At 41.0% G+C, this 288,358-nt stretch overlaps 3 protein-coding genes across 10 annotated transcripts; 1 reads left to right on the plus strand and 2 right to left on the minus strand.

Moving 5' to 3' along the window:
* Positions 1-758: 758 nt before the first annotated feature.
* On the minus strand, positions 759-24,765 carry LAMP3 (lysosomal associated membrane protein 3). Its single transcript, XM_068545426.1, has 6 exons — positions 24,717-24,765; positions 17,274-18,004; positions 16,265-16,393; positions 6,538-6,595; positions 3,286-3,456; positions 759-898 (listed from the first exon to the last, which is right to left on the minus strand). The coding sequence occupies exons 1-6, from the start codon at positions 24,763-24,765 to the stop codon at positions 759-761; spliced, it is 1,278 nt and encodes a 425-aa protein (XP_068401527.1).
* Positions 24,766-45,507: 20,742 nt separating this feature from the next.
* MCF2L2 (MCF.2 cell line derived transforming sequence-like 2) lies at positions 45,508-238,909 on the minus strand. Its single transcript, XM_068546304.1, has 28 exons — positions 238,851-238,909; positions 212,431-212,521; positions 209,314-209,433; positions 199,216-199,332; positions 196,742-196,891; positions 179,259-179,383; positions 178,547-178,661; positions 177,991-178,110; positions 169,923-170,114; positions 167,368-167,559; positions 151,120-151,297; positions 146,375-146,484; positions 132,782-132,867; positions 92,119-92,185; positions 90,965-91,080; positions 89,732-89,801; positions 83,698-83,790; positions 82,938-83,030; positions 80,594-80,665; positions 78,322-78,447; positions 70,910-71,125; positions 69,958-70,050; positions 69,707-69,785; positions 59,672-59,705; positions 58,220-58,317; positions 46,286-46,374; positions 45,804-45,910; positions 45,508-45,728 (listed from the first exon to the last, which is right to left on the minus strand). Exons 1-28 carry the CDS (start codon positions 238,874-238,876, stop codon positions 45,596-45,598), a joined length of 3,108 nt encoding a protein of 1,035 aa, XP_068402405.1. The 5' UTR covers positions 238,877-238,909; the 3' UTR covers positions 45,508-45,595.
* On the plus strand, positions 112,085-129,948 carry B3GNT5 (UDP-GlcNAc:betaGal beta-1,3-N-acetylglucosaminyltransferase 5). 8 transcript variants are annotated; one of them, XM_068546307.1, is made up of 4 exons: positions 112,085-112,151; positions 112,439-112,657; positions 116,067-116,172; positions 126,173-129,948. In XM_068546307.1, exon 4 carries the CDS (start codon positions 126,469-126,471, stop codon positions 127,612-127,614), a length of 1,146 nt encoding a protein of 381 aa, XP_068402408.1. In that variant the 5' UTR covers positions 112,085-112,151; positions 112,439-112,657; positions 116,067-116,172; positions 126,173-126,468; the 3' UTR covers positions 127,615-129,948. The 8 variants fall into 8 exon arrangements, with proteins under 8 accessions (XP_068402408.1, XP_068402410.1, XP_068402412.1 ...); XM_068546309.1 differs by lacking the exon at positions 112,439-112,657; XM_068546311.1 differs by lacking the exon at positions 112,085-112,151 and having other exon boundaries at positions 112,351-112,657.
* Positions 238,910-288,358: the final 49,449 nt, after the last annotated feature.

A 288,358-nucleotide genomic window follows, 5' to 3' on the forward strand; every position in this document is an offset into this window, starting at 1 on the left:
GCCTGCGCTCTAGAGCCCGCGTGCCACAACTACTGAAGCCCACGCACCTAGAGCCCGTGCTCCACAACAAGAGAAGCCACCGCAATGAGAAGCCTGTGCACCGCAAGGAAGAGTATAGCCCCTGCTCGCCGCAACTAGAGAACGCCCACATGCAGCAACAGATCCAATGCAGCCAAAAATAAATAAATAAAATAAATAAATTTATAAAACAAAATAAAAAGACCTTCAGTCAATCTAAAAAAAAAAAAAAAAGATAGTCTATCAAGACTATCATTTAAGTAAATCAGGAGTTGGGCAAAATCCAGGAGTTTAAAATCACTTCAGAATTTATTTTGAAGTGGATAGGTTTTTTCAAAGTAAAAAAGTTTTTAAGAAAAACTAGATATTGAGACTCTTAAAAATGTATACGAAAAAGCAGTGCAGTCTGAAAATGTCTTTCACACAATCTTCCCTTTGGGTGTTTGTTTTCTCCTTCTCACAGGACCCTGCTCACATCCCTGCCTCTTGTCCCTAATTCTCACAGCCAGGCCTGTATTCTCAGGTGTGGATGGTGGAACTCAAGCCCATATGACCCAGGAAGAAGTGGGGTGGGAGCTGTCTTGTTGCTAGCCTGATGGCCTCTGGTGGAATGCTAATTTCCTAATCGGATTTGGAGGGTGGGGTTGGCAACTAGAAAAGTTGATCCCTTCACTTCAGGCTAAATATGCAGCCAGCATTCCCAAGGCCTTAACCTTGCACATTTTGAGGAAGGTGGGGCTTTACATGCGTTCATATCCTCTCCTGGGCCTCTTTCTGGTCACCAGGCATGCTGTTAGCAAAACGCCAAGCAATCCTGCGATACTCAGGCCCACGGCCACAGGGATTTCTCTCCTGTTTCTGTCACTGAAGCATTCGTCCGCTGTAATTGAAGTCAGAGTAACAGGTGTTACAGGCTGGCCACAGTGCCGGGAAGTGATACTGCCCCTGCCCGCCTCAGCTTCACAGAGAAGGAAACTGAGCGAGAGATGGAGCTGCGGGGCCTGTCCCTGCTGCCTCAGACATATGGACAGGTGAAGATGAGAAGGGAAGGGGTCACTGCAGTGGGCTGAAACTTGTAGCGCCTGTGATCACTTAAGGAGTGTCTTAAACTGCAGATTCCCCAGGCCCCGCACCCAAGCGGTTTCGACTCAGCGGGTCGGAGGTGGGACCCAGGTGACTGTGGTACAGCTGGGAGGCAGATCCAACTTTGAAGAACACTGATTAGGTCCAGAGGGTCAGGATCAGAATTGTGTCTTGACTCTCAAGCCAGGGTAAGCATGGGAGCCTTGTTTCCCAACATTGGAAACACAGACCTGGACCATATCACCTGGCCAAAGTTTTCTATTTAAACTCTGTGCTTCTTGAAGGGACTGCTGGACACCCCGGGCTCCTGGGACCTGAGAGAGCTTTTGCAGGCTCTGAGATTTTAGAGAGAAGGGGTTGAGAAAGGGGGTCAGGGGCCTACTGTTTCGGATGACCGTTCTCTTTGACAAGGCTGAGCGATCCACTTGCTGGATTCCTCTGCAGTTCTCCGAGCCCCTGTTGAAGGGTCACCCATCTGTCAGGACGTCTCTGACCCCCTTCCTGCAATGCTGTGTTCCTCATGCCTTCCTCTGCGCTCCCACGGCCTTTTGTACTTGTGCCTTTTATAATGCCATATTGTATGGTAACTTCTATTTTTTAACTTGCTCCTTTTTCTCTCTTCTCTTACTCTCTGGTAGAAAATATTATTTACAGGATGACATACAACTTCACATTTGAGCACCTTTAGTGAAATTTGAGGTGCAAAGACTGGGAATAAGGAGCTGAGCTGAAGCGGGGACAGTGGAATGAACCTGAGAAATATTTTGGAGATAGAATTGATAGGGTTTTGTGACTATTTATGTGAGAGGGTGAAGGAGGGAGAGGAAAAAATGAAAAGATAGCTTTCTACATCTCCTCGTGAGCACTGCTTAATAGCAGGCCAGGTGTGCTGCTAAAAGGTTTTTATTTCTCATCTCTGCCACCAAGAGGTTTCCCAGACCTGCTTACTTCCTTCTATACACAGGTTCTGAGGGTGAGGAAGAGCAAGTGTGTGTCTTATTTTTAAGACCACATGGTTAAATACAGAGGTTTTTCAAGTCTTCATAATAAATTTTTAAAAGAGTTTCCCAAATTGGATATTTTGAGACAAGATGACAGAGTGGGGGAAATACCTCCTAGCAAATTTTAATATTTAATCTTAGGACCCTGGTAAAGGTCCAAAATTAAGATACAGATTGTAGGACTCAGACCAAATCTACAGATATCAGGGGATCCAAGGCAAGAGACACTTTAATACTGCCTTTGCTGAATGCTTTCCACCAGGTATATCAGAAGTTTTCTGCCAGACACATTTTCAGCTTTACAGTGGAATTCAAGTAGAAATCAGACTCCTGTTATAGAAATTTAACTTACAGCTGCACCTCTAGCTAAATCTATTTTTGATAGCTGAGAAGTACTCATAATGTCATTGACTTATTATGAGAGAGGTGTTTTAGAAACTGAAGTTCAATTCTTGCCCATATGTAGAAACCCTTGTAATACTGTTTTCCTGGTGGGGAGAAAAGGGCTTTTTTGGAAAGTCACCCTGGGCTGCCCCTGGCCTTCTTGCTAGAACCTGCTTCCCTCTGTGGTGGTAAAAACCCAAAGTAGAAGTTGCATGGAAACTAAGCCTAATTATGAGGAAGCACTAGTCGGGTGGAACAGCTTGGATTTGAGAAGAGGGGATCCAACAGAGTGTATTTCTGTCTAGAATGATCACAACTTTCTCTTTTCCCTCCGTAAGTGGGAAAGAATCTATTCTGAAATCTTGAATTTTAGACATCACTAATACTCAGGATTTTTAAGGTGCTCTCCAAAGACACCTGGGTTTACCAGTATTCAACAGCTTGTTCAGGGGAGGTTACTGATGGCGTTTTCTGACTCTTTGATTGATTGACTGTGTGTGTGTGTGTTTAAATGAGTCAGAATGTGTATTTTGGTCAGACAAGAAGAATGTACTCTGCTGTGGGAGGGCAGTGGACACGAGTGGGTTTAAGTGTCTGATTTTGAGGCTGGTATTGACTCATACAATGGTGGGGGGGAGGGTTGGCCAGAGAAACTTGACCGTGAGGGCTTAGTGGAATCATACTCTTCTGGGAAGTTCATGTGATTCTTGTCCCTTTGAAAGCTTCAAACAAAAACAACTTGAAACTACTCCTGGGTCTCAGAAGTTTATGTTTGTGACATGATGATCCCTTAACTTACCATTTCCAAAGTCGTTGCCTTCAAAATCAAAGGCTTGCAGTTGGATATTCATTGTTTTCAGCTGAAGGTGGGTTGAGAGCTGGATGCTCTGTTCGCTCACACACTTGAAGGAATGCCCGGCCACAGTCTCAAACATCACCATTGCACTTTTCATTCCTTGGTAAACTTTCTCTGAAAACACAGAGGTGAAATATCAACATGTAAGAATCCTGGCAAATATCCATTGAGCCCCAGCTGTTGCTGGGTGGCCCATGTGCAGTTAAATGGCCTTCCTTAGATGTGGCTCTCCGGAGTTCTGACACCTTCGCCTCATGAAACATCACCCTGGTGCTGTCTGGGGACTTTTTCCTGACGCTCTGTTTGCCATCTACGGGGGCAATCTCACATAAATTAGAATATGATAACTTTGAAATAAAAACTCTTTGGAATCTTTTCTTCAGTTATTTTAAGTCATTGGGGGCAGAGTCAATGGGGACTATTGTCAGTGCTTGAGCACAAAAAAGTGCCCACAGAAACTTCAGAAATAAAAGAAGTAAGATTGTTCTGAGACAAAAATCACATGAACTCGTAATGAATCAGAGTAGAGACATGCAAAGTTACCAAGCAGAGTATTTGCATGTCACCACACTGAATGCATTAATATAGCAAAAGGAAGGACTAAGCCCATCATTGGGAGGGGTTGTTGCATCATTCATGGAAGCATAGAGAAGGGAGAGGCCCATCTCCATCCACCTGAGTGCCGCTGGGAGAGAAGGACCTGCTCAAGGACTGGCCCTGTCTCATGAGAGGCACACCCGTTTCAAGGAGGTGAGTGCTTCAAGGCCCATGGGGTTAAACATTTAAAATATTTACACCATTGTAAAGCAATTATACTCCAATAAAGATGTTAAAAAAAATTTAATAACTCCATTTGCTCTAATTCCACCTCCACCAGGCACCCTTCTGAATATAGTTTGGTTTCCCGAATGGGAGAAAGTTCATTGGCAGAGTACCCAACTGTCTTGGTCCCCTTGCAGTTACAATAAGAAACAGTAGCATGATGAATGAACAAACTGGCATTCTGATTTTATACATCAGTTTTATGACCTTGGTTTAACATCAGGTTCCTTGAAGAAACAGCCGCTGATGGCTTCCTGGGCTGAGGACCAGACTATGGACCTCAGTGAATTCACCCATGGGCTGTTAGTGAGGGAGTCCGGAAGTTCCCTCCTCTCCTTGCTGCTGCGGGTGTGTTCACTTGCATCTGAGATAACATCTCACATGGAGGGTCGGCTCACTGTGTTTCAGGTGCTGTGCAAGTACTTGACGTGCATTTTCCTGTTTAATTCCCACAAAAATTTTTTGAGATAGGTAATACTGTCACCATTTTACAGATGAGAAGACGGAGTTGAAAACATTCGTCTAAGAACATACAGCTAGTAAGTGATATTTGGACTCAAACCGTCTGATTCTAGAGCTTGTTATCTTAACTACTGTGCTGTTGTGTCTCCTGCCCATTACTGTCGTATTTACCGCAGACTCCTGCATTTATACATGCAAACGTCCTACAATGATGTACTGAATTATCCATGTACACTACTGTATCTTGTGTTATATCCTGGGGTAGTCTACTACCACTGCTCGTACTAACGTCACCACGGTCACTACCCCTGTAACTACAACTAACTACTGTACTCACACCACCACCACTGCCACCATTGACATGAAAATCATCATTACTATGAGTATGACAGTTCCTGCTGTCACTGCTGAGCCTTGAGCATGGGGACCTAGAGTTGATTTTTCCCCTCCCTCAGCCTCTCAATTAGTTTCTGGTCTGACTTTCCCTTCTCCTGCCCCTTGAGACATTACTACCCTATTAGCAGCTAAAATTTGGTCCTTATCCAGTGATAACATTAGCTGCTTTATGTTAGCATGCACAATATTTATTTCCCAGTCGATATGAGGAGACTTGTTTGAGATAATGCGTATGAAAAGGTCAACTGTGACACCTGACTTACATTTAACCGATAATCATTGACAACAACTTTTTGAGCAATACCAATGTAATATTGCTAATATTTAAAATAGATATATCTTCACATTTTCATTTCTCGGCAAGTTTCTTTAGTACAAGTTCCTTAATTAATAAAAGAATAAGTTTAAGCCAGTCAAAAGAATTTTGAAGAGGAGAAAAGAGACATGAAAACTCTTAGTACACGAACTGGCACGGAGGAAGTGCTCACTAACAGTGTGTTATCTAAGTCTAGGTTTTCTGGAGAAACATCTGAGGCCACTGAGAAACTCCCTCAACTTGACTGGGAGCATTACTTTCCTAGAAGTGAACATTGTAGGAGTTCTTTCAACTTGCTCTACTTTGGGTAATTTTTCATATAGCAACCAAAGTGAACCTTTATAAATATAAATCTGATATATCATTTCCCTACGCCAAGCCCTCCAATGGCATCTTTTCACACTTTAGAATAAAATCCAAAGTCCTCACCCTGTCTTACCCACAGGCTCTCTGTGCTCTGGCCCTCAGACCTCATTGGCTGCTTTGCTTGCTCTCTTGGACACACTGGTTCCTGCTGGTCCTTGAGTGCGCCAGCAAGCTCACTCCTTAGAGCCTGGGCACCTGTAGTTCCTGCCGCCTGGAAAGAGCTTCCCCTGACCCAGATGTCCCCAAATGGGGATAGCTCTCTGCTCAAACCTCCCCTCTTCAGAGAGGGCTTTCTCCTCAGAGGGCTTCCCTACTACCCCTCCCAGTCCTCTCCATCCTCATCCTGCTTTTTTTGCTCATAGAATCTAGCACTATTTAACTGTATATAGTAATTTAATGCATCTGTTTACGGCCCTCTCCCCACTTCTATAATGTAAGCTCCATGAGGGCAGGGACTATATGCTTAGATAATTAGGGATACCCAGTACATACTATAGGGCTTGGAACCTAGCAGGCACTAGGTACACTTTCGTAGAATGAATGCATGATTCCGAGAGTGTAAAATAAACCTCACCATTAACAGCAAATCTGTCCAAAAGTCACTCAACTCTATTGTTGCTGATTTGACACAATGTAGCCAACTTGCTTCATGAGCAGACAAGCAGACTGAAGCACACAGAGATGTATCAATAATAAGTCCCCCCAAAGTTACAATGCTGGCTGCTCTCTCAGTCTGTTTCTCAAAGGCAGCGTCACGTATTAGCGAGATGAAAACTGAGCTAACCAGAAACATAGCATCATCGCTGGTGGAACAGGCTTCTCCAACTACTTACCTGGATTTGAGATGGTCAAATAGGCTTCCACCTCACTGATATAATACGAGTTTTCATCCTGTAAAACAGCAGTGTGTCAACTTTTGGGTAATCTCTGTTTTTATGTTTATGATCCTAGTTTACAGACTGTTTAGGCAGGATTCCAGCTATTACATCATTGATATGGGGGCTTGGGGTATGTTGGTATGGAGCCACAACTGTGTTTGAAATTTTCCAAAGAAGTAAGTACATCATACAATAAACAGATAATAACTAATGGCTTGCCCCTGGCTGAAAATTTCTCTATTGCATACTTGTTGCTAGAGCCTGAAATTCAAATTCCACTGGTACAATTTGAGTCCCTTCAGCTGGGCCAAGTTTCCCCCTGTTATAATGCAAATACATCTGGAAGGTGGATGGGTTGGGGGGGGGGGCATACATTAAGCCCTTATTAGTAATTAATATCTTAGGGTAGGGATTCAAGCTGAGACCACTCATCCTTAAGGCTACCGTGGGTGGATTTGATGGGGTCCATAAACCCCCTGGGAAAAACAGTGTACGCAAAATTGTGTGTGGACTTTCCTGGATAGGGTATCAATTACTTTAAACAGATTAATGGGTTCATGTCTCCAAAATGGTTACATGGGGCCATGAAGGATTCTGGAAAGAAATGGTTAACCCTGAGATTACTGGCTGTTCTCTAGAAGAAGACCCCAGGTTGTTGTGTTCAGAATTATAAAGCAGTGCTCCACGTTTTATCCAGGGACTGTCCTTTTGGAAAAACGAAAAACAAACCAAAACACCCTACAAAACAGCCCTATAACTTCCTGAGAGACTCAGGGTATGGAACATTAAAAGGAATTGAATTGAGATATGAAAGGTAAGTTGGAAAAGGAGTTTTTATTTTTAAAGTAGGTGATTTACAGTGCTACTGCTTTTAAACATTCATTAGAAAACTATCTGCGAGTGAGTTGCCAAAAACGGTAGAGCAACCAAAATCAGAATCTGAAATTGAATTACTTTTAGTAGTCATTAAAGGAACTTAGCAATAATAATCTTGACCACATTCTAGTCCCTTTATATATTGTTTGTAGATGAAATGATGGTTGCTTACACAATAAGGGCTCCAGAAATACAAACTGTTCCAGTGAGGTGACTGCTATCGATGCACTGAACTCTAGATCCTACAGTTCATTGAAGCAGCTCCACACACTGGCTTCTTACCTCGTGCCAGGCACTTCTTACCTTGTGTGGCAGGCACCTCTGTGCCTCACCTTATTTAATCCCCACAACCACTAGGAGAAGAAATGGAGGCTCCGTGACTTGCCCAAGGTCACAGTCCTAATAGTTGGCAGGTGAAGATACGACCGCAAGCCACCTGGCTAGCCTTTAACTTCTCTTATATCCACTCCAGACCAGGCATTGCTCTAGGTCCTGGGGGAAGAATAAGACCCAGATGCCTCATTCAAGGTGCTCAGTCTTGGGTCTCAAAGGCAAGCTGGATGATGTGGATGATGTGCTTGGACCATCCATTTGTTTTAGAGAAAAACAACTGTGACCCAGGCCCTTGGGTTGCTTTTACATACAGTTTATTCAGGTTATTCTTTTTTTTTTTTTTTTGCCACGCCTTGCAGCTTGTGGGATCTTAGTTCCCCGACCAGTAACCCAGTAACCCAGGCCCTTGGCAGTGAAAGTGCAGAGTCCTAACCACTGGACCGCCAGGGAATTCCCAGGATATTCTTTACTTGGGATCCCTTTTAGCATAAGAGAGACCTGTATGTCAGGGCCCACAGTCACTGTTATAAAATCCCTGCCCCATCCTAAGGGCAGAGAGAATCCATTGAAGGGTTTTAAGCAGGGCAGTGATATGAGGGCTTTGTTTTTGGAAATGGCTTGGGCTGCAGCAAGAGACTGATTAAAGAGCAGCGGGAGAACAGCGCTGGGGCCAGCTCTGAGCTCCATGGGATACCGCCTGGAGTCTTCCCTCTCCTGGGCATCTCCTAGCGCTATCCTCACCGTAAGGAATGGGTGCTTTCTATTTCTTTAATCCTTTTACAGTTTACTAAGTGCATTTTCCTGCCTTCTTTGATCCTCACGACAACCCCCTTGAGGCAGAATACATGTTCTCAGCCCATTTTACAGCGGAGAACAAAGAGCTCAGAGGAGGGAGGCATGTACCTCTGATTCACATTGTCTGTAGGTGAGACAAAGCAAGATCTTGTCTATGGGATCTTGCTCTACACTTTCCTTCATGGGATATGCGGTTATAGAGAAAAAATTTGTGGTGCAAGGACTTTCTTTCACATTCCCTGGAATGTATTTGCCTATATATAATCATCTATAGGAAGCAAGACCAGCTATATAATTTGTGGACCTAGTTCAAAATAAAAACGCAAGATCAAAAATTATTAAGAGGGCTTCCCTGGTGGCGCAGTGGTTGAGAATCTGCCTGCCAATGCAGGGGACACGGGTTCGAGCCCTGGTCTGGGAAGATCCCACATGCTGCGGAGCAGCTAGGCCCGTGAGACACAACTACTGAGCCTGTGCGTCTGGAGCCTGTGCTCCGCAACAAGAGAGGCCGCGATAGTGAGAGGCCCGCGCACCGCAATGAAGAGTGGCCGCCACTTGCCGCAACTAGAGAAAGCCCTCGCACAGAAACGAAGACCCAACACAGCCAAAAATAAATAAATAAATAAATAAATAAATAAATAAATAAATAAATAAATAAATAAATAAATAAATAAAAAAGAATTCCAAGAGGAGAGGTAAAGCATTAAAGCAAGCATGGGCCCTCCCAGCTGCACGCCCTGACTGGAAGGGCTGCACCTGCTCCACCAGAACTGGCGCTTTATCGGGCTAATGCCCAAGGTGAGGTCTCCCAAGGCAGATGGCAGTGCTCATACTCCCTGCAAGTTTATCTCATAATGTAACAGGACTGAGTCCAGAGCCTGTATCCAGGTTTCCTTCTGTTTTGACTGAGTCAAAATCAGCCAGACGTTGACTGGGACTGAGCTGCTGTCTATCTTCATGGTGAAGGAAGAGCATTTGTCAGGTGAACTTTTGTAAACAAGAGGTCAGTGGAATGTTTAGTTTCCTTGAGATTCCAAGTTTTACATAATGTATGCTGCTGATATCAAATGAGTCTTATTTAGACCATGGTACCCACTTTTTCTGTGGAGTTGTGTTAAAGAAAATAAAGTTGTCTTTTATTTAAACTAGAGCAAAGCATTTTTTTTTAGACTCAGAAATTCAGAATTTGGCCCAATTTGAATGGTAACAGGGCTGAAGTTTATTCTGTAGGAGGGGTTGGCAAGTTTTTTGCTGTAAAGAGCCATATGGTAAATATTTTAGGCTTTGTGGATCTCTGTAGCAACCACTCAACTCCACCATTCTAGCACAAAAGCAGCCACAGATGACACATATGCAAATAAGTGTGACCATATTCCAAAAGAACTTCATTTATGGACACTGAAATTTGAATTTATATGATTTCCTGTTTCACAGAATATTCTTTTTTTTTCTCCAACCATTAAAAAATGTAAAAGCCATTCCTAGCTTATAGACTGTACATTTTTTTTGGTAGCGGGCTGGATTTGGTCGGGGGTCGGGGGGGCATAGCTTGTTGACTCCTGGGCTACACCATCGATAAAGAACAAAGTTGCTGAGCAAATCAGTTGGTTATGAAATGTCATAAAGAGAGTGGTTAACCTCCTATTTGGGAGAATAAAGTGTTGCTAAGAATTTTTAAACACTATTTTAAAAATATGTCTCTGTTCCCATGTAACCTAGGTTAAGTTGTTGAATCTTGGTGAACATTGCAAAAATTTAATTTTTTTTCTTATTCAGTAGCAGAATGGGGACAATAGTAACAGGACTTACCTCTTAGGTTGATGTGAGTATTAAATGAAGGAACCATGTAAAAAACTTATCACAAAGTCTTTGCTCAAATTTTAACTGGTGTTGTTAACAACAGTAATAAAAAGATTTCCCCTTCCCAGTAAACCTCTCTTATTGAGCTCAAATTATAATTTTTAATCTATCACCTAGAGCTCAGATCCACCACAAACAGAAAGAAAGAGAGAGCAAGCCAGTGAGCTAAGCTTAGCTAGCCCTATGGATTAAAGAACCAGGCTGAAACCTCAGCTCTCAGGGATGGGAATGGGGTGGATACAGAGGAAGGCAGTGGTGGGGAGGTTGAGAGCTTCAAGCAGGTGTCAGATTTAACCCAAAGCCCAAGGGAAATTACATGCCACACATTCTGCAATTTATAGTGCCTGCTTTCTCCTTTGACACCCACGGGGCTATTCTCTGCCAGATGTTTTTCTCATTTGGGGTTGAGGTTGGAGAGTGACAAAAGGGGGCCAAGGACTCCTAATAGCTGAATATGGTACTTTAGCACTTATAGCATGTCCATTTGAATGGACCATTTGCAGAAGTCCCATCTCACTACTCAACCAATGTCTGCTGACCACGTGGCTCCTCACTGCCAGTGTTTAAAGAGAACTCTGCAATATGTCATCCAAAGATCCTAATGCAAGGAACTTAAACACTCTCCTTAGCAAAGGACTGGGTCCAGAGCAAGCCAGCCAGTCAAGCCTGCCCAGGAATGCAGCTTGCCAATGACTGTGAGGCCCAGGGTCCTCTCCTCAACTTCTGCAAAATGTATCGTGGGAGTATCACAGTCACAGATGTTCAGGATGTGGACATCAATCAGGCCTTTTTTGTTCAATGTTGTCGACTTCATCAAGAAACCTCTGCTCTGGAAACAGACTCACAGACTTCGGGAATGAACCCTAAGTGTGTTCGGGGGTGGGGAAGGATAGTTAGGGAGTTTGGGATTGACATATACACACTACTATATTAAAAATGGATCACAAACAAGGACCTACTGTATAGCACAGGGAACTCTGCTCAGTGTTATGTAACAACCTAGATGGGAAAATAATTTGAAAAAGAATAGACACAGGTATATGTATAACTGAATCTCTTTGCTGTACACCTGAAACTAACATAACATTGTTAATCAACGATACTCCAATATAAAATAAAAAGTTAAAAAAGAAAGAAGGAAAGAAAGAAAGAAAGAAAGAAAGAAAGAAAGAAAGAAAGAAAGAAAGAAAGAAAAAGAAAGAAAGAAAAAGAAAGAAAGAAAGGAAGAAAGGAAGAAATAAAGAAAGAAATCTCAGCTCTGAATGTCACAAAAAGAGGCCAAGGAGGCTATTTCCTTAGAGCTGCTGATCTACTTTTTGGCAACTTGCCCCAGAGTTCTCTGTGAAATTTAGATTCACTCCTCTATGGATTCATTTGCTAAAGATATACTATGTATAAAGTCAGGGCTGGGCACTAGAGAGATGAATGTGAATAAGTCAAAGACTTGCCTTCAAGATGGCAAAATGTGTGGTAAGTGCATTTATGGAGGTCGGGGAATATATGGAGGGTCAGGAAACCAAGAGAAGAAAGTGTCCCAGTTTTACCTGGGATGGAGGTGGGGATTGGGGTGGGGAGACTTCACAGAGTGAAGATGAATTGATAATTCATCTCAAAGGATGAATGAGGGGTGGGAGGAGCATTCCAGGCAGAGGGAACCCCACAAGGGAAAACAGGGCAGGAAATGGTGCCGCACACTTGGGAAGTTCTAAACAGCGCACTCTGTGTGTGTTAGCATTTGAACACTGATAACAGTTCTCAGGAGTCTATAAGCTAAGAGGGCTCCGAATGCCCCTGAAAGGCTCTGGAGAAACACCACGTGGGTGGGCCTTATTCGACATCCAGACCTCGTTGTCTGGCCAACTCACTGCCTCGCCCTGGTGCTCCTCTCTCCTGGTGACTGATTTCTCCCAGGTCCCAGAGCCGGCGCTGGAGGCTTGCACTGTCCTTCCAACCAGGTGGATGAGAAAGGGATAGTGTTGAGAACAGAAACATAAACTCTACACAAAGTTACTGAAAGATGTTTTTAAAACAAACTATCCTTTAAAACAAGGAAGTTGTGGGGAGTAGGGGGAAAGGAGATATATTTATCTTGCAGCTGAAGGGTCTGAACAGCTTTCCGCCGTCACCTTAATCAAATGAGACATTCACATGGAAACGCTTTTGGTTCTTTAAAAAATGAAACTGAGAGAAACGAGACAGGAAACCCACCTCTCCAGACGCCGGGCTCAGCAGTTTCACATACGCCAGCCCAGTTCACCCTCACAGTGGCCCAACAAAATAGGTCCTGGTTGGTCCCATCTTATAGTGGAGGAAACTAAGGCTCAGAAAGAGAGCTAGTGACTTGTCCATGGTCACACAGTAATAATATGGATAAGTTAAGTCTTGACTGACAACAACGTCAAGTGAGGCAAGTTTAGGAGGCAAGTTTTTCTTTACGTTTCTGTCATTGGCAGTATTTCAATATTAAAAATGACAAATTATTGTATATGATTTGAATCCTAAAACTATAGCCTATATTTCTTTTATTTCTCCCATTATGTCTAGCTCAGTATTGGCGACAAAGTAGGTGCTCAGTAAATTCTTATTGGTAAATTGGCTGACAAATCAGTCTTGCTAATCAGCATCCATTTATCATTCTACAACTTGGTTCTCTTTATAACATCTATTATGTTACAACTAACATGTATTCCTATTTTCTAAGGCTCTCTTTTTTCTCTAGAGCACTGGTTCTCAACTGAGGGTGATTTTGCCCCTCAGGGGACATTTATCAATGTCTGGAGACATTTTGGGTTGTCACAGCTGAGGTTGGGTGTTGCTACTGGCATCTAGTAGGCAGCAGCCAGGGATGTTGCTCAACATCCCACAAGGCTCAGGACAGTCCCTGCTGCAAAGACTTATCTGTTTAAATCCAAGTGTTAATACTGTTGCTGTTGAGAAGCACTGGTGTAGAAGGTAGCAACATGTGAAAAGTGGTTGACTGAATTGTTGAGCCCACTTCTCTTGTGGAATAATCTAGACATCTTTCCTGCCTAAATGCATTTCACATAGTTCCCCTGTTAGGGCAGAAGGCACAGTGCCGGGATCCACAGGCCAAAGCGGGCCTACAGCTGTGTTTTGTTTTGTTTGACCAATGGAGTGTTCAAATGTCTAAAAAATGTGTTGCCAACACTAAAAAGTCATGTGCTTTCAGAAAAAGATTGGGATTTCTACCTTCTCTTGAACAATAAGGGTTGACAAACACTGGTCTCTTATTACCACCTGATAGAGGTGATGTGTAAATATTTAATGGGCACAGTAGGGCGGTGGCCATGCAGGAAACCCCACCGTCCAGAATGAACACCTACCATAAAGGACAGTGACAGTCCCCAGGGCTAGATGCCAGCCCCGCCACCAACCCCGCCAGCTGGAGCTGAGGAGCGGCTGGTGGGGAGGATGGGCACTCCCAACCCCTCCCTCTTGTCCCCTCACTACTGAGGCTGCCGCTTGTCATCTCACACTTACTCTAACATTTTTCTTATGCAGATTTAATGGGGAAATAAAGTCTTCCCCAAAGGTGTCAAAATAAAAAATAAGGGCTGCCCATTTCAAGGAAAAAGACACTTTTACTTTTTCACTACGTCACTCATTAAGTTCTATGCTTAGCCCCTGTAATCTTTGGATTTGTGGCCACCGCTCTGGCTTAAATAACTTCTCTTTTAAAATGCATAAATTCCCCAGAAGGGCTAAGGCTGGTGGGAACTTTTACTTTCTATGAGCCTTTTTGCTTTCTCTTGGGGCATAGCTAAGGTTGCCTGCTCCGGGTTTTGGTGCTGGCAGTGGAATGAATAAGGTGAGTTTGGCTGGTGAGACTCAGGCAAAGCAGCTGTGGCAACACCTGGGGCCGTGGACTGAGAGCGGCTCACCTTGCTCCTTCCCGAAGGTGTTGGGGGCAGGGAGCCCTGCTGGTCCTTCCAGCTCTACTGGACACTGATTTCCTGTCCACGCTCTGGAGGCACAGAGGATTTCCAGAACTGCTGGGATTCGGCACTTGGGTGGAGCTTGGTCAAATAGAGCCCAGCCTGAAGGCATCGTTCCCGGAGACAGAGGAAAGGAGCAAAGAAAGACATCGAAAGGTGCCAAGACACTCCTGCCTGCAGTTCTGCCTGCGGCCTGGCAGCAGTGGCCACTGTGTGCCCCACACAGACACTGGAGGTTCCTGACACCTTTCTGTAGGCAATTATTCACAGGGGCAGTGGGCTGGGTGGGATCAAGCCCTAAACGAAAGCATAAATGCTTATGCCTATCCTCTGCCATTTTGCCAAAGTGACTTTCAAAAAATCCCTGACACCTTTTAGGATTAACTTCAGTTGCGCAGGAATAGAGCATTTATTCTGCCCTGAATGTTCTTCTGGTGAAGGACTATGCTTGTTTCCATTTGGTACTGAAAGGAAACCACCAAATTCTCAGGGGCATCGCTACCTTAAGGAGAAAAGTATCATGAGGAGGATAAAGCCTACGAGACCAGGAAGCTCAGCTCAGTGTTCTGTGACGACCTAGATGGGATGGGATGGGGGTGGGAGGGAGGTCCAAGAGGGAGGGGATATAGGTATACATATAGCTGATTCACTTCACTGTACAGCAGAAACTAGCACAACATTGTAAAGCAATTATACTCCAGTTTAAAAAAAAAAAAAAAGCTTATGAGACCAAGTCAATAACATTAACAATAACAATAATAATAACTCCATGCAATAAAGACCATTGCATGTACCATGCACTGTGCTAGACGGTTTACGTATACCACTAAGTAGCTATAACTAGTTCCTTTTTGTAGATGAGGAAACATGCCCCAACTAGTCCAAGGTCATGCAGCTAGTAAGTATTATGGCTGGGAGTCAATCTTGATTTGTCTGATCCCAAAGTCTGTGTTCACTGCTCTCCAAGATCTGCTAACCAAGACCCTCTAACTTCAGGGGTCACGTTAGACAGCTAAGAAGGAGGCCCACACCAAGTCCCAGCTACAAGGGTCCTCTTGGCTTATTTGAAAGACACTTTGGGCCAAGCAGGGGCAAGTCTCTCCTTTGAGAGGAGGTTGACCATCACTGTGTTCCCAAGACATTTGTCCATTTCAGTCACTGTAATCACAGCTACTGGCTATTGAGCATCCACTTTCCATGTATTGAACAAAGCTCTTTACGGGAGTGATCTTTCATTCTTTTCCCCATTTTTAAAATGATAAACAAACAAATAAACAAACCTCAAACAGATTAAGTTGCCTGCCTGACGTCAAAAGGAGAACAAGTGACAGAGTCAAATTTGTAGCCAAGACTGATCTCACGACCATGCTTTTCCACTCTATTCAGTTGTCTACCCCCCTCCAGCATATGGCCTGGAAAACCCAGCCCCTGGTTTGTCCCTGAATTTTGCCTTCTGTGGTTGGAAAGAACCTATTGTGACATTTGACTTTGGTCTCAGAGTAATCCTGTTTCTTTTTGCCCACTGGGTATTTCTATGGGTCTGTTCATCCGTACAGCTTCCTCCTTGGGGTGGTTTGCAAATGGCACTTTGGCCAGGTTCCCCAAGGCCACATCTCTCCCAAGAGGCATCAAAGCCCTTCTTGGGCTGCACAGAGGAGGCTGAAGAGGGAAGAAAGCAAACAGAAGATGTCGACACTTGCCTCTCCATCTCCATGACCCTCATTCTTATCAGAGAATATCTCGAAAGGCTCTGATGTCTGTTTCCCCTGGAACTTAAAGTGTGGGATTGCACCACCGGGCCCCAGGGTGAGCGACAGGGAAAGCGATGCTAGAGCAGGTTAGTGTAAGGAGTTCAGCCTCACCTTGGTAAATGTCAGATTCACAAATCCGCCCTGGAAATTCAAGAGGAGGTTGGATTTTCGGAAGCCACAGTTCCCAGAGGATTGGGTTGCATTGGGGTCGATGTTGAAGTATTTCTGAGGTGAAAAAACCTAAACCAAATAAAATAGATTGGCTCAGTGGAATGTAGAAGAAAACTCTAGCCAGGAGACCAGAAGCACAGGCTGGTAATTGAGCCTGAAACTCCAGGCTAGTGGGCGCTCACTGGAGAATTTCAAAGTCCCTGGAAGACACCTCTCATTTCCAAACTGTTATGTTTAAAAGATTTTTTTAAAAGAAGGAGTGCTCTCACAGAGAGGAGTTCCTGGATAGATAATTCATGGCAGGTATATTCTTGAAAAACCATGTAGAATTTAATTTTTGCTCAAGCAAACATGTTGGGCGCTACAGGAAAGGTTTTGCTATCTAATGTACTTCTGTTTCAAATAAAAACCGAATGTGGAAATTTTACTTGAAATCATAAAAACTGTGCAAAAAAAGGAAGAATTTTTATAGTGATTCTTTCAGCAAATCAAATAATCTAAGCCCCACTCCCACCCTCTCCAATCTTCTCATTAACCTGGATTTTTCATATTAATGTCACAGCTGGCTGGAACCACGAAGACCGTCTAATGCAAACCTCTCATTTCCCAGGAAAGTTGCTGAGGCTTGGAAGTCATCCAGAGGAGCAGGGCCAGGCTGGGGTCAACGCTGGCCACACCCAACACTCTGCCCATGGTGGCTAAAAGTGGAGGGTGTGCATATTTAAAATTTTGGTGTGTGCCTTTCTTCATTCATACAGTTGCTATCAGTGTCTATTTCTGTATGTGTCCTAAAACAGATCCACCTCGTAACGGAGCACCTTGGAGAAAGAGGAGCCCGCAGATACCTACTTCATTCCAAGATACAGGATGCAGGGGAACGTTCATTTTCAGCAAGGCACTCCCCACTCAAACTTTTTGAAGCAGTGCTATAGTCCTGTGCCGGACTTACCGACTCCGTGTCTTGAACCGTCAGCTCTATCCCCATCTCTGCTTTGATACAGAGCTTGCTTCCATTCAGAACTTGATAAATTCCAGTCTTGGCTGACGATGGCTGGGGTGCGAGGGTGGGCCTGGGAGCTACGGTGGCAGGCGAGGCTGTTTGGGTTGTGTTGGTGGGCCCTGGGGTGTGGGGGGGTTGAGTAGGCTTCCGACTGGCTGTGCTATTGTGTGGTGAGGTGGACAAAGGTGCTGGCAGGGTGGTCTGGTTACGGAGTTGGGTGGTCTTCCCAGTTGTGTGGCCAACAGTCGACGGCCTGGCTCCAGTTCTGTGGGCTGGCGGGGTGACGGTGGGTGGTGGTGGGCTGGGACTGGTGCTGGGGCTGATTGTAGCGTCAGTGACTGGAGCAGCCGTGTGTGACTTGTTGGGTGTGGCCAGGGCTGTGACTAGGGTGTGGGCTGTCGGGCTGGTGGAGGGGGTGCTGTCTGTAGTTACCAGGGAAGCTGTCGCTAGAATCTTTATGGTTGTGTGTGTGGTTAGGGTCTCAGAGGTGGATGTTGTGACAGCTATCTGAGAGGTGACATGCCCATCTGTTGACCTTGCTGCTAAAGTTTTCTGAGGCACACGGTTCGTTGGCTGCAGGAGAGAAGGTTTGGCTGTGGCCTGTACTGTTTCAGGTGGAGAATAGCCTGTGATTTCTGGAAACGCTTTTGCTCTCATATGACTGCCATAATGCAAAATCACTGCAAATTAGGAAACAAAAATGTTAATACACCAACCAATGGCTCACATGAGTGAAGCCCTCCCCCACTCCCACTTTAAGGTTTCTTCATTAAAAATTAACATGTGTTTTTCAGATTTTGGGGAAATTTACAAGGAACTGACAGTGAAGTGAAGGTCACTCAAAATTCTACCACAAGGCCACAATTTTAACGTTTTGGTTGCACCCATGTTTTTACAGGGTTGTGAGCATACTGGAGATGTTCTTCCCCTTTCTCTGTGTGGGGTGTGGTACTATCACCCCAGCGAGCGTGCTCAGCTAGATATCTAAGTGCCAATGCCTCTTCATTTTCCATCTTCAAATGTGAATCCGGACAGTTCCTGGGTAGAGTGTGCTCCTGGGTAGGGTGCTGCTGTGATGACCTGACAGAGCTGGGGCAGCATGAATAACAGTAATAAAGATTTACACAGACTTGTATAGTTTTCAGAGAATCATATAATCCCAGGTTCGAAAGGGACCTTAAAGATTATCTAGTACAAACCCTAATCTGATGTATGAATTGTACTGTTGGATATTTGCCATGTGTTCCGCCAATCTATGCATAATTACCTCCAATGACAAGAGACTCAGTTCACTTCCATTTTTTATTTCACTATCAGTTTTATTTTTTTTTCTTTTAATAAATTTATTTATTTATGGCTGCGTTGGGTCTTCGTTGCTGCGCGCGGGCTTTCTCTAGTTGCGGCGAGCGGGGGCTACTCTTCCTTGCGGTGCGCGGGCTTCTCATTGCCGTGGCTTCTCTTGTTGTGGAGCACGGGCTCTAGGCGCTTGGGCTTCAGTAGTTGTGGTGTATGGGCTCAGTATTGTGGCTCACGGGCTCTAGAGCACAGGCTCAGTAGTTGTGGCTCGCGGGCTCTACAGCACAGGCTCAGTAGTTGTGGCACACGGGCTTAGTTGCTCCGTGGCACGTGGGATCTTCCTGGACCAGGGCTCGAACCCGTGTCCCCTGCATTGTTAGGCGGATTCTTAACCACTGAGCCACCAGGGAAGCCCGTCATCAGTTTTCAAAATGTAGCCCAGTTTCTGTCATTCCCTTACTTAACCTTTAGAGTGGCGCAGACTTTTCCAACTAAGAAATTAAATTAATCTATAAGTGCTCTGATATATCTGGTGTGCCATCCTTCATGGTTTGGCTTAAATGTCAGCTTCTCAAAGAGTCTTCCCCATCCTCCCCACATAAAACAGCTCCCCATCCTCACAATTCTCCATCACAGTATTATATTCATTGCCTTCACTGAACTAATCACAGCTTGTAATTATATAAGGGGATGGTATTCAAATATTTAACAATAAGCCTGTCCAGACAGTGTGTACCAGCAGAATATCAGCCCTGATTATATGTTTATTTATTAATTGTGCCTCTCTCCCACTAGATGAAAAGCAGCCTCAAGGTGGGAACTGTGGGTAATTTTTTTCACCACCAGTACGTGCACATAGACGGTTTTCAGTGGATACGGAATGAATGAATAAATAACTGAATGTGTACATGGTGGTTATAGCATTGTAGACCTCCTAGGATTATTAACAGGCTCAAACAAGGTGGTTTGAGTGAAAGCCTTCCTGGACTATTAAGCATACCTAGAGTGTGTATTATTGTCATATGTTCTCTCCTGGGCCATCCCTTCAGGGCCGAAGGCCTCTGAATCTTTTTCAACCAGAATAGTTCTATCCTTGTCTCCTTCCAAGCACAGAGCAAGCCAGAAAGTAGACAACTGCAGATGATGTCCCTTGGGAGCTTATGATGAGGTACACTGAGAGATGGCACTGTCTCTTCAATGCTATGGTTTCACTATGTTTACGCCTTGTATTTTCACTCATTGGAGCTGTTACTGCCCGGTGCTGGGCAGTGACTTGGAAAAACACAGGGAAAAGGGAAAGAAGATCACTCTATGCTGGTGTTTATAGAGTCCTGAATTTCATATCTAATTAAAGTCATCCGTAAACACCTTTACTATCTCTCCCTTTCATCCAATACATTTCTAGGTGGGTACTTTCCCCATAGCAACAAAAATTCCAAGTTACTGAACACTTACTACATGGCAGGCCTCAGGTCAAGGGTCTTCTTTCACCATCTCTTCTCAAAAACCCTCTGATGGGTACTAATCTTTATCTGTCTTTCAGATGAGGAAACTCAGGTTTAGAAAATTCTATTAACTTGACCATAATCACACAACTAGTAAATTTTGAAGCTGAAACTCAAGCCCCTGTCTGAACCAAAGCCTGCCCTTGGATCTGGGGATGGGTGGAGGTGGTGCATGTCACTGGGAAGAATGGTAAGAGAAGAGACAAAAGCAGAGGAGAGGAGAGTAGGGTGCCCCTCCAGTGACCCCAGTTCACTAAACCCTCATAATGGTGGTCCTCAGTGAGTCTTTCAAAGGTCCACATGCTAAAAGAGTGATTATTTTCCAGAAGAAAAGGCTAACTTTAAGCCCAGTAGTAACACTTATAAATTATTTCTGCACAGCTGGTTTGCAAAATGGGAAGGACAAAAGTATCAGTTCAAAATGCCTTTGATAACCTTTAAAGAAGACATTATTAATGACATTAAGTTACGTGAGGCTATTACTAAAGAGTCTTTTCTTGTATCTAAAATGTTTATTTGGACAATTGAAATGTATGATATTTGAGAGTTGCAGATTTTATGGGCTACAGATTTACTTTACAAATCTTTGTAAAATCATACGTGGAGTCTTCATGCCCATACTGTAGAGCTTGGAGCAAGCTTTTCCCTTTCAAGATTGTTATGAAGGTTGACAGTTGTTGAAGATTTACTTGCATAATTCATTTGGGCTGAACAGCAAGAACCCAACGGGAACCCAGTTAGGGTCATAGTATTACTATGAAGAAATAGAATTCACTCCCAGTTGTGGTATCTAGGAATATCTTGTAGTAAAAAGCAAAGATTGCTGCAGAGAACTCTGGGAGACTGGGAACCACCTGACTTTTGCTCTCCTGGAAGATTAGGTCCTTGATAAAATCCCACTGTGTACAGCTTATGCTTATGAACTAAAGCAAATCTTCTCAACCGAGTAGAATTTCCTCAACTGAGTAGCACACCCTTTCAAAGGGGGAGCCTTCCCCATAATGCAATTAGAACTCCTCTCTCAGCAGTGATGAATGAACTCAAGTAAGGGAAAAAAACACATTGGCCATTCATGAATGCACAGCACCCCAAACAGGACAAGAAGACTCATGGTACACTGTCAAGTGTGCTTGGTATATAGGAAGTCTTTGTGAGGTGCCTGGAGGTGATGGTGTCTCCATATGGTATGTGACCTTGTGGCGGACAGGAGCCTGGGCTGGTAGGTGGCAGGACCAAAAGTGACTGAAAGTAACAGAGTGTGTTACAATTAAACAAGTCTGGGAAATATTGTTCTAATATTCTTCTCCTTCTCCACTCTGGTCCCTCCCCTCCTCTCCTCATCTCCCTGTAGGAGTGTGGGGTATAAAAGATGGGCAGGCAATTAGATGGGAATTTGACAGAGGTAGCTATGCTGTGCATTGAAATACATCCCAGAAAGTTCATGTGTTTGTTAGGTACTCAATGGAAATAATACTCTGAAAAATACTCTGTTTTACAAAATCTATGTTTATGACCACACATATATGACCAATCTTGGTCAAAATTGGGTCATAGTTTTTAAATGGGATCTTTGGCCTAGAGGTTTAGTCAAGTTCACTGGTCTGTCTGAAACCCACAAAGAGGGCAGTGGGCAGAAGCAAGGGCAGGGCATAGCTCAGACTCTCTCAGTTCTCCTTCCACTCAAAAGAACACAGCCTGAAGTCCACACACTGATTTGCCAAGCTCCCACTCCAAGAGACTCAGCAAATGAGTACCCCAGAGCCTTAACCCCTTGTTTGTATTCCTCTAGATGGTGAACTGCAGGAAGGGGCGTGAGAAGGTTTTGGTTTCCCTACAACTTGCAGGAGGAGCTGAGAGATAACCCATCGGCCAGGCCCTGGGAAAGCCAGTGACCACACAAGGACTGCTTCTTTAGGTATTTCCCAGACAGTCGGGCCTTCCCAGAGAGCCTTAGTTTGGTTTCCCCACCACACCCAATTCAACAGATACAGAGGCGCCTCCTCTGAGCCAAGCTCCAGGCCAGGCACTGGGGGTAGGTCTTTGTTCTCAGGGGCGCAAAGCCTTGTGAGGCAGACACAGAAATGGACTACACTCCTCAGTGTGACAGGTGTTATTATTGAAGCAGGCCCCGAATGCTATGGGGTGGGGTGGGGAATCCATCACAAGGAGAAATTCTTCAGGCAGACAGGAAAGTAGATGGCATCCCACAGGCAGGAGAAAGAGTATGTGTAAAGGCCTGGGGCTTCAGAACCTGGCATGTCTCTTCAGAACAGCAAGGAGTCAGCATTATGGGAGCTTGGGAGGGTGTGAGGAGGGGTCGGGGGAGGGCCAGCAGGGAGCAGACCTGGCAGGTCTCAGAGGCTACCTTTTGCAGAGCTCTAAGGAGCACAGCTGAGGAGTAAATGGAGTGCTGTGGCCACGTCCAGGGGCAGGGAGTCGAGCTTAACTCCTGAGCACTTTCTCTGGCACCTCCCCGGGCAGCAGAGGTAGCCCTAGCTGGATGCGGCAGGAAGACGGTTTCTGGATGTGTGGGGCAGCAGGGGTGGGCCCTTGACAAGATTCTGCTCACAGTTTCACAGTTTAATCTTAGGCCTTTTAGCAGAGAGATGTAAATCCTGCCTCTGTCAGTTTTCTGTGGGACTTGAGGCTCAAAGAAAACCCTTGAGCAGAAGGGGCTCTAGCCCTGTGTCAGAGACTGCTGGCTGACTATGCCAAAATCCAGTCTCTCCTTTTTCCTTAGTAACCGAACCATGAGTTTAAGCTGAGCACTTGCTGCGTGGAATAAAGCCCCCCAACTCTAAGCCTCCTTTCCAGATGGGTAGGAATGTGTGACTGAGTTCAAGCCAAAGCAATAAAAGTGGTAGGGTATGTGGGCCTCTGGGAAGGCTGCTTGAAGGGAGCTCAGTCACCTAGGGGGCCTCTCTATTGCCTTCCTGTTTCCTCCTTTAATCAGCCTGCAATGTGTATGTGATGGCTGGAGCTCCAGCAGACATCTAGAACCATGAGGAGACCTTGCAGGTGGAAGTCACACATTGGATGGTGGGTCCACAAGAATGAGTCCTCACACAGACCTGGTCTGAATTCCTCTGGACTTGTTTTCACTTGAGAGAGAAACAAATACTTACCTTGTTTAATTCACTATTTGGCGCTTGTCTCTTATGTGCAGCTGAACCTAAACTTAACTGATACAAACTTAAATCTCATTTTATGGGGTTGGAATTTGAGATCAGGAAGCAAAGTGACTGGATAAAGATTACATAGTTAGCTTACCTAAAATCTATGTCTCTCCAAGCAGAATGTCGAATGGTTTTCGCTCACATGCAATTCAACAAGTATTTCTTGAACATACGCATGCAGAAGTGTAGTGCAGAAGTGCAGAGCATGGACCCTGAAGCTGAGCTTCCTGGGTGCAAATCTCAGGGCTGCCATTTGTTAGCTGAGCACCCATGTTCACCTCTAAGAATGTACAGCTCGGAGACGAAAGGGCAACGTGGGCATTTCCTTTCCACCTGCCTGTGCATTTATCACACGTTCATTGCCTTCCTGAATCCACCAGTCGTCTGCCAGCCATCGAATTGGTGCCCACAGACAGGTCACTGAGGGTTACTGCTACATTGAGATCTTCTTCTTTTTTATTGGCTTGCTCTGCTAAATATAATGATTACTTTTCATTTTGCCTCCAAAAGAATGTGAAACTCTAATTCTGAAAGTGTGGCACAAAGAAAAACAGCCTGGATTAGGGTAGCTGGCCTGAACTTTCACCCAACTTTCATGACAATTCATGTTACACTCAACTGCAGCTGTGTCTCCCATTTGAGCGTGTTAGTGAGGCCACGTGGACAGAGCTAGTTCCCTCACATGTTCAAGTCAGTGGTAGTAGAAGGAATTGTGAATCAACCAGCAAACTTGATAAAGCACATAAGAGGACTCAATGTCCTAGGGAGAAAATGTTCTTGGTGAAAGCAGGGGGCACAGACATAAAAGAATCATTAAAATCTCAGCTTCCCAGACAGTCTCTTTGATCTGACCTATACTGGTAATGAAACAAGAAATCTCTGATGCCCTGGCTTACATCTTTCTGAGATGGCACAGTTTGTCAGACCACATCTCGTTCATCTTCACAACTCACTGTTACATAATATACACATAGCGCTCCATTTAAGAAAAGCAGAAAAAGCAAGGCATGACATGATTTCCCCAGGCTCTTGGCAAGAGCCCCATTTCTAAGCCCTGGCTCAGTTCTCCATCTCTTAAATCGAAGAGATTTCTACAAGCTCTCCCTAATCAGGTGCCTAGAGACCATTTGGGAACCAGGGGCAGTGTCACTGTCTTCCAGGGTTGACACCTACTCTGCCTGACTCATGGAAAACAAGTCCAAACTGTGAAAGCCTCTGGAAAAAAAAATGAAGGTGTGCTCCACACGTAAGGTGATAAAGAGGCATTCCCAAGTCAAATACCCACAGTAGCTGAAGCCACTACAGCTATCTCCAGTCTGTCCTGTCCCACCTTGGTCACTGGCACTAGAATGCATTTACATTTAATAGGACTGGATGCAGCAGGGTCACCATGGAAAGCCATGTGTGTCACTCACCGGCCAGGGACACGAAGAGCACCACCACTGCAGAGAGCTGCCAGGACATGACTGGGGAGCCAGGGAGTACCACTGCCTCGCCAAGGGGCTGCTAGGCTCAGCGCTCAGCACGGCTGGGTCTTCCGAATGGTGCAAGGCTAATTCCAGGGCAGGCTCTGGCAACAAAGTAGACACCTCCTTCTGCCCCTTATTCACTGGTGGCAGAGAAAACAAAGTCACTTGCGTTATGAGAAGTAACTGAAAGGCCCTCCCAAGTGGTGCGCTGAGCGGGGAGGGAAACCATAAGTGGCCCTTGTGTGAAGGCAGGCACTTTCATTTCTGCCTTTAGTGTTTGTGAGTGACAGGATGGGGGATGGGGCGTGTCCCCCAGCCAAGGTGAAGGGCATCTGAGATCATTTTCCACAAGAGGTGGTGGATCTGTGGCAGTGCCTGCTTCCTTCTCTCATAAGTTGGGTCTCCATTTTTCTCTAAGACCTTGAGTACATTTCTGTAAACCCAGAGACCCTTCTCAGCCAGGAGAAAACCAGTCCCTCAGTCCTGAGGGTGAGCAGGAGTCAAAACTCCGTGGGTAGAGTGCTGTCTGTCTCTGTGTGTTTTCACAAGAAGTCTGAGGCAGCCCTGTTCTCTGCTCAAGGCAGCCTTACCTGGGAACCTCACATTGTGGGGAGGGGGGGGCGCATGTGAGCTTAGGAATCAGGGAGATCTGGGTTTGAATCTGGCCCTGCCAACTCACCGGCTGTATGACCTTGGGTAACCTCTCTGAGCCTCTGTTTCTTCTGTTGTATAACAGGGATAATAATGACTACTCCCAGATGGTTTTCCTGGAACACAAATAATATTGAATATCTTAAAAAGGTAACCTTTTCATGTCTTATCTCCTTCCTCTACTAATTAGACAAAACAATGGTGGTCTCTCTCCCAGAGCTGTGAGTCCCCATGAGGAACACACATATAGGCAGTTTATGAGGATACCCTCCTGATTACTAGGTTTAGGGCTTTCAGTTTAGTCTCAAACAATTTCCTGAAAAACAACTTTGGCAACTTTTTTATCTTACTATGTTGCTCTAATCAAGCAAATTTACCAAAGCAAGGGGTGTGTTTCCAAATTGAATTTTTATGGTGGAAGGTGAAGATCAATTTGTGTCAGTTGACCTAATTTCAGCTACTTGCTATATAGAATTCTGGACTTTGAGTCACTTTATTCAACAGACAATAATTAAGCAGATACTCTGTGCCAGACACTCTTCTTATTCCATCTAAGCCCCACAGCCACTCTATGTGGGCACTATAGTATTATTGTTGTCCCATTTCACAGATGGGGAAACTGAGCACAGAGAGGTCAAGTGACTTGCCCAGAATCACTTAGATAATAAATGAAGAAGCTGGGCTATGAATCCAGTCTGGCTTGAAAGTCTAGGATTTTAAGCACTATGCTGTACTACCGCTGAAGAGGTGCTCTGGACTAGAATATAATATATGCTTTCAAGTTGCTTACTGCATAGTTGAGAAACAACATTTATTGATATAAATAGCTAGAGAGTGACTGACCAATTGTTTGCTACTTAGAAACACACTAGATGAGGAAAGGAATAGTCAGAGATGACTTTATAGGGGTTGAACCTTGGAGAGACTGAAGGTCATAGAGGATCTGGGTACTTGGAGAATAGCAATAATAATAATAATAATAGCAGTAATAATGGTTTCCATATAAGGAATCCCTATTATGTGCCTGACACTGTGTAATGCATATGGCACCTCTACAGGGTAGATTTTTTAAATCCCCACTTTACTGATGTGGAAAATGAACCACCCAGCATCACATAACAGGCTAAAATTTGCATCATGGCTTGTCTGGCCCTGAAGCCTGTGCCCTTTCTGCTGGCCACAGGAGCAAAATCTCTTGAGTGGTGGGTGATAAGCCTGACTGGACGGGCCTGGGGAGTTATTTTCTTAGTGGTTGCCCTGAAGATTACTGTACATCTCAGCCTATAGCAATCTAGTTTGGATTAATACTATCTTAACTTCAATAGTATATAAAAACTTTGCTTCTATTTCCATTGTCTCCCCTTCCTTTTTGCTGTTATTGCCATATAAATTACATCTTTATTCATTGTATATCCACCATCATGGGTTTATAATGATTGCTTTATGAAGTTATCTTTTATATCAGATAAGAGAAAAAGGAGTTACAAACAATGCTATAGAGGAAATGTTTGTGTTCCCTCAAAATTCATATACAGAAGCTCTAATGTGGTGGTATTTGAAAGTGGAGACTTTGGGAGGTAATTAGATTATGAGGGTGGAGCCCTCATGATGGGATTAGTGTCCTTATAGGAAGGGGAAGAGAGCTAGTTCTCTCTCTGCTCTCCACCACATAAGGATATAGCAAGAAAGCAGCTGTCTACAAGCCAGGAGACTGGCCCTCACCAGAATGCCACCATGCTGGCACCCTGATCTCAGACTTCCCAGTCTCCAAACTTGTGAGAAATAAATCTGTTGTTTAAGTTATTCAGTCTATGGTAATTTGTTACAGTAGCCAGAGCTGACTATGACAAACAAAAAAAATATATTTATAATATCTGCTATATTTACCTATGTAGTTACATTTATTGGTGCTCTTTATTTCTTCATGTGGATTTGAGTTACTGTCTAGTAACCTTTCATTTCTGAAGGACTCCTTTTAGCATTTCTTGTAGGGAAAGTTTTTTAGTGACAAATTATCTCAGTTCTTGTTTATCTGGAATGTCTTAATTTCTCCTTCAGTTTTGAAGGACAGTTTTGTGGATATAGAATTCTTAATTGACAGTCTTTTTCCTTTCAGCACTTTAATATATCATCTCATTGCCTTCTGGCCTTGATGGTTTCTGATGAGAAATCTCTTATTGAGAATTCCATATGATTTGAGATGTGGATTAGCTCATTGCTGAGAAAATTATCCTTTCTTCACTCTGTTGCTTTTGTACCTTTGTTGAATATCAGTTGTCCACATGTATATGGGTCTATCCTGTTCCACTGATATAATTTTCTATCTTTATGTCAAGATCAAATTGCCTTGATTGCTGTAACTTTACAATAAACCTTGAAATCAGGTATTATTAGCCCTCCAACTTTGTTCTTCAACATTCTTTAGCTTCTCCCTTTCCATTCCCTAATTCCCTCTCTTATGCTTTAACTTAGCCAATAAAGAGTGAACCTGTGAAACCCTAAACACCCCACCCTTGGGCCCTAACAAAGGCAGAGCCCCAGGTTTGTGCTCTCTGTCTCTCTCAACCTGTGACCTTGCTTCATGACCCTTGAGTGTGCTGTGTACCCTCCAGGACCTATGAGTAGTAAATCTTGTTCCTCAAAGCTCCCTGATGGTTTCTGGCTGAAGTGTGTACTGCAACCATTATAAGAACCACACGGGCTAGTCCAGCCACAACACTGGCCCCACAAGCTTGGGTGAGTGCCTCAGGTGTTCCTAGTTCCTAGGCAAGAGCATCACCATCAACAGGATGGGACCAAACAGCAGGGGGGAACACAATTCAGCCCATAACAGTGGTCTGTCTTGTTAAATGTTCCATGTGAACTTCAGAAGAATGTGTGTATTCTCTTGTTGTTGGATTCAGTGTTCTATAAATGTTATTAGGTTAAATTGGTTGACAGTGTTGTTCAAGTATTCTATATTCTTACTGATTTTTTCTTTATTGTTTTATCAATTCTTACAAGAGAAGAGTTGAAATATCAGATTAAATTGTGGATTTGTTTATTTCTCTTTGCAGTTCTGTTTTTGCTTTGTGTATTCCAAAGCTCTGTTACTGATGTGTAAACATTTAGGATTGGTATGTCCTCTTGATGGATTAACCGCTTTATTATTTTTAATATACACTTTTTAAATATTTATTTATTTATTTATTTAATTTATGGCTGTGTTGGGTCTTCGTTTCTGTGCGAGCGCTTTCTCTAGTTGTGGCAAGCGGGGGCCACTCTTCATCGCGGTGCACGGGCCTCTCACTATCGCGGCCTCTCTTGTTGCGGAGCACAGGCTCCAGACGCGCAGGCTCAGTAGTTGTGGCTCACGGGCCCAGCTGCTCCGCGGCATGTGGGATCTTCCCAGACCAGGGCTCGAACCCATGTCCCCTGCATTGGCAGGCAGATTCTCAACCACTGTGCCACCAGGGAAGCCCCGCTTTATTATTTTTAAATGATCTTGATTTTTGGTCAGATTCTTTGTCCTGAGACCCACTTTGTTTTTATATTAACATTGTCATTCTGGCTTTCTTTTAATTAGTGTTATTAGTTTGGGATATCTTTTTCCATCCTTTTACTTTTAATCTATTTGTGTCTTTATACTGTCAGATAAAATGAGGCATATTAAAAACTTTTTAAGTTCATTTGAGCAAAACTCAATTCAGATCGGGCAGGGCCAAACCAGAAGTAGTTGGGAGAGCTCCGCTGACAAAAGCTAGGGGAAAGACTTTTCTAGAGAAGAGGCACAAGCAAAGCAAGGAAATTATTTGATTTGTTATAGCTTAAGTGCTTGCATTATTTGAGAGAGCCAAGCTGGCTGTTTGTGATTGGTTGTCCTTAGGTTTCAGTTTCTTAACCTTGAGGCATTTCCCATGTAGGTTTTGGTTTGCTTACATAGGCTACTAAGGCATTAAAGCCACCTCAGTCTAAAGGCCTCCTTGTTTAACAATATTTAAGGTGGGTTTCTTGTGGGTCACAAGGGCAGTCTTTTTTCTTCTTCTTTTATTTTTAAAATATCCAATTTGATAACAACCCCCTTTTAATAGGGGTGTTCAAATCATGATTATTGATATGGTTACATTTATATCTACCACCTTGGCAACTGTTTTCTATTTTTCCTACCTGTTCATGGTCTCATTTCTCCTCTTTCTCCACCCACTCTTGGATTAGCTGTTTTTTTAAATTCCATTTTATCTCATCTGTTGGCTTATTAGTTATAACTCTGTCATTTTATTTTAGGGTTTGCTTTAGAGTTTATGGTATATATCTTTACGGTATCACAGTGTACCTTCAGATGATCCTAATACCACTTCACATAGAAGAATCTTACTACAGTGTACTTGTTTTTTCCCTCTTGGCCTCTGTTCTCTTGTCATATGCTTTAATTCTGTATATGTTATAAACTCCACAACATATTCTTGTTCTTTTTTTATTTAAATAGTCAATTATCTTTTAAGGAGTCATAAATAATGAGGGGAAAAAGCTTCAATACTTTTAAGGAGTCATAAATAATGAGGGGAAAAAGCTTCAATACTTACTTATGTGATTACCATTTCCTGCAGTCTTCACTCTTTTGTGTAGATCCTTGAGTTTGTTGTTGCTACAGTTAGCCTAAGTACACCATGCACTTCAGATTCCTCAAGTGTTACCTGTGTTTAAGGTATGGCATTGTTTGACCAAATGTTTTTCTCAATGTGTGCTGCACCCTCAGCTTTAGGTCTTCCCTTGTATGTGTCAGAGTCTCTCCATGCCCTTGTAGCTCTCCCAGCAGACTCTACTGTTACTTGATAGTCAGTGCTTGTTAGCCTGGGGCTGGGGACTGAGCTGTGAGGTGCTCTGTTCTAAGTCTCAGGCAGGCAGGCACTCTGTCCCTGGGTGTTGAGGGGGTGTGACCTTCAAACTGTTTCTATCCCTCCCCCAGCAGTAGTTTTGGGCACAGCACATATTCCCACCTCTCTCCCAGGATCAGAGGTTTGGTTTTTATTCCATTATTTTTCCCCAGCTGCAGTTGGATTTACCAGCCCTGTAAGGGTGTGTTTATTGCCTGTTCTTGGGCAGCTGGTTCTACTTTTGTTCTGTCAGAAATATGGGGCAATAGGATCCAAGCCTTGTCTCATGTCTTTCCTGCAGCAACTGATATTCCCCTTCCCCAGGCTATGCCCTCAAGGATGCTTTCTCAGGACTTCTACTAATCTTTTTTGTGAGTGCCCAGTGAGACCACTGGAGGAGAAAAGTCTGCACGTGGATGCAAATATTCATTATGTCTGTGGTCCCTGGGTTTCTATTTTCTCTTGCAAGCCTACACTGGGCCACTAACAAATTTAGCAGAACTCTCTTTGCCAGCATATAGCAGTGCCTGCTCCAGGTAGGCAAGTGCTTGGAGTTCCATCTCTCTTTGTAGGTGCCTCTCTTTCCTTGGTCTTCAGGCTATATGGGTGCCAGGTGAACTCAGCTCTCTCATGGGTCCACAAAAAGTTGTGGATTTGCATATTTTCCAGATTATCTGATCTTGCAAGTGTGGGGATAGTGCTCTTTCTAGCTTTCTACATCTCAAGCAGAAGATTTTTAATAGCTGCATAGAGTTCCATTGTATGTCAGTACAATATTTTATCAATCAGCTTTTTATATTTAATATATTTGTTATCTGTTGTTAACAAAACTTAGGTGCTTAAAACAGCAAACATTTATTATCTCATGGCCCTCTGGTAGTAAATTCAAGAGTGGTTTCGCTGGGTTCTTCTCGCTCCAGGTCTCTCATGAAGTTTCAGCCAAGACATCAGCTGGAGCTGAAGCCATCTGAAGGCTTGACTAGGGCTGGAGAGTCTACCCCCCAGGGGCTCACACACATGGCTGTTGGCAGGAGGCTTCAGTTCCTGCCACGCAGGTCTCTCCTTTGGGCTGCTTCAGTGTCCTCTCAATATGGCAGCTGGCTTCTACAGTGAGTAACCCAAGAGGGAGAATGAGGAAAAAACTAAAATGCTTTTTATAACCTAGTCCTGAAAGTCAATGAGCATCATTTCCACCACATTCTATTTCCTGAGTCATTAGTACAGCCCACACTTAAAGAGAAGGTAATTTGACTCCACTCTTTGAAGGAAGGAGTCTCAATCTGGGGATACATTTTTACACAACCACAGACATTTAGGTTGTTTCCAATTTCTCACTACATGTTTTCCTGTTAAAAGTGATCCTAAAATGAACATCTGTACATATAATTCTTTGCTCATTTGTATGAGTTGATCATTAAAATAAATTCCTAGAAGTGGAACTGTTGGATCAAATCATATACTTATTTTAAATTTTTGAAAGCTGTTACAAATTCTCTTCTAAAATGATAGTACTAATTTACACTCTTACCAACAGTGTATGAGAGTGCTGGTTTTCCTATAGCTTCTCCAACACTGGGTATTATCAAAGTTTTAAATGTTGGACAGTCTGATAATGAAATATGATATATCATTGTTTGGCCTCTTTTCATATATTTACTGGATTTTGAATTTTTTCCCTATGTATTCATGTCCTTTGCCCATTTCTTTTTCCATTGTTATTGATTTGTAAACACTCTTTGTACACCAAGGAAATTAGTCTTGTGTCATATGTTTTGAAAATGTATTTACCTTTTGAGTTTTAATTTTTCCTATTTTCTACATATAAGTTTTTGCCTCTTACATAGCTTAATTTGTCAAGATTTTCCTTTGTAGCTTCTGGTTTTAGTTTTTGCCTGGAAAGACTTTATCCTATTCAAGATTCTTTTTAAAATGTTGTGACTTTCATGATTTCTTTTCTTTTCTTTTTTTTTTTTTTTTTTTTGGCTGTGTTGGGTCTTCGTTTCTGTGCGAGGGCTTTCTCTAGTTGTGGCAAGCGGGGGCCACTGTTCATCGCGGTGCGTGGGCCTCTCACTATCATGGCCTCTCTTGTTGTGCAGCACAGGCTCCAGACGCACAGGCTCAGTAGTTGTGGCTCACGGGCCTAGTTGCTCCGTGGCATGTGGGATCTTCCCAGACCAGGGCTCGAACTCGTGTCCCCTGCATTGGCAGGCAGATTCTCAACCACTGCGCCACCAGGGAAGCCCCCATGATTTCTTTAAGTCACACACTTGAACAATAGTGAAACAAAGCAGGACCCTGTGGGAAGGGAGCAATGCAGAGACAAAGGAGGAGCAGTCAAGAAACAATAGTGCAGCCCTGGGGCAGGTCCTGGTTCCACCTCAAGGGATACACATAACAATATCTTTGAGCTTTTTACAGAATTAAAACGCCCAACAAATGGAAGATGTTAGCATTCTTCATTCCAGATTAAAGGAACAACAGAAGCTCATCAGGAGACCACCCGAGGCCAGATTAAAGGAGTGCAGGCCCTGCACACACCCTAATCCTTATCAGCAACTCTGGCCTTGAACCATTGCTATAAAACTGCTCACCAAATCCCTCTGGGATGAGGACACACTGTTTTTGAGAGGCACAAGCCCACTGTGCCCCCTTTGCCTGGCAAAGCAATAAAGTTATTCTTTCTACTTCACCCAAAATTCTGTCTCTGAGATTCGATTTGGCACCAGTGCACAGAGGCCGAGGTTTTGGCATTGATATGAATGATTTTAAGGGCTGAGGTAAACTTACTATTATTTTTTCCATATTGCTATCCAGTGGTCCAAACACCACTTTTACAAAACATTTATCTTTTTGGTTCAGAACTAATTTGAAATGCCTTTTTTATAAATTCTGAGATGTATCTGGGTCCATTTCAAGATTCTCTACCCTGTTTTCCTTTTGTTAATTTCCATGGTATATGTTCCCTGGCAAATTAAAATATTATGGTATAAACCTACAATTCTTGCTACTTTTATAATAGCCATATTTGAAAAGCTTATCCATAAACAAAAACAGCTACCAGATTAAAGATGCAATTGACAAATATTTTGTAGAGGATTAGTGAAACTATATTTTAAAAAGCTTTCTATCCTCATCTGACAATAAACTTGGAACTCAAGAGACACTTGATACTTGTTGACTGATAAGCAAATGCTAGTGTGGTAACTTAGAATCTTGGCCTAGGAGTTGGAAAACATGGATTCTAGTTCCTCCTCTGCTGCAGGCTGGCTGGGTGACACTGACGCACAGTAATAAAGTTGTAGTTGGGCAATGGCCTCCTAGCTAGCTTCCCAATACTTCTTGCAGCTTGGTGTGGCCATGCAACAAAGCTTTCACTAAGGGAATATAAGAAAAGATTTTGCGTGCCACTTGCACACTGGGCCTTAAAATATTACGCATGCGTATCTTCCAAGTTCTTTCCCCTTCCTGCGATCTGGAAGCTGGACATTCCTGAGACCTGCTTTTGATGATGTAGGCAAAGACAATGCTCTAGCAGATGGCAGAAAAACCAGAAGGAAGGAACCTGGGCCACTAAATGACCGTGTGGAGCACAGCAGCCTGCAGGCCCAACCCAGGTGGTTTCACAAGACAGAAATATTCTTTAAGTCACTCTATTGTTGGATATCTTTGTTACAGCAGCTTACTCTTTCCCTTTACACATGGGATGTTATATTCCACTAAGAAAAGGGTTCTGTAGTCAAATAAGTTTGGGAAATCATGAGCTTAACAAAAGTATACAGACTTTCTTCCTGAAAGAGTTCTCAGCTCTTTTAATCTACTAATTGGGATCAACCAAGAGAGGAGTAGAACATGTAGTGTTTTTTTGTTTTCTTTTGGCCATGCCATGTGGCTTGCAGGATCTTAGTTCCCTGACCAGGGATCGAACCTGTGGCCCCTGTAGTGGAAGTGCAGAGTCCTAACCACTGGATGGCCAGGGAATTCCCCTGTGTAGTATTTCTTTTCTAACCTCTTTATTGGAGTATAATTGCTTTACAGTGTTTAGTTTCTGCTGTATAACAAACTGAATCAGCTATATGTATACAGATATCCCCATATCCTCTCCCTCTTGCATCTCCCTCCCACCCTCCCTATCCCACCCCTCTAGGTGGTCACAAAGCACTGAGCTGATCTCCCTGTGCTATGTAGCTGCTGCCCACTAGCTATCTATTTTACACTTGGTAGTGTATATATGTCAGTGCTACTCTCTCACTTTGTCCCAGCTTACCCTTCCCCCTCCCTGTGTCCTCAAGTCCATTCTCTACATCGGCATCTTTATTCCTGTCCTGCCCCTAGGTTCATCGAACCATTTTTTTTTTCAGATTCTCTATATATGTGTTACCATATGGTATTTGTTTTTCTTTCTGACTTTCTTCACTCTGTATGACAGACTCTAGGTCCATCCACATCACTACAAATAACTCAATTTCGTTTCTTTTTATGGCTGAGTAATATTGTGCCACATCTTCTTTATCCATTCATCTGTCGATGGATACTTAGGTTGATTCCATGTCCTGCCTACTGTATATAGAGCTGCAATGAACATTGCGGTACATGTCTCTTTTTGAATTATGGTTTTCTCAGGGTATATGCCTAGTAGTGGGATTGCTGGGTCATATGGTAGTTCTATTTTTAGTTTTTTAAGGAACCTCCATACTGTTCTCCATAGTGGCTGTATCAATTTACTTTCCCACCAACAGTGTAAGAGGGATCCCTTTTCTCCACACCCTCTCCAGCAATTATTGTTTGTAGATTTTTTTTTTTTTTTTTTTTAAACATCTTTATTGAAGTATAATTGCCTTACAATGGTGTGTTAGCTTCTGCTTTATAACAAAGTGAATCAGTTATACATATACAATATGTTCCCATTTCTCTTCCCTCTTGCATCTCCCTCCCTCCCACCCTCCCCATCCCACCCCTCTAGGTGGTCAAAAAGCACCGAGCTGATCTCCCTGTGCTATGCGGCTGCTTCCCACTAGCTATCTATTTTACATTTGGTAGTGTATATATGTCCATGACACTCTCTTACCCTGTCACATCTCACCCCACCCCCTCCCCATATCCTCAAGTCCATTCTCTAGTAGGTCTGTGTCTTTATTCCCGTCTTGCCACTAGGTTCTTCATGGCCTTTTTTTTTTTTTTTTTTTTCCTTAGATTCCGTATATATGTGTTAGCATACTGTATTTGTTTTTCTCTTTCTGACTTACTTCACTCTGTATGACAGACTCTAACTCCATCCACCTCATTACAAATACCTCCATTTCATTTCTTTTTATGGCTGAGTAATATTCCATTGTATATATGTGCCACATCTTCTTTATCCATTCATCTGTCGATGGACATTTAGGTTGCTTCCATGTCCTGGCTATTGTAAATAGAGCTGCAATGAACATTTTGGTACATGACTCTTTTTGACCTATGGTTTTCTCAGGGTATATGCCCAGTATTGGGATTGCTGGGTCGTATGGTAGTTCTATTTGTAGTTTTTTCAGGAACCTCCATACTGTTCTCCATAGTGGCTGTATCAATTTACATTCCCACCAACAGTGCAAGAGTGTTCCCTTTCCTCCACACCCTCTCCAGCATTTATTGTTTCTAGATTTTTTGATGGTGGCCATTCTGACCAGTGTGAGGTGATACCTCGTTGTAGTTTTGATTTGCATTTCTCTAATGATTAGTGATGTTGAGCATCTTTTCATGTGTTGTTGGCAATCTGTATATGTTCTTTCTTCTTTGGAGAAATGTCTATTTAGGTCTTCTGCCCATTTTTGGATTGGGTTATTTTTTTTTTTGGTATTGAGCTGCATGAGCTGCTTGTATACTTTGGAGATTAATCCTTTGTCAGTTGCTTCATTTGCAAATATTTTCTCCCATTCTGAGGGTTGTCTTTTTGTCTTGTTTACGGTTTCCTTTGCTGTGCAAAAGCTTTCACGTTTCATAGGTCCCATTTGTTTATTTTTGGTTTTATTTCCATTTCACTAGGAGGTGGGTTAAAAAGGATCTTGCTGTGATTTATGTCAAAGAGTGTTCTTCCTATGTTTTCCTCTAAGAGTTTTATAGTGTCTGGCCTTACATTTAGGTCTTTAATCCATTTTATTTTCATGTATGGTGCTAGGAAGTGTTCTAATTTCATTCCTTTACATGTAGCTGTCCAGTTTTCCCAGCACCACTTATTGAAGAGGCTGTCTTTTCTCCACTGTATATTCTTGCCTCCTTTATCAAAGATAAGGTGACCATAGGTGTGTGGGTTTATCTCTGGGCTTTCTATCCTGTTCCATTGATCTATATTTCTGTTTTTGTGCCAGTACCATACTGTCTTGATTACTGTAGCTTTGTAGTATAGTCTGAAGTCAGAGAGCCTGATTCCTCCAGCTCCGTTTTTCTTTCTCAAGATTGCTTTGGCTATTTTATGTTTCCATACAAATTGTGAGATTTTTTATTCTAGTTCTGTGAAAAATGCCAGTGGTAGTTTGATAGGGATTGCATTGAATCTGTAGATTGCTTTGGGTAGTAGAGTCATTTTCACAATGTTGATTCTTCCAATCCAAGAACATGGTATATCTCTCCATCTATTTGTATCATCTTTAATTTCTTTCATCAGTGTCTTATAATTTTCTGCATACAGGTCTTCTGTCTCCTTAGGTAGGTTTATTCCTAGATACTTTATTCTTTTTGTTGCAATGGTAAATGGGAGTCTTTTCTTAATTTCACTTTCAGATTTTTAATCATTAGTGTATAGGAATGCAAGAGATTTCTGTGCATTAATTTTGTATCCTGCAACTTTGCCAAATTCATTGATTAGTTCTAGTAGTTTTCCGGTAGCATCTTTCGGATTCTAGTCTATGTATAGTATCGTGTCATCTGCAAACAGTGACAGCTTTACTTCTTCTTTTCCGATTTGGATTCCTTTTATTTATTTTTCTTCTCTGATTGCTGCGGCTAAAACTTCCAAAACTATGTTGAATAATAGTGGTGAGAGTGGGCAACCTTGTCTTGTTCCTGATCGTAGTGGAAATGGTTTCATTTTTTTACCATTGAGGACAATGCTGGCTGTGGGTTTGTCATATATGGTCTTTATCATGTTGAGGTAAGTTCCCTCTATGCCTACTTTCTGGAGGGTTTTTATCATAAATGGGTGTTGAATTTTGTCAAAAGCTTTTTCTGCATCTATTATCATATGGTTTTTATCCTTCAGTTGTTAATATGGTGTATCACATTGATTTGCATATATTGAAGAATCCTTCCATTCCTGGGATAAACCCCACTTGATCATGGTGTATGATCCTTTTAATGTGCTGTTGGATTCTGTTTGCTAGTATTTTGTTGAGGATTTTTGCATCTATGTTCATCAGTGATATTGGCCTGTAGTTTTCTTTTTTTTGGTGACATCTTTGTCTGGTTTTGGTATCAGGGTGATGGTGGCCTCATAGAATGACTTTGGGAGTGTTCCTCCCTCTGCTATGTTTTGGAAGAGTTTGAGAAGGATAGGTGTTAGCTCTTCTCTAAATGTTTAAGAGAATTCACCTGTGAAGCCATCTGGTCCTGGGCTTTTGTTTGTTGGAAGATTTTTAATCAGAGTTTCAATTTCAGTGCTTGGGATTGGTCTGTTTATATTTTCTTTTTTGTCCTGGTTCAGTCTCAGAAGGCTGTGCTTTTCTAAGAATTTGTTCATTTCTTCCAGGTTGTCCATTTTCTTGGCATATAGTTGCTTGTAGTAATCTCTCATGATCTTTTGTATTTCTGCAGGGTCAGTTGTTACTGCTCCTTTTTTATTTCTAATTCTGTTGATTTGAGTTTTCTCCCTTTTTTTCTTGATGAGTCTGGCTAGGGGTTTATCAATATTGTTTATCTTCTCAAAGAACCAGCTTTTAGTTTTACTGATCTTTGCTATTGTTTCCTTCATTTCTTTATCATTTATTTCTGATCTGATCTTTATGATTTCCTTCTTTCTGCTAACTTTGGGTTTTTTTTTGTTCTTTCTTCTCTAATTGCTTTAGGTGTAAGGTTAGGTTGTTTACTTGAGATTTTTCTTGTTTGTTGAGGTAGGATTGTATTGCTTTAAACTTCCCTCTTAGAACTGCTTTTGCTGCATCCCATAGGTTTTAGGTCGTTGTGTTTTCATTGTCATTTGTTTCTAGGTATTTTTTGATTCCCTCTGATTTCTTCAGTGATCTCTTGGTTATTTAGTGGCATATTGTTTAGCCTCCATGTGTTTGTATTTTTTACAGTTTTTTCCCTGTAATTGATATCTAGTCTCATAGTGTTGTGGTTTGAAAAGATACTTGATACAATTTCAATTTTTAAAAATTTCCCAAGGCTTGATTTATGACCCAAGATATGATCTATCCTGGAGAATGTTCCATAAGCACTTGAGAAGAAAGTGTATTCTGTTGTTTTGGGATGGAATGTCCTATAAATATCAATTAAGTCCATCTTGTTTAATGTATCATTTAAAGCTTGTGTTTCCTTATTTATTTTCATTTTGGATAATCTGTCCATTGGTGAATGTGGGGTGTTAAAGTCCCCTACTATGGTTGTGTTACTGTCGATTTCCCCTTTTATGGCTGTTAGCGTTTGCCTTATGTACTGAAGTGCTCCTATGTTGGGTGCATAAATATTTACAATTGTTATATTTTCTTCTTGGATTGATCCCTTGATCATTATGTAGTGCCCTTCTTTGTCTCTCGAAAATAGTCTTTATTTTAAAGTCTGTTTTATCTGATACAAGAAATGCTACTCCAGCTTTCTTTTGATTTCCATTTGCATGGAATATCTTTTTCCATCCCCTCACTTTCAGTCTGTATGTGTCCCTAGGTCTGAAGTGGGTCTCTTGTAGACAGCATACATACAGGTCTTGTTTTTGTATCCATTCAGCCAGTCTGTGTCTTTTGGTGGGAGCATTTAAACCATTTACATTTAAGGTAATTATCGATATGTATGTTCCTATTACCATTTCTTAATTGTTTTGGGTTTGTTTTTGTAGGTCTTTTCCTTCTCTTGTGTTTCCTGCCTAGAGAAGTTCCTTTAGCATTTGTTGTAAAGCCGGTTTGATGGTGCTGAATTCTCCTAGCTTTTGCTTGTCTGTAAAGGTTTTAATTTCTCCATCAAATCTGAATGAGATTGTTGCTGGGTAGAATAATCTTGGTTTTAGGTTTTTTACCTTTCATCACTTTAAATATGTCCTGCCACTCCCTTCTGGCTTGCAGAGTTTTTGCTGAAAGATCAGCTGTTAACCTTATGGGGATTCCCTTGTATGTTATTTGTTGCTTTTCCTTTGTTGCTTTTAATATTTTTTCTTTGTATTTAATTTTTGATAGTTTGATTAATATGTGTCTTGGCATGTTTTTCCTTGGATTTATCCTGTATGGGACTCCCTGTGCTTCCTGGACTTGATTGACTATTTCTTTTCCCATGTTAGGGAAGTTTTCAACTATAATCTCTTCAAGTATTTTCTCAGACAGTTTCTTTTCCTCTTCTTCTGGGACCCCTATAATTTGAATGTTGGTGCATTTAATGTTGTCCCAGAGGTCTCTGAGACTGTCCTCAATTCTTTTCATTCTTTTTTCTTTACTCTGCTCTGTGGTAGTCATTTCCACTATTTTATCTTCCAGGTTACTTATCCATTCTTCTGCCTCACTTATTCTGCTATTGATTCCTTCTAGAGAATTTTTAATTTCACTTATTGTGTTGTTCATCATTGTTTGTTTTCTCTTTAGTTCTTCTAGGTCCTTATTGAACATTTCTTGTATTTTCTCCATTCTATTTCCAAGATTTTGGATCACCTTTACTATCATTACTCTGAATTCTTTTTCAGGTAGACTGCCTATGTCCTCTTCATTTGTTTGGTCTGGTGGGTTTTTACCTTGCTCCTTCATCTGCTGCATAGTTCTCTGTCTTCCCATTTTGCCTAACTTACTGTGTTTGTGGTCTCCTTTTCATAGGCTGCAGGTTCGTAGTTCCCGTTGTTTTTGGTATCTGTCCCCAGTGGGTAAGGTTGGTTCAGTGGCTTGTGTAGGCTTCCTGGTGGAGGGGACTGGTGTCTCTGTTCTGGTGGATTAGGCTGGATCTTGTCTTTCTGGTGGGTGGGGCTGTGTCTGGTTGTGTGTTTTGGGGTGTCTGTGAACTTAGTATGATTTCAGGCAGCCTCTCTGCTAATGGGTCGGGTTGTGTTCTTGTCTTGCTAGTTGTTTGGCATGGTGTGTCCAGCACTGTAGCTTGCTGGCCATTGGGTGGAGCTGGGTCTTAGCGTTGAGACAGAGATCTCTGGGAGAGCTCTCGCCAATTGACATTACTTGGAGCCAGGAAGTCTCTGGTGGTCCAATGTCATGAACTTGGCTCTCCCACCTCAGAGGCTCAGGCCTGACACCAGGCTGGAGCACCAAGACCCTGTCAGTCACTTGGCTTAGAAGGAAAGGGGAAAAAAAAGAAAGAAAAAAAAATTTTTTTTTAATTAAAAAATAATTAAAATTTAAGAAATAAAAAAGTAATAGAAAAAAAAGAGAGCAACTAAACCAACAAATAAATCCAGCAGTGATAACAAGCGTTAAAAACTATACTAAGGTAAACATAAAAATCAGAAACCAGTCATTCGCAGACAGCAAACCCCAAGTCTACAGTTGCTCCCAAAGTCCACCGCCTCAATTTTGGGATGATTCATTGTCTATTCAGGTATTCCACAGATGCAGGGTACCTCAAGTTGATTGTGGGGATTTAATCCACTGCTGCTGAGGCTGCTGGGAGAAATTTCCCTTTCTCTTCTTTTGTTCGCACAGTTCCTGGGGTTCAGCTTTGGATTTGGCCCTGCCTCTGCGTGTAGGTCACCCTCAGGTTTCTGTTCCCGCCCAGAGAGGATGGAGTTAAAGCAGTGGCTGATTAAGGGGCTCTGGCTCACTCAGGCCAGGGGGGAGGGAGGCGTATGGTAGTTATAGTTGGAATGCGGGGCGAGCCTGTGGCAGCAGAGGCCAATGTGATGTTGCACCAGCCTGAGGTGTGCCGTGTGTTCTCCCAGGGAAGTTGTCCCTGGATCATGAGACCCTGGCAGTGGCAGGCTGCACAGGCTCCCAGCAGGAGGCATGTGGATAGTGACCTGTGCTTGCACACAGGCTTCTTGGTGGCTGCAGCAGCAGTGTTAGCGTTTCATGCCCGGCTCTGATGTCCGCGCTGATAGCTGCGGCTTGCGCCCGTCTATGGAGCTCATTTAGGCAGTGCTCTGAATCCCCTCTCCTCGCGCACCCCGAAACAATGGTCTCTTGCCTCTTAGGCAGTTCCAGACTTTTTCCCGGACTCCCTCCTGGCTAGCTGTGGCACATTAGCCCCCTTCAGGCTGTGTTCACGTAGCCAACCCCAGTCCTCTCCCTGGGATCTGACCTCGGAAGCCCGAGCCTCAGCTTCCAGTGTCTCAGGCTGGTGAGTGCTGGTTGGCACTGATCCTCTGTGCAGAAATCTCTCCGCTTTGCCATCTGCACCCCTGTGGCTGCGCTCTTCTCCATGGCTCTGAAGCTTCCCCCGTGCCCACCCCCAGTCTCCGCCAGTGAAGGGGCTTCCTAGTGTGTGGAAACTTTTCCTCCTTCGCAGCTCCCGTCCCTATTCTTTTGTCTCTGTTTTTTCTTTTTTTCTTTTGCCCTACTCAGGTATGTGGGGACTTTCTTGCATTTGGGAAGTCTGAGGTCTTCTGCCAGCGTTCAGTAGGCATTCTGTAGGAGTTGTTCCACATGTAGATGTATTTTTGATGTATTTGTGGGGAGGAAGGTGATCTCCACATCTTACTCCTCTGCCATCTTGAAGGTCCCCCCCTCCCTGTGTAGTATTTTTAAAGTGTATTTATTTTTAGATAATTCTTTTTCATTGTGGGATTAACTCACTGAATTCTTACACTCTTCTGCCTATGCTGCAAAATGTACTCTGGGAAGTGCTCGTTTAGAGGACCTCTAACTTTTCTCATCATTTCATAGTGCATGGCTGGTGTTTAGTGTGGACTCAGATTCTGCCAGATTTTACAGATCCTGGGCCAGAGCACTTTCACCTGGGGCTACAGCAGTCCCACTCCTCAGCAACGTGTTGAAATGAGTCCCTCTAGTGGGCAACAGGTGACATGATGAATTGAACGACTAGTAAAAGAAGGCTGGGGGATTTATCTGATGGTTTTGGGTTCTTTTCCATTTACCCAAACAAAATGATGATACAAATTTCACTCATAGAAGAGCCACCCTCTGTTTTTTCTTTTTTTCCCTTGTTTTTAAGAAGTCTAAAAATTTCAAAACTGTATTTCAGTTCCAGGAGCTGCAGTTTACCATTTTCCCAACACTTCCATAACCAGCCTCATCACACAGCAGCAGGGTTGTGTGCTCCCACAGTATGTGTCACACCGTGTTGTGATGATCTGTTTCCACATCTGTCTCCCACAACTGGACTGAGGAACCTCTCACTCATCTTCATACCTCCTTGGTCTCTCCCGACGCTGGCACCTTCCTTAGGATGGATGTGCTCAGGAAATAGGTGTTGAATGAAAGGAGAGAATACATACATAAATAAATAAATATTCTTATGGTCAAAATGGAACAAGGTGGGTTGGAAAATAATGCAGGTAGAAGGAAGTAAGATTTCCTATAGATTTGGGAAGAACTTTATTTTTGTGTGCAAATAGTAAATATTGTATCCTACCAATCTGAAACACATTCTACCATAAGACAGATACTTTGTTGTTAGGAAAGGGGGCATGAGAGCAGGGACCCACCACATAGTTCAACTTTCTGAAAAATTTCAAACACTCTGCTAGATAATCGTGCCAAGGAGCCCCTCCCTGATGGTCTATTCCTCAGTCTCTGCCCTTTTTGGCCACCCAGTCAAAGGGCTTCTTTATGGACACACTATTTTGGTTTTCTTGAATTCTACAGTGATGTTCCCGAGTCTCATGGGAGACACTCCCCAGGTGCCTGCTGACCCACTCCATTCCAGGAACGAATCAGGGGACTGAAAACTCAGCCAGATCCCTCATCCAGTGAAAAGTTAAAATCAAAGCACCCTAACAATTCCAAAAGCAACTAAATCCAAAACTACCTCTAAAACTAAACAACTCCAGAGCTCAGGGTGCTGGTTATTAGCCATGATCGCTCAGCTCCCCGCCCACCCTCTGCTCTCTGCTTTGTGGTTGGGGCCATTCGCCTCCTTTGCCAGCTGCTCCCTGTCAGCCTGGGCCAATAGGGCAGAGGAGCAGAGACTGGTAGAGGGGAGAGGGCTTTGCTCCTCCCTGTGTGCCTGGGTTCCCTTCAGCATTGCCCTAGCAACTGGCCTTCACCCTGAGAGCCCCAGTCAGTTCCAGAAGCTGCAGCTTACCATTTTCCCAACACTTCCATAACCAGCTTCATCATGCCCCTTCCTCTAGCACCAGCTGGCAGCAGGGTTCTGCATCCAGTTCCCAGGCCCGCCTTCAAGTTCCTGGGGGCACCTGGGGAATGCCACCGCCCCCCCTCACCAGATGGCTACCCTCAGCCATGTGGGGCCCCCAACCTCTTCCCTTGTTCCCTCTGCCCTTGGGCTGGTAGCTGCTTCTTATAGTTAGAATCTTCATAATATATCATTATCATTATCTTGTTATCTCTTTTTCCCCATTAAAATCTCCAGTAGCTGGATAGCACTTCCTTATAGTAAATCCTTTCTGTTAAAATAACTAGTATAGTGTCTCTCTTGATTGGATCCTGACTGATGAACTAAATAATTGTAATACTAAATAATTCTGAAAATAAACCTGAAAATAAAATAACTAAAAATAGTGAATAGAAAAAAAATTGAATGACAAAGACAGAACTGAAAAGAAATAACTGAGAATAAGTAACTCTGAAAATAACTCAGAAACTAAATAGCTCAAAATTTCTAAAACTAAAAAACTCAAAATATAATGTTCAAAAATGCAACAACTGAAAATAAAATAATTTAAAACCAAATAACTAAAAAATAAAAAACCCAAATAACAAATGAATGTAAAAATAACACAGAATCTAAAATAAGTGAAAATAAATCACTGTGAATATAAGTAACTCTAAAACCAAATAACTAGGGGAAAAACCCCAAAATAATGACAGGTATTTTATCCTGAAAATAAAGTAATTCAAAAACTTCCAATGAGTTTTTACTATTCAAATAAGTAACTGTAAAAATAAATAATTCAAAAATGCCAATAACTAAAAATAGAATAACCATGAAAATAAATAACTCAGATATTAACAATTGTAAAGACAGATAATTAAAAATGAATAGTTCTAAAGCTAATTTGGAAATATATAACTATTAAAACAAAGTAACTATAAATAACTGAAAATAAATAACTCAAAAACTAAGTAACTTTAAAAACAAAATAATTATAAACAGGTAACTTTAAAGCTATAAGATTAAATAACTAGAAAACTAAAAACAAATGAAAATTAACTAATGAAACTAAAAATAAATAACCGAAGATAACTGAAACTAAAAACTAACGAGTCTGAACGTAAATATCTCAGAAGTTAACCTGTAACCAACCCTCGCTAAAAGGAAACAATCCTGGAACAAAGTAACACAAGTATCACATGAACATTCCTGTGGGGATTAAGGGAGGCGAACACAGGGCTGCCATGCGGAGTCTGAGCAGCTCTGATCAGAGGTTCTCAACCTAGCTCCCCACTCCCACCCCAGGAGAAATTTGGCAATGTCTGAAGGCATTTTTGATTGTCGTAATTTGGGTGAGTGGGGGGGGGGTTACAGGCATCTAGTGGGTAGAGGCCAGAGATGCTCCCAAACATCCTACAAGGCACAAGAAGTACCAACAAAGAAGTATCCAGCCCGCAAAGTCAAAAGTGCCAACATTGAGAAACCCTGCGCTCAGCTCTCCAACACTGGATTATGCTAACCTCCAAAAGGCACGTCTACCGAGCAGCTCGAGGTTCTCCGCGGGGTCCGCAACCAAGCCGGCTGCGCTCGTGCAGGCGCGCCTCTAACGGCGCAAGGTTCTCCACGGGCTCTGCGCCAAGTCCCTGCGCAGGAGTGCGTCAGCACCTGCAGGTTCTCCACGGGGTCTGCGCCGTGTCCCTGCGCGAGCGGGGCTGCACCGGGAGGGGTGGGCTCTGCGGGCGGACAGGGACCGCTCCTTAGGCTCCGGCAAGATGGTCCTGTTGCCCCCGGGCAGGGCAGCGGATCCCCAGGCTCCAGGGCCCCTTTGCTGCTTCTGCTTAAGGGCGGGCCGGCCTCCGCATCCACAGCAGTGGCTCCCGGGAATGCAGGCGGCCGGGGCGGCTGGGTTGTCTGGGACGAGTGTCAGTTCTCCGCGGAGGGCGGCCTCAGGCCCCCTTCCCGCGCCCGCACTGCCTCTGCTCGAAAACCGGTCGCCCCACTGGGGGCGAGCAAGCCAGCGGACATCCCAGGGCTCTCCTCAGTTTTGTTTGTGGCCCTGAAATTCCAAGAAGAAAGTCAGAGGAGCAATGGCTAACAAGTTCGCTTACTTTTCTTTCCGCTTCACACTCACGTGTCCTCCTCTTCGCCGCCCTCTTTCTCTCCCTGGATGCTTTCTTCCGTTTCCTGAACAGACTTGGAGGTTTCATAACTGTCGTCCAACTGGCAAAGCCCCGAGAGCTGGAAGGGAAGGGACAGGGGTGTAATGCTGCGGTTGGGTTGGGGGGCGGGTCCGGTCCACACGGCCATCCCCGCTGGCAGGGCGGGGCCACCCCAGCTTTCCTATGGGGTCACTCAGGTCCTCAGCAAGAGACCCTAATTTTGGCCAGAAACCAGGGGAACGCTAAGGAGCCGGGGATGCGGGGCCTGCTGGGCTGGGGGTCTGAGCCGCTTTGCAGATCCAGTGACCTCAGCTTCCCGGATTAGGCCGAGTCCTTAATGGGTGAGAATCATGTAAAGGAGGCAGAGGGAAGGAGGAGAGGAAGAGGGGGCAGGAGAAGCTGATGAACAGGAATGAGGGAAAATATGAAAGAGGTAAGAAGGAAAGAAATTTACACTCGGAGCACTGCTCTCCTTTTCCGTATCTTCTGGACCTTCACAATTGTCAAAGTTTTCCATGGAGATAAACTCCCTGCTGGAGCAACCTTGGGGAAAGAAAAGGAAGAATTTGGCCGGCCGTGGGGGAGAGGGCGTGGGAGGACAGGCCACGCAGCCTATGGCAGGACGGAATGGGCAGCACCGGTCTCCAGGAGCCCATTCTCGCCATCTCTCCCTCCTCTCCTGGGACTGCACTGCTTCACCTGGGCCGGGAGGAGGGGGCCTGTGATCTCCGGGTTCCCTTTTCCAGCTCAAAATTCTGTAACTGTGAGAAGACATGCCCACGTGGTGTTCACAGTCCTACCTCTTTGTCCTCCAAGAAAACGGTCATCGTCTTTTTGTGCTTGACGACCTTCCTGCCTTCCCTCCTTCCCGCCCTCCTTTCTTCCTTATGTCCTTCTCTCCCCTGATTACTGCCCATTTCCCATTTCCTTGGCAGCCTCTGCCAGAAGTCACTGCTCTCCCCGTGGGAAAATCAGAGGGACAGAAAGTACATCCTGCCTCTCTCGCCAATGAATGATTAACTTACCAATTAGCCACACCACTGTGCACCTGTTCTGTGCCAGGGCTGTTAAAGACACTGGGGAGGAACAGCAAATCCCACCAAATACTGAGCCTGCTGTATGTCTGCTGGGATGTCAGGCATTTGTCAAAAGTTAAGCCTCACACAACTGTAAGGACCTTAGTCCCAGTTTACAGACGAGAAACTGAACTGAGAGAAAAATCACCCGGCTAAGTTCCCTTCTCCTGTAAACACTGCAGTTGAAATCTACACATTTCTACTTTTTTTTTTTGTTTTGGTGCCATGCCAACAAGCTTGTGGGATCTTAGTTCCCCGACCAGAGATTGAACCCAGAGATTGAACCCAGGCCCTCGCAGTGAGAGCGCGGAGTCCTAACCACTGGACCGCCGGGGAATTCCCTACACATTCCTACTCTAAAGACAGGATCTCTGTCCCCACAATGCTCCCAAGTCAGCTTAGGGAGACGAGCATCTGCAGAAAGATCTTGATCTGAGGGAGCCCCAGGTTGAGCGTCAGCTGAATTCAATCCATCCCGCAGGAATCTGAGCGCAGGAGAGAGTTTCAGTTCCGGTGAGACTGCAGGGGGAGGGGCCTTGTGGGCAGAGGACGGGCGCAGGAGCGGAGCGGAGCGGAAGGAGCCTGCAGTTGCGGTGGGTGGGGCATAGTATCTCCGGGAGCAGGCCGCCCGCAAGAGGGAGCTCTCGACCTGCCGCCCAGAGGCTCCCGCCAAGCTGCGTTCGGGGCCCGGGGTCCTCCCCGGAGCAGGGCAGGGAGGGCTGTGCGAGCACGACGGGGAGCAGCCGGGCAGCCGCTTCCTGGAGGCCTCCAGAGACCCCGCCGGACGACGCAGGGGCAAAGCCTGGTTTAATTCCTGCTCCTGGGACGTGGTGGGGTGAGCGGAGGGAGCGTGGAGGAGAAAGTGGCTGTGGGAGGCGCCTCCCACCGCCCTCCTCCAGATGTGACTGCAGGGCATCCGCAGTAACCCCCAGAGACGCCTCTTTAAGGCGGTCATCCAGCGTGGGTCCCCTTAGACCAGGAGCAGACAGTAAGGACGGAGCGATGGCGGTCTTGCTGGAAGGCTCTTAGGGAGGAACCAGAGCAGGAGCAGTTGCGCCCTTGACCACCCCCTGCGTGAGTAGAAGAGCTGCGTCTCCAGGGGCCGTGGCCTCAGTGCCCCAGGCAATGCCGGGTGCCAGGGACCCCAGAGCTGCCCGCTGGGAGGAGCCCGGGGTGGTAGTGGGGCTGGGTGGCAACATGGGAACTGAAAGACGTGAGGACGAGTTCCAGCTATTCTTCCAGGTAAGTGAAATGATGACCTGGTGCCGGGGCTGCTTTCCCCTCTCTCCTGTGGACCCTGGAGTATGGGGAGGGTGAGGGGGCTTCAGCCAGGCACAGGGCTGGCACAGAGGAGCCCTCACACACTTGGCCACGCGTTGACTGCATTATTTCAGGGTCATCCAGGCCATCATCCCCTGCCTCCAGGTAAGGATCTGCCTGAGCTGGAAAGAGGACCAATCCTCTGAGCACAGTCAAGACCCAGATGCCACCTCCCTGCTGGGGACCGGCAGTGCACATGGGCTCCTCGGCTCCTGCTACCACAGGTGAGGGTGGGGGCCGCCTGGGGCCCCACAGGCCTCCAGTTTAGTCTAGGGCAGGGTTTTCCATACTCCTTAGAGTGTGACCCAGGGAGGGGCAAATTTTACATCCCAACGCAGTGTACACACAGAAATACATTCACAAAATTAAAACCAGGGTTTGTGGAACCATATTGCTCTTACAATGTGTGATGTCCTCATCTATTCTGTTCTGTCCTTTCTAGTCTATTCGTTTGTTCTGTTCTGTTCTTTTATTCTGTTCTATTCTATCCTGGAGACAGAGGAGAGGGGCTGTGGGAGGCGGTGGGGTCACCCACAGTCTCCTCACAGGACCCTTCGTGGGAGAGTTTCTTCCAAGGCAAACTGCATCTGCCCTGGGTGGGCCCTCATGTGTCTCCCCCATGGGCCCCGGGCTCTTGGCAGCAGAGACAACACCCTATTCACCCAGTATCCCTCATGGCTCCTGGAAGAAACCCAGACTTCTTAGAACCCTCAAGCCTTGGAGAACATCCCTCAGTCAAAGTGCCCCAGTTGTGCAGGGGAGGAAAGTGCAGCTTACGGCAGTCTTTTGCTGTATCTTTGTCATTTCCGTATTTAATCCCTGCCTCCTGGATTCACTGGCCATGGGCTCTGTGGTACTAAAAGTCTTAGGTACTAAGTCTTCGGTTTTATGGAGGTGGCAGCACTGAGGGGACCCCAGATTCAGGGTCTGGCAGGTCACAAGCACCTGAGTGAATGAATGAGAGGCCCATTGCCTGGGGTAGGAGCAGGGGCTTTGGAGTCAGTCAGACCTGAGTGCAGTTTTGACTTTGCCTCTCACTCACTGGCTGTGTGATCTTGGGTAAGCCACTTAACCTCTCTGAGCAACAGTTTCCTTGTTTCTAAAATGGGGATAATAATACCTATTTTGCAGTGTTGATGTAATGACTAGCAAAAATGCTTGTAAAGTAAAATGGAATTTAATAAATAACACTCATTATTATTATTGTTAATAGTAATTATGATAATACTAAAGAGAAGGTCTCAGAACTGCTCTGGGCACTCCAAGTGTGCTATTATTACTCACATTTTGGGGATATTTGTCTGCCATTTTCTTCATCCTTATAAACATCTGGGGGAGGAAACATTATAAAGTTAAAAAATGACTTTAACGGGAAGCAGAGTGCACACACGCACATGCACACACACACACACAGCAGAAAAGCCAAACTGTACAGACCCTTGACAAATAGTTAATTTGATTACAGCAAAATTTCAAGTTATAGTTGCATTCTTGGAAAATGAGCAGAATGACCCTGGTACCAGCCCAGGTCCAGCAGTGTGTTCGGAAGGTATACCCTGAGTCTCTGGGGCACTCCCAGTCCATGTAGAGAATAAGCGTAAAGAGTGTTGGTGGAGAAGGACAGGAAGAATAGGAAAGGTGGGCCATGAAAATTCATGCTGATAAGGACAGGGTGCATTCTCTTTTCCCTCAGTGGATGATCTTCATAGCACACACCACATAAATCCTAAAATATTTAGGGAATTTAGTTTTAGCACCTAGTGTTTAAAATCCTGATTTTTTTTGCTTAAAAAATTAAATTTAGGGGCTTCCCTGGTGGCGCAGTGGTTAAGAATCCGCCTGCCAATGCAGGGGACATGGGTTCTAGCCCTGGTCCGGGAAGATCCCACATGCCATGGAACAACTAAGCCTGTGCGCCACAACTATTGAGCCTGCGCTCTAGAGCCCACGAGCCACAACTACTGAAGCCCACGCACGTAGAGCCTATGCTCCGCAACAAGAGAAGCCTCCGCAACGAGAAGCCACCGCAACTAGAGAAAGCCTGCGTGCAGCAACGAAGACCCAATGCAGCCAAAAATTAATTAATTAATTAAAAAATGAAATTTATTAACAAGTGAGCCCATTAGCGAGTTTAAACTATCCTCTTCAGAATACATGTTTCTGGTAAACTATAGACTTTGAAGATAAAATTGTGGATTTTCCCTTGCTGTCCAATAGGTGGAACAAAGGGACAACTGTAGATCCTGCTAGTTCAGAGACAGCTCTTAGCCCATAGATTTCAAAGGGGCAAACTATTTCTATTTTCTTTCAAACTAGAGTTTCCTTTGTTCCTCTTTTCCTTTAAAAGAACTATCTCTATTATATGAACTAAAGTATCATTTTCACCTGGGGTTGGGGGAATGGAGAAGTAATGTGTTAAGCCCCTGGGGCTTTCCTTCCCTTCCCTGGAGGAACAGACATGGGTAACTAGTTGCTATTTAATATGCTAACAGCAATCTAGGCACCAGCCTAAGAACTTCATCGAATTCTCACAGCAAGACTATACAGTATTGCTTCCATTTTGTAAAATAATTGATGAAAAGAATTTAAGCACAAAGAAGTTAAGTAATTCATCCAGAGAGATGGAGCTGAAGTCTGTAAGCCCTCAGCGCTTGGGCCCTTAACTGTGTGCTATGCTGCTGAGCTCTTTCTCTGCCTTCTAGGAGTCAGCCGGTGGGCTCATGTTCTGCCTAATTCATCCCAGTAGCTCTCCAGAGCTCACAACAGGTGAGATCTCCAGGATGCTTCCACAGGTACTAGGCTGGATTAGGATCTTTTGCTTGGTGCCCCAGAGTGTAAACTTGGATGTCTAGGCTGGCCTATATTTGAAGTGTCCATTTCCTTTGCATACTTGTCTCTGGCCAAGAGGAAAGGAATCACTCCTAAACATTCAATTACTTGCTTTCAGATTCCACATATTCTCACACCACTTTTTTTTTAGTGAATTTTTTGTTGTCAAAGTCCCTGCCAGCTTCTAGAGCAGTCCGAGCTTGCCATCTTAGACTTTCAGGACTGCTAGGAGCTGGGGTCAAAGAAACTTCACAGTTGGGAAACTATCACCTAGCTCAGCAACCAATTGCCCTCTGATGTGTCTAGTTGGGTTTAGCCAAAGCCTTGCCCATTTCATCAGAGATTTAATGAGAATTTTTCCATAAGACTAAAATATAAAGCCCCCCAGGCAAAGGAAACAGTTGTCACGCTTGAGGAAGTCATTGATCCTGATCATCCTGAGGCGGTCAGGCTGCTACCTAATAGAGGCAGAGAAGAACGCATCTGGTGATCCACTGGGACATCTCCCAGTACTCCTCTGCCCCGCTGTAACTGTAAATGGGCAAGCAAAAGAACAATAGCTAGACAAGAGTCTGGGACACCCACTATGCATGCCACCAGCAGAAGTGCCAGATGAGGGGGAAGGGGATATAGAATGAGTGGGAGGGAGATGATGACTTAAAGGTACAACCTAAGTGCAACTGCAGCAGCAGGTGGCAGACATAGATTTAAGTTAAGTAGGACACTTACTATGTCCACTGGTGGAAATGTCCCCCTTGGGAACCAAGACCTCCAGACCCACTGAGGCTGAAGTTGCAGGAATGGGAGGACAGATTCCCCATGTGGGTCACTAGTAGTGTGATAATGAATAAGGTCACAACTCATTCAACCTTTTGGCTCCCAGATTCATATTTTCTGCTTACTGGGGTCCTGGTGCCATAAAGTGGCCATTGGTTTAAGGTATATACTGCATCCTAAGGTTAGCACCCCAACCCCTCAGTCTCAGGTCCAAACTGCTGCTCACCCTTGCCTTCAAGAGGCTATTCCATGGCTCTATCAGGTCGGCAGCTTCTGAATATGTGGTAGGACCAGTGGGTTGGTCCTGTAGTCACATGCCCATGGCTGTTCCTCTTTTGCCACAGAGTGAGTCCCCCAATCAAAACAATGTTCTATCCTTGGACAGTGTTGCAGACTGAGGCACTGAAGGCAGGAAAGGCCCATGTGTCAATCCCGTTCAGGGTGAATCACTGTACTTTCCAGCTTGGAGGATCTGATGAAATCAACTGTTCTCAAGGAACAGTATCCAGCTGAGGGCTCGGCATGGATCTCTGTGCTGGCAGGTTGGACAGTTAACAGTGGCAGTAGCTAGATTGGTCTTGACGACAGGGAGCCCATGCTGCTAGGCCCATGCACAGCCTCCCATTCTGCTGCCAAAGCTTCTCCATTTATGAGCCCATTGTGCACGTACTGGCTTGCCAAGGAAGAAGCTGGCTGACACCTCCTGGCCAAGTCATCTAGTCAGCTTGGTTCTTTGGTAACTTCTCTGCAATGGATGTTCTATGGGGGGGCATTACAGTGTGGCACAAAGATCCTTACATTTTGAGCTCATGTCCATAGGTCTATGTGCCTCTTCCCCAGTCAGATTATGTTGTAATTTGATGCTGGTTATTGTTCTAGAAGGGGATTGGGAAGGGGGTGGGGATGTATCCTGAGGAGGGCAAGCATTGTCTTGTACAGTAAGTCCCCTACATACGAACGAGTTTCGTTCTGAGAGTGTGTTCTTAAGTCCAATTTGTTCGTAAGTCCAACAAAGTTAGCCTAGGTACCCAACTAACACAATTGGCTATACAGTACTGTACTGTAATAGGTTTATAATACTTTTCACACAAATAATACATAAAAAACAAACACAAAAAATAAAGAAAACAATTTTAATCTTACAGTACAGTACCTTGAAAAGTACAGTAGTACAGTACCACAGCTGGCATACAGGGGCTGGCATCGAGTGAACAGGCAAGAAGAGTTACTGAGTGGAGCGGGGAGAGGAGGTGGGAGATGGTAGAGCTGAAGGATCATCAGCAATAGGAGACGGAGGGCAAGCTGCAATTTCACTCACGCCTGACGTTGATGGCACAGGTTCTGGTTCCTTGCTGGATTCAATTCCATCTACCCTCTTGAAAAAATGGTCCAGTGATATCTGGGTAGTAGCTCTTATTTTTCTCATCATAGGTGACACGGTAGCACTGGATTGCATTCTGAATGGCTGCTGCAACCTTTGTGTACCATTCTACATTCGGGCCCTGTGCCTCAAAAACTAACAGTGCCTCCTCAGACAAAGAAAATCTTGCCATTTCCTGCATCGTGAATCTCTTCGGTTCTTCGGTTACTTCTTCCTCTTGTCGCTCCACTCTCTCAATTATTTTCACTTTTGTTTCCATTGTTACCGCTTGGCACTTCTTAGCAGTACCAACTACATCACTGCTGCTTTTACACTTGCTTCCAGACATCCTGGGCTTGAAATAAAGATACTGTACTACTGTACTGTATACAGTACTGTACAGTAAAGTACACAAAAGCACAACCACTTGTAGAGGATGTACGCACGTGACAATGTACGCCAGACACATGAACTAACTTACGTGACTGGACACGCAAACGCACTTTCGCATCTTTGAAAGTTTGCAACTTGACTGTTCGTATGTAGGGGACTTACTGTATGTCTCATCTGAGACTTCTGCATAATCTTGCGGGGAGGAGAAGGGCCAATCTTTCAACAAGGGGGAGTGGGCCACTTCTGCCAGCCCAGGGGAACAAGGGCATGTACCCAGATATCCTCCCGTTTTAGGGTCCTATATCTTCCCTATCAGGGCCTGACTTGCCTGCTTCATCTATTGGCACTAGGGGCCCAAAATAATAAGGCAGCAGACTTGCCTAGGCTGAGAATTCATCCTTTTCTCAAGTACTGCCCTCTGCTGTAGGCGATGAGGGGCTGAACACTGGAAAGGAGGCCCTCTGATTCTCACACTGTGCTTTAAATTGGCGATTAATCTGAGGCTGTCACTTTCTTCACTCTCTTCAGTGCATCAGTGGTGCTTAGCAATAACCACCCAGTTCCATGTTCCTGATAGTTAATATTTTCCCTAAACCTCTCAAATGCTAGAGACATTGCACGAGCTGGTGCATCCCTGTCTGCCTGTATCTGATCCCAGGTCACCACCAGGGAAGGTCTTCGCAATTGAACTGCTACATAGACCAGGGACCAGCACTTCCAACATTCCACCTACCACTAGCAATGGGGTCCTCATTGCCATTTGGCCAGCAAGTGACCCAACACCAGAATCCCATCCTTTCTAGGACCTCTCCGGGTACTAACGGTCTTAGGTCAGGTTTCCCAGAAGCAGACTGTACAAGCGAGTTAAGGAGAAAGGGCTTTCAGCTGAAATGTGTAAGGCAATGAGGGCAGAAGACAGAGCAAGGAAGAAGCCAGATGCAGACGAGGGTTCAGCCAAGGTCCAGCATCTGCCTGATCCCCTGAGAAATGCTGGAATATGGATGGCACCACAAGTGTCCCATCTTGAGGCAGAAGGGCTGGCTTTTGTACCAGCCAGCCAAGCTGCCCTTGAGGGAGGCCATAAGCTCTTAGGCATTTCTTGGCTGGATGACTCTGGTCAGCTGAAGATCGAAACTGACTGATAAAAAGGATGTGGATGAGGTCTCAACAGCCTCTACTATACTACCATGTGTGGGGTTTTTATTTATTTATTTTATTTTTAAATTTAATTTTATTTTTTAAACATCTTTACTGGAGTATAATTGCTTTACAATGTTGTGTTAATTTCTGCTGTATAACAAAGTGAATCAGCTATACATATACATATATCCCCATACCCCCTCCCTCTTGCATCTCCCTCCCACCCTCCCTATCCCACCCCTCTAGGTGGTCACAAAGCACCGAGCTGATCTCCCTGTGCTGTGCAGCTGCTTCCCACTAGCTATCTATTCTACATTTGGTAGTGTATATATGTCCATGCCACTCTCTCACTTCATCCAGCTTCCCCTTCCCCCTCCCCGTGTCCTCAAGTCCATTCTCTATGTCTGTGTCTTTATTCCTGTCCTGCCCCTAGGTTCATCAGAACCATTTTTTTTTTTTTAGATTCCATATATATGTGTTAGCATACGGTATTTGTTTTTCTCTTTCTGACTTACTTCACTGTGTATGACAGACTCTAGGTCCAACCACCTCACTACAAATAACTCAATTTCGTTTCTTTTTATGGCTGAGTAATATTCCATTGTATATATGTGCCACATCTTCTTTATCCATTCATCTGTCGATGGACACTTAGGGTGCTTCCATGTCCTGGCTATTGTAAATAGTGCTGCAATGAACATTGTGGTACATGACTCTTTTTGAATTATGGTTTTCTCAGGGTATATGCCCAGTAGTGAGATTGCTGGGTCATATGGTAGTTCTATTTTTAGTTTTTTTTTTTTCTTTCTATTTTTAGTTTTTTAAGGGACCTCCATACTGTTCTCCACAGTGGCTGTATCAGTTTACATTCCCACCAACAGTGCAAGAGGGTTCCCTTTTCCCCACACCCTCTCCAGCATTTACTGTTTGTAGATTTTTTGACGATGTCCATTCTGACCGGTGTGAGGTGATACCTCACTGTAGTTTTGATTTGCATTTCTCTAATGATTAATGATATTGTACGGGTTTTGATAGATACATAATGTCATGCATCCACCATTATATCATACAGAATAGTTTCACTACCCTAAAAATCTCCTGTGCTCCACCTACTCATTTCCCATCCCCTACCCTTAACCCCTGATAACTACTGATCTTTTTATTATCTCTATAGTTTTCTCTTTTCCAGAATGTCATATTTGAAATCATACAGCATGTAACCTTTTCAGATTGGTTTATTTCATTTAGCAATATGCATTTAAGTTTCCTCCATGACTTTTTATGGCTTGATAGCTCATTTTCTTTTATTGCTGAATAATATCCCATTGTATGGATGTACTACAGTTTGCAAGTCATTTAGGTAAATACCAAGGAGTATGATCGCTGGACCATCTGGTAAGATTATCTTTAGCTTTGTGAGAATCTGCCAAACTGTCTGTACTATTTTGCATTCTTGTCAGCAGTGAGAGTTCCTGTTGCTCCATGTCCTCACCAGCATTTGGTATTTTCAGTGTCCTATACTACATTTACAATGTAACTCTCAGTTTTTTTGAGGTATCAGCCAATCTTTTGAAGAGCTGACTGTTTTTTGTGAACTTAACTAGTGAAAAAGTCACCAAAGCTCACATCGACCTAACAGTTACTCCCATGTTGTCTTTCTGTCCCCTGAAAGCCGCCTGCTTTCCTAGCATTGAAGGTGTGTGCATGCATGTGTGCACACGAACAGATACACACAGACACACATAAACATATATGGACACAGTCTACAACCAAGCCTAGACTAGGATACCCGTAACTAAATGTCAGCTATTCCTCTGTTCACCTCATGCCTTTGAGTCTGATGACCTTGAATTAGCTGGACAGAGATAGAAGGAAGAAAAGAAAGCACCTGGACAATCCACATCTTTATGTTTTGGGTAAAGGAGGAGTTATAACTTTATTAACTGGCTCATATCTGCAAATTTGTAGATTGTACCAATGTTGGCCCTTCTGTCCTCAAGCAAAGGGTCTTTTAAAGGTCTCTTCAAAGGATTCTTAGAACATGAAAAAGGAGTTAAACACCTCAAGAACAAAACATATTTTATGATACAAGGTGGATAAGCCCAATATTCTAATAGTCCTTGATAATCTGAAGAGTCACCATTGAGTGGGAAGCTAAGATATGACTTGATCAGCGACAGTATCGGGGGATAAAGCCAATTATTTAAGAGATGAAAATATTGTTTATCTTTTCTTAAAAGCATTTTTCACAAGCCAATTACGTCTCCATAGGAAAACAAAACAAATATTTCATATCTCACAGAGATTCTGCTACATAAAGGAACAGGTCTTATCATGTGAAGAAAATTTAGGGACTGTATTTCATGAACTCTCACCAGCCACAATTTTTCTCAAGCCTTACTTTTCCTAGTCTGTACTAAGAAGAAAATAGGTAATTTTTCATTTTTCAAATATACAATTTTATAACACACATACACACCCTAATTGAGAATAACAGCCTTATTAAATGGCATTGCCATTAGTATTTGTTAACCAGTACTGAAAATTCAATTTCTTAATTATGTGGTCGTCTTCCTGTTAATTTGCCATATCCTGCTCATTAGCATCCAAGGCTCTAGAAGTCTGAAGAGGAAACATACACTAGTTAGCCTTGTGCTGGAGTAGGGGGTGGTCTGTGTATGTTTCCTTAATGACAAGGAATTTGTAGTTTATAGGTGATCAATAAATGTATTTTGAACTAAAATTCCTTTCAGAGCCCTTTTCCAAATAAAGTGTATACCTGAAGACATACTACATGTCCCACCAAACTAATCACATGATAATCTAAAACCAAAGTCTCAAATACTAAATTCCCAATACTTTGATTATGGGCAGTGGTAAAAGCATAATCTTTTGGAAAAGATTATCTTTAACTAGTCAAGGAAAGAAAAGATGACAACCAAAACAGCACATTCAAGCCCCATAAACACATAATCTATTGTCATTAAAATACAAAATATAAAAATGCCTCCACATTTGTTTTTCTTTTTGATCCCATGCCCAATTCTGCCTACCAGAAAACTGACACACAAAGAAGTTAGAGCTGAAATCTTGTGAGGAAACCCCTGATCAAGTGCTCCTAACCTTTCCAAGGAAAGCTTTGGGAGGAGATGAAGTCCATAAACCCTGGATAGAGCAAGAAATACAGTGCCACCATCCAGTGTCTTCATTCCAAAGCAGGGACATTCTGGCAATGCTCTTAGCCTACAACCATTTCCTTAAGAGGACAGCTCTTCCAAAGAGGAAGTTACTTCTCAATGTGACACATTTGCCTTTCATTTTAATTCTGGCCTAACTGGATCTATGCAAATGAATAGCAGGAAGCTGATTTTATACCTTTCTTCTTACTCACATAATTAAGGAAGGGCTGAGAATCCAGCAATGTCTTCCTCAGCTTCTAAGCAGCTGGTATCACCCCATTGCTTTCATGCCCCACTCTCCCATCAGATCCTACCTTTAATCTGGCATGTGCTAGGGACTGAGACTTCCTTGCTACTGGTAGCTCTTTCCATATTTTCAATCCAGGGTGCAAATTCCACTTCATTGCCTTTGCTTTAGAGAAATATACATGACCTCACTACACTAGTTCTGTACTAGTTGAAGTGGTGCTGGCTCACACCAGATTATCCCCAGCTAAAGCCTTATGGACCTGCTTCCTCCTCCTCCTCTACCTGTGGTATAGAATTGCCCCAGCTCTCTGGTGACCTTCAGCAAAGGAATGTTCAAGGGATACCACCTGCTGGATTATATAGTTAACACCTAACTGGCTGCAAATCTGAAGTGAGGAGATGGAATCCCCTTTCATTGTCTCAAAAGCTGTTTCAAGTGCTCAACAAATAAGCACTTGCTAGGCACTGGAGGTCTGAGATGAATAAGATGTGCCCTGAGCTAACCCTCATCACCTCCTAGCTCTGCTTGCAGAGTGGTCTGCTAGCCTGATGTGATTATTCAACCAGTTTTTTAATTTGTTTATTCACTAAATATTTACTGAGCACTTACATGAGTGCCAGGCCCTTGTATAATATGAGGCCCATGGGAAGCTAAAACTAATAAGACAACCTCTATGCCCTAGAGGAAATTCATGGTCTAATGGGGAGGAAAACTTAAACACATCATAAAATTATAATACAGCACATTAAATGCTGTGATAGGGTACTCCTTAAGGGAGTGGGTACAGAGAGGAGGGAGACTCAGCTGTCCACCAGAGCCCTCACCCCTTGCCATCACTATCATCTCTTTGTTTTAGGGCCTGGGGTGCCTCTATTAGAAACAGGCCAAATGAGCCTAAAAAAATAAGCAGGCTGTACCTGAACTGGATCACAGGCTACAGGTTTCTTCAACAAGCATTTATGGGGTACATCCTGAGTGCCTTGGAGGGGGAGAGGAATCAGAGATGGAGAGTTTCTAAGGAATAGATGGGGTAAGGAGCACCAGTGAGAACTGAACCCTGAAAGAATACCCTGCGTGTATCTTCCTCCAGACAGGGAGGAATGAAGAGAGGAACAATGAGGGTCAGGAGAGTTCTGGGTGGAATGAGGGAAGCTGAACCAGTTAACATGCAAAGTGGGAGGCAGGGCAGTCAAGTGAAAATAGGAGTAGAGTTGGAGGTCCTCAGAGGAAAGTTCCAGAAAACAGCCAGAAGCAAAGGCATTTACGGGAGGTTTCAGAACGGCAGGTATGACTCAACTGCAACTCAGCAAGCAAGCATTAGGAAAGATACCCTAGGCTGGCAGTGGGGTCAGGGAGCTAATATACTTTAATTAGAAAAATTAAATTAAAATTTAATTGGAAATCCCTTGTAATAAGCTAAGTGTTGAAGAAAATCAATGAAAGCAATGATGTAGAATCAATAGGAACTATCTGCAACATTTAACACTTGTTTAAAAAAAAAAAAATCAGTACACACCTAGTGCTCGCTTCAAACTGTATATTCCCCCGGCCTGAAATGAAAAAAACAAAAAAACAAAAAAACGCAGCACTCTCAAATGTAAGCCAATTTGAATAGATTTTACATGTTGATTTTATACACATGTACACACAGAATACTATAAAAATTGATGAAAGTGTGTAGATCTTGGTCTTATTTTCTTAGTAATTTGGAAAACCTTTCTGCAGTCCTGGCTCGCTTGGCCTTGGCAACCCCTCCCACTTCTCTGCCCATCCTGCTGTGTCCCCTGTGTGCCTTGATTCTCAGTCCATCCACGTTTCCACAGTTAGCTCCATTAGCACTGAATTAAGAAATAAACAATGGGCCCATTAAGTGCTCACTTTTTCCACCCGAGCCCAAATTACATGGCTTGGTAAGGCAAACATCATGCGTTTCTGGGACAGGATGAGAATCACATTCTTTGTTCGGGTGTTGTCCCAGCTGTGAGAACAGCACCAGGTCTTAACCTCCAGTGTCCCTCACCGCCTGCACCTGCATTAAACCCAAACTGATACTCGAGGCTTACCTCCTTCTCTCTCAACCTCATTTCCTTCCACTCTATCCATGAACCTCTCAAGCCAGGCTCCAAGTCATCACTGAACATGCTCCCTTGACGGCAGCTCGGTGATTTCAAAGGTTCGTGGGTCCACCTTTATTACGCATGTGACGGCACGAGCTGCCCAGTTGCTAGGATGGGCCTGCGGCCTTGTACGATGCCTTGTGCCACAAAGGGGCTTTGCCTTGTACCACGCGCCGTGCTGCCCCTGTGAAGCCGCCTGCCGCCAGAGCCCCTGCTCGGTGAGCCTCATCTCCCAGTGTCCCTAGGCCTCCCTGTCACACGGGGTCAGGCCACACGGGAGGAGGCTGTCCCAAACCACAGGGCCTGCCGCCCTCCTTGACTGGCACCGCCATGTCCCACGCGTCGGGTTACGCTCTTCTCTTCCCAGCCCAGAGCCTCTCTGACTCTGTAACTGCCTCTGGGCACAGGCCCCTTCTGCCTGGCTGTCTCCAGAGGCCCTGTCTCCACACCCTCAGTGGCTCCCAGGGCCCGTCCTGTCGCCTTAGAGGCCCTCGTCGCTGGGGGCCCAGAGGCCTTGCCCAGAGGGCCCAGAGTTATCGTGCCCAGCAGTCCCGGTGGCTGAAGGTGGGGTCGGGCGGTGTAGGAATGAACTGGGGTGATAATGCGTGGGTGTCAGAGCCGTGTGAGTGCTGGGCAGGGGTGAGGTCCTGATGCTCCTGATCTGGCAACCCCTGAAGCCTCCCTCCCCTGTCGCCTGATGCCCCTGAGTCTGCGTTCTGCCCTGGAGTCTCATCTCTCGGGGACCAGCCCAAGGCCCCACTCCCGCTCACTCACCCACAGGGCGCGGAGGCCCCTCTGAATTCCTAGAGCCCTTGCTGTGGGCATCACTCGCAGTGACATTTCATTAGACCCTGCTTGGTGAGCCAGGCTCAGGAGACCTGGTTCTGCTGCAGGAAAGCTGTGTGAAATTGACCCTCAGTTTGCCTGCCTGTGAAAGGAAGGGGCTGGGACCACACCTCTGGGCCGATCTTACAGTTCAGTTTTTTTTTTTTAATCTAAATTACTTGCTAGCGTCTGGTTCTGCTTCTTATCTATATTTTACATTCCTGTCACAACCTAGAGCACACAGTGCTAGGACTTGAGGAAGACTTAAGAAATGTGTTTCTGAATTATTAACTGAATAAATGCCATGACCTTACAACAAACGTGTTTTTCTGTGGGGCAGGGAAGGGCAGGGTGATCTAGTTAAAAATCTAGATTGTAGATTAAGCTCAATATTGTTAAGATGTCACTTCACCAAATTGATCTATAGATTTTACACAATCCCAATCAAGATCCCAGCAAGCTTTCTTATAGAAATCAACAAGCTGATTCTAAACTACATACAGAAATGTAAAGGATATAGAATAGCCAAAACAACTTTAAAAAGGAAAAACAATGTCAAAGGACTCAAATGATCTGATTTTAAGACATTATAAAGCTACAGTAATCAAGATAGTAAGGTACTGATGTCAAGGCAGACAAATAGATCAATTAAACAGAATACAGCATCCAGCAAGAGATGCACTTATATAAAGAGTCAATTGGTGGAAGAAGAATCTTTTTAACAATGGTAGTAGAACAACAATTAATGTGCACAAAATTGAACTTTGATTGACACTTTATACCATACACCATAAAAACCCCTCAGAATAGATCAGAGACCTAAGTGTAAAACTTAAACTATAAACCATCCAGGAGAAAACATAGGAGAAAATCTTTGTGACCTTTAGACAAATATTTCTCAGGCACAACACCAACAGCACGATCCATAATTTTTTAAAAATTGTATTTCATAAAACTTAAAATCTTCTGCCCTTAAAAAGGTACTCTTAAGAGAATGAAAAGCTAAGCTACATACTGAAAGACAATATTTGCAAAGTATATATCCAATAAAGGACTTGTATTTAGAATATATTAAAAAAAACTCTCAAAACTAAATAATAAGAAAACAAGAAGATACATGTATGGTACGGAAGCACACAAAAAGACGCTCAACCATTAATCAAAGCAAATTAAAACCTCAGTAACATGCCACTACACACCTATTAGAAGGCTTAAAATTTTAAGAGACTGACAATACCAAGTGTTGGTGAGGATGTGGAGCAAATGGAACTTTCATACACTGCTGTGGGAGTATAAGATGGTATAACCACACTGGAAAATAGCTTAGCCATTTCTTAAAAAATTAAACATGCACCTGCCATCTGGCCTAACCATTACACTCTTAGGTATTTACCCAAGAGAAATGAAAACCTAAGTCCATGAGAAGATTTGTACTCAAATGTTCATAGCAGCATTATCCAGAATAGCCCCTCAGAAGTGGAAAGAAACCAAATGTTCATTAACAGGTAAATGGATACGTAAACTGGGGTATATCCAAACAATGGAATGCTACACAGCAATTAAAAGGAATGTACTATTGCTACACAAAGCAACATGAATGCATCTCAAAATAATTATGCTGTGACTTCCCTGGTGGCGCAGTGGTTAAGAATCCACCTGCCGATGCAGAGGGGACACGGGTTCGAGCCCTGGTCTGGGAATATTCCACATGCCGCGGAGCAACTAAGCCCATGTGCCACAACTACTGAGCCTGCGCTCTAGAGTCCGCGTGCCACAACTACTGAAGCCCGCACGCCTAGAACCCGTGCTCCGCAATAAGAGCAGCTACCGCAATGAGAAGGCCGCGCACCACAACGAAGGGTGTTCACCGCAACTAGAGAAAGCCTGCGTGCAGCAACAAAGACCCAACGCAGCCAAACATAAATTTAAAAAAAAAAAAAAAAGCTAGGCCAAAAAAAGTACATGCTATATATTTTCTTTATGGAATTTTAGAAAAATCAAAGTAATCTATAGCGATAGAAATGAGATCAGTGATCACCTGGAGAGCTGTGGCGGGGTAAGAGAGGGGCAAGAGAAAGGTAATAAAAAGAGACATGAGGAAAATTTTGGGGGTGAAAGAAGTGTTCATTATCTTGATTGTGTGATGCTTTCACAGGTATGTACATATGTCAAAATTTATCAAATTGTATACTTTAAATATGTGCAATTTATTATGTCAATTATACCTCAATAAAGCTGTATTTTTTTCAATAAAACTGTTTTAAAAATTGTAGTTTAAGGCCTCTGCTCAGAAACTTTAATAAGCTACAATGCATATTCCCAGGCATAAGCCCTAGCTATCCTAATTCTACAGTTCTAGGCTAGGACCCAGAATCTGAATTTGACCCAAGCTCTTCAAGTAATTCCAGTGCAGGCTGTCCCTAAACCACACTTTGTGAAACACTGGTCTAGGGAGTAAGGATTTCTAGAACAATATTGTTATTAGAATGTTTGTTTCTGGGGAAAATAAGTAACTTTTTCTACTAGGGTTGTTATATGTTTCTGTATTATGCCCCCAGAGCACACATATTCCATTACTGTAACAAATATTTAGCATACTATTAAAAGTTCAAAAGCAAAATTAAGTCATAGTTTTTTTCCAATCTTACCTTCATATAAATTAAAATTAACTACATGATCTTGTTACCATTTCCTGGCAGAGGCCTACAGAGCAAATCGAGAAATTAGGCCACTTGGTTGTAACTGAAAACCAATGTGGTGGTTTTTCCAATCACACTTCTTATCTTTTTCTTCATCTTACGACTCATACCCACCCTCACATCCTCCTGACTAGTTCATGATCAGAGAATACACAGAAAGAGCGTGAAATGGTTTCATTCCTGCTAAGTCTCTGAAGACAAACTTATCTTTTCACATTTACATAATTTTTCTTAGTAAACAACAAAAATCGTTGCCAGTATAACTGATAGGAGATAGGTTTTCCACATGAGACTAGCATCTCTTAACCCTAGCAACATTACCTGAAGGAAATATTAGAACTCAATTGATGAAGCTTGTTGTGGATTTTCCTATCTAATATCACTTGAGAAGACAAATGTGAAAGGGTAAAGCCTATGCAAAGATGATTTTTAATGATTAAAGGGAATACAGTGAGTGACATCTGTGAAAATGGTGCAGGGAAAAAAAAACCCTCCAAAAATTCTCTCCTCAATGAAAGCATGGAAAAAACTGACAAAAATAGTCAGACACAATATTTTCAGAATGCTGGAAATTAAACAAAGGCAATTAGGAGAGCATTAATTCAAGAAGAATGGATGAATCTCAGTATGACCAGTGAGCTCTGTGGTGTCTTAGTTGCCCTAGTCCCATCTCACCCCTTCTTCTTGGTGGTGGCCTTGGAAGCCAACAGCCTGCAATCATGGTGAAAATTAGCAAGCTAGCACCTGTAGGAAGGGACAGAACAGGGTTGGAGCTCCTTCAAAGTCTCATTCCCAGTAGATTGTCATTATTTTAGTTGTCTGGGGATTCCCTGGAATATCCTACTTGCAAGGCTGTCTTTATTAACCCAACTAAGAGCTTGCTCAGTGTGAAAAGCCTTTTCCCCAGGGGCATTTATAGAAAATGTCCAGGGTGATTGTTTAACTTCTTGGCTGCTTGAGGCACTGGATATCAGCTGGGGCAAAAATAGGCTAATCAATAAGTTTAAAAGGAAAAACTTAAGAATAAGACATCCATAGTGGTTTTGAAAACCTCCAAATATTCCTGAGAATCTAGAAGTCCATTGTGCACATGCCCAGGGTTGTGTGCATGCTCAGGAAAAATCTTAGCAGGGCTTATGCTCTCACCTTGGCTGATCTTGAGGCTCTGCACAAACAGGAAGTGAAGGCTAACGTGGAATTGTCACCTGTCTGGCTGAATATTGAAGGTGTGCTTCAAAATCCATGTAGAGGGACTTCCCTGGTGGCGCAGTGGTTAAGAATCCATCTGCCAATGCAGGGGACACGGGTTCGAGCCCTGGTCCGGGAAGGTCCCACATGCTGCAGAGCAACTAAGCCCGTGTGCCACAACTACTGAACCTGAGCTCTAGAGCCCACGAGCCACAACTACTGAGCCCATGTGCCATAACTACTGAAGCCCACACCCTGAGAGCCCATGCTCCACAACAAGAGAAGCCACCACAATGAGAAGCGTGCACACCGCAACGAAGAGTAGCCCCCGCTCGCCCCAACTAGAGAAAGCCTGTGTGCAACAATGGAGACCCAATGCAGCCAAAAAATAAAATATAAATAAATAAATAAATTTATTTTTAAAAAATCCACAGATCCCCTTGGCAAAGACTGGAATGCTTGTTGGTTTCAGGGGTTTAAGGAAATCTCTGCCCAGTCATGAACCAAGCAGAGAATTCAGTGGCCACACATGACAATGAATACAGATTTTATAGAATTGTTTCAGAAAAGTCAGTAAATAAACAAAAACAACAACAACAAATAGCAACAATAGCAAACACTGGAGATGGAGGAGAATCTGATTTCCAGAGTTGCCATATCATGTTATTTTAAATGTCCAGTTTTCAAGGAAAAATTATGACATGTGCAGAGAAACAAGAAAGTATAGCCCATACACAGAAAAAAAAGCAGTCAATAGAAACTGTCCCTGAGGAAGCCAAGATACTGCGCTTCACAGACCAAGGCTTTAAACCAGCTTTAAAAAAAATGTTTAGAATGAAAGGAAACCATACATAAAGAACTAAAGAAAAATATGAAAACAAAATCTCATCAAATAGAGAATATAAATGGAGAGAAATTATATTTAAAAAGGGCCAAATAGATGTTTTGGGTTGAAAAGTATAATAACTTAAATGAAAAATTCACTAGAGTGGCTCAATAGCAGATTTGAGCAGGCAGAAGAAAGAATCAGAGAACTTAGATATGGGTCAATTGAAACTATCCAATTTGAGGAAGAGAAAGAAAAAGAATGAAAAAAAAATGAACAGAGACTTAAAGACCTATAGGACACCAACAAGCATATCAACATACCAAGTATATCAAGCATAATGGAAATGCCAGAGGAGAGAAAAAAGGGACTGAAAGAATACTTAAAGAAATAATGGGCAAAGACTTCCAAACTTTGATGAAAAATGCTAATCTACATATCCAAGATGATCTACAAACTCCAAGAAATAAAAACTCAGAGACCCACACCTATACCTAACATAATCAAACTGTCAAAAGACAAAGAAAGGAGAGACAGCCCAGATGGCAGAGTAGGAAGACTGTGAGCTCACCTCCTTTCATGGCCACACCAAAATTAAAACTATTTACAGAGCAACTATTGATGAGAACCACCTGAAGATTAGCAGAAAAGATTTTCCACAACTAAAGATATAAAGAAGGAACCACAATGAGATGGGTAGGAGGGGCAGAGAAGCAGTATAGTCTAAAGCAGTATAGGCAACCCACAAACGGGAGTATAATCACAGTTGCAGAAGTTTTCCCTAAGGAGCAAGAGGTACAAGTCCCATGTTGAGCACCCCAGCTCAGTGGTCCTGCACCGGGAAGATGAGCCCCCAGAGTGTCTGGCTTTGAAGGCCAGTGGGGATTACTTTTGGGAGAGTTAGAGGGCTCTAGGAAATAGAGGCTCTACTTTTAAAGAGCATGCACAAAATCTCACATGCTCCAAGACCCAGGGCAGAAGAAATAGTTTGAAAGGAGCCTGGGTCAGACCCACTTGATAATCTTGGAGAGCTTCCCAGAGAGGCAGGAGGCAACTGGGACTCCCCCTGGGAATATAGATGCTGGCAGCAGCCATCTTTAGGAGCTCATTCTACCATGATGACACTGGTGCTGGCAAGTGCCACTTTGGAATCCTCCCTCTAGATGATTAGTTCTGGGGCACAGCCCCACCCAGCAGCAGGCCTGATGCCCTAGGACCCCATGAGCCTCCAGCCATTCAGAGATCTAGCCCCACCCACCAGAAGGCCCGGGACCCAGACCCACTCACCAGTGGGCCGGCACTAGTCCTGGGAACCCCTGAGCCGTGTAGCCAGTTGTGCCAGGACCTAGCACTGCTTACCAGCAGGTAGGCAGCCTCCTCCAAGAGGCAGAGCCTGGCAGCCAACTGGGATGGGGGCCAGCCCTGCTTACAAGTGTGCTTACAGTAGTCAGCCTCATCACAACAGAAGGGTCCACACAGCCCACATAGGAGGCAGCCCTAGAGCACATCACTCTGGTGACCAAAGAGAAGCGGGCTGTTGGGTCCCAAAGAGCATCTCCTACATAAGGCCACTTCTCTGACGTTGGGGAATGTAATTGACTTACCTAGAATATATAAAAATAAAAACAGAGAATTAGGCAAAATGAGGTGACAGAGGAATATGTTCCAAATGAAGGAACAAGATAAAACCCCAGAAGAAATATTAGGGAATACTTATTACTTATCTACCCAATAAAGAGCTCAAGGTAATGATCATAAAATGCTCAATGAGCCCAAAAGAAAAATAGATGAACACAGAGAGAAATTTTTAAAGAGTTAGAAAATATAAAGAACCAAGCAGAGCTGAAGAATACAATAATTAAAACAAAATATACACTAGAAGGAATCAACAGTAGATTAGATGATACAGAGGAGCGGATCAGCAAACTGGAAGACAGAATACTGGAAATCACCCAAGCTGACCAGAAAAAAGAAAAGGAATTATAAAAAATGAGGATACTTTAAGAGATCTCTGGGACAACATCAAGCATGTTAACATTTGCACTATAGGGGTTCCAGAAAGAGAAGAGAGAGAGAAAGGGGCAGATAACTTATTTGAAGATATAATAGCTGAAAACTTCCCTAGCCTGGGGAAGGAAACAGACATCCAGGTCCAGGAAGCACAGAGAGTCCCAAACAAGATAAACCCAAAGAGATCCACACTAAGACACGTTGTAATTAAATTGGTAAAAAATAACAATAAAGAGAGAATCTTAAAAGCAGCAAGGGAAAAGCAACTAGTTACATAAAGTTGCAGGATATGAAAGTAATATACACAAATTTGTTGCATTTCTGTACACTAACAATGACCTATCAGAAAGAGAAATCAAGAAAAAAATCTAATTTACAATTGCATCAAAAAGAATAAAATACCTAGGAATAAATCTAACCAAGGAGAGAAGACTATAAGACATTGATGAAAGAAACTGAGGACAACACAAACAAATGGAAAGTTATACCATGCTCATGGATTGGAAGAATCAATATTGTTAAAATGACCATGCTCCCCAAGACAATCTACAGATTCAATGCAATTCCTATCAAAATACCAATGGCATTTTTCACAGAAGTAGAAGAAATAATTCCAAATTTGTATGGAAACAAAATATCCTGAATAGCCAAAACAATCTTGAGAAAGAAGAACAAAGCTGGCAGTATCATGAGCCATGATTTCAAACTATACTACAAAGATACGGTAATCAAAACAATATAGTAGTGGCACAAAAACAGACACATAGATCAATGGAATAGAATAGAGAGCCCAGAAATAAACCCACACTTATGTGGGCAATTAATCTATGACAAAGGAGGCGAGAAAGAATATACAATGCGAAAAAGACAGTGTCTCCAATAAATGGTGTTAGGAAAACCGGACAGCTACATGTGAAGGAATCAAATTGGACTACTTTCTCATACCATATACAAAAATAAACTCAAAATGAATTAAAGACTTAAATGTAAGACCCGAAGCCATAAAACTCCTGAAAGAAAACATAGGCAGTATACTTTTTTTTTTCCCTGTGCCGTGTGGCATGTGGGATCTCAGTTTCCTGACCAGGGATTGAACCCGTGCCCCCTGCAGTGGAAATTCAGAGTCTTAACCACTGGACCACCAGGGAAGTCCCAGGCAGTATACTTTTTGACATAAATTATAGCAATACTTTGTGTATAGAAATACTGAACCACTGTGTTGTGCACCTGGAACAAACATAGTTTTGTAGGTCAATTACCCTTTAATTAAAAAAAAAAAAAAAAAAGACAGAGAATCTGGAAAGCAGCAAGAGAAAAGCAATTTGTCACATGCAAAGAATCTTTAATAAGATAAATAGCTTAATTCATATCATAAACTATGGAGGCCACAAAACAGTGGGATGACAAAAGTGCTTAAAGGAAAAGACTGTCAGCAGAGAATTCTATATCTATGGCTAACTGATTTTCATCAAGTGTGCTGTCTTGGTTCAGGCTGCTATAACAAAATACCATAGACTGGGTGGCTTATAAATGACTGAAGTTTATTTCTCACAGTCTGGAGGTTGGAAGTCTGAGATGAGGGTGCCAGCATGGTTGAGTTCTGGCGAAGACCCTCCTCTGGGCTGCAGATTGTTGACTTCTGATTGAGAAAATTGGATCTTGGCAATTGGGTATGTGGGAGTATGTGTGAAAGGGACATGCGCACAACCACAAAAACCCACACACAATCTAAAGCATCCACAGGTGCTTCCAGGTACTATGAAAATGTGCCCACAGTTATTTTCTAGGCAAAGCATTTTCTTTAACAATATCCCCAATCTCCATACCCACTACAAAGTTGGAATCAGTATAACTCTCCAGACTAAAGTCAGCAAGGGTAACCTTACCTTTCATATTGTTTTGTTGTTCCAGCAATAATTTACTTATTTCTGAAAACCAACAATCTCTGATTTCTTTTGAAGCTGCCTGCAATTACAAATAAGAAAATACTATGAGTATCAGATCACCTGGTGCATTAATTGGACAGGACTTTTATTCTCTGGGTGACCTTTAGAATGTGATAGAAAACACTGGTTGAGTCATGGGAACACGATAGGGAAAGGGAAAAGGACACCTATGGGGAAGGCATGAATTTTACCTGTAGGATGTATTTCTCAAGTCCATTTTGGTTGGCAATTTCAAACTTTCTGTTGCTCCCCCTTCCAAGCTGGCGAATTGAAAGTGTCATTAACTATTGTAAAGAAAGAAGAAAATTTTCTGTACCATCTTTTCTGATTAAAAAATTATCCTTGTCAGCCACTCTAATCTTTGCTACCCTTGATTACTCTCTTCTTCCATCTTCCTTCCAAGTGTTTTGCTGTCCTCTGTTAACAGCCCCAAGGAGCATAAAACATAACCTGGTACAGTGTCATTTGTCTTGTCTGTTTCAGAGGACAAGACAGACTATATGTTTCCATATGCAGAGCTGTAGCCTTCAACTTTAAGCAAAAAGATCATCTCTCCTTTAATACCTGAGTATTTCACAAATCTCTACATAGTAGTAACTGAATTAGCATCCATTAAGAAACAAAAATAACAAAAAGTACTATGAATAAACTACCAATTTTAATCACAAGAGCACGTGTGTGTGTGCGTGTGATCGCTAGCTATGAAATATTTCTTATATGAGTGAGAGGCAATGTTCAGTGTGGACATGGGTTCCTACACCCCCAGGGTCAGGATATTGCCTACACTTGCATGCAAAGATGCGTGGTTGAGAAGATGAAATCCAGCCCATGCTCTAATCTCCAAGGCATTCAGTCCTCTGCCTGGAGGAAAGAGGGTACTTTTTAATTAGTTTGTCCAGACAGGCTGCCATTGGGTTCCTTTTCTCCACCCAGCACAAAGGTACCTCTGTGCCAGCGCTGGCCCTATCTAGTGGCTGATTACAAGCTCTGACTCTGGAATCAGGCCTGTGTGTGGATTCTCGCTCTGTTGTGTGGCATTTGGTAAATTAACCTCACCTCAGTTTCCTTATCTGTAAAATACGGATAACAGCATTTCTCTCCATAGGGTTGTGCTAACTCCCAAGTGCAACAGGACCCCTTTACCTTCATAGACTTCTTAAAGCTGTAGTGAGGAGACAGGCCCTGGTCACTGGGCTCCATTCGTATCTTACAGAACACTATTCCCTGTTCGAATAGATAGATTTGCCTCTGGCTGGGCTTAAATCGAATTAAATCCTTCATCTTATAACGATCCTTGTGAACTGTCCAGACGTTGAAAGAGCCATGCATCAACAGCTTGCCCAGTTTTCTGATATCGTCCTTTGGGACACACAGACACACACAAAAAGAAGCTGTTAAATTACTTGACGGGAAAGAACTCTTAGGGGTCTGTTTTCAAATTACAGACCATGCTTATTTGAAGTTTACAATCTTATAAGAGCCAGTCAGGCTAATCTGTCACTAATCAAAGCTACAATTTTGTGAGCTTCACTGAGCATGGCATCATTCAGTTATATAAGGAAATAGTGCAGCTGTATAAGGTAATAAACATAAAGCATGTTAGCAATACTTTGAAGATTGGTACTCCCATGTTTTTGTCTTGCAATTAATTTTAGCTAGCAGAATTCCATTTCTTCTTCTTTGTTTTGTCTTTTTAAGGGCAAGAAATTAATATTTTAATTATGTTTGGGAGAGCCAGAATCTTTGCTGCATTATGGATCTTTGGTAATCCATGTATTCCATCTGTATCCTAACCTCTCCTTCAGGTATATGAGAACCTGAGAATATGAGATTTGTTCTGAAAGGAGAAAGCTTAGTATGACCTAATCTTCATAACACTGTAATGGAAATGGTAATTACATTCAACTCTGCATTTTTCAGAGTGAGTGAACAGTGCAAAGATAATTCCAAATGACAAATTTTTTATTTCATCTTTTTGGCTCTAAGGCACACACTATGTCTCCTTCCACCATCATATGTCTGGTTGAAAGTCCAAATGAAGTGACCTGGCCTTCTCTGAGCTCTCTCTAAAGGTAGTGGAGTGTGATGAACTAGAAATGTGGTATTTTGTCTGGTAGTTTTCAAAAATTATATCACTTAAAGTAGATAATCAAGAATTTATTTCCCTGAATCAAAACACCAAAAGGAAAAATTATTTGAACAGGACCAGGACAGAGACATTTTCCTGAGTTACATCTAGCTGAGATAAAGCCCTACAATTTCTGATAATTATTACTAGACATATGTGCATTTTATAACTTATTATTTATATTGAACAAACTGTGAATACCTTTAAAAAAATGAATGACTTTATATCTGAAAGTCTAAAAACAAAAACTTCAAGGGCAATAAACTCTAGTCATTTCTATGGCGCTTGTGTCATATTTTCAGTGATATTTTTCTCTTTTTGCTTTGTAAAATTTACACGTGTTAAATGTAGTGAATAAAATCCTCATTGAGGAATAAGAGCCCCAGTCACAAGGCCTTCTCTCCTAAAAGCACGATGCTTCTGTTGCAGGTTGCACAGGCTTAGCTTGACTGCACCCGCAGACAGATGGGCGATGGGTCCATGAGGACCAGTGAGGAGTTTTTCACTCTATCCACATCCTTCCTGCACCCACTCAAATGGAACCATCCCAGCCCTCAGTGATTGCTTTCTCCTTTACACACATTCAATTTGTACAGTTCAGACCTATAGAGTGCAGGAAATATGTTTAGTCAAGGCAGCTGGCAAAAGTAGATGTTTAACCTTTGCCACAGGAACGGCTGTAATCAGTAGTTTCTATTTTAAAATTTATTTATATTTCACCCCATTTCAAAAATTAGATACATCTTATAAAAACATATACATTATAGGCAGACAGAAACTAACCAAGGAAATTAGGCTGAAGAAAAAAAATAGAGATTAAGGCAGTTAAGATGAAGAGGATGTACATAAAACCCATACAATATAAAGCATGTAAACTTTTTGCAGACTGGACTCTGACCTTCTAGCAGGCAGTACAGAGGGAAATCTAGTGAGTTATATGATTCATTATGTACAAAGACATACCCAAACCAGTTGTTAAGGGAAAGCATGGCAATTTGTTAATAAGACGTGAGAGAAATTTCTCCCATGGGTCTTCATAAAGGGTCACTGAGTCAAATACTGAGCCCACCTTCAACTGCATCCCAGAATAGATAGATGAATGGATTTTAGGTAAAGCTGTTTCTAATAACACATCTGGGGAATGTGGAGGCATCGTTTCATAGTACAGCTTTTAAAAGCAATTCTGAAAGGGGCCAGAAGGTTGGGGGAGCGGGGGAACAAGCCCAGGGGTACACTCTGATGACCTGCAGAGGGCTGGGCGATGTGAGTTAAGGTGTCTGCCAAGGCCGTGGGCTGTAGAGGCGGAAGAGGCCACCCTAGGCAGCGACGTTTTTGTCCTTTACAGCCTCTGCACTTCTCATCCCTCCCACAGCCACAGCTGTTTGAACCTTAGTAAGCAATTGACCAAAGGATGTGAATCCAGCGACGGGCCAGCCCCTGACCACAGAGGCCCGGTGTAAAAAAGATGTGCCAGATGGCCAATCTGATCCCTGTCTGAACTGAGGAGAACTAAGGAGGAAGCAGTAAGCAGCAAGAGTTGTAGCTGTGAGATGCTTTATGAGAGGGCTGGAGGTGGACTAAATGATAAGGAAGCAGAGCAATGAAGAAGGTAAGTCATCAGAAACTATGAGGAAGAGGAAAAGACACCAATGGGGGGAAAGAACCAGTCAGTGGCCGGTGAGGGGAGAGGACATACCTGGCACGTATAGGCAGAGCACACAGGTGAGAACCCCAGCTCCCTCCCAGGCCAAAGCCCTAGAGTTGCTGTGGCCTGGAATTGTTTAGTTCTCACATCCATGAGCCCTGTCCTGTCATTGTTCTGACTCTTCCTGAGGCTATATGGTTGCCTTTTCCAGTAAGCCTGTCATCATTGGAGCTCACTAAAGGGAATTGCTGGGTCTTTTGAGATGAGTTGGAAGAGATGGGCTACATATCATTCAGGACATCTTGCATAAACTTTCTTAGGACCACGCTTGTGATGGGATCAGACATCTCAATGCTTGAGGCCCATCCTGTGGTGGCCGAGGGCACATGACCTGTATAGCAGTGATGAAGGACAGGTGTACATACGTTACCGTCATCCAGGACACATGCCTGTGTGGAGGCTACTCCGCCTCCAAAGGGAAGAGGGTAGGGGGATTGCTCTGAACAGGACCAAGGATGACCCTTGGCCATCTTTTCAACCATATGTATCCTTTCTTTCCAGTCAGACAGGAGTTGGTCCCAAGGCCAGAGACTACGTGTACAACCTCTTGCAGATACTTGTGCCCTAAAGTATGGAATCATTTATTGGCATTTAGTGAGTGCCTGAGGGGACATGAAGCTAAATGCTCAGCAATGTGAGGAAGCTAATTCAGTGATGACCTTGAACTGGCTTGAATAGTATTTCCCAAAAAACTCATGTCCACCCAGGATCTCAGAATGTGACCTTATTTGGAAATAGGCTCTTTGCAGATGTAATTAGTTAAAATGAGGTCATACTGGATAAGGGTGGGCCCTAATCCAATGACTGGTGTCCTTATAAGAAAACAAAGACACACACATAGAGAAGACAGTTAGGACGACAGGCAGAAATTGGAGTGATGCAGCTATAAGCCAAGGAAGCCAGGAGACAAGCAAGGAAGGATTCTTCCCTAGAGCCTTCAGAGGAATGGGCCTGCCGACAACCTTGATTTTGGACTTCTTGCCTCCAGAACCGTGAGAGAATACATTTTTGTGTGTTTTAGCCACCCAATTTGTGGTGCTTTGTTATCACAGCTCTAGGAAATGAATGTAGCCTCAACCAGTTTTTCCACTAGTGACGTAATAGTGTGGCCATCACTTTGGTGTGTTGATGAATCTGATGGGTGTGAGCTCAGAGATACAACATAGGGGCTGCCCCAAACAAATCAGCAAATGAAATGTCAGATGGTCTCCCTGATATGGGAAATGATGGCAAAATAATCTAGTAAATGCTGCCATTTTCATGTGTGGACATTTTGTAGGTAAGAGCTCTGAGGTAAGAATTTCAAATGTGACTACATTAACCAAATGAAGAATCTGACTGAGAGAGTGAACGTAGGAGAACTAGCCTCCAGAAGGAGACTTCTTTTGGGTGTCCAGGTTTTCACTCCTGGCAAAGACAGCTAAAGGGACAGAGCTATATACTTCTTGTACAAAGAGGCAGGAAACACCTGGATAAGTGAATTAGCACAAAGCCTGGTCCAGAAGTGAAAAGCAGAAGCTGTGGGACTGAGGGGCCTGTGATTACAACTGCCAGAAGCAAAGGGGTTCCTTCCTTTCCAGCCTAAGTACACAAATAAGTCAGCACTGGGGCCCTTTATTCAGCATCTACCAGGTGCCAGGTATAGTGCTAGGTGCCCTATGATTTAATCCTCATTTATGCCTCACAATCACCCTTTAACATAGGTGCTGTGAAGGTGGGATGATGTACAAGGCAATTCCACTGAGTCATCAAGATTATTTACTCAGCCTTATCTCTGCAGCCAACACTATGGTAAGGAAAGTGGGAACTAAAATAGAAAATAAAATACCTGGCCCTAGCCCACAATAAATTTGCAATAAAAATAATTCCTTTATCGAGTAACATAAATTTGTTTCAGAAAATAAAATATTTCATTCAACCTTTACTATTCAACCTTGGAACATGTTCCTGGCAAGCGAGGATTTAAAAGAACTCTAAATGCATCTATATTTTATGCACTGAATTGAATAGGGGGGGAACTTTTTTTTTTTAAAGAGAGGGAAATAAATTACATCTCAGTGTTCCACAAAACAAATTTTCTTAAAAAATTTTTTCTAGAGGGAAGAGATATGGCGACATATGTATATGTATAACTGATTCACTTTGTTATAAAGCAGAAACCAACATACCATTGTAACGCAATTATACTCCAATAAAAAAAATTTTTTTTCTTAAATCTTCTGTGATTAAATTAAACCAAGAACTAACTGAGTATACACAACAGGGAGAAAATGTAAATATCAGAAGGGCATTTTTTTCTAGTTGTTTTAATTATGAATTCATCCCACCAAGTTCAATTTCTTTTCTTCACAAAACCAGGTTAATACTGGATGTCAATAGAGAAACTAAGAAGTTAAGTTCTGGATTCATCTCTACCTACAGCATGTGATGGTAAAGACCTTGTGATAAAGTTCTACAAAGCTGATGCAAAGAATCTCAGAATCATTAGATCTGAGCTAACAGTAGTTGAGTTGTTAGTAAACTCTAAACAGAATCAGATGAAGAATGTGTTGAGAGGTTGGCACCCTGGATAGGGAGTGAAGAGATCCAAGAAGTAGTCCTGGCTGATGACCATGTGACTGTGGTGAGTCACCTCTTCTTTCCATGGACCTGTTTCTGAATCAGAAAGTTGAAAAGTCCAATGCCTGCTCTTCCATAATTCAGTAGGATTATACAAAACTGTCAGGATACATTACTTACTGTATTAGATGTAAAGCAAGTTAAAGTCTTAGTGAAAAAGAAACCACAGAGTGTATGTCAAAGGTGTAATTCTCAGGACACATGGGGGAGAAAAGTTCTTTGCCTTGGTGTTAAAAAAATCTCTAAAATTCTATAAACTCATTCATCTTATTTGCATGCAAACCAGCTTGGAATGAAATCAGAGTAGATTGCTATTCACTCACATTTTAATCATTCTTTTCTCATAACTTCCTCTTCCTATGTTACTTACACTCAGAATAATAGCTGGGAGTTTCCTGCCCTGACTACAGGTTCCAGGACACTCTTTTGATTCAGGGAAAGGGACATCTGATAGGGGTAGCTGACATGTGTTCAAAGACGAAAAGAAGAACAGAAAGATGTTCCAAATGATTAAACAAATTGCTCTCTTGACTTTCCTTAAGCCAAAGAAGGAAACAGTTATCATCAAGAAAACAATCCCCTCTGCCACACACCCCATGGTTCATGAATACCCTCTTGAATCTTGCATCAGTAGTAAGCAGAGAGCATTCTGGAGTCCCAGGGGACAGTAATAGCATCGCTGCCCAGATCTCAGCAAACCCAGCGGGGCTGTTTCTGAGATGCTGGCCAGAGGAAAACCAGGAGGGAGGGAAATCAAAAATCACAGGGTTTTTTGCCCCTAATTAATTTGCGTGGTTTGATTTCTGACAAGGAAAGAAAAGAAAGGTCATTTCATCTACCCAGACCTCAATAAACAGTATGTTAGATCCAGGTAAAAATGAAAAGGTAAAAAAGAGAAGGAAATTATCTGTGTGACATGTATCAACAATTCTCTGAATGCTTGATCCCTGTGTGGGAGGCAGAAGAATGGCCTCCCAAAGATGTCCATGTCCTAATCCCTGGAGCCTGAGACTAGGTCAGGTTACGTGACAAATGAATTAAGGTTGTTCACCAGCTGACTTTGAGATGGGGAGATTATCCTTGATTAACTGGTTGGGCCCAATATAATCACAAGAGTCCTTAAAGGTGGAAGAGAAAGAAGGGAAGGTCTGAGTGATATGATGTGAGAAGAACTCAACCCCCTGTTGCTGGCATTGAAGAGGGAGGAAGATGCCATGAGTGGAGGAAGTGAGTGGGTGGCCTTTGTAAACTGGAGAAGGCAGTGAAAGAGATTTTCTCCTAAAGCCTCCAGAACGGAAGGCAGACACCTTGATTTTAGCCCAGTGAGACTATGTTGTACTCCTGATCCGTGGAACTGTAAGACAATAAATTTGCACTATTTGAAGGCACCAAGTTTGGGGTAATTTGTTATGACAATGACAGAAAACACCCCTGGGTCAAAATCTAGAGTAGCTCACAGTGAAAACCAGCTAAATATTAATTATGTCCCAGTCCCAGGGCAATGATACAGTTATAGAGGATAGTTTGCCTGGAATGCCTGGGTCTGGCCTGCTTGGGATTAACTCTAACGCCAGAGTTGAGATGGCTCAACCCCCAAGCACTCTCTCTTTTGGTATTTTTCTTTAAGCACTTGGATTAAGGGATGTACAATATATGCTTATGGGGCCTCTTCTGGGATCTGTGTTGTAAAATGGGGTTAGATGTTCACTTAGGACCCATTTTCAAAGTAATTTTCACAGAGAAAATATAACTCAAGAGGCAAAATCTTTTAATATTTTAATGGTGCCACGAGTGAGAAAATAAATTACTCCCTCAGCACCTTCCCCCGCCCAATATGTTCTGGTCCCTGAGTTCTTGCTTTTTCCAGAGTATGGGTCAGTTTCAACATTCAGGATCCCAAGGGCCACAACCCAAGATTCCTAAAAATGCTGAGGCGCTGCTTGGAATCTCGTAGCACAGGTTTACTGACCAATTTAGGTAACTTTCCTCCAGAGTCAAATTCCTTTCCCACAGATCAGTACTCTAACTTTGCCACAGTATCTGCTACCTTTGTAATACTGTGCCTGCCTTTTGAAATGTCCCAGCACTTGCTATGGAACATACCGGACATCCAGTGACTGCTGCCAGGTCCACAGCCAACTCACAGGACTTGATCAAATCCTCCATCATGGCCAAAGCTTGTTGTAGGTCGTCTGAGAAGGCTGAATCCTTGGTCCTCTCTGGCCCATTCTGTGGAAAGCAAATGCCTTGCTGGAAATCAAAAGGTAAACCATCTACCAAGGGAAGAAGGGAAACAGGACAGAGATAAGGAGCCACGGATCCAGCCAGCATGAAGTAACTGAGAAGGTAGGTACATCAACCTGTTTCCCTGCTCCCAAAGAATGGTAGCTAAGGATATTTGCTGGTTTAAGTACAATATATGATACACACACACACACGCAAAATAATTACACTTTCTGCACATTGTACTAATGAAGAATGAAGTTCATAAAATCATGGACATTATATTCTGCCTATATAAGAAACATCCTGAGCTTTTGTAAAGCATGAAAACCCCAGCCCTTTTAAATAGGGTGCTCTCCCTTTTACTCCCCTACCCCCAGGGCCTATTGAAAAGTACAATCTGAGTATCATATTCCTGTATTTAATGTGACAGTCTTATTCCTATGGGTAAAATTATACTTAAAACCAGTCCAGAGGAGGATATTTGTAAACTTTAGAGGCAAAGAATGGGCTGCTGTGCAGAGGTTTACTAATGATTTATGTGTAAACACCATAACGGTGGCATTTGCCACACTGAATTTCCCGGAGCTCTGCCCTTTCTCTCTCCTCTCCTCCCCCTGCCCTTCCCATATTCTATCACCATTAAAGATGCCAAAGAGGTAAGCCAACGTGATCTGCACCTCCCAAACAGCATAAAGACCCAGCTTTAAGGGCAAACCTAATTTAACAGACCAACGTTCCAATTATTACTATTGTGACACTTAGGACGTGATAGGGATGGTTGTTTCAGCTTGAAAGTCTTTTGCTTAGGGTTTCCGTATTTTATTCCCCTGCTACCTACATAGCACATCTATCTGTTATCTGGTAAATACAAACAAAAAGATTTTGGCTTCGTCCATTTTTTTTTTTTTTTTTAACACATCAACTTCTACAACAAAGAACAGAGAGCTCTTTGCTGCTCCGCATATAGCCCCACCTCTTCTTATCCTCTACTGCATGATGTAAGCAAAGCGTTGTGCATTTTCTTAATCTCTACTTAAACTGAAGATTAGCATCTTTGGATAAGAGATACGCGTGACAAGGCTGATGAATGGAGCAGAGCCTGCTGCCTCCACTGAACGATTTCCCATGGATTCTTACCTTCTTACTCGGGGTAAATGTGTTCCAGGTCCTGGTGGAAGACAACACACTCTCACCTGAGTTTATTGTAACGTCATTAACAAAGGATTAAAAGTTCTTACACCAGGCATCTTCCTCTTTCCGAAATACTTGAAACTCAATGTGCTTTTAGAGACTCAACGGCTACCTATTCCCTCTCCTTCCCACTAACACTCCTCCCACAAACACCGCAGGTGGCTAGCTTTACAGTGTGTGATATAGGACTCGTACAAACATTACTAAACCTCTCTAACTCAGGGTAAATTCTTACAAACATTATTAAACTCCTCTAAACCAGGCTACCTGCATTTGCTCTAGGCTATAAAATTACTACCTGTGCCTTGAGCTTCCTTTAATCTTAAGGCATCCCCACAGCACCATCTGAGCAGAGAGGACATGCAAATGACTGCCCCTTGAGACACATGCCTCATATTATTCTTGTTAAAACCAGAATTTTATAATAGAAAAATTGAAAAAACCCACTTCCAAGCCACAAATTTCTTCCCAGTCTGGTGTGGCCATCACTTCTTCCAAGTTTCTTCTTGGTTGTCTTAGAATTCACACACATATACACACACGTTTGGAAGGGAACAGGGCATAATGTATATAGATTTACTAAGGCGTACAAAGAAGTAAATATAAATCATTCATAATCCTACCATGCAGGAAAACCACCGAAGGGATTTTATTATATTTACTTCCAGTCTTTTATGTATGCATTTTACACCTTCGCTTACTTTTGTATTCCAGTAAAACATTTTTATGTGGAAGGAAGAAGATATATTACCACTTAATCCTATTACAAATCCCCACTTCGAAATTGTCTTTATTTTTTTGTTTTTTCCTGACTATGAATTATAGGATGCATATTATTTTAGAAAATTTACACAATAAAGATCATAAACAAAGAAAACAAAATCGCTCTTAAGTCCTTCCATGTATAGGCAAACACCATTAGCAGTTAGTACATAGAATGATATTTAATATCCAGTACCTTAGCCGAACCTCCTTCTAGATCACCTGGGTCCATCTCCAAATCCTCAGGTGACTCAAAATCCAGCAGACCCTGCATTAACCCAAAAGCTTTATTGAAAATCAAAAAGTAGAAGGCCAACTTAATCTGTTGTGCAAACAATCTCCAGCCAATGCTAAACTGAGGATGTATATAAATATTTCTGTTTGTCACAAGTAAGAGGGAAAGAGTAAATGGTACATTCAGCACAGAGTTCTTTCCACAAACATAGAATCACATTGGACATGCTATTTTGTAGCCTGCTTTTTCTCAACAACGTATCATGAACATTTTCCCATGACATTATATTTTTTTTAAAACATGGTTTTTAATTGTGGCAGAGTATTGCATCCTATAACTAAATCATAATTGATTAATCCCCCCTACTGTTAAACATTTAGGTTCAATAATTTTTTACTATAATAATAATAATCTTTATACACTTTTCTTAAGGATAAATTCCTAGAAGTAGAATTGTTAATGTTAAGAGTTGTGATGCATGTTTCCAAGTTCTTTAGAGAAGTACTATGTTCCCACCAGCCATAAATGAAAGCTTTTTTCACCAGCCCCTAGCCTACGTGGAGTATTACCATTTAACGCTGTACCAAAACACGCTCACAGATGCCACTTTTGGAGGGAAGCAGAGCGTCATCGTCCTCATTCCCAGGCTGGTGTGACGGCTCCATGTGTAAAACAACAGCTACACGTTATGTTACGGAAGCTTCCTGGGGGTCAGCCCTGAGTGAGCTCTCTACTGCGTCACTCACAGCAACCTGTGCAGGAGGTTCTAGTGTCCTCACTTTACAGGCGAGAAAACCAAGGCCTGAGAGGTCCAGGCATGCCACACTGGCAGCGGCAGAGCCGGTGCAGCCAAGGCTGGGCCTGCTGATGCAAAGCTGAGAGGGTAACTCGTTCTGAGGGCAAAACGTTGGCAATAAGCTTAACTGCCCTGAGCCTCAGTTTCTTCACACTTCAGAGCCTTTTGGCACATCTGATGGTGGGGATTAAATAAGAAATACAGGTGGGTGTGAATTTTGTTTTGTATAAAACGAAATGACTTTCTCTTGGCCTCTGATGATGGGTTTAAAATTAAAGGAGCATCTAGTTTTGGTGTGGGGATGATCCAGGATTATGTTGTGACTGATGCATATTAGTTACTTGTACATTTTTTTTGGATCTTTGCAAGGGGAAAACTACAAGTAACGAGTTTTATATAATTAATTTAAATTTGTTACAGGTTTTCATGTTCAGGATAAACAATTTTTCAACCTTGGGCGAAAATACCTGCAACAGTTTAAGGTGACTGTGTTTTACCTTAGGGTAACTGTTGCATGCCAATTTGTGTGTGTGTGAAAACACTTCAAAATTGAGTTAAAAGATGTAAATTTAAAATTGGTTGTGTATCTAATCTGCCCCAGGTTCAGTAAATAAACAATTCTTTTTAAAAACAAAAACAAAAACAAACAAACAAAAAGAAATACCTGTGGGAAGATACCCAGTAAACAGCAGGGGCTTGTTTTTCAATTAAGTGAGAGTAGCCACTGGGCAAGAGCTGCTTATAAAGGTTAATTCAAAACAGACCTTGGAGGAGTGACCCGAACCTTTCCCTGAGCTCACACCTGGGGAAGCAGCTTTGACAGAGCCCCTGTCCTGTGTGTGCGGGGGCGGGGGGTGGGGTGGTGGCGGGGTCTGGGAGTGCTCTCCTGCAGGTGTGCTGGTGTCAGAGCAAAGAAAGAACCACCTAGGGATTCAGCAGAACAGAATTCATTCTGTTATGTTGTTCTTGAGAAAAATCCTCAGTCTAAGGGGAGAGGTAGATGTCGCAAAAGGAGAGAAGAATCCAGTTTTGCCTTCTCCCCTCCATTGTTTAAATGCACGTAAAATAGTAGCTTTAGGGAAAATCACACCTCTTTCCTGAAGCTCCTTGCTCCAGCTGTAAAATGGAGCAGATGATATCTTACCTGTAGATATCTTACCGAGAATAGAGGTCTGGCTGCCTCCCCACCCTCTCAGCTGTCAGCAGTGTGCTGGCCTCCCTCTTCCCCACTTTCCTCCCAAGGACCTCTGCTCCCCTAAACTGGGCTCTCCTTAGAGATCCATGTCCTGGCTGCATGATGGACTAGCCAGGCTCCCGGGACCCTACGATTCTTTGGTCTTATTCCTCATTGAGGAGGCTGATTTAGACCTGGGGACAGAAAAAGCCTGAAATCTAGACATAGTTTCACCTTCGGAAGTCGAAGTCACAATTCTACGTGTCTAAGGAAAAGAGCACCATAGCGCCCACATCTGTTCTCCCAGCACAGGAAGCACTGTCTCATCGATTTACCTTCAACAACATCTGGTACTTTACAAGTCTCTGGCTTGGTCCTCTCAGATACTTAAAAAGAGGGAGACTGTGACCCAGTTGACGCTGGCATACCTTGAAAAGCCAAACAGAAACAACATAAAACAAAACAACACACACACTCAGAACAGAAGCGGCAGCATTTAAATACAAGAAGTGAAACGAGCTCTTCATGGAGAGGAGGGGCAGCTGTGTCGACCAGTTTCATAATGTTATTGGTTGTTCAGTCTGTCAGGAACATTGTGTAAAATGAGAGTAATGGGAAAGGGGATGGGCTTGGCTAGTATTTTTATAGTCAAGTAGGGATGCCGGAACATTTATTTCTTTTAGAAAGTAAGTCCATTACGAGGGAGACAATGGGGCAGCCTTCTGAAAAGGCTGTCTTAGAATTGGGGTTTGGGGGTGGTGGAGTTTAGTCAAGGGTACATGATGGGCTTATTGATATCATTCCAGGGAACCCCAAAGTGTGATTTAATTCCACTTTTAAAACCCATCCTAGAAGAGGACCCTGGTTTTCTCACCAGGCTACAACTGCTCCTTACAGGGCTGTCCCATGGAGACTCAGGGCAGCATTGAAACTTCCAGTGTATAATTTCGAAAAAGGAGAGACTTTTAATAAACATAAATTCCAATGCCAAACTCCTCTTCCTAGTTCATACTTTCAATTTCTTTACAAATTGGATGTACATAAACAGTGTCCAGGGAAAACAGTTTGTGGGAGACCTTAGAAACGCAATGTTACCCCAAAGTAGGTGCAGTCTTGACATTCTTGCCAGATTGCCCTGGCTCGGGGCAGATTCTTATGATATTTAAAATATATTTGAAGATCTTCTTTCTGGGTGAGAAAAAGTTAGAACAAATTAACCAGGTAGCATTTTTCAGTAAGAGGACAGAATAATACAGTTTATTCATTCATTCAACAGGCCTGAGTATTTTCAATGTGTAAGGAACTGGGGATGCACAATAAATAACCTTCTGTTGGGGTGAGTGTGTGATGGGGAGATAAACACAGGGTTATAAACAACGCAGATGTGAATGGAGTGCTGTGAGAGCAGCTACAGGACTCTGGTAAATAAATAAGTAAATTCATGAACAGGAGTCGAGTTTTAACTTTATCCTTTCTCCTCTGCTCTTTATCTGGGACACCAATATCTCCCCCAGATAGTTCTGCACTGAGTAGTAAAAAGGACAAAAAAGTGCTCGTAGCCGATGGCCTCTCCTTTCTCTCTCCCCACTCACTCCTTATTACAGTCATCATGATGCCAACCCTACAAATAAACCTAAGAAGCAACCAAAGGATAGAAACATCCCAGAAGGAAAATGTGACAGTTTGGACACAAACCTAAGTGGTCTGGGCAACCCCTGCCTCAGACATCACCTTCAACCTGCAGCACAAGACTCCGAGACTGGAAAAGCTACACGACTATCTCAGTGCTAGAGATCAAGAGGGATTCCAAGTGCTGTGTGACCTATATTCTCATTGCATCAAAGACTGTGAGAGGTGGGAACACATCTGCCAATATCCCAGATAGAAAAGATACCCCCAGCCTGTGGAGTCAGATTGCCAGCTTCGTCCATTCCATCAGGAGAACCTGGTCCGTCCGCTCAGCTGTGCTTGCCACAGAGCCCGGGCTGCTCTGGCAGAGATGACCACATGGCCACTTCCTTGTGGATTTCTGTGTCCCTGTCCTCTTGCTGAGGCCACTCTTGATGTCTTTCACCTGGACATGGGTTATTTTTCCCCTTACAGCTTTCACTATGTCTATTCTACTTCTAAACACCCTGCTGTAGTGAATGATTTCCATTTCTGTAGCTCTTCCTCTCTCCTGATGGATTGTAAGTGGTCATTTCACTTCACTACAAGGACTACAGCAACTCTGTCCTTTGCTATTCTCTCCAAGAAAAATTACACACACACACACACACACACACACACGTTTAAGAAGGCAGACAGCCCTTGAGAAATGTTGTTCAGACTGGTTAAGAAACTAGAATAATAATTCAGAACTTAACAATAATAACTTCCTTATTCATTCACTCCAGAACTATCTGTTGAGTGCCTTTGATGTGCCAGGCACTGTGCTAAGTACATTTGTTAAACTCAATGGCTCCCAGAGTGTAGTAGCCTAGACTTGGGGAATACTCCTGCTACACTGAAGGCCAGGCTTATAAAACACTACAAATTGATTAAGGCATTTCACCCACATTTGGTTTGTCGGAGCACAAAGACATTGGCCTTTTGCTCCTAAAAGGATTCAAGGTTTCATTGCTTTCAACACTCAACACCAGAAGATTCTCAGAAGCTGGAGGAGACTGGAGATCCAGACTTCCACCCAGGAAAACATAGCCAACAGTGAGCCACCTTTCCCTAAACCCTCCCAGTAACAGAGAGGGACCTGGTTCTCTTGGTGGATGCTGAGCTAATAGCTGTGTTCCTGAAACCTTCACCCATTGGTCCTGTGTCTGCACTCTGAGCATCACAGAACATTATACGCCTTCCAGCACTGAAACACAACTACTGACCTAAATTTGCTCTTCAGTCCAAAATTCCTTGGAGAAAGCATGCACACTAACCAGCAGCATATGAAAGTACCTGATTCTCCTTACCTCCCTATAGAATAAATCAGGAGGCCAGAAGAATTGCTACCCCCAAACTCATATTCACACAGGAAGACATGATTTCTTATGGATTAAGAAGACTGTGGCTCAGGTTCAGTTCTTGGCTTTCTTACTTACAAACTATTTGGTCCGAGGTCAGTTACTTAACCTTCCTTCGCTTCAGTTTCTCATCTGTTAAGTGGGCTCACAGCAGCAGTCAACTCCTATGATTGTTGTGCGATTAAATGAGAAGATGTATAGAAACCTCTCAACAAATGCCCAATACATGCAGAGTACCCAACAAATGGTAGCTATTGTCAAAGCATTTTTTACTGTTGTAGAGTCCTTCTGTGCGCATTATTTTATTTGATTTCCACAACTTTACATATTGGTATTACAAACTTGTTGTATAGAGGAGAAAAGTGAAACTCCCAGGGTTTAAGTGACACACTTGAGGTCATGCTGATAGCAAGTGGCTCAACTTAGATTAGAAGTTAAGTTTTCTGAGTCCCACCCCAGTGTTTTTTTCTATTGTACCATGTGAGATCTCAGAGCAAATGGGACTCAAAGTAAACTATTGACAAATGCTATTCTACATGGAGGTTGGTCTCTGGGGCAGAATCTTCCTGGATACTACAAGCTATCGAATCTGATTGAAACACTTGGCTGGAGCAATATTTCAAAATTCTTGTTCATGATTAGTGGAAGTCTGCAAGTATTACTGAGAAGAGGTAAACTGCTGTAGTAAATAGTGGGTGATGGGCCTGCCTTATTGGCTAACCAATACAGGTCTTTGCACAGCTGTGACAATTCCCTCAGGGATTCTCAAAGGTTAAGTGATTGTGGTTTTTAATTACTTCATTTGTCCCAGAGTAATACTTTGTGCTTGGTAAGAATTTATTACCTGTATTTTGTCCCCAACATCATAAATCATATAGGATTATATGCAGGTTTGTGGTCTGGATTAATGATTTCTAAGGTTCCTCCCAACATGGAGGACTATAAAAAGCTTTGTAAAACTTTAGGAGAGGAATTTTTCTAAGAAAAGATGTTTAGTTAGCAATTGCCCGACCATTTCCTCAAACTTGGCAATTTTAACTTGATAATATCCATTTTTTTTCCCCACAGGAATTTGGTCTTTTTCTCATTCAACAATTTCAATAAGTCTTTGCAATAATGATATAGTCAGTTATGAAATATTACTAAACTCTGCAACTAGATTTCACATTGGTGGTTTGATGAGCACAAAATTGCCAAATAGTATAAAACACGAATAATGCTATCAAAGTAAGTCAAAATGGAAATTAATCAGATTGAATACAAAATGGTTTTTAATGTATCTTGAATTCTGTCCCTGGATGAAAAACCTATGACAAGGCTGTGACGGAAAGCCCAGACAGGGCTATGGAAGGGGTCTTCTAAGTGGGTCAGAGCTCTGAGGGTTGAAGACTCTGTTTCTCCATTACATCTAATACCTTGAAACCTGGGGATTTTTGTTTGCTTGCTTTCAGTTTATCACAGGTACAGTAAGTCCCCTACATGTTCTGAAAGTGTGTTCGTAAGTACAATTTGTTCGTTAAGTCCAACAAAGTTAGTTTAGGTACCCAAATAACACAATCAGCTATATAGTACTGTACTGTAATAGGTTTGTAATACTTTTCACACAAATAATACATAAAAAAATTCACAAAAAGTAAAGAAAAACACTTTTAATCTTACAGTACAGTACCTTGAAAAGTACCGTAGTACAGTACAACAGCTGGCATACAGGGGCTGGCATCGAGTGAACAGGAAGGAAGAGTTACTGACTGGAGGGGGGAGAGGAGGTGGGAGATGGTAGAGCTGAAGGATCATCAGCAATAGGAGAAGGAGGGCAAGCTGCAATTTCACTCACGCCTGACATTATTGGCACGGGTTCTGGTTCCTTGCTGGATTCAGTTCCATCTACCCTCTTAAAACAACAGGTCCAGTGATATCTGGGTAGTGGCTCTTTTTTTCTCATCATAGATGACACAGTAGCACTGGATTGCATTCTGAAAGGCTGCTGCAACCTTCGTGTACCATTCTACATTCGGGCCTTGTGCCTCAAAAATTAACAGATAAAGAAAATCCCCTTGCCATTTCCTGCGTCGTGAATCTCTTCAGTTCTTCAGTTACTTCTTCTTCCTCTTGTCGCTCCACTCTCTCAATTATTTTCACTTTTGTTTCCATCGTTATTGCTCAGCACATCTTTTTTCTTTTTTTTTTTTAACATCTTTATTGGAGTATAATTGCTTTAAAATTGTGTGTTAGTTTCTGCTTTGTAACAAAGTGAATCAGCTATACATATACATATATCCCCATATCTTTCCCCTTTTGCATCTCCCTCCCACCCTCCCTATCCCACCCCTCTAGGTGGTCACAAAGCACGGAGCTGATCTCCCTGTGCTATGCTGCTGCTTCCCACTAGCTATCTATTTTACGTTTGGTAGTGTATTTATGTCCATGCCACTCTCTCACATCGTCCCAGCCTACTCTACCCCCTCCCCATGTCCTCAAGTCCATTCTCTAGTAGGTCTGAGTCTTTATTCCCATCCTGCCCCTAGGTTCTTCATGACCATTTTTTTTTTTTTTTTTTTAGATTCCATATATATGTGTTAGCATACGGTATTTGTTTTTCTCTTTCTGACTTACTTCACTCTGTATGACAGACTCTAGGTCCATCCACCTCACTAAAAATAACTCAACTTCGTTTCTTTTTATGGCTGAGTAATATTCCATTGTATATATGTGCCACATCTTCTTTATCCATTCATCTGTCGATGGACACTTAGGGTGCATCTATGTCCTGGCTATTGTAAATAGAGCTGCAATGAACATTGTGGTACATGACTCTTTTTGAATTATGGTTTTCTCAGGGTATATGCCCAGTAGTGGGATGGCTGGGTGGTATGGTAGTTCTATTTTTAGTTTTTTAAGGAACCTCCATACTGTTCTCCATAGTGGCTATATCAATTTACATTCCCGCCAACAGTGCAAGAGGGTTCCCTTTTCTCCACACCCTCTCCATCGGCGCGTCTTAGTACCAACTACATCACTGCTGCTTTTACGCTTGCTTCCAGACATCCTGGGCTTGAAATAAAAATACTGTACTACTGTACTCTATACAGTACTGTACAGTAAAGTACACAAAAGCACAACCACTTGCAGAGGATGCACACACGTGACAATGTACACCAGACACGTGAACTAACTTACGTTATCGGACATGTGAACGCACGTTCGCATCTTTTAAAGTTCGCAACTTGAAGGTTCGTAGGTAGGGGACTTACTGTACTGCTCTTAGACTTATCAGTCATCATTTGAGCTGTTTAAAAATGCTTAAGTTGTTTGATCTATTGTCTCAGGCTCACAAAAAGAAAACAAGCAAGAGAATGAAAGGAAGGGCCGGTTGGGAGAGAGAGAAGAAATGGGAAAAGTTTAGAAAGCAAAGGGCACCGGGCTCATCTCCAAAGGAGGAGGAAGGAGGCACTTGGTGGGGAATGATGCTGGCTAAGGCATTTCTCTGAGCCAGCTCCCAGGGAGCACAACTGGCCCAAACAGCCAGCCTATTTATTGCCCAAAGCCAGGTGGAGGACTGGCAAGAGGGGAGAGGTCTGTGTGGTGGGAAGGGAAGCAGACAGAAATACGATGTTGTAGGACAGGAAGTTCACAAATGGGGTGCTAAGTGGAAGACAGGCTGTAGACCTAAAATTTTCTAACTTTCCTTGATGCCGTAGAAAATAAAATGGAAGAAAATATATTTTCTATAGTTTCAGTTTAGTATTTCTTTTGAGAGTGTTACTACAACTTTAGTGAAGAATTTAAGCCTGCTGTGTGATTCTTGTCCTAAAACAGTTAGCTTAGTCATTCAGAGGAGAATCATCTGCCTCAGGGGTCTGGGGGGCCAGTCTTCCATTTCAGGGGGCTTGGCAGGAAGCCAGGCTTGCAGTCGTTCCCACCTAGCAGGGTAAGCTCAGTCAGGCTGGACTCAGCTCACACAGGCTGAAGTACTGCAAAAGACTCCCGCTTTGCATTCAAAAGGCAGATATAAGTTTTTAGACCACTTGTGTTTCCATTTGCTCTTGCCACTTACACAGAAAATTAAGGGCTGACTTTAATCACATGGTTATTTTGAGTTATTGGGAGCACAGACTTACTCTCTTGAGAAAGCAATGTGCCAGAAGTTCAGGGTTTTCAGTGCATTTTTCCAATTCTTTTAGAAAAGTCCTAGGGAAAGAAAACGATAATAATGCTTTGATTTTTACATGTATGGGGTTAACAAAATGTTTTGAAGTAAAATCACATAAGGTTTTAAGAGGTGCTTAGAAAAATGCTGTTTTCCAGGCTTTACTGCTTTTGACTCATCTTCAACATGCTGATTTGGAAGAAAAAAATGTATTCTGTGACATTACTAGGATTCCCTGAAACCACTCATACCAGTTCTGGTAATTCTAAGCACCAGCCACAGACAGACTGGATACACTGATGATCCCTGCTACATGATAGTAATGTTAACAAGAACTGCTGTTGCTGCTGCTACTACAACTATCATGGAGAGCTGACTATAAATCAGGCATAAGCTAAGTGCTTTGCAAACAATATCTCATTTAATCCTCCACCAAACCTTGTAAGACAGGGTTTCATAAGTGTGAAACCTGAGGTTCAAAGAGGCTGCATAACTTCTCCAGAGAAAGCAGAAGTGGGATTTCCATTTCAGCCTTGTGTCTGACCAATGGACAACAGATGTGGCTAAGAAACAACTGTAGTACAATTCACCAAGCAGTCTCTTCCCTCCTATCAATTAGATGTGTGATCCTGGGGCCATTAGAGTGAGTAAAGTTAGTAAACAACTTGTGGTTTTGTCATCTGTAAAATGAAAGGGTTGGAACATGATTTCCAAAGTCCCTTCCTTCTCTCATTCTCTAGAACCCAACACCCAAGCAGCCCTGGGCTGAAAGGACAATTGCCTGACCAGTTAGCATTTTCTAACACTCTGGTTCCCAGCACTCCGCTACGATAATAGGTATGTGGACTTGTGTCTTGGTCAACTTTGTATTCCCAATGCTGAACACAGTGCCTGACACCGAACAGGTGCTCAGTAAATGCTGATGCGTGAGTAGATAAATAAGGAAAGGAACCCACAAATGAATACAACATCGATGCCTGACACCAGTACATGCTCCATTAATGTCTTTTCCCTTCTTCCTCGGGGACCTTGTGACACTTCTCGCCTCCTTCTTATCCCATCCTACCCCAATCCAATCCACTGACTCTGGACTACTTGATTAAGCCTAAAAATGTCTAAGCACTTTCATCTCCAAATTCCATCAGTCTGATTTCCATCCTTCTCTTATTTTCCATTTTCCCTGATAATTTGAATGAATATATACCTGTTGTGAAATTCATAAAGTTCTCTAATATTCCCAAAGAGAAATTCCTTGTTATTCCGAAGAACATCTGGAATTAGATGCTTCAGCCAAATAAAATCCATTGGAATGATATATCCCTGCAGAGGTGGAAACAGGGTAGGTTTTACAAACAGGAACATATAAGAGATGATCTGACTTAGCCACTCCAGGGACCAAAACTTTAATAATTGGGGAGTAAGGCACACATGTCCTGAAAGCCATTCCGTCAAATACATTCTTTTGATATTATTTTCCTCATGTGTCTATCTTCAGAAGAAGAAGATGGCTTAATGGTAATGATAATAAGATGGCATTTTTATAGGAAGAACAAATCTATTTTTTAAATTCGTCACATAAGTCAAATGTGAAAGGAAAAAACTTACCCATTATTTTATGACCTGATGCAATTACTATTGTCTTATTATATTTCCTTCATGACTTTTTTTAAAAAGCTGTTTTATATGGTTATAATCACAGTACATATATAATTTGTAGTCTGTTTTTCCTTATGCATTTTAGACTCATAAATTTCTACATATATTGTTTTAAATTTAATCTTACAAGCATTCATTTCAATGTTGCTGTATATTATTAAAAATAATTATTTTGTAACAGTTGAATAATACATCATTTAGCATGTATATAAGACTTTATCAACCATTCCCTTTTTACTGGACATTTGGTTTTCTTCTGATGTTTTATCGTAAAAAATTTCTATTAAAACTTTGTACATATAGTTTATTTCTCAAGATTATTACCTTAGGAAAATAGAAGAAGTATAAATTTTCACTCAAGCAAAAAATGCTACTTAAAACAATATGAAACAATTCTCTCATTTATTTATCAAAAAGGTTTAAATTATCATACCCATTGTTGGCAAGCATATGGTGAACCTAGGTGGGCATTGCTAGAATCATGTGAATTGGTACAATCCGTTGAAAGTTATTTTGTTACATGAATCAATAGTCATAAGAACGTTCTTATTCATACTGAAAAAAACACTTGTGATATTACAAGACCTGAAACTTTGGTGGGGATTCTAGAGACATATGGCAACTATTCTGAGTTTCTTTCTGCAGAAAAACTTTTCCAGCTTGCATACATGCTTAACTTCCCCCCGCCCCAAATCTACTTACGTCAATTATGTTCTTAATCTCTTTTATATAAGTCTCTTCCGTCTCAAGCAAGTCACGTATAATGCGCCTGAATCAGCAGCAGGTGGGAAGATGAAAGAAAGAGAGAGACAGAGTGGGGGTGGGGGTGGGAAGCAGTGTTTTAGAATTCTTTTAGAATAATGGTCATCAATACAGTTCCCCTTAGTGGCTCATCTACTTAGGTTGTGGTCAGTTCATTCTGTTCTGTTGAACACCCAAGGCCAACATCTCACAAAAGCACACTCTGATCACACTGGCATGAGAAGAAATGGCAAAGTTAAAGGACTCAAAATCCATTTATGCAGCCAGAGAATGACCTGTTTGTGAGCCATAGCATGGGGGTCAAGCGGGCAGACATTGGAGTCAGAAATACCAGGTTGGGATCCTTGGTCAGGAAGGTCTGCCTGATCCCTACATTGCACATGTGGTTTCCTAGATGTTCTCTCCAGCTTTCTGCTGTTTCATTGCTCACATCAAGATCTTGGACCTACAAGGATGCATTTTGTTGTGCATGGGGTTAGATGGATGGCTGTCCTGCCCCCTTCCTCTGGCATTCCATGTTTCCGTGTGATTGAGTTCCTTAGCCAGAAGACAGGAGCTCTGTCTGCTTCCCCTGAGAAAGGCAGCTGGGAGGTGTGGTATGCAGAATTCTAACATGGCCCCCAAGATTTCTGGCCCCTGGTACACACACACACATCCTCCCAGTTAGTCAATCAAACACTAACTTAAGTGCTGCTGGGAAGGTATTTTGTCATTCGGTTTTGTTCCAAATCAGTTGACCTTAAGATAGGTAGATTACCAGGTTGGGCACATTCTAATCTCATGGACTCTTTAGGTCTGGGTCTAAAAGTCAGAGAGATTGGAAGCATGCGAAGGCTTTAGCACAAGGGAGATTCTCCTTTGCTGGGTTTGGAGATGGGGGGAGGGCATGTGGCAAGGAAGGCAGGCAGCCTCTAGGGGCCAACTGGCCCCCAGAAGACAGACAGCAAGGAAACAGGAACACTAGTTCTGCGGTTGCAAGGTACTGAATTCAGCCACAACCATACGAACTTCGAAGAGGATACCTTCTAAGAAGCGCAACTGGCGAACACCTTGATTTTATCAGTGGGACTTGAGCAAAAAGCCAGTCTTGCCATGCCCGGACTCCTGTCCCAGGGCAATTGTGGGCTGAGCTGCTGAGTTTGCGGTCATTTTTTAATGCAGCAATAGAAAACTAATAGAAAGAATGAGGCCAGTCCCCACATTTATCTCCAGACAGACTGCTTTCTTTCTCTCCTCAGGCTGTGTGGCCATACTTTTTTTAGGGCTTTCTTTCAGGCCTCCAAGTGAATCAGTGTTTGTACAAGTGTTCACATGTAGAATATATACATTTATGGTTTCCTGTGAGCTGTTGGTGGATTATCTATTAAACAGTAGCCTACCCTAGAAAAGAGTTTCTTTTCCTCTCATAAAAATGGGTATGACAAGGGACAAATAAAGGACACAATGTAGGAAATTCACACAAATACATAAATGGCTATTAGTCTTATGAAAAAATGCTCAATATATACGAATCCAACAAAAACATATTAAAAAGAAGTACAATTTTCAACTTCTATAATATGGCAGACATTGCAAACCTCAAAGGAAGACCGGCAGATGAAGATATGGAAACACACTCAGATAATATTGGTGAAAGTACAGATTTGTGCAAGATAACTTGGAAATATCTCATCAAAATTTAAAACACATGCTTCTTGACTCAGTAATTTCACTTCTAAGTACGTTCATTGTTTGTAATTAGAACAATAGAACGACAACACCAGATATAAACTGGAAATTACTTAAATTATGGTACATACATAAAATGAAATGCTACGCAGTTTTTAAAAAGAATGAAGCTGACTGAATCATGCTGATATGACACAGTCCAAGTATTTTAAGTGAATTTTAAAAACAACCAAGATGTACAATTGTTTGCAGAGTATGACTATTTGTGTAAAATTTATACTATGTGTAAAATGAGTGTATATGCATAAATATATGTACAATTGTATATGCTTAGAAAATTCATGCAAAGAAACTTAGAACATTGTTAACAAGGCGGGTGGGAGAGGGTAGGGGTGGGAGTTTGGCATTAGCAGATGCAAACCGGTATATGTAGAATGGATAAATAGCAAGGTTCTACTGTATAGCACTAGGACCTTGGGGAAATATACTCAATATCCTGTGATAAACCATGAAGGAAGAGACTATGAAAAAGAATGTATATATATGTATAACTGAGTCACTTTGCTGTACAGCAGTAATTAACACAACATTGTAATTCAACTATACTTCAATAAAAAATAAATTAAAAAAAAACATTGTTAACAGTGATTGCTTTTGGAAAGTGATACTGAAGACTAGAAATAGAGGAGAATTTTTACATTTTATTCTTCACCCTTCTTCAATCTTGGATTTAAACAAAAACTTTAAACATCTACTGCTTTTCTAATTAAAAAAATATAGTTTACATGACGTTTTAAAATGAATGTTACTGGAGGTAATGACATATAAACCCCATTTGAGAGATATAAATAAATCCTACAATCTACCTATTTTATAGCTCAACAATTATCCTTTCTTAAAAATGACAATTTCCATATCTATTTATAAAAGCTTGTTATAAGGCAAGACTGATAAAGGATAGCCATTGACCAAGGATACAACTGCAAGAAGTATAATTCTACCAAAAAAGTTATTCTAAGAGCATATTTAGCTAACGGTGTCTCTGAGTAAGAGGTTCCTTTGCTTTTTGTAAATCATCCTGAAATGATGATAGTTACTATGTCAGAAGGAAATATAGACCTCAATACCAGTCTGTTTCTATGAGCCATGACATAAAGTAGGACCACAGCAACAGTTAAGCATTCATAGAAAACCAGAGTACAGCCAGCCTCTTATGCCTCCGTGAAGCACTGGGCTTAAGCAACTTGGCAAGGCTGTTTAAGAATGTGTTGACGATTAAATGAAGTCACAAGGCAGAAATAACTAGGTGGTGGGCAGAAATCAATCTTATCATCCAACAGTTATATAAGAACTTAGAGACCCCTAGGAGTCTTTACGAATCTGACACAAGAAAAAATCCACAACTCAGAAGAAAAAAAGTCCCTTGTCAGGTCATATCCCAGTTCCAACTGCTTCATTTTACTTATTCGAGTGCAATGGATAAAACTCCAACAATAGAAAGTCTCCTGAACACTGGTAGCCTTCATTTCTGTTCAGATTTTTTTTAAAAAGTTCTCATACCACTGTTAACCATTCTTTTTTCTTTCTTCTCCTTTGTTTTCCTTTCAAATAACTTTATAAAATGGGAGAAAATCGATGATTCTAGCTGACGATTGCCTGCTTCATTATCCCAAAGCACATAACTTTGTTCACAGAAAAAAATCAAGGATTTAATATCTAAAGTCATCAAGTATATATAATGTAGATGAAAAACAGAAAACATTGGGAGTACTCAAGTAATTTTAAAAACTTTAACACCTAGAGCAATTTATGCCCTGGTGGATATCTACCCAGAGGTAGAACACTGTAATTAGTATGGGGTTCACAACGCCAGAGCAGCCCGCATGAATGTAGTCTACACTAAATGTATGCTCTGGCTTTGTTTTACATGTAAAAGTGGTTCTCCCCTCACCCACACCCCCAGGTTATTAAGGAGGAAATGGAGGCATAATGTGTTTTAAGGGACTGTTTCTTCTCTGAAGCCATATTTCAAGGTAGCATAAAAAAAGAGCTTTGGAGATCTGGTTCCATCCTATATGACATCTCATGTTTGTTTAAGATGATACCGTAAGCAAGAGGCAAGAAAGGAAAGCCTTTGAAAAAAATGAATGCAGCCCTATTTGGTAAGCAAGATCATTAATGTAGTATGTACATGTTAGGATCTCCTGATAAGTTTCTTCTTTGCCCACGCACCTTAATCTGTTCCCCCTTTTAACCCTTGCCCCTCACCCCCTCCCCAATTTCCCAGCTCTCCAATAGAAGAGTATCCTTTTGGAAACCAGTCTGTTAGAAATATATTTTTGCTCATTACCTGTCAATGGAATTTGCCATCAAGAGATTTCATTTACTCCTCGTATTCTATCATATCACTCGCGTCAGAAAGTATTATAGATTTTCACTTTAAAAAATCTAGTTTTCATCTAATACCCTCTTTGCCAAATGGAAAGGTCTATTCTTATCCTTTTCAAACTCTAGAGCATCTGACGTAATGGATACTCATCTTCTTAAACCTTTCTCTTCCTTTGGTTTGTCTTTATTATTCAATCTTCATTCACCACCCACCTCTCTGTTTCTTCTCTATTCCTTCCTTGCTTCATCTTCCTCCTTGTGTCTAATGTTGTTGCTCCCCCAAGGTCTGAACTCAGGTTTCCAGACTTCCTTCCCTCCTCTTCCCTCATGCTGTTGACTCTCCCACATCATCATTTTCCTGCCAGACTTTTGGTCATGCTCAAGCCCATGTTGCCAATGGTCTACATACGTCTTCACCTGGATGCATCCCAGACACCTCAACACCTCAGGCTGAAATAGAACTCATCAGACAGAAATAGCATGCATATTGGTGGAAGGGTCATATTCTAGGGTCCCTAAAACACAGTTGTCATTGCAAACTCCTCCCTGCCATTATCGCTTACATTCAATCTGTCACCAAGCCTCATCTTTTCATCTCTGAACACACCTCTTGGAGTCACTGCTTATTCTCCATTGCCAACGCCACCAATACAGAGCAAACTCCTGAGCCTTCTCATCTTGAATACATCGGTGTGCTCCTAGCAGCTCACTCTTGCCTCTGAGATCTCACTCTCATCAATCTATTTTACAGAACTCCAGTCTATGCCCTTCCTAACGCTTCAAGTCCATTATGCCATCATTCTCCCTCTTCAAAAACTTAAAATAGCTTTCAATTGCCCACAACTGTCAATATTCCTCCCAGGATTTCAAGACTATCCATTCATGTGAAAAGAATCTTCCTAGGGGGCTTGCTCAAAAGGTAAGTACAGACCCACAGATTCAGAATGGGGAGCAATGAATGAAATACAGAGGTAGAATCTGTAATTTTCACAAGCACCCCACAGGATTCTAATGCGGATGTTCCCTTATTTGACTAAGTAACACTGAGCTGATCCACTACTTTAAGCCACCTACCCCCCTTTAGTTAGGCCAATGGTATCATTATTTTATACTTCTTTTCAAATTCTAATCATTCCTGAAAGTTCCATTTCTCCCTTTTCCATGAAAACTCTTTCCAACAGCTCCAGGTGAAATTAGTACCACAGTCTTATCCTTGCTTCCCAGACAAAAACCATTAGATCCATTTACCAAGCGTGTACTAGCTCCCTATTATGAGCCAGGCACCATGATAGGCACTTGGGATAGAGAAATGTACCAAAATGCCAGGCCTTAGGGAGTTCATAGTCTAATGGCAGAGACAAGAAAATCAGTGACTCCTGTGCAGAGTGATAGGTACCAGGTAGCCAGAGGAGTCAGGAGCACAGAAGGGAGGGGACATTGCCGATTTTGAGTTGAGTGAAGTTTAATCAGAGTTTTGAAAAAAGCAAGCAAGGGCACAAGGACAGGGAACTGTCCCAGGCCGAGGACGACAGCATGGAGGAGGGAGCAAAGGTGAGAGATGTGTACTCTCCCAGTACTTGTAAATTCTTTGGTGGAGCTGGGCCAACAGTCTAGTACGTTCATAAAATGCTAGAAGCAGATATAAACTTAAACACCATCAGTTAATCCTTATATTACAGATGGAAAAAGAGAGCCCCAGGGCCATGCACTGACTTGCCCAAGGTCTCTGGCTTTGGCAAAGTCAGTGTTCTTCCCACTGCATTATGTTGCTCCTCTTGGCCTATGTTTGGGGTGCATCTAAAGTCCTGTTTGCTGATTATGAAATAAAACACAAACTAAAATGAAACTAGCATGGTGATATAAAAATACTGGGTTTCACGAAAATAGGTTTCCAAGTCTATTTCTGCTTCTAATATGTAGGGTAACTTTGAGCAAGACATTTTCTTTCTCAGGGTCTCCATTTCTTCATGTGTCAAAAGGCTGAATTAGATCATCTTGAGCATCCCTACTGGCTCTCATAGGTCATTCTCTAAATACATCATTTTTAAAAAATTTATTTATTTTTAACATCTTTATTGGACTATAATTGCTTCACAATGGTGTGTTAGCCTCTGTTGTATGACAAAGCGAATCAGCTATACATATACACACATCCCCATATCCCCTCCCTCTTGTGTCTCCCTCCCACCCTCCCTATCCCACCCCTCTAGGTGGACACAGAGCACCGAGCTGATCTCGCTGTGCTATGCGGCTGCTTCCCACTAGCTATCTATTTTATATTTGGTAGTGTATATATGTCCATACCACTCTCTCACTTCGTCCCAGCTTACCCTTCCCCCTCCCTATGTCCTCAAGTCCATTCTCTACGTCTCCGTCTTTATTCCTGTGCTGACCCTAGGTTCTTCAGAACCCTTTTTTTTTTTTTTTAAGATTCCAGATATATGTGTTAGCATACGGTATTTGTTTTTCTCTTTCTTACTTCACTCTGTATGACAGTCTCTAGGTCCATCCACCTCACTACAAATAACTCAATTTCGTTTCTTTTTATGGCTAAGTAATATTCCGTTGTAAATACATCATTTTTAATAAAATGTATGATGTGGTCTTTGGTCTAATCACACCTTTCTTCTCATTTCTCATAAGAAAAGAAGCAAAGGTCATAAGATTTTCTGTCCATTTACAGCCTCAATTAACTAAACAGTTAATGTGTGACTGCATGTACAATAGGACGGCAAGGAGAAGGAATCAGCGTGGGCTGGAGAGGTCTTGGAGGAGGTGAGATCTGGACTGTCCTGTGTAAGAGGTGACGACTTGCAGCAAGACAGGAGGGTGTTCCAGGAGGGAGGAAACAGGAGCAGGGGCTAGGAGTTGTGGCTACACCCAGGGCCTTGTGGGAACCAGGTGCTGGGGCAGGGTCTGGGTGGGAAGCATGGCAGGCAGGCGGAGCCGGATGGAGGAGACGGTTGTCATGCCAGGCTACAGTGAGACTCCATGCAGGAGCCGAGGGGAAGGTTCAGGAGACCGAATTGGCCAACAGGGAAGAGAACTGTCCAGGAGCCCATTTCATTCAGCACTGAATAGGTCCTGAGGGTTCAGACTTAGGAAAACATGTTCTTAGTTTCACATCCTTCTTATGTTTTGGTTAGGTGTTCCATAATTGCTTAATAAATTCCCAGAACTATAAATGGTAACAATATGAAACACTATGGACCCATACAATGACCTTGTTGAAATCAGTGATATTTTAAGCATTAATAAAAGGTCTAATGAATATAAAGAGTTCTCTGTCTCCTGGAAGGCTAACAGTTGAAAGTTTTGCTTAGTTGCTGATAAGCCATCTGTTCTGTCTTCTCCTCTTTTATATCTTAGTTTCTATATTTTGTCTGATGTTAATTGGATTTGATCTCATTACTCTGATGTGTTTAGGGTAAACTACCTTAAATTCTTTTTAGAGAAGGATGGGGCATAAATAATCATTAAAGTTTATCTGGATGGATGCTCACTCTTCAATATCACATAATAAATAATGACAAAGTAATTTCACACATACTGCGCTTTTTCAAAGAGGGATTGATTATAAACACAATCCCATTAATCCTAATTCAAGTTAACAATCCTGCATTTGTGTAGCATTTTAGGGATTATAATTTTTTTTTTTTTTTGGCCGTGCCACGTGGCTTGTGGGATCTTAGTTCCCCAACCAGGGATTGAACCTGGCTGGGCCCTGGGCAGTGAAAGTGTGGAGTCCTTACCACTGGACTGCCAGGGAATTCCCCCAATTTAAAAAAAATTGTGGTAAAATATACATAACATAAAATTTACCATTTAAACAATTTTTAAGTGGCATTAAAATACATTCACAATGTTGTGCAACCATCACCAGAACTTTTCCGTCAATCCAAACTGAAACTCTGTACCCATTAAACACTAACTCCGCATTCCTTCCTCCCGCCAGGCCCTGGTAACTTCCACTCCACCTTCTGTCTCTACGATTTTGCCTAGGTACCTCGTATAAGTGGAATCATACAAAATTTGTCCTTTTGCGTCTGGCTTACTTCACTTAACATAATGTATTCAAAGTTCATCCATGACATGGCATGTGTCAGATTTCATTCCTGTTTAAGGTTAAATATCTTCCATTGTTTGTATAGACCATATTTCATTTACCCATTCAGTTGTTGATGGCCATTTGTGTTGTTTCCACCTTTTGGCTATTGTGAACATTGGTTTGCAAATCTTTGTTGAGTCATTGCTTTTACTTCCTTTGGGTATACATGCAGAAGGAGAATTGCTAAATTATAAGGTAATTCTATTTTTAACTTTTTGAGGAACCACGATATTGTGTACCATTTTACATTCCCACCAGCAAGGCACCAGGGTTCCAGTTTCTCCACATCCTCATCAACACGTATTAGTTTCCATTTTTAAAATAATAGCTAACCTCATGATGTGAAATAAAGTTATTTTTTTAAATGTGCATATCATCTTCCTTGATCCATTCAACACGTGACAAAGAGCTCCTCCAGGGCAGATGTCCTATCATCCATCCCTTGTCCCCATGTCTTACAAGTAGGAAATTCTCAATAAATGTTTATGGAATGGATGAATGGTAGATTTAAGGAACAGACACCAATTCTGTAAGCAGGAGCAGTCACTAATTGTTATTCTCATTTCACAGAAGAGGAAATTGGGACTCAGAGCATTGAATGACTTGATTGAGGTCAAACTGCTGACTTGGTGCTGCCAGAAAGAGGTCAGGTCCAGGTCTTCGAGATCTAAAACTAGAGACAGGGGAACTGATGTGCCAAGGGTGAATGTCAGTCCACTGAAACAGTACCAATATTCTGACTCTGCAGCATGGCTCTGTAAGGGACAGGGCCTGCACAGTCAGGACACAGGGAAGCAGGTTGGAGAAAAAGGGGTGGCTCAGGCCATCATCCATTTATGCCTAGGATTCAAGGAACCTGGCTCAAACCTCAGAGCCACGGTGTATCCGCACATGTACAATCCAAACATAACAAAACTTCATGGGAGAGATTTCTGGTACCAAGTAGACTCCTGGAATACTGCTGATAGGAAAACCATTACTACCTCAATTCATGGGAAAGGGTAGTACTGGTACTAACTCCAACAGGAGTATCCAGTAACCTGATAATCCTCCCGTAAGGAAAAGAAATTGTGAAAGAGTTAATAAGCTTCTGCCTCATGCAAAGGGAAATCTATTGCAAAAAGGAAATTCCCAAAGATTAAAAAAAAAAGTGTATAAAATAGTCAAAGATCAAAAATTGCTGAAAAGACACACTGCTTTCTCTACCCTGTGTACCTTTTTGCAGACCTATTTGTATCTAGATCTACCAGCAGATATCCTATTATTCTATTAATTCCTTTCCTCCCAAGAGGGTTTGTTTGTTTGTTTATTATGCTAGAAACATATTTCTCAGAGATATTGCTCTTTCTAGGATTCCTTAGCCCTATATCTGCAGGATCAAATAGGTATTAATTAATATTGGGCTTTATGTCCTTAGACCATTAGACCAATCAAGACTGATTCATGAAATGTATATTTTTTCAGAGCACATGATTTATTAAGAACTTTAGAATTGGCTTTTGAAAAGTGCTGTTATAAGAAAAATCTCACTGTAGCTATTTTTAATTCCTAACTAATGGTCCATATTTTAAATAATACTCAATATAGATCTCAGGCAGGACTATAACTGCCTTTTAGAATTAATTTGAGTAGGATTTGAAGCATGTATGCTCCATAAAGCAGGCAATGAGCGCTTAGTAATTATTAACTATTAAGAAAAGGGTAATAGAGAATTAGATTTTAGTTGTCCCTTAAATATTAGCACAACCAAACTTAAGTGCAAAATTTCTAACTCAAATGATTGTATCTGGGCCAGGCACGTAGCCCCCATGTCATAGTCAACAACTGTTTTCTGAACATCTCCATGTGCTGTAATTTTCTTTTTTTCCTCTGTACCACCCCTCACAGGATCCAAATAGTTTTTCTCAGTTTAGATAACTGTGGGCAGGCTGGTGCCAATTGTCTTTTAAAAGTTAAGTGTTAATCAGGTAGAATTCAAGATTGTCCCTACACAAGTATCACTCATTCACTCAATTTGGATATATGCTCCTAGCTTGGGGAGAAAAAGGTAGACTTAGAGGCAGCCCCTTGGAACCTGCACAGAATGTTGTATGGCCCTGGGAGTGTGAAAGTGGATATATGATCTGCAGGTGGAGAGGGGAGAAGAAATGCTGAGGGATCTAATGGCAGGGAGTTGGTACCAGGTCACTGTCACAGGGGCTGTTTGAGCATTTGCAGCATGGAAAGGAAACCTGTGCCAGCCTCACTCCCACCCGCCAATCTTCTTCCCCCACTCCCTCCCCCGAGTGAGGCCCACTCAATCCACAGTACAGCTCTACTGCACCAAGGAAGGTCCCAGCAAGCAGGGCCTGTCCCAGCAAGACTGTCCCTGTGGGACCCCTACTGAGGATTATAGGGGCACATGAGAGATGCCCTTATGTATTGATGTGGAAGGAGATGATGAGTTGAGGAGGTACCTCCCCAATGCAGAAGTGAAGAGAAAGGAACAAAATGGGTTCTTAGAATGGCCTGTGGGTGAGTGCCTCTTTGTGCTGTCAGTTCCCTTCATCTTCCAGCTCTGGGTATACCTAGTATGGTTTCATCCAACTGCCAAGATCCTGGAATTGAGGGAGGCTGGTGAATGGTGCCAAACCACAGGAGCAGAAGCAAGAGCTGTAGGAAAGGGGCTAGTGTGCCTCCAATGTCAGCATTTGGGCCTTGTTGGCATCGAGGGAGAAGTACACTGGGGCCATTGTACTGTAGATGCGGCTTCTTGGACCGAAAGTTTGAACTTTTGATGAATGTGGGAAGCGTTCAGCAAAAATTCAATTCAACCAGCCATTAATACATATTCACTCCGTGCAAGGCATTGTGGGAGGTTTCTTCAAGGGAACTGGAGATGAGCAGGATATGATCTCCATCCTCAAGAGGTCTGAGGACTCTCAAAAGAGTAGGGAAAACAGATCCATAGATATTTATACAGAGACAAAATGCCACTGACTGTTATAGACATGTAACAAACAGCCTGGGCTGGGTCCTCTGGCGAGAAGAAGGAGGATTCTGGCCCTTGGGGGTCATCCAACACCCATCCATTCACCATTTCACAAAAATGTATTTGAATATTCTATTTTAGACCTGCTAAGCTTAAGACTGATGTGACACTTAAGTGAAGACACTCAAGTTTGGAGCTCAGAATCTAGACTAGATATATAAATCATGGATTAAAGGCAATGGATGAGATCACCAAGCAGCAAGTGTGGTGAGAAAAGAATACCCAGGAGGATATGTGTGGGGGTAGGAGGGGCTGGTGGGCAGTAAAGGAGGAGGAGGAGACAGCGAAGGAGTTGTTGCATTGTTTTAACTGCTGATGCTGTATTAACAGAAAATGTATCTCTAAAGATGTGAAACACAGCAGGTCCTTTTATAGCAATGATGATGATGGGATATAGCATGAAGACCAGCTCGCCAAGCGAGAGGAGCTTTCTGGTAGCCCACAGTGGGCATGAGGATGACAGCTGTCCACCCAGTCTGTGAGGCGCCATGCTCAGCACTTCACACATGTTACTGCTCTGTAGTCAGCCCTCACTGCACCCTTCCAGTCAGGAATTACCATGGGGCACAGAGAAGTTGGGTCGCTTGCCCAGATCTTGTGGCCAGCAGGAACTAAGTCAGGATTCCACCCCACCTCTCTAGCAGCCCAGGCCTTGCATAGACGCTCACTGGTTTCAGAACACACAGCCTATGGTGTGTCTGAATTCATGGGACAGGGCCTATACAGGGTCTGTGAGGAAACCTCCTACCTTCTACAGAAAGCACAACGTAAGCTAACAAGTCAAGCATGGCACTATGTTGATATGCTTCCACTGTGTTAGGTATTAAGCAGCAGTTATCAAACCTGTTTCTCCTTTCATGACTTCACTAACACTTCTCTCTTTGGGTCTCTTTTGCTCCCACCATCTCCCAGGTTCTCTTGTACTCGTTTCAGTCTTCTTTTCCCCAAAACTAATAATACATGCTCTACTCTCTGGTCCTCTCTCCTATATCTGCTTCTCCCTCTGCTCTTTCTCTGCCTTATCTTCTCCCTTCTAAATCTAACATGCAAATTGCAATTCCTCTCATTTTTCAAGTTTACCATCTTGATGCTACAGGTTTCTTTTTCCACCACTTTCCTAAATTCTCTAGTGCTCTGTGAAGCAAAGTCCTGATGGTGAGATTGAAAGTCGTTTATAAATTTTGTAGTGGTCTCTGTTCACAAGCAGCTACTGTGGACACTGAGGGCAAGGCGACACTGTCTTCCTTCTTTGATGGTCAGATCAGCTTCACTACTATCAGTTAATTTGATCTCCAGCTAATTTCAAGCACTCCCTCCCAACAAAACAAACTGAGTACTTTGTTATATACTATCAAATCTATCATCCTCTTCCTCTCCTTCTGGGGTGGGATGGGAAGCCAGCCTGCTGTAGGAAATCATCCTCCCACATGGGCAAAGAGGCCGTCCCTGTGCATGTATGTTCATGTGTGGGCACCTGGGCAGGCATTCTGGACCACCCCCATCTCTCATCCACATCCTCTCCCCTCCTCCCACCAAAAGCCCCACATCCTCTCACCAATCTCCTGCTTACTTTCGAAGCATTTCTCTGTCTGCGTTGTCTATCTCCATACAGCCTGATGTGAATATGTGATTTTTATATGTATTTATCAATGTTTGGTTCAGTTTGTATTTTTTGTGGGTACAGTCCTATGTGTTCGAGCATGCGAAATACACACCTGCTGACACCTGCACCCATGTGGGCTTAGTTCCAGATGACCCGACAGGAATATAATGGCAATTGAACATTTGTACATAAATACAACATACACATATGATACCTGGGTGGGGGAGGGAATGTCTGTGGGTTTACTTACCATCAGGGTTTTATTTTGCATAGGTAAAGGGAGGTGATTTGCACTGCACTAACAATAAATTAGCTTATTTATGGGTCACTGTCAGTGATTCCCTTACAAATTATATTACCTAAATATTTCTATCTGTGGTCTGACATGCCACGTGGTCTGAGTTGATAATAGCAGTACCGAGCCATGCTCTCTACAGGTAATATATGAAAGAAAATAACTGCATGGTTGAAAATATGCTAAGGAGCTTAAAGAAAGCAATTACAAAACCTCTTAAAAATCTAGTTAGAAATAACATGTACAATGTTGTATTTACAGTTTCAAACTGATTCAGTAATCTACTTTTAAGTCATTACCTGTCATTCCTTTTACAATAACAAATCCAAAGCTTTTATTTTACTGAAGTAATGGGTTAATTTTTTGCTTTCTGTCATGTTCTCAAATATATACAATTACAAAGTCGTTCAAAATATCACCTCTGGGTCACGGCATTCTTCATCAAGATACAGTAGACATACGTCTACACGTGGAACTGCTCCCACAGAACACCCACGGAACGCTGGCAGAAAACGTCAGACCTCCCAAAAGCCGTGTGGATGAAAGGCTCTTGGTGCTCCAGCCAGGCATCAGGGCCGTGCCTCTGAGGTGGGAGAGCCAACTTCAGGACACTGGTCCACAAGAGACCTCCCAGCTCCATGTAATACCAAACGGCAAAAATCTCTCAGAGATCTCCATCTCAACATCAAGACCCAGCTTCACTCAACGACCAGCAAGCTACAGTGCTGGACACCCTATGCCAAACAACTAGCAAGACAGGAACACAGCCCCATCCATTAGCAGAGAGGCTGCCTAAAATCATAATAAGGCCACAGACACCCCAAAATACACCACCAGACGTGGACGTGCCCACCAGAAAGACAAGATCCAGCCTCATCCACCAGAACTCAGGCACTAGTTCCCTCCACCAGGAAGCCTACACAACCCACTGAACCAACCTTAGCCACTGGGGACAGATACCAAAAACAACGGGAACTACGAACCTGCAGCCTGTGAAAAGGAGACCCCAAACACAGTAAGATAAGCAAAATGAGACGACAGAAAAACACACAGCAGATGAAGTAGCAGGGTCAAAACACACCAGACCTAACAAATGAAGAGGAAATAGGTAGTCTACCTGAAAAAGAATTCAGAATAATGATAGTAAGGATGATCCAAAATCTTGGAAATAGAATAGACAAAATGCAAGAAACATTTAACAAGGACGTAGAAGAACTAAAGAGGAACCAAGCAACGATGAAAAACACAATAAATGAAATTAAAAATACTCTAGATGGGATCAATAGCAGAATAACTGAGGCAGAAGAACGGATAAGTGACCTGGAAGATAAAATGGTGGAAATAACTACTGCAGAGCAGGATAAAGAAAAAAGAATGAAAAGAACTGAGGACAGTCTCAGAGACCTCTGGGACAACATTAAACGCACCAACATTCGAATTATAGGGGTCCCAGAAGAAGAAGAGAAAAAGAAAGGGACTGAGAAAATATTTGAAGAGATTATAGTTGAAAACTTCCCTAATATGGGAAAGGAAATAGTTAATCAAGTCCTGGAAGCACAGAGAGTCCCATACAGGATAAATCCAAGGAGAAACACGCCAAGACACATATTAATCAAACTATCAAAAATTAAATATAAAGAAAACATGTTAAAAGCAGCAAGGGAAAAACAACAAATAACACACAAGGGAATCCCCATAAGGTTAACATCTGATCTTTCAGCAGAAACTCTGCAAGCCAGAAGGGAGTGGCAGGATATACTTAAAGTGATGAAGGAGAAAAACCTACAACCAAGATTACTCTACCCAGCAAGGATCTCATTCAGATTTGATGGAGAAATTAAAACCTTTACAGACAAGCAAAAGCTGAGAGAGTTCAGCACCACCAAACCAGCTTTACAACAAATGCTAAAGGAACTTCTCTAGGCAAGAAGCACAAGAGAAGGAAAACACCTACAATAACAAACCCAAAACATTTAAGAAAATAGGAATAGGAACATACATATCGATAATTACCTTGAATGTAAATGGATTAAATGCTCCCACCAAAAGACACAGGCTGGCTGAATGGATACAAAAACAAGACCCATATATATGCTGTCTACAAGAGACCCACTTCAGACCTAGAGACACATACAGAGTGAAAGTGAGGGGATGGAAAAAGATATTCCATGCAAATGGAAATCAAAAGAAAGCTGGAGTAGCAATTCTCATATCAGACAAAATAGACTTTAAAATAAAGACTATTACAAGAGACAAAGAAGGACACTATATAATGATCAAGGGATCAATCCAAGAGGAAGGTATAACAATTGTAAATATTTATGCACCCAACACAGGAGCACCTCAATACATAAGGCAAATACTAACAGCCATAAAAGGGGAAATCAACAGCAACACAATCATAGTAGGGGACTTTAACACCCCACTTTCACCAATGGACAGATCATCCAAAATGAAAATAAATAAGGAAACACAAGCTTTAGATGATACATTAAACAAGATGGACTTAATTGATATCTATAGGACATTCCACCCCAAAACAACAGAATACACATTTTTTTCAAGTGCTCATGGAACATTCTCCAGGATAGATCATATCTTGGGTCACAAATCAAGCCTTGGTAAATTTAAGAAAATTGAAATCGTATCAAGTATCTTTTCCGACCACAACGCTATGAGACTAGATATCAATTACAGGAAAAGATCTGTAAAAAATACAAACACATGGAGGCTACACAATACACTACTTAATAACGAAGTGATCACTGAAGAAATCAAAGGGGAAATCAAAAAATACCTAGAAACAAATGACAATGGAGACACAACGACCCAAAACCTGTGGGACGCAGCAAAAGCAGTGCTAAGAGGGAAGTTTATAGCAATACAAGCCTACCTCAAGAAACAGGAAACATCTCGAATAAACAACCTAACCTTGCACCTGAAGCAATTAGAGAAAGAAGAACAAAAAAACCCCAAAGCCAGCAGAAGGAAAGAAATCATAAAGATCAGGTCAGAAATAAATGAAAAAGAAATGAAGGAAACAATAGCAAAAATCAATGAAACTAAAAGCTGGTTCTTTGAGAAGATAAACAAAATTGATAAACCATTAGCCAGACTCATCAAGAGAAAAAGGGAGAAGACTCAAATCAATAGAATTAGAAATGAAAAAGGAGGAGTAACCACTGACACTGCAGAAATACAAAAGATCATGAGAGATTACTACAAGCAACTCTATGCCAATAAAATGGACAACCTGGAAGAAATGGACAGATTCTTAGAAATGCACAACCTGCCGAGACTGAACCAGGAAGAAATAGAAAATAGGAACAGACCAATCACAAGCACTGAAATTGAAACTGTGATTTAAAACCTTCCAACAAACAAAAGCCCAGGACCAGATGGCTTCACAGGTGAATTCTATCAAACATTTAGAGAAGAGCTAACACCTATCCTTCTCAAACTCTTCCAAAATATTGCAGAGGGAGGAACACTCCCAAATTCATTCTACGAGGCCACCATCACCCTGATACCAAAACCAGACAAAGATGTCACAAAGAAAGAAAACTACAGGCCAATATCACTGATGAACATAGATGCAAAAATCCTCAACAAAATACTAGCAAACAGAATCCAACAGCACATGAAAAGGATCATACACCATGATCATGTGGGGTTTATCCCAGGAATGCAAGGATTCTTCAATATACGCAAATCAATCAACTTGATACACCATATTAACAAATTGAAGGAGAAAAACCATATGATCATCTCAATAGATGCAGAGAAAGCTTTCGACAAAATTCAACACCCATTTATGATAAAAGCCCTGCAGAAAGTAGGCATAGAGGGAACTTTCCTCAACATAATAAAGGCCATATATGACAAACCCACAGCCAACATTGTCCTCAATGGTGAAAAACTGAAACCATTTCCACTAAGATCAGGAACAAGACAAGGTTGCCCACTCTCACCACTGTTATTCAACATAGTTTTGGAAGTGTTAGCCACAGCAATCAGAGAAGAAAAAGAAATAAAAGGAATCCAAATCGGAAAAGAAGAAGTAAAGCTGTCACTCTTTGCAGATGACATGATACTATACATAGAGAATCCTAAAGATGCTACCAGAAAACTGCTAGAGCTAATCAATGAATTTGGTAAAGTAGCAGGATACAAAATTAATGCACAGAAATCTCTTGCATTTCTATACACTAATGACGAAAAATCTGAAAGTGAAATTAAGAAAACACTCCCGTTTACCACTGCAACAAAAAGAATAAAATATCTAGGAATAAACTTACCTAAGGAGACAAAAGACCTGTATGCAGAAAATTATGACACTGATGAAAGAAATTAAAGATGATACAAATAGATGGAGAGATATACCATGTTCTTGGATTGGAAGAATCAACATTGTGAAAATGACTATACTACCCAAAGCAATCTACAGATTCAATGCAATCCCTATCAAACTACCACTGGCATTTTTCACAGAACTAGAACAAAAAATTTCACAATTTGTATGGAAACACAAAAGACCCCGAATAGCCAAAGCAATCTTGAGAACGAAAAATGGAGCTGGGGGAATCAGGCTCCCTGACTTCAGACTATATTACAAAGCTACAGTAATCAAGACAGTTTGGTACTGGCACAAAAACAGAAATATAGATCAATGGAACAGGATAGAAAGCCCAGAGATAAACCCATGCACATATGGTCACCTTATCTTTGATAAAGGAGGCAAGCATATACAGTGGAGAAAAGACAGCCTCTTCAATAAGTGGTGCTGGGAAAATTGGACAGATACATGTTAAAGTATGAAATTAGAACACTCCCTGACACCATGCACAAAAATAAACTCAAAATGGATTAAAGACCTAAGTGTAAGGCCAGACACTATCAAACTCTTAGAGGAAAACATAGGCAGAACACTCTATGACATACATCACAGCAAGATTCTTTTTGACCCAGCTCCTAGAGAAATGGAAATAAGAACACAAATAAACAAATGGGACCTAATGAAACTTAAAAGCTTTTGCACAGCAAAGGAAACCATAAACAAGACCAAAAGACAACCCTCAGAATGGGAGAAAATATTTGCAAATGAAGCAACTGACAAAGGATTTATCTCCAAGATTTACAAGCAGCTCATGCAGCTCAATAACAAAAAAACAAACAACCCAATCCAAAAATGGGCAGAAGACCTAAATAGACATTTCTCCAAAGAAGATATACAGATTGCCAACAGACACCTCAAAGAATGCTCAACATCATAAATCATTAGAGAAATGCAAATCAAAACTACAATAAGATATCATCTCACACCAGTCAGAATGGCCATCATCAAAAAATCTAGAAACAATAAATGCTGGAGAGGTTGTGGAGGAAAGGGAACACTCTTGCACTGTTGGTGGGAATGTAAATTGATACAGCCACTATGGAGAACAGTATGGAGGTTCCTTAAAAAACTACAAATAGAACTACCATACGACCCAGCAATCCCACTACTGGGCATATACCCTGAGAAAACCATAGTTCAAAAAGAATCATGTACCAAAATGTTCATTGCAGCTCTATTTACAATAGCCAGGACATGGAAGCAACCTAAGTGTCCATCATCGGATGAATGGATAAAGAAGATGTGGCACATATATACAATGGAATATTACTCAGCCATAAAAAGAAATGAAATGGAGGTATTTGTAATGAGGTGGATGGAGTTAGAGTCTGTCATACAGAGTGAAGTAAGTCAGAAAGAGAAAAACAAATACAGTATGCTAACACATATATATGGAATCTAAGGAAAAAAAAAAAAAAAAAAGGCCATGAAGAACCTAGTGGCAAGACGGGAATAAAGACACAGACCTACTAGAGAATGGACTTGAGGATATGGGGAGGGGGAGGGGTGAGATGTGACAGGGTGAGAGAGTGTCATGGACATAAATACACTACCAAATGTAAAATAGATAGCTAGTGGGAAGCAGCCGCATAGCACAGGGAGATCAGCTCGGTGCTTTGTGACCACTTAGAGGGGTGGGATGGGGAGGGTGGGAGGGAGGGAGATGCAAGAGGGAAGAGATATGGGAACATATGTATATGTATAACTGATTCACTTTGTTATAAAGCAGAAACTAACACACCATTGTAAAGCAATTATACTTCAATAAAGATGTTTAAAAAAAAAAAAGACGGATAAAGCCAGTAAAGAGAATTTACATGAAAAAAAAATATCACCTCTGTTAAATGATAATATTTGTTCTATGAGGATGCTAGAACAATATTTGGAGAACAAAAAACCAAACCCATGAAGGATTCATATCATATCATATCATCTCTTCCATTCAGTGGAAATTTATGTTCTCCTGATTTTGTCTATTACATGTATAAAGTATTTTGAATGGGAGAAACACCTCAAAGAGGACATTCATGCGGATCCTGGCTCACAGTTGATGATCTGACTAAATGATCTCAATTAACTAAAGAGGTGTGGAGAAGCACTTCCTGGAGTTGCCATGCACCGACAGGAATAGACTCAGGCGGGACCCATCACCTTCCCCAACACGCAGGGGTGGCGTCGAAAGGTCAGGCCAGACTGGGCTTCGTCAGTGACGCCAAGAGGGGCAGGAAACGCGGCACGCTGGCCGCGCCCCCACCCTTCGCTGGGAGCCCCTGATTGGGTCCCCCGCAATCTGCCCTCTGCAGCCCGCTCCCCTCCGGGGAAGCGAGCCCAGCCGAGAGCCGGCTGCCCAGCCCCTGAACAAGATTTAAAACGGGCAAGTTTTGTTCCGGAGGACCCCCCCCCCGCCCCCCATGACTTTAGCTTCGCTGCCGGGAGGAGAGCCGGCCTGCGATTTGGGACTTTGAGGAGCTGGTCTTGAACTTGGTGAGTTTTGCTTTAAGCTCTCTTTGAAATTAAGCTGGGCTTGAAAGTGGGGCGGGGTGAGTCTCTCCCCACCGTCCCACTGCATTCTTAAAACGAACCGCTGTCGCGAAGCTGTATGTTGCCGATTAGAGTTTCCTTCTTTTGTCACTGAGGCCCCCAGAAGCTCGAGGCGTAAGTGGTGTGACAAGAGATCTTTTAAAGTCTAGACTGCCCTTAGACCTCTTGCTCTGAAAAGGAAAATAAGGTGCTCAGAGAACTGCAACTCAGTGAAAACTTATCTCCCGCAGATGAGTAAACCTTTGCATGTTCTGAACGAATGGATCGCCTGTCTAACAAATTCTACTTCCTAATGCAAACTGTACGGAGACCAGTTGTTTCATATGGAATTAATATATGTGATCAATCGTACCATTTTAAAAAATGTTCTGCATCCCACCGCATCCTAGCAGGGGCCCAGGCCCCTGGTGGGTGGAAATGTAGTCTTCTCTTCCGGATCACTAAATGTGGTAAGTTCTAGCCCGCTCGGCGGGGTTAAATCTCAACCCCCCGCCTGGTTTGTTCTTTGTGAGGGGAGACTGACTCCCTCGGTCCGCAGCGGAGGGCTCCGGACCGCCCGGCCTCCGCCCCGCCCCTGCCCGGCCTGGCCGCCTCGCCGCGCCGCGCCGCGCCGCGCCTCTCCGCAGGAGCAATTCCCGGGCTGCAGGAGCGGAGACTCGGAGTCTGTTCCGCCTCCTCGGCGAGGTCTCCAGGGCCGAGAGGGGAAGAGTCGCGAGGAGGTGAAGGCACGCGCGTTCGCACGGTGGCTCAGGTTGGAATGCGCGCTGGGGCCGGGGAGGCACGGCTGGAGCAGACACTGGTCCGGAGCGCGCCCGGCCCGGCGTCGGGAAGCTGGGACCGCCCTACCCGCCGCGGGTCAGGGCTGCCCGCCGCCCGAGAGCGCGGTGGGGAAGGAGGCGCGTTCCCTCTCCGGAGTGCCTTTGTTTGCTCGGGCCTGCGGGCGGGCGTTTGGCGACCGTGACCCCGGGCCGAGCCTCCGCCCAGGTGCAGCAGGTAAGCTGGGGGGCCCGGAGCTCCGGCGGGGTGAAGTGTCCCGGGGCCGGGCGGGCCCCCTTTCCTCGGAGCTCCCGCGAGGCGGCCGCCGCGCCGCGATGCCGAAACCGGCAGGAGCCGGGAGGAGAACAGCGAGCCCTGCGGGCCTCCGTTTCCGGCTGGTAGCCCCCAACCTTGTAGCCACACCTAGGCTGCAGCGGTGAATTCGGGTAGAAATGCTGTGTCGTGTTGGGAGTTGGGAAACCGCCAGACTAGGGAAGCTTTCGGTGAGTTACTGGCTGGGGAAATGGAGACAAGGAAGTAGGCAGGCGGGGAAACTGGAAAAAGAGATCTCTTTCTAAGTGGGGAGGTCTTTGCCACGCTTTCCTTTGACTCTGCTGAATTTTATTTTGCATCCTGAAGTGACAGAGTCAGTTGCTTACTCAGATACCACTTACGTAGGTCCAGAGTAGGAACTTTTCATCCGACTCTGACTACACACCTTATATTTTTCTTTCCCAGTGTTGGTTTTCATAGGTTATGGGTCATGTTAAAGGGACACCAAAGCTGTAATCGCTCCGTGGCTGGTGGTGGCTTGGAGCTAACATTTAGGGTAATTTTCTGATGCAAGTACATCCATTTGAACTGGATTTGTTCCTCTGTGCCTTTATTTTGGGAAACTTTGCCTGGTCCCTATGGGGGAAGGGAGAAGGGTGTGAGAAGCTGAAACTGACCCAGAAAAGGATGATTGAAGGTAGTTGTATTCAGTGGTGGCGCTGAAAAGATCCCATCCTGAACTTTCTGAAAGGGGGATTGGTGATTAGCACCTGAGGTTTTAACTTTCTCAAAAGAAACTTAAGGTAGATTTTATATCCTGTGACAGGGTGGGGGAGAGGGGGGAGCTGCTTTTTGGAGTCAACTCTTTTTTTTTTAAGGAAGATAAATTCAATACCTGAAATGTTTCCATTAAATACTTTAAATGATTCTCCCCTTTCCCTCTCCTTCTCTCTCTCCCATCCCCTCTCCCACAGGCACTCTCCTTGAGTGTTTACTGAGCACCCTCTGAGGAAGAGGGTGACTCAGTCTGACTAATCTCAGCCCTCCAGGTGCTCACTGTTGACACCTGAAGATGGGAAAGAGTGTTGTGACAGGGAGAGTTCAAGCTGAAGCTCAGAGAGGCTGTTTCTGACGAAGTGAGAAATGAGGGGTGCTTAGGAGGCATAGATGATATTGCACACAAATGCTTTGACCACACACACGTACACACACCCATGCACAAACACAAACCATCAGAAGGTGGAGAAGAGTTTTCAACATAAAGTGCAGGCTTTAGCAAGGAAAAATGTCACATTATATTTCATTAAAATAGAGATCAAATTTCCCTTTTATAAAAGACTGATTCAAATGAGATGGTAAGAAAAGGAAATAACTTTCAAATTCTCAAATATAGAACAGCTTGAATAATAACTCATGGGTTTTGAAATGGGTCATCTTTTAAAATGGGTCACTTTGGCTAGAACCATTGTACTCGGTGACTTTCAAATTGTCAAGGTAGAGTTCTTTCTGAGGACCAACTGCACTAGGGTCTACCTAACAGAACATGGGATGTGGTAGAAAGAAACTGGGAAAAATTCAGAAGGAAATGATTTCTTCTCAAAGTATCAAAATGTATCCTGTCTTTCTGGAATGTTATATATACTCAATTGAATAAATCTTAGCTTTGCATTTTATGGCACATTATTCCTTTTTGGGAATATTTCCATAGCCATTATTTTATTCCATTGTGGAATAATCTTGTGAGGAGATGTATACATTGTATCTATGTTCCAGAAATTGAGGAACAGCAAATTATTACAAGAGCCCTGCTATTAGATATAGAATCTCTGCCAGCAAAGATTTAGCCAGAACAGTGTAAATCTAGAATATTTTTCTTACAGTTTGCATATATAAAAGAGATATAAGAATTCATATTTAAAGATAAGCAACTTGATCAGGTGAGATGTAAACTTTGAATAAACAAAAGTGATTTCTTTTTTTGCATTTTAATGCTAGAAATTCAGAGGCTGGCTTTGACCAGTAACTTATTTATCTTCCATAGTGAACGTTTTAACACTAGAAGCCAGTTTTTTTTTTTTTTTTCTTTTTTAACAGAAAGGAATGTTCTACCAAGTCTGCAGGCAATAAGCCCCCTAAATTCCAAGTTCAGAGCACTATTACCCAGCTTAAGATTCCCTGAAATTTCATATTTTGTCTCTTTTATTCCTTTTCTGCAACTCTTTTGACAACTTTTTGGTTGTGCTCTAAGCAAAGTAAGTTAAAAAGTTGACTCAACTCAGGTTTCCCTCTCCATAATTTACAGGGCCTTACTTTTAGCTGTGTCATTTGAAATGTATTTTTAAGTGCTCGTGGGAACAATATTGTTCTTTCCTGTCAAGCATAATGGAAGACCATGTTCAGTCAATTAGGAATGATACCTCTGTTCTCAGTCACAACAGTATTTGAGATGTATTAGTGGCCCTTAGCAATCAGATCAGTATTTCAAAAAACTCATATCTAATAAATATTTTTGAGAAGAATATTAAGAGTGTAGCTCATCACTTTGAAAGGAAAATAACCCATAAAGAATACCAGCCATCTATTAACTAAACCATCATGGTAAAGATGCATCAACAATTTCTAGAGAAAGGAAATTAGCATATATCAAACCCCCGATCTGGACCACATTTTGTCAATAAATCTTCTCAAATGATCCTCAGAAAACACTGTTGGTACAAGGTTTAGAGACAAATCAAGCTCATGTGATTAGTAAATGGAAGCAGCAGAATATAAATTACTTTCGTTCATATTCTAAAACTCTTGATTTTTCTACTCTCTTGCCCCCATCAGGTCCAGATTCAAGGTTGCACCGGGACATTTTCTTACTCTGTTAGGGGATCTACACTGGAAACATCTCTGAAGCCCTCTCAGCATCCCGTCTGTGGCCTACTACACAGTATGTGATAAATTAGTATTTGCTGAATGAATTAAATGTAGGTATTACCTACTTTCAGGGCTGTGCAGCATAATGCCTGGGACAGAGCAGGTGCTTAAATGGTAGTTAACTTATAATAAATGTTGATCAGCTGAGACAGAAATGGGTTATAAATATCTCTTATGTTTTAGACCTTTATTTTTTATACTCTGAACCCACAATCAAATGTGTCCAGAACGGGACATATGAACTGCCATTGGACAACAAGCTAATGTGCATAGCTTACATAACAGGTTTATACCAGGTTATATTGTCACCCTATTTTGAAATCACTATTTTTCATATCATAATTTGACCTCAGCTGTGTACGACTCCTCTCCTTTTATCTCATCCAATACTTATTCATTGAATACTTGCTTAAAACATCCTGAGTCCTATATGTTTTACTCTCTTCTCCTTCCCTCCTTCTTACTTTTTTCTTTACCCCCTTCTACCATTTTGAATCTCCACCCTTAAATTCCCCAGTCTTTCTTGTGCAGGAAAGACTTTATGTACCCGAAGGACCCAGACTTACATGGTCACTTTTGCCCATTGTCTAGTGCTACTGAGATCAAGAAAAGGAAGGAGGGAAACTTGAGATGGAAGGTTAGGAAAAGGGTATGTTACAAAGAAAATAAGAACAAGCTCTGGCGAAATGCAGGTGGTAACAAAACATAAATGACTCCAAACTTTAGACAGTGAAGGAAATCTTTTGCCTTCTTGGGTTGCTTCTCTTGGTTCTGCTCTACCTGCTTCCCTGTCCTCCCATCCTGCTGGGAGCTCCAGGAAAAGCAGCTGTGCCAGTGCCAGGAAAGGCAGGTGAGGAGCTCAGGGACAGGGCTGTAACTGATCAGCTGCTTCTGAGCTGCCACAGGGTCTGGAATTTATGGAGGTTACATGGTTAACCCCATGTCTCAGTGCCTCAGTTTCTTCTTCTGCAAAATGGGGAGATAATTTCTCCCTCATAGGTTGTTGTGAGACTTAAAGAGTTACTATATATGTAAAGCATTCTGAACAGAGCCTGGTGCACAGTAAACACACCAAGTTAGTAACTGTTGCTAGACTGGGCATAAGGAGAAGTTTGTTCCTTAAGTAGGCAAGAACAAAACTGTTAAGAATTGTATTTAAAGAGCAAGCAGCCCTGTCAACCCAAACAAATGTGCCTCAAGAATGAATACAGAAGGCCAAGCTTAGAAAAGCAAGTGCTTGACCTTTCTGAGACCCTCTTTATATTTCAGCTTTTTTGTTTGTTTCAAATTCTGTATAATCAAACTGGTTACTGGGAAATTTTAGCAACTTTTAATATAATTCCTCTGAAATATAATATACTCTATAATCCCTCTGTCACCAGTTTCCTTAGTGCTTATCTTTACTTAGAGCCTGTCTTTACTTGTTTGGTCATTTTGTATTTCCCTGTCTTTATTTTTCCCATAACCAGCAAACAGAAATCGACACCCATGTTTAACTTATAAAGAAACATAAAACTTAGTTTACATAAGTGGGGAGCAATACATTTTATAACCAGCTTTTCCCACTGTCCCATATCCATGCTTGCAGAGTTGAAATTTAAAGTCTTTGGACTAACACTGGATCAAGAACTAACTCTAAAAATGTATTCTTTGTGGAGGGGTAACAATTCCAAATGGCTTGTAATCTTTGCCCATGGCTTGAGCTAAAGTTTCATAGCTAGTCACAGCCACAAAACACCTAAAGACAGCTGTTGAGTGGAATTTGTCCTCTTTTACAGCCTTATATTGGAAATTTGATTAAAGAATAAGATATAATTGAGAGAATATCTAATTTTTCCCACTTAAAATGTGAGTTGTAAATTCACATTTCAGGTTGCTTCCTTCCTTCTTGAGCAAATAGAAGGGGAAAGAGTGCTAAACAGTAACCAGTTGTGTTTCTCAGCACCAATTACTACAACTAATTTACTAAGAAGAAAATCTATGAAGATCAAATTATAGCCTTTCCAGTAAATTCAGGGCTTTTTATTCCTGATTTCTTTAACATGGCAGTTTGGCTCCTGAGGATTGATTCTAGCTATATTTAATAGGGAAAAGATGATCAGAACAAGCCAGGAAAAAAAATACTTGGAATGTAGAACAAAATGCAACATAAAGATGGGAGAGAAAATGTTCTCTTTCTTTCCTTTGAGTTATGCCTGGAAAGGAACCAAAAATTGTGTCTCACATGGGGCTTTAAGTCATGAAAGCTTAAGCGTAAAAGTATCAAGTATTGAGGCTTTTAAAAAAAAATCTGTGACTTACTGGAGGAGCATCATTAGTCTGTAGTCATCCTTTTATCACTTTAATATTTTGTGCCCCAAACGAGTGCCGCACTTGCCTCTCCCTTACCCTCCCCTGACAGTGGTCAGTGTGCTTTATAGAGAGAACGGAGAGGGCTGGCCAGCCTGGGGAATTCCCGAAGAGGAAGCACATGTGGGATGTGATGGTGAGAATGTGTGTGATGTCTTTTCCTTTCTCTACGAGGCAGGAGGGGAAGTCATCAGCTAAGAGGAGGAGGACAGGCCTTGGGAGAGGGGGGAAGAGGTAGCATGGCTGGTGAAGAGCCTGGGAGAGGGAGAGGGTCCAGGACAAGTGGAGGACGGCCACACAGCCCTGAGTACTCTGCCCACAGCTGGATATCGCCATTTGTGGTGATGCTGTCTGCCGGGTGCGTTATGTTTCTCCAGCAGCCCGCAGGTGTTGTAGAGAAGACAGGAATGACCCAAGGTCTGGGGTTGCTGGGCTGGAAGGCCAGGAACCGGGGAGAGGAGGGCAAAGGTGCCAGGTGATCCTGCATCTGAGACAGGGAGGCAGGTAGAAGAAAGGTCAGGAGATGGCTGGCTGGACCCGGGGTGTTAGGGGGCAGGCGGGGGGCGCAGAGGATTCCAGATGAATATTTAGAGGTTGTGGCTGAAGAGAGAGTGGACTGGAATTTGAAATTTCAGAAGAAATGCAGTTCTAAGTGAAGCCACATAAATGACTTTCTTGCTGGTAAGTTGTCTTGAGTGTGTGGGAAGACACGTGAACAAAATGGCACCTACACCATAAAACAAGGGTTCCTTAGGCTTCTGAGGGTTGTATGTCTACTGAGTAAGATGTAGAAATATAGTTTCCCCAAGACTGGATGTTGTTAATATATTACAATGATGGCCAGAAACAGTGGTCAAGAAACAAAGGAGTGGACACAACAATATATGCATTTTTGAATTCAAACCCACTGGTTTCTCTAGTTAACATTACTCAGCCTTCAGGTCTAGATTCAGTGCTGCTTCTCCTCCTGGAAGATGCCTTCCCTAACTCCACCCAACCCCACCTTGAGAGCCCCCTGTGCTCCCAGCACAGCTCTCACGGTTTGCTCCACGTCTGTCTTCCCACTCGATCGCCAGGACTAGCCTTTACGTCCTGCCTTCTGACTGTCTCCATCTTAATTTTCTTTGTTACCCCATCTTAATTTTCTGATGAACCAGCCCTTTAAGATAGTTCCTGTTTCTTTGACTCCTCCCTCTTCTCCTTCCCCAGAGTTTACTGTTCCAGGCCTCTGCTCAGCTCCCCCACTGGAGAGCTCACCCATGTCCATAGCCTCCATCGTCTCTACACGCAGGGTGCCCACCGGACCTTCAGTCCTGTCTGCCTCCAGGCTCAGATTACCTACTGGACTTCTCTACCTGCTGTCTCTCCAACATCTCAGTCAACACAGCCTAAAACCAAACGTGTCCCCTCCTCACTCCTAACTCAGGAGACCAGTTTTCCCTCTTTTGTCAGGAATGCTTGAAACTAGGTTTCTCTCCTCTCCTTTACTCCTTTACTTGTCACTCATCACGTACCACTGGGGTTTTGTTTTTCTTGAGAGGGTCTTCTTTATTCCTTCCTTCCCTCCCCACTTCTACCATCCTAGACTAGACCCTCCTTTCCTCATTCTGCTTCAGTACGAGGCCCTGATATAACCAGTGTCCGATCTCCAGGCATCCTGCATCCATCCTGTGTACCATTGCCAGATTTTTGCATAAAGTTTAATAAATATTGAAAAGGGAGTTATCACTAAAAACAAAAAGGGAAACTTCTGGGACTTGCTGCCCTGGGCACTCACTGGCTTCTCTGCCTTATTTTCAAGGTTCTCCATAAGTACAACCCAACCTCCTGCTTTCAAACACATGCCTGTTTCTCAAGTATTTGTCATATTGTATTTCTTTCCTTTCTTGTCTGAAACAGACTGCTTGTCCTTCTGCAGCCACCTAAATCCTGTTCATCCTCAGGCCCTTCTGATCCAACTGTCACTGATCTCTACTCCTGGGGACACTCCTATTGTGCCTGGAGTTGGTATGACCCAGATTAGTGCCAACACACTGTCTGTACCTTACTGTGACATCCCCGTTGTTGTCTGGGGGAATTGTGTTTTCACATGGGCACCATGAGTCTTGTCTCAACTAGATTGTAGGTGCTTTCAGAGCAGAGACCAGAAAATACAACTTCATGACTCCCACTGTGCCTGGCATATTTCCATAGCAAATACTCACACACTTATAGGATTAATTGAAACACTGGACACTGAGGTTGTTTAACGTGAACTTAAAACGCCGACCTCATCATCTTGATTAAAATGTCAAAATTGGGGCTTCCCTGGTGGCGCAGCGGTTGAGAGTCTGCCTGCCAATGCAGGGGACACGGGTTCGAGCCCTGGTCTGGGAGGATCCCGCATGCCGCGGAGCAGCTGGGCCCGTGTGCCACAGCTGCTGAGCTTGCGCGTCTGGAGCCTGTGCTCCGCAACGAGAGGCTGCGATAGTGAGAGGCCCGCGCACCGCGATGAAGAGTGGCCCCCGCTTGCCGCAACTAGGGAGGGCCCTCGCACAGAAACGAAGACCCAACACAGCCAAAAAATAAATAAATAAAGTGAAATTCTTTAAAAAAAAAAAAAATGTCAAAATTTACAGCAGATTTTGTGTAATATTTTAGGATCACCAAAGTAGACTCAACAAAGAAATGGGTTGACAGCAGGAGTGAAGTAGAAAAAAATCAGGGTTCATTTTGGGAAACTTGTAGCCTCTAGATGCACTAATTATTTTTGTTTTTGTTCTTTTTAATCAGAAAAGTTTAAAGAGCTCTCTCGTGAAGAAATATTCTTGAGTGGCTGAGGGGCACAGCTCCCATACTGAAAAGTATTTGGGGTGGGGTCTGCTACCTTCTTTTCTGATGTTCCTACTCAACTTGTGTTCTTATTCTTCTGACTACTTCTATTAGGAAAGAGAATACTAAGAATATCTGTTCCTTCTCAATCCAGATAGAAGCAAACCCAAGTTATATTCCAAATATTTGCATATTTTCCTCTAACCAGCTCTTTGTCCTGTTTTCTCTCAGCAGGCTCTGAAGTCATCTATAATTTTTATATCCCCTCCGTAACAATACTTTGATCCTTGCCCCCAGCTTGCAGATTAAGTCACCACAGCATAGTGCAGTGAGGGGTGCCCGAGGTTATACAATAAATCTGGCCCCAAACCAGGTAGCCTTGGTTCCAACCTGTTGATTGGTCACCCAGCCGCACTGCAGGCACAAAGGAAGCTGCACCCACAGCATTCTGTTGTGGATGGTTGCTGAGCTCACATTCATTATTGGGATTGCTTTGTTTCCTGTTAGGCCTAGCATTTTCTTTCTCCAGGTCAGGCAGGCCTGTGGGCTTCTCTGTAGCCCCCAACCCAGCACTTTGAATACAGAAGCTAGAGGATGTGCTTTAGAGAAGCTTTATGACTGTGTGAACCAGAGGGTGGGCCTTGATTGCCTGTGTGTGGTCTCCATCAGCAAAGCCAGGGCTGGGGCAATGTTATTTAGTTGTAACAAATGAATTTAGACCATGGAGGTGTTTTTGCTTTTGGTTGGAAAAGGCCGCACTAGTGACTAAGTTCACTTTGGAGGAGTTGGGGTGTTCTTTTGTTATAAGAGAAGCTGGGTCCTCTAAAAGAGCTGTTTACCGTTCCTAGGTCTTCCCCTCATCACATCAACACTATCGGGGAGACTTGGTTATGACTGATGTAAACAGTGGCTCCAGCAATTCAAGCAGCTGCGGGTGGAGAAACCGTGTCTTAGAACTTCACACACTGTGCTGAGCTTAAAGAAGTAGCGTGGGTTGTTGGCTTTGTGACAAGTTCTCTGTCATTTTTAAGAAAACAGTTGTGACTCTTAGAGGCCAATTGGGAACAATTGAAGAAATGTAGGAAAATGAGGTAAATAACATACATGGCGGGGTAGGGAGGGGACAAAACGCATGTTATGGGCTGGCTGCTTGGCTGTAGTAGCAATGTTAGCAGCAACACTCCACCCGGATGAGTAATAGACCCCATTCATGGGAGAGAGACTAGGGCCCCTGTGAGCGCAGTGTGCGAGTGGGTGCTGGTGGAGTTGGGCTGGTGGGCTGATGGTCTAGCAAGAAGCTCTGGGTTGTCAACAACTGTTAATAGGTGCAAAGCAAGCTGCCCTTGGAACATACTACTGAGCGCAGCTGCTCAGAAATGGGAAGCTAGTTTTGCCTGTGGTTCCAAAGGTTACTCTCCTCTTTGTTTCCTTCCCAGGGTCTCTTGGAATAGAAACAGCAGATTAGTTTCAATTGAGGATTTTCTTAGAATTCTTAAACACTTATGCTGTCTTAAAATCTGCCGTTAGGGATTCCCTGTTACTTCGCATTAAGCCTCCAGTTCCTTCAGTATGTATCGTGGAAGAAGCAGAAGGGGGTTTTGGCCTTCAGAGATGGACCTTATCTAAGTGAGCACTGTTAAGACGGAAAGGAAGTGCCCCACTCCCCCCAAGCCAGTGAAAGTGATTGTGCAAAGTGTAGGCAGATGCCATCATCAGAAATGGATGCTTCCTGCTGTCCTTCACCCAACCCTAGAGCATTCGGTCCGCCATGACCAGCCAAACTAAGGGGGAAATTACCAATGTTGATCTAGCCCTTAGAATAGTATTCCTCACCTTTTTTGACAGTAAAGCACAATAAAAATGCATTTTACTTTACAACCCTAAAGGTATATACACACAACACTTAAAGTTTCACAAAACAATACTTATACTTACTACTTTCAATGCACTCTGCCATTCTCTATTCTGTTCTTCCTTTTTCTTTTCTTTCTTTCTTTCTTTTTTTTTTTTAAAGCTGTTTGTGGCTTCCTCAGTGGTGCTAACAGTTTAAAAATCTCTACCCTTGGGGATAAGATGTTACCTGTGCTGATTATCTCTAGACAAAGTCTCACTGAGGCTTGGTTCTAATCTCCTGTCCTCCTTGGACTTTTCGCATGCTTGGCTTTTGCAGTTATCACCCTCATGTAGAGTAATCCTGGGGGGATGTGAAAGGTCTGAAGTCAAGAAGGAATTCCCACAGCCCAGGTTAGGCCGGTACTGCCTGGTGCTCTCAGTGTGTGCAACTGGTTTTTTATCAGGGGCAAAGGGTAGGGGACTTGAGGATGAGGTCTTTGGGCACAAAAGCAAAGCCCTTGCCCTGGGGCTTGTGATGTGGGCTCAGCTACTCCACCAGTCTGGACATCCTGGAATCTGCGTTGTCCTTTCCCTGTCAGTCTGTTGAAAGCCCAGGAGACTGATGTGTCAAGCCTGAGGGGAGAGCCTGCTTCTCCAGGCAAAAGGTTGCGTCTTAACTGTGGTAAGCACTGGGGACAGAATCCTCGAGGACGGGTGGTGCTGTCTCCTAGTGGTAGGAGGAAAGGGAGGACACGTGGCAGGCAGTGGTGGCGGGGGCCTCATCTGAGGTGGTACCTGGCTGGGCATCCTGACCCCAGTTCTTCCCAAGTGACCAGCTGTTTGAGTGACAGGTGGCTCCACCCCCAGCATGGTTCTTTGCACCAGCGTTCAGAGAACGCCTACTAGGTATCAGGCACTGACATGGATGCTGAGGTAGGGTATCTACAACAAGGCATCTGTCTCGTGCCTTGGGTCAGAGTTCACAGTGTAATTGGGCAGAGGCAGTTAAATAAAAAATCTCAGTACAAGAAGATGGATGTAAGAAGGTGTTGTGGCTGCAATAGCCAGGAAGGACATGGAAGCAACCTAAATGTCCATCAATAGATGAGTGGATAAAGGAGATGTTGTACATATATACAGTGGAATATTACTCAGCCACAAAAAAGAATGAAATAATGCCATTTGCAGCAACATGGACGGACCTAGAGAGTGTCATCCTGAGTGAAGTAAGTCAGAGGAAGTCAAATATCATATAATATCACTTACATGTGGAATCTAAAAAAATGGTACAAATGAACTTACTTACAAAACAGAAATGGAGTCACAGATGTAGAAAACAAACTTATGGTTAGCAGGGGGGAAAGAGGGGGAGGGATAAATTGGGAGATTGGGATTGACATATACACACTACTATATATAAAATACATAACTAATAAGAACCTTCTGTATAGCACAGGGAACTCTTAGTCAATACTGTGTAATGACCTATATGGGAAAAGAATCTAAAAGAGTGGATATATGTGTATGTATAACTGACTCATTGCTGTATAGCAGAAACTAACACAACATTGTAAATCAACTATACTCCAATAAAAATTTTTGAAAAAAAAGAAGGTGTTATGGCAGTACAGGTAAGAGCAGGGGGCCCAATTCAGACTTCCCAGAGGCGGATGCCTGTAGAATTTAGTTAGGACTAGTAGACTTCCTTTAGCAAGGGGAGTGGGGCTAACAGGCCACAGGACTGCTGGTGCAAAGGCTGGTGTGTGTGAAATAGCAAGGGTGTCTGAGCTTTCAGCCAGTAATTTGGTATTGTCAACTAGTGGAGAGCATCTGAAGGGGTTTCAAGAGCTCAGGTAGTCTCACGGTTAGATCTGAGTTTTAGAAAGGTCACTCTGTGGGGAGGATGGGTTGGCCAGAGATCTTTCAGTCAGCTGTACTGGTCTGGCTGAGAAGTGAAGATGACATGAAAGGGTGAAGAGAGGTTTAGAAGAAGCAATTCACAGGATTAAATAATTAGATATGGAAGAGGAGGGAAAGGAGGACTTTCAGATTTCTGGCACAGACACATGAAGTGCAGTCAGACACAAAGAAAAAATGGAAACAGATTTTAGGGGAGAAGACAGTAGAAATGGCATTTGAGTACCCCTATGTGCAGGTAATTATTATCTATCTACCTTCCTCTATCTATACATCTATGTATGTTCCCATTTAATCAATCTTCCCATTTAAGACTTCAAATTAAGCAGCGTTATTAGAATTTTTTAGATTTCTGGGTTAGATGCATGATAAAGTACAACGTACAGTAAGTGGCTGAGCCAGCACTGGTGTTCAAATTGCCTGACTACAAAGACAGTGCTTGTTGGTTATAATCCTGTGGCTTCCCAGTTTTGAACATGTTAAATTTGAGGTGCCTGTGGAGTTTCCAAATGGAAAAGTACAGAAAGAAGATGACTGTACAGAAAAGTCACTTTGGTTAGAGAGAGTTTGGACTATGCTTTTGAGAAGCATATCTCAACTCCTTGAGTATGAACCTTGATTTGAAAAAAAAAAAAAAAAAATCTTACTCCTATTCCTGCCTTGTCTGGGGCAAGCTTTAATGGATTTTTACTATTAGGAACTTCCTTTTCATTCAGGATTGTTCCCTGAACTATATAGCTGCTTTCATCCTGACTATATTCCAAGTCAATAGATTCATCGATACACCCATTTGAGAAATTTGAACTTTACGTATATAAGATGATAGACATACTGGATACTTTTTTTTTTTTTAAGGTTGAGAAGAGAAAAGGGTCTCTGTATTCTGAATGAGAAGATGGTAGAGAGTGGTTCTTTCCCTTTCCCTGGATTCCCCTGAAAAAATAAACAGCTGTATGCCTCCACTCAACACCAGTTGCCCCATCACCTTTTGTCCAGATCAGTCAGGTTACATATTGTTTTTAAGGAATTAAGAGTAGTCTGTTTCTTTTTGGTAACTCAGTAACCTATTCACTTGTCATTTTTTCTCTTCCTAAATCTAATAGGTTGCACTTAACTTTCACAAAAAGGAGTACACAGAATAGCTGCATAAGGCCAATCCCGAACTTAATGAAGGATGTCAGAGTGGGAGCATTCTGATGTGCCAGTGTCCTCATTCTGCAATGTGTTCCGTTTTCTCCCCTTTCCGAAAAAAATGGTATTAAAATATTTTGTGAAATAAGAAGCTCCTTTTACCTTTTTAATGACCAACATGGACATCTGTTCTACAGAATACAAAGTCCTATGGTCTTGAAGAAGGAAGCACCCATTTAAAACTGACCCTAAATGAAAACAGACCTGAATGGACGTCAGAATGTTTGTTAGTGGCAGGAGAGTAAAAAAATGGCAATTTATTCAGTTATTTGCCACTTGTTTTGTACTAAGCCTCATGTTCTTCTGGATATCGATCGATAACCACATCGTGAGCCATATGAAGTCCTACTCTTACAGATACCTCATAAATAGCTACGACTTTGTGAATGATAGCCTGTCTCTTAAGCGCAGCGAGGATGGGGCTCCTCGCTACCAGTACTTGATTAACCATGAGGAGAAGTGTAAAACACAAGACGTCCTGCTCTTACTGTTTGTAAAGACTGCTCCTGAAAACTACAATCGCCGTTCTGCCATTAGGAAAACATGGGGCAATGAGAAGTATGTTCGCTCTCAACTTAACGCCAACATTAAAACTCTGTTTGTCTTAGGAACACCTTCTGACCCACTGACAAGAGAAAGACTTCAAAGAAGACTGGTTTGGGAAGATCAGATGTACAATGATATAATTCAGCAAGCCTTTGCTGATTCTTTCTATAATCTTACTCTTAAATTTCTTCTGCAGTTCAGTTGGGCAAATAGCTTTTGTCCACATGCCAAATTCCTTATGACTGCTGATGATGACATATTTATTCACATGCCAAATCTTATTGAATACCTTCAAAGTTTAGAACGAATTGGTGTTCAAGACTTTTGGATTGGTCGTGTTCATCGTGGTGCCCCTCCCGTCAGAGACAAAAGCAGCAAATACTATGTCTCCTATGAAATGTACCAGTGGCCGGCTTACCCTGACTATACTGCAGGAGCCGCCTACGTGATCTCTGGTGATGTAGCTGCCAAAGTCTATGAGGCATCACAGACACTTAACTCTAGTCTTTACATAGACGATGTGTTCATGGGCCTCTGTGCCAATAAAATAGGGATAGTACCACAGTACCATGTGTTTTTCTCCGGGGAAGGTAAAACTCCTTATCATCCCTGCATCTATGAAAAAATGATGACATCTCATGGGCATGTAGAAGACCTTCAGGACCTTTGGAAGGATGCCACAGACCCAAGAGTAAAAATGATTTCAAAAGGTTTCTTTGGTCAAATATACTGCAGAATAATTAAGATAGTCCTCCTTTGCAAACTGACCTATGTGGATACGTATCCGTGTAGGGCTGCCTTTGCCTAATAGTACTTGAATGTTGTATGTTTTCACTGTCACTGAGCCAGACGTGGATGAAAAACCTTTAAATGTTTGTCTATACCATACGTGAAATGAATATGAAGAACAAAGAAATATTTTGAAAGTCCAGTCTATCAGAATGTTTCTTTGATTCTAGAAGCCCTTCAATATAACTTGTCTACTTCATTGCCTAAATTCATACCAAGGAATTTATACTTAGACAAGGTTTATGAAAACAAAGCTAAAGGGAATTTCAGGTTCTCAGTACCACGTTGTATATTAGAGGTGTAGAGAAGTTATTAAGGTGCCTAGGTGTTAGAATAACTGCTTTTGGAAAATACCAAGTAAGTGTATAGTACAACATTTCAAAGAAATGGAAATATTGTTAGACCAGGTATACAAGTTTATTTTGATTAAAGAGCACTTGATGGAGTTTGTAGGGGCAGGAGAGGATTGGCATAGAAGAAAGTACATGAATCTGGTAAAAGAAAGTTTCCTCTTCTTCAGAGGAGATTTAGGAAAATGTACACAATTTCTTTATAAACTGCCAAATCACTTACTGTCACATCCATGTAGCTATTTTACCTGGATAGTGTTGGAGTCATTTTAAATACATTCATATCTTTTTTTCAAAGTTTAATGTGAAATTTCAGAAGTCATTAGCTCTACCCTAACTAGTACTTTATTATGGTTCTTTTTGATTATTAGAAAATGACACAAAACACGGACAGTGTCTTACTCATGGGGTCCTTCTCTAGAGAGAAATCATTGTTAATTCAAATAAGCTGATTTTATTTTAATGAATTTTTCAACTGGTTTTTAAATATTCAATATGGGTCTGTTTTTAAGGCAGCTATTTGAATGTAGTTTACATAGAGGAATATAATAATGAAGAAGAATTCAAAAGGAAAGATAGAACATTAAAAGCCTCTTTTCTCCATAATTTATAAAATAAAATTTTAGTGTCTAAATTGTATTGATGACTAAAATTAGCCCACCCCTCTCCCACAGGGTCTCATAAACCACAGTACTTTGTTCTGAGTTCAGCTTTTAAAACTGAGAGTATTAAACATCAAATCGAAACTGTAGTATTTAAAAAAAATCTACTCTTTCATCACAACAACTGTCAGAGGTTATCTTCAACTTATAAATATTTCCAACTTCAAGGCAGAATGAAAGTGATAGAAAAGTCACCAGAATGAGATTTAAAGCATTTGTAAAGCTGTATGTTTCTTGCAATCAAAGAGATGTGGCTGAGTTCCAATAGCACATTACATTTATTTTACAGAGCAGGATAAAAATGTGGGTATGATGCAAACAACCTCCCCTCACTACAGAAAGAACTAGGTGATGCCTGTCGTTAGGGGGATTATATGAAAGCCAAAACAGGGACTCCAGCAAAAGCAGTTGAACTGATTATAAACCCTTTGTCTGCAGAGGCTCCTGTTAGGGAAAACTAAGATGTATCACTTAATAAGACGTCTGAAACATGCAAAAAAAAACTAAAAAGGAATTCTCAGTATACACAACTGGATGATGATAGGTATAATTTGTTGCAGGTAGCTTCTCAATGTTTACAGAAATTTTTTTGTTAATTTTTTTCTATTTTGAAAATTGAAGCTTGTTTACATTGATTGCTCAGATAATTAAAAAATTTTAACTCATGTCAAAACTATGGTATCAAACATTCTAGTCTGTAGTTACTTTCAGAGTAGGTTCAGGGTTTTTAGATCATTACAGTTTAAATTTTCTGACCAATTTAAAAAACTGTAGAGAACAAAAGCGCATTTTGACAAAGCAGGTTTATAATTAATTTTTATTAGTTGATCCTTTAATAACTATTTGCCTTTTGGCCATATATGTGCCCTGTGTATCTATACTTGTAACTGTTTAAATTTGCCATTGGTTGAAAACATCAGTGTCTCTCTGGCCATCAAAATGATCTTGTTTACAGCAATACTTTTGTGAAACAGTTATTTATTTGTGAAAGAGCTCCCCTCAGTTGTGCTCCTCTTTTTATTTTTGCTTAAAATAGAATGAAACAGTTAAATATGAAGGAAATATGAAGGCACTTCCTTTTTTAATAAGAAGGAAATTGCTAGACTCTTCCTTCATCAGATTTAAAGTACTGAGAAGAATAATTGTAAATAAAGGATTCCAACCTTTTAAAAAGGAAGGAAAAAACTTTTTGGTGCTCCAGTGCAAGGCTGTCTTTTAAAAATCATCAATAAAGGGAAAATAAACTCTTAGCCTGGATGGTCAATTGATAGTTATACACAGTGTTATTGCTAAAAACTTTTTACCTCTTGGTTGGTTTGCGTCTTTTTTCCATATTATTAATTTTATACCAAAATGTTAAATATTTATATTATTTGAATTTTGCTCTTATATGGCAAAATAGAGGGTTTTTAAAAATAAATCTATGATTTCCAATAAACAACTTGAAAATTGTCAACAGATGTGTATTTTCGCAAAGATTTTTAAACTCCTGTGTGAACACCATTTGTTTATATAATCAACTAGTTCTGTTTAATGTCAGAGAGGTCTGTAGTACATGATCGTAATCCTATTTCCTGTTCAGACTTGCTGCTGTGCCCACGATAGAGGATTATTGTGTCCTCTGCATTGTGGAGCCATCTAAAGTGCTTCTTTTGTTTGTTGAAAGATTTATGCTGGAATGTCTAAGTGGGGGAATTCTTCTTTCCTAATAGATTGTTCAGGAAAAGATGAAATAAGAACCTATCTGTAGCCATAGTGCCTTAAGACACCATTTGAAAGGTCATATTTTCCTTTTATTTGATATCGTTAGCTATCCAACAGTTGATTCAAATTTAGCCCTAGTCTCTTAACATTAGGAATATTCTTAGGCCTGCTCTGCAGTGTTTGGTGTTTCAGTATATCTGTACATAGTATGTGCTCATCTGCTTTTCACCTGATTCTGGCTTGATTCTTCACACAGTACATGGTGTGATTCAATCTATATATTTTTTAAAACTTGGAAGCCTCTGAATTATTTGGTTGTAGTAGAACTTTTACTTGCAAGGCATGGCTGGGGTGTTTGTAGTTGGGACTAAAATGATGATGACTCAGAAGAGTTAAGTTGACCTATTTTGGGGACTTTAATTGAATACCAGAGCTACAATGAGAATCAGACAGGGTTACTCATTCTTCTGTAATAATGAGAGAAATGTTAGGTGTCTCCTTGACTCTGCTTTCCCTGCAGTGACTGCATTCTGCAGTTGGACTAGCCTCAGTCGCAGCTTTCATTATGATGTTCCTTTGCTCCAGACCTCAAAGGCTCCTTACTGCCCCAGCATCAAATCTAATCTCTTCCACCTGGTTTTCAAGGCCTTATTTAATCTTCTTTTCCTCCTTCATTTCCTGTAGCTTTATTTTTCCCACTGCTGCTATTACCCATCACAGATCTCATTCATGACCTTACCTTGCATAAATTGGTTACCCTTGCCAGGAACACTGTTTCTCCTGCAGCTGTTGAAATCTTGGATTTACAACCCTACCTTTGCTCCTCCATTAAGCATCTCCTCCCCTCCCTCTAAAATATATACTTAATCAAATATTTTATTGTGCTACCTAGGAATCATTTCATGTGTTTTTTCCTAGTTAAAATATAAGTTATAAAGGTAGGGACTATGCACAGTGCTATCACATAGTGCTTAGAATCATTATTTTTTCCAAATATAATAAAGTAATGTTATTCTGGCAAGCCATCCAAAAATGAAAAGAGATTAATTATTCAGAACCCTTAATGGACACTATCTGGTATAACATTTTACCTGCACTACTTAAAAGCTTATAATTTATTCAACAAAATCTGAATGCTTACTATGTGCCAAGCATATTGTACCTATCAACTCTAGCCCAACAAATCTGTATTAGTTATACATAAAAACTCAAATCTATAAAATCAAAAATGAATAAGGAAATATAGATTAAACTGTTGCAGCAAAGATGGTGATCTTATAGTATTTATTCAAAGCTGGCGGTAGAACTAAAACAGTAGTCTTATAGATTCTCCTGTCTCCTTAATCCACTGGCTAATTTTGCCTTTTCTCAAAGTTCTTTTGCAAGAATCTTAGATATTTTTGTTTCATTAAATGCTGTAACTTCTCCCATTTGCATTTCTCATTAGAAGTATGATTTAATCATTTCCTGTAAATTAATACAATAATTCATCAACATAAAGGATTCATTATAAGAATTATAAAATTACAATTATAAAAGTAAGTATGGTTGTAGTAATAGAAAAGCCCCCAATGATATACTGTCACTTAAGGAAAACAACAGAATACATTGCCAGGTGGTGCTTTTCAGACATAACCCAACTAAATACACTTTCAGATATGCTGAATTGGGTCATTTACTATAACTCAAAGGTATATTTCAACCAGTAAGAGCCCACATGTTTCCTTGAGTACACCTTAAAGTGAAAGACTAGGAAGTAATCTAATTAAACTAATACTGGCTTTAATCAAGGGGCAAATTCCTAAAGACGTTTGTTCATTCGTTCTACAGGCATTTTTTTGGAGGCCTGCTAAGAGCTAAACATGATAGACCCTTGGGATAAAAGCAGCTCATAAATGAATAAGTCAAATGGTGTGGGTAAAACAATGTGACAAAGGCTAGAATAGAGGTAATGATGGGGATTCTGAGTACAAGGAAAATTTTTTAAAAAATGAATTTCCTCTCATGCTTTTGGTCTTTTAACTGCCATAATTTAGGCTTTCTGATCTGCAGAGCATTCACATGCATGTAAACACCTTGCTGTAGGCCAAAAATAGCATTATATTTGTATAAATTGTGTTTATGGGGAACCTATATCCTTGAAATGCTTTAAAACCAATAATTCAATCAATATTAGCAATAGTTTTTCATTTACTATTTTCTTGATAATACACTGTTTTTAAAAACTGAGTATCTTGGGAAGCCTGGTTTATGAGATGCCATTTTCAGCTCTTGCTTGTTGCTTTTATGAGATTCATGAGTTTTGTTCTCCGGTACACAATGAAGGTTAGTATACAGAATAAATATGTGATTTGATCTAGGAAAGATAAGTGATGAGATTTAAAACAGAGCATACCCTACCCTCCTCCCCCATTACCCCCACGCCTCTAAAGGGTTAAAATGACTTCTACAAAGAGATGTGCAGTCTTACCTGCTGGGGGAAAGATTTTTGGAACTGTCAAGCTGCTCTGGCTCAGGGTTCTCCCCATCATGACTGCTTTCAAGTATTTCTTCATTCTGAAGTGAAAGAAATTTTGGTAAGATCATCTATTTGTTTGGGGGAGGAGGGCTCTTACCTATATTTTTCTATTCCTAAATGTCTTTGTTTTGCTGTTGTTTTTAATTTTCTAGATAAGCAACGTATTCAGTTTCTCATCTTTCTCTTTCTTTCTTGGGTTATCCCCAACCACTCTGTGGATCTTTTACAGTTTCCCCTTGAGGCTTCCTTCAGGAACATCAAAAACTCATTCACAAAAGCAGGTATCCTTTTTCCTTAATAATGAAGGGACTATTAACATTGTACTCTTCCCCCTTCCCTGCTGATACACAAAAATGATTCAGAGTTTGCTACAAGGGACAGCAAAGGGATCATTTGATTCAATGTGTTTTGTTTTTTTTGTTTTTTTTCCGGATAAGAAATCAATGTCTGGAGAAGTTGTGGCCTGCCCAAGCCCAGAGAGAGAACTAGACAGAGAGGAGATTAAGTCCAGGGTCCACTTTCACAGGCTGGTAATCACAAGTCCGTTGCATCACACTGCCTTCTTAGGCCAGTGCATAGTGGTCACCAGTGCTGGCTTAAAGCCAGCTGGTGGTCGGAAGCCCTGCTCCACTGTGTGCCACTGCTGAGACCTTGGGGCGGTGGGGGGGGGGCGGAATCCGGGAGGGGCCAAAAGGAGGGAGGAGATGCCAGCCCTACTCTGTCCTGCCAACCTCCCAGAAACCCTAATGCTGGGACCCATCTTGGCTGAGAGATGAAGTGCCACCAGGAAAGACCCTGAGTCAGACCAAATATGGGCCAAGCAAGATGACTGGCCAGAGACAACCTGGAAAGCTAACCCCATTACCATAAAACCTAAGACTGCAAGCCGTGTGGCAGAGCAGTTCTCCTGGGTTCCCTTACCCTGCTGCTCTCCACCCGGGTGCCCCTTCCCAATAAAGTCTTTTTTTTTTTAAACATCTTTATTGGAGTATAATTGCTTTACAATGGTGTGTTAGTTTCTGCTTTATAACAAAGTGAATCAGCTATACATATACATACATCCCCATATCTCCTCCCTCTTGCATCTCCCTCCCATCCTCCCTATCCCACCCCTCTAGGTGGTCACAAAGCACCGAGCTGATCTTCCTGTGTTATGCAGCTCCTTCCCACTAGCTATCTATTTTACATTTGGTAGTGTATATATGTCCATGCTAATAAAGTCTTTTGCTTTGTCAGTAAGTGTGTCTCCTTGGACAATTCATTTCCGAGTGTTAGACAACAGCCTACTCTCGGGCCCTGGAAGGGGACCCCCTTCTGTAACAGCACTATCTGCCTCATAGCGTTGCAGATCTTTTTCAGAACACTGGGCGGACTTCCCTGGCAGTCCAGTGGTTAAGACTCTGTGCTTCCAATGCAGGGGGCACGGGTTCGATCCCTGGTTGGGGAACTAAGATCCAACATGCCAGACAACGTGGCAAAAAATTAAAAAAAGTTAAAAGAGTTAAAAGAGTTAAAAAGAAAAAAGAATAACACTAGGCATTTAATTCTCAAAAAGAGACAAGACTCCCACTCAATTTACTTTCAAGAAAATATCATTTTAACCAGGAAGTGAATTTGTATATCATATTGATAGCAACAGGAGTATTATAAGGGTATTAACCAATAATGAACAAGTAGATAATTAGCCAGCATTTGAATTCTTCCTGCCTGCTAGATTCTGTTTAAATGAGTTATTTTACATTCTCACAAAAGGGAGTATAGATTTAGAAAGGGCCCTCTTGCAAAAGTATTATTAAGGGAAATTTAATGAATAAACATAAAAGATTCCTTGTAGATTAGAGCTAAAAGTTGGACGATGAGCTTTTCCCAGATTCAGATGAACAGATAGGAAGAACCTTGCAAAACAGGTGAGAGTTACAGGCTGCTCAGTTAGTTGTAGACAATGCAAGAGAGTCCTCTCCCTGGATTAACAGAGAGCAGTCAAGGTAAGGCTGTTTTATGATCCACAATGCAGACCACAGAGACAGCAATTTAAAAGTGTGCAGTGTATGAAAGAAAACCATGGATTTTCTATCTTTTCATAGATGTCTTCCCAAATCTGGTATCATATCCAGAAAGCCAGCTAACAAATAAAGGAGGATGTGGGATACTAGTTTTGTTAATTTAGCTCTAAAATACAAGAGCAATCTTACATTCAGGTTCATATTTTTTCTTTTAAAATAGGATATCATTTCAATAAGAATCTAAATTTTTAGTTCCCTCTCTTAACTATATTTGACCAGAGACTAGAATATATTTTTCATTTCAGTCAATATACAGAAGTAAATACCAGTCCCTGGATTCAAACCAATCTAGGTATTTTCACTACACTACCAAAGCTCTTTCTTCACATTTTCTATGTAATGTTGAACTAATTACTATGGCAGTTAATGTTACATTGCATCCCTTTCTAGTTCCTCCTCTGTGATGTTACTGTGCCAGAAACACTCACTGGACTTTGAGCTCCAGCCTTATTCATCTTTGAATCCACAACATGCAATACCTTCAGAAAGAGTAACTACCATTATTAACAAAACTCCTTCTCACTGTAAAACTTGCTTATGCTTGTGAAATGAATTGGGCTCTTTCCAACTCTATTGATCTATTGTTAGTATGGTGGATTGTAGAGTCTCTTATTTCATGACACCCTAGTATAGTGATGGAAAAATAACAATGACTTAAGGTGCAGGTATGGGCTTTATCATCTTATACGGAATGATAACATCCCTCTAATTTATAGACTTTGTCATGCATGAGATGACCTCATGGGCTTGCTGAAATGCTTAGGCATGGACTTGGTCATGTCAACCCATATTCTTGTGGCCACATGTCAGACAGTTGGTGTCAGGGTGGAGGGAGAGTCCTCTGTCAATCAAGTTTGATGGAATACAACACCCATGTTTTTGAGAATGTATGGGAAGGATCCACAGCAGATCTGGGGACTGTTTTAATAAGAGCCGGCAGTTAACTGCACTGTATACCAGTGTTTTGCTAAGGTTTAGATGGATTAGTTCTGGTGCAGTGGCTTTAAAAACTGACCACAACCCACAGGAAAAACATTTACATGATAATACTTATACACATATATTGTGATTTATAATAAGAAATATATATTTGGCCTTCATCCTGTTTCTGGCACAGAGCTCCTAAAACCCTTTACATTTCTTGTGATAGACTGTCTTGATATTTATAACAAACCCCTTTCAACCACACTTGAGTTTATGTTAATGAGGTAACTATTAGGAAGCACCTACAGCCAGCCAGCCTCTCAGACGCACAGGTGACAACCTGCGTTTGCAATTGGCCTCTGAAGGGGCATGGGAGCAGTCTTATAAGGCTGAGCCCTCAATGTTTGGCATCTGATGCTATCTCCAGGTAGACAGTACAGAATTAATTGTTTGTTGGTGTTGGGGAAAAAATATACAACAGATGTACGTATAACTGAAAAATGTTTGTGTGATTTTGTGATGGGATACATTCTATTTTTAAATTCTATCCCATTCCCTTCTGTTTATTTATTTATTTATTTTAAATGCTGGTGAACCCACCAAACTGAGTTCACTATCACCATTGTGACCTGCAATTTGAAAACCTCTTAAAGAGTGAAAAGAACGCAGACTGAGGTGTGAGAGGTAAATCTGGGTGGGAATCCCTGGCTTACTTTTAAAGAAGTGGCCTTGGGTAGCACCTTAGTTCTCTATCAGTAAAATAGGGGTATTACATCTGCATCAGAAGGTTTATGTGGTAATTAGAGATAATGTATTAAAATGCTTAGCACAAAGAAAAGAATAAATGACATTTATGATTGGCTCTTTAATATCTACTGTGTGGGGATTAAAATAGGGAACTATGTAAAGCACTCAACATGCTGACCTTCAGTAATTGCTGGATAGTTGCTACTGGACCCCATATTTCTCACTAGCTGGGAGATGTTGGCTGTCACTTAATCTCCCTGGGTATGCATTTCCTTCTGTGTAAAATGAGGGAGATGTTTCATTTGGCTATGAAACGTTTCTCTGCTTATAATATAAAATACCAACATAAGTGCTGTTGCTTCCAATTTTGAGATGAAAGCTCAATTGTGGCCAGAGTACTTTTGGGAAAATTTTAAATTAAGCTTCCTGAAAGCTCTAGGAGGAAGAGAGCATATTCAAATAAATGCTTGCTTTTTTCAAATATTGGTCCTTTGATTCAAATAATGGACCGAGAAAACTGACCGCAGACCAACCCACCAATTGCTGCTTTATTTCTTTGTTAGCGTTTCCTTATGAGCCTCGGTGAATTATACAGTGAGGTGATTTTAAAGCAGAGCACTAAGTTTCTTGTGAAATCATATCCTGTTTCCCTTCAGTCACCCTGACTTGGGGATGCTTCAGGGCACCAAAGAAGGGATTTTCTCAGTCCACTGCTTTAAAAGGGAACCAACCCATAAACTACTCTGTTGGGAGGCCAATCAGGTGGGAGACTGCCTCCTCCTGTACGTTCCTTTTATTCTGAAGAACAAGGGTGGCAGTGATGGCAGGCAGGCTGGCAGTGGTTCCAGGCCCAGCGTCACTCCCTGACCCCCACCTCCACCCTAGCCTCTCTCTGGGTTCAAAATGACACCAACCCACATGCAGGTTTTCTAGGATCACCTTTAATGATGACTTCCTGTATCTTCTCAGCAACATAGAATCTGTTTTGTCTCCCCATATTTTGAAGAAAGACATATTTTCAAAATTTGAAAAAAAAAACAGATGAAGTGCCAAACCTGAAGGAATTTTTTGTAAAAAAAAAAATTTATTTCAGTTTCTCTGAAGAATCTATCTTTCTTAAACTTATATTTTAAAAATTATCAAGAGGTAATTTTCAATGGATTATTAACATTTTTTTTTCTTCCCCAAAGGAGAGAGAGCAACATTTGAAACAGAATCAAATTTTTCCCTCAAGTTAGGTGATTTCCCATTATGATTTTAGGAATGCTTGGAGAGCAATTTCAGCTCCAACTCTTTTAAAGAGATGGTATCTGGTAATTTAAGGTAAAAGTATGATTTATTATATTATCACATTTCTTAAAAAGAAAAGCTGCTAGACCTAATTCTGAGAGAGAAAAGGTAAGGCAGATAAGGAGCTGAACCCACCCTCTTCATTTAAAGCATGAAGAGTGATCATTGAAAGAAGCGTTTAAGGTTATTAAGTCTTTTCTGGGATTGTAAATTAATTATGAAAACCTGAGACAGTAAAAGAGGTATGACAAGTAAGAATCACTGAATAATTATAGAATGGCACAGCTTAGAGGAGGAGAGCAGGAAGGAAAGGAAAGGAAACCTCTCCAAAGGGCAGTCACCTCCAGCCTCAGTCCAGGGTGGCCTTAGAGACACTGTTTCCCAGAGTGAAAAACATCAGCCTTGGGAAAGAGTAGCCTCCCCTCTCCATTGCTGGAACTGCCGGGAAAGGGGAAACCCCACCCCCCCGATTTTTGAGATTCAGTGGGTTTTGATGTGGAGAATAAGAAGGACTTCTGAAGAACAGGAACCACCTAGAGAATCTATCCTTCAAGTGAATTCCTACCCGGCTGGTCTGTCCTATTTGCTCCCTCTCGTTGGCCTTTTTCCAGCATATCTTTTCGTACACTTCACTGGCATTGCCTGAAGAAGCCACTACCTAAAGATTCCTTTAGATAATAAGGCAGTCAGTCCGTTTTAAAAGATGGCAAGTGTTTGCAGGAGGGTTAAGGGGCTGTCAGTCACTCAGCCATGCATTGCTGTGAACTAGCTCATTCAGATTTCTCCCACTTCTAGTCCAGATCAGCTGCATTGGGAGGAGACTTCCAAGAGGGAGGGGAGGGGTGGCGAGGTAAGAGGAAGGTTTTAGGACATTTTATAGACTGAAGCCCTTTGGAGGGCTTGAGGAAACAGGCGTAACTGGTCCTGAAGCTCTGTGGAAAGGGGAAATGACTAGGGAAAGATAAGGAAATGGGTCCCAGATGAAAACTTTACAAAATTTTTCCAGGGTCTCTTTTATCTAAATCTTGAGTTTTGCAGCTAGACTTGTTAGTAATTAGTTCAATGTTCTTACTGGTTAAATTGGCATTTATAAGCTGGACTAATACTCTAAACATTACTTATAGTATTTGTTTATGGGGGAAATGTCTTCTTAAAAAACTGCAAACATTGCAATGTTGTTTTACCAATGATATGCAAGTCTGTAGTTCTGTTAAAAATATCAGAAAGTGAGAAACATGTCACAAGATACCTTTCTCCCATTCCCAAACCAAGAAAATGTGGAGGAAATAAGTAAGCCGAGGACGTTGAAAAGAAGTTGTCCATACATCCTGAATTTTCTCAGACTGTTTGATTTCATGTGATTTTAACTTTAATGCATAAATGTTAATGTAACAATTTTTACATGTCTATAAATCTTACTTAACTCATAAACAAAATCACAAACTTGAAAAATGCTTTATTAGATTTGTAAAAGTGCCCTAACCTAGTTAATTTCCAAATAACCTCAAGGCCAACTGGTTGACTCTTGCTGCTGTGGGGAGGAGTATAGCCCAGCTAACAGAAAGAGAGTGTGTAGGTTACTGTTATAGATCCACGAGACCACAAATGCTGGACTCAGCCTGCATAAGTCCTCACTTTCTACTGTTCCCCCGTGTACTCTATATTGGCCAACAAATTCATTCAATGGAGATTCCAAGATGGAAACCTTGAAGGTATTTTCAGTATCTTCTTTTTCCTCCCTATTAAATCTATCCCCTTATTTCTCTGCCTTGAACTATTCCTTCATTCATCAAACTTTCTCTGACAGTCTAGAGCATTCCAGGCACTGGGGAGAACACCTGGACTAATGGGTATGAGCTCTGCCCATCTCCTTTTTTGCCACGGCCATTAGTAAGCTCTCAACATCGAAGTCTCACCTGGACTGTGACAACCGCTGGCAGCTGGTCAGCCTGCCTCTCTTCATCTAATTTACTCTTCATTGCTGTACCAATGTCAAACCGATACACAAGTGCCCTTGCTGGCAACAACCCTCAACCAAAGCCTTCAGCAACCTGTCTTTGGTCTACCTTCCCAGCTTTCTTGGACTATTCCCAGAATAGCCTATGCTCCCTTCAGACTTCTGAGGCTTTACATCCTTCCCCATCCTGGAATGCCCTTCTCTATCTTATCCACCTTTCAAAGTTGTATTTATTCTTAAAAATTAAGTTCAGGGACTTCCCTGGTGGTCCAGTGGTAAAGAATCTGCCTTCCAGTGCAGGGCACGTGGATTCAATCCCTGGTTGGGGAACTAAGATCCCACATGCCACGGGGCAACTAAGCCCCCGTGCCACAAGTACTGAGCTCACGTGCCTCAGTGAGAGAGCCCGTGCGCCACAACTACAGAGCCCACGCGCCTTGGAGCCCATGTGCCTTGGAGCCCGTGTGCCACAACTAGAGAGAAGCCCGCGCGTGGCAATGAACAGCCCGCGTGCCGCGACTAAGACCCGACGAAGCCAAAAAAAATTAAGAAAAATAAATAAATTTTTAAAAAACTCTTAAAAAAATTAAGTTCAAATGCCACCTCCTTTGGAAAAAAACACCCCGACATACTTGCTATGAACTGTTCCCTCTTCTGCCTTCTAACACATTATATTCCTTTTACTAGAGGTAGGTCATTCTGCTTTATATTACAAATTATTGGAAATATGTTGTTTCCCCCATGAAACTTGTAAGTTTCCTGAGTTTAGGCCCCATGTTAGAATTGTTTCCCATAGGTGACCCATAGCAATTGCTTTGATATATATTAAATTGAGCTGAATAAGCCACTCAAATTGGATACATCAAATATTTTAGTCATGTCCATTTTTTATTGATGAGAGGGCAAAGCCAACAGTGGTCTTACTGTTATTCTCTCTTTTTCTCATGTAGTTCCCTCAGTGAAAAATACATTCTCATACATTAATTTAGTCACATCCTCACTCTCCTGCATTTTGGACTCTGTATTAGCCTAAGAGATCCATATCTACCTTAATGATTTCTTCTTTATCCCAATGGCCTATGACTATAGCCTCTAGGCCAATGTGACCAAAAGTGCAGTCCCTTGTACCACCTGCATTCTAGTCACCAAATGCATAAGTTAAAAAGTCATATTCTGGGGCTTCCCTGGTGGCGCAGTGGTTGAGAATCTGCCTGCCAATGCAGGGGACAAGGGTTTGAGCCCTGGTCTGGGAAGATCCCACATGCCGCAGAGCAACGAAGCCCGTGCGCCACAACTACTAAGCCTGTGCTCTAGAGCCAGCGAGCCACAACTACTGAAACCCGCGCACCTAGAGCCTGTGCTCTGCAATGAGAAGCCACTGCAAGGAGAAGCCCACGCACCGCAACAAAGAGTAGCCCCTGCTCACGGCAACTAGAGAAAGCCTGCGTGCAGCAACGAACACCCACCGCAGCCAAAAATAAATAAATAAATAAATAAGATAAAATTAAAAAAAAAAAAAAGTCGTATTCCTGGACCCTAAGCCAGACCTCCTGAATCTGTCTCTGTGGGTGGAGCCTGAAAATCTGCATTATGAATAAGCTTCTCAGGGTTGTAGTACACAGGAAACCTTGAGAATCTTCATTCTAGATATTGTTCAGAGAGCTTGGCTGGGGAGATCAAGATTTGGTGGATTCTTTGAATCTCTAAGAATGACCAGACTTTAAACATCACAGAAAGTGAACAGTGAAATGTGCTTATGGTTCACATAGTTCTCTTGAGAAACAGAAAGGTAAATGAAAGATTTTGGGATTCAGAAGAGTGAGAAAGCAAAAAACTAATTTTGGCCCTGATCTCTTATCATTTGGCAAAAAGATACATATCCGAGATTAGGAGAAGCTATTTAATTTAAGACCTGAATCCAACCTTCCTTCAGCTTCTTTTCATCTTTTACACAAAACATTCTATCTGTAAACACAGGATTAAATGGGAAACTAACATTACTAAGAATCTTCTGTATGTCAGGCATCATGCTAGGTGCTTTCCATATATTTCTCATTTAATCAGCCACCTGTGAGGTTACTTATCTAACTCCATTTTGCAGAAGAGGAAATTTAGGGGATGAAAGGCTAAGTAAACTGCTAGTTAGGTCGATTAAGTAAGTAATCCGGTAGACAGGTTAAATTAGATAGATTAGGAAACTGCTAGATCAAGTAAACTGCTAATTTCAGATTCCAGTTCGATCATTTACTAGTTGTGTGAGACTTGGGGAAACTCACTTAGCTCCTCAGACCCTCAACAGCATCACAGATAAAACAAAGGAGACATCACCTTCCTCACAAGGTACTGAGGACTTGAGATGAAATCAGGTACACACAGCACCCAGCACAATGTCCGGCCCTCAGTCAGTGTTAGCAACCCTTCCCTCGCCTCTCTGTTCCCTTCCTGCCTTGACTTTTTTTGTTTTTAAAAAAATTTTATGAAGGAGCCTGTTTGCTCAGAAGCATGAAAAGACCTCGCTATTTTCAACGACTTTAATAGGTGCCCAGGAACACTGTTCGTTGGTGCTCACACACAGCCAGTAGCTCTTCCTTTTTCCTGAGGGTTGACATGCAGGAAAAAGAAATCCTCATCAGCCTTTGGCTTCCACCTCCAAAGAGGCCATGATGTGAGCAGCCCAGGGAAAGCAGCCCCGGTGAGTCATGCTTTCAGCTTCCAACTGGTGACAGGAAGGGCAGAAAGTAGCCACATCACTACTGCTAGGAGCCACAGGGAAGGACTCCACCGTGACTTTCCCAGACAGTGTCAGTGAGCCAAGCGCAGCCCTCACAGCTGCCAGATGGCCCCAAGAATCTCAGCCGCCTCCTCAAGTTGAGCTTGTCAAGTTCCTGCGAACTGGCACACCAATGATTCTCCTGCCGGAGAAGAGGGAATGCCTTTTTTGGGAATGAGTTCTCTGCTGATGATAAGACCTTATCATGATTTTAGTTGCAGGTAGTGAGTATCAGTGACTCCAGCAGCAATCATGAATGGTTTGGGTTTATAGCTTTTTTTTTTTTTTTTTCCCCCCCTGTGAGCATTTACTCTTGAGGGCAAGGAGGGGCATTTATCACAATGTTATGATTCACTCTCCTAGACTGGCTATGCCTTCATTTCATCTTTCAGTTCCAGGCCTAAGGCCAAAAAGGTGTCAGAATTGTCACCCAGAGTCAGATGCATGTTCTCCTACTTATCCTGGTCATCTGTCTTGGACAGTGGCCACAAAACACAAGCAGCAGTGATTGTTCTTGATGGTAATCAACCTCCTTGTCCCCCTTTTGGACTGTGCAGAGATGATTCTAAACCTTCTTCTCTAACCTACTTTTTTTCTTACTAGTTTTCTTACATATTTTGGAATGATGATTTCCCTGGTTATACTACCCACCTTGGAAAACACTAATTGCATTTACGGATCCTAAATTGATTTCTAAGTCCAGGATTTGGGGATTTGGTGCACAAATCCCCTTTCTTCCTATTCATAGTTTTCACGACTGTGGATTCTGCTCATTCTTCTCATAGCCCTGGGCTTTAGAAGCAGAAGTCTGAGCAGCCACCATTTTCCAAAATTAGGAAGTTGGGCAGCCTTTGTTTCTACCCTGCTTCCTTTTCTCCCTTGACTGTTAATATATATGTTCTTGTGGGAAAAGCCCTTCATTAAATACCCAAACAAGGCAACAGTAAGGGAAAAAGCAACACAAGCAAAGAAGGATGACGGTAGCATGTACCTGTGCCTGCTTAGCAGTACCTATGCTGTTGGTGATCTGCCTAAACACAGCGGGAGAGAGCTTCTTAGCAGGATGGGCTTGGAGCCTGAATTAAACAAACAGCACAGCAGAAGGAAGAAACCAGAAATCTGGTGGTCAGGGCTTTTTGAATTCTACTCAGCATTTTCCAACCCTGCTGCCCTCTGATTCTATCTACACCCCTGCTCCTGCAGTGTCTATATTTACAAGTATGTAACACAGGAGTAAATAATGAATGTAGCTTATGGAAACTTTTGGCCTTAAATACTTGAGGTCTTCCCTGAGGAAAGGTGCGTTATGTTTATTGACAATATTTCCTTTTTTTCTTTTACAACAAATAAAACAATAGCACTCATTGTATTGTTTACAATTATTGAAATAATTTACTCTAATTTTAATTCTTATATATGAGAACCTTAACATACTTACAACTCCCACGGCATCTTTATGAAGTGTGCAGGTCATAAATATGTTGTCTAAAGATGGGCAAAGTAAGTCACAGAGATATGAAGTGAGTTCCAATCACATTGTGAGTCAATGCAATGGCATATGCGTTCAGGTGCCCAATCTGGGCTCTGGTGCACTTGACACGGCCCTCACCTTCAGAGATGACATTCTTTGAAGACCAGCGTACAGAAAATGGTAGAGTGATGCTCAGTTTTGAAGGTGAATTAAATCCTTTTTATATTACCTAATGATTTCACAGACTTCATGAATGTCAAGTCAGGTGAATTTTAGTTACATTTGCCCATTTCAAAAAATGACTGATCAAGACTGGATGATATACTATGAACAACTATATGCCAATCGGACAACCTGGAAGAAATGGACAAGTTCCTAGAAACATACAGCCCACCAAAACTGAGTCAAGAAGAAATAGATAATTTGAACAGACCGATCACTAAAAGTGAGATAGAATCTGTAATAAAAAAAAATAAAAAAAAAATAAAAAAACCTCCCTGCAAACAAAAGTTCAGGATCAGATGGCTTCACTGGGGAATTCTACCAAACATACAAAGAAGAACTAATACTGATCCTTCTCAAACTTTTCCAAAAGGCTGAAGAGGAGGGAACACTCCCAAAGTTATTCTATGAAGCCACTATTACCCTGATACCAAAACCAGACAAAGACACTACCAAAAAAAAAAAAAAAAATTACAAGGCTGGATGAAATAGGAGACTGTTTCCTAACTCTGGAAGACATGGTGATGCAATAACTCCAACCATGAGGGATTCCAAAATAGCAATGACAGTGTCCTCATCTGCCCAGAATACAGAAGGATGACTGAACAAACTGACAGAAGAATGCAGCTTTCTCTCTCTAAGAAAAGTCTGCTGGGAACTAGTTCCCACATTGTTTCTGCCTCCAGGAAGAAAAGCCTAAGACTTGCTTTCTTCCTGACTCCTTAATGGTCAGTGGAGTCTCTGTGGGGGGCCCTAGATTTGGACACATTGGGAATTGATGATGGATACGAACTATTGCTGAAGTCCATTTGAGCCCATGGTCTACTGGCTTCTGTTTCAGAACCATTCAGTCAGCCAGATATTTAATTTTTTAGTGAGGCAGAGGAAAGGGACCCCTTCTGGGGTTGCTGTACAGCAACATATATTCACAATTCATTTTGCTTGGGTTTTTAAATATAATGTAACTTTACGATTATATAGTGCTTGGCCATTTTCAGATTTTCTCTTGATGCTCAAAGCAGTTTCAGGAGGTAGCTATTGTTATTCCCATTTTTACAGATGAGAAACTGAGGTTTAGAGAGGTTATGTCACTTAAGTCTAGGTCTGACAGATTCCAAAGCTTATGCTCTTTTTTTTTAACTTTTATTTTGAAATAATTATATAGATTCACATGAGTCTGCAAAGAAATGTACAGAGAAGTCCCATGTACTCTTCCCCCAACCTCCTTCAATGTTAACATCTCTCGCAACTAGAGTATAGTATCAAAAGCATGAAAATGACTTTGGCACAATCCACAATGCTTATTCAGAGTTCACCAGCTATATATGCGTGTGTGTGTGTGTGTAGCTGTATGTAATTTTGTCTTTTTTTTTTTTTTGATAAAATTATTTATTTATTTATTTTTGGCTGCGTTTGGTCTTTGTTGCTGCACACAGGCTTTCTCTAGTTGCAGCGAGTGGGGGCTACTCTTTGTTGTGGTGCGTGGGCTTCTCATTGCGGTGGCTTCTCTTGTTGCAGAGCACGGGCTCTAGGTGCATGGGCTCTAGGTGCATGGGCTTCAGTAGTTGTGGCATGCGGGCTTCAGTAGTTGTGGCTTGCGGGCTCTAGAGCGCAGGCTCAGTAGTTGTGGCGCATGGGCTTAGTTGCTCCGCGGCATGTGGGATCTTCCCGGACCAGGGCTCAAACCCGTGTCCCCTGCATTGGCAGGTGGATTCTTAACCACTGCGCCACCAGGGAAGCCCTGTCATGTTCTTTTTATATATAAACCATACACTGTTCTACCAATTTTAAATGTGAAGTCAGATTATAGGAATGAACAAAATGACTTTTCCTTCAATAAAACAATATCTATCAACAATTATGTACATTATGACCAAAGAGCTTTTGGTTTCTATTTGCAATTAAGAAGAAAGGAAAGGATGAAATTCTACAAACCTCATCTCTTGGGAGCACTAGTCTGTGCTACGTGCCTTTATGGCACATCTTCTGGAGGTAAGTATGGTAGGTATGAAATAGGGAAACACAATTTATTGGTTTATTGATAATTATGGCAGCAATCTTATGTCAGAAATTTCTATCAGTAAAGGAAAGGTGATCATACCTTGACTTCAAATTTAGTCTCATCATCTTCCTTTTCCACAGAGTTTAAATCCGTCTCCACATAATGTTCCTCAGATGTTTTCTGATGAGGAGCTAGAGAGACAAAGAAAACTTGCCATTAATTTGGCTTATAAATAACTCAGAGCACTTAGCCTGACTTGGACCATGTTGATGTAGCTGATTAACAAAGCTTCACTGAGCTGCTACAGTGATTTCCAAGGTAGTAGATGAAATTGGAGGTGAGGGAGAGATGCAGAAAAGAAAGAGTCCTTAATCCCAGGCACTTGATTCAAAGAGAAAAAAGTCACACTCAACACCACAGGAAACATCAAACCACAACAAATCAGTAAATGTAATGTGGTAAAAATGATAGTTTCCATCATTCCCAATTTTAAGGCCCAGCTAAAAAGCCACTTTCTTCATGAAATCTTCCTTAACTATTCCAGACTTCATGGATTCTTTTGATGCCCTGATATTTAGCATTAATCATCTGCTATGTATAATATTGTACTTGATGTTCTTGGATTAGAAGATTCAATTCTAGGTACCACATTCTATTGAGTATATTTTTTCCATTATACAGGTAATTAATTTCTGATTATTACAGAAAATTTGAAAAATACTAAAATCTTACCATTTAAACACACTGTGATTACATAAGGGAATGTCCATGTCTGCCCTAGGCAGAAATCGTTGCTAATCTGATGATCTAACAGTTGCAACCGTATTTTTAGTGGACAGGATGACTGTGTGAAGAATCAGCTGAGTCTAGAGGGAATTGGGCAGCCTTGCTCTTGCTCTCTCCTCTCAATCATTCTCCCTCCCTCTTCTCCTTCCCACAGGGCTCTCAGACACCTGAGAGATACCCTTCTTCAAGCTCCATGGCCATTTGGCAGTAAGATTGGGATTTGGGTAGGAGAAGCTCTGGTTATGCTTGAAGCTTCTAACCCAGCTTTACCAGAGGGCTGCATTGGGGGTGATGGCTACAAGGCTAATAAGTAAGTGGTAACTTGAATTCTTGTCACCATCACCACCCTTGTATATACAGTTTCTTTGGGAAACTCATGGGATACTTGTGATTAATCCAGGACAGGATACGAGCATTTCTGGGTCCTATGGCCAAAATGTCATCCATCTAATGCCACCAATATCACCCTGATGCTTATCTGTGGTAGACTTGTTGGAGGTTGACTGTCTTGCCTCCAGAGGCCCCTCCCAAGCCTCAAGTTCTGTGAGCCAAGTGGAAGCAGCTTGGGCTTTCTGTGGGCTTCCCATACATGCTATGTTGAAATCTGTAGTGAAGCACTGTTTGCTGCCCCGAGTTATGTGACCACTGAAGCTATTTTATAACAATGGACAATCCATTGGGCTCCTCATTCTCTACAGGATCTCTGTAACCTGAGTAATTCCAGGCATAATAACGGGAAGCTGGAAATGCATACACTAATTGGCAACACCCATGACTGAGAAGCACCTTCGCTTAACGCTAAGTACAGCGATGAAGTTAAAGGCAGGGACGTGGGAGTCATGCTGCCAGCGCTCCAGTTTTGCTCTTCCACACACGAAGCATACGTTATCAAAGAGCCTTAGCTTCTTCATCTGTATATGGGGAATAATGAGAAGGCCTACAGTACGGGGTTGTTATGAGGCCTTAATGAGTTAGTATGCACAGTGTTTAGATCGTGGCAAGCACTCAGTATATTTTAGCTATTATTATAGCCACAAAAGAATTTTTTCATGTTCCTTATGTACTTCAGAGAGGTTGAATGTTGTACGCAAGACACCTGGCTACCAAGAGTCAGAGCTGAGATTCCAGCTCCCGTCTCTAAGCAGCTCTGACCATGTTCCTTACGCTGTGAAATATAATAGTCTATCTTGGCACAGACTCAGTTACTAAGGAATCAGACAAGTGTATTTGAAAATCCTGTTAGCGATCAGCTAGAATCCACACTTGGTGGTTAATCTCCAAAACAAAAGTGCAGGATTGTTATACAAAATGAGCTAGTTGCCTGACCAAGGTCAACAATACCTGTTCAGACATGTCAAAGATCTGTGGATCCTAGGAGGGTCATTATCTACTATGAAATCTTGTGTTCAAAAAGCTGAGAAACAATCTATCATTCCTGCTTTGTTTACTTGTAACAAACATACATCCTTTAAATAGGTATACATATAGCTGATTCACTTCATTGTACAGCAGAAACTAACACAACATTGTAAAGCAATTTTACTCAAATTAAAAAAAAAAAATAATGAGGGAAGCAAAGTCATCGAAAGGAGCATAATTTAGTTTTGGGAAAGAGCCCTAGATGAGAGGTAAGGAGAACCAAGCCCTGTTTCCAAACATCCAAGAAGGATGTCTCTCTGTGTGTGAGTGTTTGTGTTTCTGTGGTATGTGTGCATAAGGGTGTCTGAGTGTGCATGTGTATGCATGTGTGTGGAAAAATTCAGGAAAGAAATTCACTAAACTGTTATCAACTTTTTAATTCTAAAAAGTTTAATATGTTGTAGGAGACAGGGGACTGTAAGCTGTACTAAATGGAGAGTTACCAAAAGACCCCATAATTTTCAGATAAATAAAAACTGAAAGAATTTGTTGCAGACCTGAAAAACAAGAAATGCCAAAGGGAGGTTTTGAGCCTGAAGAGACGAGACACATGACGGTAATTCAACAAGGAATAAAGAACACCAGAAATGGTGAATAGGACGGTAAAGATAAAATTATATATATATATATATATAAAATTATAAATATAAATAAAAAATATAAAATTATATACATAATTATATTTATTTATTTTTTTCATTTTTTCTTCCTTTCTCCCAATTTCTTTAAAAGATATATGATTGTTTAAAGCAAAAATTATAACACTATATTGGGGTATGTAACATACGTAGATGTATTATTTAGGATAAGAATAGCACAGAGGATGATTAAAGGGCACATGGAACTATACTTTTGCAAATTTCCTGTATTTACATAAAGTGTTACAATATTAACTCAAAGTAGATTGTGAGAAATTAAGGATGCACATGGTAAGCCCTAAAAGAAACACCTGGGGAAAAAACAATGCAAAAGTTATGTATGTATGTTAAAAAGCCAGTAGAGGAATTAAAATGGAATACTAAAAAATTGGCTAACCCAAAAGAAGCCAGGAAAAGAGATCAGAGGAATAAAAAACATATGAGACAAACAGACAACAAATAACAAAATAGTAGCTCTAAATCCAACTATATCAATAATTACATAATATGTAAAATCGACTAAACACTCCAATTAGAAAGCAGAGGTTAACATGTTTTTAAAAGGCAAGACCCAACTATAGCTGTCTACAAGAAATATGCTTTAAAAATAGAAATAGAAGAATGGAAAAAGTGTATGATGCAAACACTAAGCATAAGAAAGCTGGAATGGCTCTATTAATATCTGACAAAATAGACTTCAAGACAAGGACTATTACTAAAGATAAAGGGAAGGAGAGATATTTCATAATTATAAAAGGGCCAGTGTATCTAGAAGACATAATAATTATGAATATGTGCTTAATAAAATACATGAGTTAACAAATGACACATATATCATACCCAAGAGTGTTTACCCAGGAATGCATGATTGTTTTAACATTTAAAAAGAAATAATTGTAATCCACCATATAAACCAATAAAGGAGAAAAAAATATGATCATCACAATATATGCACCAAATAGGGCATCTGAAAAATTCAATAATCATTCGTGATAAAACTCCTAGCAAACTGGAATAGAAGGAACTTCCTCAATCTTATAAAAGGCATCTGTGAAAAACTTACTGCTAACATCGTACTTCAAGGTGAAAAATAAACTTTTTCCCTGCGTATTGGGAAAAGACATGGAGGTCTGCTCTCACCACTTCTATTCAACATTGTACTAGAGTCCCAGCCATCAATCATCATAAGGCAAGGGGAAAAAAAGCATAAAGATTGAAACAGAAGAAGTAAAACTGTCCTTATTCACAGATGATATGATTATTTTTCTATACAGAAATATATTCCTATTGATAGTTATATATGGTAAGTTCAATTTATTATAGGGCTTTTTAAAAACATGAAATGCCTAAGATCTTTACACTCAAAACTACTATATTGTTGAGGGAAATTAAAGAAGACCTAAATAAGTGGAATGTTACAACGTTCATGAATTGGAAGACTCAACATTGGTGAGATAAAAGTTCTCCCCAAATTGATCTATATATTCATTCAGTGATCTATATATTCATCCCAGCAGAAACTGATAGGTGACTGTAAAATTTATATGGAAATGAAAAGGACCTAAAATAGCCAAAACAATCTTGAAAAAGTACAAAGTTGAAAGACTTACACTACCTGATCTCAAGGCTTACTAGTAAGCTATAGTAATCAAGACCACGTGTAAGGACTCATCTTTTTTTTTCTTTTTTTTCAAAGAACCAATTTTACCCCTCCATTGCTAATAGAATCTTGTGGGCCTTTTAAAGGTCCTTAATGGAGTTTATTTCATGCTAATGGTATTTGTGCATTTATATTATTCTTCTACTAGACTGTGAGCTTTTCCTGGCATACAGGCACTCAGTTTTACCTAAATTTATGTCTTCAATGACTGTACTATTCCATATCTTAAATAATATCTGTCAAAACAGTAACCATTATGCATCTTAAGCAACCATAATCTAAACCCTCATGGGCATCAATGAAACATAAAGCCACAAAACTTCTTTCCCCAAGTAACCTACCCAAGGTGGAGGGCTGGCGGATTTTTGGTGACACCCATTTTGGGGAGAACTCAGGACGCGGGGCCACGGGTTGCACTGGGCGAGTCTGTCTGGCTGCCAGTTTCATCAGACTCATTTGCCTCTTGTGAAATATTTCCTGCACATCACCCAGCTTCTGCAGGACTTTCTGGGCTTTGGCCTGTGGGAAAAAAAGCAGTTCATGAGCCGGTCACTCTGCACTGAGCCTGAGGATGTGAGGCATTCCCTTTCTCCCATCTTCCCCTCCTCCCCACCTCCCTATCTCCTCCCTCAGGTGACCCTTCTCTGGGCATCTATATGCAGGTCATCGCACATCTCACCTCGTACAGAATTGTGCTTCTAAGAGTCTGTACCTCCCACTTGATTGGCAGGGGTTGTATCTTTTTCACCACTCTATCTCCAATGCCTGAAACACTGCCTAGCACCGAGTAGTGCTCAGTAAATATATGCTGAGTGGGTAAATGTTCACTAAGCCATATCCATTCACGGTAGAAAAGGATGCCACAGGCCATGAATGAACGGCATTAGGCCAACTTATAAAACAGGAGGATTTCAAAATAAGAAATGTACCCTGAATAAAGGCCCTGATAGAGAAAAGACTAAGTATTCTGGGGTAAAAAGGTGGTTAAATTCTGAGGCAGGATCAAGGGAACCACAAAGATCTGTAATGAAAAGGATACACCTTTAAACTTTATTCTGTGAGACCCCTTCTTTATATATAAGTAGCAAAGAAAGAAACTGAAGAAATACCAGGGGAAAGATGAAACTCAAACATGTTCTCATAACTGACTATATATGCCCTAAGGCAGAGGTTCAGGAGAACAAGAAACAAGACCTGTTTCACCTGAGTTTCCCCAAGGCCTGAATTCAGCTGAATATGTTTCTTCCAGCAGGACGTTCCTCTAGCTCTGGTGGGTCAAGGAAGTGGGTAGCCTTCTCTTTGTCATGCAGAGTCTGACATCCACCTTGTGGATGATTTTAACCACCAAACAAGGGACCAAAAATTAGAAGAGCTGAACCACCATAATCCACGCAGGGTGGTCTGAGGATGCTGATTTCCAAAAGTACAGGCTCAGCACACACCGAGGGAGGTTGCCACAGTTTGCAACTGGAAAAAGTAAGGTCTTTTCTATGCTGGGCCATCTTCTGACGAAAGAGCAAAGATCCCTGAGGACTGGAGTGTTAACTATGCAACAACTGTTCCCCTATAGCCTAAGGCTCTGCTGAGGCTGACCTCTGCACCAAAATCTGGGGCTGGTCTCACTCTTTGGAGGGTCTGAGTGCAGACCTGCACTGTCCATACAGTATCCACTGGCCACATGTGGCTACTGAGCACCTGGAATGCGGCTAGTCTGAATTGAGCTGTGCTGTCAGTTTAAATACATGCTGGATTTTGAAGACTTATTTGAAAAATGAACATAAAATACCTCGTTAAAATACAATTAATTGTACAATAGTGATTGTATGTTGAAATAATATTTTGCACAAAGGTTAAAGAAAACATTATTAAAAACTGATTTCACTTGTTTTTTACTTTTTAAAATGCGGCTACTAGAAAATGTTAAATTACGTGTGTGGTTTACGTTATTATTTTTTTTAATTAATTAATTACTTTATTTATTTTTGGCTGCGCTGGGTCTTCGTTGCTGCACACAGGCTTTCTCTAGTTGTGGCGAGCGGGGGCTACTCTTCGTTGGCGGTGCACGGGCTTCTCATTGAGGTGGCTTCTCTTGTTGCCGAGCACGGGCTCTAGGAGCGCAGGCTTCAGTAGTTGTGGCACACGGGCTCAGTAGTTGTGGCTCGCGGGCTCTAAAGCACAGGCTCAGTAGTTGTGGCGCATGGGCTTAGTTGCTCCACGGCATGTGGGATCTTCCCGGACCAGGGCTCGAACCCGTGTCCCCTGCATTGGCAGGCGGATTCTTAACTACTGCGCCACCAGGGAAGTCCTGCATTATATTTCTATTGCAAAGTGTTGATCTAGACCAGGGGTTGGCAATTTTTCTGTAAAGGATCAAATAGTAAATATTTCAGGCTTTGCAGACCATCTGGTCTCTGTCGAATCTGCCAAACTTGGCTGTCATAGCATAAAAGCAGTCGTAGATGACAGATAATACATAAATGAAAGAGAGCAGCTGTGTTCTGATAAAACTTTGTTTACAAAAATAGGTAGCAAGCAGCTTTGGCCTACAGGCTGTAGTTTGGTGACCCCTACTCAGAGTCTGTGTCTAAAAGGCCACTTCAGAGAATGTGCCTCTGGCCTCAGGAAGCTCAGTTGTGCCGTGGACTAAAGGTTCTGATTACACAGCTATGAGTCCAAGTCCCAGAAAAAGCCAAATTCCCTTATGTCAGGGTGATGTATTTCTGGGGGGATGGTGATAAGACACTACTACTCTGCCCTTCTTGTCCAGTGATGAGCTTGAGGAAACTGAGACATAGGTGTTAATTGCTGCTCAAAGATCAAGAAATCTGACTCAATGAATGATTGTCAAATTGGTGTTGTGTGGGGGACAGCCCTGGTATGAGGTCAGTGTCACATGCTAGAGCCCAGTGACTCACCACTTGGGCTAGACAGGACTTGGATCACCTTCGCCCTTTTGCAGCTTTCTCTTGAGACCCCAGGGTGAACTCTGGAAATAATGAGGCAGTCAGAAGAGACCCTAAATTCCTAAACTCAGATGAGGGGGAGGTAGTGCAAGATTAACCATTGCATTCCCCTCTTTCCTCTTTTTACTTGCAAATCCATTCTCCATACCACAATCAGAATTATCTTTCAAAAATTAAATATGATCATATAACTTCCCTGTTTAAAAGCCCTGCAGGGGCTCTCCGCTGCATCAGGATAAAGTCCAGACTCCTCATTCGGGAGCTCTGAGCTCTTCATGACTTGACCCTGGTCTCCCTCCAGTCTCCCACCTGCCAGTACCCACCCTTCACACTCCAGCCTCCGGCTGTGCCAGTTTCCCTAATACTCGTTTCCAGCCTCTCTGCCTTTGCACCTCTGTTCCTTCTGCTGAGGTCCCCTCCCTCCACTTTGTGTTCCCTGAAAACCCCTACCTAGTCTTCCAGACCAAATTTAGGCATCCTCTCCTATGAACACCCTGGTCTCCCCGGGCTGAGCTGACCAATGCCTCCTCTATGTGCCTCACACTCCCTTCCGTTCTATCTGCTCTTGGACTAAGGAGCATTTACTGGGGACATGTTTGTCTTCCACCAAACTGCCAGCACTTTGATACAGAGACTGTGACTTTCATTGTTGATTCCCAGAATAAAGGGCAAACTGGGTACCCAATGAATATTTGAAGAATCAAATTTTGCTGTTTGCTACTGAGATTGTTTAATTCCCTGGACTGGGTGGTGAAAGTGAATGAGGGAGAAAAATCAAAACAGCAGCACTAAGAGGGTAGCACAATAGCAATGTATTAGGAAAAAGCACTTTGAAGAGCCTCAGACAGAGACAGAGCCAGGGTGGCTGCTATAAGAACAACAGTTTAACTGCTGATGTCGTTTTGCTCATCACTGTGTCTTAAATGTAACAGACTCAATCTTTTAGACATAGAGTACCTGTTCTTGAGATATAAATTTTATTTTTTAGAATAGTTTTAGATTTACAGAGAAATTGCAAAATAGTACAGAGAGTTCCCATATACACCACACTCAATTTCCCCTATGATTAACATCCTATGTTAGTATGGTACATTTGTTACAATTAATGAACCAATACTGATACATTATTTTTATTATTAAAATAAATAATTATTAAATAAAATCCATGCTTAGATTTTCTTAGTTTTTACCTAATGTACCTTTCCCCCCTCCCAGGATACCACATCACATTTAGTTGTCATGACTTCTTAGGCTCTTCTTGGCTGTGACAGTTTCTCAACTTATCCTGTTTTTTGATGAACTTGACTGTTTTGAGGATTATTGGTCAGGTATTTTGTAGAATGTCCCTCAGTTGGGATTTATATGATGTTTTACTCATGATTAGACTGGAGTTACGGGGTTTTGGGGGGGGGAAGACCACAGAAATAAAGTGTCATTTTCATCACACCATATCAAGAGTACACACTATCTATATGACTTTAGGCTCTTGATGTTGACCTTGATCACCTGGCTGAGATAGTATTTGTTAGGTTTCTCCACTGTAAAGTCACTCTTTTATTTCTTCCTTCCCATACTGTACTCTTTGGAAGAAAGTCATTATGGGCAACCCACACTTAGGGAGTGGGAAGTTATGCTCCATCTACATAAATATCTACATAAATCTACATAAATAATTTGGAATTCTTCTGTATGGGAGATTAGTTTCCTTTCCTCCATTTATTTATTTATTCCATCATGTATTTATATCACAATGGATTCATGATATCTATTTTATACTTTGAGTTGTAATCCAGTATTACTTTATGAATCTTGTTGCTCAAATTGTTCCAGCATTGGTCACAGGGAGCTCTTTCAATTGCCTCCTATGTCCCATCATTGTGGTTTGTTTTGTTTTGTTTTGAGCAGTTCCTTACTTTCTGGCACTATAAGGTGCTCTGGGATCATCTTTTCTAAAAAAATTGAAGTATAGTTGATTTATAATATTATATTCATTTCAAGTGTACAACAGAGTGATTCAGTATTTTTATAGATTATACTCTATTTAAAGTAATTATAAAATATTGGCTATATTCCCTGTGCTGTACATATAACATTGTAGCTTATTTATTTTATACATAATAGTTTGTACCTCTTAATCCTTTACCCCTATCTTGCCCTCTCGCCTTCCCTCTCCCACTGGTAATCACTTGTTTGTTCTTCATATCTGTGAGTCTGTTTCTGTTTTGTTATATTCCTTCATTTGTTTTATTTTTTAGGTTCCACATACAAGTGGTAACAGAGTATTTGTCTTTCTCTGTCTGACATTTCACTAAGCATAGTGCACTCTAGGTCCATCCATGTTATTGCAAATGGCAGAATTTCATTCTTTTTAATGGCTGGGTAATATTCCACTATATATATATATATATATAGTGGAATATATATAGGTATATATATCAATCACATATATATACACTGTATATATACACAACGTTATATACTTTTCTTTATCCATTCATCTGTTGATGGGCACTTATCTTGCTTCCATATCTTGGCTATTATAAATAACGCTGCTATGAACATCGGTGTGCATTGTATCTTTTCAAATTAGTGCTTTCACTTTCTTTGGGCATATACCCAGGAGTAGAATTGCTGGATCATATGGAAGTTCTTTTTTTAGTTTTTTGAGGAAACTCCATACTGTTTTCCACAGTGGTGGCACCAATTTACCTTTCCACCAACAGTGTATACGAGTTCCATTATCTCCATTATCTTCAGTTTGAATGCCTTCATAAAAAAATTGAAGTAGAGTTGATTTACAATGTTGTGGCAATCTCTGCTGTACAGCAAAGTGACTCAATTATCCACATAGAGACATTCTTTTTTATATTATTTTCCATTATGGTTTATCCCAGGATACTGAATATAGTTCCCTGTGAGATACAGTAGGCCCTTGTTGTTTACCCATTCTAAATGTAATAGTTTGCATCTAACAACCCCAAACTCCCAGTCCATCTCTCTCTCCCTCCCCCTTCCCCCTTGGCAACCACAAGTCTGTTCTCTATGTCTGTGAGTCTGTTTCTGTTTTGTAGATAGGTTCGTTTGTGCCGTATTTTAGATTCCACATATAAGTGATATCATATGGTATTTCTCTTTCTCTTTCTGACTTACTTCACTTAGTATGATAATCTCTAGCTGCATCCATGTTGCTGCAAATGGCATTATTCCATTCTTTTTTATGGCTGAGTAGCATTCCATTGTCTATATGTACCACATCTTTATCCATTCATCTGTCCATGGACATTTAGGTTGTTTCCATGTTTTGGCTATTGTGAATAGTGCTGCTATGAACATAGGGATGCATGTATCTTTCTGAATTAGAGTTCTGTCCAGGTATATTCCCAGGAGTGGGATTGCTGAATCATATGGTAGTTCTATTTTTAGTTTTCTGAGGAACCTCCATACTGTTCTCCATAGTGGCTGTACCAACTTACATTCCCACCAACAGTGTAGGAGGGTTCCCTTTTCTCCACACCCTCTCCAGCATTATGTTATTGGTAGACTTTTTGATGATGGCCATTCTGACCGGTGTGAGCTGGTACCTCATTGTAGTTTTGATTTGCATTTCTCTAATAATTGGTGATGTTGAGCAGACTTCCCAGAAGGCAGGGCAGGTGCCTGCCCACTGGTGGGGGGAGCTGGGCCTTGGCCCTCTGATAGTCAAGGCCATGTCTAGAGGATGTCTAGAGGTGGCTGTGGGCTCAGGAAGTCTTTAGGTAGCCTGTCTGCTCCTGGGTGGGGCTGAGTCCCCACCCAGTTTGCTTAGCCAGTCCCAGCACTGGTGCCTACATGCTCTTGAGTGGGGTCAGGTCTTGGTGCTAATGAGCTAGAGGAAGGGTACCACAATGGTGCCCACCCACAACAGTGTCCAGTGGTAGAAGGAACTCCCAAGCATGGTTGCAGCCAGTGTCTATGTGCCCAGGGTGAGCCACAGCTGCCCTCCACCTCTCCAGAGACTCTCCAAGACCAGCAGGTGGGTCTGGCCCAGGCTCCTATCAAATTACTGCTTTTGCCCTGGGTCCCAGAGCATGTAGGATTTTGTGTGTGCCCTTTAAGAATGAAGTCTTTACTTCCTCCGGTCCTGTGAAACTCCCTAAATTAAGCCCTGCTGACCTTCAAAGCCAAATGCCCTGGGGGTTCCTCTTCCCAGTGTAGGACCCCTGGGCTGGGGAGCCTGACGTAGGGCTCAGAACTCTCATTTCTGTGGGAGAAACTCTGCAATATAATTATTCTCCAGCTTGTGGGTCACCCACCTGGGGGTACAGGATTTGATTATATTGTGAGTCTGCCCCTTCTACCCGTCTTGTTGTGGTTCCTTCTTTATGTCTTTAGTTGTACAAGATCATTTCTTGTAGGTTCTGGTCTTTTTCATTCAATGGTTGTTCTACAAATAGCTCTGATTTTTGTGTGCTTGTGAGAGGAGGTGAGCTCAGCATCTTTCTAATCTGCCATCTTGGCCAATCTCAAAAATAGCCTTTAACATGTTGAGATATGTTCCCTCTATACCAAATTTGAAGAGAACTTTTATCATGAATGGATGTTGAATTTTGTCAAATGCTTATTCTGTGTCTTTTGAGATGATCATGTGATTTTTATCCTTCCTTTTGTTAATGTGGCTATCACACTGATTGATTTGCAGATCTGGAACTATCCTTGTATCCCTGGGATTAACCCCACTTGATCATGGTGTATAATCCTTTTTATATATTGTTGAATTCAGTTCACTAATATTTTGTTGAGGAGTTTTGCATCTATATTCATCAGAGATATTGGCCTGTAATTTCCTTTTTTTGTGGTGTCTTTGTCTGGTTTTAATATCAGGGTAATGGTGGCTTCATAGAATGAATTTGGGAGTGCTCCTTCTTCTTCAATTTTTTTGGAATAGTTTGAGAAGGATAGGTATTTTCTCTTCTTTATATGTTTGGTAGAATTCCCTTGTGAAGCCATCCAGTCCCAGACTTTTGTTTGATGGGAGTTTATTTTTATTACAAATTCAGTTTCACTACTAGTGATTGGTCTGTTCAGATTGTCTATTCCTTTCTGATTCAGTCTTTGAAGATTGTATGCTTCTAGAAATTTATCCATTTCTTCTAGGTTGTCCAATTTGTTAGCATATAACTGTTTGTAGTATATACTATCATGATTTTTTTTTTTGTATTTCTGTGATGTTGGTTGTTATTTCTCCTCTTTCATTTCTTATTTTGTTAACTTGGGTCCCCTCTCTTTTTTCTTGATGAGCCTAGATAAAGGCTTTTAAATTTTGTTTATCTTTTCAAAAAACTAGCTCTTGGTTTCATTGATCTTTTCTATTGCTTTTTGGTCTCTATTTTATTTATTTCTTCTCTGATCTTTATTACTTCCTTCCTTCTGCAGACTTTGGGCTTTGTTCATCTTTATCTAATTCCTTTAGATACCAGGTTAGGTTATTTGAGACTTTTCTTGTTTCTTGAGGTAGTCCTGTATCATTATAAACTCTTAGAACTGCTTTCGCTGCGTGCCATAGATTTTGGAAAGTTGTGCTTTTATTTCCACTTGTCTTGAGGTATTTTCTAATTTCCTCTTTGATTTCTTCATTGACTCATTGGTTTTTTAGTAGCATGTTGTTTAGTCTATACATGTTTGTGTTCTTCCAATTTTCTTCCTGTAATTGATTTCTAGTTTCATATATTTGTGGTCAGAAAAATCGCTTGATATAATTTCTATCCTTTTAAATGTGTTGAGAATTGTTTTGTAGCCTGGCATGTGACCTATCCTGGAGAACATTCCATGTGCACTTGAAAAGAATGTATATTCTGCTGTTTTTGGATAGAATGTCCTGTGGCTATCTATTAAGTCCAACTGGTCTAATATATCATTTAAGAGTATTGTTTCCTTATTGATTTTTCTGTCTGGATGTTTTGTCTATTGATATGAGTGGGGTGTTAAAGTCACCTACTATTATTGTATTATTGTGGGATTCTCCCTTTATGTCTGTTAATATTTGCTTTATATATTTAGGTTTTCCTATGCTAGGTACATATATGTTAATGAGTGTTATATCCCTTGTATATTCTTGATCCTTTTATCATTATACAATGCCCTTCTTTGTCCTTTGTTATAGACTTTGTTTTAAAGTCCATTTTGTCTGATATTGCTACCTTTGCTTTCTTGTTTCCATTTGTACAAAATATCTTTTTCCATCCTCTCACTTTCAGTCTGTGTGTCTTTAGCTCTGAAGTGAGTCTCTTGTAAGCCACCTATAGAGAGGTCTTATTCTTTTTTTATCTGATCAGCCATTCTATGTCTTTTGATTGGAGCATTTAGTCCATCGACATTTAAAATAATTATTGACATCTTTGTACTTGTTGCCATTTTGTTACTTGTTTTCTGGTTCTTTTTGTGGTTCTTCTCTGTTCTTTCCTTCTTCTTTTAGTTTCTTACCTTGTGGTTTCATGATTTTCTTTAGTGGAATGCTTGTGTTCTTTTCTCTCGGGTTTTTGTGTTTCTATTGTAGGTTTTGATTTATGGTTACTATGGGCTTCATTCTATGTTGACTGGTAACTATAATTACTAGTTTTAAACTGGTAGACTCATTTAAGTTCAAACACATTCTAAAAGAGCTACATTTTTAAAATTTCCCTTCCCCATGTTTTGTGTTTTTGATGTCATATTTTACATCTTCATGTGTAACCCTGTTTATTGTAGTTTACTGTTTATTGTAGTTTATGTGTTTATTGTAGTTATGTAGTTTACTGTTTATTGTAGTTATAGTTGATTTTATAATTTTTTTTTTGTCTTTTAATCTTCATACTAGCTTATTTAAATGGTTCATCTACAGCCTTTACTATATATTTGCCTTTACTATTGGGATTTCTCCTTTCCTATAGATTCTTACTTCTTCTTGTAGCCTTTTCTTTCCATTTAGAGATGACCCTTTAACATTTCTTTTAGGGTCCATTTAGTATCGATGAACTCTTAGTTTTTGCTCATCTGAGAAGTTCTTTATCTCTAAAAGATAATCTTGCTGTGTAGAATATCCTGCATTGTAGGTTTTTCCCTTTCAGCACTTTAAATATATCATGGCCAATCCCTTCTGGCCTGCAAAGTTTCTGCAGAAAAATCAGCTGATAGCTTTATGAGGGTTCCCTTGTATATCATTCTTTGTTTTTCTCTTGCTGCCTTTAGAAATCTCTCTTTAACTTTTGCCATTTTAATTATGATGTCTTACTGTGGGTCTCTTTGGGTTCAACTTGTTCAGGATCCTCTTTGCTTCCTGTACCTGGATATGTTTCCTTCCTCAGGTTTGGGACGTCTTCAGCCATAATTTCATCAAATACATCTTCAACCCCTTTCTCTCTTTTCCTTCTGGGACCCCTATAATGCGAATGCAGGTATGCTTGATGTTGTTCCAGAGGTCTCTTAATCTAGTCTCCTTTTTAAAATTTCTTTTTCTTTCTGCTGCTCTGATTGGGTGATTTCCATTATTCTATCTTCCAGACAATTTATGTGTTCTTCTGTATCACCTAGTCCATTGTTAATTCCATCTAGTGTGTTTTTCATTTCAGTTATTGTATTCTTCAGTTCTGACTGGTTCTTTTTTTATATTTTCTAGTTCCTTCTTTTTTTTTAATACATTTATTTATTTTATTTATTTATTTTTGGCTGTGTTGGGTCTTCGTTGCTGCACGCAGGCTTTCTCTAGTTGCAGCAAGTGGGGGCTACTCTTCATTGCGGTGCGCAGGCTTCTCATTGCGGTGGATTCTCTTGTTGCAGGGCATGGACTCTAGGCATGCGGATTTCAGTAGTTGTGGCTTGCGGGCTCTAGAGTGCAGGCTCAGTAGTGTGGTGCATGGGCTTCGTTGCTCCACGGCATGTGGGATCTTCCCAGACCAAGGCTTGAACCCATGTCTCCTGCAGTAGCAGGCGGATTCTTAACCACTGTGCCACCAGGGAAGCTCTGTAGTTCCTTCTTAATATTCCCACTGTGTTCATCTATTCTTTTCCCTAGTTCAGTTAGCATTATTATTACTAATGCTTGGAACTATTTATCTGGTAAATTATTTCTCTGTTTCATTACTTGTTTTTTCAGGGTTTTTTCCTTGTTCTTTCATTTGAAACAAATTTCTCTGTCTTCTTATTCTGCTTAAATTTTTCTGTCTTTATGAAATTAGGTGAAACAGTTATCTATCCTGGTCTTGAAGGGTTGTCCTCTGTGGGAGCATCCCTACACAGTCTGCATGTGCCCAGTAGCTTTGATGGGAGAGCTGGATCTGACATGAGCACAAGTCACATCTTTCCTCAGGGTGTGCTGGCAGCTAGCATCTTGGTAGGTGGTGGGGCTGGAGAAGGAGGGGCTGAAGCCAGGGCCAGGTGTGAGGCAGGACTTCCCCTCTGCTCAGTGGCCATCACTGCCCTGTTGGGTGCGGGGTCTGATCCCAAATTGCTGGAACAGAGGTCCTGAGGCCTGGGTCCGAACTGGTTCTAAGTGTGTGTTCTCCCCTTCCCCCTCCAGCATTGATACCTTTGCCCCAGAGGGGAGCAGTGCTGGAACAAGAGGTGCCAGAGTGGGCACCTGGTACAGGCTGGGGTGTGTGCTGGCATGAGTCTGTTCTGTTTCGTAAATAAGTTCATTTGTCATATTTTAGATTCCACATATAAGTGATATCATATGGTATTTGTCTTTCTCTTTCTGACTTACATCACTTAGTATGATAATCTCCAGGTCCACCCATGTTGCTGCAAATGGCATTATTTCATTCTTTTTTTATGGCCGAGTAATATTCCATTGTATATATATACCACATCTTCTTTATCCATTTATCTGTCGATGGACATTTAGGTTGCTTTCATGTCTTGGCTATTGTAAATAGTGCTGTAATGAACACTGGGGTGCATGTATCTTTCTAAATTAGAGTTTTGTCTGGATATATGCCCAGGAGTGGGATTGCTGGATTGTATGACAACTCTGTTTTTAGTTTTTTGAGGAACCTCCATACTGTTTTCCATGATGCATGCACGAATATACATTCCCACCAACAGTGTAGGAGGGTTCCCTTTTCTCCACATCCTCTCCAGCATTTGTTATTTGTAGACTTTTTAATATGCCTACTCTGACTGGTGTGAGGTGGTATCTCATTGTAGTTTTGATTTTCATTTCTCTGATAATTAGCAAGGCTGAGCATCTTTTCATGTGCCTCTTGGCCATCTGTATGTCTTCTTTGGAGAAATGTCTATTTAGGTCTTCTGCCCATTTTTCAATCAGGTCGTTTGTTTTTTGGTATTGCATTGTATGAGCTGTTTGTATATCTTGGAAATTAAGCCCTTGTCAGTCACATTGTTTGCAAATATTTTCTCCTAGTCTGTAGGCTGTCTTTTCATTTTATTTATGGTTTCCTTTGCTGTACAAAAGCTTGTAAGTTTGATTAGCTCCCATCTGTTTATTTTTGCTTTTATTTCTATTGTCTTGGGAGACTGACCTAAGAAAACATTGCTGCAATTTATGTCAGAGAATGTTTTGCCTATGCTTTCTTCTAGGAGTTTTATGGTGTCATGTCTTATATTTAAGTCTTTAAGCCATTTTGAGCTTATTTTTGTGTATGGTGTGAGGGAGTGTTCTAACTTCATTGACTTACATGCATCAGTCCATCTTTCCCAACACCACTGACTGAAGAGACTGTCTTTTCTACATTGTATATTCTTGCCTCCTATGTCAAAGATTAATTGACCATAGGTGTGTGGGTTTATTTCTGGGCTCTCTATTCTGTTTCATTGATCCATACATCTGTTTTTGTGCAAATACCATGCTGTTTTGATTACTGTAGCTTTGCAGTATTGTCTGAAGTCTACAGGGTTGTGCCTCCTGCTTTGTTCTTTTTATTCAGGATTGCTTTGGCAATTCTGGGTCTTTTATAGTTCCATATAAATTTTAGGATTATTTGTTGTAGTTCTGTGAAAAAAGTCATGGTAATTTGATAGGGATCACATTAAATCTATAGATTACTTTGGGTAGTATGGCCATTTAAACAGTATTAATTCTTCCAATCCAACAGCATGGGATATCTTTCCATTTCTTTGAATCATCTTCAATTTCCTTTATTAATGCTTTATAGTTCTCAGCACATAAATCTTTCCACCTCTTTGGTCAGGTTTATTCCTGAGTGGTTTTTTTTTTTTTTTTGATGCAATTTTAAAAGGGATTGTTTTTTACTTTCCCTTTTTTAGTGTATAGAATGCAACAGATTTCTGTATGTTAATCTTGTATGCTGCTACCTTGCTGAATTCACTTATCAGTTCTAGCAGTTTTTGTGTGGCGTCTTCAGAGTTTTCTATATATATTATCATGTAATCTGCATATAATGACAATTTTACGTCTTCTCTTCCAACTTGGATACATTTTATTTATTTCTCTTGTCTGACTGCTGTGGCTAGAACTTCCAATACTATGTTGAATAGAAGTGGTGAGAGCAGGCATCCTTGTCTTATTTCAGATTTTAGTGGGAAGCGTTTCAGCTTTTCACCATTTAGTATTATGTTGGCTGTCGGTTTGTCATAAATAGCTTTCATTATGTTGAGATATGTTCCCTCTATACCCACTTTGGTAAGACTTTTTCTCATGAATGGATGTAGAATTTTATCAAATGCTTTTTCTGCATCTATTGAGATGATCATGTGGCTTTTGTCTTTTCTTTTGTTGATGTGGTGTATCACATTGATCAATTTGCATATGTTGAACCATACTTGTGGCCCTGGGATGAATCCAATTTCATTGTGGTGTATAACCTTTTTTATGTGTTGTTTGATCCCACTGGTTTTTAAACCAGCTAAAGGGACTTGTCCTCCCTGTGTCAGACCCTGGGGCTGGGGCACCCAATATGTAGTTCAAACTGCTCACTCCTCAGGGAGCATCTCTGAACCTGTGTAACCCCCCTCCTCTTCTGTGTCCCCTCCCAGGGGTGTGGTCCCAACCTGATTGCTTTTCTTCCTTCCCTTTCTACCTGATTCCATGTGGATCTCTCTTACAGCTTTGGTTGTGTAAGTGTCTTTATGCCAGTCTCGTTTGTTTCCAGTGAGAATTGCTCCACTTGCAGATGTATTTTGGATGTGTTTGTTGGGGGAGGTAAGCTCTGCATCCTCCTACTCTGCCATCTTGATCTCCCTCTCTAGGATCATTTTGTATATTTCCTTTCGCAGTCCTAGATACAGACATTTCTCCAAGGAGCCCTGTTCTCTTCTATTGGAGAATGGTATAAGAAACCAAGATCTCGGTGGTGCGTGTGCTCATTGATAGTAGGGGTCTCATTGTTTCTATGCCTGGCATCAACTGCCCAAGGAGATACATGTGTCTATACCAATGTGTGTATATGCATATAACTAGGATTATTTTTATATGTATAGAGTACCAGTTTTGACAACCAAGTCATTACTCCTCAGTGGACAAAACTCTGACACAACAGGATATTTAAATATTATAATCTAGAATTTTACTCCAAACCAAAAGAAGAAAAGATGGGTTTGGGGGATTTTTCCATTTTGGATTTTTAAAATAAATATTTCTTCTGGTCTTCTCCTTCCTCCATGTTTCTGCCTATTTCCCAGAGGTGGTTTATTAAGTTTTATTTATTTCCTGGTGGGTGGTGTGGTCAGGAAGTTTGCTGATGCTGGCCAAAATGGCAGCTGTGGCCACGAGTCTCCCTGGTTGACCTGATACACTTGTTTGAGGAGCTAATGGGCATGGAGCTGAGTGAGACTGTTCTGCTTTAGAAATATGATATGAGGCTACCAATCCTGGGTCTACAATATAGCACACACACTAGATGGGCCTTCTCTTTGTCCTCTCTGCAGGGAAGTAGAAGGGTCCCTATGTTAGGGGAAGGTAGACCTGCCTAACCACCCCCAGTACCACCTCAAGATCACATCTTACCACCAAAACTCACTGGGAAGAGTCAGGGAAAGAACATCACTGAGGCACAATCCCACACCAAGCTGCCCCCACTGTAATTGGCCCACTCTGCCACCTGCCACTTGTTCAGCAAACATGGACTGGACACCAGGCACAGACTAGGCACAGGGACACAGAGATGGGTGAGGCTCTTGCCTCACTGCAGCTCCCAGTGTAACAGACAAGACAGACATTAAAAATAAAAAACTAGAATACAGTTTGCTATGTATCATTTTGGAGCAAAGTCTCTTAGCCTGGATCCATGGATGGACTTCAGGGTGTCCCCTAAAATTAATCATAAAAAGTTATATATGCTGGGTATTCCCTGTCTGCTCCCCCACTATATCTTCTCTATACTGTTCTGTGTCCCAGGAAGCTGACCTCTACAGACTCCATCAGATGGGCTCACTAGATGCCCATGGGCTTTTAGTTGGATTTGGCTACTGAGATGTACGACCAGGAAATCTGAGAGGGAGAGAGAAAAGTAGGGGTATATATTTCTCCACCAGTGGCTGCATTCCTCTGCCCAAGGCCACAGATCTTACTGGCTACCTCTCTTACAGTCACAGCTGTAGTGCTTCTTGGGTTCCCCTTTGTCTTTCAGGCTTAGGGGGGGTAACTGCTCCCTGTTTCTTTATAGCCCAGGGTGCTTCACCATCCATATTGAGTTTCCAAAATTCTGCCCATATCTTTATAAACAGTGCCTACATCAAACTCCATTCAATCATTTTGAGTGTGCAGAACCCTGAAAATATGTGAATCAGATTCGCAAAAGGGTCCATGACTCAAAAGAGGTAAAAAAGCCCCTTCTGCAGAAGTACATACAAAGTGATGTGGATCTAAGAGGAAGGTGTACTATCTATAACTCTGCTGACTTCAGAGAACAATGCTCCACTCAAAATGCAAATCTGATCAAGTTATTCCCCTGCTTAAATCCTTCAGTGGCTCTCAGAATAAAGACCAAACTCCTTCATATGGCCAATGAAGCCACACTTCATCTACACCTCTCTAATCTCACCCCAAAGACTCTTCCCTTGTTCTCTGTACTCTAGCCATTCTGAATTTTGGGTTCTGCACTTGTGCCAGGCTCCCTTCAGCCCTGCAGCCTTGCACACTCTGATCCTTCTGTCTGGAAAGCCTCCCCCATCTTCTCTACTCATTTTCTGGGCCTTGGCTCAAGTGACTCTTCCCAGGGAATTTCCCTGACCCCCAGTCCAGGTCAAGTTCCTCTGTCACATACCCCATAGAACCCTGAATCCATCCTTCAGAGCACTTGTCTCAGCTTGCAACACATTTTTGTGTTTTGTGTTTGATATTTATTAATGTCATACATAAACTGTATGACATACATAAACTGTAAGTTCCATGAAGGATGGAACCACATCTATTTCTGCTCATAATTATGTCCTCTGCATTCAGCACAGTGCCTAATACATCAGAGATGCTTATAAATATTTGCAGAGAAATGAATGAGTGAAAGTGATATTTGAATCAGGCCATGAAGAGTCAGTTTGCCAGGAAGCACAGACCAGGAGTCTAAGAGGCCACCTGAGGGCTCAAGAGCCAGTTAATCTGCTCAGTACATCCTACATAGATTTTCCTGGGCAATAGGCAAAGTTCCCCCACATCCCTTTCCCAACCACAGGATCAAAATAACTCAGAAACGTTACCTTTACATCAAGAGTGAGCATCAGCTCATACTGGTTGTAAAACTCGTTGGGGCTGGGCAACTGGTACTCCTTCGCTGTGCCCAGGAACGTCTCAATGTCAGTCAAGGCAATGTCAACCCCCTCTCGGGACTGGCACTTGTCTACAGCTTGGGAAGCCAAGAGGTAGATTCCTTCTTCACACCACTGGCTGACCTTTTAGAAAGAAACACAGTGCCCTGTGCAGTTAGCCCGCCCACAACTCAGCCACCACAGTCCTCAGGAGGTCCAAGCTCATATGGGGTCTACAAGGATTCTGAGACAACAAGGAATTGTCATGGCACAGCATCAGGTTTAGAGGTCCAACCACTATAAATATAACCATGAGGTGGGCAAGCCCAAATCAATTTTACATCTGCATACTTTTCAAGGAAGTCACTTAGTCAAAAAATAAATCATATAAGCATTCTTCTTTTCTCCACTGACAGTAATTGCCACATCTCTAAGAGGAGAGAGTTGAGTATTTCTGCGTTTGGTCTAACCATAGAGAAATGCAACCAGTGGCTTTTTGGGTTTACTTTCTAGGCCAGTTTCTTGCATCCTAATTGGTTACAAGAGCACAGAGTAAATAAGGAGGCTTTAGACCTGGCTCCTACATGCCTTCCTGGGAGAGGGAATGTCTCTTTTAACAAGAACACCACTGTCCTCTGTCCACATTTGCATTTATTAGCGTTTGTCTTACCAAGGGAAGCATCTAAGAATGCAAAGCTTTTAGCTCAGAACATCAGTACTTAAACTTTCCAGAATGCTGGAATGAAAGCAGATAAGTAATGAATTCTAACAATTCAATTTTTAAAAAACTTAGAGAAAGACAGGGGCCATTGTGCTGTCTGAATATTTGTATGAAAAAAAGCTGCCCTTGCAAGTACATCTGCATTTCCATTTACCCTGTGACCTGAAAAGCTATGTAAAATAACTGTACAGAGAAAAAAGACCAAAAGGGAGCTCTCTAAAGTAGTTATCTCTAAGTGGGAAAATTACAGGCAAATTAAATTTGTCTTTACTTTCCCTAAATTACCTACACTGCATGTGTACTACTTTTAGAATAACAAAAAAATCATAAAGATATTTAAAAATGGATGATTCCCACTGTGTGGGGATGAGGAGGGGAGTGGAATGTAATTAGTGTCCATAAGTAACTTTTTTCCTCCTCCTTCCTATATTTTTGGATTTTCAAAATAATAGGAAATTATGCTTTGATATATACTGTGAAAACTTTCTCTTTAAACATCATGCCTATATCTGCAGAAAACACTAAGCTGGGGTCTTCTGCAGAGTCACAGCAGCTACTTGCTCTCTGAGACACACACACGCACACACGCACGCACACACACACACACACACACACACGCAGTCCACAGATTGGCCTTAGGCTATTATCTCTGGCAGGCCCTCTGAGCCACTTGCTTCTGGAACAGCTATATTTCCTTGACACTAAAATCCCTTTGGCAGTGGGATGATGTAAACAGCCTGGGCGGGTATCCCCAGCTATCAGAGAGAAACAACTGTGGAAATGGAGCATGCTGACTCACAGCGGTGAGCTCTTTGCTGCCTGGGAACAGCTGACAGAGAAGGCTCCGGAAGTCACAGCCCCTGCTGACTGGCACTTGCCTCAGAGATCACTGCTGAAGGGCTACGGGGGCCGTGCCCCCTCCCCGTGAGCACTCTGCATACAGGGTTGCTGTCTAGTCTAAGGAGCCTGGGGTTTGGAATTTGGCAGTCCTGACTTCAAACCTGTAATCCCCTATTTACCCCATGTGTGGTCTTGGGCAATCTTTTACCCCAGGGTTTTTCAGTGTTGTTCATGTACTACCTGCACCGAATCACCTGGGCACTTGAGGAAAATACTGATTCCTGGGCATCATCCCACACTTACTAAATCAGAGTCTCCAGAGTGGTACATCAGGAAATCTGCAATTATAGCAAGCTCACCTCATGTACTAAATGTTGTGACCCATTGACTTAACTATGCTGAATATCAACTTCTGTCTCTGTTAAATGAGGCCATTAATATCCTCCTCATAGGTTGTCCTGAGGATTAAATAGATGACATAATTATGCTCCTGGTAGGAACATAGTAGGTGCTCAGCAAATGGTAGGAGTGTATAATGGTTGTTATTACTTAGGCTTCTTCAAAAGGATTCACAATCTGATGCCTTTACATGAGGAGAAGCACTTTGCAACTATAGTGCTTGGTTCTCTTTACACCTGATGGGGAATCATGAAATGCCCCACAGGGCCAGGCCAAAACACACTCTTTAAGTCTGGGTCCACACAGAGGACATGGACTTTATAGTTTATTCGAATGGGATATGGTGGATGGCTGGGGCATTTTGGACCTTCAATACCTCTATGACTTAGAATCTGCACAGTTTTTAATGCCTCTTGAGCACTGTTTTCACATGAAGGACTTTATCCTCTCATCTCAGGAATCATGAGGGGCAGGGAGGGCAAGTATGATTAAGACTGTTTCACAGAACATTTTGCAGACATCATGTTCACAGCTTTGTTTTGCTCACCTTGTCCAACTGTCTATGCAACTCCAAGGACTTTTCTAAAATGTCGTGTTTTTTCTTGTTTTCATTGATGAAGTCATCACAGAGGTGCCTGAGCTCTGCACACTGGGGTCTGATGGAGTCCACTGCATAGTGGTGGCTTTGGATGAGCTGGTCCCCAATTACTGCAAGCAGCTGGGCCTTTTCCAAGGACTCCTGCAAAGTGAACATCCACAGCCAAGCATCAGAAGCCGAGTCATGGTGAGGCTGGTATTTGCCTGGCACTGTGTGCTCCAAACTTGGAGGGAGGCTACGGAGAGGTTGATCAGGTTTTAGGCTCAGAGACTGGGGCTGGGGAACCTGGGAAAGCGCTGGGGTGGTTCAAGGTCCCCAGGAGGTCTAGCCTAGTCCAGGGTCATCGGCACTCTGAAGAAGAGCAAGTCATTCATTCAAATATTTGTTGAGTTCTGGGTTAAGCACTGAGGATATAGCGTTAACAAGCCAGGAATTTTCAGTTCAATGGAGAACTCAGATACTAACAAATTATACAAATAATTAACTTATTACAACTGTGATAAATTCTAGGGCAGAAGAGCATGAAGTATTATACTGCACAGAATTGGAGACTGAATTATCTTGTCAACTGAATGGAAAAGGAAAAGGGACAAACATGTGGCCCTGAGGAGAGTGGGGAGTAAGCTGAGGTTGGGAAAATGGTAAAGATCTGGTTTGGGCAACCCTAAGGGGGGATCATGAGACTTAAGAAATATGTTTGTCTAAACCATTTCCTGCAGCTCACAAGGTCCCTGTCTGCTCTGATATTGTCTGCTTAGCAACTGTATCTCCTCCCTCTTTCTGCACAGCTTGTTTCGTTCTAACCACATGTGCCAAGTTTTTCCTGTTTTTAATTCATTCATCATGTATTACTGAGGACCTGCCATGTACCAAGCACTGTCCAGGTGCTGGGGGTTTGGTGGTAAACAAAGCAGGCAAAAATCCCTTCCCTCACGAAGCTTACATTTTAGTAGGAGACACAGGCAATAAACAAATATGTAGACAACATAGTATCTTAGACAGTGGTGAGAGCTATGGAGAAAAATCAAACAGGGAGAGGAGGGCGGGGAGCGCTGGTGGAGGAGCTGCTATTTTAAATAGGGTAGTGAGAGAAGGGCTCACTGAGAAGGTGCTGGCCACGCTGTGCAGAACAGTTAACACAGCAGCCTGAAACTGCTGTCCTTAGAAAGGCCTGCTTGCAAGGTTGGTCCTCGGCTGGCATCTGGGAAAGCCAGGAGGGTTCCTATCATCCTTAATCAGAATGGCTCATGGTATCTAAACTGTTTGTGCAAACAATACGTTTTATGCTGAAGACCTGCTTTCTTCTGGGCGTCCGGAATTCTGGTATATGCCAGTCAGAGGCCACCAACATGACTAGCCCCCAACAAAAACTCTGGGCACTAAGCCCCTAATGAGCTTCCCCGACAGACAACATTTTACAATGCTGTTGCAAGCCACTGTTGGCGGCACTAAGTGAACCCTGTGGGACTCCAATGGGAAAGGACCCTTGGAAGCCTGCACCTGGTTTCCTCCAGACTTTGCCCCATGCACCTCTTCCCTTTGCTGATTTTGCTTGGTATCCTTTCACTGTAATAAACCATAACCATAAGCATAATTATATGCCGAGTCCTATGAGCTCTCCTAGCAAATCTTCAAATCTGGGTGTGGCCTTGGGGACCCTTGACACAGGAGCCAAGATGTGAAGTGAGGGACAACCATGCAGCACTCGGCTGAGAGATGGGGGCATGTTTGACGTGTTCAGGTAGCAGGAGGAAGCTACTATGGCTGCAGCAGAAGAAGCAAGGAGGAAAGGAGGAGACATGATCAGAGAGGAAAGAGGGGGATCTGATCAGGGAGGGCCTTGCTGCCATTGTGGGCACTTTGTCTCTTATTCATTGTGACATGGGATGCACTGGAGGGTTTCGAGGACAGGACCTCATTCATATTTTTGAAAGGATCGCTTCAGCTGTGGTGTCAAGAATGCTAGAGAAGAGGGAAAGCAAGGAGACCAGTTAGGGGGCTACTGCAGTAATCCAGGGAAGAGGTGTGGCTTTAACAAGGCTGGCAACCAAACCACCTCCTACCTCAGCACCCTTCCCTGGGATGCTCCTCCCAGGTCTAAGCTCTTAGCTCACCCCCTCCCAGGCCCTCTCCCTCACTTTGTTTTCATTTTTTAACAGCACTTACTTCTACCTGAAAGTATTTTCTTTCTCTCCTTTAATGTATGATTCCTCCCTCTTCCACCCATGCCCACCAATACATAAGCTCCATGAGATCACTTAGAAGGCATCCCATAAATACTTGGTCAATAAGATAAAAGAATAAATGAACCAATGAACTAGGGGATGCAGTGAGCTGCTTGGCTGGAATTGTGTGAACAACACTGACCTGAGTCAAGACAGATGACTGCCACATCCCCAAAGGCCTCCAGGACAGGAGGCCCACACACACCCTTGCTGACCAGGTTGAGCATCCAGGGTGCCACATTTGCCCTGGTTTAGCTTTTCATAGTAACACTAGGAATCATGGTGACTCCAGGTGATGACAACCTGCCCCTCTCTTAATTTACAGTGTTGTATGATTTCAACAATTTCAAAACCCCTGCCCCCTACCCAGTCAATCATTCGCCAAGCCCATTCAGGCAACTTCAGGCCTCCATGACTTCTCTACTTGCTCTCTCTGCCTAGAAAACCCCATCCTTCCCTCATCACCGCTCCCCCTACCTCTTCCCCTACCTTTCCCCTACTCCCCCCACCTCCCCGTGTACCCACACTACTCTGTAACTAATTCCAAATCACCCTTCAGAGTTCATCTTCTTCAGGAAACTTCCTCTGACTCAACCATTTTATTTTGATGCCCCTCCTCTGTGCTCCCATAACACCCTATGCCTTTCTAGATCAGAGCATGAACTTGACTGCGTTGTGGTCAGTTATCTATTGCCCACACTATGCCACAGACCCTTGTGGGCATGCACCAGCTCTTATTCAACTTAGATAGTACACAGCACATATTAGGTACTTAAGAACAAATGACTGTTGTGCAAAACAAAAAAAGGAGTAATGATATGGGAATAAAGAGACATGAATCAAGCAGTGGCTATTTAAAAGAACTCAGAGATAAATACTCAGGGATAAGAGAACTCAGGGATAAATACTCAGCGCACTTGTTCTAAACAGCAAAGGCCCAGATGCACTTGGTCACCATCGCTCAAAGGAGGTTAGAATGCTAATTCCTTGGGCAGTGATTTTTGACTTTTTTGCTCACTGCTGTGTCCTCAGAACTCAGAGCAGTATGTGGTATGGTAGGAGATCAATAAATATTTGCAGAATGAATATAAGAATGAATGAGACACTCTTACTAGAACTGCTCAGTCACTGAAGGTTGAACCTAGGAAATATTCTGCAGCCCAGAATTTACCCTACCACCTCTGTTATTAACAAAAACATCTAACATTCACTGAGAGCTTACTATATGCCAGGTACTGTTTCAAATGCTTATGTCAATGATTCCTTTTACTCTTCACAACAAACCTTTAATGTAGGTGCTGTTTTACAAAAGAGGAGTGGAGACACAATGGCCCAAGGTGACCCGGGTAGGAAAGAGAAGAGCCAGGCTTCAAACTCAAGCAGTCTGGCTCCAGAATCTGGCTGCGGCCAACACACACAGAGAAAAATGGCTGTGCTTGTCCTGCCTCATTTGGTTGATTGAACCTGTCTGACTTTAGTCAAATATAGAAACATGAAAACTTGGCCAGGAAATCTCTGTTGACTTTTGTTTTTTTTAAGTCCAGCTGCCTAATTTATTAAGAATAGCACAAGTTTTCTGGGCCTAGGGAACTTCACCACAGGATGCTCCCCAGGTTACCTGTGGCAGTCACAGCTGCGTCCCTGTGGCACGCAGCAGCTCACCCTTCAGAACTGTTCTTAAAACACTTGAGATGTTGGAGGAAAGATGTCCATAACAGGTCCAAATGGATTTTGGGAAGAGATCCATAAATACAATACAGAATTCACCACCGGATGGCTGGAAAATTACTCTACTGAAATGAATGGATAATAATCATAGCTTCTAAGCTCTGACCACCTAGTACGTTCCAGGCACTCACTAAGTCCTTACTATACATCATCTATTCATTTCATATTCCCAGGGACTCTTGTGAGGTAGGAATTATTACCCACTTTACAGATGAGAGGGTATGTTCAGAAAGGCTAAGAAACTTGACTAGGGTCACACAGTTGGTAGTTGTTAGAGTCGGGATTTGAATCCAGTTCCTTCTTACTCCAAAGCCTGTGTCTTGCCACCTTCCAGCCTACGTGGTCTCCCCACATGTGCTAGAATAATGGCAACACATTATTATTAATGCAGTCATTATTATTAATGACTATCAAATCCTTCAGTTGCCTGCCAAGAACTTTACTGTAAAACCTCCAAACTGCATGTTATTTTTCAGTCTATATAGCTTCTGCTCAAGATAATCAGGCAACAAAACCTCCAAAGTAAAAAGAAATAATGAGAAAGAAATGGCTGAAATCAGGTACTCTGATCATAAGCCTGCCTGGCATCTTTCAGATGCTGAAAATTTCAGAAGGCTGGTCAAGTTGCAACATGTAATTCAGAAACCTTTATTGTAATAACAGCTTATTTTTCCCCCAGGACTCTATTGCTATAACAGATGAAAGCTGGACATGTTTATTCTGGAAGAAAATGGTGAAGAAGGGGCGATACTGCTGTATCAGGGAACCCAGGACAGACCCACAGATAACGGCATAGGAATGGAATGCATGCGGAAGAGGGCCAGGTGAAACAAGAAAGGCAGAAAGTTAATGGTGGTTGAAACTGAGCTGCAGACACATGGGAGTTCCTTGTACTAGTCAATCTACTTTTTTGTGTGTTTGAAAATTTCCATTAAAAAAAAAGTCATGCCCCTCCAGCTAGATTACATCCCTAGGAGGTTAATGATCTGGGTTCCATGCCTTCTTGGACACAGTAGTGTAACTGCTGGCCCCTGGCCTTGGAGGGAGATGTCAAGGCTGAAAAAGGATTGAGTCTCCCTGTTTTGTCCTGGTCTGTTCCTTGTTGGCCCATCAGCAAAGGTCCCAGCATACCTCACAGCCAAAACCCTATAGCAAATTCTGCTTTTAAAGAAGTAAGAGGGGTACTGGAACCATTGTTTCTCAGAATTAGAGATGAGTACTCAAAAGACGATTAAACCCTCAAACCACAAGAGGGTAAAAGAACAGGCTGAACTCTGGTTAGTGAGTTGGCTCAGAGGTTACCCGTGAGGATGATACCACTGCACAGAGTAAGGAAGTTGGCAACAACCCAGAAATCAGTGTGTGGATAGGCTGAAAGGGAAGCTGACCTCTGGGTGCTGAGCGAAGGACAAACCTCAGGCGGGTTTTGGTGGCTTCTACCCAAACATTACCTTTTTCCTTTAACACTTTACAGGACAAATGGAAAGATTAGCCAAGCCCGTATCACTTGAAGAAACAATGCCGCTTACAAATCTGAGTGAAGACATGTTTAAAAAGTCCCGGTTATGATAAGATAGCTTTATTTGGTTCACCCAAAGGCAGAGGAATAGGTCTACCGCATCCTTTAGCAAATAAGTAAAAAACAGGGTAAGCAAGGCACAGGATGGGTAAAACCAATCTGCCTGGGCTCTGTGGGTTGTAGGTTAGCCCAGCTGTTCAGGAATGTTGCCCGTGAAAGATGCCCCATGACCATAGGTTTTGCCCCTACCTCCGGTCAGCGATTTTTAAAGTATGTACCAAAGATCACAAGTCCAAGGAGGTGGGCAGAAGAGAGAACGTGAATGCAGTCATGCAGATCCACCCCCAGTATTTAAAACCCAACCCAGAGCACCATCCAATGGTTTCCCGTTCCACTGAGAATAAAATCCAGTCCTGACCACCATTGCTCCCACCTGTTCTCTCCTGTCTCATTATGTTCCAGCCACATTCCTTGGGCCCCCAACCTCGTTCCCACCTCAAGACCTTTGTACTTGCAGCTCCTCTGCCTTGACTGCTATTCCCTAGATCTTTGCATGGCTATACAGATCTCAGATCAAAGGTCTGAGAGGCCTTTCCTAACTACTAAAGTAGCAACCCCCCCAGTCACTTTCTATCATGTCCTGTTATTCATCCCACTTGTCACTCTCTGATATGATTATTTATTTGATTACTTTTCACTTGTCTGTCTCTCCCCAGTAGAATGTAACCCCCATGAAAGCAGGGTCTTGACTGTCTGGTTTGCCACTATAGCCACAGAATCTAGGACAAGGAATACTTGGTGATGAATGAGTACCTTCCTGGTAGGTCAGTAGCTACCTTCGTGATACACCTTCCTGGTAGGTCAGTAGCTACCTTGGTGATATACCTTCCTGGTAGGTCAGTAGCTACCTTCATGATATACCTTCCTGGCAGGTCAGTAGCTACTTTCATGATATACCTTCCTGGTAGGTCAGTAGCTACCTTCATGATATACCTTCCTGGTAGGTCAGTAGCTACCTTGGTGATATACCTTCCTGGTAGGTCAGTAGCTACCTTGGTGAGATATATATATATATATGACACCATATTTTTCAAACCAAAAATAAAGGCACTGGGCTTGATGAGGCATTTTTCCTAAAATATGAATGTATGTGAATGAAAATACACAGCATCTACATTTAATAAGGAGTTCACTTGAAAAAACTAAAATTGCATAGAACTGGGACTATCTTGGAGCCTCTGAGACATATAATTATCAGATACATGAAATTCAATTTTTTTCATTGTTTAATAAACATTTCTGATGACTCATGCCTTCAGCACTGAAGCATTTAGTTGTCAACAATCATCAGTAAGAGGAGTGCTCACCAGGGAAGAATGGGATTGCTGAGTGAGAGTCCGGGTGCACAGGTGGGTCTGTGTGTTCACGCATGTGCAAAAGCACCTCCAGCTCAGAATTCATAACTGACAGCTCTTAAAGCCAGAGTGGCCTTGGTTTACGTTTGTTACTATTCTCTGGGGAAGTATGTCTCTAACAATAATGTGAGTGTCAAAAGCCTAACTTTAATGGGTGTGTCAAACGCCTGGGGATCTTATTAAAATGCAGATTCTGATTCTGAGGTGGGGCCTGAGATTTCCCCATATTTCTAATAAGTTCTCACTCAGGTGACAGCTTCTGGCCAGAGGATCACACTTTGAGAAGCAAATTTCTAGTACTACAAAATTACCATCTACCATAATCTAGAGGAAAGACACCGCTAGATTAGCTCAGAAAGGAAGTGGTAACCATAGAAGACTTAGTTCCCAAGAGACAAAAATATAGAGAACCCAATTAAAGAAAAGCAGAAAGGAACTTCTCTGGAAAGAGATGACTGGGCTTCCCTAAATTCATAATAAGCCAAATTTGTAAGGACTTAAGATAGACTCACTCCTAAGTGCTGATCTGTGTACAGATCTGGGAGACCGTTTAACTCTGGTATGAGAATCTGAAACATATATTCCTTTCAAGTTCCTTTACAAGTTTGATATTTACAACTCTTTGAGCATGAGAAAGCAGAAAGCTTTGCCAACTCTCTGTAGCAACAGAACTAAGGTGGACCAATTTCCCCCGTTTCCCCATCTTGCCTACTATAAAACTAGTTATTTTTCTCTGGTTTTTCCCTTTAAAGGCTTCCCCTCCTTACCACCAACTCCTGCCCCCAACCTCTGGCCCAGTGGGTAACATACCCAGTGTATGTTTTTCCCCCACTAGTCTGTCACCCCATGAATGGGCAGGGCCACCTGGAACTCTCACCCCACCGAAGCCTCCAGCCTCAACTGGGCGCTCCGGCAGCCTTAACAGAACTCTCACTGCCCTCGTCATTCCTCAGAGTTGTTAATGTGCATTATCTCCCTGGAGACCTGGGGTGAGCGTGAAGTCACTGAAAAGGCAGGATTTGGGCATTCCTGTGTCTTTCGGCAACTTTCTAGCAATAATGAGTGGCCAGGATCTGTCCCCATCCACAGTGACCCTCTTCCTGGTCCACAAAAATGGCAGAAAAACAAACCTGGCCTTCTCCTTCCAGCTTTTTGTATTCCTTAAGAAGTTGCTCCACACGCGTCGCACTGTCTCCGATGTCTGTAAACTCTGCTTGCTCTGCCAACACGTTGTCCAGGGCAAGCTTAACCTACAAGACGCATTAGAAAAGCCCAGACATAAGCCAATGGACACCCATCTGGAGGTATAGGTTTTTTATACTCTAGACAACTTGAAAATCCAAAAAGGATTCAGGACATATGTGTATCTATATAGATTTTTTTTTTCTACAGCTCATCAGCTTTCAGATTAAGCTGAGGGTGCTGAGACACATGTGGATGGAATATTAAAGCTACACTGAATCAAAAAGGAAGGTAAACCATCACTGAAATACCATGTATGCCAACAGGAAAATGGGATTCTAGTACATTGCTACCCACTGAAAAGGTGAGAAGAGGAATCAAAGATAGAAGGAGGGGACCGGACTGGGGAGGGGAGGGAAGCCCGATGCCCAGAGTTCAAGGGCAAAGAGAGAACCAGAAGTCACTGAAACGTAACGGAAGTTTTATTAAACAGGAAAATAATACCTCACAAAAATTGTGTTCAAAGTGCTGTAGTTGTAGGCATTGATTAAGCTTCAGGTGATGCTCAGGCCAGAACTGACTAAAGGCTTTTTCCGTTTCATTCAACTGAACTAATAACCTGTCAAGAAAGAACAAGAAAGGACATGCAGTCAGCATTCATTTCTACAGGCTCATGGAGATAACACCCGTGTTTTTAGTCAGTGTTACTAATTGTGATAATCTCCTTATTATGCAGTCTGTGTCACCTATGATTTTCTCCTAGTTCAGCTGGTTTCCACATTTCCCATTTTTTAATCAGGACACCCTCAGGACTAGGCAGAAACTTCACTTCAGATGCAGCTGCTATGCTTTAAAATGTACCCCAGGTAACCTTACCTTTCTCTTTATTTCTTTCCACCTAAGAAGACAGGTGTGCAAAGCACAGCACCCAACCAAACTGTTATTTGGCAATGAAGCTCAGTAAATACTACCATCTTCCTTGACATCCTGGGATGAAAGCAGATCATAGGAGGAGGGAATGGCATTCTCATAAAAAGATCTCTGTAGATGGATGCCAGAAGGACACCATGGTTTTTCCTTCATTGTCTCAAATATTCTTCTTTCGTGACCCCACCAAGACCCATCAGCAGCTGTTCCAATCTGTTCTTGGTTGTTTCAGATCATGTGGTTCTACGTATTCTCCCCTGAAAAAGCAGATTCCACCCCTCTCACTCACCCTTCCATGGTAGCTACATTCTCAGCTTCATTGAGACTGAGTTTGCTGGTGGGACTTTTGGTTGCTTGTTCTTGAATACATGACAGCAATGTGGTCCCTTGCTTTCTAAGTAATTTTAGCTCATCCTAGAGAAAGGAAAATACAGTCTCTCTTAGAAGGAATTAAAAGCAAATTCTAGGTAGATTTGAGGTGAGGAAAATGGTAGCTCAGTATATTTTTATTATATAGCAAATTAAATGCTAAAGAAGCCAAGCTATAGCTTTTTAAATTGATTAACTTATTCCTAAATAGGTAATACATACACGATACAAAATTCAAAATATACAAAAGGGTACATATTGAAAACATCAAGTCTTGTGTCCACAGCCCATTCACTTTCCCATTCCAAAAGCAACAACTGTTAAGTTTTTGTGTGTATCTCAAGTTGTTGTAAATTAAAAACAATTAGTTAATAAAATCTGGTTTTAATCCAAGATAGTGACCAGAAACAAGAAAATGACAGATATCAAATGTTAAGTGCTGGAAAATGCCATGCAATAATAATGTAATCATTGCTAGTCGACCATAAAAAAAAACTTCATCTGGTCTCATCAATAAACACCTGCCAGTCCTGCCCCCAGAGTGTGGCCTTGTTCAGTTATCAAAGTTCAGCAGAGATGGGCAGCAATTTCAGTTTGACATGGAAAGATTCATATTTCCAAGGCAATTCTATTCTCCTCTTTTTACTTAGGGACTTAGGGCATTGCAACTGGGGAAGATGTCAGCCTATCTCTTTCCAAATCCAGTGGCTCTAGTCCTCTACTCGCATAATACAGGTGGTCTCTCAATGCCCTGAGCATTAAGCATAAGGTAAGCCAAAAGGGGTGGAGCCTGGCCTAGAATTTTGCTGCTGAGAGTTTTGGGTTTTGTTCCTGGGTCACTCAGGATGCTCGTTTGGTATGCCCTGAAGGTAAGAATAGGCCCATAGTTACAAAACAATCTCCTCGATGCACACGAACACTAAATCTCTTCCTCCAGGCCCAGCCATCTCCAGCCTCACTGATGCAGAACTCATTCCCTGTAGGAGGAGTTTTATACTCTCCACTCCAGTCACACAGAAATCCAGGCCCTCTCAGCCTTATGCCTTTGCTCCTCGTCTCCCATCCCACTCCAGTATTCACCCCTTTGAAGGCTTCCATTACCTATACCCAGCCTCAAACTTGTCCCAAGATCTGGCTGATGATAGATTTGACTCCTCTGATCAAAATTCTTTGGACAGCCCCTGTGGCTCTGTCCTCTCCAGGTAATGCCCCAAGTCGGCCACTTGACTGGTATTCCTGCCTGGTAACTGGACATAGCCCTTCTTCTCCACTCTCAGGTATCAGCCCTCATTTCTTATCTCATCAGTGCTCGTTAAATATTTGTAGGTTGGATGAATTAAAAATGGTCTAAAAGAAATTACATTGCAGATGGATAAAGACAAATAAGATATGGTGGGGGAGAAAAAAGCACTCATTAGTAAGTGCTCTTAGCTTTTCCCTCCTCCTCCTCCCCATGAAAAAGGGTCTTGGCTATTCTACTCAGTTTCTTAACTGCTTCTAAGCTTCCGGCATTTCAGCAGTATTGTGGCATTAGCCATTATCTTATTTATATATATTTATACACACACTCACACACACACAGGATGTGCGATACAGAATTGGGAGGAAAGATGGAGGGACCAAAGAAGAAGAGGCGTATTACTAGGGCAAGAAGGAGACATTGGAAGGGGAAACTTGGAAGAGAGATACAGCCAAAAAGCTGCAGAATGTGAGGAAAGTATATGAGAGTGAAAAGATGAATCTTAGTAAGTGATGTCATACACTGTGTATTTCCTTTACATGGTTAAAAATACAAGGAAAGGGACTCCCCTGGTGGTCTAGTGGTTAAGACTCCGTGCTCCCAATGCAGGGGGCACAGGTTCGATCCCTGGCTGGAGAACTAAGATCCTGCATGCTGCACAGCGTGGCCAAAAATAAATTTTAAAAAATACAAGGAAAAATTGTAACCTGGTTACACTATGGGACCATACCACATGGTCAGCTTCAGTAGGGTTACCAAAATCTGCCATAAACATGGAGGGAAAGAATAGGGAACTATGGTACTTGGACAGCATAAAGGTAAGTTGCCCAACCCCAAAATGGAGTTTGTCCTTGTTCACACTGGTGACAATTCAAAATATTTAATACCTGTATAGAGCAGGCACTGACCAATTAGCACAGAAGTCAGACACAATGCTGAAACAGTCCTGAGGCCAACTGTGGTCCAGGTGTTAACCCTTTAGTGGGTTAAAGGGTTGCCAGAATCACGAGGAGGTCTTGTGGGTCCTAGGAAATGGGCCAGGGAGGTAGAATGAAGCTCTCAAGGGATATAAATCTTTAATTCTTTTAACAACTGGTAGGGCTGTCCGAGTGTGTACTCATCATTATGGTTCCATCATAATGGAAACAAGCAGTTGGTCAGAAGAAGACTTACTTAGCAAGGCACTGGGGACTACTTCAGGGTCAAAAGAATTTAAATTTTCTGGGAGGAATTCTTTTTGTGACAAGGGTAAGCATGAATGTAGACACATATTCATTCATTTAAAATGTATTTACTATAAAGAACTATTTTTACATGCCAGGCCCTGTGCTCGGTTGTGTCATGGGCTGGGAGTGGAGGTAAGGCGGGAAGTAAAACAATCAGTCAGAGCCTAGAGAATACATGAATGCTTTATACTCCTTATTCCACTTTTAATACTTACCCTCTATCTGCCATTAAAAGTTAGCTCTACTATCTTGTGTTGTTTATAATGTTGACTAATGAATTCCAGAATCCGGCCTTTAAAATGCAAATCTTCACAATTCAGAGAAATCCTTGAAAGAGATGAGACATCCCCTTTCCTCAGTAACTGCTGAGAGGGATCTCCCTGTGATATAAAACTAGATAAAAACACTGATTATTAGGGTATTAGCATCAAAATACCCTATGGTATTTTGTATCTATTGAAATACCAATAGGTATTCATAAGAATTCCAATTCTGTCTTCCTGTGCAAAAACGAGACCTCTCTGCCTACCTCTTTCTAACTTATGTAGAGTTACTGCAAGTAGAGTTTGAACAAAGGGTCTTTAAAAACTCTTAAAACTATAAAATTATTGCTAGGGCCTATGAAAATACCTTGTAATTCTTTTTTTTTTTTTAAAGCAAAATTTTTTTGAAAAGCTTTTTCTTTTTAAAAAAATTTTTTAATTTGTTTTTTGGCTGCGTTGGGTCTTCGTTGTTGCACGCAGGCTTTCTCTAGTTTTGGCGAGCGGGGCTACTCTTCATTGCAGTGCATGGCCTTCTCACTGCGGTAGCTTCTCTTGTTGTGGCGCATGGGCTCTACGTGCGCAGGCTTCAGTATTTGCAGCGCATGGGCTCAGTAGTTGTGGCTCGCGGGCTCTAGAGCGCAGGCTCAGTAGTTGTGGCACACGGGCTTAGTTGCTCCGTGGCATGTGGGATCTTCCTGGACCAGAGATCGAACCCGTGTCCCCTGCATTGACAGGCAGATTCTTAACCACTGCATCACCAGGGAAGTCCCATAACTTGTAATTCTGATTGATCACCTTCTTGATTATTTGTTACCGTGGTAGTATTGATGGAATTGTCCTCTCTGAATACAAAACTGAATCAATACTGAATGGAACAAATACTGAATACTAAACAGTATTCGTATTTGTAAAGATTGATATGTCACATAACTGAAGGACCACTGGCACTTTCCTCTCCTCCTGCATGATGAGAAAAAGGCCTATGGCTCTTTTAGCTTTCTTATTTTAACAACAACAACAACAAAAAATGGGAGTCTTATCCTACTTAAATGAACACATGGTACAGTGTCTTAGTTGACTAAAGCATCTGAGAGCCAAAGGACAAGGCCCCATGTTTCTGGTCTAAATAAGACTGACAGAGAAGTGAGAATCACCCTCTTTGAGATGCAAGAGGGAGACTGCCTGCTTCTGTGAGCTGCCTCCAAAACCAGCAAGGAAAAAGACAATAGGGAGAGCTGTTTTGCTAAGAAAGAATTCTGCAAGGCCATCAAAAACAGGGTAAGAAAGTACATATCTACATAGGGTTGGTGGTTATTTTATTGTTGTCTTAGGGCCCAAAAATCTTTCTTTTTTAAAATTGAAATATAATTCATGTATCATAAAATTCAACATTTTAAAGTGTATAATTCCATGGTTTTTTTCCAGAACATTTTCATCACCCCCCAGAAAGAAATCCCATACCTATAAGCAGGCACTCTCCATTTCCCCCTCTTCCGAGCTTCCAGGAACCACTAATCTACCTGCTTTCTCTGTGGATTTGCCTATTCTGGATATTTCATATAAATGGAATCATACAATACGTGGCTTTTTTGTGTTTGCTTCTTTCACTTTGTATAATGCTTTCAAGGTTCATACATATTGTAGCATGCATCAGTACTTCATTCCTTTCAATGGCTGAATAATATTCCATTGTATGGATATATCACAATTTATTTATCCGTTCCTTCAACGGTTGATGGATATGTAGGCTGTTTCCACTTTTTGGATGTTATGAATAATGCTGCTATGAACACTCATGTATAACCTTCTGTGTGAAACGTTTTCTTTTCTTTCTTTTTATTGGAGTATAATTGCTTTACAATGTTGTGTTAGTTTCTGCTGTACAACAAAGTGAATCAGCTATATGTATACATATATCCCCTCCCTCCCACACCCCGCATCCCACCCATCTAGGTTGCCACAGAGCACAGAGCTGAGCTTCCTGTGCTTTACTGCATGTTCCTGCTACCTATCTATTTTATATTTGGTACTGTATACATGTCAATCTTAATTTCCCAATTCATCTCCACCTCCCCTTCCTCCCATGCCCACATGTCCGTTCTCTACAGCAACATCTCTATTCCCGCCCTGCAAATAGGTTCATCTGTACCACATTTCTAGATTCCACATATATGCGTTAATATACGATATTTGTTTTTCTCTTTCTGGCTTACTTCACTCTGTATGACAGACTCTGGGTCCATCCACGTCTCTACAAATGACCCAATTTCGTTCCTTTTTATGGCTGAGTAATATTCCATTGTATATATGTACCACATCTTTTTTTTTTTTGCCATTTCAGTGCTATTTATTTATTTTTAAAACATTTTTAGAAATTTCATGTAATGTCTGAAACATTTATATTCACTTATTTCCATACAAATAACCCAATGAAAGTTTAGTATTAGTTGTTCTGTTTGTTTTTTTATACCGCAGGTTCTTATTAGTCACCAACTTTATACACATCAGTGTATACATGTCAATCCCAAGCGTCCAATTCAGCACACCACCATCTCCACCCCACCGCAGTTTTCCCCCCTTCGTGTCCATATGTCTGTTGTCTACATCTGTGTCTCAACTTCTGCCCTGCAAACCGCTTCATCTGTACCATTTTTCTAGGTTCCACATACATGCGTTAATATACGATATTTGTTTTTCTCTTTCTGACTTACTTCACTCTGTATGACAGTCTCTAGATCCATCCACGTCTCAACAAATGACTCAATTTCATTCCTTTTTATGGCTGAGTAATACTCCATTGTATATATGTACCACAACTTCTTTATCCATTCGTCTGTCGATGGGCATTTAGGTTGCTTCCATGACCTGCCTATTGTAAATAGTGCTGCAATGAACATTGGGGTGCATGTGTCTTTTTGAATTATGGTTTTCTCTGGGTATACGCCCAGTAGTGGGATTGCTGGATCATATGGTAAATCTATTTTTAGTTTTTTAAGGAACCTCCATACTGTTCTCCATAGTGGCTGTATCAATTTACATTCCCACCAACAGTGCAAGAGGGTTCCCTTTTCTCCACACCCTCTCCAGCATTTGTTGTTTGTAGATTTTCTGATGATGCCCATTCTAACTGGTGTGAGGTGATACCTCACTGTAGTTTTGATTTGCATTTCTCTAATACTTAGTGATGTTGAGCATCTTTTCATGTGCTTCTTGGCCATCTGTATGTCTTCTTTGGAGAAATGTCTATTTAGGTCTTCTGCCCATTTTTGGATTGGGGTGTTTGTTTCTTTAATATTGAGCTGAATGAGCTGTTTATATATTTTGGAGATTAATCCTTTGTCCGTTGATTCATTTGCAAATATTTTCTCCCATTCTGAGGGTTGTCTTTTCGTCTTGTTTATGGTTTCCGTTGCTGTGCAAAAGCTTTGAAGTTTCATTAGGTCCCATTTGTTTATTTTTGTTTTTATTTCCATTACTCTAGGAGGTGGATCAAAAAAGATCTTGCTGTGATTTATGTCAAAGAGTGTGCTTCCTATGTTTTCCTCTAAGAGTTTTATAGTGTCCAGTCTTATATTTAGGTCTCTAATCCATTTTGAGTTTATTTTTGTGTATGGTGTTAGGGAGTATTCTAATTTCATTCTACATGTAGCTGTCCAGTTTTCCCAGCACCACTTATTGAAGAGACTGTCTTTTCTCCATTGTATATCTTTGCCTCCTTTGTCATAGATTAGTTGACCATAGGTGCGTGGGTTTATCTCTGGGCTTTCTATCTTGTTCCATTGATCTATGTTTCTGTTTTTGTGCCAGTACCATATTGTCTTGATTACTGTAGCTTTGTAGTATAGTCTGAGGTCAGGGAGTCTGATTCCTCCAGCTCCGTTTTCTTCCCTCAAGACTGCTTTGGCTATTCGGGGTCTTTTGTGTCTCCATACAGATTTTAAGATGATTTGTTCTAGTTCCATAAAAAATGCCATTGGTAATTTGATAGGGATTGCATTGAATCTGTAGATTGCTTTGGGTAGTAGAGTCATTTTCACAATGTTGATTCTTCCAATCCAAGAACATGGTATATCTCTCCATCTGTTGGTATCATCTTTAATTTCTTTCATCAGTGTCTTGTAGTTTTCTGCATACAGGTCTTTTGTCTCCCTAGGTAGGTTTATTCCTAGGTATTTTATTCTTTTTATTGCAATGGTAAATGGGAATGTTTTCTTAATTTCACTTTCAGATTTTCCATCATTAGTGTATAGGAATGCAAGAGATTTCTGTGCATTAATTTTGTATCCTGCAACTTTACCAAATTCATTAATTAGCTCTAGCAGTTTTCTGGTGGCAGTTTTAGGATACTCTATGTATAGTATCATGTCATCTGCAAACAGTGACAGTTTTACTTCTTCTTTTCCAATCTGTATTCCTTTTATTTCTTTTTCTTCTCTGATTGCCGTGGCTAGGACTTCCAGAACTATGTTGAATAATAGTGGTGAGAGTGGACATCCTTGTCTCGTTCCTGATCTTAGAGGAAATGCTTTCAGTTTTTCACTGTTGAGAATGATGTTTGCTGTGGGTTTCTCATATATGGCCTTTATTATGTTGAGGTAGGTTCCCTCTATGCCCACTTTCTGGAGAGTTTTTATCAGAAATGGGTGTTGAATTTTGTCAAAAGCTTTTTCTGCATCTATTGAGATGATCATATGGTTTTTATTCCTTAATTTGTTAATATGGTGTATCACATTGATTGATTTGCGCATATTGAAGAATCCTTGCATCCCTGGGTTAAATCCCACTTGATCATGGTGTATGATCCTTTTAATGTGTTGTTGGATTCTGTTTGCTAGTATTTTGTTGAGGATTTTTGCATCTATATTCATCAGTGATATTGGTCTGTAATTTTCTTTATTTGTAGTATCTTTGTCTGGTTTTGGTATCAGGGTGATGGTGGCCTCATAGAATGAGTTTGGGAGTGTTCTTTCCTCTGCAATTTTTTGGAAGAGTTTGAGAAGGATAGGTGTTAGCTCTTCTCTAAATGTTTGATAGAATTCACCTGTGAAGGCAGCTGGTCCTGGACTTTTGTTTGTTGGAAGATTTTTAATCACAGTTTCAATTTCATTACTTGTGATTGGTCTGTTCATACTTTCTGTTTCTTCCTGGTTCAGTTTTGGAAGGTTATATCTTTCTAAGAATTTGTTCATTTCTTTTAGGTTGTCCATTTTATTGGCATAGAGTTGCTTGTAGTAGTCTCTTAGGATGCTTTGTATTTCTGCAGTGACTGTTGTAACTTCTCCTTTTTCATTTCTGATTTTACTGATTTGAGTCCTCTCCCTCTTTTTCTCGATGAGTCTGGCTAATGGCTTATCAATTTTGTTTATCTTCTCAAAGAACCAGCTTTTAGTTTTATTGATCTTTGCTATTGGTTTCTTTGTTTCTATTTCATTTATTTCCGCTCTGATCTTTATGATTTCTTTCCTTCTGCTAACTTTGGGTTTTGTTTGTTCTTCTTTCTCTAGTTTCTTTAGGTGTAAGGTTAGATTGTTTACTTGAGATTTTTCTTGTTTCTTTACATAGGCTTGTATAGCTATAAACTTCCCTCTGAGAACTGCTTTTGCTGCATCCCATAGGTTTTGGATCGTCGTGTTTTCATTGTCATTTGTCTCTAGGTATTTTTTGATTTCCTCTTTGATTTCTTCAGTGATCTCTTGGTTATTTAGTAACGTATTGTTTAGCCTCCATGTGTTTGTGTTTTTTACGTGTTTTTCCCTGTAATTCATTTCTAATCTCACAGCGTTGTGGTCAGAAAAGATGCTTGATATGATTTCAATTTTCTTAAATTTACTGAGGCTTGATTTGTGACCCAAGATGTGATCTATCCTAGAGAATGTTCTGTGCGCACTTGAGAAGAAGGTGTAATCTGCTGTTTTTGGATGGAATGTCCTATAAATATCAATTAAATCTACCTGGTCTATTGTGTCATTTAAAGCTTCTGTTTCCTTATTTATTTTCTGTTTGGATGATCTGTCCATTGGTGTAAGTGAGGTGTTAAAGTCCCCCACTATTATTGTGTTACTGTCAATTTCCTCTTTTATAGCTATTAGCAGTTGCCTTATGTATTGAGGTGCTCCTATGTTGGATGCATATATATTTATAATTGCTATATCTTCTTCTTGGATTGATCCCTTCATCATTATGTAGTGTCCTTCCTTGTCTCTTGTAACATTCTTTATTTTAAAGTCTATTTTATCTGATATGAGTATAGCTACTCCAGCTTTCTTTTGATTTCCATTTGCATGGAATATCTTTCTCCATCCCCTCACTTTCAGTCTGTATGTGTCCCTAGGTCTAAAGTGGGTCTCTTGTAGACAGGCTATAGATGGGTCTTGTTTTTGTATCCATTCAGCAAGCCTGTGTCTTTTGGTTGGAGCATTTAATCCATTCACGTTTAAGGTAATTATTGGTATGTATGTTCCTATGACCGTTTTCTTAATTGTTTTGGGTTTGTTTTTGTAGGTCCTTTTCTTCTCTTGTGTTTCCCACTTAGAGAAGTTCCTTTAGCATTTGTTGTAGAGCTGGTTTGGTGGTGCTGAATTCTCTTAGCTTTTGCTTGTTTGTAAAGCTTTTGATTTCTCCATCGAATCTGAATGAGATCCTTGCCGGGTAGAGTAATCTTGGTTGTAGGTTCTTCCCTTTCATCACTTTAAGTATATCATGCCACTCCCTTCTAGCTTGTAGAGTTTCTGCTGAGAAATCAGCTGTTAACCTTATGGGAGTTCCCTTGTATGTTATTTGTCATTTTTCCCTTACTGCTTTCAATAATTTTTCTTTGTCTTTAATTTTTACCAGCTTGATTACTATGTGTCTCGGCGTGTTTCTCCTTGGGTTTATCCTGTATGGGATTCTCTGCGCTTCCTGGACTTGGGTGGCTATTTCCTTTCCCATGTTAGGGAAGTTTTCGACTATAATCTCCTCAAATATTTTCTCTGGTCCTTTCTTTCTCTCTTCTCCTTCTGGGACCCCTATAATGCGAATGTTGTTGCGTTTAATGTTGTCCCAGAGGTCTCTTAGGCTGTCTTCATTTCTTTTCATTCTTTTCTCTTTAGTCTGTTCCACAGCAGTGAATTCCACCATTCTGTCCTCCAGGTCACTTATCCGTTCTTCTGCCTCAGTTATTCTGCTATTGATTCCTTCTAGTGTAGTTTTCATTTCAGTTATTGTATTGTTCATCTCTTTTTGTTCGTTCTTTAATTCTTCTAGGTCTTTGTTAAACATTTCTTGCATCTTCTCGATCTTTGCCTCCATTCTTTTTCCGAAGTCCTGGATCATCTTCACTATCATTATTCTGAATTCTTTTTCTGGAAGGTTGCCTATCTCCACTTCATTTAGTTGTTTTTCTGGGGTTTTATCTTGTTCCTTCATCTGGTATATAGCCCTCTGCCTTTTCATCTTGTCTATCTTTCTGTGAATGTGGTTTTTGTTCCACAGGCTGCAGGACTGTAGTTCTTCTTGCTTCTGCTGTCTGCCCTCTGGTGGTTGAGGCTATCTAAGAGGCTTGATGGGAGGCTCTGGTGGTGGGTAGAGCTGACTGTTGCTGTGGCAGTCAGAGCTCAGTAAAAGTTTAATCCACTTGACTGTTGATGGGTGGGGCTGGGTTCCCTCCCTGTTGGTTGTTTGGCCTGAGGCAACGCAACACTGGCGCCTACCTGGGCTCTTTGGTGGGGCTAATGACAGACTCTGAGAGGGCCACGCCAAGGAGTACTTCCGAGAACTTCTGCTGCCAGTGTCCTTGTCCCCACGGTGAAACAGAGCCACCGCCCCCCCCCCCCCCCGCCTCTGCAGGAGACCTACCAACACAAGCAGGTAGGTCTGGTTCAGTCTCCCCTGGGGTCACTGCTCCTTCCCCTGGGTCCCGATGCGCACACTATTTTGTGTGCGCCCTCCAAGAGTGGGGTCTCTGTTTCCCTCAGTCCTGTCGAAGTCCTGCAATCTATTCCCACTAGGCTTCGAAGTCTGATTCTCTATGAATTCCTCCTCCCGTTGCCGGACCCCAGGTTGGGAAGCCTGACGTGGGGCTCAGAACCTTCACTCCAGTGAGTGGACTTCTGTGGTATAAGTGTTTGCCAATCTGTGAGTCACCCACCCACCAGTTATGGGATTTGATTTTACTCTGATTGTGCCCCTCCTACTGTCTCATTGTGGCTTCTCCTTTGTCTTTGGATGTGGGGTATCTTTTTTGGTGAGTTCCAGTGTCTTCCTGTCGATGATTCTTCAGCAGTTAATTGTCATTCTGGTGTTCTTGCAAGAGGGAGTGAGAACACGTCCTACTCCGCCATCTTGGTTCCTCCCAATGACCTGTACCACATCTTCTTTATCCATTCAACTGTTGTTGGACTTTTAGGTTGTTTGCATGTCCTGGCTATTGTAAATAGTGCTGCAATGAACACTGAGGTACATGTGTCCTTTTGAATTATGGTTTTCTCAGGGTATACGCCCAGTACTGGGATTGCTGGGTCATATGGTAGTTCTATTTTTAGTTTTCTAAGGAACCTCTATACTGTTTTCCATAGTGGCTGTATCAATTTACATTCCCAGCAACAGTGCAAAAGGGTTCCCTTTTCTCCACACCCTCTCCAGCATTTATTGTTTCTAGATTTTGTGATGATGGCAATTCTGACCGGTGTGAGGTGATACCTCATTGTGGTTTTGATTTGCATTTCTCTAATGATTAGTGATGTTGAGCATCTTTTCATGTGTTTGTTGGCCATCGGTATGTCTTCTTTGGAGAAATGTTCATTTAGGTCTTCTGCCCATTTTTGGATTGGGTTGTTTGTTTTTTTGATATTGAGCTCTATGAGCTGCTTGTATATTTTGGATATTAATCCTTTGTCGGTTGCTTTGTTTGCCAATATTTTCTCCCATTCTCAGGGTTGTCTTTTCATCTTGTTTAAGGCTTCCTTTGCTGTGCAAAACCTTTTGAGTTTAATTAGGTCCCATTTGTTTATTTTTGTTTTTATTTCCATTTCTCTAGGAGGTGGGTCAAAAAGGATCTTGCTGTGATTTATGTCATAGAGTGTTCTGCCTATGTTTTCCTCTAAGAGTTTTATAGTGTCTGGCCTTATATTTAGGTCTTTAATCCATTTTGAGTTTATTTTTGTGTATGGTTACTTTAGGAAATGTTCTAATTTCATTCTTTTACATGTAGCTGTCCAGTTTTCCCAGCACCACTTACTGAAGAGGCTGTCTTTTCTCCATTGTATATTCTTGCCTCCTTTGTCAAAGATAAGGTGACCATATGTGCGTGGGTTTATTTCTGGGCATTCTATCCTGTACCATTGATCTATATTTCTGTTTTTGTGCCAGTACCATACTGTCTTGATTACCGTAGCTTTGTAGTATAGTCTGAAGTCAGGGAGCCTCATTCCTCCAGCTCCGTTTCTCTTTCGCAAGATTGCTTTGGCTATTCAGAGTCTTTTGTGTTTCCATACAAATTGTAAACTTTTTTGTTCTAACTCTGAAGAATGCCATTGGTAATTTGATAGGGATTACAATGAATCTGTAGATTGCTTTGGGTAGTATAGTCATTTTCACAACTTTGACTCTTCCAACCCAAGAACATGGTATATTTCTCCATCTGTTTATGTCATGTTTAATTTCTTTCATCAGTGTTTTATAGTTTTCTGAGTACAAGTCTTTTGCCTCCTTAGGTAGGTATATTCCTAGGTATTTTATTCTTTTTGTTGCAGTGGTAAATGGGAGTGTTTCCTTAATTTCTCTTTCAGATTTTTCATTATTACTATGTAGGAATGCAACAGATTTTTGTGCATTAATTTTGTATCCTGCAACCTTACCAAATTTACTGATTAGTTCTAGTAGTTTTCTGGTGACATCTTTAGGATTTTCTATGTATAGTATCATGTCACCTGCAAACGGTGACAGTTTTACTTTTTTCCAACTTGTATTCCTTTTATTTCTTTTTCTTCTGATTGCCGTGGCTAGGACTTCCAAAACTATGTTGAATAAGAGTGGCGAAAGTGGATATCCTTGTTTTGTTCCTGATCTTAGTGGAAATGCTTTCAGTTTTTCACCACTGAGAATGATGTTTGCTGTGGGTTTCTCATATATGGCCTTTATTATGTTGAGGTAGATTCCCTCTATGCCCATTTTCTGGAGAGTTTTTATCATAAATGGGTGTTGAATTTTGTCAAAAGCTTTTTCTGCATCTATTGAGATGATCATATGGTTTTTATTCCTTAATTTGTTAATATGGTGTATCACATTGATTGATTTGCATATACTGAAGAATCCTTGCATTCCTGGAATAAATCCCACTTGATCATGGTGTATGATCCTTTTGATGTGCTGTTGGAGTCTGTTTGCTAGTATTTTATTGAGGGTTTTTGCATCTATGCTCATCAGTGATATTGGTCTGTGATTTTCTTTTTTTGTGATATCTTTGTCTGGTTTTGGTATCAGGGTGATGGTGGCCTCGTAGAACCGATTTGGGAGTGTTCCTCCCTCTGCAATTTTTTGCAAGAGTTTGAAAAGGATAGGTGTTAGCTCTTCCCTGAATGTTTGATAGAATTCACCTGTGAAGCCATCTGGTCCTGGACTTTCGTTTGTTGGAAGATCTTTAATTACAGTTTCAATTTCATTACTTGTGATGGGTTTGTTTATATTTTCTAATTCTTCCTGGTTCAGTCTTGGTAAATTGTACCTTTCCAAGAATTTGTCCATTTCTTCAAGGTTGTCCATTTTATTGGCATATAGTTGTTTGTAGTAGTCTTTTATAATCCTTTGTATTCCTGTTTTGTCAGTTGTGATTTCTCCTTTTTCATTTCTAGTTTTATTGATTTGTGTCCTCTCCCTTTTTTTCTCGATGAGTCTGGCTAAAGGTTTATCAATTTCGTTTATCTTCTCAAAGAACCAACTTTTAGTTTTATCGATCTTTGCTATTGTTTCCTTCGTTTCTATTTCATTTATTTCTACTCTGATCTTTATGATTTCTTTCCTTCTACTGACTTTGGGTTTTCTTTGCTCTTCCTTCTCTAGTTGTTTTAAGTGTAGGATTAGGTTGTTTTTTGAGATTTTTCTTGTTTCTTGAGGTGAGATTGTATTGCTGTAAACTTCCCTCTTAGAACTGCTTTTGCTGAGTCCCATAGGTTTTGGGTCATCGTGTTTTCGTTGTCGTTTGTTTCTATGCATTTTTAAATTTCCTCTGATTTCTTCAGTGATCACTTGGTTATTCAGTAGTGCACTGTTTTGCCTCCATGTATTTATGTTTTTTACAGTTTTTTTCCTGTAATTGATTTCTAATCTCATAGTGTTGTGGTCAGAAAAGATGTTTGATACGATTTCAATTTTCTTAAGTTTTCCGAGGCTTGATTTGTGACCCAAGATGTGATCTATCCTGGAGAATGTTCCATGTGCACTTGAGAAGAAAGTGTGTTCTGCCACTTTTGGATGGCATGTCCTATAAATATCAATTAAGTCTATCTGATCTATTGTGTCATTTAAAGCTTGTGTTTCCTTATTTATTTTCTGTTTGGATGATCTGTCCATTGGTGTAAGTGGGGTGTTAAAGTCCCCTACTATTATTGTGTTACTGTCAATTTCCCCTTTTATGATGGTAAACATTTGCCTTATGTATTGAGGTGCTCTTATGTTGGGTGCATAAATATTTATAATTGTATATCTTCTTCTTGGATTGATCCCTTGATCATTATGTCATGTCCTTCCTTATCTCTTGTAACAGTCTTTTTTTTAAAGTCTATTTTATCTGATACGAGTATTGTTACTCCAGCTTTCTTTTGATTTCCATTTGCATGGAGTATCTTTTTCCATCCCTTCACTTTCAGTCTGTATGTGTCCCTTGGTCTGAAGTGGGTCTCTAGAAGAGACAGCATATATATGAGTCTTGCTTCTGTATCCATTCAGCCAGTGTGTCTTTTGGTTGGAGCATTTAATCCATTTACATTCAAGGTTATTATTGATATGTATGTTCCTATGACCATTTTCTTAATTGTTTTGGGTTTGCTTTTGTGGGTCTGTTTTCTTTTCTTGTGTTTCCTGCCTAGAGAAGTTCCTTTAGCTTTTGTTGTGAAGTTCGTTTGGTGGTGCTGAATTCTCTTAGCTTTTGCTTGTCTGTAAAGCTTTTGATTTCTCCGTCAAATCTGAATGGGATCCTTGCTGGGTAGAGTAATCTTGGTTGTGGGTTTTTCTATTTCATCATTTTAAGTATGGCCTGCCACTCCCTTCTGGCCTGCAGAGTTTCTGCTGAAAAATCAGCTGATAACCTTACGGGGATTCCTTTGTATGTTATTTTTTGCTTTTCCCTTGCTACTTTTAATATTTTTTCTTTGAATTTAATTTTTCTTAGCTTGATTAATATGTCTTGGTGTGTTTCTCCTAGGGTTTATCCTGTATGGGACTGGTTGATTGAAGAGGCAACTATGTGCTTATGTGAACCTAAAATAAGGGCTCTCAAAGATCCCCTAGAGAAAGGAAGTCAAGAAATCAAACCAAATCTCTTAATGTTGTGCTGTTCAGACAAAAACTCTCTGGGCTGGGAGGAAGCCTTAAATCATACACTGTAACTTGTATAGATATTTAAATAGATTTAAAAGTTCACTGTTCTGAGGATGAATCTTACAGTATTTTTTCACTTGGAAAAGATGCTTTCCAAATGAAAAAAAAATTATTCAACTAGTTATAGAAACTTTGGTTTTAAAAAATAGGAAAATACTCAAGTAAAAATAAAAATAAAATTATGTAAAATAATCACAAAAACTACTAAGTTATTCATAAAAGTTTAAATAGTATTCCTTTTTTGTAATATAAACTCTTTCTCTCTCTAAAGCTTTTTTGGATGGGAAAAAGGAAAAATCTAAACCTAGTTTAATGATTTCGGAATTTTTGCTTCTAATTTCTAAGATATGAAAGAAAGAAGTCAAATCTGACTTACACACATAGTGTTTTAATTCCAAGAACAGCTGGCCACCATGAACCAGAAAATGACCTTACTCCATCTTGGAGACTGGTTCTTTCCTTCCCTTTCCCTTTGTGGAACTCTTGGCCAGTGTAGAGATGACAGAACACCCACTCATCTGCCTTCCCTGGGAACCCTCACTGCACATACAGCAGGACCTGACTGGCTGGTTTCACCCCTCAGATATGTGTCCTCATCTAAAATCCAATTTGTTTTCACCTTTTCCCCAGAGGCCTCCTTGATTGGCCACATTGTCATCTTGATGATTCTGCTCTGCAACCTCTCCCAGCCCTTCTTGGAATGAGGCACAGAACACACTTGCTCATGAGCCCAGGCTGGAGCTCTGATGCTCAACATCACACCTATATACTAACTGACTGCTCTGTAGGCTCCTGTGGTCTGTGACCTTTGGGCGTGGATCACCAACCCTTTTCTAGCAGTCTTCACAGAGGCACCCTCGACCCAGCCTTCCACACCCCATGCCGTCTCTTCCAAGAAACATGGGAGGTGAACTTTGCCAATATGTTTGGCAAAGAAAATGGTCAAGCTTCTCAGAGGCATTTCCAGGGAAAATTCCAGGATGCTTTCAGGCTTCTACGGTTTCAAACCAGATCTTTTGATTACTCAGAGTAATTCTGAGAATACATTTTGAACTCTTTTTGGTAACCAAGACCCTTAAAGATAGAATTAAACAGTGCTCCCTGACACATGGAAGAATTAATTTGCCACAACTACTAGACTCTGACTCCCCTAACTAAACTATGAGTTCTTTGAGTTTGCATTTTGTTTGTTTGTTTTCTTGGCATGTGGTGGTGGGTCGTCAATACATGCTTAATAAATAAAAAATCAATCACCTAGCAATGCAAAATTTTTGCAAATTTTGGGTCACAGATAAAAGAGAGTTCAGCTCTTCTTAAGCTCAACACAGCAAGTATACATGCAATGCTACGATGTATCAACCTTCCAATCCTTGATTTGCTGCCCTGTTGAGTTCTGGTCTCCTGTGAAATAATAGACTTGGTCTGTTTCTGGAGACAGAAAGTGGCTGACACCCAGCCGGTAAGCCCTGAGAAGACTTCCCTTTACTGCATGGCCTAAAAGAATCTGACAAGCTGCCTTCTCAGCAGGTTCTGACATGTTTTTATGAATCCTTTAGTAGGTGTCTCTCCTTAAACCCAGTTCAGAGCACCTTTCATAGTTCTCTTTCTCATATTGGTCCCCAAATAAAAAGACACATCCCTGAGAGAGTGAAGCAATAAATCAGCTTACTAGTCTGCCCCAAAACTTCACAACAGCCTCAGGAAAGCTTATGCTTCAAAAGCCAACTCCCATCCCTCCCTCCCTTCCTCCCTGCAATTTCAGCCCATTATATCTTGTTCTGTCCTGAGAAGATCATAGGAGTGTGGACCTTGAAGGGATGTTCACACACCTTGTCTCACCAGCACAAAGCTGGAATGAGTTCCCTTTTAAGGGGCTGCTTCTCACAACCTGCAATCATTTCACATGTACTACCCAGTCATTAAGAGATTTTCCTCTTTACACACTGCCTATCTAGAAGATTAAAGATGATTAGTGGCTGCCAAGTTGCTGGAGAAGTGGGAAGAAGAGGGCTTAACTTTTAATTCTGCTCCCAGCACTCTCCAGGAAGCTGACCATCTGCCAGCACATAGGCTGGCCTCTGAGAGGTTACTGACCACTCACCTGCAACTTGCCCTGCTGCCTTGTGTGGGACATGAGAAGGTCTTCAGAGGATGGCATGCTTCTGGGCAGTTCTGTTGTGGCTAGGCAGGCCCCAAAAGTCTGGAGCATCTGAGCAGTGCTCTTCAATGCCAGAGCAAAGTTTTCAATGGCCTGGAAGTTCAGACAATCATAACAGTGTAGAGGGATTAACATTCACCAATATGCTCTCTCAATAGGACAGGGGAACTATTTCCTGAGTATACGAAATAGGCCATGCATTGTACTTTGTGCTATACATTTGTCTATCATCTCAATAATCTAGAGTAGAAGGCATTTTATCTCCATTTTATAGAAGAGGGAACTGAAGCTCTAGCAGGTCAGGTAAATTGGCCAAGATCATATTACTAGGACAGTAAGGAAGGAAAGAAGGTAGGATTCAACCAATGGTTGTTCTATTTTTTCAGGAGTTTTCTGAGGATCAAAAGGAATGGCAAATTTGAAAGGATCTTGGGCACAGATGAGTACCTTACAAATGTAACAGTAAGAACTAAGAGAATCAGGTATAAAGCCTGGAAATGTCATCCTAGAAATAGGGGAAAGCCAAAGGTTTCCTGTGGCGAGTGCAATTAACAAAATAACTTGATTCCATGTGTCTGATTAGTGATTATTAGTAATTGGTGATTATTAGTAATCACTAATTGGAAATGGTACAGAAGACCTGCTCCTAATAGAGTGATTCAAAAAAGCTTGGCCTTAGTCTTGGCTCTGCCACTACTTGACCATATGACCTTAGATAAATCACCTCTTTACTCTGTAAAGCCTGCGAACCACAACTACTGAAGCCCGCACGCCTAGAGCCCGTGCTCTGCAACAAGAGAAGCCCACTCACCGCAAGGAAGAATAGCCCCAGTTCGCCGCAACTATCTCTGCCCACACACAGCAACGAGGACCCAATGCAGCCAAAAATAATAAATAAATTTATAAACAAAACCAAAAAAAAAAATTACACCCTAAAACAGGGTGAATTCTCCTACTTAATCAAATGTAGTTGCGGTGTTTGTTCATCAGTAAATTTTTTTTTAATAAATTTATTTATTTTTGGCTGCGTTGGGTCTTCACTGCTGTGTGCAGGTTTTCTCTAGTTGCAGCAAGCGGGGGCTACTCTTCGTTACGGTATGTGGGCTTCTCAATGCGGTGGCTTCTCTTATTGCGGAGCACAGGCTCTAGGCACATGGGCTTCAGTAGTTGTGGCTTGTGGGCTCTGGAGTGCAGGCTCAGTAGTTGTGGCTCACAGGCTCTAGAGCACAGGCTCAGTAGTTGTGGCGCACAGGCTTAGCTGCTCCACAGCATGTGGGATCTTCCCGGACCAGGGCTCAAACCCGTGCCCCCTGCATTGGCAGGCGGATTCTTAACCACTGCGGCACCAGGGAAGTCCTCATCAGTAAATGTTGAACAACATGTTTCCAAAGTGAGTAGATAGAGAGGTGTGCTGACACTGCAAGGTGTTTTCAGGATGGTGAAAGCAGCCTCTGATTTTGCATAGAAAACCTAATCTTCTCAAGGGTATGAGGCTAGGAGAGCAGGGAAAGGGGAATGACAACTTTATATAGACAAACATTATTTGCTGAGTTTCAATCTCACTTTTTCCTTAATATTCCTAACCCTTCTATTTTAGCATAATAACCATCACTATGAGTAAGTAGGAAAAAGTAAAATACTATATTTCAGATGCTTTCATAGACATTATATCACTTATTCTGCATATCAAACCTTCAGGTAGCTTTTGTTAGTCCAAGGTTTCCTACCATTGGCACTATTGATATGTTGGTCCAGATAATTCTTTATTGTGGGGGGCTGTCTAGTGCATTATAAGATGTTTAGCAGCATCCTTGGCTCCTACCCAGGATATGCCAGTAACACCCCTCTCCCCAAGTTATGACTATAAAAAACATCTATCTAAAGACATCGACAAATGTCCTCTGGGGGAAAACTGCCCCTAGCTGAGAACCACTGTGTTAGTTGCAGGGGAGAAAACAAACTCAGAGAGGTTTAGTAACTCCCCTGAGCTCAGATAAGAAGCAATGGTGGCAACATTTAAATGCAGCTTCTTCTGACTTGGTGGGTTTCAATCTGTCTGTACACTAGAATCATCTGGGGAGTTTTGTGACCCACTAATGCTTGAGACCCCTCCTAGATCAAGTAAATTAAATTCTCTGAGGTATAGCAGAGTATTTTGCAAACTCCCCAGGTGCACTCTAAATCAAGTCCCCCAAAACCCCCATACCAGAAAATGAGCCAAGATGAAGGTAATCAGCAAGAGAAGTCCTAGCTTTTATCCTTGCACCTTGTCTCTCCCCGTGCCTGTTGCTTAGAAAACCCAACCTTCCCGATGTTAGGTAGTCATGGGCAATGACTGCCCAACAGTTGATCTCTAGGTCTCCTGTCTCTAGAAAACCAGGAGGGACACTGAAAAGGGCACATAAATTGGTACTTACAGTTCGATGATTTATCCACTGACTGTGGCGATATTCCAAAGTTCCCCCTAAGTCCTCTGTCAGTTGGCTTTTGTCGATGTAGTTATGAAGGTCAGAAACGGAGTTTAACATAACGATCTAAAACAGAAAAAACCCAATATATTCCTCACAGATAATTAAGTAGCTCATCTAGATTCTACTGTTATTTAATTTAAAATTTTATTTTATTTTATTTGGCTGCACCATGCAGCATGCAGGATCTTAGTTCCCCCAGGGACCGAACCCATGTCCCCTGCGCGGACAGGGGACATGGAAGCAAAGAGTCTCAACCACTGGACCACCACGGAAGTCCCTACTGTTGTTTAAATAGTACTTCAACTTTGCCTAATCAGGCATTTATATCCAAAGATGGTTACTTCAACCAGCAGAGAAACATTTTAAAGTCTCTTTCCATTTTCCCCCTTTGAGTGAGGAACAGCAGTGCTGAACAGCCTGCAACAAAACAGTGACTTGAATCAGTGAGCTCAGTTCTAAGCTGCCTAGAAGTCAGGTCTTGCTTTAGGTAAATTTTTGTCAAAAGTTCCCAGGCTAAAGTATACCCTTCAGCCACCAAAACCAAACGCTGTACTGAGACCTAAAAATCTGCAATGAAAATTCCAATGAAGGGTGGGCTGGTGAATACCAAAATAAAATTAGAACACAAGGACCCATTGAGGAGTATGGACTGAGAAGATTCACTACACTGATGCCCCTTCTATGAGGGGTGGTGATATGCCCCCAACTTATCTCAGGTGGAGAAAGTTTTGAGGTGATTGTGAGTGGGTTTTCATAAATTAACAAGCCTGCTGATGAACAAATGCCCAGACATCTAGAGGAAGATGACATACTCCAATCTGTCCCTTTCTACTCCACTGCAGTGGTCCTGCCCAGGGAGCAGTCCCGGCTCTCTGTAGCAGGGACAATATCATACCCCTACTCACTCTCATCTCTGAAACACACACCCCTTGTAGCCTTTAACTGATGACTTTATATTTCTTCAGTCATTGATTATTTTGACCTGTGAGTACAATAAACTTCTTCCTTCAAAGCCTCCCCCTCATTTCTTCCTGTGGCAGCCCTGACTTTACCATGTCATATCCAACATGTACGTTCTTAGAACAGATTCTTGGTCAGAGGACATGAGAATATAGGCTTTTTTCTATTATTATATAGTATTAGTCAAGTGATAAATCCACTTTGGGATGAAAAGAATATAAGTTAGACCCCAAAGTCTACAGGTAAACAAAACTGACTGACTCATTCAACATATCTGTATTGAACTTCTAATAATTGCCAGGCTCTGAGGGATAAAAGTAAACACCAAAAGCCCTGCCTTCAAGGAACTTAAGTTTAGTGGGATCTGATTCTACATATCGCTACGTTAACCTTGTCAGGCTCCATGTTCCATGCCTTTCTCCTTCACTTATGGAAAGGAGTTTGGGAATTTAAAAAATTATTTTTATAACATAAGAGAAAGGGAAAAACAACAAACAAACAAAGCTGAATCCATCTGTCTTTCCCTCCTAAATTTTTTGTTTAAATAAATGTATTTTATTTATTTTATTTTTGGCTGCATTGGGTCTTTATTGCTGTGCGCAGGCTTTCTCTAGTGGTGAGCGGGGGCTACTCTTCGTTGTGGTGCACAGGCTTCTCATTGTGGTGGCTTCTCTTGTTGCAGAGCACGGGCTTTAGGCACGCGGGCTTCAATAGTTGTGGCTCACGGCTCTAGAGTGCAGGCTCAGTACTTATGGTGCATGGGCTTAGTTGCTCCACGGCATGTGAGATCTTCCCGGACCAGGGCTTGAACTCACGTCCCCTGCATTGGCAGGCGGATTCTTAATAACTGCGCCGCCAGGGAAGTCCCTTTACTCTTATTCTTGAAATTTTTCTATGAGTTGAAAATTATTTCCAACTCAACGAATAATAAAACCAAGAATATATTAGAAACTTTTCTATATCACTATAGATTTTTCTTATCTTTTTTTTGTTTTTCATTTCTCAATCGAGATATAATTTACATAAATAAAATTCACAGATTTTAAGGGTACAGTTCAATTCGTTTTGACAAATGTATACACACATGTAACACTTTTTAACCAAGACATAGAACATTTCCTCAGAAAGTTCTCCTAGGCCTCCTTCTGGTCTCCACTATCTCCACCCCTAACAGCAGCCACTGTTTTAACTGTCTACCACCATAGCTTAGTCTTGCCTCTTATTGAACTTTATATAAAAAGAATCACAGAAAATATACACTTCAGTGTCTAGCTTCTTTCTTTCAAGAGAATATTTTTGAGATAAACCCATGTTGTTGCATGTTCAGTACTTCACTCCTTCTTTATTGCTTAATATTATTCCTTTACACGAATATGCCACAATTTCTTTATCTATTCATCTGTCATTGGAAATGTGTTTTCATTTCTCTTGGGTGGGTCATGGGGCAGGTATATGTTTAACTTTGTAAAAAATTGCCAACTGTTTCCACCGTGGTTGTACCACACCTTACCACTTTTGATGGTTGCATAATATTTAACTGAGTGGGTAGACCATAATTTAATTAACCAGCTCCCTGTTGTTGGGCATTACTTTTTTCCCAATCATTTACTATTACAAACAATTTGGTAATGAATATCATTATATATGCAGCTTTGTGTATGTGCGTGAGGTACCTGCAGAATAACTCTTATAGGTAGTTCAGAGGGTATGTACGTTTTAATTTTTGATAAATACCGTCAATTAGTCTTTCATATTGGTCATTACCAACTTCATTCCTAACAACAAAGTATGCAAATGCCTGTTTGCCTCACATCTCTGCCAAAGTTAGAGGTAAAAAAAAAAATTTTTTTTACATCTTTATTAGAGTATAATTGCTTTACAATGGTGTGTTTCTGCTTTATAGCAAAGTGAATCAGTTATACATATACATATATCCCCATATCTCTTCCCTCTTGCATCTCCCTCCCCCCCACCCTCCATATCCCACCCCTCTACGTGGTCACACAGCACCGAGCTGATCTCCCTGTGCTATGCGGCTGCTTCCCACTAGCTATCTATTTTATATTTGATAGTGTATATGTGTCCATGTCATTCTCTCACTTTGTCCCAGCTTACCCTTCCCACTCCCCATTCTTCAAGTCCATTCTCTAGCAGGTTTGTGTCTTTATTCTCATCTTGCCCCTAGGTCCTTCATGATCTTTTTTTTTTTTTTTAGATTCCATATATATGTGTTAGCATACGGTATTTGTTTTTCTCTTTCTGACTTACTTCACTCTGTGTAACAGACTCTAGGTCAATCCACCTCACTACAAATAACTCAATTTCGTTTCTCTTTATGGCTGAGTAATATCCCATTGTATATATGTGCCACATCTTCTTTACCCATTCATCTGTTGATGGACACTTAGGTTGCTTCCATGTCCTGGCTATTGTAAATAAAGCTGCAATGAACATTGTGGTACATGACTCCTTTTGAATTATGGTTTTCTCAGGGTATATGCCCAGTAGTGGGATTGCTGGGTTGTATGGTAGTTCTATTATTAGTTTTTAAAGGAATCTCCATACTCTTCTCCATAGTGGCTGCATCAATTTACATTCCCACCAACAGTGCAGTAGGGTTCCCTTTTCTCCACACCTTCTCCAGCATTTATTGTTTGTAGATTTTTTTGATGATGGCCATTCTGACCGGCGTGAGATGATATCTCATTGTAGTTTTGATTTGCATTTCTCTAATGATTAATGCTGTTGAGCATTCTTTCATGTGTTTGTTGGCAATCTGTATATCTTCTTTGGAGAAATGTCTATTAGGTCTTCTGCCCATTTTTGGATTGGGTTGCTTGTTTTTTTGATATTGAGCTGCATGAGCTGCTTGTAAATTTTGGAGATTAATCCTTTGTCAGTTGCTTCATTTGCAAATATTTTCTCCCATTCTGAGGGTTGTCTTTTCGTCTTGTTTATGGTTTCCTTTGCTGTGTAAAAGCTTTTAAGTTTCATTAGGTCCCATTTGTTTATTTTGTTTTTATTGCCATTTCTCTAGGAGGTGGGTCAAAAAGGATCTTGCTGTGATTTATGTCATAGAGTGTTCTGCCTAAGTTTTCCTCTAAGAGTTTAATAGTGTCTGGCCTTACATTTAGGTCTTTAATCCATTTTGAGTTTATTTTTGTGTATGGTGTTAGGGAGTGTTCTAATTTCATTCTATTACATATAGCTGTCTAGTTTTCCCAGCACCACTTATTGAAGAGGCTGTCTTTTCTCCACTGTATATTCTTGCCTCCTTTATCAAAGATAAGGTGACCATATGTGCGTGGGTATATCTCTGGGCTTTCTACCCTGTTCCATTGATCTATATTTCTGTTTTTGTGCCAGTACCATACTCTCTTGATTACTGTAGCTTTGTAGTATAGTCTGAAGTCAGGGAGCCTGATTCCTCCAGCTCCGTTTTTCTTTCTCAAGATTGCTTTGGCTATTCAGTTTTTTGTGTTTCCATACAAATTGGAAGATTTTTTCTTCTAATTCTGTGAAAAATGCCATTGGTAGTTTGATAGGGATTGCATTGAATCTGTAGATTGCTTTGGGTAGTAGAGTCATTTTCACAGTGTTGATTCTTCCAGTCCAAGAACATGGTATATCTCTCCATCTATTTGTATCATCTTTAATTTCTTTCATCAGTGTCTTATAATTTTCTGCATACAGGTCTTTTGTCTCCTTAGGTAGGTCTATTCCTAGATATTTTATTCTTTTTGTTGCAATGGTAAATGGGAGTGTTTTCTTAATTTCACTTTCAGATTTTTCATCATTAGTGTAGAGGAATGCAAGAGATTTCTGTGCATTAATTTTGTATCCTGCTACTTTACCAAATTCATTGATTAGCTCTAGCAGTTTTCTGGTAGCATCTTTAGGATTCTCTATGTATAGTATCATGTCATCTGCAAACAGTGACAGCTTTACTTCTTCTTTTCCGATTTGGATTCCTTTTATTTCTTTTTCTTCTCTGATTGCTGTGGCTAAAACATCCAAAACTATGTTGAATAATAGTGATGAGAGTGGGCAACCTTGTCTTGTTCCTGATCTTAGTGGAAATGGTTTCAGTTTTTCACCATTGAGGACGATGTTGGCTGTGGGTTTGTCATATATGGCCTTTATTATGTTGAGGTAAGTTCCCTCTATGACTAGTTTCTGAAGGGTTTTTATCATAAATTGGTGTTGAATTTTGTCGAAAGCTTTCTCTGCATCTATTTAGATGATCATATGGTTTTTCTCCTTCAATTTGTTAATATGGTGTATCACATTGATTGATTTGCGTATATTGAAGAATCCTTGCACTCCTGGGATAAACCCCACTTGATCATGGTGTATGATCCTTTTAATGTGCTGTTGGATTCTGTTTGCCAGTATGTTGTTAAGAATTTCTGCATCTATGTTCATCAGTGATATTGGCCTGTAGTTTTCTTTCTTTGTGACATCTTTGTCTGGTTTTGGTATCAGGGTGATGGTGGCCTCGTAGAATGAGTTTGGGAGTGTTCCTCCCTCTGCTATATTTTGGAAGAGTTTGAGAAGGATAGGTGTTAGCTCTTCTCTAAATGTTTGATAGAATTCGCCTGTGAAGCCATCTGGTCCTGGGCTTTTGTATGTTGGAAGATTTTTAATCACAGTTTCAATTTCAGTGCTTGTGATTGTTCTGTTCCTATTTCTATTTCTTCCTGGTTCAGTCTCAGAAGGTTGTGCATTTCTAAGAATTTGTCCATTTCTTCCAGGTTGTCCATTTTATTGGCATATAGTTGCTTGTAGTAATCTCTCATGATCCTTTGTATTTCTGCAGTGTCAGTTGTTACTTCTCCTCTTTCATTTCTAATTCTATTGATTTCAGTCTTCTCCCTTTTTTTCTTGATGAGTCTGGCTAATGGTTTATCAATTTTGTTTATCTTCTCAAAGAACCAGCTTTTAGTTTTATTTATCTTTGTTATAGTTTCCTTCATTTCTTTTTCATTTATTTCTGATCTGATCTTTATGATTTCTTTCCTTCTGCTAACTTTGGGGTTTTTTTCTTCTTCTTTCTCTAATTGCTTTAGGTGTAAGGTTAGGTTGCTTATTTGAGATGTTTCTTGTTTCTTAAGGTAGGATTGTATTGCTATAAACTTCCCTCTTAGAACTGTTTTTGCTGCATCCCATAGGTTTTGGGTCATCGTGTTTTGTCATTTGTTTCTAGGTATTTTTTGATTTCCTGTTTGATTTCTTCAGTGATCTCTTGGTTATTAAGTAGTGTATTGTTTAGCCTCCATGAGTTTGTATTTTTCACAGATTTTTCCCTGTAATTGATATCTAGTCTCATAGCATTGTGGTAGGAAAAGATACTTGATATGATTTTAATTTTCTTAAATTTACCAAGGCTTGATTTGTGACCCAAGATATGATCTATCCTGGAGAATGTTCCATGAGCACTTGAGAAGAAAATGTATTCTGTTGTTTTTGGATGGAATGTCCTATAAATATCAATTAAGTCCATCTTGTTTAATGTAGCATTTAAAGCTTCTGTTTCCTTATTTATTTTCCTTTTGGGTGATCTGTCCATTGGTGAAAGTGGGGTGTTAAAGGCCCCTACTATGACTGTGTTACTGTCGATTTCCCCTTTTATGGCTGTTAGTATTTGCCTTAGGTATTGAGGTGCTCCTATGTTGGGTGCATAAATATTTACAATTGTTATATCTTCTTCTCGGATTGATCCCTTGATCATTATGTAGTGTCCTTCTTTGTCTCTTGTAACATTCTTTACTTTAAAGTCTATTTTATCTGATATGAGTATAGCTACTCCAGCTTTCTTTTGATTTCCATTTGCATGGAATATCTATTTCCATCCCCTCACTTTCAGTCTGTATGCGTCCCTAGGTCTAAAGTGGGTCTCTTGTAGACAGCATATATACGGGTCTTGTTTTTCTATCCATTTAGCCAGTCTATGTCTTTTGGTTGGAGCATTTAATCCATTTACATTTAAGGTAATTATCAATATGTATGTTCCTATGACCATTTTTTTAATTGTTTTGGGTTTGTTTTTGTAGGTCCTTTTCTTCTCTTGTGTTTTCCACTTAGAGAAGTTCCTTTAGCATTTGTTGTAGAGCTGGTTTGGTGGTGCTGAATTCTCTTAGCTTTTGCTTGTTTGTAAAGCTTTTGATTTCTCCATCGAATCTGAATGAGATCCTTGCCGGGTAGAGTAATCTTGGTTGTAGGTTCTTCCCTTTCATCACTTTAAGTATATCATGCCACTCCCTTCTGGCTTGTAGAGTTTCTGCTGAGAAATCCGCTGTTAACCTTATGGGAGTTCCCTTGCATGTTATTTGTCGTTTTTCCCTTGCTGCTTTCAATAATTTTTCTTTGTCTCTAATTTTTGCCAATTTGATTACTATGTGTCTCGGCGTGTTTCTCCTTGGGTTTATCCTGTATGGGACTCGATGTGCTTCCTGGACTTGGGTGGCTATTTCTTTTCCCGTGTTAGGGAAGTTTTTGACTATAATCTCTTCAAGTATTTTCTCTGGTCCTTTCTCTCCCTCTTCTCCTTCTTGGACCCCTATAATGCGAAGGTTGTTGCGTTTAATGTTGTCCCAGAGGTCTCTTAGGCTGTCTTCATTTCTTTTCATTTTTTTTCTTTATTCTGTTCTGCAGCAGTGAATTCCACCATTCTGTCTTCCAGGTCACTTATCCGTTCTTCTGCCTCAGTCATTCTGCTATTGATTCCTTCTAGTGTAGTTTTCATTTCAGTTATTGTAGTGTTCATCTCTGTTTGTTTGTTCTTTTTTTTTTTAAATTAATTATTTATTTATTTTTATGGCTGTGTTGGGTCTTCGTTTCTTTTTTTTTTTTTTAATTTCTTTTTTTTTTTTAAATTTATTTATTTATTTATTTATGGCTGTGTTGGGTCTTCGTTTCTGTGTGAGGGCTTTCTCTAGCTGCGGCAAGTGGGGGCCACTCCTCATCGCGGTGCGCGGGCCTCTCATTATCGCGGCCTCTCCTGTTGCGGAGCACAGGCTCCAGACGCGCAGGCTCAGTAATTGTGGCTCACGGGCCTAGTTGCTCCGCGGCATGTGGGATCTTCCCAGACCAGGGCTCGAACCCGTGTCCCCTGCATTGGCAGGCAGATTCTCAACCACTGTGCCACCAGGGAAGCCCTGTTTGTTTGTTCTTTAATTCTTCTAGGTCTTTGTTAAACATTTCTTGCATCTTCTCGATCTTTGCCTCCATTCTTTTTCCGAAGTCCTGGATCATCTTCACTATCATTATTCTGAATTCTTTTTCTGGAAGGTTGCCTATCTCCACTTCATTTAGTTGTTTTTCTGGGGTTTTATCTTGTTCCTTCATCTGGTATATAGCCCTCTGCCTTTTCATCTTGTCTATCTTTCTGTGAATGTGGTTTTTGTTCCACAGGCTGCAGGACTGTAGTTCTTCTTGCTTCTGCTGTCTGCCCTCTGGTGGATGAGGCTATCTAAGAGGCTTGATGGGAGGCTCTGGTGGTGGGTAGAGCTGACTGTTGCTGTGGCAGTCAGAGCTCAGTAAAAGTTTAATCCACTTGACTGTTGATGGGTGGGGCTGGGTTCCCTCCCTGTTGGTTGTTTGGCCTGAGGCAACGCAACACTGGCGCCTACCTGGGCTCTTTGGTGGGGCTAATGACAGACTCTGAGAGGGCCACGCCAAGGAGTACTTCCGAGAACTTCTGCTGCCAGTGTCCTTGTCCCCACGGTGAAACAGAGCCACCCCCCGCCTCTGCAGGAGACCTTCCAACACTAGCAGATAGGTCTGGTTCAGTTTCCCATGGGGTCACTGCTCCTTCCGCTGGGCCCCAATGTGCACACTACTTTGTGTGTACCCTCCAAGAGTGGAGTCTGTGTTTCCCCCAGTCCTGTCGAAGTCCTGCAATCAATTCCCACTAGGCTTCAAAGTCTGATTCTCTAGGAATTCCTCCTCCCGTTGCCGGAACCCCAGGTTGGGAAGCCTGACGTGGGGCTCAGAACCTTCACTCCAGTGGGTGGACTTCTGTGGTATAAGTGTTCGCCAGTCTGTGAGTCACCCACCCACCAGTTATGGGATTTGATTTTACTGTGATTGCACCCCTCCCACCATCTCACTGTGGCTTCTCCTTTGTCTTTGGATGTGGGGTATCTTTTTTGGTGAGTTCCAGTGTCTTCCTGTCGATGATTGCCCAGCTGCTAGTTGTGATTCTGGTGTTCTCGCAAGAAGGAGTGAGAACACGTCCTTCTACTCTGCCATCTTGGGTCCTTCTACTCTGCCATCTTGGTTCCTCCTCTGCCGTCCCTATTCTTTGTCTCTGTTTTTTCTTTTTTCTTTTGCCCTACCCAGGTATGTGGGGAGTTTCTTGCCTTTTGGGAGGTCTGACGTCTTCTGCCAGCATTCAGTAGGTGTTCTGTAGGAGTTGTTCCACATGTAGATGTATTTCTGATGTATTTGTGGCGAGAAAGGTGATCTCCACATCTTACTCTTCCGCCATCTTGAAGCTCCTCCAAAGGTAAAATTTTCAATCTTGTCATTTTAATTTGTTTTCCTTTTATATGTATCACAACGTTGGTTTTAATTTTTACTCACAGTTGCCTATATTTGTCACCCCCATATTTTAGATCCTGATTTTTCTTTACTCATACTATTACAGTTTCTCTTCCTTTTTCAATCTCTTTCTACAGTCTTGGACATCACCTTTTATATAACACCGCTGGATTTATATAATTCCAGTACTCCTTTACCCAAGTCACTCCCCAACTCAAAAACCTTCACTGGATCCCCATTGCCTACTGAATTAAATCCAGAACCTTTATCCTTACACTTAAGACATATTCCATGTTTCTTACCTTTTCTTCCAAAAGATGATCCTATATGTACTTCCAACAAGAATGGGGCTTCCCCATGGACCTCACATAAAGAGTGTACTTCCTGCTTCCATGTCCTTACACATGCCATTCCCTCTGCCCAGAATGCCCTCCTCTCCCTCTCTGCCTGAGGAATCCTACCTTCCTTGGAAACAAGCTCACATGTCATCTTCTCCGCATGCCCTAAACAAATGCAGACAAGAAGAAAGGTCATGCTTACCGGCACTTTCATTTTAAATTCATCTCGATAGTACTTAATGCCAATGTCAGTGAATGTCCTCTGGATAAAGCAAGATGGACGAAGAATGAATATGAGCTGCAAGTTTCCTGGAAATGCTACCTGGAAGGATCATAAAAAGTGTCAGGGCAAATGTCACATCCATTGGTCTCCTCTTGCCCAAGATTACAGATGACAAAGTTAAAGTGGACACCATGGATGCCAAGAATTAGAATATATTTCACAGGATTTCACAGCTGAAAGAGCTCTTACTGGTCACATAATCTAAACCCCTCCTTAAAAACAAAACCAAATCAAACAAAAAAATTTTCTGATTAAAAAAACAATTTATACTCTTTATAGAAAAGTTGAGAAATTAATAAAAGTATACATTAGAATAAGAAAACCACCCATGATTTCATAACCATTCTTAATATTTCAATTTAATTATTTCTAGGCTATTTTCTCTGCTTAAATATCTAGCGTAGTTAAACTCAACCTGTAGAAATATTTTGCAACCTGCCTTTTAATTTAATATTATACCATGAGCTTTTATTCCTGTTATTAAAAATTCTTTGGAAATATTTTTATGAGTGTACAATTTATTTAACCAATCCCTTATTACTAGTGATTTAGGCTCCTCCATATTTTTACTATTATAAATAACACTAAAATGAAATCTTTATCCACATTTTAGAGCATAGCTTCCTAGAAAAATTACTGAGTGAAAGATTTAGTATTTTAAGGGTTCTTAATGCATCTTATTGCTAAATTGCTTTAGGAAGCACTGTTCTCATCTTGAGGTAAGATTCTGAGAAATGAGATAACAAATTCATGTAACAACGTAGTGTCAAAATTGGGAATCCAAGTCTCCCATCGCTCATGGCTTTCCATTCTTCCAGTGGTTCTCAAGAACAACCTGCTGCAGTGCTTGTTAAAAAATAATCTGGTCTTGGGACTTCCCTGGTGGCACAGTGGTTAAGAATCCGCCTGCCAATGCAGGGGACACAGGTTTGAGCCCTGGTCCGGGAAGATCCCACATGCCGCAGAGCAACTAAGCCCGTGAGCCACAACTAATGAGCCTGCGCTCTAGAGTCCACGAGCCACAACTACTGAAGCCTGCGCACCTAGAGCCCATGCTCTGCAACAAGAGGAGACACCACAATGAGAAGCCCGTGCACCACAACGAAGAGTAGCCCTCACTCGCCACAACTAGAAAAAGCCCGCGTGTAGCAACAAAGACCCAATGCAGCCAAAAATAAATAAATAAATAAACTTATTTTTAAAATAATAATAATCTGGTCTTTACCCTGAAATATTCTGATTCATTAGGACTGGGATAGAGTCCAGATATCTGTATTTTTAACAAGCACCTGAAGAGATTCTGACTGGTAGTCAGGTTTTCAGCTCCCTGCACTACAGGATCTTTTACATATAAAGGTGATCAATGTAATTCTTGGACATATTAGTCTCAAGTATTAGATGATTCAAGTATTGTCTATGAATCCTGGGAAACCAGAACTCTCTGGAGGCCAGAACTCTGGAATGGTCATGGGTACTGTCTAAATCCTCAGGGCATCAACCATCGTTGTAGTTATCCCTCAAATAAATACGGTAGGGAATTCCCTGGTAGCGCAGTGGTTAAGAATCTGCCTGCCATTGCAGGGGACATGGGTTTGAGCCCTGCTCCAGGAAGATCCCACATGCCACAGAGCAACTAAGCCCATGCGCCACAACTACTGAGCCCGTGTGCCACAACTACTGAAGCCCATGTGCCTAGAGCCCGTGCTCTGCAACAGGAGAAGCCACCGCAATGAGAAGCCTGTGCACCACAATGAAGAGTAGCCCCCGCTCACTGCAACTAGAGAAAGCCCGCACGCAGCTACGAAGACCCAGCACAGCCAAAAACAAATAAACTAATAAAATAAATTAAAAAAAAAAAAACTAAACCAAAGGGACGAAACAATCCATGCACAAAGAGAAGGGAGTCTTCCATTCCCTCATCTTTGAAATGCAAGTTCCTAAACAGAAGATCCTTGCGTTTTTTTATGTCTGGACGGGACAAATGAGCTGAGACACTATTTGTGTATCTGGATGAGGCTCCAAAGTGATCTGAGAGAGACTCTGTATGTGTCCATGTCCCTATGTGTGACTGCTTCTGTAAGTAGGCAAAACTGAGGCTTCAAACATCCCTCTTCCATCCCAGCCTCTACATTACCATCCTACCATATCCCATCATCTTCAGCCAGTCCCAACTGCCCCAGGGAGGCATGCTTTGGTGGAAATGTTGGTGTGACTGGCCCTGAGGTAACTTTGCCTGCTCATGTGGCTGAGTTCCCTAGTTTGAGGTCCCTAAGGAGAAAGGATGCATGTACTTGCTGGAAGGCAACAAATAGGGGTAAAAATCAGACTAATAAGATGGAAAAGGAAGCCTATCCAAGGTTCTGCAATTTAATGCCAAAAGCAAGCACCTATCGTATCACTTTGTTTGGCTTTGCCAGTGTCTTTCTAATTTGTGAAAAAATAATTTGAAAACTAAAATGAAGACTGCCTTAAGTTAGGTGATTCCCAAAGCAAACCCTAAGGTGAGAATTTGGGTCTAAAGAGTTTCCTGAGGAGGTGATCCCGGGAAAAAGAGTTAGGGAGTATGGGGGCGCTGGTGAGACAGTGATGGCTAGAGAGCCAGTGTATCAGTGAGGGGGGACTGCTGTGGGCAGAAAGGGCCGGGACCCTCCAAAATTCTGTGCGGAACGTACCACAGAACTGTCCCACTGAGGGGTGCAGAAGCTGGGGTATTTATCCACCAACGCCCATAACTCAGTAGTTGCAGGTCACTGCTGGAGCATTAACTTCCCAGCACTCCCTACCTGCTCCTCTCCAGTGACCGGAGAGGTCAATAAGGTAAAGAGACTCAGGAAGCCTTTGACATGCTCAGGAATCATCTGTAAGTGACCTTCAGGTGGCAGAGGGGATATGGACATGACCCAACAGCCTCTGCTACAAAGACCTTCCCCAAATTTGGCATATAATGACTTCCACTTCCCCATGACTTTGACGTGAAATAGTTGAATAGACAATTTAAATGACCTTTATAATAAGAGCACAAAAATAAATATTTACAGCTATTCGTGTCAAGGATGCTTTTACGGAGCTCCACTTGTCCCTTCGTCTGTCGATAACAATGACGAATCCGATGCTGGCAGCCTCCACACTGCAAAAAAGGGTGTGGTCAGTATCAGACACAGTGGAACACATGGGTTCTGTGGGGCTCCCTCAGCAGAACAATTCCACTGTCTCCATGTCACTCCAGGCTCACTGTGTGAACAACCTGCACAGCAGGAGGGGATAACTGGGTCTGACTTCCCTGACAAAGGAACCAGCTTCCTCTCCTCATCTGAGCCTGGCAGCCTTCACAAAACAGAAATATTTCATGTCTCAAACCCTCTCAAGGGCTCTGTTTCTCGCTGGCAAATGTATGAAACGCCCAACGAGCACAAGGACTCACGTCAGTCGGGCACCACATGTCGCAGTGTAGGCAGAGGACCTCGAGGTTGAGCTCTGCCATCTTTCCACTCCCAAGACTGACATTCAAGGAGCTACCAACATCTTTCCCTAGGAGTCAGTCCCAGAGGTGTTCAGAAATAACACATGTCAATGGGGAAAACAACTCCCTTCCAGTGCCTGGTCACAAATGGCCAGAAAACCATAGGCACAAGAAGATATCAACTTCATTAAAAACCAAAAAAAAGCTGTTTGGTCCCCTCTGAAGTCCCCACAAAATTCTCAAAAATTTTTTTAAAACTAAAGCCCTAAAAGGGAAAACATTTTTCTTCTCTCTCTTTGGGAGAAACTATGGGAAGAAAGAGCAAGGGCTTTGGAACCTGGTTCATATCCTACTGCTGCCACTTACTTGCACTGAGACTTGGGGTCATCACCTCACCTCTCTAACGCTGTTCCCTAATCTGTAAGATGAGAACAGTACCACCAATAAGGAAGTGGTTAAGAGCACTAATTCTGAAGCCAGACTGCCTAGGTTTGAAACATGAATTTTTATATAAATATGAACTTATACATTGTGTATTTCTGGGGAAGGGAAGTTACTTAACCTCTATAGTTTCTTAGACTCCTCATTTGTAAAGTAAGAACAATAACAGTACCTAGCGAGTTGATGTGAGTACTGTAGAGTTGATGTGAGGATTAAATGAGTATGTACAGATGTATAAGATGCTCAGAATAATGCCTGACACTTGATAACACTGTATAAGTACTACTATTATGATGATTTCTTATGTGCTTGTCATGAAGATTAAAAGAGATCAAGGTCACAAAAAGTAGCTGGCCTATAGTAAACCTTCAGTAACTCTCTAATATTGGGTAAAAGGTGAGCTTTACCCTAGAAAGTATATGTATGCAAATAAGGCAGAAGATCTAAGCAAATTCTGCAAGATAACATAAATAGCTGATCTGAAGTAAGCATTATTGGGCCAACCCATTATCACAGTTCCACATTGACCCAGGTTCTCTCACTAGAAACATTTTCTAGGCCAGGCCACAGTGCAAGGAAGTGTGGTCCTACTGGTTGGAAGAGGCAGGGATCAGAGATTAAAGAAACAACTGTGGCCGGAATTTGAGGGGCATAACTGTCAAGAGGGGAAGCCTCAGAGAGGAAACCCCAGAAGTTTTCATGGAAATTCCCCTTTAATGCTTAGCCAACTCCTGGGCCCTATGACTTTAGGTGAGACTCCAGGAGTCTGGCAGAGAATAGCAACTGCACATGTCAGAACTGATGAGAAATTATGAAGCTTGCATAGTTCTGGGGAGAGACAATTGGTATTTGGGCCCAGCCAGAATAGGCAGACTTTGATGAACACCCTGGGCATTCAGGTGAAACTCTATAAAGGCCATACTCTAGGATAAATGAAACATCATAGGAGTTTCCACAGGACTAGGGCTACACTCCAGGAGTAAGGACAAAACAGGAATAAACTTGCCCAAAGAAAAACTAAAACCAGGCCTCAAAAGATCAAGGTGAGTCACCAGTATTTTAACTGACAGTGTGTATATGCATATAACCGAATTGCTTTGCTGTACACCAGAAACTAACACAACATTGTAAGTCAACTCTACTTCAATTAAAAGTTTTTTAAAGATGCATTATTTCAACAGAGAACTATAATCCATAATAAAGAATCAAATGAACCTTCTAGAATTACAAAACATCAATGTCTGAAATTAAGAACTCATTCAATTTGCTTAATAGCAGATTGAACACAGCAGAAGACAAGATAAGTGAAACAAGACAGATCAATTAAAAATATTCAAACTGAAACACAGGGGGAAAATGGAAAGAAAAGAATGTAAAGGAGATGTGGGACATGAACAGAAGTCCCAGAAGGAGAGGAGAGTGTATGTTATAGAAACAATACTTGAAAAAATAAGAAATTTTCATATCTGATCAAAGACATCATCTCACAGATTCAAGCAGCTCTTCCAATACCAAGCAGGATAAATGTAAAGAAAAGCTCACCTAGACATATCAGAGCCAAGTAGCTGAAAATTAAAGATAAGGAGAAAGTTCTTAAAAGCAACCGGTGAAAAAAGACACATTACCTTCAGAGTAACATTAAAAATAATCACTGATTTTCAAACTATGGAAGCCACAATCCAATGATATATGTTCAGAGTATTTTTTATTTATTTATTTATTTTTGGCTGTGTTGGGTCTTCATTGCTGCACGCGGACTTTCTCTAGTTGCAGAGAGCAGGGGCTACTCTTTGTTGCGGTGCGCGGGCTTCTCATCGAGGTGGCTTCTCTTGTTGTGGAGCATAGGCTCTAGGCATGCGGGCGTCAGTAGCTGCAGCACGCAGGCTCAGTAGTTGTGGCTCATGGGCTCTAGAGCAGAGGCTCAGTAGTCATGGCACACGGGCTTAGTTGCTCCACTGCATGCGGGATCATCCCGGACCAGGGCTCGAACCTGTGTCCCCTGCATTGGCAGGTGGATTCTTAACCACTGTGCAACCAGGGAAGTCCCTGTTCAGAGTATTGACCTAAAAAACTATTCATTTAGAATTCTATACCCACTGAAAATCTATTTTTAAAAATGAAGGTGAAATAAGGACATTTCCAGACAACTAGAGCTGAGAGAATTTATTACCAGTAAACATATACTTCAGAAAATATTAAAGGATGTTCTCCAGGCTGAATGAAGTTGGAAGCATGAAGGTGTAAGAAAGAAACAGCCTGAAAAGAAGGTTTAGGAAGTCTTTCATTCCTATCCAAAAAACAAACAAACAAACAAAAATACCTGGTTAAATTAAAAACTCATATTTGTCCTTAAAAACATAAGAGAACTTGAAGACAAAGAAATTTAAATGAACAAATTCCAGAGAGAGTTAAGACCTTCTACAGTGAGCAAATACTGGAGGAGGCTTTCATAAGAAGTGGCAGTCGCCTACTCTGGTAATAGGCAAATGAATGTTCCTAAAAGGAAATAATCCCACATGGTAACCTCAATCTCCAAGAAGGAATACAGGGCACTGTATACATTAAATATATGGATAAATATTATCAACTATGCTTTTATTTCACTAAAAGACTACTGACTATTCAAAGCAAAAATAATAACAAAGTATTAAATATAATATATATATAAAATGATATGTACTGTAACACTAGAGAAACCATTGCTTTTCTAATAGAAGAGTTAAAATGGAATACTGAAAATATTTGAATGATTCAAAGGTAGGCAGGTGCTATAGACTGAATTGTGTCCCCCTCAAATTCATATGTTAAAGCTGTATCAATGTGACTGTAACTGGGGATAGGGCCTGCAAGGAAGTGATAAAGGTTAAATAAGGTCATAAGTGTGGAATCCTAATTCAACAGGGCTGGTGCCCTTACAAGAAGAGGAAGAGACACCAGAGCTCTCTCTGCCACATGAGAACACTGTAAGAATACAGCTGTCAGCAGTCAGAAAGAGAGCCTTACCAGAAACGGAATCAGCTAAAACCTTGATCTTTGACTTCTAGCCTCCAGAACCATAAGAAAAGAAATTTCTGTTGGTTAAGCCAGCAGTCTATGGTATTTTGTTACGGCAGCCAGAGCAGACTAATATGGCAGGAAAGGAGGAGTAAAGGAACAAGTCACAGATGGTACAAATAGCAAGATGGTAAATTTAAACACAACCAATCTCAATAATCACATTAAGTGGAAATGGTCTATATGACTCCATTAAGAAGGTAAATAGTGTCAGGGTGAAAATACTGATTACAAGAGATAGTGATTACACTTTAAACGTAAAGACAGAGATACATTAAAAGAAAGAGGATGGTAAAAGATATGCCATGCAGTCATTAACCATAAGAAAGCCAGTGTGGCTATATTAATATTACAAAAAGTAGGGTCAAAGACAGGGAGTATTGGCAGAGATAAATGATTCATAAAAATAAAGGAGTCAATAGATAGCTAGTGGGAAGCTGCAGTATAGCACAGGGAGATCAGCTCGGTGCTATGTGATGACCTAGTGGGGTGGGGTGGGATGGGGAGGGTGGGAGGGAGGCTCATGAGGGAGGGAATATAGGTATACATATAGCTGATTCACTTTGTTGTACAGCACAAACTAACACAACATTGTAAAGCAATTATAATCCAATAAAGATATATATAAAAATAAATAAATAGTTTATTAGGAAGATATAACAATCCTAAATGTGTATGTATGAAGTAACATTGACTCAAAATACATTAATAAAAATTGAAAGAACTAAAAGAAAAATAGTTAAATCCACAAAGTTAATGATTTTAACACTTCTCTCCTAATAACTGATAGAACAAACAGCTAAAAATCAGCAAGGATATAGACGACTTTGAAGAACTCAGCATCCATTCTTTTTAGAAGGACACGGGACATTCATCAAATGGTCCATTATCCTAGGCCACGAAGCAAATTTCAACAAATTTTAAAGAACTGCAGTCATACAGGTTGTATTTCTGATCACCATGGAATTAAACTGGAACTCTATTATTCTGTTTTATTTTTCCATTTCCTTCCCCTCTCCCTCCCTCCATCCCTCCCTTCCTTCCTTCTTCCTTCCTTCCTTCCTTCTTCCTTCCTTCCTTCCTCTCTCTCTTTCTTTCTTTCCAATCCTTTTCTTTTTTAACTGCCATTGTATTTTTTTAACTTCTTAAGGTAGAAGATTGTATCATTGATTTTAAACCTTTCCTATCTTCCATTATAAGTATTTAAAGCTATAATTCTCTCCTAAACACTGCTTTTGTTACATCATGTAAATGTTGATATACTGTTTTCATTATTGTTCAGCTAAAAGTGTTTTCTAATTTCCTTTATGATTTCTTCTTTAGTTTATGGATTATTTAGAGGCGGTTGCTTAGCTTCCAAATATTTTTTTTTTTTTCTAATCAATGATAATAAAATTCAGAATAGTGGTTTCCTTGGGGGAGGGAAGGGGTAGGAGTGCAGATATTGATAGAAAAGAAGCAGGAGGAAACCTCCACAGAAATATTCTGTACCCTCGTCTGGGTGGTTGTTACATGCTGTATAGATAGGTAAATATTCATTGACCTATACAGTTGAGATGTGTATACTTTATGTAAATTATAACTCAGCTTAAAAACCCAAGGAATTGGGCTTCCCTGGTGGCGCAGTTGTTGAGAGTCTGCCTGCCGATGCAAGGGACACGGGTTCGAACCCTGGTCTTGGGGGGTCCCACATGCCGCGGAGCAACTGGGCCCGTGAGCCACACCTGCTGAGCCTGCGCGTCTGGAGCCTGTGCTCCGCAACAAGGGAGGCCGCGACAGTGAGAGGCCCGCGCACAGCGATGAGGAGTGGCCCCCGCTCGCCGCAACTAGAGAAAGCCCTCGCGCAGAAACGAAGACCCAACATAGCCAAAAATAAATAAATTAATTAATTAATTTTAAAAAAAAACCCAAGGAATTAAATAAATTCAAGTTGTGAAAAAGGAAAAATATCATACAACTTAAAAACAACGATCCGTACTTATCGAGTGCACAATAGGTATCAGGCACTGATCAAAGGGCGTACAACAATGACCAAAACAGTTCTGTAGTACAGCAAAAACAAACCAACATTAATAACAACAATAAGTTTAGACAATGACAGCTACTTTAATCTTCAGCTCCTATCATTTATCAGGCATCTTTGTTTTTTATCTTAATCTCATGAAATAGATATCGTTGTCTCCATTTTACAGATGAGGAAACAAAGACTGATAGAAATAAAATAACTTGCCTGATATCACACTAGCAAAACTGGATTTCAAACTCAGAGCGCTCTGATAGCAATGCTTACACTCTTAACCCCACCCTATGGCTCCCCTTCAGTTTTTTTCTCACAACAGATGTGCTTGTATCTTGTGGCAGTTTTATTTTGTATATTTTGCTGTTACTAGTGTTTTCTATTTCTTTTCTTTTTTCTTTAAAACAAATAATTATTCAATTCAATGTTCTAAGAGAGCATCTAGGGCTCTTCAGCAAGATGGAGCTGGGAGAGGCTCAGCAATATAATATAGTATGTAAACACAGGATGTTCTTTGATCTATGAAATAAACAGCTGCCAGCATAGGTGGCTTCCCCAGCCAAACCAAGGGCAAATGTTCCTCACAACAAGGCTCTTCTCAGTTCCCTGCAGACCAAGGCCCAAGACCAGAGCATCTGGGTAAACAGGGTGGGATCTGCTGGGAATATACCTGTGTACATAAAGGACTGTGTCTCCTGACACAATTGTGTACAGGCCACAGTTGTGTACGGCCATAATTCAGAAAAAAGAGTTAATGAATCATGACAATGATTTTGAATATAGTCCCTCCCATAAGGAATACATTCTAGAAAACATGCAGTAATATCAACTACTGAGGGGTTTATTTTTCCACCCTATCTGGTTCAACAAAAGGGTCAAAACCTCAACTAAACCAAATGCACAGGAAATCGGGTTTCTAGACAACACATTTCTTTAGGGAACATTTGGCTGTTTTAATCCCTATTGTCCTTTTTAACACTAAGGTCCTGTGATAGATTAGCTGCATGAATACTATTTAATATAATCCTCACAACCAGGTTGGTGATAATATTTCCACTTTATAAATGAGGAAAATCACCCTCAAAGGTGATTAAAACATAATAATAACTTGTCCGAAGTCACACGCTATGTGCGGAGCTAAGATTCAAATCTTCTGACTCCAAGAGCAATGCTCAAGCCACAAAACCCACACTCTCTTAGTGTGGAAAATCTTTTCACACTATATTCCTTCATTTCCAGTCTTAGTAACTCCTCTGTAACAAATATAATTGAATTTTTGATGAGTCAAAATTTGAATATGACTAAGTATAAATATATGAGTGTAAGAGATTGAGGTAAATGTGTTCTGACCCCAAAATACCAGAGCAGTTTTGTGGTTGCTATGGTCCATGTTTTCTTAATTAAGCTCTAATATTAATATATTTTCTATGATTTGCCTTTTTCAGTAAGCTAGGTATAGAAAATATTTAATTAACTGAAATTTTACTTCATGGCCATGAGACTGAGTCAAATGTAGGGCGACCAACCATCCTGGTTTGTCCAGAATACCCTCCCCAACGTGGGTGGGCATCATCCAACCCACTGAGGGCCTGAATAGAACAAAAATTTGAAGGAAGAGGGGATTCATGCTCTCTCTCGGTCTGAGTGTTGAGCTGGGACATTGATCTTCTGCCCTCAGTGCTTCTGACTCTCAGGCCTTCAGATGCGGACTGAAATCTACAAAATTGGCTCTTTGGCTTTTAGGCCTTCAAACTAAACCACTGGCCTTCCTGGGTCTCCAGTCTGCAGAGGGCAGATTGTGAGACTTCTCAGCCTCCATAATTGGATAAGCCAATGCATTATAATAAATCTATACCTATATCTATATCTACATCTATATCTATATATCAGGGTTCTCTAGAGAAACAGAACCAATAAGATATATATTGATATATATCAAAAAAAGATTTATTATAAGAATTGGCTCATGCAGTTATAGAGACCAAAAAGTCCCATGATCTGCCATCTGCAAGCTAACGAACCAGAAATGCTAGTGGTGTAACTCAATCCAAGTTCAAGGCCAGAGAATGGAGGAGCTGATGATGTAAAGCCTGATCTGAGTCTGAAAGACCAAAAACCAGGAGCACTGATATCCAGGGGCAAGAAAAGATGGATGTCCAAGCTCAAGTAGAGAGAGAATTCACCCTTACTCTGCCTTTTTATTCTATTCAGGCACTCAATGGATTGAACGATGCCCACTCACACTGGGGAGGGCAATCTGCTTTACTCAGTTCATGAATTCAAATGTTAATCTCTTCCAGAAATATCTTCATAGACACATCCAAAAATAATGTTTTACCAGCTAAATGGGCATCCCTTAGCCCAGTCAGGTTGACTCATAAAATTAACCATAATATATATACATATATCTTATTGGTTCTGTTTCTCTGGAGAACTCTGATTAATACATAGGGAGAGTCAAGAAAAGAGAGGATGGGGCTTCCCCAGTGGCGCAGTGGTTGAGAATCTGCCTGCTAATGCAGGGGACACAGGTTCGAGCCCTGCTCTGGGAAGATCCCACATGCTGCGGAGCAACTAGGCCCGTGAGCCACAACTACTGAGCCTGCGCGTCTGGAGCCTGTGCTCCGCAACAAGAGAGGCTGCGATAGTGAGAGGCCCACACACTGCGATTAAGAGTGGCCCCCGCTTGCCACAACTAGAGAAAGCCCTTGCACAGAAACGAAGACCCAACACAGCCAAAAATAAATAATAAAAAAATAAATAAATAAAATAAAAAATGTACTGTGTGAATACAATTGTTTAAAAAAAAAAAAAAAGAAAAGAAAAGAAAAGAGGGGATGGAGATAAAACCATTCCCAGAAAAGAAAAGTTCACCCTAAGTGCAAAGATACTGAAAAGAGTCCTCGTACCTCAGGGTACTGACTAGAGAAAGACTCAAAGAGGCAGTGTTGGAAAGACAAGCCTAATGGGAGAGAAAAGGAAATGAAAGGAGAGGTGGTAACTGTGTGGTAAACACAAAAAGAAGCAAGAGGTAAAAGTTAGCATCCTACAAGACAAAAAAAAAAAAAAAATCAAGGATACACACCCTTCCCCTTAACTTCCAAAAAAAGTTTTTTAAGTCCACCAATAAAAGAAACTATATTTAGCTATACTAACAAAAGATGGTGTTCTTGAACTAGGAATCTTATAAACCACCCCAAACCACCAAACCTGTTTATTAATTGCAAAGATGCAAGCAGTATTCATCTATATAAGTACTATAAAGGGGAAAAAAAGAGAATAAGAATCAAAACTTTTTAACTTCAAGAGAATGAGGAGACAAGCCACAAATTTTTTTTAAAGAAAATATTTACAAAAAACATATTGGATAGAGAACGATTATCCAAAATACAAAGAACTTTTAAAATTTAACAATAAGAAAACAAACCACCCAGTTAAAAACTGGGCAAAAACCCAAAACAGATACCTCACAAAAGAATATATACAGGTGGAAAATAAGCATATGAAAAGATGTTTAACAACACATGGCATTAGGAAATTGTAAGTTAAAACTACAATGATATTCCACTATACATCTATTAGAATGACCAAAATCCTAAGTACTGACAATACCAAATTTTGGCAAGGATGTGGAGAAACAGGAACTCTCATTTATTGCTGGTGGGTATTCAAAGTGGTACAGTCACTTTGAAATACAGTCTGGCAGTTTCCTACAAAACTAAACATACTCATACCATGTAATCCAACAAGTGTACTCCTTGGGATTTACCTAAATAAGTTGAAAACTTATGTCCACACAAAACCTCACATATGGATGTTTACTGCAGCTTTATTCATAATTGTCAAAACTTGGAAGCAACCAAGATATCTTTCAGTAGGTGAATGGATAAACTGTAGTACAGCCAGACAATGAAACATTATTCAGTAATAATAAAAAATGAATTGTCAAGTCATGAAAAGACATGGAAACTTAAATGCATATTACTAAGTGAAAGAAGTCAGTCTTAAAAGGCTATATACTGTATGATTACAACTACATAACACTGTGCACACTGCAAAGCTATGGAGACAGTGAAAATCAGTGGTTGCTAGGGGTTGGGGGGTGGGAGCATGGGACGGATGAATAGGTGGAGCACGGAGGATTTTTAGGGCAATGAAACTATTCTGTATGACACTATAATGGTGGATACATGTCAACATACATTTGTCCAAACCCAAAGTATGTAGAACACCAAGACTGAACCCTAATATACATTATGGACTCTGGGGGTTAATGATGTGTCAATGTAGGTTCATCAGTGGTAACAAATGTACCACTCTGGTGCTGGATGTTAATGGGGAGGTTGGGTGTGTGTGGGGGGCAGGGAGTATATGGGAAATATCTGAAATTTCCACTCAATTTTGCTGTAAACTTAAAAAAAGTCTATTAAAAAACTTTTTAGATAATGAAAATTCCTGCAAAAAATTAGTCATTAAGCAGACAAAAAGCTGTAACAGCTCTCCAAACTGAATTACATGTCTATAAACAATCACGTAGGGGATGGGGCACAGGTGACACTTTAAATAAGAAACTCAAATACCAAGAACAGAGATAGGACTTTTCTAATATGTAAAGAAAAGAAGAAATAAAGTCAGAAAATTTTTCTGATTGAAGTCAGAAAAATAAAAGGAGAAGCAAAATCATATGAGAAATGGAGTCTAAATAACAAGATACCAAGGAATAACATATGTGAACAAAAGTTTAATAAGGGACAGTAAATAGCATAAAGAAAACAAACAAGTGAATGAAAATGAAAAAAAAAGGAAACAATAAAAAAGGTCAGAAAGAAAGTGGTGGAAACAGAAGCCAGACTGAAAAAGAACCAACATATTCATAACTGGAGTCCATAAAGACTAAAAGTAACACAAAGGAACAGAAATAATACTTACAAGTATAATCCAAGAAAACTTTCCAAAAACAATAAATGATCTGATTCTACACAAACCTGAAAAGAACTAGCAGGCACCTGGGAAAACTGACCTGAAACAATCAACTCTGAGACATATCCTAGTAAAACTGTTAGGCTTTAATGATAAAGTAAAAATTCTAAGCACCTCTAGGAAAAAGATCAAATAATTTACCAGGAGAAGAGAAACAGGCACCATACTTTTCTAAAGTAGTATACAAATCATGGAGAGAATGGAACAACATTCTACAACAATTCATGAACAAAATGTGTGAACCAAGAATTTTTTATCCCGACAAGCTGGCTTTCAAGTATTAAGGCAATAGAAAAACAGTTATAAACATGTAAAAAAAAAACTCAGGGAATTCTGTACCTATAAGCCCCTTTTGAAGAATCTAGTAAGATTGTCCTTCATCCAATTAAGAGATAACTTGGGGAAACTGCAGCAAAGGGATTAATTTAACATATTTAATGGTAAGTCTAATACTAACCATGGTAGGAGAATAAGATATAGAAATAATCCAAGTTAAAAGATAGAAGGAAAAAGGAGAAGGGGAGAGAAAAGAATAAGTTCATTGATTGTTGTATAAGCAACAGGTGGCAATCAATGGATATTACTGAAAACTAAAAAACCAGATAGTAAATCGTTATATTTTAGAAAAGGGACTAAGGGCATTAAAAAGGCATAAATACAAGGACAAAAATCACAAATCTTTCTAAATATCAAAAGAAGTTAAAAAATTAAAAAGCAAAGAAAACATATCATGTAGAGAAATACAGTAAATATAACATAATACATCTAGTAGTTGTAACATGAAATCTATGTTGCTATTTTATGGGGGTGGGACGAATTGGAAGATTGGGATTGACATATATACACTACTATGTATAGAATAGATAACTAATGAAAACATACTGTTTAGCACAGGTAACCCTACTCAATGATCTGTGGTGACCTAAATGGGAAGGAAATCTAAAAAAGAGTGGATATATGTATACGTGTAACTGATTCACTTTGCTGTAGAGCAGAAACTAACACAACATTGTAAAGGAATTATACTCCAATAAAAGTTAATTAAAAAAAGAAAAAAATAATGAAGAAATTGAGATCAAATATATCAGTCATATCAATAAATATGAACAGACTTAATGCACTTAATATAAGATAAAGATTTTCAATTTGACTAACAAAGTAAAAACTGACTATATACTGTATCCAAGAAAAAGATCTAGAACAAAGTAATTCAGAAAGGCTAAAAATAAAGGAACTGGCAAAAGTGTACTAGGCAAATGGAAACAATAGCAAGGGATTTCAGTCTTGGTATCAAAGTAGAATTTAAGCCATAAAGCATTAAACATCACAAGAAACACTTTGTAATGCTTAAAGTCACAATTCACAATGAAGATATAACAGTCATAAATATCTATGCTCCAAATACCCTAATAACCAGTTTTTTAAAGCAGAAACTACAGGAGACACAAGGAAACAGACAGAAATACATTTTACATAGGAGATTTTAATACACCACTTTCAGTACAAGACAGAATAGACAACATGTCAATAAGGTTATAGAATACCTAAAAACATAATCAAAAAGGAAGAGCTAATTGATATGTATTAGACTTTACCTCCTGATAATACAGGATTCATCTCCTTTTCAAGCACACATGGAACATCCACAAAAATTGGTTATGATATAGGGCTACAACGAAAACACCTGAAATTTTAAAAACCTTCTATTAAACAACTCTTCAGTCAGGGGGAAATATAAAATATAATTAGAGAGTTGCTAAAATACAGTGATAACGAAAATATTGGGGGTTGGCCAAAAAGTTCGTTCGGGTTTTTCTGTGTGATCTTGCAGCAAAACCCAAACGAACTTTTTGGCCAATGCAAAACTACATATCAGAATTTATGGGCTACATTCAAAGCAGTGATCAAGAAAATTCATAACACTCAAAAAAAGAGAAAAAATTTTCAACTCAAAAAATGAGAAATGGGGCTTCCCTGGTGGCACAGTGGTTGAGAATCTGCCTGACAATGCAGGGGACACGGGTTCGAGCCCTGGTCTGGGAAGATCCCACATGCCACGGAGCAACTAGGCCCGTGAGCCACAATTACTGAGCCTGCGCATCTGGAGCCTGTGCTCCGCAACAAGAGAGGCCGCGATAATGAGAGGCCCGCGCACTGCGATGAAGAGTGGCCCCCACTTGCCGCAACTAGAGAAAGCCCTCACACAGAAACAAAGACCCAACACAGCCATAAATAAATAAATAAATAAATAAATCCAAAAAGTTTTAAAAAAAAATGAGAAAAAAAAAAAAACCAACCCAAAAGAAAGCACAACGAAGAAGATATTAAAGATAAAGGCAGAGTGAATAAGGTAGAAAAGAGAAAAGCCAATAGATCTAATTAAAAAATCAGAATCCCATTTTTAATTTTTTTATTTTTTTATTTTTTTATTTTTATATCTAATAGGATTTTTATTGTAGAAGACATTGCTAACAGCCTACCCAATCACCATCGCCATTTCTCCATCCTTTGCAGAATCCCATTTTTTAAAATAGATCTTTATTGGAGTATGATTGCTTCACAATACTGTGTTAATCTCTGTCGTACAACAAAAGGGATCAGCCACATGCACACACACATCCCCACATCCCCTCCCCGCCTAGCCTCCCTCCCACTCTCCCCATCCCACCTCTCTAGGTCATCGCAAAGCACTAAGCTGATCTCCCTGTGCTATGCTGCTGCTTCCCACTAGCTAACTATTTTACATTCGGTAGTGTATATATGTCGCTGCTACTCTCACTTCGTGCCAGCCTCCCCCTCCCACATCCCCCGGGTCCTCAAGTCCATTCTCTATGTCTACCTCTTTATTCCTGCCCTGCAACTAGGTTCATCAGTACCATTTTTTTTTTTTTAGATTCCATATATATGCTTTAGTATACAGTATTTGTTTTTCTCTTTCTGACTTACTTCACTCTGTATGACAGACTCTAGGTCCATCCACCTCACTACAAATAACTCAATTTCCTTTCTTTTTATGGCTGAGTAATATTCCATGGTATATATGTGCCACATCTTCTTTATCCATTCATCTGTCGATGGACATTTAAGTTGGTTCCATGTCCTGGGTATTGTTAATAGTGCTGCAATGAACATCGCGGTACATGTCTCTTTTTGAATTATGGTTTTCTCAGGGTATATGCCCAGTAGTGGAATTGCTGGGTCATATGGTAGTTCTATTTTTAGTTTTTTAAGGAACCTCCATACTGTTCTCCATAGTGGCTGTATCAATTTACATTCCCACCAACAGTGCAGGAGGGTTCCTTTTTCACCACACCCTTTCCAGCATTTATTGTTTCTAGATTTTTTGATAATGGCCATTCTGACTGTTGAGAGGTGATATACCTCACTGTAGTTTTGATTTGCATTTCTCTAATAATTAGTGATGTTGAGCATCTTTTTATGTGCCTCTTGGCCATCTGTATGTCTTCTTTGGTGAAATGTCTATTTAGGTCTTCCACCCATTTTTTAATTAAATTGTGTGTTTTTTGATATTGAGCTCCATGAGCTGTTTGTATATTTTGGAGATAACCCTTTGTCTGTTGTTTCATTTGCAAATATTTTCTCCCAATCTGAGGGTTGTCTTTTGTCTTGTTTATGGTTTCCTTTGCTGTGCAAAAGCTTTGAAGTTTCATTAGGTCCCATTTGTTTATTTTTGTTTTTATTTCCATTACTCTAGGAGGTGGGTCAAAAAAGATCTTGCTGTGGTTTATGTCAAAGAGTGTTTTTCCTATGTTTTCAGAATCCCATTTTTTAAATTAACAAAATAAATAAGCCACTAGCTCACTTAATCAAGGGGGGGAAAAAAGGACAAAGCACAGATAAACCAACCAAGAAATAGCACAGGGAAAATAACCACTGAAACACAAGAAAATTTGTTTTAGGAAAATTACTTTGCATACCTCTATGCAAATAAACTTAAAAACCAAGACAAAAATAGGTAATTTCCTAGGAAAATACAGTTTACCACAATTGATCTCATTAGAAATGTAAAGCTTAAACAGACCAATGTCCATAGAGGAAATAAAGTTATCAAGGCCCAGATTCACAGGAGAATTTCACAGAGGAATTCAAATCATCAATGACTGTATAAAGCCCCAATGCCACAAAAATAGTTTCCAAGCCTAAAAACTGAAAGAAAATTTCAAAATGCTATTTATGAAGCAAGTATGACAACGATACCTAAACCTAATTCAGTACCAAATAAAATTACCAGTTAATGGATATGATGGTAGAGCTATCCCATTGACAATAGCAACAAACATAAAATATTTAGGAATAAACTTAACAATAAATATACAAAACTATGTCAGGAAAATTTTAAACACTCCTAAAAGACACAAAAGTAGATTTTAACAAATGGAAAGACTTTTCTTGTTCTTGATAGCATGATTTTAACATCATAAGTATGTCACTTTTTCCTGAGTAAATTTATAAATTTAACAGTCTCAATGAAAAGACCAACAAGTTGTTTTTCTTTTTTTTTTTTTAAATGGAGATAGACATAGAAAGACAACAAGAAAGAATAGTAGGAAAACATGAAAAAAGTAAGCAAAGCTTAAGGACCTGGGAGGGGAGGGGGAATTAATCCTAGAAGATACTAAACATATTTAACTCCTCATAATTAAAATAGAATATTACTCACTTATGAATAGGCAGACCAATTAGCTCTCAAATTACTGAAGTGAAGATGAGCTTTTAAAATTAATGGTGTTAGGATAACTGAATAGCCATCTGGGAAAAGATAAACTTAGATCTACACTTCATATCACACACAGAAATAAACACCAACTGTATCAGGGCTAACTGTAAAAAGTGAAATCATACTGTATTACAAGAAAGCTTGGGTGAATTCCTCTATAACCCAGGTATACGAAAGTTTTCTGACAATGACTCAAAATCCAGATGCAATAAAAGAAACACTGATATATTTGATGACATAAAAATTTCACATGGCAAAAAATATCCTAAGCAGAGTTAAAGGACAAATGAAAAACTGAAAGAAAATATATAGAACATACATCACAGATAAAGGGCTAATATCCTTAATCCATAAAGAATTCTTAAAAGTGACAGGAAAATAAAGATAGAAAACTCAATGGGAAAAAAGAGCAAAGGTGTGAACAGACAATTTATATATATATATATATATGTATTGTATATGATATATACAGTATATACATATATTAAAATGTAAAGTGATAAAGAGATGAAAAATACAAAAGGAAGTTAAAGACACAGAAGAGAGATTCAGAAGATGCAATGTCCCTCTAATTTGAGTTCCAGAAGCAGAAAACAGAGTTGTAGGAAAGAAATAAGCAAAGAAATGACAGAAAAAAAAATTCTAAGCCTAAGAGAGACTTGAATCTTCTGTTCAGAGGCCCAGCAGAATGAAAGAAAAAGTTTGAAATTTCAAACCTGCAAAACGTAAAGAAAAAACCCCAAAAGCTTCCTATGGGGAGAAAGAAGCAGCTTACCTATGAAGACTCAGATCCTTGTTACAAGGATCAACCTTTTATCAGTAACACTGAATGCTAGAAATCAATGGATGAATGTTATTTTACATAAAAAATTCCATACTCAGACAGACTGTCAGTCAAGTGTGAGGTCAAAGTGAGCCATTTTCTGACATTCAAGATCTTGTAAGATTCACTTACCATACACCTTTTCTAAAAAAGAAATAATTTGAAAGTTTTTTTAATGAAAATGAAATCCCAAAAAGAAAGAATGACCTTCCCAGAGACAGAATAAAAAGCAATCCCAGGTTGACAGCCTGTAGATTTACACAGCAACCACCTTGAATTATAAGAGTAGCTCAGAGAGGCTCAAAAGAATTTGTCTAATGTATGCATTTGACAAATTCTATGATAAAGAATCCATAAGATATAAATAATGCAATAGATATATACCATTCTATAAACAAGAGAAAAAAAAGAAAGGCAATTAGAAATGCTAGGGGAAAAGGTATATAAAAAGTCATTGTCCGAGTCTGAAATGAATTAAATTGTGGCATGATTTTGAGCAACCCATGGAGTATGAGAAAACAGAACCTATTTTACCTTAACATTTATAGCATTCTCCTTTGAGTGACACAGGTTTAGTGACTTAGGATTACATCTCTCACTCTAGATGACCAATTATATTACATATATAAATGCATTCTACTGATTTCTATTATTTAGGATCAACCTATAATCAAAGAAAAAAACATTTATAGTAAGATGTAAAATACATTATAAATCTTAGTAATGGAAAGAAATTGGAATATAGGTAGAAGAACTTGAAGGATGAGAGTAAAGAAAGATGTAAATGCACAGTAGTAAATCAACAAGTACAACTGGCCCTCCATATATGCAGGTTCCACATCTGTGGATACAGAAGGACGACTGTACTGTGCCATTCTGTATAAGGGATTTGAGCACAGGCAAATTTTGGTATCCTCGAGGGTCTTGGAACCAATCCCCTGTTTATACCAAGGGATGACCATATTGTCTACTATTTATTTTATTTTATTATTTATACTATTTACTTATTTACTAATTATTACATGACTTTTCACTATTTATTACTTACTATTTAAAGGAAGCCTGAAAATGATAGGGAAGGAGGATTCAGAGTTAGTCCACAATATTAAACATTAAAGGACTCTAGGCATTAGCACAAATAACTTTCTGAATGAATAATCTTTACAACTTAAGTGGGACGATAAACATTGCATTAAATTTTTTTAAATTAATTTATTTTATTTTATTTATTTTTTATTTTTGGCTGCATTGGGTCTTTGTTGCTGCATATGGGCTTTTCTCTGGTTGCGGCGAGCAAGGGCTACTCTTCGTTGTGGTGCACAGGCTTCTCATTGCAGTGGCTTCTCTTGTTGTGGAGCATGGGTTCTAGGCACGTGGGTTTCAGTAGTTGTGTCACACGGGCTCAGTAGTTGTGGCTCACGGGCTCTAGAGCACAGGCTCAGTAGTTGTGGCGCACGGGTTTAGTTGCTCCACAGCATGTGGGATCTTCCTGGACCAGGGCTCAAACCCATGTCCCCTGCATTGGCAGGCAGATTCTTAACCACTGTGCCACCAGGGAAGCCCAACTGCATTAAATTTAGTAATAATGTGCACCAAGTATTATCAGTCAGAATATTCTAGCTTAAAAGTCATCATACTTTATCTGTAAAGAACCAGAGTAAATATTTTAGGCTTTGCAGGCCATATGGTCTCTGCCTCAATTACTGAACTCTGCTGTGATAGCTCAACAGCAGAGCTACAACACTGAATCACTTTGCTGTACACCAGGAACTAACACATCATTGTAAATCAAGTATACTTAGATATAAAAAATAAAATAAAAATCTTTTCTCCACATCCTCACCAACACTTGTTATTTTTTTGTATTTTTGTTAATAGCCATTCTGACAGGTGTGAGGTGATATCTCATTGTGGTTTTGATTTGCATTGCTCTGATAAGTAGTGATGTTGAGCATCTTTTCATGTGCCTGTTGGCCATCTGCTTATCTTCCCTGGAAAAATATCTATTCAGATCCTCTGCCCATTTTTTAACTAGGTTGTTTGTTTTTTGATGTTGAATTATATGAATTTTTTGTATATTCTGGAGAATATCAGATATATCTGTTATATCATTATATCATTATCATTATATATATCATATATATATCATTTGCAAATATCTTCTTCCATTCAGTAGGTGGCCTTTTTGTTTTACTGACAGTTTCCTTTGCTGTGCAAAAGCTTTTTAGTTTGATGTAGTCCCAGTTGTTTATTTTTGCTTTTGTTTTCCTTGTCTATGGAGATATATCCAAAAAAATCTACAAAGACTATGTCAAAGAGCATACAGTCTATGTTTTCTTCTAGGAGATTTATGGTTTCAGGTCTTACATTTAAGTCTTTAATCCATTTTGAATTTATTTTGTGCATGTGTGTGAGAGAGTAGTCTAGCTTGATTCTTTTGCATATAGCTATCCAGTTTTCCTAACACCACTTGTTCAAGAAGCTGTCTTTTCTCCATTGTATATTCTTGTCTGTTTGTCATAAATTAATTGCCCATATGACTGTGGATTCATTTCTGGGCTCTCTGTTCTGTTCCACTGATGTATGTATCTGTTTTTGCGCCAGTGCCATACTGTTTTGATTACTGTAGCTTTGTAGTATAGTGTGAAATCAGGGAGTGTGAGCCCTCCAGCTTTGTTCTTCTTTCTTAAGATTGTTTTGGCTATTCGGGATCTGTTGTGTTTCCATACCAATTTTAGAATTATTTGGTCTAAACAAAATTGATGAACCTTTAGCCAGGCTCATCAAGAAAAAAAGAGATAGTCTAAATTAATAAAATCAGAAATGAAAAAGAAGTTACAACAGATACCACAGAAATACAAATTATCATAAGAGATTACCATAAACAATTATATGCCAATAAAATGGACAACCTAGAAGAAATGGACAAATTCCTAGAACTGTACAGTCTTCCAAGACTGAACAATGAAGAATACAAAGTATGAACAGACGAATTACCAGTAAAAAAAACTGAGTCAATAATAAGAAAAACTCCCAAAACAACAAAGTCCAGGACCAGATCATTTCACAGGTGAATTCTACCAAACATTTAAAGAAGAGTTAACACCTATCCTTCTCAAACCATTCCAAAAAATTGCAGAGGAAGGAATACTTCCTAACTCATTCTATGAGGCCAGCATCACCCTGATACCAAAACCAGACAGAGATATCACCAAAAAAGAAAACTACAGGCTAATATCACTGATGAACATAGATGCAAAAATCATCAACAAAAAATTAGCAAACCAAATTCAACAACACATTAAAAGGATCATACACCATGATCAAGTGGGATTTACCCCATGGATGCAAGGATGATTCAATATCCAGAAGTCAATCAATGTGATACACCACGTTAACAAATTAAAGAAGGAAAATCATATGATCATCTCAACAGATGCAGAAAAAGCTTTTGACAAAATTCAACATCCATTTATGATAAAAAAAACTCTCAACAAAGTGGGTATAGAGGGAACACACTTCAACATAATAAAGCCCACAGCTAACTAAAAATAGAGTTACCATATGATCCTGAAATCCCACTCCTGGGCATATATCCAGACAAAACTCTAATTCAAAAAGATACATGCACCCCAATGTTCATTACAGCACTATTTACAATAGCCAAGACATGGAACCAACCTAAATTTCCATCAACAGATGAATGAATAAAGAAGATGTGGTATATATATACAATGGAATATTACTCAGCCATGAAAAAGAATGAAATAATGCCATTTGCAGCTACATGGATGGACCTAGAGATTATCATACTAAGTGATGTAAGTCAGACAGAGAAAGACAAATATCATATGATATCACTTATATGTGGAATCTAAAAAAATGATACAAATGAACTCGTTTACAAAACAGGAATAGACCCACAGACATAGAAAACAAACATGGTTACCAAAGGGGAAAGGGGGGGGAGGGATAAATTAGGAGTTTGGGATTAACATGTACACACTACTATATATAAAATAGATAACCAACAAGAGCTTACTGTATAGCACAGAGAACTATACTCAATATTTTGTAATAACCTATGAGGGAAAAGAATCTGAAAAAGAATAGATATATATATGTATAACTGAATCACTTTGCTGTACACCTGAAACTAACACAACATTGTAAATCAGCTACACTTAATTTAAAAAATAAATATAAAAAAATAAATAAAGCCAGAGCTAACATCATACTCAATGGTAAAAAGCTGAAAGCATTTCCTTCTAAGATCAGGAACAAGATAAGGATGCCCACTCTTGCCACTTTTATTCAACATAATATTGGAAGTCCTAGCCCCAGCAATCAAACAAGAAAAAAAAATTAAAGGAATCAAAATTGGAAAGGAAAAAGTAAAACTCTCACTGTTTGCAAATGACATGATACTATACACAGAAAATCTAAAGATGCCACCAGAAAACTACTAGGGTTCATCAATGAATTCAGTAAAGTTGCAGGATACGAAATTAGTATACAGAAATCTGTCGCATTTCTATACAATAACACAAACTATCAGAAATAGAAATTAAGATAACAATCTCATTTACAATTGCATCCAAAAGAATAAAATACCTAGGAATAAATCTAACTAAGGAGGTAAAAGGCCTGTACTCAGAAAACTATTGATATGACACTGATGAAAGAAATTGAAGATGACACAAACAAATGGAAATATATACCATGTTCATGGATTAGAAGAATTAGTATCGTTAAAATGACCATACTACCCAAGGCAATCTACAGATTCAGTACAATCCCTATCAAAATACCAATGGCATTTTCCACAGAACTAGAGCAATTATCTTGTTTGTAATTGATAATACCACTGAGTAAGAACAAATTCCAGATATTTACAATCATTAGCACTGTTAAATTCAAGCAAGAGGTTGTGTTTTGAATGTCTAAAGAAACCTGAATTATCAGAAAAGGGAAAGTGAGCTCTTCTCTGTACAGGATAGATGGCACAAAGGCAGGATATAGCATGGGTATTCTAAAACAATCACTTAAACAAATGAACAAAGAAAAACTGTTACATACACACTAGGTCATTCTACTGGGGAGAAACAATGTCAGACCCCCTGGCTCTTACATAGCAAAGACCAGGAATCTGGCATATTAAATTTTTTTCTGGCTTCTAATATAGTCCATTCAAATTCTCCTGGTATATAAGACTTACTTGCCACTGTCACCATTTATTCATAATAAATCCATGGGGTGCTCTCTAATTTTGAGCCTCAGTTGGGTGCCTAAGGTCTGGTCTCGGAAGGTATCCTTCCTGAGAGCTGTGAAGCAAATCCATCCACCTTGGGCAAGACAGCAGCCCAATAAGACTCCCTACTCTGAACCTCTATCCTTAGAAGTCAAATGAATGATTCCATTTTCCTGATTTGGGGGAGCAATTCCATAGCCAGTCCAGGAAATAACATACCTTATCCTAACTACTCAATCAAAGCAGCACCTTTCCTATTAATACTATTCAAAGCCACTTAAAAACAGGGCCTTTTCCACTGTCTTCATAATAGTAAAAGGCCCAGATCGAACTCACTTCTCTGGCGAGGCTGGTTTCTAAAGCTGCCAGGTTGCTATAATCCCATTCAGTCTTTCAATACAAAGGAGCAAGTCTCATTATAATTCACAGGCCAAATAATAACACTGTCCTCCTTCTCTCTCTTCCTAAAGTAGAAATGCCCGACAGCATTCTATCAGACAGTGTATTGTAAAAGAGGTACAACTCTTCTCAAAGACTCTTCATCAGGCTTTATGGGAGGAAAATGGACATGGAAGAATTCTTCAAACTTAAATAGGCCTCTGGACAGATTCATTATAGAAAAAGACCTTCAGAAATAGTAAATAATCATAAAATTCACAGTTATGAAATATAGTTCTTGTTACCATCTAATACAAGTACTTTCTCCAATCCCTCTCAGGTAATGAACTCAGAACTATGAGTAAAACAAAGAAACTGCATACAGGAATAGGGTAATAAAAATGCATGCTTAGGGCTTCCCTGGTGGCGCAGTGGTTGAGAATCTGCCTGCCAGTGCAGGGCACACGGGTTCGATCCCTGGTCTGGGAAGATCCCACATGCCGTGGAGCAACTGGGCTCGTGAGCCACAACTACTGAGCCTGCGCGTCTGGAGCCTGTGCTCCGCAACAGGAGAGGCCGCGATAGTGAGAGGCCCGCGCACCGCGATGAAGAGTGGCCCCTGCTCGCCACAACTAGAGAAAGCCCTCCCACAGGTACCAACACGGCTAAAAATAAATAAATAAATTTTTTTTAAAAATGCATGCTTAGTTATACAAATACTGATTTTTTGAAAAACAACTGCGATTTAAAAATAGTTGGCCATCTCTGTGGCTCAGAATATTTCACTAATGCCTTTTCAAACCACTCAGCTACAATCTGTAGCCACTGGAGACAGCTTTCAAAGGAGACCTCAATTCCATGTGCCCAGACATGTAAAAGCAAGAAGATCTGACTGTGAATACAATTCCTAAAGCTGAGGATCATCATTAGTTCCTCACTCTCCCTCTTCCCTCACAACCACCAGTCCTCAGTGCCTATCTTTCCTGCCCATCCCCTTCTGTCCAGTCCTCCTGCCATCATGCAGCTCACTCCCTCTTCACTTTGCACCTATCCCAGGGCGGAAGCCCTTAACTGGTCTCCCTGCCCCCTTTCCCCCACTACCTGTGATCCATCCTGCACACCACCACCAAATTCATCTGGTTGCCACTTTCCTCCTCAGAACCTCCAATGGCCTGGCCCTGCTCACTGTGCGTAAACTCCTTAACTTGGTGGAAAATGCCTTGCCCAGTCTGTTCCCCACTGTCTATCCAGCTCTCATTTCTCACTACTATCTGAAAAGGATTTTTACTCTGCTCTGGGCAACCTGGATAGTCTGTAATTCCCCAAACAAGCTCTATTTAAAACTTCAAAATCCAGCAGTGGAGTGGGGGCTGGAAATAGAAGCCAAGTCATTTGCTCCAGACACAGCTGGGGAGCATAGAATCTGGATTTCAATCCAGTTTGGCCTGTGTCCAAAGCTCTTAAACACCATCCTGTTCTCTCTCTCTCTCTCTCTGAAATGTCCCTCTCTGATTTACCTGTGGAAATCTTATCCATCCTTTAAGCCCACTTCATTCTTGAAGCTTTCCTTGTTTTTTCCTGTCTGAAGTGACTTTTCTCTCTTCTGAGCTCCTATAGCACTTTCTTTGCATATTTCACAAAATATCATGACAACAGAGTCCTGTGATGAATCTCTTGAGATCCAAGATATTGTCTTATGGTCTTTTTGGTCCTTTATGGCACCTAACCTAGCTCCCTAGACACTGATGGCACTCAGCAAAGATCTGATAAAAAATGAGCTACTGTGGGAAGCCTTACTGCACTCACCCAACCCAGCCACAATGAGAGATCCTTATTCATCTCAGGCATCGAGCTTTCCTTTCCCTGCCCTGAGTATCCTGCCATTCTCCTCTTCTAGTGCGTCAATTCTTCCTTGTTGTTGTAGGTCATTCCACCTGCCTATAAAATATTGTGCAATCTGGGAAAAGCTCTGGTGCCTGGTAACCACTGTAACATTTAGGAAGATGCAAATTGTGATGAATAGGAATCATAAAAGGAACAGGAGTGGTTTCATTCTTTGGAAACTGAAATGGAAACTGGGAAGCAAAGTTCAGGTCAAATTCTCCTTTCAGACCTTCTTACCCATTGTCTCTGTTTTATGTTGAAAGTAACAAGGGGTGGGGCAGTGAGCAAATAGAAGCAAATGCCAGGAAGAAGAAAGAGCAATAACTGGTCAGACAAATACTCTTTCTCAAGAGACAAACTGCATTCTAGGAAAGGAAAATACTCCCGAGTTCACAAGAAATTATACGAGAACATAGAGCAGAAAAGGGAAAACAGGCCTAAACAGTAACGTCTTGATTTTTCTCATCTTTTTGGCCTGTGAGATAGGGTTTCTACCCCTCGATGCTTCTCTCTACACTGGGTCACATGGCACTCAATGTCCAGTCCTCAGCATGACTCAGAAAAGGCTGCAAGGACAAGATGAAAATGACACTTTTCATTTAGCACATGACTGCATACGGGGACTCAGTAAAATTAGACAGTGCGTTTACAACAAATATAATGAGAATGGGGAGAAGGCACTTCCACCCGTTACCCACCTCCCTGCTCACCCTCTTCCTTGCTGCTCCTCACAGAAGTTGCTAAACTGATAGGTCAATGTTTGCGGAGGCAATTGAGCCAAAGAGGGAGACAAAGTTCAACTCCCTATAACCCTGGGAGGAAAAGGCAGGAGTGAGGAGTGGGGTTCCCCTCTCTCTGGCAGTGTCCCGCTTCTCACCCTATAACAAATACTCTTTGATTGAGATGAATTATATCAGAACTGGAAATTCCACCAACATCACTTCTTGAGAACCTACTATGTGCTGGGCTAGGAATTAAAAAAAAGAAAATAAGGGGGGGAAAAAAAGCATTGGCCCTTACTCTTGACTAGTTCACAGTCTAATGGAAGAAGCAGAAATAATTTCCATATACTGTGGCATTATACAAGGGGTACACTCAGGGTTCTGTGGAAATAAAGAGTCTGTAAGAGCAGAACTGGGGTCAGGGCAAGTTTCCTTGAAGAAATGAGATCAGACTAAGGGCTGATGATTGTGCAGGAATTAGCCAGGCCTAGAAGGGTGGCAAAGGTGTTCCTGTAGACAGAACCATGTAAGCAAAACCCAGAGATACACAGCATCCTTCCCTCAAACCAACAAAGCCCAAATCCTCCCGTGTCTGCATAATGCATACAATATTCTGGGATCAGAGGCGGAGAACGGGGGAAATGGTGAAATGTAAGTACTGAATTTTGAAGAAGTGCATTAAAAATAAATCCATAGCTTTCTCTGAAGAAGAAGTAAGAAGGGTAAAAATAACAAAAACAAAAAACCAAAAAAGAGTGGGTTTGGTTAAAGCAAACTAATCAACTTCCTAATCTCTGCAGGTGGGATCAGACTCCAGGTGGCCTTTCAATCAGAGTTGGTGTTTACCTCTAAATCATATGAGGCAGATGGAAAGCAAGCAAAACAGCACACCCCTGGCTGTTATGCAGACTCCTAACCACAAAGCAGTTAAGTAACCGACAGTATCCTAAGCAATACAGACCCATGGAGGGTAAGGCCTTTCCTGGCCAAGTCTGCTTTCCGGGAGAATTGGGTTTGGACCCCACGCCCAGCTCCATCTATGTCTATAAAATGTTTGTCACCAATATGAACTCTGTACCACATTCCATCCCTTGGAGATCTGGCTATTTATTGACTTAAGTGGCATAAATATGTGAGACCTGGGCCAGAGAGGTGGAAGTAGCAGATGCCCAAAAACATCTCAGTTTTGGTCTCATTTAGGCACAGTTTTTATTCCTGGACTTTTAGTTTCCTTGCTCTGTGACTTAGTTTCTCCATCTGACAATGACAACTATAAAATCTACCCCTGAATTCCTTATTTGAGGGAGATAAATTAAATAACTCCTAACATGGCTTGACCTCCCTGAGCAACGGCCAGGTGTCTGAGACGACAGGCCCCAGGAAGCCAGAATCACCTTAATCTAGAGCAATGAACCTGAAGGAACAAGAGCAGCATTAGTGATTCAATCAATTTTTCATTCACTCAACAATGTTTATTAAGTACTGCGTATGTGCACACCATAATCAAAACCGATACCCGTGTAACTTTGTTTTCTAGTCTCTTTCCACATCCCTGGTCTGTGACTGATGGATAAGCAAAACTGGCTGAGTTATATGCCAGTGTGAGCTCTGCTCAGGGAAGACTCCATCTCACCCCAGCCCTTCCACATGGGAAATTCAGGACAAAGCCAGTGACAAGGAAGGCAGCAGAGCACTGTGTTCAGCTCACCTGGGGACGCTAGTGAGGTAGGTCATGACATTCAGAAAGTCCTCATCTGGGATGTGTTTGAACCCCACAAACTCTGGAAAAGTGATGATGGGGGCACCATCTTTCCCTCGGCCTCCTGCAACAAAAATAGGTGGTCAAGATGTTAGCAAAATGTTTCACATCACACCTCTGCAGGTAAGGGACTTCAGTTAATATTGAGATGTGCATCGGCCACCCCCTTTTCTGTCTATATTATTTCAGAGCAGAATGCAGGAAGGTTGACACTGAACTATTTCGAACAAGTCTCTCTCCTTCATGCTTGCTCAGGGGTGTTGTGAGAATTCAATTTTTGAATCCTTTGAAGATAGCTACTGTATAAAAGATAACACTGATTTAAATATTTTAGCATAGGTAGAATAGTAAATAATGCCAACACAATTACGTAATATTGCTCTTTATTTTTGTAGTTATTAAATATCAAAGGTAAAAGAGCATGGTGATTAAGAGAGCTGGCTCTAGAGAATTCCCTGGCGGTCCGGTGGTTAGGACTCTGCACTTCCACTGCAGGGGACAAAGGTTCACTCCCTGGTCAGGGAACTCAGATCCTGCATGCAGTGCGGCGTGGCCAAAAAAAAAAAAAAAAAGAGAGAGAGAGTTGGCTCTAAAATCAAACAGGCTTGTTCAAATTCTGCTTTATCACTTAATCTCTATGTGATTTTAAGCAAGACACTTAAATACAAGTTTCCTTATATATACATATGTATCTATGTCATAGGCATATTACCTGTACCTACCTCAAAAGGTACTGTGAGGATTAAGTGAGAATATATATGAAAAGCACTTTAGCAGAGTGTTTATTATTATATAAGTGCTCAATAAATGTTAACCATTATTATGGTCATTATTCTTGCAAGGAAGCAATAATCAGCTGCCCTTCAGTAACTCTTACAAGGGAATATAAGACATCCCTGTGAGAACAAAAGTGTAAAATTAATATTCAAATATTTAATTCATTGGAGCAAAGGCCACCAGATTAAATTAAACAGACTGTATTTCTCAATCTCTTTGCCCCTAGATGTACCCACATGACTATGTTCCAGCCCCATGGTTCCCAAACAGGGAACCACAGTGAACTCACAAAACCACCATGAATATTTTAAATTGGGGGGGAAAACAGCAATAATTGGCATCTGTCAGATGCCTTGCTTGCTACTAGCTTGAGGTAGTTCAGAATTTCAATATCAAACCGTGCAGTATTCTTTTGAATGGCATTGCATCTTTGGGAAGTTGGGGGTTTGGTGGCTGCTGGGATAAAAAGCAAGTGCAGGGCTTCCCTGGTGGCGCAGTGGTTAAGAATCCGCCTGCCAATGCAGGAGACACGGGTTCGAGCCCTGGTCTGGGAAGACCCCACATGCCGCGGAGCAACTAAGCCTGTCCGCCACAACGACTGAGCCTGTGCTGTAGAGTCCACGAGCCACAACTACTGAGCCCGTGTGCCACAACTACTGAAGCCCAGTTGCCTAGAGCCTGTGCTCCACAACAAGAGAAGCCACCTCAATGAGAAGCCTGCACACAGCAACAAAGAGTAGCCCCCGCTCGCCGCAACTATAGAAAGCCCAAGCGCAGCAACGAAGACCCAATGCAGCCAAAAATAAATAAATAAAAAATAAAAATAAATAAAAAAATTTTTTTAATTTAAAAAATACAGCAAGTGCAGTATGAAAATCAATGTGGAACAGGAAATGCAGGTGGTGATGTCTAGACTGATTCCAAGGTTTGAGATAATTGTGGTTCTCTAAGAATGAAAGTTAAATATTACTTTTTCTTTCAACTGTGTGTATTTATTTTTTCAAACGGCTACTAAGTTGTCAGGACATACAGACTTAAGTTGTTTTGACTGTTAGGTATTGCTTTTGGCCAAAAAGGGCCGTGAAAAAATGACTGAGCTGCTAAGGCACCGAGGACTAAGAAACTTGGAGCACTTGTACCCTAGGCAGAGGGACATGAGCTGAAGTGCTGGGAGCACCTTCCAGGCTATGCCCGTGGAGGGGGGCTACTTTCAGTGGAACACGGCTCCCAAGTGAAGTTAACTACAAATGACCACACGTATTCCACACATCTAATGAAAGAGGCATCAGTGCAGGGTGTGGTTTAATGAGGACTGCGTGATTACTGAGGGTGTGGGATCAATGAAGAAACTACGGAAAAGGGAGACTCAGAGAAGCAAAGGCAGGCAGCTATCCTAAGGAGAGAGGGTCCTGGCCCAAAACCTCGAGAATCCAGGCCATGTCGCCAGTCTACCTGATGACACCGCCATTAGGATCATCCAACCCACTCCGCTGCTCTGGGTCCACACCTGGTATCTTCTGCTTATACTCTGCTGTTCCATGTAAATTTGTTTCAAGGGAGAGAACGTGCTACTGAGCAAACACGAGTATTTGTATCATGTAAAGAGTAAGTCAGCATTGTGGTTTTTCTACACAAGTCTCTTATAAGTATTGTTAATGTGAGTCTTGGGCTTTCAGAGACCAATCACTGTGATATTTGTCTGGATGACCAGTCATTCTTCTCCAGGAAATGCCTCTTTATTAATCCTGTATACTTATTTTAAATTAAAAAAAAAGATACCTGCAGATTAGTCGTTTGACAAGATTGAGTCACCTCGTTATGTTGACTGAAAACAATTTAGATCAGGATACTATCAGTTTTCAACTAATAAATATTCTTCCTCTTTCTAGTTTTACAATCATAGGAAGCTTCAGAGAAATGTGAATTAAGAAAAGTTACGTCTCGGGTAAGGCTAAATTTAGATGCATTATAACACTGTACTAATTGTACAAACAATATTTGCCAAGAGAATGGCTAAAATATTTCAAGGAACCAAAACACTGTAAAATATTTATAAGGATATGATTATACCATTTCATGATTTAACCTTTTCGTTAACTATAATGAAAGGTATTCATGCCTAAATGGAGAAAGATGGGTAGAGTTTTCTCGTATCTTGGTTAATACTGATACTGAGCACCAGAGAGGCCTAAGGTTAACGGGGGACACCACGTGCTGTTGAACTTTAGTCTGCTAGTCTTAGAGACAGAAGCACCAAGGAAAAGAAGCTGAGCCTCCATCCACAACAGTGCCACCTTGCGAGGAAACGTGGAAATGCAAAAGGAAGAAAGATTGTGCAAAGAAGCCCTGTTCAAGGAAGGTAAAGAAAACCAGACTCCTTGGGACTAAGTATTGTACAATGGTGACTTAATAAAATAAACATCACTCCTCCTGGTATTATTTCTACCTATACATTAAATGCTAGCTTTACTGCAGAAAGCACTAGCAAGTGCTTGGGATACATAAGACCATTCCCATAAGGATCTGGGTGTTGGCTGGCATAAAGACTTGCATCATTTAGAGGAGAATTTGGAACATTGGGAAATCCTATAGGAAGATGGTGAAGAGCAACAGTGGGAGAGAGAGTGAAGTGGTTACTGCTATTTGCCTCCCAGTGTCTATTTTCCCTTTCTCTTCCCCAAAAGAACTGACTTTAGCCAGGGAAAATGGGAGCACCACTCACTGGGAGGCACCTGGGAAATCTCAGGGCCTGGGATACTAAATAATCTGACCTATGTAATAAAGAATTGTCCCACATCTTGTTTGATTTCCGAATGTCTTACCAGAAACTCAGTATATTAAAAAATACATTTATATATCTGATCCTAGACTCTTTGTTTTACATACAATCATAAAGTGTTTAAAAATATTTTTCCAAAAAATATATATATATATTTTTCCAGTTTTATTGAGATATAATTGACATCCAACACTGTATTGGTCTAAGGTGTACAAAATTGATTTCAGTTAACATCCATCATCTCACATAGTTACACATTTTTTTCTTGTGGTGAAAACTTTTAAGATCTACCCTCTTGGCAATTTTCAAATATACAGTATTATTAACTATAGTCACCACGCTATACATCATATCCCCAGAACTTATTTATTTTCTATCTGGAAGTTTGTACCTTTTAACCACCTTTACCCATTTTCCCCACTCCACACCCACCTTTGATAACCACCAACATGTCCTCTGTTCCTATGAGCTCAGCTTTTAGGTTCCACCTCTAGGTAAGATCATAAAGTATTTGTCTTTCTCTGTCTGACTTATTTCCCATAGCATAGGTCCACCCATGCTGTCACAAATCATAAAATATTTTTAAAGGGTTTCAATATATACTGAATTTTCCAGAAATTGCAACAACCCTATAAATTGACAGAAGATACTTTACCACCTTGTTCAGAACTTTGTCAACAATTGTTTACAATTTTAGAAAACTACTACAGTTAAGGCCACTCAGGATGTCTGGTCACCCATACCACATCCCAGCATTTGCACCTGCTACATTCATGGTGACTCCATGTACAGGGGCAAGCACCTGACTACTTCATTATTTTTTCTAGAGTAGCTGGAAATACATACTGAAATACATATTATTTTACTATTGTTTCCTCTTCTTTCTCCTTCACATTACAACTCTCTTTTACATTTAATTTTTTAATTTTTTTAAGTATATGCATAAATAAGTAGGGGGTGGCTGTTCACCCTCTGGGCACACAGCTAAACTACATTTCCCAGCTTCCTTTGCAGTTAAGTGTATCCACATGACAGAGCTGGGTTCAAGTCAATGGAATGTGGTGCGTACTCTTACTGAGCCGAGGCTTTTAAGAAGTGGTATGCTGTCTTTCCCTGTCTTTATCTTCCCTGTATTATCTTCCTGGATGTAGATAATAAGAAAGACACAAAATGGATAATATCAGTAAGAGTCACAAAGTGAAAGGAGGCTTCATTCATGAACGTGAAGAAAAGTTGTCTGCTGACCATATATACATGCTGAACATATATGCTGGACTGTTTCAAGAGTAAGAACTAAATTCCTACTGTGTTCGTTTGAGCCACTATACATACACTTCGGAGTCTATTTGTTATAGCTCTTTATCCCACCCTTACTAATGCAGATTACTACAGTATCTATACATTTCATTTCAGGATGGTGAGGGGCAATACAAATTATTTGTTATAAAAAAAAGAGGCATTTGGGACTTCCCTGGTGGTGCAGTGGTTAAGAATCCGCCTGCCAATGCAGGGGACACAGGTTCAAGCCCTGGTCCAGGAAGATACCACATGCCACAGAGCAACTAAGCCCGTGCGCAACAACTACTGAGCCTGTGCTCTAGAGCCCACGAGCCACAACTACTGAAGCCCACGTGCCACAATTACTGAAGCCCGCGCGCCTAGAGCCCATGCTCCGCAACAAAAGAAGCTACTGCAATGAGAAGCCTGCGCACTGCAACAAAGAGTAGCCCCCGCTCGCCGCAGCTAGAGAAAGCCTGCACACGGCAACGAAGACCCAACGCAGCCAAAAATAAATAAATAAATTTATAAAAAAAAAAAAGAGGCCTTTGGTCCAACGTGATTGAGAATCATTTCTGTAGCCTGCAGTGCCCAATACAATAGCCACTAGACACATGTGCCTGCTGAGCCCTTGACATGTGACCAGTCCAAACTGAGGTGTGCTGTAAGTGGAAAATACAAACTATCAACAGATTTCTAAGACTTAGTACAAAAAAGTAAAATACCTCATTAATAATTTTGAATACTGATCATATGTTGGAACAATATTTTAGCTATACTGTGTCAAATAAAATTATTAAAATTGATTTCCTAAAAAAGATAAATAAATAAAAGAATCGTGAGTCAGGGGGCTGGGAATTTGTTGTAACTGACATCGGCCTAACCTAAAAACCACATTATTGAAGTGTGTAAGCCTTCAGAGAGTGCTTCCTCCTGCTATTATTTTAAAAGGGATTCAAATTATTATTGTTTGGAAAACTAAATATGGAAATGAGTACAGAACAATATAAACTGGCTATAGATAACTTCTGCTAGTGCTTGGGTATATGTTATATATGTCCAGTAATTTTTCATTATATGTGCATATAATGATGCATTCTATAATCCCACATCTGCCTCTTTATCCTACTTATTCTTTCCTAATATAATTAAATAATTTTGAAAACATTAAATAAATGTTTAATGCTCAAAAAAATTAAATAAATAAATAAAATTAATTTCCTGTGTTCCTTTTTGCCTTTTTAATATGGTTACCACAAAATTTTAAAGTACATATGTGGGTCACATTATATTTCTATTACACAGCACTGCTCTAGACCTTCTAGCAGTGGTTCTCATTTCCCAGGTGCCAAGTTACTAGCTCCACCCCTGACTTAGCAGGTTCCAGTCTTTTTTGTTGATGGTTGTCGATAGCTGTGATTTTGGTGTTTTCATGAGAGGAGGTGAGCTCAAGTCTGTCATCTCTGACTTAGATACCAGTTTTAACTCTGCTCACTTCCTTGGTTTGACATTCTCCATTGTTTCAGGTGAGAACTTCCCACTTGCCCCCAGGAACTCCACCTCTACCAAACCTGGGCTCCACTGTTGTGCAAATGCTGGCAGATGTCGGACTCCACAAGCCTAAGAGTACTTCATGCCTTCATTATTAATTATTTCTAAAAGGATTAAAGGTGTTGAGAGAAACAGAGTCAGAGACAGAGAGAGAGACAGAAAGAGAGAGAAATTCAGGCAGTAATTCCAAGAGGGAAAATAACCATTAAAAGAAAAATAAAAGGATAATTCCTCATAATTAAAGGAAAGGCATTATGGCAGACACTGGTAAATGGCTAATTTATTCCCAACCTCCCTCTTCCCTGACCACCTTCTACTGTGGTGGTTAAAAAGCTAAATGTTTGCCTTCTCAGACTCCCTTGCTGCTAGGAATGGCTACATCACATAGTTCTGGAATGAGACATAAGCAGAAGTCTACCAAGAACTTCTAGGAAAGTTACTGCTCTCTTGGCAAAAGGAACAGAAGAAACCATCACTGCTCCTTTTCCTTCTTCCTGCTTTGGACACAGACTTGATGTCTGGAGCTGTAGTAACCATCTTGGGGTCAAGACTTTAAAAACAAGAGAAACATCAAGAGAATCACTAAGATGCCAGCCTAAATGTTGTTGAGCCACTCATCAATACCAAGAATTTCTACCTCCAGACCTCTTGTTATAGACTTTAAAAAACAAATAAACGTGTCCTATAGGCTAAGTTCTCTTGTAGCCAGATACTATGCTAAGCACTATCCTTAAAACAACCCACTTTACAGATGAGAAACCCTGTTCAGAGCAACCTACTAATTGTGTTGAAATATGAACCTAGATGGTCTGAGTCCAAAGCCTAGAGTGTTTTCATCACACTAACCTGATTATATTCTCTTGTTTCCTAGCTAAGCCATGAACTTAGAAATATCCCAAGTTCATTGGGAACATGCAAGTTGTCTTCCAAGGTCAGAGCCACCAGATACCCTAGCCCTGGTCACTATCCAATTCCTGCTGATGGCCCTGCTCACTGGCCTCGCCATCCAGAGGCTTCAAACCATCTGGTCACAAATCTGGGTCAGGCATCATGCAATGAGCCCTGCTCTTCCACCAGCCAGGGGAGCACACTCACAAAACACAGCAGGCCAGGCACCTGGGGCCTCACTGAGAAAAAGGTTCCATCCTCTCTTTCCCAGCATGCCTGGTTGATGGGGCCTCTGGCTCTCTCCAGATCTCAGTGGAATCTATAGAAAAGTCTGCAGCTGGAACATCTTCACCCTGCTTGTCTGAATCAGGACAAGGAAAACTGCTGTGACCCAGAGCAGATGCCACAGCTGAACTGCCACAGCCATGGGAAAAGACCTAATTGCAGAGATTTCTGTTTTACAACTACAACTACACAGGCCCCCACGATAGCCTTGTTGCTGACATTTGCTGCCTCTGCCAGGTGAAGAGGGACAGTTAAAGATGAAAAGCAGGACTGCTGATTGCAAAAAAGCGCTGACTCGGAGAACCCCATGGCTGCTGATAATATTCCTGACCTGTAGTGTTGCAAATGCTATCACAGCTAATCCATGCTTCTCTCTCATAAGAAGGTCAAACTTGAGGCAACAAGCTGACAAAAGAAGCTCAGGAATGAAAGGACTGTCTTTGCCACAAACTGCCTTTCCTAAAGCAGAGGTGTCCTCTTGGTCCAGTGTGAGTTTTCCGTTCTATGTTCTGCATTAAAGAGTGACAATTGTCTCTATTCCTGACTTAATTGTGGCATTATACACTATATTCACTGTATGGTTTTGGTCCCTTATAAAAATGCTGTCATACTGAAAATTATTTTTGGTAATATAACCCTAAAATAAACATTTTTATGGATTAAAATATATCAGGAAAAAAGAGCAAACATTTAGTTGGCAGTTGCAATACTAAGCATTTTTCATACATTATGTCTTTAATCCTCAAAATTATGATGATCCCATTCATTACACAAGTGAGGAAAGTGAAGCTTAGACAAGTAAATTACCCAACACGATACAGCTAGTCAATAGCAGAATCTAAACCCATACATAGGGCTGCCTGGCACCAGTTTATGATTTTCACTATACTGCCTCTAAGAAATAAGCATAGAAAGAAATGCCTCAATATTACTCAAAGAGATAACTTTGGATATTTAAATGTATCAATCAGTCAATGGATTCCGCCCCCAGATGAGTCACTGGGCAATCTTATATGCCAGAATCATGTTCTGAGTTGAGGCATTAGAGTTTTGGTGTAAGACTATAGGAATCCACCCCACCCACCCCATCATCCATTCCAGACCTTAATGCATGCTGGCCTTGGGCCTTCTGTGACATAGGGCCATAGCAGCAGTTGCCAGAAACCCAGAGACAGTTTTCCATGTTGCCTTTTGTTGTGCACTATCCTAGGCTCACTGTGGGAAGCTATGACACTTCACCTGCAGGAGGCTGGCTAGGCACTCCCACCAGGGTCAAGACAGTGGTGCCTAGACTGGGGATGTGGGGAGCCTCACAGGACAAAGCAGGAGGACTTGGATAATTTCAACCTCAGCATGTATTATGTTCCGGTCTCTGTTCTAAGCATTAGCAATACAGGCAGAAATTTTTTAAATGAGAACCCTGTATTTACGGAGCTTTCAGTGACTATCTGAGCAATGACCAATGTGAAGGAAAGACCAGAGAATTCCCCAGAATGTTCTGCATTGTGTAAGATGCCCCCACCTAGGATATAACTCTGAGATGGGGAGAGGTATCCTAATAATGGAAATTGCATTTCTCTCAAACTCAGTAGTATGAGGAGTTTGCGGCAGACTAAATAAGATTTAGAGAAAGTAATGTGATTTTTTTACATCCCATATGGTAGAGTAAAATTCATACCAACTACACATTCTCTCTGTGATACAACTAAGATGACTTTGTTGCTTTTTTCAGAACAGATGTAAAAGGAGAGAGTGACTTGCCATCTTATTCCTCTGTGATATGTGCTGAGGACATCTACTCTCACTACCCCATGCTTCCAAGAAAGGTCTAACTATAATTTAGGGTTTGGTCTATACCTCCAGTTTCAGTAATTAAAGTCATGTCACCCTGGGCTAAGGGAATAAAAAAGAATAGTATTCTAGTAATGGCAACTTTTCAGGGTTGTGCCTAGGCTCAGAAAATTTCTAGCCTTTGATTCATATTAGCCTCTCTTTATTCCCAATCAAATGCTTAATGGAAATCAATGTATAAAATTAGATCCATAAGAGCTAAGAGTAAAAGACAAATCTGTCAGAGAACAAATAACCTCAGCACTGTTCATGAGCCCTGAAAACCAAGACTCTCTTAAGGTTGGATCTTGGTAGAACATCCGACAAGAATATTGAAAGAACATCATGGTGACAGCTATGTCAGTAGTTATTTCTTTTTCCTTCCTCAAAATCTTTTCAGCTCTGTTCTTTACAACCTCAAAGAAATGTACTCCCTTGGGAAAGATCAAATTTCACCCAACAGCAAAAGAAGTAACATCTATGAGATGCCACCCTCCTCCCGCTCAATAATCCTCAGCTCATTCTAGTCCTGGGTGAGGCTTAAGGGATGACTGAGACTTGAGCATAATGTTAATCAAGTTCAAGAGGCTGGGCCCTCCCAGCAAGACCTCCCAACAAAATCTAGAAATGCAAATGAATTTGCCCCTTACCTGAAAGAATGGCAAATTGTCTGTGAAGTTGTTCAATTATATCCACTGCCAACAAGGGCCTGATTTCCTGCTGCATAATTTCATCTGCACAAATGAAACACAAATTAGGTTAAATCCTTGCAAATTATAAAGAGAATTTAAAGGAAGAAAGGGAAGTTCCACTACTAGGGAAGTCTGGAACTTACCAAGATATGGTTATGGGCACATTATTCTCTTGAGAACTCAATTCCTGAAGCAGGGATGGATCTGGGTTTTGTGTGGTTTGACACTTATACACACGAGCACGGGACATTTCTAGTGCCTCTCCCAAGGTTCTGGGAGGGGTCAGTGCAAGGAAGAGGCCCTGAAGCTTAAGCTTCAGTAGCTTCACAGTAAACCTGCTGGGATGGTCTCATTACCAAGGGAAGTGCTTAGGGATCTGCCCATTCCTTTGGGTCTGCAGAAGGACATTTTAAACACAAACAATGTAAGTTACCAGAGTTCGTCTCAAACTGGGTCAGAAAATCAATCTGGGACTTATGAAGGTTCTTTTGTTTTTATTCCTTCCCTCACTTTCTTCCTTTTTGTCTTTCTCTTAGTCACCTCCATTCCTTTTTTTCCCCTTCCAGAACACTTCAAGGAGCCTCTTCCCACTGCCAAACATGTTTAACGAAGCACACTCCATTTTGCTAAATAAAGATGCTCCTTACTGAATAAAAGGTTACAGGTTCCCAAAGCAAAAATTCAAACCTTTCCAGCACAAACCTACAAATGTCCTCTAACCACAACGAGTGATTTATAAGCACTAAGATTTGCATTCTATCCATTTGGGGAAAGGGTACTAGAGAGAGGGGAAGAAGACTGAGTGGCATCTCTTAGCCTGGGCTGGAAAGGGGAAGGCATTTTCATGCTCTCTCTGCCTACAGTATTATTATCCTCATTTAACGATTTGCCAAGGAACCTCAAAAAATGAACTAGTTATTGTTTCTACAGCAGTTAAACATCAGGTTGGATTAAGGCACAAACCAAATAGCCTTGTATGCTGATGTGAAACAGGTATCACCTATTGTTTTGGCATGGAGCCAGGTTAATGTGATATTCTAATATTGATCAATCAGAAAGTAATATTTGGGAAGCTCCTCCCAGAGCCTTGGTTTCCACTTCTTAGCTTTGGTGTAAAGGTTGCAGGAGACGATGCATACGGAGATGTACATAGTAGGTGCTAAGTAAATGCTCGTTACATTCATCACTCTGGAAAGACCTTGCCTATATTTGCTTTCTGAAAGTCTCCTAAGGGGGGGGGGGGGGAAGTGCCGCTCAAACCCCAAGACGCTTTTCAGTGAATTCTACCACTTTTTCTGGAGGAAAGGACTTTCCACTGTGAATTCACTACAAATTCAAAGACCCCTGAATCACTGCTACAGGTGTTGCCTCTTACAACCTGCCTGTATACAATGATGACACTGTAGTTATATTTTACAAAAAAAGAAGGGCCTTCTCTGTTAGATACACAAAGTAAAGCCTCTAACAGTAAAAAGATATGAAGTCTGAGATCTGCTTAAAAATATTCCAGAATCCCCTTCTGCCAAAAACATACAGGGAGCAGGAAATGGCGGGCGGGGGTTGGGGGAGATGAAACCAGATTGACAAAATGCGGATAATTGTTGAAACTGGTTGATGGGTCCTTGGTAGTTCATTATAAAATTCTTTTGCATATGTTTCAAAGTTTCCATAATAAAATTTAAATTACAAATGGATAAGAAAATAGAAAGTTTAAGCAGAAACAGGAGTTATGTAACTGAAGAGTTTTTCAGAACACAATCTCCCAGTGGTCTGGGAAAGTGGCATACTCAAAAATACAGCTGGTTTATTATTTTTCCATACTCAAAATACAGCTGGTTTATTAAGGGACAATGACCCCAAAGAAAAACCAATATCATAAGATGCAATTTATTGTTATTGTACCTCAATATCTGAGATGTGCTTTAAAGTAAACATTTTAAATTAAGGAGGTAAGATCTGAAAGAAACAACAGAAGTGAGTTAAGCTAACCATCCCCCTCCACGGTCCCATCTTATTTTTTAAATGAAGAAACGGAGAGATTGTGACCTTGCCTGTGGTCACACAATAATTGAAGTGTGGAGCCTGGGTCAGCCCTGGATCACTTGACTCTAAGAGGGCAAACGTGATGGAGTTTCTAGACCCCTGGCCTTGAGGAGCGTTGGCTTCTACCACCCGAGGCGTTGACTAGTGTCTCTCATCTTGGGAATCTGTGGAGGATTGTCCAGCCTTCCAACAGAGACATTTTCACCTGCCTCCTGTGGTTACCAAAGGAACAGAACTAAAATCTACGATTCGTTTTTCCAAGAATAGAAATGAGCTGGTTTGCCTTTGGCCCAGATTTTGCTGAGACAGCCTGGCCCCCAGCCAGGGAGTGACATGGTTATCCTTGAAGACTTCCCAGTGAAGGAACCTCATGACCCAACCTGTCCGGCTGCAACAGAGCATGAGGGTTTCTCAGACTCAGCACTGACCCAGTGCATGGAGATGACCTCAGACACACCCAGCTTTTAGTGGTGCCTGACACCTGTGGGCCATGCGCAGCTCAGCCTCAGTTATGCTCTGTACCAGAGGAAACACACAGACCAGCCCTTGCTGCTGGCAGGCCCTGCTACCCACTCCTGTTGAGATGGGGTAGGGAGGGGAGTGTAGGAGCTCTCCAGTCTAAAGGAACACCTCCCCCTGCAGTGGGAAGGAAGCTGCCTCAGCCCTACATGCCAAGAGCTGTTTCTGCCAATTTCTAGCTGGGCAACCACAGCAAGAACATGCTGAGCCTCAGCACCCACACGTGTAAAAGGGCTTTTCCTTCTCCAGGAACAGTTGGGCATGGCCAGTGATGACCCACTGAGGTGGTGGTACCTGCTGCACCCTGCAGGTCCCTCGGTCCTGTGTGGAGGCTTCCTGCAGGTCCCTCGGTCCTGTGTGGAGGCTAATCTACACGCATTTTTGATGCGTGTAGATTAGGGAGAAACTTGTCTCTTTGTAACCCACACAAGGCAAAGCGAAGTAGTATTTGAATTTCAACACAATTTCTATCCTTGGCAAAGTTACAAATAGATCTGGGAAAAACTTGTCCCTTTTCTATCTCTGTAATTATATGTTACCCTGGACCCACAGTTCTAAAACTGCAGGAAGTATCCACAAAGGTCTCCTAGGTGATGGAGTACAGCCCAGCACATCCCATTGGAATTCAGTCGTAGGCAGCAAGAAACACCTCTGTGTTGTCCACCCCCCAAACCCCACACCCCCATCTGAGAGAAATGCGGGCTCTGGGGCAGGATCCTTCCTACTAATTGCATCCTCCTCCTCAGGGCAGAGGGCAGGAAACAGGCTGATAAAAGCTGATGCAGTCTAACTGTTGCAACTAGTAAGGAATAAAGGGCAGTGAAACCCTTAGCCTCTGCTCTTGCTGTTCTGAAATTCCAGTCACACTGGGATTTAAAAGACTCAAGTACGGTCTGAGGGAAAAGGAACCAAAATACTTACTAACTAACTAACTAACTAACTAACTAACTAAACAAACAAACAAACTACTTAATTAATAAGTTAAGGGGTAAAAGTATGATCTGACCCAAGAGGGAAGGCAGACCCAAGTTTGACAGATACTGCTGCATTACTATTGAATACTTTGCCCAGGGAATCTGGTGGGCAGAAAGGATGGAAGGGTCGGTTGTTAGCTGAGCTAGGAATGGGACCAGGATCTCCACTCAGCCACTGCTCGTGACACTAATGAGAGCACCAGCTGTGAGCCAGCCCTCAGAAGACACTTTACAGATAACTTGTTTAATTAGTTAGACAATGTAAAGGAATGCACCCTAGCACTAAAATGAACCTCCTCCAGCCCACTCTGCCCTCCCACTCCCACAACTAGAACAGATGTGACTGCTGAGAAAACACGTGTGGACCAGAGGCTCTGAGGAATCAGTTGCTGGGGTGGTTCAAAAAGGCACACTGGGGTCATGCTGTGTTTCACTTCTCTTTCTTATTGGCCAGGTTAGAAAGAACACAAACCCATTTTCCTTCTTCTACTGCGTCCTATGCTACAGCGATGCTTAACCTGAACCAGAAGACTTAGTATTGAAGTTTGTCCATAAATTAACATTGAGTAAGAGGCACTTGAAAAGCAGATGGAAGAATTTTTTAAGGAGAAATTTAGAAGATTTTAAAAGCCAAGAACACTAAAAAATGTCCAGCTAGGCTTCCCTGGTGGTGCAGTGGATTGGAGTCTGCCTGCCGGTGCAGGGGGACATGGGTTCGATCCCTGGTCCGGGAGGATCCCACATGCCGCGGAGCAGCTAGGCCTGTGCGCCACAACTGCCAAGCCTGTGCTCTAGAGCCCACGAGCCACAACTACTGAAGCCCGCGTGCCTAGAGCCTGCGCTCCGCAACAAGAGAAGCCACCGCGATGAGAAGTCCGCGCACCGCAGCAAAGAGTAGCCCCCGCTCACCGCAACTAGAGAAAGCCCGCGTGCAGCAACGAACACACAATGCAGCCAAAAATAAATACAAACAAATACATAATCTTGTCTTTTAAAAAAAAAAAGTCCAACTTCCTGGTAGTCAAATAATGTAATTAAAACAGCAATAGAATTTCTCATTTCATCCATAAAATAACACACAACGCTGGGGTTCTGTTGGAAAACTAGTACTTCTGCATAGCCTTGGGGAGTGAAGCTGGTAGTGTCCTTTCAGAAAGTAGTTTCACAATATTTTACCCAGTGATTATTGTGTAGATTACATACTAACTCCCCCTTTATACATCGTCTTATTTAATCCTCAAAACAACTCTAACAGCAATATGGAACTAGATTTGCAATAGCTGGTCCAAGGTCAAGCAGAACCAGAATTTGAACCCAGCTCATTCTAAACTCCAAAGCCCAACATGGTAACCATTACAATACAGAGCTTCAATACATAGTCATCAAAACCTTCATAACCTTTTACCCATTCATCCTATATCTGGAAATGTATCCTGAGAAAATAACAAAATAAAAACTTTACACATAAAAATGTAGACTGGAATATTATTTATAAGAGTAAATTTAGGGGCTTCCCTGGTGGCGCAGTGGTTGAGAATCTGCCTGCCAATGCAGGGGACACAGGTTCGAGCCGTGGTCTGGGAGGATCCCACATGCCGCGGAGCAACTAGGCCCGTGAACCACAACTACTGAGCCTGCGCGTCTGGAGCCTGTGCTCCGCAACAAGAGAGGCCGCCATAGTGAGAGGCCCGCGCACCGCGATGAAGAGTGGCCCCCGCTTGCCACAACTAGAGAAAGCCCTCGCACAGAAACTAAGACCCAACACAGCCATAAAAATAAATTTTAAAAAAATAATAATAAATTTAAGAATCCCTTCTACTAAAAAAAAAAAAAAAAGAGTAAATTTATAAGAAAAAATGGAAGCAATCATGATATAATTATGGATACCATGTCATAGAAAAAGATTTAAGATGTAATTTCAAGAACATAAAAATCACATGTATGGTGAGATTGAAGCCAGGTTCAAAAAGAAAGAGGAAAGCATGTGGTGTGTGTGTGCACATGGGTACAGGCATATGAGAAAGGAACACAAGAAACAGTTGTTTTAGAGTGATGGAATCCTATTTGGTTACTCCCTTTAGTTTACATAGAGAAAAGTATGCTCTGGTAGTGTTTATTTTTTATGCTAATAGGACTTTATTGAAGTATAATTTACATGCAGTACAATGCACAAACATTAAATGTACAGTTTGATGAATTTTGACAAACACATACACTAATGTAACCACTAAACAGATCAAGATATGAAACATTTCCATCACCCCAGGAAGTTTCCTTGTGACCCATGCCCAGGCCCTGTAACCCTCCCTCCCATAAACATATGTGTTAAAGACCACATGGGTGCCTCTGTCCTCATGACCCAGAACTCAGGGCTGGCAGAACACACAGTACCCTGAACAGCTACTCTCTTAACACCACTGGGGCTCCAGGGAAAGACTTCTCCACATCTCTTGGTCTATATCCTCAAAAGAAAAGGCGAACTGCATCCAAATGCTATGATGGCTTGTGGGCTGTGCCACTGCTGATATCAGGGACAGACACTGCTTCAGAGTGCTGGGAGGATTTGAGCAGCGGAAGTGCTTAAGTAAGAGAAAAGCAAATCAATTAACTTGTCAAATTCTTCCTCTCACATGGCATGAATGCTGTAGATTCTTTTTTTTAATTTATTTTTTACATCTTTATTGGATTATAATTGCTTTACAATGTTGTGTTAGTTTCTGCTGCACAACAAAGTGAATCAGCTATATGTATACCTATACCCCCTCCCTCTTGAGCCTCCCTCCCACCCTCCCCATGTAGATTCTTATATAATGAAATATGTCCAGTACTACTGAGCATCAACAGTCTCACTTTTTTTCTTCCAATTCATGATGCAAATATATTCAAAATTTGAACTCCTTGAACACAATTGCATTTTACTTAGATCACATTTACTTTAGATCACTGCTCTCAATGGAGCTCAAATTATGCGAAAATCTCAATTATAACAACATAGTGCATTTGCTGACATGAGAAAACAAATTTTATGGGTTAACTAATGCCTTATGGGTTACGGATATTTTTATTACTCATCCAAATTTCAATGGCCCATCAACACAACACTCAGATGCATGCGATAATTCAATTTATTCATCTTTGCTATTTTCTGATTTTTAGTCATATAAAAACCATACCTTTATATACTTTAAATCTTGTTCTTATGGGGGTATGTTTGTCGAGTTAAAAGAATAGTACTTTTTATTTAAATGCCGCATATGGGCCTCTATTTGTACTCTTGCCCCAGGCTCTGCAAATGCCTGTTTAAAATTGCTTTGAGAAGTGATGAGATATTATTAGGCATAAGGATTTCTGGTTTTGAATGCTTATCCAAATCCCTTTTCTTTTTTTATTACAAAAAAAATGTTTAAGCTTATTAATTTCTGTTGACATCTCACGTGTGCCCTTGCATGAGCCAAGCACTGCACCAAGGTGGAAGTTTTTATGCAAAGGGTTTCCTTAGCAACAATAGCTGGAGATGACGTTCTCCTGTAGTCCTTCCTAAATCCAGGAGAGGCAAACCAGCTCTGCCGCCTGGGGCATACTGAATAAAAAGCAATCAAAGCCCTGCAGGAAATTAAGAAACTGTGAAAATACCTAATCCCTCCCTCTGTTAAGGCTCTCAAATTTTAGCACTAGGTTTCAAAGTGACCCCACCTGCATTTTAATCAATACAGCTCCAGAGCAGTGCTCTCAAATTACAATGATATATAAATCACCTGTGCTTTAAAATGCAGATTCTGATTTAGCAGGCCTGGGGTGGGGCCAGAGATCCTGCATTTCTAACAAACTCTCTTGATGCTGCCAATTCAACGGAGAAGCAAGCACATATTGAGGTTCCAAGACTTTAGGCCATTCTTGTTCCTTTCCCTTTGCTTACGAAAATGCAGCTCAGGGGAAAAAAAAAAGTTTTTAAGTTGTTCCCTAGTGCTTCTCCTATCATTCAATAAAAATAATCATCTGTATGTATGCAAAGTATATTTGAAACTGAGGCCTAGATGGTGTAAACTTTTGGCCTACATTTCCTGCTGTGTTGATTTTAGGATCAGCACCCTGGGAAACAAGCCAACCCCACCTTTAGCACTTGTTTTACCTCTCCTTCCAGCACCCCCAAGCCCTACCCCAGTGCTCAGTGTGGGCCCCTTAATGCAGCGGTCCCCAACCTTTCTGGCACCAGGGACTGGTTTTGTGGCGGCGGGGGTGGAGGTGAGTGTGGGGGGGTAGTGATGGTTCAGGCGGTAAGGCGAGCGATGGAGACCAGCAGATAAAGCTTCGCTTGCTTGCCTGCCGCTCACCTCCTGCTCTGCGGCCCAGTTCCTAACAGGCCTCGGACCGGTCCCGGTCTACAGCCCAGAGGTTGGGGAGCCCTGCCTTAATGCCTATCCTCTCCTCATTCTAGGACCACTCCCAGCCCGGGATTCAGTCAAGTCAGAAGCAGTGTCTTTGGTAAAACAACAAAATATGGTCTAATGTGATGAGATGAGAAGACTAGTTATGACTAATGCTCATTTGACATGGCATTCTTCCAAAAGTTTCTGCACTTTCATTTCTTTCTAAAGCTCTTAGAGGGAAAAATATCTTAACAAAGGAATCAAAGTGGTAGGTTCTTAGACATTTTAGCAATATGATGGATACACAATTTTATTTTTGCTTAAGAAAAAGCGCTGGAGGCTCTGGCTAAACATTCCTGCCTTCCTCTCTCAGTGTATTCATTCATTCAGGTACTATGGAAGCAGAATGAAAGAAACTGGACTTGCATCCCAGCTCTGCCACTAAGCAGCCCCTCCACCTTCAGGTTCTCCCTCTGTGAAATGGGAGTGGATAATAATTAATAATATCTCCTCCTAGAGGGCTGTTGTGAGGATTAATACTACCATTTATTGAGCACTTTCTACCTACTGGGCACTGTGCTACATGCTGATGAAATAAAAATCATATTGTAAGGCAAGACAAGAAAAATTTAAACGTAAAATTTTTCTCTGCCCTTTTGCCTCCTCCCTCCCTTCTAGTGTGCACTACGCATTAACCAGACCTCCCCAATAGCAGAAATACCTGCTCAACCATAAAGATCAGTTTTTCTTCTTCTGGTGCCAGCCATATAACTCCTTAGAAGATAACATTCCTTTCTCAATCCCGTAAAGGGTCATGATGACCCACCACTCACCTTGTCTGTGCAGACATCTTTGGTGAACTTTATGTAAAATGCCAATATATCATTTCCCTTAAAGATAGCAATTGGTGCAGAACAGACTAGTCAGACCACCTGCGGAGATACTGGGCTGCACCTAATGGAAGTTCTTAGCTTAAATACTTATTAATGACCTTATTAATATTACTAGCTATATTACTTGTATTCTGCCTATTTTATAAGATTATTGTTTCTTGCATTACCAAATGTGTGACTAGGCGACTTGAAATGACTGACCAAATATATAGTTCTATAAGATCAGTGATTATACTAGTGTAACTCTAGATATGGGAAGAAGCAATAAGAGGGAACCATAACAGACTAGTAAGACAGCGGGTCCAGAGGATTTTGGCTATTGTTAGGAGGGCCTAGTCCAGTAATGGCGCATTGAGTGGCCTATCCAAAAAATCCACGCCTGACCTAAGAATGAGCATTCTTAGTGTCGTGGGACAAATTGGTCACGAAATGCCTCCCAAACTTTGGTTGAAATTAAGACTGAAAGGGAAGGGACTGTAAAATAAAGAATATTGTCCACCATCCAGTTCTGCAAGAATCAAGTCATTAGCCACTACTGTCACTGACCAACAATACACTCTGAAAGGAATTCAAGGCTAAGATCAGGATGAGGCACTTTGTGCTCTGGGAAAACCGACAGAACTGGCCCTCAGCTAGTTAAATATTTCCAGAAGAAAATTTTATGAATCTGGTTCTTTCATCTTCCCTTAGAAAAGCACGAAAACCATTAACTCAGAGATCTGTTCCTCGTAAACAAGTAACCTTCTACCAAGATGACTGCTTGACTGCATGTACCCCTTGATCAAAATCACGTATACACTAGCCTTGCCCCCTCCTTACCTCTTCAGAACAGTTCTCAGAGCTCTCTGAGAGACTGTCTCCTGGGTTATAAGCCCTAGGTTGGCATGAATACAAATTTCCATTTCTTTCTTAGATTGACTATTAATTTTTTCATTGACAATGCTTTACATACATTATCTAATTTAATTAAAATAATGTATGAGAGCCATTTGTATATAATAGATCCAACAGAAGCCAATTAAATTTATCATCCAGTTCTTTGAGCCATGATCTCAAGGATACCACAATAGATTTTTCTCGAACACCTGCATTACTGCCACCCACTGGTGATTTGCTTTGAAATGCTGCTCATAAATTCCCCACTGATGTCATGTGACCTCTTTCTCTTTCACTATGAACTAAGTTTGATAGAACTTGTTATGAGCTTGGAAGAACTCAGGAGCAGAAGGGAGATTAGAATTAGATTGAAATATAAATAGGGATGTAGTATATGATAAAAGTGGCATTTCCCATGGAGCCAGAGGGAGATTACAGATTCCCTCACTATCTGATAGTAGAGTATTCCTAGAAACCTTTTGTAAGCCAAAAGGGCGTAAAGCAAAGAGGCAATTACCTCAGTACACATCTTGCTAATAGATGCACGAAATAAGTCGAGATAAAGCATAGATGCTCATTGACACAGTTCAAAGCTATAGCAGCTTGATGCAGCGATGCTGAGTCTAGTTCCAGGGGAAGGAGCTTGGTGGGACCACTCTGCGTGTGCACTGCCTCTATAATGGCTCACTACTAAACAAATGTTGAACACTTTTCGCTTTTCTCCTAAAAGTGAAAATCCTCTTTGGAGTCCTTTTGGTTAGCAAAAACAGGTACTAACGTAGGTCTTTCATAAAAGCAAAATGGCCAAAGCAAACTTTCGAAAAGCAGGGGATACCTGTACTCAGCAAATAGTGCTGAGTGACAAATAGAACTTGGCCATAACGGGACATCAAGTATAGTGATTAAGAGCATGACCTCTGGTGTCACAATGCCTGAGTTCAAACCCTGGCTCGGCCACTTACAGCAGAATAATCTCAAGCAAGTCAATGAACTTCCCTGTGCCTCAGTTTTCCTGATTTGAAAATAAGGGAAATTATAATACATCCACCTAGTATGGTTGTTGTAAGAACTGAGTTAATGTTAGAAAACTTAAGAAAAATTCCCAGTATATAGTAGGTACATGTACAGGTATTTTATTATTGTCAACAATGTTAAGTTGTATCCAAATTTCACTTCTTGCATCAAAATAAACTCCAGCCACATTAAATAATGAAATGAGAGAATTACTAAAAGAAAATATGGGAGAACATTTTTATAATCCTGGAATTGGAACAGCCTTTCAAAGTATGACAAATCCCAATAAGAGTGATAGATTTACTAATTTGAAAACTACTTTGGCAAGGTAAACACACCTTTAACAAACTCAAAAGAAATGTAACCAACTGGAAAATTTACAGCACATGTGGCTGATAAAAGGTTTATCTCCCTAGAATATAGAGAGCTCTTACAAATTAATAAAATTAACAAGAAATAAGTATAGTGGGCTGGATGGTCCCCCTGCCTTCAAAAAAAAAAATAAATAAATAAAAGATACAGCCATGTCCTAATCCCCAATACCTGTGAACATGACCTTATTTGGAAAAACGGGTCTTTGAAGACGTGATTAAGGCTCTTGAGGGGAAGAGCCTATTCTGAATTATCCCAGTGAGCCCTGAATGCAATCATATAAGAGAGAGGGAAACAGAGGAGACCTTATGAAGATGGAGGCAGAGGTTGGAAGGATGCAGCCATAAACCAAGAAACACCTGGAGCCATCAGAGGCTGGAAGAGACCAGAAACTGAATTTCCCCTAGAGCCTCTAGAGGAGGGGGGCAGGTACCTTAGTTTTGGATTTCTGGCCTCTAGAACTATGAGAAAATAAATCTCTGTTTTTTTAAGCCATCAAGTTTGTGGTGATTTGTTACAGCGACCATAGGAAACATACGTCAGCCACAGACTGAGAACAGACAATTCACAGAAGAAATACAGCCAGTGAATATATATATATATATATAATGTTTAACCTCACTAATAAATTAATGTAAATTAAAACAGAATGAGTGCTTTTCTGCCTGATAGACTGGCAATTTTTTTAAAGATAAATAACACAGCGTTGGTAAGACTGTAGGCAAATTCTCTACAGGTAAAAGTATAAATAGGTACTTTTTAAAAAACGTTGATCAATTTGGAAATATCTGTCAAAATGTTAAATATGCGGTCTTCTGGCCAAGAAATTCCATGTCTAGGAATTTAACCTAAGGAAACAGTAACACAAGGGCAAGATAAGTGAGTACTAAGATGTTTATTACAGTATTGTTCCTCTAGGGCAAATGTCCATTAATAGGGGATTGGTTAAATAAAAGATGAAATAGCCATACAACAGAATACTAGGGAGCCATTAAATATAGTCAGACAGATCTATATGTACTGACCAGAAAAAAGTTCAAAATGTATTAAGTTTAAAAAAATAAAGCAAGATACAGAACAGAATGTTATCATTTATGTTAAGTTATATATATATATATATATATATATATATATATATATATATATATATATATATATATATATATATATGTATGAAGGGACTTATATATTTGAATGTATTTGCTATGAGATATTGAGGCAGAGATGGCTAGCTGCCCACTCAAAATTCACAGTTCCTCTTGCATACAGTAGCACTATCATTGGAAGGTGGCTGCCTGGCCAGAAACTCCATCTCCCACTCACCTGCCCTACCTCCAGTTACCGCCATGTAGCTAGTGAATGCCAAAGGGAGATGAGCAAAAATGATGAGTTGGGGTATTTCAGAAATAGGTGTGTCTTCACCACTGTGTCTTTTCCCTCCTGCAGGCTGCAGGGTGACAATTCTGAGCCAGAGGATGACAGACCCACAAGATAGAAGCAGGCAGGGTCCCTGAAACACTCTGAGGGAAAACGGTCACCCGACCAGGGACATTGTATTGGAGTGTATTAATCCAGTGAAATTTAGGGGTTGTTACAGCAGTTGGTGTTACCCTAACTTACAGGCATGCATTCATTTTCTAATATTTTAAGTACATTTTATTCTTCTTTTAAAAAGAAAAAATGGGGGAGATAGCCAGTGAAAAAAACAAACCCTCAACTTCTGACTCTCCCTGAACCCCCAAGAATTAAATAATACATGAATCTTGATTAGCATATACTTTAATCAGTGTGCCATCTCTTGAGTTTCATTCCCTTAGCCCCAAGAAATCAGTATTATACCAAGAAGTCGACTGATAGCATTCCATGAATGTAAGATTGCAGTAATGTCAGAAAGGCCATTTAGATACTCATAAAACTTGCATTAAGAGACTCAAACTTTTGTTGTTGTATTGAGTCACAGAATAAAATGACTGACAGCCAAAGTATGTAGGCAAACATTTCACAACCTTTTATAGTGGGAAAAAAAGAAAAGCAACAATAGTATATGTAATGCTATAAGTTTAGAATTCAGAAATCTTCATATTCATCTTTCCTATTACTTCCTCTCCTCACGATCAACAAGACTGTAAACCTCCTATGATTTAACTTTAGTAAAATTAGGGCAATCATTTACACCTGAATTCAAACTTTGTAAGGATTTGTGTGCATGCTCAGGTGAGCACCTATGTGTTTTAAGAATGGAAAGCAAAAGCTGATTAACAAGCTGTTCTTTCTTAAGTAGCAAATATATAGTAGCCCTTGCATGAATCGTGTCTCAACCAGAAAGTATACTGGAACAATGAAGAATTTGTTTTAAAAGCATACTTCTCCATTTAATAATTCCCCTCCCTTGAAGAAATAGGTTCTAAGTATAGATAAAGAGTAATGAGAGAGACAAAGACATTTGCTTTAATCACCTTTCCTAGTCTGTGATCTAAGGGGAATAAATGTATTATAAACATTTTCAAGGAAAAAAAAAGGCCGGGGGTTGGGGGATGGGGAGGAATATATCAATAAGCCCATGCATGAAAGCAGCAGTCTTAGAAACAAGTAGCTGCTTCAGCTCTTAGAGCATCTGTCTTATTGTGTTCCAAATACATGTAAGGCATACTTAGAAATGTTGTTCCTTCTCACCCAGCCCACTGAAGGGAAGCGGTTTTCTTTTTTATTCCTAAACCACCAGTCTGTTATCAGCTGATGTGTCTAACATGAAGTCTCAGCATTTCAGATTTAATGCTTTTCTTCAGACTTAACATTTTTCTTCAGGAATATGCATTTTATAATCTGGATTCTCATTTTCATTTTACAAAAGCAATTATATTGGTTATTTTTTAAAAATAAGAAATACAACTAAATAAAAATAAGAAAAGTAAAACTCCTTAACATTCCTTCACCCCAAATTAAATAGTTATCTTACGGGTGTATAATAGTCAGTATGTATATATGTATGTATAGACATATATGCTTTTAAAATGGGTTCATACTTACACATTCCATCCTATAACCTGATTTTTTCAAAATATTTGGTTATCTCTTTTTAATATGAATTTTCAATAAATGACCACCTACAATAATGTTAATAGCTGATTAATGCTTTAAATTTAAAAAGTCCTTTTTAAACTCCTTAGCAAACTTGAGACAGTATTGCAAAGTAATTTTTTTAATGTAAAATTGATTAGTTAAACCATTATTCCTCTGAGAATGAGGATGAATAACAAAACATACATAAGAGAAAGGCATCATTGCTCTCACAGTACCTTTTTTTGCCATATATTCTAGCCTGATGCAACTTCCTAGGAAATGGTGGTAAGCCCTCATCTCTGCCTCTGTGATCCGCACGGAGGTGCAAGGTAAGTATCTAGGGTCTTGCTGCCCACACCTCGTACACCAGGAGGCCATTGGATTCCGGGAATGGTGCCACTGCTCTCTCCTCGTTCCTCTCTCAGCACTGCACCTACATAAATATGTTTAATCCTTTCTCCTGGCTAATCTCTCTGAAGTTCACTCAAGGGCATGTCATTGCTGAGAGTTTATCCTTTGGATTAATGAGTGTTCACAGGATTACAGGCCCAAAAGATTACCAGATCTCCTCATTGGGAAACTGGGGAATGAGGAAGTCAGATAGAGAGGGAAATCCTAAAGTTCATGAGAATTAGAATGTTGTTTCTTTTTCAGAGGAATCACATCATAAGATATACATCAGGCCACTGGATATTTAAAATAAGATAATAGACAAGGATAAAAATTTTAAAGGATGCTCTTAAGAAAATCTATTCCAGAACAGTCAGCTCTACCCACCACCAGAGCCTCCCATCAAGCCTCTTAGATAGCTTTAACCACCAGAGGGCAGACAGCAGAAGCAAGAAAAACTACAATCCTGCAGCCTGTGGAACAAAAACCCCATTCACAGAAAGACAGACAAGATGAAAAGGCAGAGGGCTATATACCAGATGAAGGAACAAGAAAAAAACCCAGAAAAACAACTAAATGAAGTGGAGATAGGCAACCTTCCAGAAAAAGAATTCAGAATAATGATAGTGAAGATGATCCAGGACCTCGGAATAAGAATGGAGGCAAAGATCGAGAAGATGCAAGAAATGTTTAACAAAGACCTAGAAGAATTAAAGAACAAACAAACAGAGATGACCAATACAATAACTTAAATGAAAACTACACTAGAAGGAATCAATAGCAGAATAACTGAGGCAGAAGAACAGATAAGTGGCCTGGAAGACAAAATGGTGGAATTCACTGCTGCAGAACAGACTAAAGAGAAAAGAATGAAAAGAAATGAAGACAGCCTAAGAGACCTCTGGGACAACATTAAAGGCAACAACATTCGCATTATAGGGGTCCCAGAAGGAGAAGAGGGAGAGAAAGGACCAGAGAAAATACTTGAAGAGATTATAGTCGAAAACTTCCATAACATGGGAAAGGAAATAGCCACCCAAGTCCAGGAAGCGCAGAGAGTCCCAAGGATAAACCCAAGGAGAAACACGCCAAGACACATAGTAACCAAAGTGGCAAAAATTAAAGACAAAGAAAAATTATTGAAAGCAGCAAGGGAAAAACGACAAATAACATACAAGGGAACTCCCATAAGGTTAACAGCTGAGTTCTCAGCAGAAACTCTACAAGCCAGAAGGGAGTGGCATGATATATTTAAAGTGATGAAAGGGAAGAACCTACAACCAAGATTACTCTACCCGGCAAGGATCTCATTTAGATTTGATGGAGAAATCAAAAGCTTTACAGACAAGCAAAAGCTAAGAGAATTCAGCATCACCAAACCAGCTCTACAACAAATGCTAAAGGAACTTCTCTAAGTGGGAAACACAAGAGAAGAAAAGGACCTACAAAAACAAACCCAAAACAATTAAGAAAATGGTCATAGGAACATACATATCGATAATTACCTTAAACGTGAATGGATTAAATGCTCCAACCAAAAGACACAGGCTTGCTGAATGGATACAAAAACAAGACCCATATATATGTTGTCTACAAGAGACCCACTTTAGACCTAGGGACACATACAGACTGAAAGTGAGGGGATGGAGAAAGATATTCCATGCAAATGGAAATCAAAAGAAAGCTGGAGTAGCTATACTCATATCAGATAAAATAGACTTTAAAATAAAGAATGTTACAAGAGACAAGGAAGGACACTACATAATGATCAAGGGATCAATCCAAGAAGAAGATATAACAATTATAAATATATATGCACCCAACATAGGAGCACCTCAATATATAAGGCAACTGCTAACAGCTATAAAAGAGGAAATTGACAGTAACACAATAATAGTGGGGGACTTTAACACCTCACTTACACCAATGGACAGATCATCCAAAATGAAAATAAATAAGGAAACAGAAGCTTTAAATGACACAATAGACCAGATAGATTTAATTGATATTTATAGGACATTCCATCCAAAAACAGCAGATTACACTTTCTTCTCAAGTGTGCATGGAACATTCTCTAGGATAGATCACATCTTGGGTCACAAATCAAGCCTCAGTACATTTAAGAAAATTGAACTCATATCAAGCATCTTTTCTGACCACAACGCTATGAGATTAGAAATGAATTACAGGGGAAAAAACGTAAAAAATACAAACACATGGAGGCTAAACAATACATTACTAAATAACCAAGAGAGCACTGAAGAAATCAAAGAGGAAATCAAAAAATACCTAGAGACAAATGACAATGAAAACATGACGACCTAAAACCTATGGGATGCAGCAAAAGCAGTTCTAAGAGGGAATTTTATAGCTATACAAGCCTACCTAAAGAAACAAGAAAAATCTCAAGTAAACAATCTAACCTCACACCTAAAGAAACTAGAGAAAGAAGAATAAACAAAACCCAAAATTTGCAGAAGGAAAGAAATCATAAAGATCAGAGCGGAAATAAATGAAATAGAAACAAAGAAAACTATAGCAAAGATCAATAAAACTAAAAGCTGGTTCTTTGAGAAGATAAACAAAATTGATAAGCCATTAGCCAGACTCATCAAGAAAAAGAGGGAGAGGATTCAAATCAATAAAATCAGAAATGAAAAAGGAGAAGTTACAACAGACACCGCAGAAATACAAAGCATCCTAAGAGACTACTACAACCAACTCTATGCCAATAAAATGGACAACCTGGAAGAAATGGACAAATTCTTAGAAAGGTATAACCTTCCAAGACTGAACCAGGAAGAAATAGAAAATATGAACAGACCAATCACAAGTAATGAAATTGAAACTGTGATTAAAAATCTTCCAACAAACAAAAGTCCAGGACCAGATGGCTTCACAGGTGAATTCTATCAAACATTTAGAGAAGAGCCAACACCCATCCTTCTCAAACTCTTCCAAAAAATTGCAGAGGAAGGAACACTCCCAAACTCATTCTATGAGGCCACCATCACCCTGATACCAAAACCAGACAAAGATACTACAAAAACAGAAAATTACAGACCAATATCACTGATGAATATAGATGCAAAAATCCTCAACAAAATACTAGCAAACAGAATCCAACATCACATTAAAAGGATCATACACCACGATCAAGTGGGATTTATCCCAGGGATGCAAGGATTCTTCAATATACGCAAATCAATCAATGTGATACACCATATTAACAAATTGAAGAAGAAAAACCATATGATCATCTCAATAGATGCAGAAAAAGCTTTTGACAAAATTCAACACCCATTTATGATAAAAACTCTCCAGAAAGTGGGCATAGAGGGAAACTACCTCAACATAATAAAGGCCATATATGACAAACCCACAGCAAACATCATTCTCAATGGTGAAAAACTGAAAGCATTTCCTCTAAGATCAGGAACGAGACAAGGATGTCCATTCTCACCACTATTATTCAACATAGTTTTGGAAGTCCTAGCCATGGCAATCAGAGAAGAAAAAGAAATAAAAGGAATACAAATTGGAAAAGAAGAAGTAAAACTGTCACTGTTTGCAGATGACATGATACTATACATAGAGAATCCTAAAACCGCCACCAGAAAACTACTAGAGCTAATTAATGAATTTGGTAAAGTTGCAGGATACAAAATTAATGCACAGAAATCTCTTGCATTCCTATACACTAATGATGAAAAATCTGAAAGAGAAATTATGGAAACACTCCCATTTACCACTGCAACAAAAAGAATAAAATACCTAGTAATAAACCTACCTAGGAAGACAAAAGACCTGTATGCAGAAAACTATAAGACACTGATGAAAGAAATTAAAGATGATACCGACAGATGGAGAGATATACCATGTTCTTGGACTGGAAGAATCAATATTGTGAAAATGACTATACTACCCAAAGCAATCTACAGATTCAATGCAATCCCTATCAAATTACCAATGGCATTTTTTTACAGAACTAGAACAAATCATCTTAAAATTTGTATGGAGACACAAAAGACTCCAAATAGCCAAAGCAGTCTTGAGGGAAAAAAACGGAGCTGGAGGAATCAGACTCCCTGACTTCAGACTATACTACAAAGCTACAGTAATCAAGACAATATGGTACCGGCACAAAAAAAGAAACACAGATCAATGGAACAAGATAGAAAGCCCAGAGAGAAACCCACGCACCTATGGTCAACTAATCTATGACAAAGGAGGCAAAGATATACAATGGAGAAAAGACAGTCTCTTCAATAAGTGGTGCTGGGAAAACTGGACAGCTACATGTAAAAGAATGAAATTAGAATACTCCCTAACACCATACACAAAAATAAACTCAAAATGGATTAGAGACCTAAATGTAAGACTGGACACTATAAAACTCTTAGAGGAAAACATAGGAAGAACACTCTTTGACATAAATCACAGCAAGATCTTTTTTGATCCACCTCCTAGAGTAATGGAAATAAAAACAAAAATAAACAAATGGGACCTAATGAAACTTCAAAGCTTTTGCACAGCAACGGAAACCATAAACAAGACGAAAAGACAACCCTCAGAATGGGAGAAAATATTTGCAAATGAATCAACGGACAAAGGATTAATCTCCAAAATATATAAACAGCTCTTTCAGCTCAATATTAAAGAAACAAACAACCCAATCCAAAAATGGGCAGAAGACCTAAATAGACATTTCTCCAAAGAAGACATACAGACGGCCACGAAGCACATGAAAAGATCCTCAACATCACTAATTATTAGAGAAATGCAAATCAAAACAACAATGAGGTATCACCTCACACCAGTTAGAATGGGCATCATCAGAAAATCTACAAACAACAAATGCTGGAGAGGGTGTGGAGAAAAGGGAACCCTCTTGCACTGTTGGTGGGAATGTAAATTGATACAGCCACTATGGAGAACAATATGGAGGTTCCTTAAAAAACTAAAAATAGAATTACCATATGACCCAGCAATCCCACTACTGGGTATATACCCAGAGAATACCGTAATTCAAAAAGATACATGCACCCCAATGTTCATTGCAGCACTATTTACAATAGCCAGGTCATGGAAGCAACCTAAATGCCCATCGACAGAGGAATGGATAAAGAAGATGTGGTACATATATACAATGGAATATTACTCAGCCATAAAAAGGAACGAAATTGAGTCATTTGTTGAGACGTGGATGGATCTAGAGACTGTCATACAGAGTGAAGTAAGTCAGAAAGAGAAAAACAAATATCGTATATTAACGCATGTATGTGGAACCTAGAAAAATGGTACAGATGAACCGGGTTGCAGGGCAGAAGTTGAGACACAGATGTAGAGAACAAACGTATGGACACCAAGGGGGGAAAACTGCGGTGGGGTGGGGATGGTGGTGTGCTGAATTGGGCGATTGGGATTGACATGTATACAGTGATGTGTATAAAACTGATGACTGATTAAAAAAAAAAAAGAAAAAAAGAAAATGTATTCCAGGCCACAATTCTCACCCCTCTCCAGGTTGCCAAGGAATAAAATCTAGAGAATTAACACTGCAACCAATAGATGTCACTACCTAAGCAAGCAACATACGTTGGCAGAGCAAATGGCAACATTTCAGATCCTGAGATGGGATGTGGAGTATCTCTTGAACTACTTCTAAAGATCAGGTACAAGTACAATGTCATGATTCTAAATGAAGGATGTTTTTTGCCTGTTGTAATCTGACCAAGACCCCACTTAACTACCACTTGAGTTCACCTTTCAGAACTGTGCCATGCAGAGTGCTATATTCAGAAAGAGGCTGCTTTTTCATAATGCATTTTATTTTGGTTCTTCATGCTTAATGTTTTTGCTTATTGATGTTCTGCTCCAAGATTTAAAGAAAGGGCACAATGCAAACTATCCAATAAGTAAGTATACAATAAGTAACTTATCCAATAAGTTCTGTATACAAGCTTCTAATTTTTATTTGTATGATTCAAGCTAACATTTCAGAGTAAGCCTTGCAGTTGGCCAAGGAGAAAACTGGAAAACCTTTTTTCACAAAAAAAAAAAAAAATTAACTGTTTACTTTTAAGGAGAGGGTAAAATTTACACATTTTAAAATACTCAAATCTGAAGTATACATTTTAATGAGTTCTGGCAAATGGATACATCCATGTAACCCATACCCTTTTCAAGATATAGAACATTTCCATCTATAGAAAGTACGTTCATGTCCCTTCACAGTGAACCCTTGTTCCTAACCCCAAGGCAACCACTGTTACGATTTTTCAGTAGAGACCAGTTTTATCTGTTCAAAAGCCTCATATAATGCAATCATACAGTATATACTCTTTCGTGTCTAGCTTCTTTCCCTCAGGATAATGCTTTTGAGATTCATCCATGTTGCGTGCACCAGCAGTTCATTCATTTTTATTGCTGGGTTGTATCCCATCACATGGATAGTCAGTTGGTCCACTCTCCTGCCGATAGACATTCAGATTTTTTTTTTTTTTCCAGTTTGGGCTGTTAAGAATAAAATTGCTATGAACATTTATGTAAAGGTCTTTGTGTGGACATATATTTGCATTTCTCTTGCATAAATACCTAGGAGTGGTATTGCTGAGTCAAAGCAGAGGTGTATATTTAACTTGTAAGAAACTGCCGAACCTTTTCCAAATTGGTTATATCAAAAGGTTTTAAGATTAGAGGCTGCTCTCTTTAGCAATCCTCAGAGCCAGTTCTTTATTAGTGTTAATTGCATGTGCAGGACTTTAAGAAAATACCTAAATTAAGAAGAAGAAATATTAATTTAAATTTAGATTCTAAAACTTAAGAAAACTCTTTTTTTTCCCTACCGTTAAGTATTGAGAATATGTTGACTCTGACCAAACGCAAAGTCTGAAAGTCTAATACAGGGCAGCAAATAAAGCAGTTTTCAAACAACAGTTTATTACATACAGCCAAACTTCCTCCCAAATGGTTGTACCAGTCTGGATTCCCATCAGCATTATAGAAATGATTCCCCATATGGAGGCTCTTTTTCATACTAAACATTAACTTCTTCAGCCTTTCATTCAGAAGCAAACAGCCATGAATGCTTAGCTGGCATCACACCATCTAGGAACATTAAAACTATCCTTGCTAACCACATAAACCCACAATGGCAGTGTGCATGCAACTGCACACACCCAGTGATGACCCTAATTACACACCTCAGAGATACTGAGGGTTTGGTTACAGACCACTGCAATAAAGTGAATATTGCACTAAAGCTACTCACATGAATTTTTTAGTTTCCTCATGCATATAAAAGTTATGTTTACACTATACTGTAGCCTATTAAGTGTGCAATAGCATTATGTCTAAAAAAATGTACATGCTTTAAAAAAAATCCTGCTAACATTTTAACCATTATCTGAGCCTTCAGTGAGTCATAATCTTTCTCAAAAGTAACAAAGATCACTGATCACAGATCAGCATAACAAATATAATATAATGAAAAAGTTTGAAATATTGTGAGAATTACCAAAATGGGACACAGAGACATGAAGCAAGCAAATGTTGCTGGAAAAAATGGCGCCAATAGACTTGCTCGACACAGGGTTGCCACAAACCTTCAATTTGTAAAAAAAATACAAATATCTGTGAAGTGCAATAAAGCTGACTGCAATAAAAAGAGGTATGCCTGTATATCTTCTTGCAGCTTACAGAACTCTAGGGAGAAGCAGACTGTAAAATCTTAGAAACTTTATACATTTGGATCTATTATATAAACAAACTACACAGCTCTTATAATTCCTACATTCCATGCACTGACCTTTATCATTTGACCAAGATCAAGTATCTACTAAAGGACTGTATTTTCTTTATGTTTAACAACGGATTCTGAAATAACTGGGTACTGTACTAGGTAACTCTCCTTAGAAAAGAGCTGATTATGTCAGAAGTAATGGCAATGGGAGATGAATGTTTCCCCCATCTTCTCCCTAAGAAACTATCATTACAGGTATTAAAAAAATAAAAATAGGGCTTCCCTGGTGGCGCAGTGGTTGAGAATCTGCCTGCTAATGCAGGGGACACGGGTTCGCGCCCTGGTCTGGGAAGATCCCACGTGCCGCGGACCAGCTGGGCCCGTGAGCCACAACTACTGAGCCTGCGCGTCTGGAGCCTGTGCTCTGCAACAAGAGAGGCCGCGAGAGTGAGAGGCCCACGTACCACAATGAAGAGTGGCCCCCGCTTGCCACAACTAGCGAAAGCCCTCGCACAGAAACAAAGACCCAACACACCCAAAAATAAATAAATTAATTAATTAATTTTAAAAAATAATAATAATAAAAAATAAAAATAATAAAAAAGCTTTTCTTAGCACTTCTAGGTGGCAGAGTAGGAGGACTACTCCTACTCTGTAGGAGCTCACCTCCCCTCACTAACACATCAAAAATACATCTACATATGGAGCAATTTTCACTGAAAACAAACTGGAGACTGGCAGAAAGACTTATACAACCACAGCTGTAAGAAAGATCCACATGGAGCAGGGTAGAAGGGAAGAGAAGGCATCAGGTTGGGACTGCACCCCTGGGAGGGAATACAAGAAAGGAAGGGGGATTACATGGGCTTGGAGATCTGCTCTGGGGACTGAGTGGTTTGAATCACATAATGGACATCCCAGCCCTGGGATCCGACATAGGGAAGACAAGTCCCCTTAGCTGGTTTGAAAACTCCTGGGAACAAGGTGGGAGGAAGCAGATTGAAATTGCTCAGGATTCTGGCTGGTTTCCTATGACTGCCCCAATGACCACACCAGCCCAAGCTGGCCACTCTTGCTCTGTGGTACAGCTCCACACTAGGCAAGAGCTGCCCCAGCTGATGGGAGAGTACAGTTGTGGGGGATGGAGCCAGCTCAGACCCACCACAGCATCCGAATGGGGCAAGGGCAGCTATTACTGGTGCTCATGGAGAAGGCAGATCCAGAGCAGTCTGAACTCTGACTGATGTGACAGGACCACCCTAGCACACACCCCGGCCAGCATCAGGGGCCCACGCTGGCCCCTCTTGCTCTAGCACTGCTCCCCTCTGGGGCAGAGTTACCAATGCTGGAGGGGAGAAGGAAAGCACACACTTAGAGAAAACAGAACCAGCTCAGACCTAACCCTCAGTGCTTCTGCTCCAGCAATTTGGGATCAGACCCCACACCCAATAGAGTGGTGAGGGTCACTGAGCAGAGGGGAAGTCCTGCTTCACACCTGGCTCTGGCTTCAGCCTCTATCTCCAGCCCCACCACCTACCAAGGTGCTAGCTACCAGCACACCCTGAGGAAAGATGTGACTTGGGCCCATGTCAGATCCAACTCTCCCACCAAAGCCACTGGGCACATGCAGTGCCCAGTGTAAGGATGCTCCCACACAAGGACACCCCTTCAAGACCAGGATAGATAACTGTTTCACCTAATTTCATAAAGACAGAAAAAGTTAAGCAGAATAAGAAGACAGAGGAATTTGTTTCAAATGAACAAACAAGGAAAAAACCCTGAAAAAACAACTAACGAAACATAGATAAATAATTTACCAGATAAACAGTTCAAAGCATTATAATAAGAATGCTAACTGAAATAGGGAGAAGAATAAGTGAACACAGTGGGAATATTAACAAGGAACTAGAAATAAAAAAAGAACCAGTCAGAACTGAAGAATACAATAACTGAAATGAAAAACACACTAGAAGGAATTATCAGCAGACTAGGTGATACAGAAGAGCACATAAGTGATCAGGAAGATAGAATAATGAAAATCACGCAATCAGAACAGCAAAAATAAAAACAAATTTTTAAAATAAGAGTAGATTAAGAGACCTCTGGAACAACATCAAGCATAACAATATTCGCATTATAGAAGTCCCAGAAGGAGGAGAGAGAGAAAGGGGTCAAAAATGTATTTGATGAAATTATGGCTGAAAACTTCCCAAACCTGAGGAAGGAAACAGATATCCAGGTACAAGAAGCAAAGAGTCCCAAACAAGATGAACCCAAGGAGACCTAGACCAAGACATACTGTAATTAAAATGGCAGAAGTTAAAGACAGAATTCTAAAGGCAGCAAGAGAAAAACAAAGTCACATATAAGAGAATCCCCGTAAGACTATCAGCTGACTTTTCTGCAGAAATTCTGTAGGCCAGAAGGGAGTAGCATGACATATTTAAAATGCTGAAAGGGAAAAACCTACAACCTAGGATACTCTACCCAGCAAGATTATCATTCATAATTGAAGGAGAGATAAAGAACTTCTCAGATAAGCAAAAACTAAGAGTTGGTCAATACTAAACTGATATTAAAAGAAATGTTAAAGGGTTTTCTCTAAGTGGAAAAGAAAATGCTACAACAAGAAGTATGAAGCTATAGAAAAGGAAAAATCCCACTAGTAAAGGCAAATATACAGTGAAGGCTATGGATCAACCACTTAAATAAGCTGGTACAAATATTAGAAGACAAAAAAATTATAAAAATATAACTACAATATATGGTAAAGGAATAAACATGAACATATAAAATATGACATCAAAAACACAAAACATGAGGGGAATAAAAAAAATGTAGATCTTTTAGAATGTGTTTGCACTTAATGACTAACACTTTAAAAAATATATATATAGTTATAGGTCAACATACATAAACTCCATGGTAACCTCAAATAAAAATTCTACAATAGATACACAAAAACTAAAAAGAAAGAAGCACATGCAGACCACTCAATAAAATCATCAAACCACAAGGGATGAAAATAAAAGGAAAAGAAAAAGAACAGAGAAGAACTACAACAACAGAACAAGTAGCAAAATGGCAATAAGTACATACCTATCAATAGTCACTTTCAATGTCAATGGACTAAATGCTCCAATCAAAAGACATAGGGTGGCTAATTGGATAAAAAAAACATGGCATCTTCTGCTGCTTACAAGAGATTCACTTCAGAGCTAAAAACACACACAGACTGAAAGTGAGAGGATTTTAAAAGATATTTCATATAAATGGAAACAAGATAGCTGGGCTATCAATACTCATATTAGACAAAATAAGACTTTAAAACGAAGTCTAGGGCTTCCCTAGTGACACAGTGGTTAAGAATCCGTCTGCCAATGCAGGGGACACGGGTTCAAGCCCTGACCCGGGAAGATCCCACATGCCACAGAGCAACTAAGCCCATGCCCCACAACTACTGAGCCTGCGCTCCAGAGCCCATGAGCCACAACTCCTGAAGCCCGGGCACCTAGAGCCCATGCTCTGCAACAAGAGAAGCCACCACAATGAGAAGCCCGCGCATCACAACGAAGAGTAGCCCCCGCTCACCGCAACTAGATGAAGCTCACGCACAGCAACAAAGACCCAATGCAGCCACAAATAAATAAATTTAAAAAAAAAACAAAGTCTATAACAAAGAACAAAGAAGGGCATTATATAATGATAAAGCAATCAATACAAGAAGAGGATGTAATACTCATTAACATATATGTACCTAATATAGGAGCACCTAAATACATAAAGCAAGTACTAACAGATAGAAAGGGAGAAATTAACAATAATACAGTAATAGTAGGGGACTTTAACACCTCACTCACATCAATGGACATTATTATCCAGACAGAAAATCAATAAGGAAACAATACTCTTAAATGGCGCATTAGACCCATTGGACTTAATAGATATCTACAGGACATTCCATTCAAAAACAGCAGAATACACATTCTTTTCAAGTGCACATGGAACGTTCTCCAGGATAGATTACATGTTAGTCCACATAACAAGTCTCAACAAATAGAAATTATATCAAGCATTTTTTCTGACCACAATGGTATAAAACTAGAAATCAATTACAGGAAGAAAAATGGGAAAAACACAAACACGTGAAGACTAAACAACATGCTACTAAAAAACCAATGAGTCAATGAAGAAATCAAAGAGGAAGTCAGAAAATACCTCAAAAGAAATGAAAATAAAAACACACCTTTCCAAAATCTATGGGACGCAGCAAAAGCAGTTCTAAGAGGGAAGTTTATAGCAAAGAGGCCTATCTCAAAAAACAAGAAAAATCTCAAATAAACAACTTAACCTACCATCTAAAGGAATTAGAAAAAAAGAACAAACAAAGCCCAAAGTCAGCAAAAGGAAGGAAATAATAAGGATCAGAGAGGAAATAAATAAAATAGAGACTGAAAAAGAAAAGATCAATGAAACCAAGAGCTGGTTTTTTTGAAAAGATAGACAAAATTGATATGCCTTTAGCCAGGTTCATCAAGAAAAAAAAGAGAGGACCCAAATAAACAAAATAAGAAATGAAAGAGGAGAAATAATAACTGATATGACAGAGATACAAAATATCATAAAAGAATACTACAGTTATATGTCAACAAATTGGAAAACCTAGAAGAAATGGACAGATTCCTAGAAAAATACAACCTTCCAAGACTGAATCAGGAAGAAATAGATAATCTGAACAGACCAATCACTAGTAGTGAAATTGAATTAGTAATAAAAAAAAAAAACTGCCAGCAAACTTAAGTCCAGGACTAGATGGCTTCACAGGGGAATTCTACCAAACACAGAAAGAAGAGCAAATATCTATTTTTCTCAAACTGTTCCAAAAAACTGAAGAGGAGGGAACACTCCTAAATTCATTCTACAAGGCCACCATTACCCTGCAGAACGAACTGAAGCCATCTACCTGCCCTTATCTATCAGGGCAAAATGGAGACTGAGAAGTAACCTACAAGCTCAGGGACTTCCCTGGTGGTCCAGTGATTAAGACTCCATGCTCTCAATGCAGGGGGCTTGGGTTCGATCCTTGGTCATGGAAGTAGATCTCGCATGCTGCAACTAAGAGCCCACACAACGCAACTAAAGATCCACACATGGCAACAAAGATCCCATGTGCCGCAACTAAGACCTGGTGCAGCCAAATAAATAAATAAATAAATAAATTTTTTTAAAGTAATCTACAAGCTCAAGAAGGATTTGAATTATCCATAGCACAAGAGCATCAGGATTATTATTTTACCCGAAGTAAGATCAAAGTCATATTAAAGGGAGAGATATTTTTTCCTTATATACACTAGACTTTGTTTTCTTTTGAAAACAATCAACACACAATGGCCAGGTGTATTTGCTGAGAAGAGTTTCCCCCAGAGTTGGCCCAGGGCTGAAAGGAATAAAAGGATTTGGTGGTGTTGCTGAGGGCCACCACACTCCCACCCTTTGACAGGGGGCCACAAGACTAAAGACCCTCTCATCTCTCCGATCTTCCCTCACACAGGAGAGCAGGGACACCTCATTCCCTGTGGGTCAGGGAAGAGTGATTTGCCACAACCAATTACATACATGTGGAGGGACCCCTACAGGAAGTGTGCTAAATGGATATGTGGTTCCCATTGGAGAGTGGGACAGGGAGACTTTGACTTTTAACCTCACATTCTTCTGTATTATTTGTGATATACACAAACAGCATGCATAACTTTCATTGGTAAACTAGAAATGTACTAAAAAAAATTTTTTAAACTTATTTTATCTGGGTTACTCATTCCATATACAAAGGTTTCCAACATGTTCCTCAATAATATTTTTAGAATACTGCCTGACCTTTATAAATTTTATTGATCACTATGGCAAAATGTTGATGGTTGTTGAAGCTGGGTGATGAGTAAGGTTTGTAAGACTATTCTATTTTGTGATATCTTAAAATTTTCATAATTAAAAGCTACCCCCTGGGGCTTCCCTGGTGGCACAGTGGTTAAGAATCCGCCTGCCAATGCAGGGGACACAGGTTCGAGCCCTGGTCCAGGAAGATCCCACATGCCGCAGAGCAACTAAGCCCGTGGGCCACAACTACTGAGCCTGCGCTCTAGAGCCTGCGAGCCACAACTACTGAGCCTACATGCCACAACTACTAAAGCCCGCGTGCCTAGAGCCAGTGCTCCGCAACAAGAGAAGCCACCGCAATGAGAAGCCCACGCACTGCAACGAAGAGTAGCCCCCGCTCACTGCAACTAGAGAAAGCCTGCATGTAGCAACAAAGACCCAAAGCAGCCAATAAATAAATAAATAAAAATTAAAATAAAAAATAATAAAAAAATAAAAGCTACCCCCAAAGGCTAGTGTAACCAGAGTGAGCTACACAAATGAGATAAGACAGTCTTCCTACTGCCTTCACTGCACATAAGATGCACGTGAGGGGTGGAGCCCCTACACAATGCAAAATAATGTGGGCATTATGATTGGGTTTTAAATTTATTTCTGTTAAGTGAATATTAAAATTATATTAAAATGTGGCTTTTAAAACAAACGGCTTGAGCAGAAACAAGTATAAAACCCTCTATATAATATGAACCCAAAGCTAAATACATAATTCTTTTTAATAATGCTTTTGACATATTTAGCATTGTTTTGGATCTTCTAACACAGAAACATGAAGTGGAAATAAAAAGTCAAACTGCAGTAAACAAAGGGCCAGAGGGAGTTACTACTATTCAGTGATGACATGATTATCAGTCATTACATGACAAATATTTACCAGGTACCTATGTGTTAAACACACACACACACACACACTCACACACACACACACGAGAAAATTGTAGAAGTATTAGACTTTATAGTTCTATAAAAGAGCAGGTTAAAAAAGTAAATATCCCCAAATAAGTATCTTATACTCCAGCAATAACTAGGGAAAAGATTTAGTGAGGAAAAAAAAAAGATTACATTCACAATAGCAACAACAACAACAACAAAAACACACAAGTTGCCAAGGAATAACCTTAATAAGGAATGAAAGAATCTATATGAAAAGAACAAAAAACTTCAAATACAAAATATTTGAACAAGACATATTTCTAAAAGGAAAAAAAATTTCAAATCTTAAAATGTCAATTCTTCCCAGATTAAGTTATAGTCTTAATAGAATTCTATTCAAAATTACAGTAAATTTGTGGGAATGAAGGGGATTAACAGAATAATTATAAAATTTATTTGAAAGAATTAAAAAGGCTAGAAGAGTTAAGAAAATGTTTTTGAACGAAATGATTGATGGAAAAAGGGAATTTCTCCTAGAAGATATTTAAAGATGTTACGTAGCGATAATAATCCAAACTATGTGGAACTGTTACAAAAATAAAGAGAATAAAAAGGAAGACCCAAAAACAGACTATAAATTCTAAACTAACTCCATATATATGAAGAAGGAGGCATCATCAATTAACAAAGGAATATTTAATAAATGCTCCTGAAAAAATTTAGAGTCTCATATCACAGACAAAAACATATAGAGATTTAAAATCAAACATTAAATAAAAATAAAGCCATTAAAATACTAGAAAAAACCTGATGATTATCTACTTGTTCTTTATTTGAAGAAGGGTATAAAAGCAATAGAAAAAAAATCACAAAATCTTAAAAAAAAACCTTTATATGGGGGCTTCCCTGGTGGCGCAGTGGTTGAGAATCTGCCTGCCAATGCAGGGAAAACGGGTTCGAGCCCTGGTCTGGGAGGATCCCACGTGCCGCGGAGCAACTGGGCCCGTGAGCCACAACTACTGAGCCTGAGCATCTGGAGCCTCTGCTCCGCAACAAGAGAGGCCGCGATAGTGAGAGGCCCGCGCACCACGATGAAGAGTGGCCCCCACTCGCCGCAACTGGAGAAAGCCCTCACACAGAAACAAAGACCCAACACAGCCAAAAATAAAAATAATAAATAAATAAATAATTTAAAAAAAAAAAAAAAAAAACCTTTATATGTTGGGACTTCCCTGGTGGCACAGTGGTTAAGAATCTGCCTGCCAATGCAGGGGACAAGGGTTCGATCCTTGGTCTGGGAAGATCCCACATGCCATGGAGCAACTAAGCCCATGTGCCACAACTACTGAGCCTGCATGCCACAGCTACTGAAGCCCGCATGCCTAGAGCCCGTGCTCCACAACACGAGAAGCCACTGCAATGAGAAGCCCGCGCACCGCAATGAAGAGTAGCCCCTGCTCACCGCAACGAGAGAGCCCGCGCGCAGCAACAGTGACCCAATGCAGCCAAAAATATTAATTAAAAAAAAAAACTTTATATGTTAAAAGTCATCAAAAGCAAAATTATGAAATAAGGAAAGCGGCGTGGGGATGGGGGTGGTGGTGTGATGAATTGGGAGATTGGGATTGACATATATACACTAATATGTATGAAATAGATAACTAATGAGAACGTGCTGTATAAAAAAATAAATAAAATTCAAAAAAATTATAAAATAAATAGCAAACTGGAAAATAAAAAATACTTGCTTAAACTTAACAAAGACTTGATATATTTGACATAGAAAAAACCTACACAAAAATATATTGGTCCCAAAGTACACATGAACAAGTCACAAAGCAAAAATTCAAACAGCAAATAAACTTATTAAAAAATCATTCTAGGGCTTCCCTGGTGGCACAGTGGTTGAGAGTCCGCCTGCCAATGCAGGGGACACTGGTTCGAGCCCTGGTCTGGGAAGATCCCACATGCCGCGGAGCAACTGGGCCCGTGAGCCACAATTGCTGAGCCTGTGTGTCTGGAGCCTGTGCTCTGCAACAAGAGAGGCCACGATAGTGAGAGGCCCGCGCACCGCGATGAAGAGTGGCCCCCGCTTGCCGCAACTGGAGAAAGCCCTCGCACAGAAACGAAGACCCAACACACCCAAAAATAAATAAAGAAATAAATTTTTTTAAAAAAATCATTCTAGTTCACTAGTAATTAAAAAACTTTTTTAAAGTGGCATACTATGCCACTTTCATCAAACAAGCAAAAATTAAAATAATATCACCAAAGACAGCTAACAACATCGCAGGTATTGTGCCATGCACTTAACGCGCATTACTTCAAAACTCTGTCATTTCTCCCATTTGACATATAAGGAAACAGATGATCACAAACGCTGATAAAGAGATCTGGTGAAATCAAGAACCCCCCTACACTCTGTTGACAGGCCACTAAAATGGTATAAGTTTCCCAGAAGGCAATTCGATCAAAATGTATTTTAAAACTTAGTACTCATATTCTTTGATCTAATAATAACATTTTCTAGAACTCTATCCTTAAAAAAAAGTCTGAAGTTTATGAAATGTGTGCAAAGATTTCTGAACAAAGATAGTCCTTGCATTTAAAAAAAAAATAACACTGAGAAACTGGAAACAATCTGTATGACCAACATTAGGGCAATATTTAAATAAATTACAGTATAACCACATAGTAAAAAATTATAAATACATTAAATTATTGTTTGTGAAGATGTTTTATAATATATGGAATTAATATAATTTAATTAACAAAGCCCACACGTAGCAACAAAGACCCAATGCAGCCAAAAATAAATAAATAAATAAATAAATTTTTTTAAAAAGAAAAAAAAGAATAAAGCTGCTATAAACATTCACTTACATATTTTGTGTGACCATAAGTTTTCATTTCTCCAGGGGTGGGATTACTGGGTTGTAGAGTAAGTATACATTTAACTTTATATGTAACTGCCAACCATTTTCCAAAGTGGCTGTACCATTTTACATTCCCACCTACAGTGTGTAAGAGATCCAGACCCTCCTCATTCTTACCATGACCTGGTATTATCATTTTTTAAGCTGCTCTAACAGGTATGCAATTTCCCTGATGATTACTGATGTTGAGCAGATTTTCATGTGCTTATTTTCCATCTGTGTATCTTCTTTGGTAAGGCATCCATTCAATTTTTTTTTTTTTGCCCATTTTTAACTTGGGTTGCTTGGTTTTTATTTTTCGTTGAGTTTGAGAGTTCTTTATGTATTCTGGATAGAAGTCCTTTGTCAGATATGTGACTCGTATTTTTCCCCCAGTCAGTTAGTTGTCTTTTCATTCTCTAACAGTATCTTTTGCAGAGCTAACATCTTTAATTTTGACGAAATCCAATTTATCAAATTTTTCTTTCATGAATCATACTTTTGGTGTCGACCTAAGAACTCTGTTCAACCAAGGTTTTACATTTAGGTCCATGATCTACTTTTGAGTTAATTCTTGTGTATATGGGGTGAGGTATAGGTCAAGGTTCATTCTTTGAATATAGATGCCCAATTGTCCCAGCAACTTTTGTTGAAATTGCCTTTATACTTTTTTCCACTGAACTGCCTTCACACCTTTGTCAAAAATCAACTGGCCATATTTGTGTGAGACTATTTCTGGATTCTCTATTCTGTTCCATTGATCTATGTGTCTATCCTTTCGCCAATACCACACTGTCTTGATTACTTTGCTTTGTAGAAATTCTTTTTTGCCTATTATAGTACCTTTTAGCCAAACATAAACTTTAAAATCAGCTGGTTGATTTCTACCCCAAAAAGAACTTAATAGACGTATGACTGGAGTTGTGTTTAATTTATAGCTCAATTTGGGGAGAACTAATATCTTAATATTGACTCTTCCAAACCTTAAACACAGGCCATGTATTATTTTTATAAACAGAGTTTTTAAAGCCTTTATGAAATATCACATAATATTCGTTCCCCTCTCATTTCTTCTGTTTCTTTTTTAGATTATACCATAAAGCCACAGAAAATGATGAACATGATCTTTCTTTTTAAAATCTGGTTTAGTTTTCCCAAGGCACCGAGGGAGAAAATGCTCATGCCACTCCTGAAGGGAAAAACCAGGTTTGAATAGTGGAATTTTCCTCCCCATCTCTGCGCCATATGTCAAGGTCTAAATCCCATTTCACAGCCTGAGAGATTTTTCCTCCTTTGTAAGCAAAGCTTCTTTTGGTTGCCAGAGGGAAAAATAATGCAACGGAAACAAAATGGAATGAAAAGTAGAGGGATACGGGTGGGGGAGTTCATGAGGCCCATCCTTCTAGTCTAGGTCCTGCACCAGACCTTCCTCGACAGTGGGGGAGAAAAAGAGAGGAAAGAATAACTCTATAAAAACTGTGAATCAGTATGCTGTATACCTGAAACTAATATAATATTGTAAATCAACTATACCTCGATAAAAAATTTTTTTTAAACAAACAAATAAGAAAGTAACTATGGGAGGTAATGGTTATGTTAGTTACTTTGATGGTTGTAATCATTTCACAATGTATACGTATATCAAAATATCACATTGTACACCTTAAATATACAATTTTTATTTGCCAAAAATAAACAAATAAACTCAATTTTTTAATGGAAAAACAAAAGAGGGAGAGAGAGAGAGAAGGGAGCCACAGGGGAGGGAAGGAGCCAGTGATATGGAGAAGGGAAGGGCCTGTAAAACGAGTGGACACAGGACATTTTAAACACAGTGATGCCTCCAGCTCCATTTTTCAAAGTGTCTGTGTTTCCAGACCATAAACACCTCCTCTCCCATCCTCAGAAAATTCTCCTAAACCCTCTAAGCTTCTATGTACATGAGTTTTGAGATACTGAGGAAAAGAGTTGAGTTTCACAACTGAATCACCAGGTGCACAAGCAAGGCGGCAAATGTGGAGGACAGAGAAGCAGAGAGGCTAGGAGACCACAAGGAGAGAGGCCCTTGAGATGAGGAACTGGGGAGTGACGGCTGACTGCCTAAAATTCCCTCCTGAAGCCTGCAGCTTACCACCTGCTTCCTTGTCAGACTGTAAGCTCCAGGAGGACCTTCCATTCCTCCAAGTCCCCAGTACACCTGAGGAGCGGTGCAGGGCACTGGGGCTACGGCAGTGGAGGTGGCCTGGCTCTGGCCTTCACAGGGCCTATGGCCACCGGCAGGGGTCACGGCTGCTCCTTCACACCCCAGCCCCAGCACCTGGCCCCGTGCCCAGCTCTGGAGGTCCTCACTAAATGTGGTTAGTCTTAAATAGGGGGTTTGAATAAGGAGAATCAGGCAGACAGATCTCTTTCCCCTTGGTGATTGAATTAATTCTAGCTTCCTTAGGTAGAGAAAAAGAAAAGGGCTAAAATGAATTTAAACTGATCTGATAACAGATTAAAAAAATAGACATACAAACTAAAACCTGGTTGGAGAGGACCTGGGATAAGATAAATGGACAAAGAAATCCAGAATTAACTCTTCTAAGCCAGGGGAGACCAAAGTGCTCAAACATTTTGGGCACTTGTAGTTTGTCCACCTGTATATACTTTGTACTTGAATCTCCCTCACAGTAAAGTCCTCTAAATCTAGGAATTCTTCTATACCAAATAAAAGAGCACATTGCTGTTGTTACCTTGCTGTTATATTCTAATTGGGAGTTATAACTTTATTAGGTTTTTTTTCCCTCAGACTCTGGTGCTTCGTACAAGAAGTGCCAAATAGGCAGCACTCCCCAAAATGTCTTCCTTAACAAAAGCTTATTCTTGTTTAAGTGTTACACGTTTATCACCTTTGCATGTTTAAAGACTACAAAGTAAATCCTCAAATTTTAAATGACAGCTTTCCTTTGGAAGAAAGTGATTATTAATAAATGAACATTTCAAGTGGCTAGTAAAATACTTATACTCAGGGAACCAATGCTTTTCACTTCCATCAGGTTTTCCGAAAGATTTTTAAAACTCACTAATAACATGTCTATCATTTACTGGTTTATATTCCATTCTGCAATGGAATTCTCTATGACAACCCATAGGTCTTGAAAACAGCCAATCCTGACTTCTAATTCTGACCTTTCCACCTGGTATGACGTTGGGCAAGTTTCCTAACCTGTTTAAGCCTCAAATTTCTACTCCATAAAAATGGACTGTACTTCTGATTAAATTTAATTAAATCAACAGTATATATATATATATATATATATATATATATAAAGCACAATATGTGACACTTAACAGGCAGAAAATAAATGGTAGCTATGAAAACACCATTTTTAATATTATTTCCATGTCCTCTAGCCTCTCCAGCTTCTTTCCCCCAGAAAAGGATCTATGTATATGAAGAAAGAAGAACGGTAAGACACCATAGATCTGCCTTCTGGCTTGAGGTCATTCTTGCTTTCAAGGCAAAGCTTCTCAGTTGTCCAGGGGAGAGGATCACTGACCAGGGAGGCATGAGCGAAGAGTAGAATAGATGAGACAACTAGCACAGGAAAAGCAACGCAGGCACCAAAGGGGGCCGTTCCTCACCCCACCCCCTCTCCACCTACCTAAATCCTCTCCTTCCATTCGGATCCAGCTCAAGTCACACATCTAGTATGAAGCTTTATTGAATCACTGAGGCTCACAAAAACTTCAGCCTCCAAACTCATAGCACTATCTGGATTAGCAACCAATCAGGGACCAGCTTGTGGCTTTTTTGGCCTGACTCTTGATGTTAACTATCAGATTGTGCCTCAGACTCTCCTCCAGGCCAGAGGCTTTCAGGCCTCCTCCCCAAACCCCTTAGATCCTTTATCTGCTGGGTGTCGCAGGCGCCGCTGGGTTACTCAGCCGGCGTTCAACTCAGGCCGGCAGATACCCCATCTAACGCTCTCCCCTCAACAGCTCGTGGGCTGTAGGCCTGGCACAGTGCCTTGTTCATGGATGGCACTCTGTAAAAATCTGTTCATTGACCAGTTGATATCTTGATGTAGTTGTGGTGCCTAAGCACCTAGGTGGCCACATAAGGGTAGTGGGCCTTGGAATATACCCCAAAGAAAGAAGCAGCACACTGAAAACAAGGCAAGCTTCTGTTTTGCCCGGAGTAAGCCCTTAAAACTGCCCCAGTATTTCATACCCTTACTAATTCTAAAGGTTGACAGCATAAGGTCAGTGCCTTCCAAGTTACCACATTTGTCTGGAGGTGTTGCACAGTCTAAAGCCCTCTCCTCCGAGGATTTCCTCCCCCAATCCAAGACCAAGCCAATTTCTGAGCCCACAGCTGATATGATCAGAAATGCCTAAGCTTCCTTTCAGCTGGACCAATCAGAGTCTCCAGAAAGTGAAGTTGTTCAGAGAGACCCAGTCTCTAGATCTGGAAGGGGACAGTGGCTGGGGATGGCCACATGGGGTTCATACCCATTGATCAATGCATAGAGAGTTAATCTGCAAAGATGAGCAGAATGGTCCAGACACCAGAGGGAAGCAGAGACTAGGTGACAGCAGGGAGCGAACAGCGGCCTCAGGTCCTGATGGCGCACTTTGCTGATGAGGCCCAGTGGAGCTTCCTGCTCTGAGGTTCTGTGAGATTCCTCCACAACCTAGAGAGCATGGACTAAGGAGTAGCAGTGATCAGGAATGCAGACTCTGGAGCCAAATGTGACTCAAATCCTGGCCCTGCCACTACTAGTAGAGTGCTACGAAACAAACTATTTTGTCCTTTGCTGATATGAATTAAATACACTCATCTTTAATAATATCAATGTGTTAAATTCCAAAATCTCTTAAGGTTATTATCATCATTATTGCCTGCTAGTAAGAAATAAGTGCTTGAATTCAGTAAGCCTATGATAATGACATAGTCTTCCTTTCCAAACTCATTAAAATCAACCAATTCCCATCTCTCACAGTAAACAGAAAAAGAACCTATACCTGTTTGGGAAAAGCTAGTCCATGGTGCTAGTCTAGGCTCAGAGGCTCTCTGGCTGGGCCATACTCACTAACACCTAAGGAGAAGCAGACGTGACAACAGCCTCACCCTTCAGGAAAAATTCCAAGATGAGCAGGACCATCTCCATTTTGATCCCCAAGGATTTCAACTATTCTGGCAGAGATTTTTAAATTATCTATACTGAGTGTAATTCAGCAGAAATTTTGGGCTACTTGAAGCATTTTTTAAAATAAGGAACACAGATGAGCCTTTGTAGCACAAATATAGGCCCTTGGCCACAGCAGGCCAAGGGAGGCCCTGGTGGGGGTCCAGGCATCCAATGACTGTGTCCAACACCCCCAGCTCCCTGACACAAGAGATCCCTGTGCTTAGTTGGTTGCTGGATAACAGGTGGGAGGAAGCATTTTTTAGCTCTCTTAAAAATGAACTACAGGTCTTCCCTGGTGGCGCAGTGGTTAAGAATCTGCCTGCCAATGCAGGGGACACGGGTTCGAGCCCGGGTCCAGGAAGATTCCACATGCCGCAGAACAACTAAGCCTGTGCGCCACAACTACTGAGCCTGTGCTCTAGAGCTCGTGAGCCACAACTACTGAGCCCGTGTGCCACAACTACTGAAGCCCACGCGCCTAGAGCCCGTGCTCTGCAACGAGAGAAGCCACCACAATGAGAAGCCCGCACACCGCAACGAACAGCAGCCCCTGCTCACCACAACTAGAGAAAGCCCGCGTGCAGCAACAAAGACCCAATGCAGCCAAAAATAAATAAAATAAATTTATTTAAAAAAAATGAACCACAGTTATTTAACATTCAAGGTCATCTGGCAAAACACAGAGAAAACATTTGAGACCCAGTTTACTAGAATAGTTTGCAAAGGTCCTAGTACAGCAAACACAGTAGCTTACCTGAAACAACACTGTGATGAAGGAAGGCTGTGTGGATAAAGCACATTTTCTCTGTGAAATATACACAAGGTAAAAAGCCATTCTGCTTCCTCCCTGGAACCCAGAATGTTAGAAAGAAGCTCACTCCCACCCTAATAACAAGAAAAAGCCAAATAAACTACAAAAGTATAACCTGTCTTAAACCCCATACAAGTAAATAAGAAGAAATCATCTAAAAGTTTTAAATGAATTGTGAAAGGCTGAGTGAGCCAGGATGCAAGGGGTATTCACAGCCACCTGTAGCTCTTCTCCCTGGATTGGGGACCAGGTGGGAGACCAGAGAGAGCTTCCATGGAGGGCAGACCTGGAGGAGGGGAGGTGCCCAGGAAAGCGCATTTCTCCCTACAGACAAAAGCCTTCATCTCCTGGGGGGAGAGCAGCCAACCCTCTAACTGGACTCCAGGGCACAGGTGAAGGCCCACTGCAGCTTGGAGAAGAGTAAAACAGAACAAACAAAACCCTCCTCCTGAAGGAGGCATAGAAGACTCCCAAAGATTCTGATTCAAACCATTTTAAAGCACTTGCAAACACAGCCTAGAGCCAGTGCTTCGTGTGAATCTATTGTCCCTACAGTGATGATAAAATGCAGAGCAGAAGCCCCCCTGCACACAATGGCTTCCCCATCTCCAAAGTGCACTGTGTGAGAGGCACCTTCTGAGGTGGCCTTGAATTACTCTCTCTAGGCCAGCTGCAAAGAAAGAAGCAAGGAGAGCAGCTGATTCCCAGCAGAGAACAGATTATTGCACACTCCCTCAAGGCAGCCACTAGCTGCCTTGTAACTAGTAACTCCACTAGTAACTCCACTTGCTACTCAGTGCAGCTCTCCATGAAGTCAGGGGCTGCTGCAGGGTTAGAGACCCCCCTCAGTGAGACCCCCAAACAGAGCATCTGAAGAGTGCCTTCTGGTCCTGAGCCTGCCATTCATTAACCTCTTGAAACCTTAAAAGATGAACCTCCTAAGTCTCAATTCCTTCATTGTAAGATGGGGGTGATAATGTATACCCCATCTACTTCACAGGTTTGTGAGATTACAAAGGAGGACACAATGCTGTAAAGCACACAAATGCCAGGGGTCATTAGAAATTCTTTGAAGGCAGAAACTACAACAAATTCATGTTTGTATCTTGCATGGAGCTGACTATGGAAAGAGGGAGGGAGCAAGGTGGACAAGAAACTACCATAGTCTGGGCCCCACGGGCAGCCTGGTGTCAGCCAAGGAATATTGCCTACCAGATCTTCGAGAAGATCCTACATCCACAGAAATAGGAGAGACCTTGCTGGGAAAAGTGGACAGCTACACGTAAAAGAATGAAATTAGAACACTCCATAACACCATACACAAAAATAAATTCAAATTGGATTAAAGACCTAAATGTAAGACCGGACACTAGAATACTCTTAGAGGAAAACATAGGAAGAACACTCTTTGACATGAA

The sequence above is a fragment of the Eschrichtius robustus genome, chromosome 6 (genome assembly GCF_028021215.1).
Source record: "Eschrichtius robustus isolate mEscRob2 chromosome 6, mEscRob2.pri, whole genome shotgun sequence".
NCBI classification, from domain to species: Eukaryota; Metazoa; Chordata; class Mammalia; order Artiodactyla; family Eschrichtiidae; genus Eschrichtius; species Eschrichtius robustus.

Coding starts and splice junctions, on each gene's coding strand:
- LAMP3 (XM_068545426.1), bottom strand. CDS start 24,765: ATGTCCTGGCAGCTCTCTGCAGTGGTGGTGCTCTTCGTGTCCCTGGCC. Junction 6,596..16,264: donor TGAATCTGACATTTACCAAG/GTGAGGCTGAAC, acceptor GCTGTTTTACAG/GATGAAAACTCGTATTATAT. Junction 899..3,285: donor AGGCAACGACTTTGGAAATG/GTAAGTTAAGGG, acceptor CTTCAATTACAG/CGGACGAATGCTTCAGTGAC.
- B3GNT5 (XM_068546307.1), top strand. CDS start 126,469: ATGGACGTCAGAATGTTTGTTAGTGGCAGGAGAGTAAAAAAATGGCAA.
- MCF2L2 (XM_068546304.1), bottom strand. CDS start 238,876: ATGACCTACCTCACTAGCGTCCCCAG. Junction 146,485..151,119: donor CCGCCAGCCCTCCACCTTGG/GTAGGTTACTTG, acceptor ATTAATGGCAAG/TTTTCTTTGTCTCTCTAGCT. Junction 45,729..45,803: donor GGCGGCGAAGAGGAGGACAC/GTGAGTGTGAAG, acceptor TTGGAATTTCAG/GGCCACAAACAAAACTGAGG.